Raw genomic sequence first — 288,145 nt, 5'->3', positions numbered from 1 at the left:
TTCTGCAGGATGGCAAGCCCCGTAGAAGAGGAAAATAGTTTGTTTCCCATCAAGAGCATACTCAAAAATCATGCTCAAAAACTCATGCTGACAAAATTGTCTGTTACTCTGTCTGTTTGGTGACAGCCTTAAATATAGGGTTGTTTCCTTTGGTAGCTTATGCATGCATTAAAACTATCAGCTTTTATGTTTCTCTTAAAGTTTATAGAAGACAAAATAGCTGTAGGAAGGTCTGTGTACACAGGCTTGTCTGCAGCCTTGGTAACCCATGGCAATCACAGAACACTCTTAGTGTAAATGACTGAATTTCTTTCCTCTAAAGGTGCTCACTTCCCTTCTCAGCATATTTAAACCTTATTTCTAGTTAGGAGACACTACCATATCAGTTATGCTATTAATATCTGAGCTGTTCAAACCATCACTATTGTTAGTACTTCCCATTAGAGGAATGGATGTAGCCAATCCCAACAATGCAGCTAGAGCCAAATGCAATCAATTACAGACATAGAAATGCAACTTTTATTTCCTGAGTCCTTATCCTTGCTCCTTGGAGACTCTGTTTTGGCCTAAGAAGTCAGTAAATCAAGACAGCTTAGTCTGAATGCATTGTGGCCTGTGAACAGCCCAAATAGACAGCTCCAGGTGAAAGGGACAGGGCTGCTGCTGCCATTGCTGCAAGGAGCACCTTCCTTCTCCTTTCAGCCCTGCTGTGTGTTGGGAGATGCTGTTTAGCACAGGCATCTTAGAAAGTGGTGCTGCAGGCTGATTTACTGAAGAGTGAAGCCTCTTCATGCTGTTCACCCTCATTAATTTTATTTTAAACATATCTTATGATATGTTTAAAATAAACATATCATGCTTATTTTGCCTGACAGTCCTCAAACTCCAGCTTAATTGAACTGACCAAACTTAATACTTTCTGTTCACTGTATTTTCTTTCTGCTCTTCTTATTCGTGGAGACAAACTTGGACCTGTACTCATGTATGCAGTTCTTCCTCCCTCACACAGCTGTTGAGCATCCTTTCAGAAGGTCATTAGATGCTAACTTAATGTTAAAAATAAGTTATTTAGCAATTGTCCATAATGAGGTCATGGTCTCAAAAGCACTATAAAGGCAGATAAATGCCATTTACTTGTCTACAAGTATGGCAAACTGAAGCTCACGGGTGACAATGTTTAAGGTGTTTCTGGTCCAGCCTGCTCTGATGGGGCTTTCTCTAGGACAGCTGTTGAAGGGGATGATATCATGATATTTGAAGCACTTTATTATACAAAAATATTCTATTCTATTCTATTCTATTCTATTCTATTCTATTCTATTCTATTCTATTCTATTCTATTCTATTCTATTCTATTCTATTCTATTCTATTCTATTCTATTCTATTCTATTCTATTCCTGGCATAGCTCATCAAGTTACAACCAGGCTTCAAACAGGATTATAGGCAGCATGTGGAAAAACTTGTCTTGGCTTGTCCTCCCTTCCCTCCCTTCCCTCCCTTGCTGTCAAACTGAGTCCAAAGCCTTCAGAGAGATGCTGTTCATAATCTACAAGGGAAACCCTCCCCATAGCATTAGAGAGCTAGGTGGGAGAACACATAAACCCCTCCTCCCAAACACACACTCTACCCCTCAATGTTCAAAGCTCCTGTATGTCTTTATTCTAATGTATATCAAGGCTTTTAACTAGTAACAATGCATAAGGTTGTCACATAAATTAATTAGTCTTCTGGGAGACTTGCATAGGTGCTTTTGATGCCATAGAAGCAAATTTACAATGGCTTATTGCTAATTTAAGAGAAGTGATGATGTTTTCTGCTAACTTGGTTGCAACTAATGATGTACTATATTAATTTACTTCTCAGCTTAGGATGTTAGTAAACTTAGTTGTTAGGATATCTGAATAGAAGAATATTAGTAGGCCAGAGCATATTAGCATTTAATTAACAATAACATTAATATTTCTATATCTATCATATGGGGATATGAAAGGATAAAGCTAACTCCCAGAATAAAGTCTACTTTGCAGCATTGACTGCCAAATATTAACAGCCAGATTAGTTTGATTGATTAACGTAATGAAAGAATATGTTATCATCTTGGGGATGGGTTGCCAAAAATAAGATCCTGGGGAATCAGTATTTTTTGCCATTGTTCCCACACCAACCAGGTCCTGTGTCTGGAGCTACATGGTATAGATTTTCTTTCCTGGAGGACTTAGGGTTTTTTCCCCCTAATACAGTTGGTAATTTTTATTTTTATTTTTTAATATACAAGCACACAATGTTTTCTATAACATCAATGAGAAGTTATAGACCTCATTGTTCTATATTAGCATCAGAAATAGAGAAATATACCCTGGGAATTTAATTGTCATGTAGCTCTTAAAAATGGTGTTTTCAGAGAAGACATGTGAGTGGAAAATGCAATGAAAATTCTGCAGCCAGAGAGGGGAGGCCAAGGTCACCAAACTGGGGATGGATCCTGCAGGCTGTGTCCCCTCTGAAGGTGGTGTGGGGCAGAGGGTCAGGTTGGGACCTCTCAGACCTCTTACCTTCCTCCAAGGCAGTTCTTCCAGCTCCTCCCATCCAGCTGTTTCGCCCGCTATGACTTTGTAGTTTCGATTAGAGGAAGGTGGCTGCTGTTCACATTCACCAAGGTGAAATTTCTGGTGGCAGGCATTTGTCTTGCCATCAGCCCAGATTTCTTTATTCAGTTTATTTGGTTTTAGTAAGAAAACCTGCTAGTCTCTTCATGCTACACAAATGTCTTATCTAGGGGGAAGTTACGTACTATTCTTTGCACTGAGCTACTGCCCCACCACAGCTGAAATGTGAGCTCCCCTACCGGAGATGCACCATCTGGAGTTGTCATCTGCTCCTCTGCAGAGTTAATTCACCTAGGTAACAGAAGAATAGCCCTGAACAGGGCTACACTTTGTAGTGTACTTTTTTACTACACTTTGTAATAAACACAAACCAGTGTGACAGTAGGACAGTGGAGGAGCCAAGATGTCCTGGCAGCTGTAAAAGGAGGTACAAGTGGGGACAGGACCTTTTCAGTGGCAGCTACTGCAGATCCACTCAGTCCCAATGATACAACATGACCTTCACATCACTTTCTCTGCAGTGCTTGGCTGAAGTGGGGAGATGTTACTCTCTTCTTCTGACAGGGAAGATTGAGTTTTCCATGAGCTGGAGGAACCATCCTTTCAGTTTACACAGTGGTAGAAATTTTTGAAGCCACATGAACCTGTGTGTGGCTGGCCCTAGGGCTACTTAGTAAACACCTAGCTGTCAGCATGTGTCACTGGGTTCAAAGCCAGACAAAAATCACCCCATCTATGTATGTAGGCACTCAGAGAGCTGTCAGAACAGATTAATCTTCATTTGATGCCTGCCTAGATATCATGTTTTCAGGCTTTCTTGGAAGACTGTCATGAATTAAAAAGGAAAAAAAAACAAACAAAGAACCCACAGAGTTCAACAATTATGTTTCCCTTCCATCTTGCTTGTGGGGAAGAAGTGAATGGGCTTTGTGAGTGAAAGCCCAGAGACAGTCAATAGCAAGGAAACCCTGCAGAGAAAATGGTGTGCACCCCTCAAATGGGTGTGGGGCTCAGCCCCAAGGCAGCTGTGCTGACTGGCAAGTCCAGTACTCAGAGAATGCTCTGGTAATCTTTGGTGGCCAAGTGACTGTGTCAGCCACTTCTTCTGTTGACACTCCAGCAAACTGTCTCCAAATGAACCACTAGCTGCATTTATAGTATATTTTATGCCCTTCATAGATAAGCATAACAGATTATTTGATTTTTAACTGTGGGTGTTTCTCAGGTCAGAAGCATTCTGGTACTTTTGTTCTATTTCTTGCTTTGCATTTAAAAGACAACTTGTTTTTTGCTTTGCTTGGTATAGTACCAATTATCACAAGATGAAACCTGTTCTCACCTCTATCTGACAGACTGTTCATTCATAGTGAAGAATTCCCTAAGTTTGGAGACTCACCTGCTTCTGGGTGTACTGAATCTGGCTGGGTGCTGTGCTTTGGACTGGGGACTAAAGAAGTTGATAACTCACCAGTAGTGGCTACTGCTAAACTGCCTGCACAGTGCCAAGGTCTTTTCTCTTTCTCATTCTGTCCCCACAGCTGGGAGTAGGCAAGAAGCTGGGAGAGCTCACCTGGCCAAAGGAAATCCCATACATATTGTGTCATGGTCAGCAGCAAAAGCTCAGGGAAGAGGAGGAAGGGAATAACTGTGGTGACAAGCAACCATCATGCATGCTGAGGCCTTGCTTTCCAGGAGGTGGCTAAATGTCTACCTGCCAATGGGAAATAGTGAATTAATCCTTATTTTGCTTTGTTTTCATACATAGTTTTGCTTTCCTTATAAAATTGATTTTAGCTCAATCTGCAAGTTTGTGGGCTGCAGATGACCCAGTACACTAGGTCAAGAAAAAGCTGATCTCAATTGGCTGGAACTACATGAATCAGACTCATTGGATAATAAATATTTTCTTTTTTTTTGGAAAAAACTTTGGGTGTACCTTCAGGCAAACACTAAATTGAACATGTAACACAGACTGCAAACACTATAGCAGGGAGTCATTCAGAGAGGGTTGTGGGTTATAGATCAGAGAGATTGACCATTGAAAGTATTTAACTCATCTGCACTGTACCATGTGGTCCTTGGTTTTGGCTTCTACCTCCATTAAATAACGAGTCCTTGAGGTGTCTTTATTTGTCTTTATTCTTCAGTCAAACAATATCATCACTGAATTGAAGAACGAGGTTACTGGTTGAAATACAAGTGCAGTGTGAGACAAATATGGAAGATAACACTTTGCAAATAAATTAATACAGAATAATTGTCTTTGCATAGTTTAGAAGTGAAAAGTAGGAGGCAGCAGTGCGCACGTGCTGTGAACTGACACACACCACCACAAAAACCCAAGTTCCTAGGCAAACTCTTGCAGCTGCAAAGAAAACAAACCAAACCAAAAATGCCCCAAACCTTAGAGAGCACTAACTATTAAAAACCAGGCAGAAAGGGAACTAATAAGCATTTTTTTTTCTTTTTCTTTTTTTTTTTTTTTTTTTTTCCCTTAACAGACCATGCTGCAGAAAGAGTGTTTTCTCCACAGACAGAGATGCTTTTAGATAATCTGCCTTGGCATCCCATAGCCTGTCATACCCGACTGTGATGCTCCTTTGTTGCTGCCCATCTGAAGGCCTATTACGTTCTGTCCCTGCCGAAGCTGCTCTTCAGAAAATCCTCGTCGATTCTGCTGTGCTTTCCTGTCCAGATACACACACAAAAAAGCAACATACATACATACCATCATTCTGTGTATGTTCATGAAATCACAAAGCAATTGTCATCATGAGAATCAGTCTGAAACTGGCTCACATCCCTTGTAATGCAGTAAGTCATGTGCACCACCCCATGTGCTGGACAACACTGTCTGGGCTAATTGCTTTCCTGGAAATAGAAGCAATGCTTTAGTCAAACTGACAACACTTTAGACTTTCACTGTCACTGTTATTACAGAACCCCAAGGGACTTCTCCAGAAGCTGTGACAGGTAAACTATTTATGCAGTGTTGTGTATTAAACAGAAAATAGGGTTAATTTGTGTTGAGCCTTATAGCTCTCAAGAGCTGTAGTCCATGGGATCTGATCCATGAGACACTTACCTGTGCTGTACTACAAGTTTATACCCATCTAGAGCAACAGTAAAAATTAAAAACTGGTATAATTTAACTCAGTGGAGTAAATAAAAGCTGAGTGTACCCAGAGTAGCAATGGGTCAGAAAAGGGACTTGCTTGTTTTTGCAGAGGGGACATTGGTTGTCTGCAGGACAGAATGTTTGCTTTGTTGCCATTTCCAGATCTCTCACCTCCTAAGCAATAGACTTTGCACCTGTGTCTTAACTGTATGACAGTCCTTTATCTTCTGTCAAAACACACCAACCACTTTTGTTCAGTGTGCCTGGTCTCAAAAGCCCTTTGGATCAATGAACCTTTGTTGGAGTACAAAAGGAGCCTTTTTCTCCCTGAAAATAGCATTGAAGGCCAAAGTGGCAGCTAAGAAGGACAAAAGTTTGCACTCTGCTGCTTCACAAGAAACTTCATCTTGGATTCATCTTTCATTTCTACTAGGTGGGGAAAACAAGTGATAGACAGTGGAGAAGGATCAGTCTGTTGCTATCAAATGATACCATATGAATACCATATTAAATCATATGAATCTGCAGAGTCCCAGACCGGGTGAGGCTTTCCATCTACCAGACCCTATTCCCACGTGGGTAGAATCTATTTGCCTGCTGTGTCTGTTTGTCCTGCCATCAGGTTACAGGTTACGCTGCAATATGGCATCGAGTTACAGTCCCCCTTTCCTTCCCCACCCCTCCACTAGATAAGAATAATAGATTAGGTACCTGCTGTGATTGAAAACCATCAACATGATCCTCTCTATGAGGCTCAGATCTTGCTGGGAACCCTGGCTCAAGTCCGAAAAAGCACTTAAACTCTCTGCTGGGCTCAGGGTGTTCAGGGCATTGCGGGAGACGAACCCATGTCCACATGAAAGCCCAGCCAAGCAGAGGGGGGAGAAGGATCCACAGGACACCAGGACTGACAAGTCATTTTTCAGAATGAGTGCTCAAGTGGTGAAGTATAGACTAGTAAGAGGGCTTATAGAGGCCCACCACAGGCTCTCAGATCCCACGGCTCTTGCCAGAAAGCTCAGAGTTTTGGGGGAGGCACACAGAACTGTGGTGCCTCAGAAAGCGGGCCCCTCTCACTGCTGCTTAATTTCTTTTCCAGAATACTTACACAGGCAGCAAACTACTGCCAGGATGTCCAGAAGAGGATGTTTTTAGATCAACTCCTATTACCTAATTGAATCTCAGGTTCACTGTGTCTGCCTCTATTTTAATTAAAAAACCAGGAAAGTATTCTACTGTTCTTTTCTCTTTTGTCCTAGAATTTTTTGCTATGTTGATGAATACTTTCACAGAAAGTCAAAGAGTAATTAAACAGGCAAAAAAATGAGAACTGCAAAGAAGAAATAAAAGGAGAGACTAAAGTATAGCCTGGATAACCTAATAAAAGTTGATTACATATATAGCTTGGATCATATAGTGTTATTTTTACCATCACAAGCCCCACATTTAGTATATGAAGGTCTCAGAGATAACTTGTACAATATTTGTTTTTAGGTGGGTGGAAATGGCCTTAAATGAGAATAAGAAAAGAGGAGAAGGCAAGTCTACTCATCTGCCATGTCTCACACTATGTCCAGTTCTGCTTGGCCAGTCTGGCATCACTCTTACCTAAAGGCCACCAGAACTGTCAAATTTTTGTGCCAACTTTACACCAGTGCTTGTGTTTGCCAAGCCACAGGATAACAAACAGCTATGGATCCATGAATCTTGCTAGGGCATGCAAGGAAAGGAGGCATCAGTCTGATGGCTCTGGGCATATGAGACACTGGCAATGGAAAGTTAAATGGCTTAGCTCAAGTGTGGCATTAACCTAATCACTGCAGATCCCTGCAAGGATACTCTTACGCCGTTTGATATTGGTCTCTCGATTTAACTTAAGGCGATTAAGAATCAGCCTGAAAGCTCTGAATTATGAGTAACACTGGGTGGCAGTGAGGGAGTTTGGTCTGCCCAAAGGGATAGGGAAGCTTCTCAGAAAACAGGTCCTAATTGGCAACATGCCCTAACACCAGCTTTCCTTAAAGCAGCAGCTATAACATGGTATTTCACAGGGACTGCAATAGATATGGGTTGGCTATCCAAGCAGCTAGAAGAGAAGGGAGGTGATCACATCTTCATCCATGCCAACAAAAACTCTTCCCACCCACAATTAAGAGTCCAGATGAAAATTAATTTTTCCATGTGGGACTTTGTTTTAGTTACATAGAACAAATAAGTCTGTCTGGGTCATGGTGATTTCATGTCTGGTTTATATTAAAAAATGTAACTGGATTTGAAATAAATTTTAAACCTAATTATACTCCCTAAATCTAAATCTATTTGTGCAGTGTATTAAGTTAATGCAACCTGATTTCATAAAAACAATGCATAAGAGTTTGCACTTATTCACCTAAAATCCAAATCTCAGTTTCAGTTTAACCAGCTCAGGGTTTAAGACAAAGAAAGTGAAGCTTGCTTTATTTTTGCTGAGCCTCACCTAGACATCAGAAAATTCAGGCAAAGAAAAGACAAGCAGTCAGCACTCTTACTTGCTAACCTGCCTTCGACATTTCTGTGTAAGAGATACTCTTGGATGGCAGAAACTCGTGTCAATAATATGCCTGTGGGGCAGGAGAGTAACTGTGGGAGGATTTCCTTTTCTTCCTGTTCCTGCTCTACAGCCTCCCTAGCCAAAACAAATGGAATTTCAGAACAAATAAGCAGCTTTGCCAAGACAGAGAATTCTTCACAGATAAGAGGTGCTCCCAGAGAAAAAAGAAGCCTAGGAAATTAAATCGTTTGTGGTTTGATGAAAAAAGTAGAGAGACTTCATGCCTTCTCTTTGCTCAGTGAAGGGGTCACTACTTGGGGGTTCACAGGCATCCTTAACAGCCTTGTCTTCATTAGTCTTTCCGTATGCTATCTGATGTGAGAGAGCAAACCTGATGACAAATGTACATTTTCCTGCTTCCCTTCTCTAGCCTCCAGAGAGAAAAACCTCCCTATTACAAGGAAACTTGGGAAATATTCTTCCTTTCCTTTCCCAATAAATTTCCCTAAAGCCTAAAAGCAGATGATATTACCAGCTCCCCAGAGAAGACAGCTCTGAGCAGCTGAGCTCTGGACTTTACCTGTGGAACCAGGATGGATCTCCTTTGTAGCAGCCGTCATCCTTGGTGACTGCCAAACTGCCCAAAGCCATTAAGGTTCTCTGCACTGCTGCCATGTCCTTCCCTAGAAAGCCAGACAGTGAAATTAATATAAGAAATCCTTGCACAACAAATAGTTTGGCACACTGAAAAACAATTTTATCTGATGTATTAACTAATTCCCTCAGGTCCCTGAAGATGTGCATTTATAGAATTATAAATGCCATTTCACTATTGCTGAAATGAAAGTACTGACATGCAAAAGCTTATTAAACATCAACAAAGGCATAGAGTTAAAGGAAAACTTAGTTTTTCAGACATTTCTAGGTTTCCAGGCCTTTGATTATTTTAATGCCTTCTTCCATACCATTTTAAGTCTACAGTATTCCTTTGACAAAATTTTCTCCTAAGGAGAGATTACTTTGGTATACAAATAATGTAATATAATCAGTAAATATACCCAGTAAAATGTGGCTGAAGGAGAACAGTGTTATAGTTAAATAACAGTGCTGTGTCTCAGTTTATTCAGAGCAAGTTTGACCCCTGTGCCAACAGAGCTCACAGCAGTTCTGGGAGCTCCTGTGGAGATAAATTCTATCAGTCCTTCCCAAATTAACCATCAAAGCGCCTCCCTAAACCTTCCTACTTACTATGATGCTACTCATTTTCATACCTTTAATTCCTCTCATTTGGTCCACTATTTTTCCACATTCTCCCTATTCTATCTCACTTCATTCATCAGTTCAAAAAGTCAGGGTTTGTCTCATCTTTAGCCAAATAAAAGTTATGTAACCCGTTACCCAATCCAGACATGCTACCTTTTGGAATTCTTTCTAGCAAAAATAAGTTGCAGCAGATATTTCCAGTTGTGTGAGGTGGTAAGTTGATGGAAATCTGCCTTTTCCTTCTCCCTTATGAAATCCTTCCAAAAGCATTTCTATGACTCCACTCCCCTCTTTCATTCCCGTTCTTCCTCTTTCCTAAAGTAATGTATCTAGTTAACAGATCTGATTCTGGTTGTTCACATGTGAAAACAAGCAATTCAGAAAAAAGGAGACACCAGAGACACCATGATAACAGAATTCAGAGATACCTCCAGTGGACCAGTATTAATGAACATCACTGTAGATGAGACAGTGTAGAGGGGAGGGAGCAGTGCACACTCTGTGTTTATGTAGTGCATCACCCTGATCACAGGCAGATGCAGTCCAGGGCTCTGTAGCACAGTGGCTGAAGCGAGGACAGCAGACTAAAGCTGAAAACATCTATCAGCTTCCAACTGTGGCTGTCATATAGACTACTAAAGTTTATAAAAATCCTATCTGCAGGGGACCATTTGCTCAGAAAATAAATTGTCAGCTCTCCAGAACGGATGTATTTTACTGTATTTAAGGCACACAGCATCAGACAGGGTCCTTGCTCGGGAGGGGGCTGCAGAGCTGACATCCCCCACGCACGTCCACAGGCGCACACGGAGGAGCATGAGGCAGGAACCCTCAGAGCTCCCCGGAGCAGCAGATGTTCCATATGCTCTAACAGATGCCACATGCAACGTCCTTGGGATGCCTCCCATTTAACAGGAGTGCAGTGACTGCCTGGGATGAAAAGAGATGCGGAGAAGGATTTAAAAGTGAATCAGCTGAATAATGACGGCAAGCGAAGAAAAAAAGCAAAAGGAACAAAAGACAGGCAGTGAAATATGATGATCAGCCTTGCAGAGCCATCTGGCAGTCCCCCCACGCTCTGTGCTCAGCTCTGCTTTATTTGTCAGTGACGAGTGGGAGATGCTGCTGGGGGAAAACTGAGTGAGTGGGAGCTGAATGACACGTGACAAAACAAAGCCATGGCTTTGCTCTGCAGAGACTTCTTGCTGCATATGAGGAGTGCTGTGGGTGAGGGAAGACCTGAATTCAAGTGGTCTTGTGTCACTTGCCCTCTTCTAGCAAAGGATACAAAGAGCTTGATGGTCAGTATTAAAAAAACAAACAAACAAAACAACAACAAACACAAACAAACAAACACAAACAACAAAAAAAACCCAAAACAACAAAAAGCAAAAAAAACCACCAAAAACCCAAACCAAAACAAAAAAGCAAGGAAAAATTTTAAATTCCTAGTGCAGTCACCTGACAAAGGATCATACACCTCCCCTGAAGCCGGATTTGACTCTGGCATTGCAGCAGATTGTATTCAGTGCCTTCCCTCAGCTCCAGTACTTGTTTACTGACAGCCATGTGGGCCGCCCACCTGGCCCACAGCTTCAGCCTCTCTGCAGGGACCCACACTGATGACACTGATGTCAGTGTCTTCTGCAGTGTGCTTTGAATAGCACAGCCTTGTAGAGGAACTTGGCACTGTTCTTAAAACAAGGAGGAAGAGGTCTCTGCTCACTTCTTGTGCTAAGCCTTTCTCTTTAGGGAGAACCTGGCTGGAAGGATGTCCTCTCCAGGTCCAGAAAGGAGAAGGTTCAAACATAAAGATGGGGAACTGCTCTGCAGAGTACTCCTGAAATGCTTTTTTGTAAATGTTGAACAAATACCCAGTGGTGAAGCTGCCTCTTGCCTGCCTGGAAATATATCAAGGAGGGATCTGTAAAAGGCAGCAAACATGTCTTGGATGTGGATCAGGGAAAGCTGCTCAGCACAATACGTTTATGTAAGAAGGGGCCAAAAGAGAGGCAATACCTCCCCTGGATCAAGAAGCCACAGAGATGAAGAAAAATGCAACAGATGGGCTGAGTGAGTTTGAAACAGCAAACAGCAGATCATATCCTAAAACATTTTCATTAATCATTGCTAAGAATCACAAAGCAAAAGCTCACAGAAAACAACCAGTGCCACGGGAAAGCTGTTTCTCAGTCACATGCTTTTGTTTCCCTATAAACATACATTAACATCTCTCTTTCTAAAGAGGTTATGGTGTGAAGTATAGAAGTGCTGCAATTATGAAACAGTGAAAAAGACACTGTTCTTTTTGCCCAGCTTATGGACCCCTGTTCAGACAATCCAGCCCTGAAGCAGCACAGATGCCAGAGGTCAAATTTACGGTGACACATGAAGAGCTCTCACTGCTGGAGAGACTGTTTCAGTGCTGTTTCATCCTAGCGCTGAAATGAGCAGCAGAAAGGATGAAAAGGGAGTGGGAAAGTGAGGAGTCACAGATTAGCTTTGGGAAGTCTTAAAATAGCAGTGAAGAAAAGCCTTGTATGTCTTCCTCCTAGGTTGCAAGTTGTGTTTTGACTTCCTGTCCTTACTATCTTTTCACCTTGTATCTGTTGAGAAAAGGTGATGAATGAAAGGAAATCAGGAGACAGCCACTAGCATTAAGAGCATTTTGTCTTCAAAGCAAGTCCTTTTCCTTGTAAGGATCATTTTCATATTTCACATTTTCAGAGGAGTGATCTCTTCTACATATATCCTGACTGCCTGTGAAAACACACCCCAGTTTTTCCTCTTGATGTGTACTCCTACACATCAGTGTATGCTGGCCAGCTTTCTCAGAGGATCGTTTTCTCTTTCCACTTTGATTCTCATGGAAGATTTTTGACCCTTTCATATGTGCCTTTCACTGCCCTGCAGCTGTCTTTGCTCTGAGCACTCAGCCAGAGCATTGCATCACCTTGTCCAGGGAGATGCAGGATATACAGGGTGTTTGGTTAGAGCACCAGGATGGGATGTACCACCACAGAAGTGGGCAAAACCAGCCCCATAAATGCACAAATGACTCAGCTCTTCAGCAACTAGAACAAGCAGTTTCCATTTCGAGCATGGGATGGAGACAGACTTCACCTGTCTCACTGTAAAACCACAGGAGCACCCTGAGTTTTTTTTGCTGTTGCCATAGTGACCTCTCCCAAAAGACTGTCTCCTTAGAGAGAGAAGCTCAGCTAACCTGGCATTAAGCAGTGAGTTTTGTTTCTCACTAGTCATAAATGAACCCTCAGAAGCTTCACAGAGGCATATATGCTCCTGGGAATGCATTTTTTAGCTCAAATTTAAGCTTTGCTTATAATTTGAAGACTGCAATAAAATTTTGTCATCAGAAAATCAGGGTTTTCCATGATCTTATTAGGAGCTATTTACTTTGAAATAATTAGCAGAGAGAACAGTTGTTTTATTAGGTCTGTGAATTTCTATCAGAGTGATGGGGTTTTGGATAACACATGAGCTTGGAAAGCCCTCAGGGTAATATATTTCCCTCAGAGGAAATAATGCAGCAGTGGAAGAACATGGTAATGAGGTAAGGCAAAAAGAAACAAAAGGTAATTACATTAGAGAATATGCCTCGACAAAATACACATCAAAGCAAAGTAAAATGAAGACTGTAAATTGACTTTCAGTTTATTATTTTTACCTTCCCATAAATCCACTGTCTGGAAAATATCTGTTGTTCTTACTCCATAGATTTCAGCAGCTTTTAAGAACTGAGATATTTGTTCCATCTGCTTGAAAGCCATTTTTGATTCAGAGATCTTTGCAATAGGCTCATTTCCCTTTGGATGCAAACTGTTTATTAACTTGCATAACAGCTGAGAGATAAAGACAGAAACAAAATTAGAAAGCAGGCACCAAACTAGAAGGCAATTTCTGCACATGAAATGATGCTGCATAATGCTTTTGACCTAGCCAGTTTCTGTCAGAGACATCACTTCTTCAGTTAAGAACAAAAAAGTGAATTGATAATAATCAGACTATATTAGAAAACCATTAACGCTTTCATTAACTGAGGTAAAAGCCTAATCATATAAATCCTAATCTGCTAGAAACAACAAAGCAATCACTGGTAGAGGTTATATAACAACTAACAGAGAAGAAGCCTCATGCCCAAGCCAAAAAATAAGCAATGTCAATTGAAATGTTGTTAAAGTCACTTTGGCAGAGATTCAATGATTAGCATAGTCTTACAGCCACTGCAAACAGCAGCATCTGCCTGTTGTTCAATAAACCAATGGAATACAATGTTTTAGCTACAGAATTATTCCCAAGAAGACAGTTATGACACAATCCTATCCTTCAAATTTGCTATATCTCTTCGCCTTTCCTTGTCATCACTGATTATTTCTTTAAGACAAAAGTGTACATCTCATTTTAAAAAAGATCTCATTTAACTGCATGAGAAAAATGCTGAAGGAATGAGTCATACTTATATATAAAACATGCATGACTCATAAGAATCATAAATATTGTACTGATCTCGGTGCACTAGTAGGATAATTTATCTTCTGAGATTAAGACTCTTGGTCAAAAGGAAATAAATCAGATACTAAGACATTTATTTCTGCACTGACCATGAGCTCTGACCAGTTTATCTAAATGAAGACAGAGCAGAGGGGCACTGTGCCTATAAAAACACAGAAGTGTGCAATTGGACAAAACACTTACCGTTCCATCCATCAACCAGGTCTGAAAATGTTGCCTTCCAGGAGGAGGGTGTTCTATCTGTTCTCCACACTGTACAATAATCCAGTTCACCAGCCTAGACTCTAATTCTGGGTCGTATTTCTGTTCAATCTTTTCCTGAACTTCTCGGCTTAAGCCATAGCTTGGTCCTCTGTTAGCCATCTCTGGAAACAAGGGAGAACTTACTTAGGGGGCAGAGTCCCGGTCTACACCTTTGAAGTATGCACAGGAAAATTCAAGGATAAAAGAGTGAGCAGCCTGCCCTAAGTGTTAGACAGTTAAACAGATGTTCATCAACACTGAAAGTAACTGTATGACACCAGGTTATAGCTCCACAGAACAGGGGAGGGACCAGTGAGGGAATATCCTTTTCCAAAAGCACAAAGCAGCTACAACATCTTTTTTAAAAGGAAGGAAAAAAACAGTAGTCCCCCCCTGCCCAACCGCAAAAACAGAAGAAAAGCAAGATTTAAAACACAGTAGGTTTTAAAGAGAGGTTTCTGCTATGTTAATAAAGAATACAATAGGGTTGTCAGATCAACGTTACAGCTGCCTGCAAATCCAAAAGCACTTTAAAATTGCCTACCTAATACTTGCTAATAAGAAGAAGGTTGTGCATGGGAGCTCAAGCAATCCGATTAAAGATGCAGTCAGAGTCTTCCTCAGCAGAGATGCAAGAATGGATATCCAGAGATCAGCACGCTGAAAAGCGAAGATGGATTTAAGAGATGAAGGCTGCCACAATGCCCTGCTGCTGCTGCAGCATCGTGGTTTGAAGAACAGTGAATTGATTTGATTTTCCTCACATATGAGGAGGGTCAGAGCAGGGGCGTTGCTAAGAGCCATTAAAGAGACCTGCCTCCTCAGTCACAGCCCAGGGATCCTGTTTGTCTCGCCCATCTGTGGTCTGTTTTCAGGCATCTTTCCTCAGCCTTGTGCTGCTCACCCCACCAGCTCAGATTTACTCCACCTAGTCTGCATCAACCCAAACTGCACCAAGCATCCCCGTGACAGATAGGAAGAAACACAAACAAGAGGCACTCTGTTAAATGAAGGTGACAGAAATTACCACACATCTAGTTTCTTTTTAATCATAAGCCACAAACAAACCTTTTTTCTCCCTGTTCTGCATCTCGATGAAAACAGGAGGAGAGGGTGACAAATAATTTTTCCTCTTTCCTGTTCAAATGCTGATAAAAAGTTTGAATAGGGGGACAATAGGATGAAAAGTGAAGGAAGAGAAGTTACGTAGTAGAACATTATTATCACCCTCTCATCAGTGTATATTAGGCTATCAAATAGTGGAATGGTGTCCTGAAAAACAACTCAAACCACTGAAACCAAGGGGAAATCACTGAAAACTAGCAAACCTACTATAAAGCACAAGGATTTTGCTTTCTGCTGCTATGAGTCAGCTAATGTCCAGTGATAGGAAGGGAGCTATGGCCATGTACAGTTGTTTAAATTTTGATTATACCACACATACAATGTGGAAGGGGAGAGAAGAGTTAAGATGAGACTTTTCTTGTAGTCTGATTTAATCCTATATTAAATAAAATCACTTTGCTTCTGAGTTACACAAGACTTTGTCAAATATTTTTCATTCATGCTGCATTATCCACCCTGGTATGAAATCGTTGCCTTTTGGCAAATGATTAATGTTCAGCTTGATATGCAAGGAGGTTGATAAACCTGAGGTGGACACACAGTCAGTTTGGCCAACAAAAGTCCTTCTGCTGCATTTGAAAAGGAAAAATAAGGGGGGAAAGCAATACAGTTCCTTGTATATCTGTTTCATAATGGGCTCTTCTTCCATTACTTTCTCATTTTAAGATTCTGAATTCTCAGACTTATACTACTTTTGATGCTGCTGGGCTTGAACAGACTCAAGAGATGAAAAATTTAATAGATGACCTAATTCATTGTTGTCCTCCACAAGCATTTTATTTAGTGCTTTCTCTTCTCTGCACTGGTGGTTTTAAACCCCTGTGAAGCACTTGATTACATAACTCAGAGCATGCTACGTGACAGGGCCACCACTTGAGCACTTTCCGTCTCAGTGAGCACGGGCTGAAGGCACAGCGGATGCGCAGGAACCAAGGCTGCAAGCCCAGCCTGGAGATCAGAGAAGGAACAGGCTGCAACTGCAACAGGAATACGGATTAGACATCCTTTCCCTTCAAGCAGCTGTTGAGGGCTGGGCTATACACTCTTTGGCCAGTCCCACAACCAATAAGCTTTATTTTGCACTTTCAGATCTTTTTGTGTTCTTCTGTTTCGAAGGAAGCTGCCCTGCCTGGATGTTTCTGATCACACTGAAGGGCTCAGTGCTCACCAGCAACAAGATTTCATGGAAGTCACCTACCTTTGCATCAGCCTCTGTTTCCTAACTTGGGGGCAGGGATGAGTAATTTACTCTCTTAAACTGCAGAACAGAATTTTCTCCTTCACAGATGTTGGCCATGCAACCTGTTCTCGAGGGATTGTTCCACACTGGGAAAACTGAAAAGCTTGTCCATCAATATCAATTTTTAATAAGGCTTTGAAAAACTGGGAAACTGCAGAGGGTTGGAAAAATGCCAGCTCCCCACCAGTATCTTCCAAACTATCACTAAACAAATCATAAGCCTGCTTTCTGTGCCATCAATCCTGAGGAAAACAATGGAATAATTTTTTTTAAGTGATAATGTTGATGCAATTTACTAAATGCTCTGTAATATATTAGAGTGACATGACGATGATTAGGGAACTAAACCAGTTCTGAAACAATATGACACATTAGAGAGATTAAAGATGGCTAACTAGTACACCCTGTAATAGGACTGTAACTGAAAAATCATTAAGGATGGTGTATATTTATTCAGTTTGTACAAGAATATGTTCCCAGGCCTGAACTATTTAATTTATTAGAAGTCACAAAAAAAACCCCCAGGCTCCTAAGAAGATCCTAGCTCATGTGATTAAGCAAAAAAGATAAAGAAACCTCGTTGAAAGCAGCCTATGTGGAAGCAGATAAATAGTGTCTGATTGCAGCCAAAGTCCAGCCATCATTGAAAAAGTACTTTTAAGAATGCAACTCTGTACTGTGACAAAAAAAGATGTAAAAAAAAAGTGCAGAGGACGATGAAGATGTTGGGCTGGCTTGGCTAAATAAAACATGGGAGGTGCACCAACAGCAATGGGACTATCATATCCAGTTCTGAAAACTACTCTTCATAAAAAGGAGTGGACAAGTAAAGTAAATTTAAAAAGTGATTCTAGTAACTGGAGGATTGAAAATTAGAGTTTTCACAGTAATCACATCAGAAGGATTACCTATCTCACCAAAACCAGAAGTTAAGAAATGGCAAGCACATGTGCCTACACGTTAAAGAAAAACTGAAGAAGCTCAAGTTCCTTATTTCAGGCACAGGCAGATTAAAGCCTGATGGTTAGAAATGTGATGTGGAAGAAAGGGGCAGGTTCACAGCACGAAGGTACTACCATTAGAACACTTCACCTACTGCTTCAAATGGATTCTGTCCACTTATTTTTCTTGGCAACACAAGACTAGAATTTATGACTAAAAACTAGGGCTGAAATGTTACTTGAATAATTGAAGTAGCATTTCATGCCTGTAAGCACCATGACTCACCTTATGCTCCCAGATAATCACAATATTATCCTATAAATTTAAAAAATCTTTGTAAGCCTATAAACAAATGCTACCAAAATCAACAACAAAACTGACATTAACTAGCTCACTACCCATGTGTAGATCCAGGGTAACTCAATAGCTTTCAATGTCTTCCAACTGGAATACAGAAGAAAAAGTAAAACCTATCCTACCACAGAGCAATCATTAACCTTTATAAGATGGTGCTTGGGATAGCTGAAATACCAGGCTCTTTCTAAGGAATGAATTGCCAAACAGTGACTCTGACAAAGTATGGTGGGTTGAATCCCCATCACACAAAACTATCCAGCAATATCTGTGAAGTCCAGGCTTCATTTCCCTGGTATGCCACTGTACAATAATGGACCTTTCATTATTATATTAAAAAAAAACCCAAAAAATAACAACCAAAACAAAAAGAGGGAGTTTTCCAAAACTTTTAGGTTTACAGAACCCCCCTTCAAAAGGAAATGTCCGATGAGCCGCTCAAAGATCCTCCCTGCATGAATGTCTGTGTGTGATGTCAGGTCTTCCAGAGCTGTGGAGAGGATGCTCAGATCCAGCGCAAGCTCAATTCAAGTACAGGGCCTTTTTCTGGGAGCTTCATGGCAGGAAAGTGCTCTGCAGAGCCTTGGTTTTAGGCATGGCCTTGCTTTGTCATAAGATACCTACAGATGTTCTACAAAAGTGAACTAGTTGGACTAGGGGAAAAAGGTGGTATTGGAATATTGCCTTCTTTTCAACAGTGCAAAAACAGGCGACAGTTATCAGAATCAGGGGACAACATTAATTTTAGAAATTCTAACTTCTCCATATACTTTGAAATCTACTATCTCGAGGTCCTCGAAGACAAAAAGTGTTAACTTAAGCAAGTATCTTCCTTTCCACCTGCAAAAAGGTTTCTTTACCAGCTCTGAAGATGCTATGCCCTTGCCTCAAGCAAGTGCATACTTGGAACACCTCAAATTTGGGTTTAAAATAAAAGAAATAAAAGAAATTCAGGAAAGAAGGCCATTCCTATTTGTGTGACAAAAGAGAATGCACCAATACTCCAGCCTGCAGAACAAGGCTGCCATGAACAGGAATGTTTCTGGACTTTGTAAGTCACTGACCACCTTCCAAGCAGCTTGCCAGCAGAAACAGTTACCACTTAGCACTGGAAACCAATTCCTGTGGATATAATTATCAGCATTCCCATTATTCAAGATGACCTTGGAAGCAAATTGTGCATTTGTATTCTCAGGACCTCTTAAGTTTTGTGCTGGATTAACAGAGTCCTTTGAAAGAAACCCAGAAGGTTTCATATCGATTGCTTATCTGTCCCCAGCTAAAACAGTACCTCCTGAGAACTACTTTGGCTTGAAAACTATAAATTGTGATGCACATTCACAGTGGAACAGAAAGGAAGCAACATCTTTATTTCACTGAAACATAGGTCAAAAATACAGAAAAATTTACAATCAAAAACTGCCTAAAAGATCAAATCCAGTAACTACATAAATGCTGTTTCTTATGGTTAGGGATTTAGCTCTGCCCTAAGGAACTTTTTCAAGAGCTACTGTCCCAAGGACTAGCACATTCTGGCACACTTTCTGCCAGCAAGCCATAACCAATTAAACCCCAAACCCGAGGATTCTTGTAAGGTCTGATCCTAGGCAGCCTTCAGGGATTGCTTTTCCCAGGCTCCAGTCTGGGCAGCCCACTTGCCTCACTCCAAGCCCTAAGCCTGCTACTGTTCAGCAGACCTTTGCCACCGACAGGAGCACCTGCTTCCACCCCAGCAGGCAGCAGTGACCTTCTCATGTTGCCACGTGGGAGGCAAGTGAACAGCATGGTGCAGATCAGAAGGCCCAAAAAGAGCACAACCTTTCACGTGCTAGCCTAGAAACATTTCAAATATGTCTTTTAATTTCAGAACCAAACGACTGGAAGTTTCAGGAGCTGTCATTTGCTTTTCCTTCCAAATATAAATGCAGAGCTGAAGCTCCTTGACAGACACAAATCAAGAGACTCTAGCAGGTTGAATGCGTGCCTACCTGTGAGCTGCAATTACTGTACCATGTGGAGGATGCCCATTTCTGTTCAATGGAAAAGAAGCACTGAACTACATAACATACATATGCAAGACTTGAAAGAGAAATACAAGGTCAAGCCTACAACCAAACTGCAATAAGTCCTGTAATTTAGATTTACACATTACATGATCAAGAATGTAACATTTTTCTGTTACAGGCAAATATATATTGAAGAGAGATGAGGTGCTACAGTCACAAAGCAAATGTGAGCTATAAAAATTTACCAACAAGCAGTAAATCTATGAGCAGTGCATTTCTGACCTTCATCTCTGCCTCTCTTTCCCAACAGTAAAATCTTCCCCTAGGAAACACCTGCCAGGAGCAAAGTGTCATGGGTAGGGGCATTAAAACCTCATGCTCAGAAAGCTGGCTGCTATTTAATGCAATGGCTGAGTTCCCTCTGCCTTTCCTGCCCCTGCTGGACTTGAGAACAAACTTAGAAGGGTGAGAGTGCACACAGATGTTTGGTATTTCTGTCTGCATTCCTTACACAGCTGATGAATTTTCACCAAGCTTTGATGAAATTTTGCATTCGTGCACCTCTTAATCAATTTGGTCATCAACACAAAGCAGAGTGATTGCTCATCTCCAAGACACGACAAACACAGAATCCTGGAAGCCTTTAGTATGGCCATAACTTTACAGCACTCAAAAAAACTAAAAAAAATGTGAAAGGGTAAGCTAGGTCTCTTTGTAGCAGCTTAACTGAGTAGCTTAGAAAACAAGTTCAAATCTCATTATTCTCCAGGACACGATTTTCCTTCCCACTTGTTTGGGCTTTTTCCTGCCACAGAGGAAAACGAAATTACAAGCACAAACCTAATGTACAGACTCTGACCACAGCACTGGTTCAGAAAATGTTGCAAATCTGTGTTGAACCATGAGCAGAGCACTGAAGATACTTGAACAGCTGCAGACAAGTCACCAGTTGAATGTTCCTTTCTAAGCACGTTTTAATTTGATATGAAAAGTATGGTACCATAAATCTTTTAGCCCCATTGAATAACAGCATGTCCAAGAGAGCATGTAACCAAAATTAACATAAAAATGAAACAGCAGGAGGTGGTTCTTCTAAGGCCTATCCAGCCAGGCTTTTTTGTGAACACTGCTTTGTTTGCATTTAGTGTTAAAGCAAGAGAAAACAGCTTAGCTAAACTGAAACTACATGAAACACCACCAATTAAGTCAAAAAACCCCCCAAAACCAAGAAACCCAAGCCAGGTGGTGTGTAATACAAAGTCAAACAAGAGGAGAGACAAAACAAGCAGGATATTTAACAAGATAAAAATACATGTATCTAAAACTGTGTAAGTACAGCTCAATATAAGCAGAATACGAGCACTTGTTTATTAGGAAACAAGTTGAATACGCTTGAGAAACTGATTACTTCATGTGAATCAATTATTGTTGAGGAAATGTACATTATATATTCACAAAATATACTTTGCATTTCTCAACAAATCAGCAGTCTGTTAAAAAAAAAAACAACAAAAAAACAAACCAGAACATAATTCATTAGAAAGGATTTTAAGAATCTTCACCATGCAGAGCTTTCCAAGTGTGTAATATCCTATTTTAATATAGTATCTCTACAGAGGAATGAAATACTAGTTTTTAAACATGACTAATACGGAAAATATCAGTAGATGCCTGTGTAGGCATTAATGCAGTGGACAAAAGAGTACCAATTTGGAATGACACTGTAATATGTGAATATGCCATTATTTCAGATTGTCAGAATTTCCTGGTAGGTCAACAGTGGCTCAGAGGTAGGATGTAAATCTCTCTAGTTATCACTATGCCTTCTTTCAGTCACCTGAACATGCCAAGTTGACAACAGTCAAAACTTTGGTAATTTCCTGCAGGAACACAGGGAAAATGCTTATGCTTGCAAAGATAAAAGTATCAATGGAACTACCACAGCAAAGTCAGAGAAAAAGGTCTGTCTGCACAAGGTCTTCCTCAGAGCCAGCTCTTCATACTTAAGCAAACCAGACTTAGAAAAACAAAATTGAGCACAGAGAGGACTCTACCATTCCCTGAATTTCAAAACACTACCTGGAATACTGTCTTTATGAAGAAAGTATCATCTCTGCCTTTGCATTTAGGCCATATGTAACAAACACTGGGTGTACCTGCACTGTAAACGCTACCACTGATCTCCATTTAGCCAGCAGAGAAGGAAAACAGAACTACAAAACAAGTGGCAGCAAAACCCCCTCCCCTAAAATCAAGTTTTCAGTAATGCTGTGGTTTCAGCCCCTGATGCTGCAGTTTTGTATTCTCAACAATTGTGTCAACTCTGTTACACTGAATTCTCCCACCTCATGTTATTACAGCAGAATAATGGAGGGGGCAACAACACAAAACACCAACAGCAAACAAGGAAAAAAAAACCCTCCTGAAAACTATTTACAACTGCTCCATTTCACATTTGCTTTCACCTGTCTTGCTCTAAGGCACTGCAACAGACACCTTACCTGTAAAATATCAATTATTTAATAAAGGCTAACATGAAGCACGAATACAATGCAAGTCCTTCAAGAGGAATAGACAGCTACAGTTTATGCAGGCACACAAAGCCTTTTCCTTGTCTGAAGTACTAAACTGAATGTTTACGTTTATAACTTCCTCTTAAAAAAATAGGCTCAAAATTTTTCAGTCACTGAAGTAACTTTAATATGTGTCAAGAAAAAGTACATCTATTGTAACTGGTAACTCTTGGCATTAATTAAATTAATTATAAGTAATTACTTTGGAATTACTGCAGTCCACTTGTTTCAGCCTTTTCTTTGATTATGAGCCAAACCAATCTAAAATGTGACAAATCTGAATTAAGAAAAACCCACATGGCTTAGGGGACAACATTTTGAAGTAATTTTGATTTGACTGCATCTTTAAAACTCACAAAATCCATTTTTTAGGTCTTATCAGATGCAAGTCATACAAACACATATGAAGATGACAGCTGCTTAACACTACATAAACAAGAACACAGCTCCAACTCCAGGAATGCAATTTGCATTTAATTTCTCAAAAGTTAAAAACATATTCCAGAGGTTTTAAAGCTAAAGTGAATTGCATAGTGATACAAACAGAAGAACAGTCTATGCCAGAAATACTTGGGAACAAGATTTCATGAAATGTTCTAATTCCCCAAGCAATTATCCCAATCTAGATTATCCTGAGCTGGATTGAGACTATTTATTAAAGAGTATGTTGTGACACAACAAGGGGGAGAATGGGTTCAAACTCAGGTTTAGATCAGATAATTAGGGAAAAATTCCTTACTGTGAGGCACTGGAACATGTTTTCTGTGGGAGTTGGATACCCCATTTCTGGAAGTGTTCAAGGCCAGGTTGGATGGGGCTCTGAGCAACCTGGTCCAGTGGAAGATATCCCTGCCCATGGCATGGTGGTTGAAATTGGATGATCTTTGAGGTCCCTTCCAACCCAAACCATTCTATGATTCTGTGACTAATTGAGTTAGGGAATTGGTACTTTAAGCAGAAAATCTGCATTTAAACAAGAGCCATCTTTTTCACTTTTATATCAAAATTCAATTTTTTTTATATCACAGCTTCTTGTTTTTCACAGTATTGAAGCCTAAATAAAACTGTACTTCATAGGAAGTAATCTGAAATGTAGGTTTTGTTGTTGCTGGGTTTTTTTGTTTGATTTCTGTTTGGATTTGTTTTTTTTACTTTAGTTCTTTGTAGTGTTTTTAATTAAAACCCACTACATCAGCAAAGCCCTGTTCAGCACACTTCTACTGACATAGCTAAAACTGAAAATGACAAACTCTCTAGAAATACCTTACCCCCAGCAGCTTCAGTCTTTTAAGGTAACAATAGTGATGTCATTTACTACTACAAATAATAAACCCAGAAACAATTATATGCTTTTGACTGATAGTACACATTAATTCCAGTCTCTCACCTAAGCTCCTCTCTCTCAACTGAGAATGAATTGAGTATGAATGGTACTGAATTTCTGTACAAAACCCAGGTAACAGTTATATTTGCAAATAAATCAATTTCCCATTAAAGTCTATGGATTTACATTTTTAGAATTATCCAACTATTGAGTTCCATTTACAGCTTCTCAGGGTTGGACTTAAGCAGCTGAAGAAGACAATTTGACAAGAAGAGGAGAAATTAAGAAGAATTTCCTGTTCCCAGTAATCCACAGCTCTCAAGTCATGGGAAGGAGACAGTGGTGCTCTGTGGCACTGTACTCTCCATTTTGAAGAAGTTCCTATTAAAGTCACCTTATTGATCCAGTTTCAGTTTACACCAAGATTATTTATTGTTCCCTTAACAGTAGGCCCACAAATGAACAACAACAGACAGGCAGCCTGGAGAAGATGACACACCCTCCTGATAAACACAGATAAAGAGCTCTTAAGGCTTTGAGGCCCTGCATTCTTTGAAGTCAAATTCTTCCCTATGCAGTACCCCAAGCACACCATCAGGGTGTGCCTTCCACTTTTTAACTGCATTTGAGAACAAAATAACCATTTATCTGAAATCTGTTTATTGCATTTCATGGTACTCACTATACTAATAACTAACTCCAGTAAACACTCAAGTTGTATTTTGCCTTGCACAGATGGTTTCAGACATAAGATAGGATGATGGTACAGAGGAGGGACAATAGGTGTCAAAGATGTAAAAATAAAGTTTTACTGTACAGGCCAATAGTAACAAAAAGTAATCAACATGTCAGTACAAAATTGTAGGAAATTTGTGAAATAAACGGTTAAAGTGGTGAAGGAGAGGGTCTGAACACAATAGCAGCACTCCTTCACACTTTGGACTGTGTGCAAATGCAGCAATAATACAATACCTGTATTTACGAAACAGAGGTAAGGAAACAGCAGATAAAGCTTAGTTCTTACTGTGACAGTCACAGGCCTGCCACCATCTGGGTAAGAACAGGGCTTCTGTAACTCAAGGAAAAGAGTCAGGTGTAGAGCTCATGCACTAATGCTACTCTTCAGCTTATGCTACCGTTGACAGCTTGTCAATTAGATCATCAACAGTATTCACAAGGAGCTTTGTATCCTCCTTGTCACTCATCCGATGCTGGCCGATTTTGCGGAGGATAACATCCACGTCCTTGCTCAAAACACGGTCAGCAACTTGCATAGAGATCTCCCAAGGGACGTCACCATCCCTCATGCCGTGGATAAGGCGTATGGGACACGTTACAGGAATAGGACTGTTCAGCACACAGTGATTTTCTGCTTCTCTGATAAAGTCATAGGTCAAGGAGTAATATCCTTCCTCATTTTGCTTTGTTCGATACTTCCATTCACCCTTTTCTTCTATTTCTTTTTGTGCCTATAAAAAAAGAGAGAAAAGAATAGACAAAAGAGATGTTAGGAGTACTTAAGAGTACCTCAACTTATTCCTGTTCTAAAATCAGTAAAACTCCCCCAAGCATAAAATTGCACCTTGCTCATTTTTATTAGCAGAAATGTATTCCTGCTCTCCTCACAGCATCTGAGAAAATAAATCTCTTGCCATGTCACAAAGGCTGCTCTCCAAATTAATCTAGTTAAAATTCACCAATGAAATTAAGTCTTAGCCAAAATCTATCAGAAAAGAAAAAGATGCAATGCCACTACAAACAGTAAATCTCCTTGGCTTCAGTTGGTTCACGGATCCTCAAACAAGGAGAAACCCTAGGGAAAAGACATTTTCCAGTGATCAGCCTTTGCCACAACAGGTGTCTCTAAACACTGCATTTCCAGATTCTTAAGTATTTTCAGAATCTGAGTTCTAAATGGTGATATACTGACACTACAAAGTACCTTAGAAAAAACCCAAACAAATTGGGAAAATATAATTATTCTAAAGCACACATTACTCATTGCCATGTAATACCTCATTTACTTTCCTCAAGACTAGACATTATTACCATCAAGGAAGCATCTCAGAAGGGCAGTTCCCACTACCTAAATCTTATAGTCTTTACAAACACATTAACCTGAAGAATTTCCTTTCTATGCACACAACCTGTCTCATACTTATCCAGTGCCACCACCTCAACTACTTTAGTGGCTACTTTTCCATCCTTCAAAGCATACGATAAGCATTCTAATCAATGCAAATATCAAGATATTCAACACTGAAACTATTGGACTGCAAACAGCAGGGATCTGACTTCACATCCTCTAAACCACAGTAGTATAAGGACACTCTGGCTAGTGTTCACACTAGTCTCATACTGTAAACTTACATAATCAAACACAGAAAACTTACCCTAAAATTTGCAGGAAAAGTAGAGTTTAAATAACATCATTTCTTAAATTCTTGGTAAGATTTTTAGAATGCATGAAAGCAAACCATCAACATTTACCTCAATGGGAAGCCTCTTAAAACTTGTTACAACGTGATCTGCTGCTACAGCTACTCCAACCAGAGCAGCTACTTTATCTGGGCGTGCTATTGCAGCATGAAGCATCAGCCATCCACCCATGCTGGAGCCCACCAGAATCTGGAAAAGAAAATTTGAAAAAGAGAAGAAAAGATAGTGTTTAACAAGAAATAGCTATTAGGTTTTCTCTTCTTGCACAAAGTATCAGTTTTCACTTGGTTTAACTATTTAAACCTTGGGCATAATCCTGTTGTCCTCATTCAGGCAGAACTGCTGTCACCTCCAGTGGAAATTTTGCCTGAGTAAGCACCACAAGATCTGGTATTTATTATTCTGTTTGGTATGGCTGGTTATTGCTGTCTGAGACTGAAACACTGTAAACAAAATGAGAGTTGAAACAATTCAGTATCATATGCATACTTTTATGCTTTCTTCTCAAGATAAATGCACATGGTAAAGGCTCAGTGCAGTGAAATAAGTTAACAAAAGCGATTCATAATACAGAATTGTTTAAACACAATACTAGGTGTTTCTAGGTCTCCTAGGAAGGAGATTCTAAATTTATCACAGTAATTTCTAAAGTAACTGAAGAATATCAAATGCTACTTCCCCTGCCTGTTTTTTAAAGCTATTTTATCATATGGAGTATCTTGTAATCTTCCTGCAAATCCATTAATTAATGCATCAGCATGGGTCAGTGACACACTTTAACACGGCTGCACTGCACTGGAACAATTCCCTGTCCCCTGTCAGGTGGCACCTCCACCAGGAGGCTTTCTTATACTCCCTGGGACAATAGCCCTGCTCTGAGCAGGAAATTCTAACAAACAACCTCCAGGAGGTCCTGCCAATCCATGCATTCATGATTTTGTGATTTTTGTGACCTACCTGCTTGCAAAAGAGCTCCTATGAATACAACCTCTCAAATGATTCAGCTTGGAAGTGAGCAGTTGTCAGCTGTTCAGCAAAAGCTACTGTTGACCAGAGCTATTATGGCATATTTTTGATCAAGGTTCTACCCTGAGGGAAAACCAGCATTCTATATTGAAAAATAAAATATAACCTGTGGTCCATCTGTAAGTTCATCCAGTATAGACAAAACATCTTTCCTCCACTTCCCAACTGTACACTCTTCAAATTTACCATCTGAACTTCCACATCCTGTATAGTCAAATCTGAAAAAACAACCATCAACATGAAAGTCACAGTACTGTCTACAGCAACACAGACACTAACTAAATAGTACTGTATAGTCAAACCAGCAGGGGACAAGATACCACACTGAGTATTTTCTTACTTGGTCCCATCTATCACTAGGACCAGAAATCACACAGAAATGGTTTAAGTGTAACATACACAAGTAAGTTGTGCACCATTCTCTATCATTTGAGATAACATCATAATTTAAAAGAACAGACAAAAAATTTCCCATACAGACAAAGAAAAATATCCCTCAGACACTTCAATTTTAAAGGTATTTTTAAAATGTACAAACTCTTTCAAACACTGAACCCAAATACAAAGATTTATGACACACAGCATTCCACCTCATCTATCAAAGGACAGCATCACCATGCAAGGACATATTCTTTTAAACCCACAGAAGACACAGGGTAACTTAATCAGACGTGGCAGGTAAGGATAGTGCTTATCATAGTAACTTACAAAACAGAACTCCAGGTCCTTTATTTTTATGCCTACAGCCTGACTGTAAAATGTAGCAACGGCTAGACTACAGAAAATGAGAGCATTTTCTGAATTACTTTCAGAATACATTCTCCTGATTTACCTCAGTGTCTCTACTGACAGAAATCCTACATTTGGAAATGGAAGAAAGACTTCTTATCTGGTATACAAGCTCATCCCAATCCAAATGCCAAAGTTTATGTATTTATGTTAACACCTTCCCACAACCCATGAGATTAGTTTAATTTTCTCAAGAACAATACTCCTCTATGTACCTGATGAAGGCATGACCTAATGATTTGCAGAAATCTTCAAGGGCAGTTGCTTTCTGACCATTCATATTTGAATTGAAGCCTGGAAGGAAAATAACCCCTGGATTCCTCCCTTTTAGTTTCTGATAAGCAATATTTGGTCGATCTGGTCGAGTAAGAAAGCTGACTGATGACTTCAGCCTGCAAACTAATAAGAGGAGCTGTTTAGTACAATCATCATGATAACCTTGGCAGAAACACAAGTTTCTATACACCCAGGGTTTGGCAGATATGGATATATTATGTGAAAATAAGGCATTTGGCTCAAGAGAGAACAAAAAAGCATATTCTATATTCTTTAATGACTGACAAATACTGATGAACCTGAAAGAGAAAGTTTATTGTGATTCATTCTCAAATCATTAAACGCCAACCACAGAGAATTCACTGAGCAATTAAAGTGGTTGACTGAAAATGAACACCAAGGCTTCCTAGACTTCATCAGTCCTCATGCTTCATACCACATCTGGAATACATTTACTCATTTCACAAAAAAACCCTTCCCATTTAGTATCTGCTTAGTTTAAACTTTTATTTTCAAAAAGCCTAATTTTGAGACTAGTGTACTCTGTGCAATGGAATTTTACAAGTACATGAAGTGACAAATTTTTCATGAAAATTAAAACTGAAGGATAATACTGAACCTTTATCAAAACCCTGGATCCACACAATATATGGAGATATAGGGGCAAGTTCATAATCAAGAATTGGGGAAGAATCTTTGACTAACTTTCTCATTTTTAATGAGCATAAAACAACATTAGCATTGTTTAAACCAAATGAAATAAATAACATCAAACAAGGAAATAAGATTTACAGAGGAAATGCTAACTAATTAATAATTCTGCTGAATCTCAACAGCTGCTACAGGATTTTATCTAACTATAGCAGTCAGTTGTACCTCTACTGCAGGTAAGGACAAGTAATTTGTAGAGAGCTGTTTAGGAGACTTAATCCACTCTGTTATCCAATTCAGCATGGTAATTTGCTAAACTGAAAGCCTGGTCAAGTCTTCTAAGACTTTGACACTCCTAATTCTTAGATTAGAAGATGACTGGCTCTTCAGCAGCGGGGCATAGAAACTATGCAACCTGAAATAAAGTGTCAGGGCTTCCTAGGGGGGGATAAATAGTGCAAAACCCAAGCCCTGACAGAATCACACAACTTAACTGTCCTGCAGCCTTGAGTCCTGTTTTGTCACTATCAGAGAGATTATATTCAAGGGGTTTTGGGGGACTGGTTTGTTGTTAAACTCGGATGTGCATGGGTAAGTGTGGATACATAACAGATACAGGGTGCAGCTAGCATTCAGCACTTTCCTATAGTCTAACAAAAATTTTATCATTTGAACTATGGATTAAAACCATTAAATAGCTCCTCAAACAATGAGCTAGTTCTTTATCCTACTGAGGCATGAGTTGTTTATAAATGTGAATGACTTCCACAGTAAAGGTATTCAGACGTATCCATTTTTTGTAGTTTTGTTTGTGTCTCTCTCACTAAACCAGACAATTCTTCAAGTACCAGTAAGAGCAGACACACCAAGAAGCACTGAATTTAATAGAAAAACAATTGGAGTATTTTTCTCCCCCTTAAGCCCTGATAGCCATCTCTGAAGCCACTTGTCTTCCATGCTGCGGCACTCTGGAGGTGTCCTCAAATTACTCTGACACTGGGTCTGCCCAGTGTGGCACTTGGGTTCTACCTGCAGCTACCAGACAAAACCACTAAACTATTTCACAAACTATTCTTCCATTTAACAAGTTAATGGAAGCACCAGCAGCAATCTCAACCTGAATAATGCAAACCCCTGAAGCAGCCACTGCAGCCAACCCAAAAGCAGAGCACAATGCAGTCACCCTCTCAGACTTCTGTTTAGACAAAACTATCAGCAGCTACACAGCAATTTCTTCTCCTTATTTTAGGAAAGACCTTCATAAGAGCAGGGAAGCATTTCTGAGGGGTGCAAGGCAGGTATTAGTGTTTATAAAAGCAACTTCCAGACAGAAGGTGATAGCTACAGGAAGACCACATGACCCTTGCCTGATGGTATCTATGGAACTCTCTTCATACCGGAGTCACTGTGCACTTTTACAAACACCAAAAACTGTGATTGAGACCAGTGTTAAAGCCAAAGAAGTTCCCTGAACAACTCTGGGAAGGTTCCTGCACTGAGATCTCCCCACTTCCAGCAGAAGCAGATTAAGGCTGATGTGACCGGTAATGGACTCAGCTCTGTCCACACCTGGGTTCACGAACCACCCTCATTCCAGCAGGAACTGCTGCTTGGCCTGGTCCCAAAGCACCTAAAGACACTCAAATGAACAGATACTCCCATAACGGTACTGTTATAAACACACAGAAAGGAAGAAAAACACAGTAACAAAATCCCCCTGCATCCAAGCTTTTATGCAGCTACAAAATGTGCACCCCTAGGGGCAAGTACGTTTTACTTATTGAACAACCTCAGACGACATTCATCTGTCCGATTAAAGGCAATGAATAAAACTCAACAGGTCAGACAAGACACATCAGGAAGGGACACTGCGTGTTTGGGCAGAGACCGATCTCACCCAGAAGTCGATGCCAGCAAAGTTTTTCAGGTGCCTGGCGGAGCTTTACAGGCACGCACGTTTCACACCCGATCAAGCGAACTGGCTCCTCAAAATTCACCAGGGACAAGAGCTTGGAGCCAACAAAACTTTACACGTGGGAAAGCAGCTGTCCTGCCCCGTGCACAGACACCGAGCCCCCCCGAGAGCCTGGCGGGGAGGAGAAGCCTGTCAGGAACCCCGTCGGAAGGGAACCGAGTTTAAGATGCCCATCCCCACCAGAGGGCCGCACCCCGGCCCTTCCCCGACGGAGACGGCGCTGAAGGGGAGGAAAGGGTGCCACCCACAGCTGCCCGAGAGCCGCCCGGCGGCCGTCACAGCCGGCACCGACACACATCCTCTCCCCTCCGACAGACACCCCTTCTGCTCCGAGCTCCCCGCAGCCCTTCCCTTACCCAGGAGCGCCCGGGCCGCCCTCAGCGGTGACGGCGATCCCCGCAGGGCCGCGGCGCGGCCGGCCCGCACCAGCGCTCCCGCCATGGCCGCCATGGCCGCCGCCCGCGCACGCGCCGCCCGCCTCCCCCGCCTGAAGCGACGGGCGGGGCGGGCCGCGCTCTGCGCTCAGGGCCGAGCCTCCCTGGGAAACTGCAAAGTTGTGTCAATTGAAAAACCAAAAAATTGAGCGATCATGTCCCAGCGTGCGTGTTTCCTCGAGCCAGCTCTGTCTTGCAGCTAAGAAGGCCAAGGGTGTGCATGGGAACGTTGCCAGCAGGTGGAGGGAGGTGATCCAGGCCCTCTGCTCAGCCCTGGTCAGGCACCTCTGGGGTGCTGTGTCCGGCTCCTCAGCACGGGGGGGACACAGAGCTCCTGCAGCGGGTCCAGCGGCAGGCAAGGAGGGTGACTGGAGCACCTCTCTTAGGAGGAGAGGCCGAGGGAAAGGCCTGGGCCTGCTGGGCCTCAAGAAGAGGGCTGATAAGGGACCTCATTCACGGGCTCACACCTCCGCACCTTCTCTCAGTATAGATGAGTACAGGAGCCAAAACTGCATCTTTATGCACTGTACCCTCTTATATACAGGCCATGGCAAACACAAAGAAAAGAAAATAATCACAGAAACTACAAATCATTTAGATTGGAAAAGATTTCAAATATTGAGTCCAACCTTTGACCAAATACCACGACTTCAACTATACCATAGTGCTATGTGTCATGTCCCATCATTTCTTGAATACCTCCAAGGATGTCTGTCCCCCACCACCTCCCTGGGCAGCCCATTCCAATGCCTGACAGCCCCTTCTGTGAAGAAATTCTTCCTGATATCCACCCTCCCACATGAAAACAAATGCTAGGAGAGGTCAGTGCCTGCCAAGGTAAGGGTGTTTTCCCATCCAAGCACCAGGCCAGCACCTGTAGGTCATGGGACACAGCAGAGGTGGTTTTTAAGACTCAGACTCTGTGGTCTGCAATTGCCTGAGAGCCTTCAGGGTTGAAGGGCTTTGTATGATCAGTGCAGACTGATCATAAAAGGGGGTGCCTACCACCGTGCTCTACTTACGTTGTCTTGATGTACACCACTACAGAACCCACCCCACTTCATCATGATGATGGCAAACTTAGAGAAAACAAATCATTCAGAAAACCACACTGGTTTTCATTTCCACAGTGAGTTAATACTCTGATTCAGGTCATGTCTAAGTCAAATATTGGGAAAACTTCAAAATCCTTAAACTCAAGCAAATTCTGATTTGCGGTTAAACCAAAAAAAATGTCAGTATGCAAAGCTGGTGATAAATTTTTCAAACAGATTCATAAAAAATGGAAAAGGTATTATGTACACGCAGAAAACAGACTACACTCCTAATTTCACTGCCCTCCGAAAGATTATTTTCCATAGTTCTTTTATGGGAAAATATATGGATTAGTTCAATTAAATGTTACTGAGAAATACAGTATTGTTTGCATGACTGTATACAACTATTTAAAATAAAAGCAGAAATGTCTCAGGATAATGCAGCAAGAAAATATTTGAAACAAGTGTATTTTTAAAAATGTTTATTGAAATGCCTTCATTTCAGCATGCAGGATACAAAAATCATTATTAGAAAACCTTTATAAGTATACAGAGGAATAAAATCAAGATACATCAGGGAAAAAATAATAACTGTATAAACAAAAGCAATTTATTTGATAGTGTTTTAAATTATAGATTACAGGCTGTGATCTGCACAGATGATAACAGTTACCTTGCAACAACAGTCTCTTCTTTTATAATTCAAGTCGAAACTGATGTTTGTCGTGCTAGAACAACCACATCACCTGTGTATACCACAAACCTGTTCATTACAGTTACAGGGTTTAAAAAGTGTAACAAAAATATTCTGCCAGCATACTTCTATTCTGTTTTCAGTTTATTTGTCCAGCCAAAAGCCTTTAACTTTTCATCAAGGAAAGAAAAAAGGCTAATGTGCTTTCTTCTAGTACACAAACCACAGAGCATGTAAATTTCAATTACTGAAATAGAACCTCTTTTAAAGTCATGACACTTTCTTGAAGTTCATTTCAATTGATTTATAGTTTTGCAAAATTACTCAAGGACTTGGAGGTGATTTTAAAATGTGAGACAGCTGCACCCTCAGTATTTTTGCTGTTTTAGGAATTTCAATCCCTACTACTTCAAACTTTCAGGGTTTTTTATTCATACACTGCTTAGTATAAACTTTTAGAACTCACCTCTCTCATTTTATTCTATTTAACGGCATTATTCTGTGCAGATATACATTAAACAACAAAACAACTCTCTGGGACTGAAAGCTTGGCTCCACAGAATTCAGATAGGTAGAGATTTTGGTGCTGGCTTCAAGGCAGGCAATGTTTAAGAGATTTCAACAGAGCATTCACTTGGCACAGAGTAAGTGGGACCTTACTACATAAAAGAAAATTGCTGCAGGGTCCAGAATCAGCTTATTCTGTTTAACAGGGAAGATTAAAAAAAAAATACCTCTTTATGAGGAAAAGCTAATACATGTGTTTCCATCTTGTGTTCCACCTGTTTCTCATCCTTGTGGACAAAAATGCATTTTTATAAAGCTATCCTTTTTTTTGTTGTTGTTGAGCTCCATAGATGCAAACTTTAAACATACAGTTGTTTCCAAGAAGTGTTTGAACATACAGAATATAACAATTTAATTACATGAAAAGTCATTAAGAGTTTTGGCACTGTCCCCTTACAGAAAGTTAGGTACAAGTAACAATATGAAAAAGTAAGGGAATCATGTAACTCTTTGGCTCTGTTGTAACACTTATCTACTAAGGCTAGAATTGTGTGTACCTTAGGGCTGCTTCTTTGTTTGTATTTTTATAAAATATTTGACTAAAAGTTTTAAAAAGTCACCTAATCATCTATAAATGTCAAATGTTGCATATTAAAATATATGCTTATTACACCTTTTTGTTTCATTTTTGCATACCAATGAGAACACACACATTTGTAAACTGTTCAGTAAAAATTTATGAAGACATATTCTCATAAAGAGAATTTGTATAAGAGAATCTGTAGAAACTTATCATTCAATCAAGATGCTGTAATTAAAATTGCCTGATTATCCATTTTGGAGCTCTATGATTTTCTCAACAGCTTTAGCTTGTTCATTCCTATAAAGATCAGCTACAACAGTTAACAACCCCCCCTTTTCAATGCATTTGTAACCCCCTCTCAACCTGAGGTTTTGGGTGCACATCATAAGGAGGACATTTCTGGGACACTGACTGGCTTTTCAGCTGTCACTAGCTATGGCTAACTTCATTAGGTACGTTATTGCAGGATGCCCTATTGCTCCCCGTTTATTATAACATGAAGTGGGTGTAGCCTTCTGCGCCTGTAACAATCACATCCATCCATATCCTCATGGCTTCTGGAGAAGGAGCAACCATGTAGTAGATGCGGTCATGGGTCTTAACACTGAAGGTCAGCAACGGGTTGGGACTCTGGAATAAAACACAAAGAAGGTATCAAAAGAGTGAAATCAAAGCTGGTACCAGAAGTGGAATTACTTACAGGGAGTTTTATGAATAGGGTTAAGAAGAAAGATAAAATGCTGTACCACTGCATCTTATATTGCAGCAGAGATGTATTTAAAGTGTTTGTAGCTACCATAAACACCTTTTACAGCATTTTCCCAATAGACTATTATACAGCACTACAGGACTCCAAGCTGTTGTTTCATGCCCAAATAACTAACCCCCTCACTCCGTCCAGTGGCTTTCACAATTTGTTCACAGCTCACCTGAATTACAGATGAGAGACAGGGGGTTCCATGAGCTGCTGGCACAGTTAACTCCCCCCCAGGACAGAGGCATGCAGCCAACCCTTGACTTGTCCAAGCCACTGATTTCAATGGTCTTGCACCTGGACTAAAGAACTCCAGGTAGCAAATCCCACGTTGCAGATACACACTTATCTCTGTTTCCATCAGTATATAAAAAAAACCCCAAAACAGATGCTAATCACTGATTAGCCTCCTCTTCCTTTTCCTCCACTCCATGGTTGTTTTTTTTTTTTAGTATTTCTTTTTTTTCCCCCAATAACGTTAGCTCTCCCTTTAATTTTACAGCAGCTACTCAGCTTGGAGTACTCTATATGATATACGGTTAAAACAGCAGTAACTAAGTTTACCTTATATGCATTCTTTAGATGATCATAATAGACTTCTTCAATAGCTTGAAAATATATTACACCTTTTAATTTAGTTTCATGTTTGTCTAAAATGGAAAAGAGAGAATGACTTCAGAACTGAAATGAACAGTAAAAAGCAAAAGCTTAATTTCCATTTCCATATATGTTCAGCTGATAAGCAACTGACTTAACAGTTCTGCTTCTGAAATCCCATGGAAACCTTCAGCCTTTCTTAATAGTTTGTTGGATTTGTTGAGAGATGCATTTTTGACTTTAATATGTCTTCTTTTTCACCTAGCTTCCAAGGTTAAAAGCTTTTGTAATTTCCTCATCTATTTGCAAATCACTCCCTTCACTGAAGTGTCTAAATGTTATGGAGGGTATTAGCTCACAGAAGGACAGACGTCTCTCAGATATATCCACTCTTCCAATTCCATGAAAATCAGCCTGACTTGACACAGTTTGCAGGCTAAGACCTTCAGCTTGCCTTCAGGGGAAACTGTGATGATAATCAAATTTTCCATACAATCTGACAGCAAAATCTTTACATTAGAACATAGTTTGTGCATGTACTTTTTCAAAAATGAAGGCTTCTGCACATGTGAACTTAAGAGTCACCACTATAATTTTTCACAAGAAAAAGGAGGAGGACAGAGCAGCACACACCCTCCACTTTCCTGTAGTGAAAAAGGTCCCCAGCTGCATGTGGACACTGAAAAGCAAACTTCCTTTCACTCCCAGCACTTCTGTATTAGGGGAATATAATGCTTTCTGCCCCCAAGTCATAGTATCATGTCAACACTGAACAATGATGCAGAACATTTTTATCAGTCCCATGAGGGATTCTGCTGTCATTTAAACACTTGGGGAACTCAGCTTACATCCTATGTGTAGCTGCAGGCAATTCTGAAAGCTTCTTAATATAGCAAAACGATGCAGCTTTGGGAATCTGTCTGCCAGCCCCCAGAGAAGCAGTACTCAAATACTGAAGTGCAGGTTTATGAGGTTACAGCACACTGTAGTTACACTGAGATAAACACAGAACTATATAAAGCTGTCTGTGCACTTTAAGTAAGCAAGGGATCCACTCTCTTTTCAAGGCCTGTCTGGGGGGAATACCAGACTATTTCAGGTACCCACAAGCTCCCACTGAGAGAGTCGTGGTAGAGTTCCCTGAATTCCCAGATCACAAAGTGCAGATGCTGCAGTCGCCACATGAAGCTGTCAGACTTCAGGGTAAGTTCCTGGTTCAGTGCAGTGGCAGAACTAAAGCATTATCTCAGTACATTCACTTAAGAGATCAATTACTCTGCATTAACAGCACCAATATTTATTTTGGAAATCTACTACATATTTAAAGATCTAGATGAATCCTTACTCATACAAGCAGCAGCATTTTAGTGCAGCTAGTACAGACTTCTCATAAAACTCTGCTTGTTGGCTGAAGTCTTTGAGACATTAGCAAAAGTTTTCTTTGGTAATTGAGATTACATTATATCAACTGTACTGCACCCAAAAGTGAAACCATTAAATGTTAACATAACTACTAAAACAAGTCAAAAAAAGATCAGTACCCCATGGGAACACTTACTGTCTTACTGCCTGTGTTACAGGCCTTCCTAACCAATAAACCAGATGTTAAGAACAAAACAAAAAATATTTGTCACATTCTTCATTGTATTATTGCAAACTGTTCAGTGGGTATGTAATAAACAAATGTAATGAATTCAATTTTAAGTTACTTATGAGTTGCTGGAAAGCAGTTATGTCAATAAAGTAAGTCCAACTCTTTGGGTGGTTTTTGTACTCGGTGTTTTCTTCTGCATCTTAGCAATGACCATTCTACATATGCCTCTTTCTGGCCTCTCTGAACAATAAATATTCAGAGCACTTTGTTACTTTTGTGACCTCCTCAGAACTGAAACTTCAAACTACATGTATATTTGCACAGCATTTGGAGAGGTAAGTATGTTCTTAAATTCCCCATTTCTGGGTTTACTCTAAGATAACAAAGTAACATAATGCTTATAATGGCTCCATATACTGTGTAACACAACTTTGTGTATAGAAACTCCTTTAGAGTATTGCCTATTCTTCTTCTGATATTCTTACACTTTCAAAATACGGCAAACTCAGTAAAGTCTACCCCTGTACGTTCAACTTCCTGAAAACCTTTTCTTCACATTAAGCACAGAACTGTGGAAGCATTCACTTCAGTTTTCATGGTAAGTATAATGAATTATATTCTTGTTTGAAAGGTTAAAAAAAATCATTCAGTCATTGGGGGAAGTATACAATATTTTAAAATAAAATATGTGGAACCATTATTCTGTGTGCTTGTAACCTGATCTTCTTCCATTTTTTCTTCTTGCCCATCTGTATCTCCTCCTTTGCTTTGTTTTTTATGCTCAATTCTGCCTTACCTGGCATGAGGATTGAATGCTACAGGAAAGGCTTCACATATCCTCTAAGTGAATGAATGAAATGGAAACCTTGGTTTTATCTGGACTCCTTACTTGTTCATAACTCAGCTGAGTTTGATAAGAAAACAGAAAAACAGATGTACCCTTGTAGCAATCCTGTAACCTACCTGCATAATAAGTAAAAGTTCTCTTGTTTCTGTCAAAAACAAACCACCGTTTCTTCCACGTTTTAATTTTTCCTCCCATTTTAATCAGAAAGCCTCGGCAGGTTTTCTCAGTGAGAGAAATGTGGTAACAGGTCTCTATGTTGTGCCCAGCTGTTTCAATGTGACTGCGTAGGTCGAAGTCTTCCTTTCTAACGGGCAAATAGCGAGTCAAGGGACGGGCCTGGAGGAAAGAAAAGAAAATCAAATGATTTTTGAGAGAAGCTTTATCATCTCCTACCCTTTCTGCTGTAAGGATGTAACTGAAAACTGCTCATAGAGTCTAAGAATAAGTGTAAAAAAAACAAAGAGCTTTTACTGCAGCTCTAATTTTCTGGAAAAGAAAAATTCTTTTAAACTTCTAACTTTACAGTGTTGGATAACTCTGTAAAAGCCAGATAGAGCATAGAAGTTTCTTGAAATCAACAGCTGATAAACTGGTAAAACAGAGGCCACAGCACAGAAAGGTTGTCTTAGAATTAAGACATCAATTAAATGTAAGGGTGTGTTGCTGCCTTAGAAGTCCAAGAACTTCATAAGCAGGGTGTTACGCAAACCCTTTATTTCTCTGGATCAAGTACTCACTGCACACATGTCACTCTTTAATTCTAATTCTGCTGCTACAGGTATTTTCATGCAGAGTATAATATATAAATGATAAGAACATGCTATTGCAGGAAACATTAATAATGGGAACGAACTGTAATCCCCGGTTAGTTAGGGATTGTGGTGAACAAAACAGAATTATTTTCTGCAGAACAAATTAACTGTGATTATTAGTTCACAGTACGGTACGGAGAGCTGAAGTGCATCCCTCTGCAAGAGACAGCAAAGCAATGCAGGAGACAGTGCCTCATTCTTGATTGCAGTTCAAGACTGCACCAAGCTTGGATAGTGTCAGCTGGGAGAACAAGCAGGAGGAGATGGTGATTTGGAGCCTCTGCCAGCTGAGGGAATATTCCTGCTTTTTGTGCCTGGAGGGTCTATGCACAGTCACCACCCCCTCATTTTGAACAGAGAAGACAAGTCTCCCAGAGAAGGCTCCTGCTGCAGCTGAGGCAGAGAGAGGTTACTTTGGAACAGAAGGTGATTTTAGATGCTTTCAAGGATCTGTGAAGGGAGCATCTCCCTGTCTCTCTCCTCATGGACTCCAGAGAAGTCAGTGACCTGGAGAAACTAATCTGCCCCATCTCCATTCCTCAAGTTATCCTGTTAAATCCCACTGTGAGTCTCAAATCAAAGGGACTTTCCCTCATTGCATTCTTAAGAGCCTCTTGGTGCAATAGGAGCTGTGTTGCTCACAAGAACTCTTAGCACCCTTCTAAAATTATACAGTCCTGTATGATATGAGATGGCACCAGCTCTGGCAAGTGCAAAGGTGGAGTTCCTTTCTCTTGTTTACATTTCTGAGTGTCAAAACGTACTGGGGAAAAAAAAAATTGGTCTCACTGTACAAAGGAAAGCAAAAAGAAAAAAAAAATCAGTCATTTTTGACAGATATGTTTTTGTCTTTCTGCCAATTTAGACTTCTTCTCTCTGCCAAGTCTGACAATTAGCAGTAACTGACAGGACATTCTATTACAACACATGCATGCTCTAATTTGGGATAAAGATAACAGCGCTGCATTGTTTAGGCCATACTTGAGTTGTCAACAAAATTTCCTAGAAAAAAAGCAGTCTAGCAAGTAAAATTTAGCATTCCTGATTATATTTTATATAAAAACAAATGAATGAATATATTTAACTAGAAACAGCTAGTTAAACATCAGCAAAGGCAGCACAGATAAAACCAAAAAGATAGCCCAATATGATATGGAATCTTCTGCACTCAAATACATCTGTTAAGATGGGGACACTGTCTTGCTCTGGGGTATACTAGCAGTGACTGCCTAGTCTATTTGCTGTACCTTATAGATATTATTGGTTTTGGAGGAATAAACAAATAGATAAAACTCTAAGCCTAAAGGGAACTCAAGGTACCTCTAAGCCCAAAGAAAAAGCAAAAATATGTGGGAGGTAACACTTTTTAAATTAAGTGATCTTTCTCAACTTGTACAGTCCCGTTAACTTTAGAAAAAATAGTATTTACTCTCTACTGTGGATGTGGAGCTGAAAAAAACTTCCTTATTTGTCTTCTTCTTTTCAATCAAATGCTTGGAAGTAATAATTCACATTTCAAGGCATTTTGTGTGTTAAAAGAAAAAGCAAAATAAAACAAAAAACCCACTAAGTCCATACCAATGGTTTAGAAAATTAACACACTCACTAATTTCTGTTGTTCTCACCAAAAAAATCTGCTCTGCCTATATTCAGTAACAAACTTTATAGGATTAATATTGATACTTTATATATAAAATGTTGACTAGATACCTATGCTGTTATCTAACTTTAAATGAATATTTGGCTCCAAGAGCCCAAACGTACTTTTAGCAAAGCTACTGCACCTCAGAAGTACCAAATCCATCTGTTCAGCTGAAAGCAGTTCTGTTTACCATTGGCAGAAATACACTTAGTCCTTTTCTGTATATGAAGGGGAAGTCTTGCATTTCAAAACCATCTCATGTCCCCATATCTGACCTGTGCTCTTTGTTTCTCACGTATTTTGACTTCTTTTTCAATTAATTTTTGTCTCTGGCTCGTTTCTTCCTCCAGTCTTTTCTCCAGTTGCTCTCTGCGGCGTTTTTCTTCTTCCAGAGCTCGTTTCTTAGCTTCCATCTCCCGTTCCTAAATACCACAGCATACATAGAACTTCAATTATATGCAAAACTATAGTTGCCAATGTCACTACTAAGCTAGGGCTAAATTTTTGTCCCTTAAGTAGGCAGAAATATATATCCAGCACACTGGACTGAAATTTGGAGTAAGAATTGTGAATAGAAATGAAGGTTCTTCTTAAGCAACTCCCCCAGCAGGTGTGACACCAATGCTGACCAAGTTTCTGGGGATTTTGCCATCAACTTGTCCTTTGAGATAGCAGATATTGCATATGGGCTCAAGGTTGTAGTGTCAGGTGAAGCCAAGGGGGAAGAGGTATTTTTGAAGTGTCTGTTAGGTGTAACAGGGTAGGTTTCTAAGTTGCATTAGGAGAATATTATCCAAACTTACATGCCTACTCTTAGTTACTCAGAATTACACTTACCCTAGTCTCAAGCAGCCGAGTTTTTTCAGCATGTGCTTGTTTGAGAAGTCTCTCCATCTCCTCTATTCTTGCAACATTTGAAGTGCTAGCACTGCAAAAAAACCCATTATTTCTTATTTAAAATAATAGTTGGTATTTAAAGAAATATTTTGCAGTCCAGCATAATTTAAGAATGGAGTTGACAGTGCTCTGATCCAATTCAGTGCAATATCCACTAACAAAAAAAGAGGTATGTTTGGTGAGCTGATGAATGACTACAACAGTTCTGCTTCTTCTGTACTCTGAGCACCCAAAAATTTTATGCATTTCTACAAAAAAGTATTTCTCTCGCCTTAAACATAGTAAAATATAACTTATACATTTTAAATTGGTCAGAACAAAGCACATTAATTGTTTTCCTTTGAAGTCTGATATGGCTAGAAAATATTCTCAAACACCATTAATTTTACTTAAGGGAAATTTTGTCAAGGAAAATTTATTGCCTATAGATTTAATCAACAAAATTAGGTCACACTCTTCTTTTTTCACCGAAGTTTGCCTTGTGAGAAACAGAAAGATCTGCTGTAAAGGTTTTCTGGGTTTTGTATTGATTTGGACTATTTGTTTCTTTGTGTTGCTTTCTTTTGTTTTCCTTCTGGCATGCAAGAGTCAGAGGGAAGCAGAAGAGCAAAGAGTACCAGTGAAATTCAACAGCTGTTGGAGCTTCCCAGTCCTGGGCTGGAGACTGGACTTACAAGATGGTAAGCTCAGACACAGACCATCCTTCTTCCAAATGGTCAGAGCAGGAAATCAGAGAGTTTCATATCACTGGCACATTAGATCAATGCACAGAGTTAGTTACTAGACTGTCTCCAGCTATCAGAAACTTGCTGACTATCCATTTAAAACAAATCCTTGAAACCCAAGTCCTAATGTTTTTTCCTTTATAAAATCCAAAACCACACCAACCAATACAAAAAAGCCCAAGCAAACCAGCCAGGAGAATGACTGCCACTGGTATTTTCTGAAACTCTTAATGCTGCAATAATAATGACTAAAAGGGGAAATCCAGGGGCTTCCCTGCCACAGCAAACAGATGTGAAGTAAAACACTACATGCTAGCCAAAAAAGCTGTCCTTCTGTTCGTTCATAGTGCTGTGACAATGTTGTACTTTATTATCAGCCTCTACTTATGCTTGTGAAACTGCTGGGGCAGGACTGTGAGCAGGGATGAAAGCATTACCATAATGTCAGAAATAAAAGACAGACTGTCAGGAGAAAATTGTTTGCACACAATTTTGAGACTCATTGGACTTTTAACACAGGTCATGGAAATCTCTTTCATCTGAGAAATGGTGTCTGAGCCGACAGCCTCTGAAGATGAGAAAAGCATGCCTTTCAGTGTCATCTCTTCATTTTTACTGACCCAGAAAAGGGAGAGGAAAGGGCAAAAAGACTTTTGGAGGTAGCCTAAGCATCTGTTAAGCAGCTGTTTCACCTTAAGCTTCTAGTTGGTTAACACTCTGGACTTGTAGAACAAGTGTACTTCATCAATGGCGCATGTCCTTGAGAAATTTCCTATCAGAGAAAATTCCTTCCCTGCAGTGATCAGCTGAGGAAGCACTGATTGCTCTGCAAACCTCAGCATTATCATTTAACTTTTCCATATTTTTATTTTCCATCTTTCAATAAACAGGTGAGATGTCGTTAAACCTGATTATGAGGAGCTAGACAAATGTGATGCCTGTCCAGTCATCTCACATTTTCTTAACCAATCAGCAGCATTCACACTGTCACAGTGTCAACATGTACACATTCTCTCTTTTCATTATCATCCTATGACCACTGCAGGATCAGAAGGAAAGATTTACCTGGAAATGTTATCTGGTGAGCATGCTGATATGCTTGTCTCCATACTGTCAGAGCTATCTAAGCTTAACGTGTCAAAGGCATGGTCCTTGTAACTCCGGTCTGGGTAATGGAAACTGTTCAAATACACATTGGATTCCGATGCTGTTCTGCTGTAGAATTCCGGAGACTTCTGCCTTTGGTTGTCACAGATGCGCTGATGGTTATACCCTATAAAGTACAGAGGAAACACTGATTCCACACAAAAATTATGTGACAGGAGCATAACTAGTTAGGAGCACAAGCATTTTGAACATCACCTCAATCTGCACTGCACTGTGAACAAGGTACTACAATATTACGGTTAATTTTACGAGTTAATCATGCTGAAATAAAAGCTCTAAATACCTATTTTATCTATGATGGATTCAAATATATGTACATTAGTATAGCTGACTTTTCAATACATGTTCCTGCATGTGTATTATGAAAATCTAATTTGAAAAAATGAAATTCACATTTCAAAATATAAATTAGGGCCCATCTGGAAACTAATGCAGATAAATTCAGGAATTTAGAAGAAATGACACTGACTAAATTAGACAAAAAAGAACACAGTCCTGATATTCATTAGTCTTAGGTACTTGTCTGGTTGACTTTATTGACTATGGAAAATATTTTTTTTGTCTGTTTGGGGAACTTTGCCTTCTGGTAACTGCAACTGGACTCTTAGTTTCAGCTGAAATAATACAGGCTACTTGTTATAGAATCATAGTTACTAGTGTAGAAGTAATTCAGTGAAGTTTTGAAATTGCATTTCACCTTAGAGGACTGAAGCAGATCCTTACAGCTCAATGATTCTGAAGAAAAATAAGGTTCATGCAAAGATTCTTCTGTTATTTTTCCACAAAAACATTTTTTCTGGAAAGTTATCCTTCTTGAACACAGGAAACTTTGTCAATGTGTCCTTTGAAAATGTCTCTTCACAATTATTTTTATCTCATGTCTCCATTGCTCTTTGAAAGTAATGCAGACCTAGAGGTTGTTGAGCTTGCCTGATGAGGAGTTGTCATTTTAACTGCTGAAGTATTTTACAGTGACCTTTTAAGGTTGTTCCATCTAAGATTACAGATGCAATCACACTGCTCATCTTTCCCTTCAATGAATGCAAGATGTGAGACTTTCTCTCATAGTTCTGAGAGTTAGGTTTGTAATAGTCTCTGCATATTTCTGACCCAAATTCTGAGCTGCTGGCAGAGCTGGAGATTAGGAAGGACTGATGAGACTACATGAAAACCTCACATTCTTACAGGAAGGCAGCCACTAACATTCTACATATTTAAGATAAACAGACACAGGAAAAATGCAGACAAATGTACAAATGCAGCAAGCTCCAGATAATTTTTTTTACTAGACACCATTAAGATAGTGATGTTAAGAAAACATGCTTAAAGTGCAGTATTCTTCTGCCCTCTCATTCCCTATCTGTGTATACAAGGTTACTCTTTGGTATTTTTTGCCATGCCAGAGCTGGGAGAGTCCCAGTTCAGAGAGCAAGAAACTGCAGTTATCTGAAAAGTGTGTCTTCAGCTGAATAATTAAAGCATGCCATCAAAGAAACTGTTCACTACAAGCATTTCCAAGGCAGTTTTCTCCTCACTTTCCTCTGTACCATACAAAGCTTTCTTGGAGACAGTTAAAGCTGGTTTCTAAGGAACTAATACGACTCACTTGCTATTTAAAAGAACACTAAAATTCAATCAAAGATTCAATTGCATCCATTAGTAAAAGAGACAAAAGGGACACAAATAGACCTCAGCAGTCATAAACAAGAGCATCACACAACACAGGTGTTACTGAGTCACATGTGTGGTTTGATTTTTCCCCCTTATTTTGGCAAATGCTCCTGTTATTGCAGATAAGAAATTACCTTTCATACTCGAACCTTTGGAATGACTAATTGCACCTGTGAAATGGTTATCAATGATTCATTAGGGAAAGAAAGAAAAAATAAATTACTGAAAGAACTTTATTCAAATGCATGTTTTTCTGTTGAGCCCTCTACAAATCCTTGCCCACTCAGAAATCTTAATTCCGTATTTTATATTTCACTGAAAAATAAACCCATCTAAAAGGCACAGAGCAGCACAGCAGTGCTACAAATGCTCTACCCCTTAAGATAAAGAACCCATTTTTAAGGAAAACATTTATCAGTCAAATTTATGCAATCATGCAAATATAACTAAACACTGAAAGGAATCAACATTTGTTAGGTTGCAAAATGAGATGCATTCACAGAAACAAAGCATAATTCAGTATTCTCCTTTTATCTTCATGCTGTAAGCAGCAGGCAGCTCAAAGTTAGGATCAGCTGCATACCAGCACCACGAGGCTTCACAACCAACCTGCCTCCACTACAGGCACACCTACACATTGGGCAGGCACAATCTGTTGTTTAAGGAATTTTTAACTGCTCAGGCACCTATTCACAGAACATGCACTTAAAAAAATATTGGACTCCCTGTAAGATCCAGCACTTAACTAAAATCTCCCACAATCAAAGATTTGTATCAATTAAGTCTAACCTGATACAAGAGCTAAAATGTTTGCTGTTGCATTGGCTTTACTACAGAGCTCCACTGCTTTGCAGCAAAACAGTAAACTTAACAATGTTAACAGCCACACCGTTGAGAAAAATACTGAAAAAATCCATAAAGCCATGCCATCAAAGAAAAATATTCCAAAGGAGTTACTGCAAAACACAAAATCCAGGTATACCACCACAAAATTATTGTGAGGGTAGAACTAAAGGTGAAAGCTGTTATTAAAAGTGGCACTGTCAAGTATGTAAAAAACACACTAGTATTTTATGAAAATGATCCCATTATATTTTTCTTTTATTTTTCTTTTTTTACTATTCTTTCTTCTTTCTCTTTTATTCTTTTTTCCCTTTTTAAAGACTGACATTAGCATGTCAAGATACATTTATTGTGTAGAAACATGCCAAAGTAGGAAGCCCAAGTCTGTCTACCTTGTCATTGTCACCCACAGAGCTGCAAAGATTTCTAAATTTTCTGCTCTACTTGTGTGGCTATGAGCAAAGAAGCAAAAAATTAGGCCTGTGCAAAGCAATAGGTCTGCAGATATTAGCATAAGTCAGAAGTTTTGTTGTGACAGGTTATTTGACAGCAGGAAAAAAAGAATTTTTGAAATTCTTTCATTATTTAACAATTATTTAAAAGTTTTTCAAGAGTCTAGGAACTACTTGACAGTGCTGATGCAACTGGTACTTTTGCAAAAACATCACATGAGAAATACAGCCAGGGAAGGGGATATTATCATACCTTTTCTGTTTTTTCCTGAATTTGACAAGAAAAAGAGTGAAAAACAAACAAAAAAGGCAGACTGCTTTTAAAAATTTCTAGACTGTTTGTACAAATATCCCTTTGCTTGCAGCATACTGGTTTTTTATGCAAAGCTTAGAAAGGACACAAATAGACACCTTGCTGGTTCCTAAGTTCTCTGTCCCAACATCTTTGTTCCCAGTGCTGTGTCTGGTCTTACACCATAATTCCCAGATAACCATTCCTTTCTCCCTTCTGGAGTCCATCCTGAAGTCAGTGGGACTGCATTGGCTACCCCTCCCTCCTTGCTCCTGCCTGTCCTTGTGCAAGCTTCTGGCACCAGGCACTCCCTGGCAGCTCCAAGCTTCCACCTGCACAGGATGAGGCCTCGAGACCGTACCAAATAGCGGCTTCTTCATTCTTTTTTTTTGCATTTGGTTTGGTCACAAAGGCATGTCCACAGCAAGTGAATTTATACAGTCTTTTAAAATACCTCATGAATAGCTGCTAAGAAATACCCTTTTCCACTAAGGATTTGTAACAAATGTGTCCTCTTAAACATTTAAGTTGCCCTTAACTCAGGCTATGATTACTGACAGTAACAGTTTTGTTCAATAACAATTCTTTAACTCGTATGACTGACTGAACACGGATTGGTAATCATGGAACAAAGACTATTTAGTACTTAAAAATCCATGAAAATATTTATAACTGCATCCAGCCTAAAATTTATTCATAGATATTGCTTGCTCCTGCGTAAGGAAAATGAGAATGAAATCCATGTTCAAACCCAAGAGGCTGTTCTTAATTTCCTGATCTGGCTTTTAACTTTTCTTTCTTTGTCAGCTCAAAACCTTCTTGGACTGAAGTAAGAAAAACTGGAGAAAGCATATTAGAGAAAACTCAATTCAGACCATGACCAGTTTAGTGGTAACACTCAGATAATATTTTTAAGCCAGCTGAGCTGCTGCTGCTTCTAGCCAGCCTTGAATACACTTATTTTCAGATCTACACGCACACACCAGAACATCTGGTCTAGAACTTTGCTCAAAGCCGTCGAGTCCAAAGGAGCACAGGAAGTTGCTAACACCCTGGAGCACACCATCCTCTCTGGATAGCAGTGTGGGGGTCACTGATTTATAGCCACTGCTCCAGACTGAGTAGGAGAAGTGGCATTTACCACGTGAGCCCCTGGCTCTCCACTGAACCCAGCTGCAGCGCACTGGGTGCAGCTCTGTGCCCAAGGTTACCAGGAAGCCCGTGTCGTTTGCAATAGATCACCTTGGCCACAGAAAACTGATGGAGTGAAAAACCTGTCAGGTGGGGAAAGAAACGCAAGGAAGGCAAGCACTGACTCACTGCACATGACAGGTAGACAGCACTTTTTATCTATTTATCACCTTTTTTAGGTGAACAACTAACTTTTGGAGCAGGAAGATTAGAGAGCTCGTGTTTATCAGTATAATCAGTCTCTGTACATTTATGAAGTTCCACTGATTTGTCGGTACATCTTCTGAAAATACTCACTTTCTCTGAAAAGGCAAACCTGATCTACCTCAAGAATGTTTTTACAATAAATAAGCTGTATTTATTATAATATAAACATTTATCAATGAGTGATGGAATAAAAAAAACATCTCCAAGGATGTTCACTGACATTACATCTGGTTTGGTTTTCAAAGATGGTCTGATGAAATTAACCATAGTTACTCACACTCAAGTCCTGCTGATTTTAGTTCAAGACAAGTAAGATTTCATCATTTTAATGGACAATGATATTCCATTTCAGTGGTCTTCTGTGGTGCACTGAAGCAGTACATCATATTCAGAACATTACCCAAATTTCACTGTTCCACAGAAATGCACTTTCTTTACTTTTGACTAGAAGAAAGTTTGTTTTCCTTCTGTGTACTGAATATGGGTGTGAAGTGTGAGGGAAAAACAGAAATCCCACCAAGTTCAACTCAGTCCTTTCCCTGCTCAAACCACAAAGGGACTTCTATTAAGGCTTTATCTGTAAGGCTGAATGAAAGGTGCTTGAAGACTCTTTCTCTGGCCCTTCTGTATAGCTGGATAGAAACACTCCGGGATCCGACTCCAGCCACCTGACTTGGATATTCCTGTTCTTGCTGAGTGCTGCACTGCAGTGCAGAAAGAGCCCTGCACACACTTTTGTGGTGTGTTACCCAGACAAAGGAGCTTTCCCCAACTGAGAAACGTGGCACTTCAGTGCAAAGCAGTTACACTCTCCAAGTTCCTCCAGCAGCAATAAATTCAAGGAGCTCGAGGCTGAACAGAAAGGGAATAAACCCTTTAGTAACTACTAAGAGAGGCCACAAATGATCCTTGTGTTCCCATATCCTTCCTGTTAATGACATTTTGAAAATCCTGTGACAGTTCAAATAAAGCACCTGTCAGCAGCACTGTTTCCCTTTGGCAAAGCTGATGTTTCAGAAAATGACATTTAGGGCTGTCCTCTTTCTCAGTACAAATTAATCCCTTAAGACTCTATTCATAATTTTCTATTTCCATTCAAACTGCTGGATCTTTCAAAAAATAACAGCCAACTAGTATGGCAAGCAGTATAGCACATGATTCCTCTATAACATATGAAAAATGCTATGCCAACTGCCCCAATGAATCTTCTCCCCAGCTTCTTTTTTGTCAAGAATTCATAATTCATAATTCAAGTTTGACTCATGAGTTTCTCTCTTTCTCACTCTTAAGACAAGAAATCTGACCCTGCTCTTAGATCGTCTTAATTGCATACTGACAAAAAAATAAACATTGAAAATTATTTATTTTTAAAACCTTTGTCTGTGTTAGGTTTGGTAACACTTTAAAGTTTTAGTTTTTAGTGTGTTTTAGGTCACACACTAACACTCTTTGCAACCGTTTTACAGAAATAGTTCTAATTTTAAATATTTGATCTCTTGTCAAAGTTTAGCCAAAACATCCCTATTGGTTTTCAGACTGAAATAACATCACAATAATGAGTCTGAACATAATTTTCAGCTATTCCACCTTTGCACACACATTACATCAAAGCTTTCCAAGCTGAGCATGAAGCTCCTTTTGTGCTGTACCTGAATATCTAAAGGTAAGTTAGCCACAGCACTGCAGGTTTGTGTAAGGCCTGCTGCATAGCTAAAGCTCAAAACCAACAAATCACAACTGGATCAGCTCTGTTAAAGGAGCTGTAGTAAGTCATGATCCTTTTCCAGCTTGCTGGTTCCATCCCTGCATTGAGTCATCTTGGAGCACATGACTGACCTCAGTCACTGCTTTGACCTTTAACAGCTGCAAGCTCTGACAAGTCCTGTAAAACAAGGGCATGGATCTAGCTCAGCTCAGGCCCAGTTAGTGCAGCTCTGCACAAGGACCTGATATTGCACTGATATTGGTAATGGGGATGCAGATGCTGGAAAGAAAATAAACTGACAGATGGCACTGAGGAGTGCCTCCTTTTGAAGATGGGACACATGAATAATACATCTCATTGAAGCAGCAAATATGTTTATCGACTCAAGTCAACAAACAACAGACACAAGGTCATGTTTCAGTGGCATACCTTGTTTTGGATCCAGAATTGTGTCCCTATTAAAAAACACAGCCATCTTTCAATAACAGAACAGATCTCTCCCTTCCTATTTTGTAGCCCAAATATCTAAGACCACTTATAATACCAGAGTCAGAGCTTCTCAAAGTTCTCTGGGGAATCTATCCAGGCAAAAACATGTAACTGTGAGAAACAATTTTTAAGATCCCAACATCAAAAAAAAGAGAATAAAATAGAAGAAAGAACATGTAATATATTGCCTCAAAATCACTCACAGAAATCACCCAGTGAACACAAGCTGTATTTTCAATATACTTTTCTTGTTTACTGGATTATATTTGGTAACCATGTACTAAACAACTATACATGCACCTACATCATAATATTAACCTCTTATTTTGCCAATATCAAATTTAGAGCTTGCTCTTGTCGCAAAGAAGTAAATTTTTATGTTGCAGACCTGTTGATTATAGCAACAACAGTAAGTCTTTTTCAGGCTTATTTCTGAAAAACTGAACACTGATTTTAAACAGAAATGAAACAATGAAAAGGTCTTACCTTTGTGCATCCTTCTTGACTCTGACTCTTTGGTCATGGTTGCCAGGCAGTGAGGAAGTACGCTGCCACAGCTGTTGCTCTGTCCTAATGGTAAATGTCCCTGCAGGAAATTTTGTAAATACGTGCTTAAAACTGAATTTCAAGACTTTTTTTTACCAACAATGGCAAAATAATGTGCTTTGTCACAGATATTAATGTCATGTCATATCAATCACCCATCGACATTTCAATTGTGTACAGTCTCTATTAGGCCAAAATGTTTTTCAAAGTAGTACCTCCACCTTCCTGCTGTTTACTGATCTACCACAAATAAAGAGTACTTCCACTTCATACCTAACTTTATCTTTACAATTTAGAGGCCTTCAGTAGGAAAGAAAACTAAAAGTTGTGTCTCTAGAATCAACTTAAACCAGCCCAAAAATACAATCCTTTACACAGAAATCTTGTATTTATGATTAATGTACTACAGCACAGCTTTTCCAGAGGTCAGAAGAATGGCTGGAACTGCAAGTTTCATATATATTGCTATTTGTTAATAAACCTCAAGTCATTTCAAAGTCAACTTTGGGGTGTTACATAATGCTTAGGGTGCTACCCAGCCTTCCCTCTAGCCCAATAGAGGATTTCCTGCAGGGGCTGGGAGGCTGTGAGTAGCAGCAGCCACGTACTTTGTTGGTGATGTTGCGTCCCAGCGTGGCGCTGTTGAAGTGGGGAGACACAGCTGGGGTTGTTTTCTTGCGGGGCAAGGTGTCGCTCAGGTACGTGCACTCCCTGTGCTGCTTCTTGCGCTCCTCCAGGTTTCTGAAATGCTTCACGGGGAATTTGTTAGTTTTGACAAAATGAATTGATGCACTTGCTCAGTTATGCTCTCTATGGAAAATACTGATATTCTGGAAAGAACAAAATCTAACGTACAGAGCGCCTCCTGCTTCACAGTGCTCTCCATATCACATTAAAGTCATACTGATTTACAAAATGCATTCATGTGCACATTTTATGTACATGTCCCTGTACCTTTTCTTTTGTTTTAAACGTTCAAGTCTAGTGTACAAGTGGAACCCAATTACAAAAGGAAATTTTTCCTTAGAAGTTATTCTAATGAATTGCTGGCTTAAAACCACTACAGCTTTTGAAAGGCATTGTTCAAATGTTTATGAAAAATTAATTTAGGATTTCACATGTACATTTTTGCTGCAAGTCCTCTGACAGTTACAATGGCTCCTGAATATTACTATTTGCCTCTGGAATATAAGGTGAATTCTTTTTCAGAAACATTCTATAATACATCGTGTTGATTTTTAAATGAGCAGTGCCTGTAAGTGCAAGAACAATCAACTTACAGTCTACCACTCTAAAGTCCTCACACACAAATCAACTTTGTGGCCACCACAACAAAAGCAAACAAAACAAAATAATCCCAAGTTATCAGCTTTGAATCTGTTACCTGTTGTTGCCTGTGGTGTTTCTTAGCTGGCAGAGGTGGAGGTGTATCAGATAAAGGAATAGGATCTACATGAGTAGCCATGACCTCAGGCCAATGGACTGATGGAAGTTGAGCAATAGAGCGAGGAGAAAGAGAGTGAGGAAACACAAATCCAGAACAGAGAGGTGATCTTAGCTTTATAGAAAAAAGAGAAATTACACACAGAGTTTTCTTTCTGGAATTTCTCAAAAGATACGGCACATAAAAGCTGCAGTTTTAGCACTGGGTTTGTTGGAGTGTTTAGCAGGAAAGGAGGTGTACTCTACTGCAACTCTCAAGGCATACTGAGCAACCAGAAGCAGCACACAAATGCCAAATTCTAAACCAGTTTCTGCCTTATTGCAATGCAGAAGTACGTGGCTTTACAATTATAAGTTTACTCTGTTCCTTTAAAAGGGGATTTATTCAAAATTTCACGAAGAATGAGGAAAAGAAAGTAAGCTAGAAAACAGACTGGACAGACTCCATGGAATAGCTAAGACAGGTAGAAGCTATTAATCTCCCATAACTATTCAAGATATACTTCTATCACCTTACAGGGGGGGGAAGAAAAAGAAGCTACAAAACATACAAAATGAACACCTGAAAACCACTAATCAAGTTGTCACAAGCTTGTCCACAGACCGTTTCCCAAAGGTGCATTACATTAGTGTTTGGCAGGCAAAGTTTGTCACTTAGTGCTGCTTGGGTCATAAGAATTCAGGGTTTTTGGCCTTCAGAGTCCCATCTACCTCATGAAAAGCACTGCTGGAGCAGTCCTTCAGCTTTACTATTAACTTGTTATCTGACTTGGTAACTGGCAGAGGGCAGTTTGCTTTAGGGTCAGTTTGTTACACATTGAATTACCAAAAAATAAAAAAATAAAGAAAATAAAAAAGGCAGCCATGAAAGAACAATGCAAACAAAGGGAAATGTCTCTCAAACAAACCTCTTTATTTTGTGGCTGGCTCGTCAGCACAGCCGTGGAAGGCTCAGTGGCAACTGCTTCAACATCTGAGGGGGTCTGAGTGGAAGGGGATATATTCGTGGAATTGCCATACAGCTCACTAATTTCACTTACACTGATATAGCCCTAAAAGGAGGAATTCAGAAGTTAAAAGGAGCAAAAGCCAAAAGACATGCAAGAGTATTAATATATCCAGTACAATGAAAGTTAGTTTAGGGTGATTCAGCCAAATATTTCTTATCATTGAAATACTTAATCATAAATAAAGTAAAATTAGCACCAAGATTTTCAAATGTTAAATACTTCGATTCTGAAAGTTGTTCTTAATTTAATTACAAAAACATGTAATCAAAGTGCAAATGTACATTAAGTGTCCAAAAGATTTTACTAAAATGCAAATGCTCTTTAGAAATTATGTAGCTCTTTCTCATGAAAGCAGATTGGACGAAAAGGAAGAATAAATCTTATCCTGAGATCTTAATTTATTTTTTTTGTCCCTGATTAAATAACCTGATTTGTTTCTATTAGGCTAATTTGAGTAAATCAAATGACTAACAGAACTGGAAAGAACTTCTATAAGGACAAGCCATTCCCATAAATTACACTAATACATCTTCCATTTGCATTGTCTGTAAGACACTTCTGACTTTTGATTGTTACCAGAAGAACCAGGTAAGAGATACTGTAAGTTCTGTTAGCCCTGCAGCCATTACAATTTGCCTTTTTTTTTTTTTTTTTTTAATTAAGCAGTCATACAGAAAGTGATGGACTGAGGGACAGCAGGAACATCAGTGTGCTTCTGCCTGCTGAGAAGATTTATGCAAGCAGATTTAAGATATAACAGCAAAATGTAGTCATTGCAAGTATTTTGGTGTTAAATACACAAACGTTTTTTAAAAAGTAAAATATGTATTCTTATCCACTGTGCATAGGTTATCAGGCTGTAGAAAATCAAATATCCTAATTTCTTATCCATAGAAAACAAGGCTATGCAAAAGGAAGAGTAAATCACTGTTGAAGCAATGTCATAAAGATGAGCTAGAAATATTTTTAAATCAAGGTGTAAAGCTGCTTTCACACTGGTAGTGTGTGGCAAGGGCTGTGCTTCTATTACTGCACCAAGAGAGTGACATACCACTGTGCACACATCAGCAATTCCGTAAGAAAAGCCACAGACTGCTATAGTGTTTCTTCTTTTTAGAAATGCCTAAATTTACCAATGATCATAGAAGACAACTTGAAAAGAAATACCAACATTACTATCTATTAGCATAATTTTCAATGTACAATATCAAGTTATTTCAAGCAGATAAGACAATTCTGGAAAATTATGTATCATACAATGAACAAAGCACTCTACAAAAGGGAGGCACATCTTAACTCTCATATTATTTGATGACCCATTAATTGAGGAAACTGGCTAAGATACTAAAGTTTATCTCTCAAAACATGTGACAACAATACAGTAAAATAGAATCCAGTAAGAAATAACATAAAACTTGCTTAACCATCTTGTAATGGCAGTTCACCAGTAACCAAAACTCAACAATTCTGTAATGCAATATTGTGTTAATATTAAAGATACGAACACTTTCACCTTTATATAAAGAGCATTCAGTTCTGACTCACAATGCCAATGAGGATTTAGAAGGGGAATAAAAACCCAAGCAAGGAACAAATGACTGTGCTGTGCACTAGCTCAGGCCCCTGTTACATTTAATTAAATAAATGGTTTCAAGTCAGATTAGTCATCCAAATAATTTTTTCAATGCTGAACTTTTAAAAAGCATTGATTTTCCTTGCTTATTTAAGTACTGGGATAAGCATCCTGCTTCTTTATGTGAGGCAGTGTCACTCTCTTGCTGTGCAGTCTGTGAGTCAGCTCACAAGGGATGGCAGAGGGTTACAAATGTGTGCTTTGGTGAAGAGGGCTGGCAAACACTGAACCACGGACTCGACTGATGCATGAGCAACCCTATGGCGAAATGACCTGCTGTGCCAGCAGTGTCCGTAAATCTGTCTTTGGTGACTGATTTTTGAAGGTGCCAGGACAGTCACAGAAGAATTAAACTGGACCAAGACAAACATGACATCTGGCAAAGGTATTTCTTTTGTAGGACAGTCTGTGGAAACACTGAGGATGAAACAAATAATGCTTGCTGTTCCTTCTCTTATTTGCCTTGGAGCAAGTCCTGACTGACTTCACTGCGGTGATCGGAATGACACCACTGAATAATCCATTTCATTAAAAAGAGTGTAGCCTCACTTAATGCAGTTGTATTTTCAAGTATGTGAGTAAACAAGTCATGGAGTGTATGTGGAAAAAACCAAGCAAATAGCATTCACTCTCTAGTGAAAGCATGGGTACATCCATCTCAAAAGGAAAAACATGAAGCTTAGACTTGCCAGATGTCCTGGTGGGAGGTCAGATGTCCAGGTCAGAACACAACTCTGGACATTTAAAGTCTATACAATCAAGGAAGGGTGCTCAATCCCACTGGTGTGTGGAACTGCACACTAGGAACTTGGAGATCAGATAAGCAAGACCCCAGTTCCCAGGTGCTGAAAGGATATGTGGTTGCTTTAGACTTTGGGAGCCCAACCTCCCAGAGTGGCACCTACATCATTAGATGTGGCAGACCTTGTTCAGGGCTTTGATACAAGCAGATCCAGCAACTCCAGTCAGTACTCTTAAGCAGAAGTTAATGAAGCAGCCATAGATGTCTGTCAGTATATTTTAAATGCTAAATTTTCTGCTTCCTCTAACTGTTCAAAAAAGTGAAATAAGCATCTCAATATGTATCTCAGAACCACAATAGCTTGAAGTCTTCAAATTAATGCTTTTTAAAAAGAACAAAATGTACGTTTGTGATTCTTCAGCAAAGAGTCTTAGAATAAGGGAAGGGAGGCAATGATAAAATCTACAGTGCAAAACTAAGACCAAATTGTATTTATACTTGAACAGTTATTCTGTTCTCATTCTTCTTCAATGAGGTTTAATTGTCTATTTTGAGAAACTTAAGACATACACACATTCCACACACATGAAAACAATAATTTCTCCACAGCAAGAGATTAAAGCGATACCAGCTCCATTTGGAAGAATGTCAAGAGAAGCTATTTTTGCTCACTAATAAATTTAGACTTCTATGAATAACTTTAAAAAATGGTATGAAATTACATTGTAAAGATTTGATGACTAGGACTTCACTAAATCCTACATACTGAAGTGCTTTTCTATGAAGCATTATTAAAAATTAGTTATGGTAACGTCAAAAGCAGAGAAACTCTTTACCTCTTTCAGACTATTGGGACTGACAGGAAATCCCTTTCCTCCGGAAAGTGTGGAGTATTTCTTTTCCAGATTACAGAGATTTTCTTTTTCCTGTTAAAACCAGACATTTTAGATTAAATACCATCAGCCATGTAGTGAAAATAAATGTTAGTAATTTCCTTATCTGTGTGAAGAACTACTGGGACGGAAGACTGAAACTGCGCAGCAGAGCTTCAGCTTCATCTTTTTAGAACAGAACTGAACAAGAATGGAGGTACAGAACAAAAAACAAATGGAAGACTCTATTTAACAGCCACAGCCAAACCAAGTCAGTGCTCCTTCAGCATTTTGAAAATGATGATTCTGCCTAGTGAACTAAACATGGTTTCTCTCATGATTAAAAGCAGAACATAAAACACATGTGAAGGGCTCATGACAGCTTCTTATTAACCAGATGTTAGCTGCTGTGAAGTAGCTCAGCTCATGGCCTTGCAGGAGCTATTACAGGCCAAAAATCTGAGCACTCTGTGCACAGTCCCAGTAGCCACACAGGGAGCACAAGCCTCCAGCTTCAGCACGTGGGTCCCGTGATTATCCACTGCCAGTAATGTTTTCTCTTAAGAATATCTGCTGATTGATTGCAAAAGATTTCCTTTTCTTTTAAAGTTGAATATCTGTCACCTTATTACCAACTTGCTATCTCCTGCACAACTGACGTTCTTCTTGTGCTCCACTTTCTTTTACTCTATAAAATGTTTGATAAGACAAAAAATACTTACCCTTTGCAGCATCATTATTAAGTTGTTTTTCTCTTTTACAAAATGATCTTGTTCTCTTTGTGCTTGTTGGACAATATGATTGGCTTGTTTTTTGAGAGCAGAAATCTTTTCCTAATATAAGAAAATCACAATTGACATGATTTTTCTTCAAATCTCAAGGCAACCTTCAGCAAAGATCCTATTCATGAAAGTTCACTTATTCATATGCATGACTAAGCAGCAGGAAAATAAGTTTTTACAAGACAGCTCACTGCTCTGAAGGAGATAATTAAATAAGAATTAGACAGCAAAGAGAAAACTTACTCAAGAGACAAAAGAATAATTGCATATATCCTTTGATAATACAGTGACAAGCATCCGTATACTAAACAGAACTGGTTTAGAGATGCAACCTCTGATTTCTGAAAAAAGTGGTATTTAATTGATTGAGATAGGACCTTTGTAACTGATTTTTAAAATTACTGTATTTTCTTAATTTGGTGTTCTACTATTATTTTAACAAAACCATTTAACAGCAAAATCAGGAACAAGCCTAAAATAACTGTAATTTTGTCCAGAGTATAAATCTCCTTTCTTAAAGACGGGAAAAAAAAAAAATCTTTGGTACTTTTTTTGGAGCAAATTAGTTTGATTTTCACATTAAATATGCAAACAGGGCATGAAATGTTACTAATTTCTTTCTTCTTGGATAAGTGCATTATTTGATCTGTGTGGGATGTCACTGGGCCATGGTCTTTGCTCTGCTTCAAAAACTCTTTCAAAAAGGAACGTTTTGCATTATTTCTTGCAGATGGGCAGGTTATAAAATCCATTTCCTTGCCTTTATGTTCAACAACAAAGAATTGAGTGTTGGTGCTCTTACCTTTCTACTGACAATGCTGCGCTGATATTCAGCTACTTCATGCAGGAGCTGTTGTGTCAGATTTTCCTTCTCTTCATCTAACCTGCTTTCATGTTCAAGCTGCTGAAATTCTAAATCTTCAAAGTGTTTGCTTTCTATGTCCAGAATATCGGCATCCTTAAGGAAAAAAAAAAGGTAATATCAAAAAACATAATCATGCTTTCACTGACACCACAGTAGAGGTACTTACAAACAAAAATAAAAATCAACCTAAAAGTAATTATATTTATGTATTTTCTATAACATGTCTCACCAGGATCTCAATACTTTAAATGTACTACTTGCATAATAGAGTAAATAGGGCTACTTATTATTTTGATGTTGGTTTCTCCATCATTCCTACTGTGCCTCTTGCTAAGAAGCACCTGCACGGTGAGGAGCTTTGCAGCCCTCAGAGCAAGTGGAGCCTCTCAAGCTGGCTGGGCTCTGCTGTAGCCTGGCTGGAACACCACCAAAGCCTGATGCCAAACTCAGAGGGCATCTGCTTTTCAACCAAAAAGGACACACCAGTACCCCCAGAGAAGTGCACATGGAATGAACTGCTGAAAATTACTCTTTGTGCCATTAAGGACTCTAGTCATCCACCCTAGCCGGTAGGTACAGCACTTCAGAACATGTATCAGCCCACTTTTATGCATTCCCCTGAACTGATATCATGTTTTGTCAGAAAAATGAGAAGCTGAATGCTGCTGAAATGAACCAAGAAATAAGAATACACCTGCCTTCCGCTTAGGGATGATGAGATAAAACTCATGGTGCTTTTCAGCACAAGAAATGAATGCTAATCTTCTTCCTGCAACATCTGTGCATTCATAATATGAACTCTTGCTTACAAGTTTCAGAGTCCTGAAGAAAAGGGTGTGTTTAATAATTGCAGCATTAGTAAATGGTGAGGCTCTCTAAAATTAGCACATTGTACATGACTTGCTGCACAAGAAAACCTACATCCTGGAAGGAAAGCAAACTTGTTCCTTTCCTTATTTCAACCAAAGGCAAAGGTTAGTGGCCAAGATAAGCCACTGCTAAGGTAGGTCTCTACAAAAGGAATTTGATACCAGGTTCAAGTGTGCCAGAGAAAGACACAGATGAAGAAACTGAAGAATCCCAAGTTCCTACATGGAATACAAACATCTTCCCCTTATCTCCAAAGATGTACTCTTCACTTCAAGGAGACACTGAAGAGATCAAAAGCAAAGACATAGGCTAAAATTTACAGGAAAGCAGCTACTGGCCAGACATCTTCAGGATCCTCAAAAAACCCAAAAGGGCTTTTCCTGGGCCATGAAAGTCAGTAAATTCAGCCTACTGTACACAACAATAATTGCTTCTGAGGCAGTAGAAGAGACTTCAGAGAAGGCAACTGATGATGAAAAAGCCAACTGGGGGCATTTAAAATACACATCCTGCCCAACAGGGAGAGTGTCTATGTGTTTCAGACAGAGGGAAGCAAGAATTTTCCAGCTGCCCACCCCAACCAGAACTCCAAACCCACCCAGCAGCCAGCTGCTAAGTGAAATTGGCTGCCCATTCCCCTGGGCACAAATTACCAAGTTACTGAAGCCCCAGAGAACCACAAGGGAATTTCTCTCCTTCATTCGTTCCTTGCTGTTAGTAAAGCACAATAGAACGTGTTGCAGACTTGGGAATTTCACAAGGATGGTTTGGGTTGGAAGAGGCCTTAAAGATCATCTCATTCCAACCCCTGCCATGGGATGGGAACCCCTGCAATGGGCAGGGAACCTTACACTAGACCAAGTTGCTCAGAGTCCCATCCAACCTGTCTTTTAACACTTCCAGGCATGAAGAGTCTACTGGCTTGCTGGGCCACCTGCTCCAGTGCATTACTGAACTCCGAGTAAAAAATTTCTTCCTCACATCTAATATAAACCTCCCCTCTTCCAGTTTGAAGTCATTACCCCTTGGGTTACCACTACCTACTCTTTTAAAAGGTGCCTCTCCAACTTCCTAGAAGACCCCTCCAGGTACTGGAAGGTGCTGTAAGGGCTCCCTGGAGCCTTCTCTTTTCCAGGCTGAAGGCAGCTCTCTCAGCCATTCCTCACAAGAGCAGTGCTCCTCCAGCCATCTGCTCAACTTTGTGGCCTCCTCTCAATTACTCACTCCAACAGGTCCACATCTTTCTCTTGTTGGGAGCCCCAGCTACTTTTGGAGAAGATATTTTCTCCATTTTGGGTACAATACTTAAAATAATTTCCTGACTGCTCTCACACCTGAGATCAGTTTGAGAGCTACTGGGCACAAATTCAGTGATAGCTTCTACTGCACTGACCACAGCAAACTCCCACTACAACTGACCTGGAATAATGTGCATTAGAACTAACTGGATACTTAACTACACCCCCACATTTCCAGTTTCGTCCCACTTTCAAATCCAAAATCATTATTAAGACAACTTGCAAGGAACAAAAATAAAAATTAAAACAAAAATATTAAAAATTAACCTAGAACCCTCTTGGCAGTCAATAATGAAAAGAGATTTACTATCATCCCACAGCACAAGACTGCAGCACCTCATGAATTAATACATTCAAGCATGTGACTGCAGAGGAAAAGCTTCCTTTCTTTTAATATGTATGAGACATTACATAATACCCCCCCCTTTTTTAAGGCAACACACAAAAATCTTTAGGAGTCTCAAAACCGTAACAGTTTTTCTGTAACAACTGAGAATTTAACATTGTTGTTTCCAAAGCTGGGCTTTTTTAAATTTTTTGCTCTGAAAAAAAATAAAATAGAATTCTGCAAATAAAACTACATCTAAAGACTACTTCCTAAAAAGAAAAACCTTTCTTTCATTGTTGCTATTACAGCCTTTGTTCCTGATACAAACACCCAAGACAGAAAAGAAGATTTAACTCTTAGATGGTCTCTTGAGCTTTCCCTAACAATGCTTTTAAACTTGTAAAATTATTATAAAATAACAGTATGTGCTGTATAACCCACTTAAGGCTAGTGAATACTAAGATTTTTCCACAGAAACTAAGGGTGCTTTCACTGGCAATATTGTAGTTTTCTTGCTTAAAAATCATAAACTAAAATCAAATTGCAAATAGTCTTTATGCAAAGTTCATTTATACAAGTGTGACACTGTTGAAAATGGAGAACAAAATAAAGCTATTTTAGTAAGTGATAAAATCTTCAAAATTAATTTTTCAAAGAACAGCTCAGGCTGACAGCTAAGTTATACAGTGAAAAATGGAAGTCATCCATGGCTTTACTGAGATGGTAATTTACTGGACAATTCCTGTCTGTGCTTACACAGGTAAAGAATGACGTTCCACCATCCATCTAAACATCACAACAGCTTCCACATCATCCAGCAGGCCTAAAGGGCTAATTACAGGCAAGTGACCCAAAGCTTTAGAAACATTCAACTCCATATGATTTCTAATCCACACATTTGCACATTACTTATTTGCCATCATGCACATAAATCTATTACAAGCATTCAAAAAAACCCCAAAAAACCAACATAACCCTCATGACTATTACAATTCTAAGTTGCAAATATGTTCAGACACTGGATACTTGAAAGAGAAAATGTTACACTTAACTACAGAAAAAAATTAAAAATCAACAAAATAAAAAAAAAAAAAAAAATTAGCGCAATCTTGAAACTTTCTACTGACCCTCTTCAGCTGCTGCTGTAACTGTTCCCTCATGGACTCAGGGCAATTATCAAGCTGGGTCTTCTGCTCGGAGTAAAGCTCCTGAAGCCTCTCTAGTTTTTCCCTCTCAGCATCAAGTTTTAACTTTTCCTGAAGCATGAACCAGAAAATAAAGACAATTATCTTCAAACCCAAGCAGTTGTTAGTGATTATGACAGTGTGTGGCGAAACCTTACTGAACAATTGAAGCATGCAGGTCAGAGACAGAAATCTCATTAGTTGAAATGCAATGGTGGGATGCAAAAGGATCAAAACAAAACATTCATCATTTTAGTGGGGTGATTAATTCCCTCCCTCCTCACTGTGCTTTGGACCTGTTCCTGGATGATGCTGTTAAAGCCCCCTGCCCAAACACTTGTCTCACCAAATGTAAAAAGAAAAATAAATTTAAGGGAACTGTAGCCATGTTAGTGAGGTAACTGATGAAGCTGAGAGAGAGAACAGCTTTTAGAAAGGAAAGTGGATGGAAAATGACTGCAGTTTGGTAGTGAGGGAGAAATGGACCTTCCCAGGAGAATGAATTTCATGCCTGTGTGGCTGTGTACAGATAAGTACATTCAGCAAGCAGTGGAAAGCCAGAATGAGACAGAGCATTACAAAGAAATAACTCTGGGCTAGGAAATCCTGTTGCAGCAGAAACACCAAGTGATCCAGCAAATTTGCTTCAGAATACAGGAACTGAAACCTGTTCATGGGGATCACAGGGGAGAGATTCCCTGGTCTCCTTCAACTAGTTCAGCTTTCCTTTTGTTCTACTCAAACAGCAGTAATCAGCACACTGCCTCTCACCCTCCAAAGCCTTTGGCCTTTTAATCTTTGTAATCAAATACTACATGATTTACTGTGCAACACTGCTCCAAAGACTGGCTGTACATCACTTAAAACTTGCCTGTAGACTGTCATTTATCTGCGGACCAAAGTTTGGGAACCAATAAATCAGAGCACAGAGCATTTTTCCAATGTCTTTCACTTAATCTACACTGGCTGACATGGCAGATGCATTTTCTCCAATTCAGCAGTTACTAAATGGAAAAAACCAATTTATGCCTGATATGTCAGGCATAAATAATGAAGCCAGGCTCTCTGCTGTCTTCTAGCATCACACCTGCATAGCTCTCTTTTCTTACTTGCTGTTCTGACTTTTTGTCTTCTCTTTTATTACTTGTTGTTTGGTGGTAATGTATCTCCTTCCAGACGGTCTCCAGCTCTCCTTAATACTCAAAAATTAGCAGTATTCTGACTACTCCAAGAAAAGTTGAATTCTGTCACAGCATCTATTTATTTCCACTCCTTCCAGTCCCAACTATTACTTAATTTTGAAATCAAATGTGGCGCAGCGGGTGCTGTATGACTGGACATTGCATCACTCTTTGCCACAAAGAAGGAATGTATTTCAGTACACAGTACTTGCCATTTCAAACTGTGGGAAAACTTCCTCTTTGCTATGCCTGACAAGTTTCTCAAACCCTTATGCATGGCAGAGGCACAGTAATAAACATGTATTAGCTGCCTGCTTTCTTTATGATTTTATCTCTAAATCTGAGTGGGATCAAGGGATGGGATTCAGTTTTCCCAGTATCTAAAAACAACAGGAAGAATTTTTATTCAAGCCCAGTGTCAACCAGAGTCTCAGCTCCATTATGTTCATTTACACGTGCAGCTTCTCAGCTCATACAATCAGATGAACACAAATACATTTTAATAAGCTTGTGAAAATGAGCAACTGAGCCAGCATATTCTATGCCCTGAACTTCCTGTACTAGCCTCTATCTTACAACAGCAGCAGCAGGCATCAGGAATACAGAGATGTAGCTGCACTGTGAGGGAGAAGCATGCAATTCCTGCGAGGTCACCTCCAGACTGCTGTCCCCAAGAAGCTCCATTTGCTGACTCATCCCTACTTCCAACACAGAAGGAAAGCCATGGATAAACTTTTTAAACATGGATAAACTGGCAGTTCCCCTCCACACAAACTCTGCTGTCCATTTAACATTCAGCCCACAATCTGCCACCTTCTTTCACACTTGCCTTTTCTGCCCACCCATCCATCCAAAGCAGCAAGGACTTCTCTGACCTTAGCTGCAGTGCCTCGGAAGCTATAAATAGCTCTCTAAATGTCTATGCACTGCTACAAGCATGCTCATTCATCAAGAAGCAAGTCAAAGCTCAAGTGTGAGGAGACATCATCACCAAGGATAAAACTCCCTGAGAATCCTGCCAGAGATACTGTTACATGCATCAAGAAATTAGAAGTGTATTCCTTTGAGATTGAAAGTGATACTCATCTGGTCTATTTATAGCATAGGAAGTGCTAACATCCCACCAAACTGGCTCCCTTCAAAATGTGCAGTCTTAACAGGAAATATCACTTTCAGCAATGAGAGGCATTACATGTTTTGCAGCTGTGGAGTTAAGTTCACTGACATCTCAGGCTGTGCATTGGTGAAGTCCATTTAATTCACAAAAAGTAATTTGAATGAGGATGAGGAAAAGGGAAGTGAACAAGAAATTTTTCATGCAGTGTTTTCTATAAGTGAATCAGGGCAAGTTCTTCTAGAAGTTCTTTGTGACTCTTTCTTCATGACTTTGCAGCTGAGGCAGGTGTGTGGCTGCCTCCACATCTGCTTGGCATGGGAACAGAACCCATGCTCCTGCTGCTCATCCTCATTTAACCGCAGGATCTGGACTTGGTTAATGCTTCTCTGCAGACAGCCCCAGTGCTGACGCCAGAGGCACATCATGTGCAGTCTGGATGAATTCTTATCGTCCTATTTCCAGAGAAAACAAGTACAACATCTGGGCTTAGCCTACTGCCCAGCTTGGCCTATGCTCTGCCTCTACACTCATCTTATGAACGAACTTGCCCAAATAAAAAGCAGGACTGACTTGGGGTTTGATGATGCTGGGGCAATGCTTGGATCAGGAGAACTTCTGGGAATTGTGAAGGATAGCAGTAGAAAGAATTGATGCGTTGATGACACTATCCCCAAAGACAGAGATGGAATGTCAGCAGAGAACACATAGTATGAACATTGACCATAAGTGATCAACATGGGTCAGGAAAAGAAATCAATCTTTAGATTTGGTAGAACTGATTTTAGAGCAAAGAAAGAGAAAAAAATCCCAAAGTATATGTACACAACACATCTCATAGATGATCATGACGGAGAGGAGAGGAGAGAAAAGGGTGGTATTAAAGGCAATCATTGCTCCTATAGGAGTGGGAGCAACAAAAAGAAGGAGAAACAAATTGCTTCAGTGCTGTCTCCAGTGGTTAAAGATGCCCTATGCCTGATCAATACTGCTACTTTAAGCCTTAGTGGTCTTCCACACCCTTTCTGCAGAGAGCTGATGCTTTTCAATTTATCTTTGATCCCAGTCTGCTATTGCAGGCAGACAGGCTAGCTAAAATTGTAGAGCAACATATGGCTGCATGGACATATGGTTGGTTCCCTCTGAACCAACCTTCCTGCACAAACTCATGGAAACTCTGAAGAAATTAAGGTAAGAAATTAAAGTAAATTGAATGAAATAGAGAAAACTGGACAAAAACCTCCTAAACAAGTAAGAACCCTATCATTTTACCAGCTCATGAAATAAATTCTATGGCTAGGTGATTCGGGCTCACTCACCAATGTTCCAAATCTCCCTGCCCTCCAAAATAACACAAAAAACGCCCCAAAACCCCCAAACAAAAAATCCCTCCCCAAAACCCAAGGTGTGTGCTAGTTTCAGAGAGAAATTGTAAATAAGCCTACAATGCAAATGAAAGAGAAAAAGCCCAACAAGCTGAATGATTCACTTCTAATACTTTCCATGATCTAGTCTGAAGTACTCCAGGATCTTTCTCAGTCCAACTCACATATAAATCATCATGTTTTAAGGTAGCAACATCTCATAATCCACACTAAACTTCAGACATGCATGTTCAGTCTCTCTGAGAATGGAATCAACTAGTCTCACAGGTTTCTGAGAAATGTAACTGCATGTAACTGACCAGAAAAACCACACTGAAATAAAACAGTCTCTTGTGCCAACTGCACATGTTCCTTTTCTGTATTTTCTGACTTTTGCATTCCTCTATCTCTTTAAGGACAGATGCAATTAAACTTGTCACAATTTAATTCTTTGCCACTAAATCCCTCAGTTTCATTACAAAAGCTATTAAGAGGAGAAAATATAAAGTATGCCAGGCATATGGAAAGGAGCACAGTAAGATAAAAGAAGGTTGTTCATAGTATTTTTTTTCTGTATGAGTGGTAAGTAATTTATTCTGTAACAGTTCATATTCAGTGATGGCATCTGTACAAGGGATCTCAATAGTTTTGTTTCAGATGCATGTATTAATCTATTGTTAAAAAGCATTTTACATCAGAGTAAGTGATCCCTCTGCTTCAAGTAAAAAAATCCCAATAGGTGCACTCATTAACCTGCTCCTAAGATAAATGTTTTGGGATTTCTAAGCTCATTCTCTCATCATTGCAATGTGCTCTCCTAGTGAACAGATGGGGAGGCAAAATAAATCAGATCTGTGATTTAAACAACAAAAATGTGATTCTAAAACACTGTTTCTTCATGAGTGTAAATGAGGAAACAATCACCCAAACCACAAGAAAAAAAACATTCAAGTCAGAAAATTCAAATTCTTAAAGTCTTCAACATCTGGATGATAGCAAGAGGGTTCCCATTAGGGGTATAACCCATTCTGATATTTCTCTCATGAATGTTTTAAAATAAAGCTTGTGAATTCAGGTTTTTCTCCCTGAGTCTTCATAATAATCTTTGTGCTCATTAGTATGCTCTCTACAGAATAACCAGACACCAGTATCATAAAGTCACCCCAGGACATTTATGTGGATATATCCAGCAGACACAAGTATTCCTCAAAACACTTCATCTTGTGTATTGTGTCTTAAGGAGGTAGACAATGTTATGGACATAGTAGCTCATCCTTTTAATCCTTTTAGCTTCTTGCTGAACTGGAATCTGACCAGTAAATATTAAAGAGACTCTGCTACAAGACATTATTTTTTTTCAGATTCATCAGGGTAAAATCCAGCAGCAGGAATTTTGCATCCAGAAGAGAAAGGATTGAGGGGAGACCAGTATATTTAACTTTGAATGCTGGTGGCTCATCAGACAGCTGCTCTTTTCCTTTACTCTATTCTTGCAAGTCTTTGTAGTACTAATTCAGCAAAGAGGTTGAGCTTCAAATGTTTTGGCATGTCTGGGATTTTCTCTTAATGACTGAAATGATATTTCCACAAAAGCATGTGGACAAAATTAAATGTATTCCAAAAAAGATGAGTTATCCCTTGCCAGCTGCTCCTAATTTCTGCTCCTGAAGAGTGCCCAGGAAGCCTGGGTTGATAAAGGAATTCCAAAGTACATATTTTCTTCATGACATAAGGCAAAGGTTCTCTAGAAGAAAAGGAATAATCTTTAATAACCTCTCTTTTTTAACAGTCTCAACTTTTGCATTAATACTTGTTTTGAAACAGTCTCCCAAAACTCCCATTTGGCTGTGGGAGGCTGTGATTACCTCCCATAGCACGTCTTTTGAATTCACTACTGATTTTCAGTTACTCCTGTTTATTCATGATTACTGATCTATTCTTTCTTTCCCTGACTATGCAGTCACTTTCAGCCTCACACTTTACTTGGAGACATGGGGTGTGTGGAACCATTACCCATCCTTCTCCACACATGTTGGACTGCATGTTTTAAGACAGCACAGATTATGGAGGCACTGTGTGAAAACAAGGTACATGGCAGAGCTGGCATCCAATCAGGCAAATACAATTTTCTACAGCTTCCTTCTAGACAAACATCAATCCTGATCTAAGGTTCATCTGAAGGAAGCTGTAAATGTAAACAGCACCCTGGACCTGTTGTTTGCTCCACTGCAAACAACAGCAGCACTATTGTACACTGACAGGACTGCCATGGGAGTAACTACAGGGAGCCAGGCCCTGGTGGCAGGGAGAAGGGAAGAGGGAAAAGCTTCATCTGCTTCCTCACTTTGGCTACTGCCCAGTTCAGTTCCCTCTAGAGCAGGCTGTGCTCAAAGTAATTTCGTCAAGATCTGTAACTAAGCTCCTTCCCAGAGAGCTTCAAGCTGTATCTGTCAAATTGTGTTAGTAAGGACTTATCAGGGCTCTCTCTGCATAAATGGAACTTGTGATTAATAGCTTAAATAGCTGCTATTCACATGTGTAAGTTGTCATCTTTTTCTGTAGAGAAAAAGAAAGGATGAAGAAAGGAAGAAGAAAGGAAGATGATTGTAAGTTGTTCTCAGGAAGGACAGCCAAGGAGGCAAAGCTGGACTTTTCTCCATATCACAGCATGGTTTCCAGCACAGCTGAAAGCACAGGGCATGTGAAACAGCTCTGGAAGCAGCTACCCGAGCCAGGACAACTGAGTGTTGACACCACTTGTACCTGGCTGACAGGCCAGGTACCACATCAGAACTATGCCAAGTCCTGCAGAGGGTGCTGAAAGGTTCTGTCATCTATTTGAAACAGCAATCACCCATAGCTCTGATTTGCAAAACCCAAGTAAACCAACACAAGCTGCTTCACTCCTCACAATGTGTGTGGTGGCACCATCACAATGGCAAAGGAAATGCTTTCAACTCACCTGAGGGTGTGCACTACACTGGGTCATTTATTCTCTCCCCACATTAGTCCCACCTCATGATCTGAGAGGGCTGAGCACAGGACTCAGATGAGACCAGCATGAAGCTTAACATAAAATGTACAAACCCACTCACAAAACTCATCCCTGGTTTACAAGCAAGGGGCTGGGACACACAGACACTGCACCACAGCAAAGAGCACACCAACAGCACAAACCTGAACTCACTCCTGCCTTCTGACTCCCAGTATGTTTTCCAGTCAATTCTTTTGCCTTGCAAGGACTAAAAAATGTAGCTTTAATACTCTGAAAAAGTTGGCTAAACTTTGTGTCATCACCTAAATGAAATGTGCACAGGGCATTTAAAAAAATAATGATTAAAAAACCCAGTAGTAAGGTAGAAGATACTACCTACAGTCCACATCAAGTACATAACGTGGTCCAAATATTAGTCTGAGGTTTATTATCTCTCTTTTTAAGAATTTCACAGGTTTTTCAAACAGGTGCACGGGTCAGGATGAGACTCAAGGAGGCAGGAGTTTCCTGTCAAACAGGTGCCAAGATCAGTGGCAAATTCCATGAGATGCTCAAGTTGCTCCAGAGGCAAGTGCCATCCTATACAGCACTACTGCCCCACCATCGTTTCACAAGTGAAATGAACTCTCCCTCAAACCTCCAGAGAACCAGCACCATGTGGTAAATTCAGATATCAGTCCCTTACCCTGGCAGAAATGTAACCACTGTTATGGGACTGGATATGGGACCCCAACAGCTTCCTGCCTTGCAGCCCCACCAAAACCAAGACCCCAGATTATCAGTTGGGGTGAAATATTCAGGCAACTAATAGAAACTGTGGACACTGGGACACTTGTTTCAGCAAGACAACAAAAAAATTACCATCAGTAGAGTGGAAACTCCTGGTCAAAACTCAAGCCTTAATTTTGTCCTAACTTTCAAATTATTTCAGCTAAAGGGACAACCAACTTCTACCTGAGCCCCTTTTTAGAGTGCAGGGGTTGATCCTGTATTCCTACAGAACCAAGATGTTGACTACCTTGCATCAGATCTCCATGGCTGAACTTCAACACAGACACAATAATCAAGCTTTAAAAAATGCTACTGTTCCAAGACAGCAAGAAAATTTGTTTGTTGACAGGATCAGTGCCATCTGCTTTGCTGGCTGACACTACTTTCCCCAGAACACTTCAGCTGTCACTTTATATTTTACTCCCCTTGTTGAAGCCTGTCTCCCATTTCTATTTTCTACTTTCACTTTTATGCAATGCTTTCAGACATATTCCAAAAAAAAATGGAATTCCTAGAAAGATAATTTCATTATTATCTGAGCCATGGCTTGACGTTTAGAACACACACTCACAGCTTGGTTTGTTTGTTTGTTTAAAACAAAGAGAAATACACAAAAGAAAATACAACTAAAATTTTGTAGCTGATCTGACAAGTGCCATGCCTCATACTGAAAAAAATGTTTTGAGTGAACTTGCCTTTTAAACAAAAAGGGCTTTTTATAGGCTGCTTTCCATGTTTCACTTCAACTGGAAGTTTAAGCTAGACCCGTCATTTGAATTTTCTGACTGCTATCTACACACAAACAGGTGACTGCAAAGAAATTTAAATTTCCTCCAGCTTTTACAATAACTTCCATTAGTTTAACTGAACTTTCAGGCTACTAGAAAGCCAGTACGAAAGACAAAAGATCTCTTGAACTTCTGAACATGTTATTTATTACCACTTACCAACCAAAACTTCCAGCAGTATCCTTTTGAAGCGGATCTGGTTGCACACCCTATCTGCTGACACCCACTTTAAACCCATCTTTCTGCCAAAAACACGTCCCATAGGCAATTTAAAATGTGATCACAGGCAACACTGAAAGCTGAAGGATCAGTGAGGGGTACACAAACACAAGGAGAAGTGCAGACAGGGAGGTCCAGGGAGGTTCAAATTCAAATTGGATGTGCACTGTCTCCCCACAGAGTGGTGATGTGGGAGCACTACTCTCCTTTCCAGACACAGGCTTGATAAGCACAGCCACAAAACAGCAGCCAGGCTCCTGACAGGGCAGGCAGAAATCAAAGACAGAAAGTTCAGAATAAAAAAATGGAAGCTGTAAGGTGTGAATTAAATGGGAACTGTGAAAGTGCTCAGAACATGCAGCTTTCCTAAGCAAAAAATGCAGAAAACTTCCAGATATTTCTGGAAAGCTTAAGAAAAGAGGAGAGACTAGTTAGAGCAATTCCACAAGTGACAGGTCTAAATTATGAGGTAGAGGATGAAATTTAAAAAGGAAACAACACTGGCTGAAATCCCTGGAAAAACTTCCTGACCTTGAGGTATTATTGGCCATGGCACATCCCCTGTGGAGAAGGGAACTGCATGCCTGCAGAAGCCAGCAAAGAGCCTGCTGGAGGGAACTGGCACTCCCTGGCTCCAGTGATACAACTTCATTTTCCAAGACCTTTCCATTTCTGCATTTAAAATCTACTTACACTGTTATCTTAATTTGGAAAGACAGGCCTATCTATTTCTTTTGCAGCTGAGAGCAATTAAGTACATGATTGTATATCAAAACTAATTAATTTCTGAGGCTTAATTACAGAGGGAATATTCAACAGTACTTAAATTGTCAGTCAGCAAACAAAATAAAATAATATTAAAATTACTTACTTGATTAATGTCTTATATATTCTATATATTAGATAAAAACTGCACCCTTTTTCAGTTTGTAGTTTTGTTGAGAAAGTAATTTCTTTTTTTTCCCCCAATTTATATAATGGAGAGTACTGGAACAGTTCAATTAATAATGTTCTTTTAAACAACAGATAAACCAACTACAAGCCCTATATGGTTATTTTATCACTAAATGTATCTTCACAGTAGGTGAGGTCTTTTTACTTCAACTTACTGTATTTTGCTTGTCAATTATGGACAAATTATTGGAAAACTACACTGTTAAAGAGAAATTATGGTGAAAAAAATATTTTTTCTTCCATATTTATCAAGAAAATTTACTTCTAGGCAGTATTTCATCAAATAAGCTCCATTAATATTAACAATATAAATATATTTTGAAAATCAAGGGGAACAGAGCACACAGCAGGCTACAACAACTGAATTACCTTTGTCTTTTCACCAATAACATTTCTCTCCAGTTCAGCTATTTTTCTGTTTAGATGATCCAATATTTCCTTCTCTTTCAGCAGCTCTGTTGTTTCAGATTTCTGTTCCCCATCCAAAAGGGCACATTCCATATCCAACTAGGAACACAAAACATCTTTCAGAAGCAGTCCAGATTCAGAAGAAATCTTGATACACATTATTTTCAGGGGGGAGGGGAATGAGTTGGTTCACAAGAGAGAAATATTTTTTAAAAAGGGGAGGGGAAAAAAAATAACCCCGTAAGTTTTTCTGCCACAAAAGTTAAAAAGAGGTCACAAATTTGAGAAAAAGTAAAACTGCAACATAAAATATTGCAAAATAAAGTCCAAACCAACTTTAGCTTGAAGATTCTTTTTTCCAAAACTTTTTGTTTTCTATCTCTTCTCTGGGCTTCCTCCTATTATGATACTGTCTCTGTGCCCAGGCTCTGTAGGAAACCCTTCTGGAACAGCTGTTTCTTTCCTGTTGTGGATAATTGGAGCAGGCACAACCCAAATGCCTGGCCAGCTTAGTTCGCAACTGTGAGATTCCAGAAGTCAAGAGGGTGCCAACATACCCTTGCCACTGTAAAGCCAAGGAGGTTTGAAAGGAAGTTGTCTCACTTCCTTTCTCTTTAAACAGTCACAGGAGATACCACCATAAAACTCCCAAGTGACACAAGGTATTTGGATCAACTGAGTGACCATTAAACAAGCAAGATTGTTCCAATTCCACTTCAGAGTGTAATGGTTACAGCTGGGAAAGGCTAATCCAAGCATCATAAGCATCCCCCAGCTGGAGAAAAATACCCTTCATAACAGGAGAATGCCAGGTTTGTGATTCTGGTGAAAAAGCACAGAATATGAAGGCTACACACACCCACAAGTTCCCTCACACTGTGCCTGCTGAACCCATCAGACTTAGGCTATGTAGACACACCTAACAGGCAAGACATTGGAAACCAAAACCACATTTTCATACCTCTCTTGAGGATTCATCCATCTGGTCATTTAAATCTTTGATCTTCTGCTCAAGTTCTTCCAAGTTATTCAGTATTACTATGCGTTCCTCCTCCAGTCGACCAAGCTCCTGCCTTCTCTGCTCTTCACTGGTGCATTCTGCTATCTGCAGTTCACATCACAAGAATTGCATTAGAAAAAGAGGGAAACGCTGTCTTTTCTGCCTCCTTTCAAATGGTTTTCATTTCAGACATGTATGGCACTGTTGGTTTTGAACTTGTTACATATTTCCTATCTACTATATTGCTGTTTCTATATTTAGGAGGCATACAGGAGAAATAAACATGATACTTTATTTCCAGGCATTGGAAGTAACTACTATACTTAACAGTAAATACTGTTCATTCTAAATGAATTACTAAAACTTAACCTTTGAGAATACTTTACATGCTGTGCTATTTAGGTTGCAAAAATCCAATTGTTCCCTTATAAAAATAACACAGGCAGATGAAGATGCTTTTTATGTAAATTTCAGCTGTTCATTTAATACAGGTCAGGAGGTAGGATAGTACATTTTTGTAAGCAGTCATTGAGATTGGCAGCTTCTGTAAAATAAGGACAAAAGGTGTTCCACCTTAATGCTCCTCTTTTCACTGCCAGTTCCTTACTAGAAACCTCAGTCAAGAATTAAACAAGATTATGAAGAAAACACCTGTGATATAACAGCATCCTACACTAGATCAAACAGTACTGAGTTTGACATGCATTCTTCACATTCACCTGACCCCAGAGGCTTGCAATCCACTTCCTCTGGGAAGGCTGCTGGCTTATTATCCCCAACCAGGAGTAGAGGTGAGCTGTGAGCAGGGCTTTGCAGTCACCTCTGGGCCACACAGCCTTGCTCAAGACAGGCTCAGTTCAGCTACTGAATGGCTACTCTGAGAGCAGGCATTTTATCCTGGACAAATCTGAGCTCAGTATTTTAAAACGAGCTGCACTTCATTAACGCAGTTGCTTGGTGCTGCTTTTCTCAGGACTTAACAGAACGCCCTTTACAATGAATGAATGAATGAATGGTATTCCTTGATTTAGCAATAGTAATCCTAGCAGCACAGCCTCCTTTTGTCCGGTCTCCTGTTTGGATAATGCTGACATAACATCTTTGATTTCAACTCCCTAATAAGGATTTAAAATAGGATCTCTGACTTGTGTGAAGAAAGCAACAAATGGGAAGGAAATGCAAAGACCACAGCAACTTGTAAGAGAAATGTGTTACCATCTTTTCAACATGGAAAGACCAAGTCAAGTCATAGTAGCATGTTTCTGTTCAACACAATTTCACACCAGAAGGCTCAGCAGATTTCCAGAGATCACCCTTTGGAAGTGAAAATGTGTTACTATCACACCTCTCCCTCTCTCTACACAAACACACCATTGACTCTCAAGTTGTGAATGTAGGGGTTAAATACAACTCACCTGAGGCATATAACCATGCTGAAGATCATATAGTGTGTAAATAACAGTAAATGGAAGAGACTAAGTATTTTGAACGTGTGAACTTGTTAAATAGAAACCTGCTTTTATGGCTTTGCTTGGTCTCATTTCACTCCTGATTCCAGCCCTTGAATCCAGTTATTTAACACACTGCCTGCCACTGGGATTGACTACACTGCTGCTCTGGCACAGCCTGGAGGAGGCTGCTGCCGCTCTAGTAAGGAAATGGTTAGGAATGCTGTTACCTCTTTTATTAAAGGACAACTTCCTTTCTGTAATGAAACAGCAGTAGAAGCACACAGGAAAGGAAGTGCAGCTTATTAAAGGCAGCAGTTGGGTTGGAGGGGCAGGAGGCTTGCTGCCACTGCATCGTCCCCAAGCGACAACAGCTGATCTGGCAAGTGGTTCAAGTCTAACCTCAGGAAAGGAGACAGGACAGTAAATTCGGCTCAGGCAACTCCTCTTCACCTCCCATGTGAGTGTGAGAAAACATACTCCTCTTACAACAGCCTCAGGTTGGAAGACAAAGCAGAGCATCCCTTCCCTTCTACATCTCAGCAGGATGCTAAGCAGGGCTCTGAAAACCTTCTTTATTTAAGTAGCTGTAATTGTTCAAGCAAATCCTTCTCCCTTGGGAGACCTTAAAACTCTTCCTGAACAGTACATCCTGCTAAAACAAAACCAACTTCCAATGCCATTAACTTCCACAAGATATGGAATAATCATTTGCTGGCTGCTACATTTTGCTGGCTGTATTTTCTACATTTGATGGCTTATAAAGCTGTACAAGTTCTGAGATTAATTCTCATACTTAAGCCAGCCTAGTTGTGGCCCCCACCAGGACAGCCAACTCCCAGAGGAGGATTTCAAGCCTGGATTACAGTGTCTGCTCCTACAGAGCGTTACCTTTGGTGTGATGCTCAGGTAGGATGACTCGGTGGCGTCCTTCAGGAAGCTGGGAGCAGCAAAAGGTGGAGGCTTGGTGCTTTCACTGAAGGGCTCATCAGCCCTCAGCCCCCGTGGGGGCAGGTAAGCAGCAGTGCCACGGCTGTGGCTGCTCAGCTCCGAGAAATCCGAGTCGCTTGCGGATGATTTCAAATGGCTTCTGAACCTCGTTTCCAGATTCGCCTGGGAGTCTTCAAACACAGAATCCTCATCAGAGAGCTGAAGTTTTTCGAGTTCTTTGTTAATTTTTTGAACATCAGCAACTGTAGTAGCTGCAGCAGGGTCACTGTCAGATTTGGAGTATTCTGCACACAGATTGAGGATTGTCTCAAGCCGCTGTCGTTCCTAGTTCAGAAAAAGATAATAGCACTGAGTGTCACATGGGAGCTAAAGTAAAGATGAAGTTAAAAAAAGCTTGCTTTGGGTTTGGTTTTTTTTGTTTTAGTGAAAGATTAAAGTCCATATGAAGTCCATCTACCACTTAGAGATAATACACTGTGATAAATAAATTATAGTGCAAGATGAAGAATCAAAATTAATATGAAAGAAGATTTTAAGAATATTAAAACTTTCTATATTGGAAAGATAAATAAGTGTTAGGACATCCTATTTAACTAGCTATTCCTTTCTGTTGAAATGTACTTTTAAATTTTTTATTGAGGTTTTTCTGTCTACACCCCATTTGTATGTACACACATCCAGTGATCTCACTACATAAATCCCTAATTGTTCCACTTCACACTTACGCTATATTCCTACCAAGCTGCAAAACACTGCACAGATTTTCCATGAACTCACCCGTTCCTGACTTTTTTAGATTGTCCATTTTGTTAACTGTGATTCCTCCTTTGAGAGAATTACTCCACATTTTGCAAAACACAGTTTTAGGAGCATTAACAGAAAAAAGAGACATCACATCTAAAATACAACATCTGTCAAATGCACAGAATTGGAGGAAATCTTTATTTACCAGTTTACTTCAAATTCCCTATGGATTCATACCAACATTTCAAAGTTGAGTCTCAGAGTAGCTGTGCCATTTTGACCTGATATGTTTCAAGTTGAGATAAACATTCAATTTCTGAAGGATTTCTAGATCTCTACAATACCTTTTATCAACTGTTAGCAAGCTATATTTGTTTTATTTTACTGTTTGCATAGCTTCTGGTAACTTCTATTTCAGATGGATTTTTTTTTTTATATACCTTTTCATTTTTAAGAGGTAAAAGCATTTATGTAATTTCATGTTACTTTCGTTAAAGAAAAAAATAAAAAAATTGCTTACCATAAGTCTACTGAAAATTTTGCTGAAAAAAAAGACCACTGTGAGGGTTCCATGCTTGGCATTAATACCTGCACTAATGATCTAATTTCTGATTTCTAGCAAATCCTTCTACAGTAATATTTAAAAAGAAAGCCAAAAACCCAGCATCCTCAGCCTCCCTCCCCAGGAACCACTGATACATTTGGTTTCCCAGCTCTGCCTGGCATTACATTTGTAAAGAGAATTTACACAGCAGCTACTTCTGCCCACCCCAACACTTCCTAAGCCCAACAGCAAGTGGTAACAAGGATCACAAGCAGAATAGGGCAGGCAGTGCACTGCCTCAGCTTTCCCTTTGCAGGATGCAATGCAACACAAATGCAAGCCTTTGCATTCTGTGAAAATTTAACACTGGTTACACGCACCCAGAGTTTTATATGGCTACTGAGAGATTACCTGGTTGTACGCACCACACGTGCACATCACCTGCAATTAAGACCTCTGAGCTGGAGAACCTGTCTGAACCCACCCCTTTCCAAGCACTACCCAAACAAGGGAGTGCTGTAAGAGAGCAGTTCTGCCTTTGGGTGGCTTATTCCCAGCTTTCCTCGGAATCCTCCTGCAACGAGTTGAGCCGCTGAAACAACGGAGCCCGGCGCAGCGACCACAAACTTCTATTTTCCAATAAATCTGTCCAGCAGATCTCAGACATCCTTCAACCCCAAATGGTGGACATAATTGTAACTCTCCAAAGCCTTGCTGCCTCCAGGCAACCACTGCCAGACCCTAAGCCTCTTCCCTTACCCTTCCTGAGCCGCTACCCTCCCTCTTACTTTTGGCCAGGCAACCCAATTCCTCAAGCGCTGTGCAAGCGCTGCCTGGGACAGCCGGTAATTATGCAGCTCTCCCTGTTGTGACGGCATCCAGCCTGTCCTAATGGTTATAGATGGGAAACATGGACATCAGGACATGAGGTCCCACCCCTCCTGCAACAACAGGCTGGATCAGGTTCCCCCACGCTGAGCTTCCATCCCTTGGGCAATAATAGGAAACGGCAAATTTCAAAGCAAGGCCACTGTGCATTCCAGCCCAAGTGCTCAGGTGAGAGGCTCTGGCTCGGCCCTTTCCTCAGCTGACAGGAAAAAAAGGGGTTCTTTTTTCCCCCCCATCAAGTCTCAGCTGCTCAGAAAAAGCTTAAAAATTGCAGGAAAACCAGTCTTCAAAAAATTCCTGATGAGCTTTCAGACACATTACACAAATACTGATATTTCTCACTTCTATTTTGACATGTGCTGAGAGGATTATGGACAGGAAGCTCTGTGGTTATTTTATACACTCTATTCTCATCATTTCATCTCAGCCAGCTCATTCCAGTTCCAGCACACCTGCATGTAACTGCTTCCAGAATGAATTTCTCAGTGAAGAAGCAGGCTAGGAAAGCACCCTTGCAATGAAGAACACAGAACAAGTAGCCCATGGAAAAGCCAGTCAATAATTTTGCAAGAGATACCACACATGTTATTTATGACACTGAATACAGCAGAGGAAAAAAACCCAAAAGGTATGTCAAAAGCAGGAAATGGATTTAAAATTGGCTCTGGTGGGAGGGGGAGGATGTTGAACCAAGCCTTGTAAGCTGGTGTGTTTCCCCATAAAATGTCTTTTCTAACAGATTTAAACATTTCTGTGTATTTTCTGTAATTCTCTTCCGTGCTACAAAAAGGAGTAACAGGTCTTGTGCAGCTTCTTCCTGAGCTGCTTCACTATTCCTGGTTTTGAAAAAGCTACACATTGCACATGATTGTCTGAAAATTTAAGTGCTGAAGGACAAGGGTAGAATAAGGAGATAATAACCATCTTCTGCAATTGGTTATCAATGACATTAAGAGACATCCCTGGTACACAGTAAAAAAATTTCCAAACTAGCAGAGATAAATATCCCAATTTTTTAACAGCAACCATGTGGTGATTCCTAGATTTGTTCATCTGCTACATACCACATTTATGAATTTTACAAATGTGTAGAAGTGCTGCTATATCTGGATATCAAGGCAAGCCTTGGTTAATCAGCTGTGGCAAACAGGAAGCTTTTCAGGTAAGTGCTATTAACTGGATAACCCCAAATTAATTAAAAATACATATGCAGTCCATCCCTTGTGACAAAGACTAGCAGTGCCAAAGAACAGTGTTTTCCTACTGTTGCTCAGACAGACAAACCACCACCTTCTCAGCAAAAGCTGGGAACAGCAGCTAGTCAAAAAGGATGGTGGGGAAAGAGGCAGAGAGACTGGGGGAAAGAGCTGCAGAAAAACCCCCAAACTTTCTTTCTTACAAGTACATTCACTACCTCATGGACGAGAGGCTATTCTCTTTCTTTCTCTTTCTTTCCTACATTTCTAAGGAGCTTATTTCAATGATAAACTTGACCTGGGTCTGAGAACAGTTTGCCAAGTGTTGCAGGAATCCAGAAATGGAGAAACATTTCTGTTTGTCCTATTCTCCAAAAAGGTATTAATCTTGTCTGACACTGACAGAAAGGCTTCCAAATATCCCTGGGTAAACCAGGATTTATAAAAAAATTAAGTAGAAAGCAGTATAATGTTTAGTATGTCACTGAAGAAAAAATATAGATTTTAGAGTATTTAATACATGGAGTAAAGATGGAGGAAAAAGGGTGTGGTTCTTAGCTCTCCTTCTTCCTTCTTCTCCATGATTCTGCAGTTTTTAGAAGCACAAAGAGTGACTGGTTGAAAGTTAGTTGCCGTTTTAGTTCTGTAAGTAGATATAGAAAACGTATTTGTTAATATATAAAAACAATACACATGTCTATTGTTAATAAGGTAAAAACGGATATAAAGATGAAACAGCTGTGTGGTTTGAGGCCATTTTGTGCCTTCAGAGCCAAAGTGAGCCAGGTTATAGTGAATTGACTTGTGCAGAAAGTCTGGGAAGGCCTGCCAAGTTTTGTGATAACATCCTAATAAACACAAGAAACAAGATCCTAACAGGCTTTGGAGTTTTCTTCCTGACCTGGAGAACCGAGATAAACGGAGCTCCCCGTGAAGGAGAATCCCGAAGGAGCTCGGCTCTGAAGAGACTGAGAAATCTGCTTTGAGAAGTGCAGCATCAAAACAGAGGAAAGCTTCAAGTGCTCTTCCTCTTCCCTTCGGTTTCCACCAGTTTCTCACTCCAGACTAGACTGCTTTCTCATTGCCAGCCCTCGTTTTCCCAGGGTTATTGCTTCAGCTCCAAAGCTACCACCAGCAGCACAGAAGCAGCACCTGCATTTCTTGTCCCTCTCTCAGAGGCAGCTGTGACAGCAGAGACACCTGCACAGGAAGGGGTGTGGAGAGCCCCAGGTCACAGCAGAGAAGCACCTGTGCCTTGTCCTTCCCTTCCAGAGCAGGCACAGGAGAAATGGACTGATAAAAACAGGAGAGAGCAGTGGCACAGAATACAGACAGCCTGCAGGGAGGAGCTGAGCACGACTTTCCAAGAATTAGCTCCTGTACCTGAGGCACGTGTTCTGCTCCTGAGGGAATGCCACTGGCTGCCAAAATAACAGCACTGTTCAGCCCTTTTGTCCCTGTAGTACCTATGCAGATTCTCCTTTTCAAACCACACTGAGGGCAGGAGCCTGAAGACCAGACTTCCAGAGCACTACTTAAGTTCTGTAAACGAGAACAAGTCTCCTGGGATTGATTTCTTCCCAGACCACAGTGTTAATTTGCATAATATACATAGCTGCAAAAATTAAATGTATGTAATCCAGATTTTGACTTATTAAAGACCCCACAGAAATGTTTTATGACACAATTGAAACTGAATGTTCCTGGAAAGTTATGGAGTCATCAATATTAGTAATATTCTGCAGGGGGTTTCATCCTATTATACAGCACTTGTTCAATTACAAAACTAAATGATGTTAAGTAGCTATTCTGTAACTCTGTAGAAACTGTCAAATACTAGTGGTGGAAAAAAATTACCTTGAAGCTAGCCTTTGTCTGCTTGGCTGGGACTCCTTTGAGAGCTAATCCCTCACAGTTTTACATACAGCTTGGGTATTTTATGATTAAAGGATCTGTAGAAAGACACAGTGCCAATATAGATTTATAAAACGTGTATATGAGGTTTTGCACAGACCACATGAAGATTTACATAAGCTCTATTAACCACGATTTTAAAGCAGTACCATCTTCAAATCTCCAAAATAGTTTAATTTCATTTTCCCTTTGCATAAGCACATCTTACCAAATTGCAAGGCATCAATGCAAACCAGGCACAGGGATATTCTGTACTATTCCCTACATCTGAATAAACTAATGAAATGCAGTGCTTTTCTGACTGTGACAAAGTGGACTATGGAATGATCCACTTGAATTTTATTACTTCTAATTCAGGCATTGATAAATTGAAACCTCTCACAGTACAAATCCTGGATCTAGTAAAACTTTATTAACAATGTTTATGCATGTTTACAGATCCCTACAGACAGCTGGGCAATGAAAGGCATCAGGAACCTACTGCACATCTTATTTTTAGCTACCTACCACCATCTAGAGGAAATACACTGTACTGCCTAAAAATCAGCACTGAAAACTTCAGTGCTATTTAAACAAGCGGCTATAAAAGAAAACAGATGGCCCTTAATATCAACCCAATGATGTTACCTGTGCAGTTCCACTCCCAACCACCCCATCATCTGAAGAAAAAGAGCCTTTTTTAGTTCCAGCAGCGACCACAATTGGACTTTCATCTCAGATAGGAATAAAAAAGTGAGATGTCATCTTTAAAGAATAATAATAAAAAAAAGAAAAAAGAAAAAAGAACAAAAAAAAAAAGAAAAGAAGCTAACTGAATCACATTGAACATTATCAGATCACAGCAGTAATTTCCTCCCCTGTTTATAAGGCTCCTGGGTTAGTGTCAGCAGTATCTACTTGTGTGCAGCTCGTGTAAACATCCCCATGCCAGGATGCGATGTCCGGTCAGCTGGGCTGCAGAGGAAGCCGAAGCAGGTCGTGACCCTGCTGCCTGTGCCAGGAGCAGCCCTGGGCTGCCCCAGCTGCTCCCACAGCCCATCAGCCCCCAGAGCCATGGCAGCAGGGAGCATGCCAGCTCCCCCTGCTCCTCAAACCAAAGGAACAGGCTGGCAAAGCTAAAGTGGCACCGGTCTTCAGCTGATTTATGTGAACCCAGCCACAGACAGCAGATCTAAAGAAACAGGTAAGAAAAAACACCAAATCCTGCACAAGTACATATGTGTCTTCTGTATTTGGTGCACAGGAACAAATTAAAACTTGGACTTTTAAACAATTAAAGAAAAAAAAAAACTACATATTTTTACTATTTGTACATTTTTTGTTTTTTATCTCTGATTATTTCTTTGGGCAATGACAGCAGATCTTTTGTTGTCATCTGCAGGCTGCAGCAGCAGCTCTAAACGCAAACTTTCAGAGGAGCCTCTGACACTTAAAAGCAAACTAAACACAAGCAGAAATCATGGAATAATTTATATGGAAAAGAAAAAGTAAACAAGTGAAAGTAAACAGAAGAGTTCAAGGGCAGATACTAGGTCAGACTGCAATGAGTGCGTGGATTTTACTACCAAAAAAAATCCGGAAGTGAGTATCAGCTATCAAATAGAACATTTTCAAGCCACTCTGTGCCAGCAGAATAGTTACAGGGGCAGTGATGGTGCAAAGGAAGATATTCTCCTCTTCTTATCTGGGCCACAGAGCAGTCTAGTCCTCTAAAAAAGCATGTTATTTTTCTGATGGACTTATCTGAGTATTCCTACTACTGTTCTTCTCCCCACCATGCTTCAAAAACCCAGTATGGAAATTCCTGATACTTGCACACAGAGACTTCATTCCCCCTGCCATTCGCTTCCCAGCTACTCAGCCTGTGCTTTTACACAAAACTTAAAGCTCAAAGCACCCAGTTTTGATATCCATGAGTGCTTCTTTGGTTGGGGTTTTTATTCATACCTTCCCCAACCCCATGAAAAAAGAGAGACCTGAGCAGGCATGGATCCTTCGCCTGTGTCAGTACACAAGGGCTGATAAAATTTTCCTTTGGAAGCTCTGGCTGGATACATAAAGACCCTGTTTGGACAGATCCTTGACTATCCTTTGGACAGGGATCCACGCAGAGGGACAAAGTAACACCAGAACAGGACAGGCCCTAATATACAAAGAACTGATGTGTGGATTTTTTAATATCTATCTTTCTACTTCTCAAGAGATCTAGAAATTTGCTTATGCCATTTTGCAGACTCTCAAACCAAGGAGGCACTGTCCTGATATTTCACTCTTCTACCAGATAGCTCTAGCAAATGGAGAATAGAGCAGGTATGGAGCAGTATCTTGAGTATAAGATGTACTCAAGCAGGAGGAAAATCCTTCGTGTTCAAATTATATGCAATACACAAAACATCATCTTGTTTTCAAAAGCTTTGTAAAAACAGTAAGCAAATTCTCTCTTTGAAGAACCGGGACTTGAAGGAAGTATTGCTGAGCAAGAGAAAATATTGAGGGGTGAGAATGTAGCCATTTCATACAAATATAAAACCAGAATGATTATCAGGATCACTGAATACTGAAACAACCCAGTATCTTTCATCTCTCACTACAAATAATAATGAAAACAAAACAAACAAACAAAAAAAAAGGCTGTTCTCTTTGAAATACAAATATGTTGCTTTTATGACTGATTATCTCAGGTTTTACTGCATCACTGCCTGCAAAACCTTCTGATAACAAGAAGCAATCACTACACACACAACACACCAGGACTAGAGAGATTACTGAAAGGAGCAAAGGAATGGCAGGACAGAGGCAGCAAGAAAGGGAGAAACAACTTTTCTCCTGATGTTTCCCAAAACATTTGTCCTAAGCCACCCAACCATCTCACTCACAGCTGGTCCTTCTTGCCCCAGGGAACCCAGTCCCTGCTGCAGAGAAGCTGCAGCTTCAAGGGGAGCCAGCAGAGGTTTTGGGGAGCAAAGCAGGGCAGGGGTAGACTTGCCCTGACACTCATGGAGTTGGGGGGGAGCAGTGCCTGCCTCGACACTACAGCCTTTGAGCAGGCAAAGACTAACTTTTTCTCATCTTGCAAACACCAGTGTTTATCTTATAAACTACAGTGATCAGTGGAATGGGGGGAAAGGCAGACTCCTGCCTGTGTAATAGGCTCCTCACCAATTTACATCACGGACACAGGTGAGATGGGGAGGGGAGAAGTTTCTCTGGGTTACAATTCTTCAGTGAACCTGCTCACTGGTATGGCTGAAGATGGGAACTGTGGCCCTTCACAGGCACCAGGTCATTGTTGGTGGTCGTTGTCAGGCATCCCCTTCTCCCACATCCCCACTACCCCTGCATCCATCCTCCCCATGGATTTTCACCCCAAGTCTGCCCAGAAGGTGAATTTTCCTGCAGGCTTGCTGTCTGTATGCAAACTAGACAGGTTTAAGAGTATCGTACTGCCATTTTGGTCAAATTCATGAGCTATGAATGAAAGCACACAAATGTAAAGTTAATGTCTCAAATTTAAGACTCAGAAATACCAACTGGCCCATCTAATGACCTCTGTTTCTATGTGGATGATAAAATACGAATGCATGTTAACAGGGTCAGAGAGTCCCAAAGCCACTTTGAAAACCCTTTGGAAGAGCTGTTATGTGTTCTTCCAGAGACAGTTTCAATACAAAACTGTTTCAAACATCTCTCTGGGTTCTGAAGACCTTTTCACTTTTCCTAACCACAAGTTGTTTCAGTAACACATAAATTATATTTTACTACCTAGATAAACCCAAGCTGAGGCATGCACTGCTTTACACTGACAGAGACAAAGAGAGAAACTGTCCCCCTCTGCTGCTCTCCATCTTGGGAGGGGGAGAAGCAAGGAAGTATCTACTCTAATGAACATGCTCAGAAAGAAAAAATTAAAACTAAGCATAAAAAACTCTGCTGATGGCTGTTTAGCCCACACCAATGTATACCCGACCCTGCAGCACACAAGGCTGAGCAGTTTATAGCAGAATCTCTTTTTCTTTGCCCACTTACCACAAAACAGTGCCATCATCTAAAACAAAAAGTCCTGCAGGATCCCTGTGGTGTAATTTGTGGGTTTTATGTATGCAGACGTTTTAACACAGCCTGCAGGATAACTGAACACAATTTACATGGGTTCCAACATTTTTTCAGGGTGGCTGAATGCTACTGTCTATCTAAGCAGCACACTTTGTAAGCATTAGCTTTATGGACTGTGAGAATAAACAAGGTATCTGGAGCAGGCTGCATTTGAATTTCAAAACAGAGCAGCTTATCCTTTGCTGTACCTTCCTGATGGCTAGACCTGGGATGGGTGTTTTTCAAATGCTAAATATCACAGAAAACTAAGAAGAAGAGAAAAATTACCAGCCGTTCCATCTCCTGCTCCCGAAGTCGCTCTTCCCTCTGCCTCCTGTGATAGTCCATGAGGTCCTCCCTTCCTGAAATTGAGCTAATGCTGTTCTTCCGCTCTCGCATCGACGTCTGCAGAGAATTGGGAGTCTGTCTGTAACTTTCCAGATCTGGGTCATCAAGTTCCATGGAACTGGTGGAAAGGTTTCTCCGGACAGAGAATGACCTGTCAAAATCCACTGGGGAGAAAGAACTACTGGGACTTGTTCCTGAGAGTCCAAGTCTATCAAAATCATCCAGGAGATATGGGGAAGAAGGTGCTAAAAGCATTTTTTTAGCAATACGAGGGCTTGCAGGAACACTAAGAGTTGAACTGACATAGGGATTACTCCCAGAGACAGAGTTTGCACGTGGTGAAACCCCTGAGCTGCAAGAAGAAAAATTCAGATAATTATCAGCATCAAAAGCATTCTGAGGTAGATCTTTTTCTCCAAGTTTTTTCCTTTTAGTATTACCCAGAGAGCTTCTGGGGGGCAAACTTAATGGCACCAGTGGGTTTTCTGTTGATCTATGAAGTCTGGGTAGGGAACGACTGTACATTCCCATATGACTTAGGGATCCACCAGAATATTTCCTAGGCCGTGAACCCAGGGTTTCCATCATCCCATCCTTGTACTTAACTGGCTTTATGTGAAGGGCCAGACTGTTTTCAGCATTCATTCTCCTGCCTTGCTTTGGGCTAGAAGGCATGCTGGCTGCTCCAGAATTGCTACCAGGTGAAAGCACCAGCTCATTCCCCGAGCTTCCATTCCACATAGTCAGAAGAGAGCCTGAGATCTTCTTTGACTCCAGCATTCCTGGGAAGTAGATGTTGTCATAAGATTTATTTCTCTGACTGTACTTTAAGTAGTGAAACTTATCCATCTGTCCAAGGGATTTTTCATTTTCTCTGCTGGCATGCATGTCAAAATCTGTCCTTCCTGAACTATACCCACTGAGTGACGGAGACATGCCTGATACGGAACCCAAATGCTTTACAGAGATGCTTTTATCTGGAAGATATGGGCTTTCACAGGGGAACTGCTTGCCTCCTTGAATTTTGTTAATAGAGTGTGTATTTTTACCACTGGTGGAAGGATTAGGTTTAATTGGCATAGGTTGTGAAAGGGTTAAGTAAGAGCCAGCATAGTCCCCATTTGTTTTAAATTTAAGAGTTGATGAATATTTCTTCGTGTTGAGGTTTTCCATAATATCCTGGAGACCATTTTCAAGGGAATTCGCCACAGAACCCTTTCCCAAACTAGCATTTTGTAATTCCATCTGTTTTTGTGAGTGGCTATAGTCTGCCATAATCTTACTGGAATCTGTAAAGAAGAAAAAACAAGAAAAAAAAAAAATCAGCAAATAAGTAGCCTCTTGCATGTGCATGCCTGCAAAATAACGTGAACACTTTTTTCAATAATTACTGCGCTTGTAGTAAATGTGTCTCAGATCACTACGCAAAGGAGGAGATGCACAATTTTCCCATCTGTTTCTGCAAAAGATGGGAGACTGAAAAAGAAAGGGTAGAGGCACAAAACCATACCAAAATCAGCAACACAACTGAAGAGAGGCTAGACTCTTTCTTTGTTGTCCTATCCGTTGCAGGAGGCTGTGGCTCAGCCCCTGTAATCCTGAGCCTCTTGAGATATCTGTGAAGTAAGGAAGAATTATTGTCCTGATGTTTTACAGCTGAGGAACTGAGGCACAGGGAGAATATGCAATGCAGACAGCAGAGTAAAGAACTCCAGCTCAGGTCTCCCAGGGCCAGAAACAGACACTGCTATGGATCACCTCTTCCTTTAATCTGTTCAGCTAGTGCATCTGAGCCCCATTACACTAGTGAGCTCAGTTTAAAGCTCGGTAGGAGCTTGTCACCTTTCTGCTTACTTTGTGGATGGTCCTGCAAAGCTTAATAGGAAAGTACAAAACCAAGGCACTTTTTAAAGGTGTTTCAGCTCATTGCTTCAAAGATATAAGGCTGTAACTACATCTGCAAAGAGCACTTCGGTTAAAAGATAACCTTAAGGAAGCAGAATGCTAGGCTGCATAACTTCATTCAAAACAACAAAACCACATGACTATTAAAAGTACTGCTGGGAGGAAGGTTACAGATCCTAATGATTTTCCATAAATCTAATTTATACTCAGGAAGAAAGCATAGACCAAAAAAGTCTTTGCTGTGGTGGGTGTTATTGCCCAATCATGTATCAAGCTCTAGCACACAGTTCTGAGCTCCACTTTGCCAAAAGCAAAGAAAGAACTCAGCTCCTGACAGTGCCAGTTACTGCAGGAGATAAACAGGACCCCCAGCAGGCTTCCACTTAGACCTCAGCTGATGTAGAAATGACACCATTAACATTTACAGCAGCTCCTGAGATGTCCTAGTCTACGCTCTGAACTAATAAAGCACTCCTGAGTGTCAGTTACTGCACTGCCACAAGTGCTGTTTCTGAAAATAAGGGTCAAATCTAGGATTTAATCTTGGCTCAGTCACATTTCACCTGTGACTTCAGCATCCTCATGAGAAACTGAATTTCAGCTTGTCACTCAGTGGGGAAATCTAATGTGTAAAGTGCCCGTAATGTCCTCGGAGACAATACTTTAGTCTAAGTACCGCTTCAGGCAATTGTATGAACCAAGAGACAGAATTTGGGATTCCTGTCCGCCACCAGAGTTCATATGACCTGGTTTCACTGAGAATCACTAGGTTCAGTTCTTGTGGAAGGTGGCAGTGCATTCCTCACAGGGCTCCTGGTTTCTGGAACCTTCCTTGCTAAGAAGGTGAAACACCATGGAATTCACCACTGTCCATCAGCAGTCCTCTGCTGCCCAGGCTTCCTGGCACACCCAGGCGTGCAACAACAGCTGCTCCTTGGTTATTAAGGAAAAAAACTCTGAGAACAAATGCAATCATCATTACTAATGGAATTGAATAGGCAGAAGATAGAAGGAGCATGAGGGGACACAAACACGAAAATCAAAGTAAAATACTTCTTGGCTATAGTGGACCTGGTTAAGTAGTTGTTAATTACAAACTCTGGTAGAGGCCAAAAGCATTAACTTGCACCTTCAAAACTGAACCTCAAGTCCACCACTATACAGAATTTAATATTTTTATGCTGGCTGTAATTATGGCTGGACTTATATTATATTTATAATTTTAACACACTTATTATGATGATACAGCTACCTAAGTTGCCTTTGAATCACTTTGAACCACTGAGTTCTCTACCACTCTGAGCAGTGAAACTGCAGTTTCTTATATTGTGGTATTTTACTTGACATTTTTTAGCTATTTTCATAAATTTTGATAACAGCAATGATGAAGTTCAAATGGACAAAAGGATAAATGTGACCCAAATTTAAGAGAACTCTTGTCAGGACAAGAAAACATCATCTGGATAAATCAAACATTCATCGTATTAGTGATGTTTTAAGCAAGAAGAATATGATGTAGAAGTTATTTAAGAGCCCTGATGTAAAGCACAATGTATATGCCTTTTATACTTAACCTTTCATTGTGGAACTGACCATAATTTCCATCTCAGTCTCTTGTTCTCCTCCCCTCTTCCAAATCTCTCTTAAAACTATCTCCAAAACTCTCTTAAATCTCATTTCATATGAAAATTGTACTGTCCAAACCTTAACTAACCCAGCTAAGTTCAAATATTTCTGCATAAATTTCACTGGCTCCTCTATAAATAGCTTGGCAGACATATTAATGGGACATTAATAATTGTTCATTACTCCCTTGCAATAGCAGTAGGGCACATTTAATCCTTCAAAGACTGGATGCTTTTGCCAAAAAACAAGTTAGCTCATGGAAACTTTCATGCCTGTTCACCACAGCAGTGAAGGGTTCATTGTACTTGAAATCCAAGCAAGAACAGTAAGAAAAGGTCATGATACCTTTCTGTAGCCACTCCAGCTTTTCTCTACTATCACTCATGCCAGTTCTTCTGTGTTTTTGCTTCCAGCACCACAGTGCCCACAATCATAGAGTTAAATCCCAACTGGACGACAGCACACGATTAAATCAACCATAGCTGCTTCCCACCAACCAGATCTTGCTCGTTTTGTTTATTTTTAGGGTAATGTTTGAGCAGAAACTTGATGAATATGCCAAGATGTGTTACACATCCTGGCTGATGCTGTCTTTGCATGCAGCTATAGAGACTGAGGATGGAAGCTTCAGCTCGTGATGTGCCGTGAACCCATCCTACATCCAGGTCAGATCCAGCTTTCATGCTCAGCACAAGGGTCCTCTGTTTAGCAAAGTATTTGCTGCCTGGAGCTACAGAAAGAAATTCTTCCTTTTTCTTTTTTTTTTTTTTTTTTTTAAATTTTATTTTCCCTCCCTCATTCCTTTTCTTCCTTTCCCAAGCTGTTTAGCTGGGGGTCACTGATATCTGTTCCAGACAGGCATTAAAGTGATGGGGGAGGGTTGGCTGTCTGCAGCATATCCAGCTGTGGCCTTGTTCTGCCTGGTAAATGGAGTTAGACATGGAATAAGAACAGAGCACTGATCTTACCCATGTGTCAGGAGAATTAAAGGGCCAAACTCAATTAGAAATTCTGAAAGATCTCAGTGTATTACAAACAAACTTCATTTTAATTGATTACCTGATCCAGCATTCTGGAAGGAGGAGAGGTTACTTCTGTTTGGCATCATATTTCTCTTCTACAGGATGGTTAAAATTACATTAATTTGAATGAACCAGATAAATTTTGACCTGCAAATAAAGAAAAAAATAGAACAAAAAGAGTCATTGTGTTAAGAAGTGTATCCTGGGAACATTTTTCGAGTGCATAATACAGAACACAACTGGCTTTTCTTACGGCAAAATTTCCAGAGCCAACTCAAAGAGAAATATGTAAAAGATATTTGGAAAGGATATACCATGTTTAATATGGTGACTGTGAAAAAAAAAGTGCCAAACCTGTCTGCAGCTGGTTTATCCATTTAGAAGTACACATAATACTAATGGCTTGATAAGTAGCCATTATCTATGATCCTGACTCTGTAGGGGCAATTACTGGTCACAGCTCCTGAGTTTTGTCTGTAATCCTGTGGCTTCCTTAAGAAATCACTAACAAGGTTGCACTTCACTGCTGACGACTTTATTTGGAAAGCCAGTAGCCCAAGTTCAGCCCACGCAACACCAGCATCCTGCAATCATGAATAAACCTATGCAAAACCAGGTATGTGATCCAAAACAAAGAAAATGTTTTGGCATGCAATGATTTCTGAGATTCCAAAGAAGCCAGACTAGGAACACAAAGGGAATCCTGAAAACTTATTTAAGATCAAATTGAAAATTGATATGGCTACAAGAGAGACTTGGTTTAAAAGAAATGCCAGAGTTGAATTCCAGCCACTAAAAACTAAAATTAAACCTAAATCCAAATAGAAGACCTCTAGTGAGTTGCTCTATTAAAAGATTTTTTTTTTAAATACAGATATGTTTCTAAGAGGTTGAGAAAAAAATTTTAAAAATTGCATCAAGTGACAAAATTGATGGTGACCATTTGTAGGACCCCTGGGCTTAGTTCTGGACAAGCAAATAGAAACATGTCAGAAAACCAAGTGAAGAATGGAGACGGATGTCTGGGGCTGTCTAGAGACAAGCCACCTATTCAATTAACTGCAGTCATCACAGCCCCATGGTTGCAGGTCTGTGGTGCACAGACTTTCTGTGCCATGCTTTTTCATGTTCTTCTCCTGGGAGGACAGCCTTGGGAGAAGGGAGCTGGCTGCTGATCCTTGCAGAGGGAGGCTCCTTCTCTCTGACCTCAGCTCCTGCCTCTCCTGCTCCACACAAGCTGCTCTCCCAAGGGGGGACAGTCCCTGTCCTGTCACTCTGTTCCCCCAGGAGCCCCCCTGTGCTGGCCACACTTTGCAATGCTTTATCTTTCTCTGTAGAGGTCATTTCCCAGTCCTAAGGAAAGTTTTAACCCCACTGTGCACATCCTGCCCCTCACAGCAAGATGCAGCTTCCTCCAAGACCACACAATCCACGGTTCCCCAAAAATGGCACTACTGTCCAAGGAGCAGAGAACAGGAAGCCTCCCCAGAGTGCTGCAGCTCCTGAAGGGACTCACCCACATGTCCAGGCTCTCCAGCACAGCAGGACTGAAATTCTCCAGCTGATGGGAAAGAACCTGGGCATCAGAGAGCTTTTCAAACCAAATTTTCATCCTCCAAAGGTTATTTTATTGACATGAAACATTTACCGTCCTTCTTACCTTATTTGTCTTCCAACCCATGGACAGACCCCTTCCCCAGTTCCTTCCAGCCTGCCTCAGACCCTCAAACCCAAAGGCTGTATAGCATCCCAGGCACCCAGCCTTGCTGGAACAGGGCTGGGGACTGCCCTGGACCCACAGCTGACCCCAGCAAGAGGCGACAGCAGCTCTCCCACTTCTCTGCAGACCAAACACTGAAGGATCAGGACACAAATCCAGTTCATACTGCCACTATGCTGACACCTTGGCATATTGCTTGTGTCATCTCTATTAAAAATACTGAACTTTGTGCCCAGAGGTCCCCAGAAAAGAACCAAAAACTTTTCAGGCCATGTTCAACTTGACACAGAAAACAAGTAACGCTCATTTCACAGCTGTCCACAACAAAGATGTCACCGTATCTTTAAACAGAAAAACAAAACATGGACAACTTGGAATTAGAAGACAGAACAAAGAGTTGGTTAAAAAGACAGGAAGATTCACTGCATTTCCTGTGTCTCTAATATTACTGATTTGTGGCTAAGATCACCAAAACCGCATCCTTCCTATCTCATGACGTGACAGCTACCACTTCATCAATGTGACAAACGTTAAGGAGAGCACAGCCGAAAGAGAAGGATTTAGAAAGAGAAGAAAGAAGCTGATTTAATTTATGCAATTAAAAATTCAATCTTTTATTCAATTTGGTGAATACCTGGGTTTGCTAATAACCATTTTAAGGTTAAATATTTATATGGTTTCATTTTAGGTTTGAGAACTCATTACACATCTCCCTTCCTAGAGGATGAAAGATCAGAGAAGTCATCACTTACCAATAATTGGATTTGAAGGGGAAAAGAACTTTTTTAAAAACTTTCCACTGTGAGCAAAACCAAGAAACAATCAATGAATTAATGAGCTAACATAACAAGCAGCTCAAAATCCACAGTATATATGCTCTCATGAAATCATATTCTTTCAGATGAGGTTAGGCAGGGCCTCCAGCAAGGCTGACTCTCATTACAGAGCACATGCCACGCTCTGCCTTGTCTGGAACGAAGCAAAATGATTTCATCTGGGATTTATAAAGTCATCTGAAGTGAATGTATACAGCAGTACCAATCATGTTTCATCTCTACAGTGCCCAGGCCAAATTAAGTTTTGTTTCACTAACGACCAGAAGAAACAGTGATTCAGAACTCAAGCAGAGAGTCAAACAAAGGATTCCAATTTTTTTAAGATATTATAGCACTGGGTGGCTTTACAGTAAGAACTCCTTTCCCTTGTGCAGTGGTTTAACCCCTGCTGGGCAACTCAGGCCCCCCAGTTCCTTGTCAACCTCCACCCAGGATGGGGGAGAGAATCATAAAAGAGGGAAAACATGTATTAAATTAGTGACTGTGTGATAGATAAAGCAAAAGTCATGTACAAAGCAAAGCAAAGGAATTAAACCCCTAGGAAAGCGGGGTTCCATCACTCCAAATGTTCGAGACCCTTTTTCCTTCTTCTCCCAGCTTTATATGCTGATTATGATGCCATAGGATGTGGGATATCCCATGGGTCAGCTGTCCCAGCTATGTCCCCTCCAAACTTCCCATGCCCACCCAGCCTCCTCACTGGTGTGCTGTAAGAATGTGAACAGTCCTTGACTCAACAGAAACTCTGCATAGCAACAACCGAAAACATCAGTATGTTATCAACATTATTCTCATACTAAATCCAAAACACAATGCTCTAACAGCTATCAGGAAGAAATGAACTGTACCCCAGCCAAAATCAGGACACTTTAGTGTAGGAGCCAAAAGCTGCAGCTCAACCAAGCCACAAGTACACTACCTGTGCACACAGCACTTCCCAGCATTTCATCCATGGATTTAGGGCAAGGTTTTCCCAGCACATAAGCTTCTCACCTCTTCTTCACTTCTGCCTGGGCTGATACCCACCTCCCTTTAGCCTGCTCTGGCACCCACTTTGCTCTTAGGTTACCCATCAAGAGGGTTGCAGTGCCTCAGGAACTGCCAAGGCGCTTCCCTGACTGAAAATAAATGGTTTTAAACAAAACTCTCAAACTCTCTTTTAAGGCTTTTCTGCTCTTCACTGTTTTTTCATTTTCAGTTTCTCACTGAACATTAACAGTGGCTCCCTACAGCTCCTGGCACCTCTATTATCTCTGACATTTCTCTTCAGAAACTCCTACAGCAGTGTATTGCCACTCTTGGAAAACAGAAGAAACCCCAGCTGATGAAGGGTGCAGACAAAAGCCCATCACTGGCACCGTCTGCACATCATTAGAGTTTCACTTGTTCAGCAACAAGATCTTCAAATGATTAGGGTCAGTTTCAACTATTCCAATAAAACACACATTGTTTTAGAAACAAGAAAGCCTCTTGAATTTTCACACTCTGAACAAAATTTGGTGAATGAGTGCTGATTGGCTTCAGTGTCTGGAAATTTCATTTTCTCACAGTATAGCATGTCTATGTGCATAAACAGACTGTTCCATCACCAAGCTGATTTACCTTTTTCCTGCATAATGTGAGGACAATGTACTTACTCCTGATTAAATCAAACCTCTTTTTATTCCTGACTTACTCTGCTTACTTACAAACAAAAGTCTTGATAGGCTCAGTCTGGTGGCAAAGTAAAACTCACTGTAATCTACTGCTTACCTCCAAAACACTTATGTGGAAATCTACCCTTCCCCAAGCCCACTGCAATAATAAAACAATATATTCACAGAAAGGTACCTGCATGATTTGGTGGAGATTCTGTACCCATGAAAGGACACATCCTTAAGAGACAGCAAAGTCATCTCTGCCAAAAACTGGACAAGTCAGCAAGGTTGTGATCTGAAGGTAGCCTTAAACATCCTTCTTCATTTCTTCATCCTCCTCCCCCACAACATAATACACTAGACCCCAAACAACACCTGATTTCTTGCCAGCATAGCCCTGAAATATGCTCAGTCCCTGTCTTTTCAAGATACAAATCCTGCAATACACAGGTCCTTGCATACAAATGAGCACAAAGTGTGGTGACAGGCAGAGTGCTTTAGTTCTAAATCTCACAGCCTGGCACCTTCAGCAACACTAAGTAAGTTAAAACCCAAGTATCTGTGAATCATATTTGACTAAGTCACTCCCTTGCAATCCTGCATGTTTCCGATGTGGAAAAGGGAGTGGCAGAGGAAGTCACTCTTATGGCTTACCTCTTCCTCTGAGAAATTATCACACTGGATATTGGAGACACAGGAGAAATAAAACAGTGCAACAGGAAACACCCTAAGTAACATTATCCCCGTCATAAACCACATCTATTTTACTGTAATAATCCACCCAACTACTTCAAAAATTGCACTTAAATATGACATTTTTAATTACTCTGTCTTAGTGTTAAAACATGATTCTCTCCTGTTTGATAAGGACTGATGTTGCAGGCATTGTCACATCAATTGCTCTTTCCAATAGATGTAAATAATCATTTTAATCAGGTCACAACAGCTGACAATTTTAAATGCCCATCAAAAATGAAAACACTCATGACCAGTAAATACTTTAGCTGGGTGACTATAAACTGAGGGTCAAGCCATGGATGTATGAAACACAAATAAAAGTGCTGGAGAAAATGTTGAAGTTTTATAACTTTTGGTGCCATAATAGCTACTCTTACCTGAAACTGAAACTTAAAGCACTGATTTCAAGGATCTCAACTAATTCCTACGCATTTGGTAAGACAAGATACTAGACCATCTACTCAAACAGCATTACTTTAGTAGACATCACTGCCTCCTCCTTACCTTGCAGTCACACTAGCCACTGTTTCATCTGAAGTAGTTCACTGAGGTAAGTTGAAAGAAGAAGGAGAGTTAATTCTTTTCTGCTCCAACAAAAGCCACGGACAGGTAGAAATGTACTAGAAGAGATTTCTGTTGAAACAATGGACTCCTTTCATCATGCAGAAAAACAGGGTTGACAGAGGACAAGCCAAACTCCAGTCATACTCATCTTTTCTATTTTGGTACCTTTCTGCTAGTTAAGCTCCAGAGTCAGTTATCTGACCCAATGACTGCATCATCTCATGACAGTAGTGACAAGCTCCCTGGTATCATTCTGATGCTATTTCATTAACTCCCTTCCTATTGAAAAGTTGAGTATGCTCATAAGATTTGCAAACTGAAACACTAAAGTTTCACACAGAGATGGCAAATAGAAAGCACTGCTGGTGGGCTGTGACTGCTTACTGTGTAGACTAAGAAAACCCAAACCAAACAACATAGCTGGTGTACAAATAAATACACTTAAATACTCTAGACCAATATAATTCTCATTCCTGAAGCCAAATAAATACAGACTTTCTTCATCTAAAATTCCAGGAAGAGGACTGGAAAACAATTATGTATCCAAATTCATATCATACAGGAGCAGAAATTCTGCCTGTACAAGAGCAGAAAGACCTTAAAGCTTCTCTGTTCCCATCCTATTTGACATGACAAATTTGCCCCTAGGGCACCCCTGACAAATTCAATGAGAACAGGTAGGTAGATAAGGCCCAGAAGATCTAAGGAGATAGAAAAACTGATGAAAACAGTTTCATCCACTCTTTTTTTCTTCCATCTATTGCATTTTCCCAGTCTCAGGCAACCTTTGCCCATGATCTGCTTTGCTCTGTGCTGATTTCTTTCACTGCCACTTTGTGCCTGTCACTTCCTTCCGTTAATCAGTTCTCTCCAGTGCCCACTTACTCTGACAGCTTCTGTCTCCTGTTTCGCTCATCCATTTCTCCACAATTTGCCTCCTTTCCGGGATGCTTGCCCCATATTTCCAAACGTCCCCTCCAGCTCTTTAACGCTCCATCCTTTCCCAGCACTCTCAGGGCAGCAAACATGCCCCCAGACTAAATGCTCCTCATCACACGTGCTTGGCAAACCTCAGCAGGGCAGTGACAGCTCCAGTGGCACCAGCCGTGGCTGCTGTGTCACCAAGCCAACGTGGGGCAGCATTTATCAGCAGGTCCCAGACTGCTTTCACCTGGGGAGGAACAGGGGTGCTACACCTGCAGTTACACCATTTACTATAATAAAGGAATTTAAATAAAGTGGTTCATTTAAAAACTGACTCTGCCTGCATGAGACATGAGTAAGAAAAAACCTGAAGTTGGTCATATTTACACAGTTCGCTCTACACTGTAGTCTCTGGAGGACCCTTGTTCTACAGGGAAAAACTCCCCTTGGATTTCTGTGGCACCTTGAATGTGCTCCACCAGTCTAAAACTAATCCTAAACAAATAGCACTTGCTCAAAACACCCAGAGCATCGTTTTATAGCTGCTAGTTTAAGTCAGTGGGAAACACTGTTTGCCTTGCTGGCAGTTACTACACACCAGAATTAACCATTCATTTTAACAAATTAAAATGGAAATAATACACTACATGTGCAATGAACACAACATTAATCTCTTCATTAACAATCACCTGTACTTGCCCACACCTAATTTGATTGTTTCAGGTTCTCTCTGGATCTTCAAGTGGAAAAGACAAAAAAGTTCTTCCCATTTAAACATCTTTAGTCCTTCTGATCCAGCTGCAGCCTCAAGATGGATCTGCAACCTTTAGCTCATATAATCTCCACTTCAAATCTAAACCCAAAATACTTCAAATTTTTCATGATGGGCTTTGTTCCTTCTCAGTAATAGTCAACTGATGCCTTTTACTACTTCCAAAGATATGGCTGATAATTGCATCTGATAAGCATAGACATAAACTGATACGGAAAAAAATGACCACTCTTCCTGCATTGGCTGATGGCAAAGACTTCCATTCTCTCAGTAAAAAGAGACACACTAATGAGTCAGTTTAGCATTTGTCAAAATGGAAGCAGAATAAATTGCTGGTGTAGAAAAGGATCTGTGTAAAATTAACCATATAGAAATGGTAGGATGTTACTAATTGACAGTCCTAAAGGAATCTCTTTTTCTGTAACCCTCCTAGTTCAGACTACCCCTCCCCATGACAGCAAAGGTAGGCACTGTCACATCTTCTGATGACTTAATCTCCTTTCTTTCCTACGCTGCTTCCTTCTGTTGTGGGAAAGCAAGCCTGTCCTCACCCTTTGCAATTCCATTCTATCATGTCTTACTTCCATCTCTGATCCTTTCCCATGTTAATAACTTATTTTTGAGGACATTATCCACAAGAATATAGAAAATGCAAGAACTAAAAAGTTCACTCAACACGAATATTTGCAAGAAAGGCTGCTCTTGTGTCCCTCTTCCTCCAAAACAGAGGAAAGGTGTGGCACAGAAATGAAATGTTCACCATGTTCTGACTGGCAACATATTCACCCAGATGCCCTGAAGATGCAGACACAGAAGATTCGGGCGAGTGCAGAGTCAAGGCACAGAGACAAGATGACAGGTTGACAAGATGAGCATTTGGGGGAAAAGGAACTGGTGACAAAAGCCATGTGTGTGAGATCAAGCAAGCACTCAGTGGCAGGAGCAGAAAGCCCATCTCTTGAGTCTTTATGTAAGCGCAGTCAGTCTATTTACACTTCTGCACACGGATAAATTCCTCCGGCAGCTTTGGGGCAGGAGGAGAAGGATCGGAGCCCGCAGTTTCCAGCCCGCTCCTCCCTTTGCTCGTGGGCAGCAGGTATCTTTCCGAGGAAAGCTCTGATCTCCAAGCTGAACTCACCACCGAGCGCAGGGCTCCGGGCGCCACCGAATCCCACCCGGCTGCTGACAGAGCTACACGAGGGGGGACTGAGGAGCTGTGACTCTGTCAGGGCACATGGAGCCCAAACCCCCGATTTCCGTCCGCAGGGCGATCCGCCGGGTCCCTGTTGCTGAACTCCAGTGATGCCGAGACGGCATCCATCGCCGGCCCAGCGCCGGGAACCCATCCCCGCCGGGCACGGCAGCCCTCGCACAGCCGCAGGAGCCTTTATAAGCCACCAGCCGAACAAAGGATCGCGGACAAAGAGCCTTGTCCCACGTCTTCCCCTCCACCAGGTAGATTATTTACGATGGAAAACCAAACCAACCAAAGCCAAGCCCCGCCGTTCCTCCCTTGCTTCCTCGGACCTCGGACGGATGTCCCCGGCGCACCCGGGGCAGAGGCTTTGTTCGCCAGCGGGGACGCGGCAGAACCGGGGGGAGCACCCGGACAAAGAGGGAGAAGCGTCTGGCGACGAAAGGGACAGGGAGGGAGCCCCGTCTCTTTCAGCTGCGGGGTCCCTGCCGAGCCGGGCGGCAAGGGGGGACCCCACCGCCCCCACCCGTCAGACGTGCGAAGGGACCGGAGGCGGGGGAGTGGATGGGGGTGGTGGTGGCACAAACTCCCTTCAAAGTAGCCCAAAAACGGGGACAGTTGCGAGCAGCTCCGCCGGCTTCAGCCCAGGCTCTGCGTGCCCGAAAGGGACCCCCTTCCCATCCCCGCGGGGCCCCGCCGCCCCTGTCCATCCTCGCGGCCCGGGAGGGCTTCCCTCGCCCCGCGGGACGGCGCTTCCCCCGCACTCACCGCCGCCTCCCGCCGCCGCTGCCCGCGCATCCCGGTCCCCGCCGCCCGCCCGGCTGCAGGAGCGCCGCCGCCCCCGGGAGCCGCCCCCCGCCGCAGCGCCCGCCCCCCGGCGGCGCCGGGGCACCCCCGCGGGCGGAATGGTTCGCTCCCCTCAGGCCGGGGTCGCGGGAGCGGGGCGGGCAAAGGGCAGCCGGGACGGGGGGGGGAGGGACGGAGCAGGGGGTGGGCGGGCGAGAACGGGAAACGGGCACGGGGATATCCCCGGAGGGGCCGCCGTGGAGCTCTTCACGATCCACAAATATGAGTCGCCAAGCAATTTCCTGCCCGCGAGATTAGCTCGGCAAACAGGGCGGCGCTGGCAGGGCGCGGGCCCCGTTTGCCGTGCCTGGGGCTGGGGTGCGCTTTACCTGCGCCCGCCTTCCACCTCATCTTCCTTCTCCTCCTCATCCCCGGGGAAGCCGCGTGTCGGAGGGGGCTGCCCTCCGCCCTCCCGGTCCCGGAGCGGAGCTGGGTTTCCTCCTTTCCCTGGTTGGGGCGCCCCTGCCACTCACCCAGCCCAGGGTCACACCCTGCTGCTGCCTCTGCCTGAGGTGTCCCGAAATTCAAGATTCTCTCTTACCTGAGAAAAATACACCCACGAAAGTATGTGCGTAATACATGGATACCGTCGTGTGTATGCACACACAGCGCTCCCAAAAGACCCCGTCCATTCCCCACGCATCACCGAAGGATGCTGCTGCCGCCAGCAGCATTTTGGTGTTCCCGAAGCAGGGAACGGGGCTGGTGAGCGCGGCTGGCCCTTACCGGAGGGCTTTTCACACCAAAGCAGTCCCACAAAGCAGCCCCAGCTCGGCAAAGCGTGCTGCCAGAGCAGCGCGTCCCGCCCGGCCCGCGTTTGGCCCGCGGAGCCTTCAGGGCTCCTGCCTCAGGGGCCTGCTCGGTGACAGCGGCAGCGAGGCCACCAGCGGGGCTACAGCTGCTACAAGGGGGGCAAAAATGGGACAAAGCCTTCGGGGAGGGGTCGTCCCTCGGTGGGGATCAGGGTGCTGGCAGCCCAGGGCGTATAACCAAGCTTCGCTTTCGGAGCGCCTGTGCAGTGTCAGGCTCGGTAAGGAAAACCCGGCGGTGAGAGATGCGAGCCGGCCTGGAGGGCTCAGGGCAGGGAGCCAGAGTTTCCTGCATAGCGATCTTGTTTCGTGCTGTGTGGCCTCGTCACTCTACCTTTCCCCATTTGTTTCCCAAAGAGGAAATTCGGGAACAGCAGCACTTAGCTATTAGTGCGGGGATCCTGTGAGATGGGTCCGAGCTCCCCCAGCACCCGGCCAGGTAAAGCCCTGCCGTCACTGCTGACTGCTCCCCTGTGCCATGAGGAAACAGAGTTTGCTGCGATAAACTTCCTGCCTGAAGTGTTCTAGGGGGTCTTTTACTTGGCTAGAACCGTAACTTCACTACAATATAAACTTTGTAATACCTTGTTAATGTGTATAGTGACGCCCACAGTACCAGAGAATATTTTAAAAGAGTGCCCTTGACTGTCCTGGTGTCTACTTTAGCTCACTATAAAAAGACGAGCTTTGAGACCAGTTACTCTAAAAGGACACAACCTAGATTGTCTCTTCTGCGATACCTCCACAAACATCCCGGTGTTTAGTTTTCCACTAGCATTGAACCTGACTCTTCTCTTTAGTTCACTGAGCAAGCAAAGAGAAGTACACACACTTAAAAAATAAAGGCATATGCATGTAATAAATGCAGAGTTAAGGACATGCTCACAGTTGGTGGAACTGAAAATTACTTTTAATCCTGCCACAGCCAGAACCAAAAGCAGCCAGCCTTCCCTTCATCTCACATGATCTTCCTTTTCCTTTTAAGTGGGAAAAACTTTAAGTAATAGTCTGCAAAAATCTCCCTAGGGAATGTGAAGCCTAGGAGTACGGAAAGCTTCAACTTTGCTCTTGCGGTCAAACTTGCTCTCAAGGACTTGTGATATGTCAGCTGAAATGTTCCTTCCTTCAGTTCCAACCTGGTAGGTGAGGAGGCAGCAAAACTGGGTAAGGCAGACCGTATGTTTCCCCTGATACCTGTATGCTAGGAAAACTTTGTCCAAATCAATGTCTTCTGTTTCTTTTCAGCAAAAGAAATAAAAATACAATAGAATAGAAAATAAAATAAAAATACAGAATAGGACTTATTTCTAAAATAAATACTCAAAACCAGCCATAGCTTGGGCTCTAAAATAGCTTGGTAAGTTGTAATGCTTAACAGGCAAGAGTCTGGCAATATAAAGCAACAACAAAAACCCCATCTTACATTTTATGAGTAGGAAATAGTTCAAAATTAGGAAACAAGTGAACCTCTGTAAACTAAAGAGCTGAAAACTCTTACTGGAGCAAAAGAAGCAATGCTACTATTAAAAAAAAAAAAAAAGTCAGGAAAAAGTATATGGAAACCTTCATGAGAGCTACAAGATGGTTTCGACAGTCCATCTAGCTAGCATTAACAGTTTTCATGGCAATTGCACTTCAAGATCAACTGTATATCACAGAGGCTTTTAAAATTCTCCACCCCTCAGTATGCAAGCATGCCTGATAAAAGTTTGGTTTCCATGGTAATTTATATAAGTAGAAATCAAATTCTGGAATGTTTACAAAAAGCATGCTTTAATCAGGAGCATTGAAAATGGTAATAAAATGCCATTTTGTTGCCATGCTTCTGTAAGATAAGAGATCACTTCAGCTGCTTCAGAACTAAAGTAACCTCTGAGCAGGCACCTGCAGTCACAACCTCTGTGTTACCTGGTCCCTTAGTTTCACAGATTTTATCCACATCAGGTGTGGACATGACTGCATTTCTGTCACATGAGCCAGTGCCCACAGCTGGGAGTTGGTTCTGGCTTTACGTTACCTGCAGGAGGAGAGGCGATTCCCAGCCTGACAAAATCGATTGAGATAAAGCTTCCCATTGATGGCTGGGTGCTGTTACACCCAGCCTTTTCTTTGGTGGCAAAACTGTGCTGGTGCCTTCCATTTTGTGCCTTACCTACTCATTTGGATTCACAATCTATGATTTGTTGCGTTCTTTGGTGGGGTGATGCAATTATTTATGAGAACTAGATCAAGAAAATGATCCAGGTTAAACCTCTTCCCAGCACCTCTACCTCTTTTGAAAAATGTCCAAAAAGTACTTGCATTACAGTGATTGATGAGAAGAGAAACAAATAGATCTGAGCAGCTGTGCTTGAGACTGAACTTCTGTTTTTTGGACCAGCATCACCAACACACCAATTGATTATTAAGTTGCATCCTTTTGAACAAACCTGTCACAACAAGGGAAGTCATAAGGATTCAGTGCTTTCCAGCATGTAACCAGAGCATTTTGAACCACTTGTTTATAGCTTGAAAACCAGAACTTTGGGTGAAACTTCAAAGCAAACAGTGATTCCTCTGCTGTAACTTCCTCAAAGACATTTTGAGGCAGCATAGCAGGCTGGGTTCTAGGTTATGAAAGAATCTTGATTTTTAAAGCTTCCCCCTTTTAAGGGAATCTCTGCAAAATCAAAAGGCAACTTGGAGGATGACTGCATTTATCAGTACCATTCTGGTGAAAAAAAAAAAATTACACCCTGTAATTGCACTGATCATCCTAGTTAAAAATCTAAAAATCTCTTATGCAGCACACAGTAGAAAGGTATATCAGTAATAAAAGAAGTTTGGGCTCAACCAGTGGAGTGTTCTTGTGACTCGTCCTGAAACTTTCTTGGACTGTCACACAAGAGCTATCAAGAAGAAACTGCCTGGGGAAAATAAGTTCCATGAGTAATCAAATCTCATGCTTCAGGGCACAAGTCAATTGCTGGAAGGGTCAAGAAAGGAATTTCCTTACTCTCTTCCTTTGCACAGTTGTACACAATTAACTAGGCTGTAATTGCAAGGCAAAAAAAGCGATTATATTTTGCATTTTTCTGAATCATCAGGCACTGGCTGCTTTTACAGCTGGGTTCAGAGCTTAAGGGACAGGTCTGGTAGGTGGGTTTTGTTGCACTTCTGCGAGTTTTTTGCCTAGATTTACAGCATATTTGGGAGGTTTGCTCTTCCTTTATGCCAACTGCCCATCTCACTGCATAACTGTGTTGCAGAACTACCATTAAAGGGAGATTAATTTAGGCAGTTAATTTTCTGTTGCTAATAAGTAGTTACCTTTAAAAGTCCCTTTGTCTGTAATTGCACAACTCATGACTCATTTAAGTAGCAGCAGTGTTGTATCCATAATGGCCTAAAGATATAAACAAGACAAGATTTGTTGGAGATGTAACCATTTTTGTTAAGCAACTGGACTATTTAATGCAACAGAAGAGCACGCTATTTCTTCATTAAATAGGGTATTTTAGTAATCAAAATGATTTTTGCTACCACAGTACGGACATTCCTTCAAGTCACAAAAGCACTCCCCTATTAGCTTGTGTATGGTCCTCTGTCTTCACTGCTGATTAATTGCTTCCCTTTTCTAGAATCTGCGTGTGCCCTGGTCAGTGGGGGTGGCTTAGAGCTTCATCAGCCAGCTCTGCTACTGCTGCTAAGCTCTCTACAGTGGTAGAAGTGGTAGTAGTGTTTTTTCCTGTACACAAGTACGTTTTTGATATCTGAGCTGTGAGAAAACATGTTGAAAACTGCACGCACTAGCAAAACCTTGGTCAGTGCTCCTCAGAGATGCCAAAGCAATAGGGAATCAGTTGGGACAAGACATGGTGCAGATTCTGTAGCCACACTGGTTTACAATTATAGTCACAGTTTAGGACAGCTAATCGTTTTGTACTCAGTGGTTGGAGTACCTTCATTCCATAGTTGCCCCTTCTAGAATTATCTTTTACCCAGTAAGCAACAAGCTGACTCATGAGCCCTTACATGCATTGGAGTTTGGGACCCTATGATTTCCTTCTGATGCCAAGCCCGGGAAGTTTTCTATTCTCCTTTGGTCCCTCTCAAATCTGGATGCATATATAACAATACTGTGGGTCATGTCAGTAAGACAGTACTTCCTTTAGTGGGAAGTGAGAAGAAATCAAAAGCAATTTAAGCTATTTTTCCAAGGTTACACAAGAAATCTCAGTGGGGGCATGGTATGGAACAGAAGAACCAAAGTTACTGTCTTAACTTCACAGTTAATCTGTGTAAAGATGGAGCTCTCTGTGTTGAAATAAATTCTCATTTGTTTTCTTCCTCCTGAAAAAAAGTATTCTTTCCCTTCAATTAATTAAATTAAAATTAAATTAATTAGTATGGAGTCAAAAGAGGTAAAACAATGTATTTGTACCAAGATGGTTGCCAAAACTTCTTTCATTCTCTTTGGAGTCATTTGGGCATTTCTAAAGGAAAAAGCTTTGCCTAACAAAGTTTATATGAAACATATTCTCACAACTTATTCATGAAGCTGGTTTTGCAGACAAGTTTTTATATGTGCATCCAAAAGGGTTGTAGAGGTTTTCTTTACAGCAGATGGCCCCCAAATATGGAATTATCTCCCATTAGCAGCACAAAGGATAACACAATATTGCTACTACTTTCTCACAGTAATAGGGGCAGAATAAGATGCAGAGATATATTTTAGCCTCAGATTTCAGAGGTTTTTCTCCTAACAGAGCATTATTAAAAACATTTGAAAAATGTAAATTATAACAATTCTCTCCCTTGGCCCTTACTTAAGATTGCGTAAATGCTTAGACAAAATATACTAAACCCAAAGACAGACATCCTGAAGATGTGCTAATAAGCAAGGCCCTTGACACTGTCTCCCACAGCACACTCCTGAAAACGCTGTCAGCCCTCAGCTTGGGCAGGAGCACTCTGTGCTGGGTTAGGAACTGGCTGGATGGCCCAGAGAGTGGTGGTGAACGGTGCTGCATCCAGCTGGGGGCCAGTGAACAGTGGTGTCCCTCAGGGGGCTGTGCTGGGGCCAGTTCTGTTAAATATTTTTATTGGTGACATGGATGAGGGAATTGAGTCCTTCATTAGTAAATTTGCAGACAATACTAAGCTGGGGGCGTGTGTCAATCTGTTAGAAGGTAGGAGGGCTCTGCAGAGAGATCTGGAATGGTTGGATGGATGGGCAGAATCCAACAGCATGGAGCTTAATAGATCCAAGTGCTGGGTCCCGCATTTTGGCCACAATAACCCCCTGCAATGTCATAGGGTAGGAACATTGTGACTGGACAATGCCTGGGGGTTCTGGTGACAGCAGGCTGAACATGAGCCAGCCCTGTGCCCTGGTGGCCAAGAAGGCTAATGGCCCCTGGCCTGGATCAGGAATAGTGTGGCCAGCAGGAGCAGGGAGGTCATTCTTCCCCTGTACTCAGCACTGGTGAGGCCACACCTGGAGTGGTGTGTCCAGTTCTGGGCCCTCAGTTTGGGAAGGACGCTGGGACACTTGAACATGTCCAGAGGAGGCAACGAGGCTGGTGAGGGGCTGGGAACACAAACCCTGTGAGGAACGGCTGAGGGAGCTGGGGTTGTTTAGCCTGGAGAAAAGGAGACTTGGGGGTGACCTTATCACTCTCTACAACTTCCTGAGAGGTGGCTGTAGGCAGGTGGGACTTGATCTCTCTCCAGGCAACAGCTGACAGAACAAGAGGCCACAGTCTTAACTGTGCTAAGGGATATATAGGTTGGATATTAAGAAAAAGTTTTTTATGGAAAGAGTGATAAAGTACTGGAATGGTCTGCCTGGGCAGGTGGTGGAATCACCATCCCTGGATATGTTTAAAAAAAGATTGGTGTGGCACTTGGTACCATGCTTTAGTTGAGGTGTTAGAGCTGGGCTGGACTTGATGATCTTGAAGGTCTCTTCCAACCCTGTGGTTCTGTGATTTAAGTGGCACATGCACTGCAATAAGACCCAAGGTAAAACCAACCTGAAATGAAATAGAAGTCAAACAACAGCCCACCACCTAGCTTTCCTACTGCACTTGTACCCCCGTCAACAAAATCCTAAAATTATAACAGGATAGCAGAGAATGTCACAGAATGCAATGCATTCATCTCCCAACAGAACATGCAAGGGAAAAGGGAAGATGCTCCAGCATTTCCCCACAGATTTCTAATGGATGGGTGCTGTACAAATCTGGCTCCTGGGGCCAGGATATATATGCCCTGTGCCAAATTAATGTGCATCCTGTTCTTCCCTCCTTACATCAGCCCCAGTTTGGGTTACCCAGGGCAATAATGGGAGACTGTGCCCAACCATGCTCCAGGTGTTCCCTGTGCCTGCTGCTGGATGTGCCACCTGCCTTACAGGGTCTGTCACAGGCCAGTAACAGGACTGGGTTCCAGCAGGCTGGGCAGGGGATGAAACTGTGGGAGGGCTCTGGATCACCTTGTCCTTTGTGCAGGCTGCAAGCTGCTGGAAGAGCTGGCACCTGAGCTCAGTGTAAAGAAAGTAAAGCATTTGGGTACTTCAGAGCTCTGCATCTCTCCATCTGCCCAGCCTGTGGTCAGTGGGAACTCTGCTCTTTAACCAGAAGCTAAAGCTTTACAGGGCAGCACCTCAGCTAGTGGTACAAGGTAAACTGAAAAGCAAATAAACACAGATATTTTGGTAATATGAGTAATTTGAAAATGCTGTTTTACAGGAGTTGAGCCATGTAAAGTCTGCTGTCTTATGCTCATGTCCCTGTCTATGCTGCTCCCCACAGAGCACCTGTCCCTGTCCTGCCACGCTGCTCCTGGAGCTTGGGCGCCCCTTTTCCACAGAGCTCCATATGTGCTCTGTGCTCTTGCACCACTGTGTCGTGTTGTGGCCACGACACCACACATTTCCCATGAAAATCCCACTGACTGATGTAGGATTAGGCCCACAGGAAGCAATAAAATATGCTTGCTGATCCCACAGTATCACAGGAAATTAACATATGACAGTCTTTAACACATTGTTTTAATAAATTTTAATTCTGTACTATAGCTTAAAAACCACTGTAAAATCAGAGATAGAAAGTTGGGGGTAGTCTGGCTTCTTTGTCATAATGCCTTGTTTACATACTCCTTTTTTTTTTTTTTCTTTGTACTACTGAAACCTTAAAGCACTCAAGGGGAGGCATCTCAGTGATGGTAAGCAACACCCTTCTTTTTGGTTGCAGGGTCCTCAGACCATCCTGTAAAGTAGAAACCCATTCTAAACAGAAAGAGAAATGCACTATTTCAGTGATACACTTTGCTAACAGGACATAAATTACTAAGCAATATGAGATGGGAACATGAAAGTAGCCCATAGAAGGCAGGCGATTAATGCATAGAGAGGAGGTATGACAGCAGACCCTCCTTAGACTTAGAAACAGTTTGTCATTAGTGCATTTTTTTTAAACTTCAGAATTTTAATGGGAGAAAAGTGTTTCTTTTTGCCTCCAATCTCCTCTTTAGTTAACGGAGGCTTCGGGTTCCCCCTCCCCCTTCATTTCTGGAGAGGCTGCCAAGTTTTCCCAGAGCTAAAAGCAACAACTTTCTGTTAAACGTTACTTCATGCTTCTGGTATTAATCTAATAGGAGGCTGGATGGGGAGGAGGGGGAAGCAGCAATGAAATCTGATTTCCTGCCATCCATGAAATCCATAGAAAATTCAGATCTAACACTAACTTTAACAGCTGGATGACTGCTTTGGCTTTTACTTGCCATAGGAACACACAACTGCATAGGGTTTTATTGATTATAAAAAGAAAAGAAAGTCAGGCAAAAGGCAAAATTAAAAGGAGGCTTCCATTTGTAAATACCCTGATTAAACCATCCTTTTCCATTATGCCAGAAATATTAACAAATTTTGCAAATTGTTTCTCATTTCTGTTAACATTTCTAATAAGAATGTTCATGGAAAGAGAAAATACCCAAGGAAATTGTCTTGCTAATAAGCACTTCAACAAATATTTACTTGGGAAGTGCTCCAGCAACCACTTTGAAAAGGGCATTAATGGGTTTGAGAATCACACAATGGGGACATTTAAATAAATCTCCTTTATGGAGGTGAAAAAAAAAATCATAACAAAAGCAGTAGACTGTGAACACTCAAAATGTAAGTCAGAAAGCTGTCCTGTAGCAATTCCTGTCCATAGACAACATACAGCACAGAACTGTTAGCAGCACATCCGTCAAGTTTGACTATTCTGTTAATAATTGCTTGGAGGATGATGGTCACAAATGTAATCCTTTATCTTGATTATTTAAAATAATGGCTGTTTTCTTCTTTCAGTGCTTGTTGCTCAGGCTTTGCTCCACCTGCTTCTTAAACGCCATATGGCTCAAATCACGACATATTGCAGAAGATTTCTTTTACATTGATGCAAAGAAAGCTTAATACAGTACACATGCTGAAACTGAATGCTGTTTTGCAGATGAAGCAGTGCTATAGCTTGTGTGTGTATACAAGGAAGGACCCTTACCACAGATTATACTGATTATAAAGCTTTACCTGCCTGCTGATGCATGCAATCAACAGGACATGGCAGCTGGTTTTTATGTCCCTAGCTGCAGCCAGCTGTTAGGCTGAAAGTGTTAATCACCCTTTTCATCGGTCCCAGGTTGCATTAAGCAAACTAGAAGACTCTCAGGAGCAGCGATGCCTGAGAAATCCCAGAAGCTAACACCCAAAACATGAAGTAGAAGTTATGCTGTGTGAGCAGTGAGGCTTCTCGAGGGGCAGATAAGCACAGGGCTGGAACATTTGATAGTCTCAAGTACTGATGGGCAGGAGAGACGAGGAATGAAAGCCTGGAAAACGAGAGAATGAGAAAAGTTCCTGTGGATATCACATTAGAAAGAACTTTTAACAGATGAAGCTGCTTAGAGTGTTGAAAAGGCAGAGACCTCTAAGAAGAAAATTGTTTCCAGTTTCTTTAGTCTGTGTTCCTAAACTCCAGGACATTATGCATAGTTTTTAAGTCAGCAGGACTATTGCCATTGCTCTCTCTGTACTCCAAAAATTCCAGCTGGTATCAGGTTTTCCTTGTAATGGAAACAAGCTGGCAGAACTTCAAAGTCTTGATAACAGTTTATACAGAGAAAGGACAGCAACAGTTATAGTTCCCTATTAAAAAATGTTGTTTTCACCTCTCTATTTTTTTATAGAAGTTGGATAGAATTTGGTAATGAAATGGTGCCACTTGTATCTGGTCAAAGCTCAGGAAGAGAATGTCAAAATGTAGCTGTACTGGAATTTGTTTGGGAAACGTTATCTGAGAGCTCAGCTTTTGTTTAATATGCCATGACCAGGGGCTATGAGCATTATGAAATCCTTGATCTCAGTTACACAGCTTTTAAATGGCTAAGAAACTGAAATGCAAGTTTGAAAAATAGGGATATATGAGTATCCTAGTTCTCTATTGGAAGGCACAGAAATCATGCAATCCTGATAAACACTAGACAGTATGAAGACAGTATGAACCCTCCAAAGAACATAGGAAACTGAGTGAAAAAATGTTGAGTAAGTAAAAATAACACTTGAAAATAAATTTGCCTTTGATTAACAAATCCAATTCAAACAATTCCATCAGAGTCTTAATCTTTTCTAAGTTTTTACCACAGTGGGATTGTCGTTTCAGTTTCAAAGCTGTCCTAACTTTCCATTTTTACTTATCTGCAAAAAATGTTTCTCTTTTAAAAAAGTACTACAGTCCCTCATTTATTTTCTTCTTCCTTTCCTTCTTCCCTGATGATATGCAACAGCAGAAATGGTCTTTGTTAGCTTTTTCTGGGCTGGCAAGAAGCCCAAAGATCCAGCTGACAAAAACCTCAAGTCAGCAATTCCAGAGTGAAGAATGTCCTTTTCAGAGCCCCCATTTCACAGCTCCCTGTCACAGAGCATCTCAGCAGCACCACACAGAAGAGCCTTGCACTGCCCTTCCTTCCAAGGTGAATTATCTTTGCTCTGTACCTTGTGCTTTGGCGCTCAGCTCTCCTCACCCACACATCGCTGCCCAGCGTTTGTGTGCTGAGCTCTGGGGAAGGCTGATGCGACAGCATCGGTCCAAAATAAAGCTCCCATCAGGGTTCAAGGAGTGACTGCAAGGCTCAGTGGGCCAGCTTGTCCCTTCCAGCCCTCATTACATCTGAAACAGAGCATCCTGAACTCAGAGGGAAGCAGAATGAGAGGCTTTGTGAGCCCAGACACAGTATGGTCAGCACAAGGTCCCCGAGTTAAGAACACGTGTGCTGCTGTAATCCTCACCCACTGCTGGATCACTGAGTTTGCACCAAAATTTCTAACTCAAAAGAGTCAAGAGCTTCACAAAAGTTGCTGGTTCACAGTGGGCAGCGCTCAGAAAAACAAGTGTTGTGAAGAAACCTAGAGTCTGTCTCATGCTTTAGTTAAATAACGTGAATTTTGATTTGGTTTTTTTTTTCCCCCCCAGAGGAATTCAATTATTTTTAAGGAAACAAAGAATAAAGTAAATAAAGACTTCAGTGGGCTGCACAGTGATCTGAACTACAGCTTTGCAGCACGGAAGTGGTTCATCCTGCAATCACAGTACTTAATTTAATATCAAAATAAGCACTTATTTCTCATGCAGTTTTCTTTCCTGAGCCTTTCTTTAGTGGACACAACAAGTGAACACTGTGCTTTTTGTTCTTTCTCCTCCCCTTTCCTCAGTGGTTCTTTAGTATTTACCTCCTCTCATTTTGGATTTCCTGTCTGTACCCTAGGGAAAGGATTTTCCTGTGAGAAACAAATGTCACATTGCTGATCTGTTTGGATGACAATAGTTCAAGCCTATCCTCTATGTGAAGCACAGCTCTCATCTACCTGCTACCAGAAGAGTACTGCTCTCAGATTATTATTTTTCCTGAACCATTTCATTTGGAACTAGCTTTATAGAATCAATTTTCTGGTCCCTAGCAGAGCTGCTACTTCCATTTTTTAAATTAAGGTGGATGCAACTGTTTTGGGTAAGTGAAGACCTAAACTGGATTAAATCTCAATATTCAAACCAAACATCATTTTGAAAACATACCTATTTTCTATAGGGTCCTGTGTAGCACATATGTTTTGGTTACTGCATTTGATGTTTTGCTCTGAGAGGGGGAAAAAAGCAAGTGAGAATACTCTGTATTTCTTCTGCATAGATACAGAGAGCAGGGCACAGTGACTCTGGTAGAAGCATCCAGATATGGTGATATTAAACACACACAGCTGTTTCTGAAATTACAGAAGGTGGTTTTGCACAAGGGAAGGAATATTCCTGGCAACTCACACCTAATTATTCATGGAAATAAAAGTCACCAGCAGGACAAGAGAAGGAAAAAAAGCTCTGCATTTCAGCAGCAAAAATCCCAGAAGGTGTGTCTGCTCAAACAATTGAGACCCAAAACTTTCTTCCTCTCAAACACAGATCAGAGCTTTTGTTTTTTTCCAGTGATCAGAGAGACCAAAAAGCCTTTAGCCTCTGGATCATGTCCAAGGCTGCTGAGCCTCGGGTGACTTGCTGACAGGCTTTGGAAGTGCTTGGGAAGAGAGGTGCCACCTCTCTTCTCTGGCTCTGGAGAGGGAAGAAGACACACCACAACTGTGAAGATGGAAAAGTAGTTTTTGGAAGCTCCCTGGGGATTATATTTATGTACATGAATGATCAAGTGCAAGGTATGAGTCCTATACTGAGCATGTGTCATACCAGCAGAGTGCAAAAGTAGGGCTGAGGAATGGGGTAGGATGTATTGCTTAGTGCATTTTCATTCAGAGGTCTTCAGGGTGTTTGGTGCTTAGGCTGTCATAGCTTAGAAAATGCCATAGATTTCTTTGCTATCCTCTTGTGGTATGCGATAAGAGCTTGCAGTGGCCCAGCTGTGGCAAACAACAGTCTGTGTCTTTGAGAGGCTGTGCTGTATAACTTCAAGCTGTTACAGAGCATTGGGGAGGGGTTTGTGGCTTGTGGTGTATGTAGAATGGGTGACTTGTAGATCTTCTGGATCTGCAGACCCTGTGCTTGTGAGGTATTGGATTGGATGACCATGGTGGCTTATTCCATGTATGGTGTGTGATACCACACACTGCTCACTATTTTAAGAGAAATAATTGCCTTGGTTGTATTCTCACATTGAAAATTGACTAAAAACTTCTTTAAAACACATGAAAGAATGTCTAGGTGTTGAGCTGTGGGTAATGCATTATGGAAAGGTCAAAAAAGCCAGTACTCCTGCCAGTGCATCACCAGAGAGCTAGCTGGGGTTCAGAAGAATGCAGCAGAATTATATACAGCCTTGCTTCAGTCTTACCTTGAACCCATTTGCTTTTCATTTGCTACAATGCAAGTGTAAGAAGAATCTAAATCTATACTTAGTGATGGGGCTAATGAAAGGCAGATGCAGACAGTGCTTTAATAAAAGTGAGACTTGGTTGCAGGGGAAATTGTGTGGAGCCTGCAGACACTTTCAAACCAGAGGAACTACCTGTGAAAGGCACAGTTTGGAGAGTCTTGGACTTTGTCTCATAAACTCACAATGTTAGGAATCACTTAAGGTCAGACGTATAAATAGATTGCCAAAAGCCTTTTTTTTTTTTTCAAATAAAGACATGAGGGACAACCTTTCTGTCACAGCAGGCAACACATGCACATGCTAAATCTAGTCAACAAAACAAATATTGTGCAAAAAACCTTCTAGGCAGTGAGGTAGGTGATTACCCAAGGAAAGCTCATTCAAGGGAGAGACTGTGCTGGACACTGTAGTAATCAAAGGGTAAAACTGAACTGTGATCGTGCTGACTGTACAATAAAGAAAAAAGCAAACCTCCAAGTAAGTGCAACTCTCACTTTTCCAAATTCAACTCTGTAGGAAGTAAATATTGCTATGTGGAAAGCTCCAGTAGAATTGGCTTAGGCCAGGTGGGTCTGGTTTGTGTGTTATTCTGACCTGACCTTTTCCTTCCAATCGATGCTAATTTATATTTTCCACACTGGAATCTGGAGTTGCATTCCAAATAAAGGGTTCACTTGCTTAACTGGAGATAAAAGCTGAGATACCTGCTTCTTTGCCACTGCAACAATGAGGAGATCCATCAGAGCACTGCCACATCCTAACTGGTCAATACTTTTGCATAATTTGTCTGCAGCAGTTGGACAAATGTTGGAATCTGGTACTGCATTTTTCTGATACAAAGCCTTCTGATTTCAGAGCAACTCCTTAAACACAAGTTCTCACATATCAGTGAGAACTTCAGAAGAGATAGCACCTTGCTTGCTTGAATCTCCAAGTGCCTGACTTCCAAAAACTCAGCTTTTACTCAGTCAGAGAGAAAGTATTTATTTAGCTGTGACTTTCTTTATGCCTTCTCTTCATGCTGTCCTGATGTCTTTCTGGTTTCTCTTCCACATGAACAGTATTCAGTCACCTGCATGTTAATTCAGCCTGTTATCAAACCCTCCACCTACACAACACATTCTTAAACAGCTTTGTGCATACCCTCATTTTTGGGGTGGTGGCTCCTATTGTTTTAGCTATCTGTTCCCTAAAGCCTAATTGCACTCTGCAGTTGATTTAAGTGAAGGGTGGTTGTTACACCCACTACCTTCAGCAGCTGCCAGCATCACAAGATGCACATTTTTAGTACCCAGGCAGGCCACTGTGTTTATGTCCCTCAGAACGACTCAGCAGGACGCTAACCACGGACAGCAAGTTTGCTCAGACACACAGATCTCTTCCCAGGAAACTTCTTGAGCTGCAGACCACCTTCCTCTACATTCCTACAGTAATGAAACCCTGCATTTAAATGCAATGGCTCCCTTTTTTTTAGACAAAACTAGGCTCTGAGTACTACAGGAAAACGGCCTGTTCCACTCTACCTCTTGCTCTATAAATCATTTTTCTATCCCCAGTTAAATCTGTTTTCCAGTTAAATATGCCAATAGTGTTCTCTTTGCTGAAAGATCTGGATTTTGCCTTAACTGTAGATTTGTTACTTTGTGAAACACAACTCTACACATTTCAAAATTAACCTGTATTGTCAGCTAGCCTTAATGTGGTAAGATGTAGCATAGCCAGAATAAAGAAATTTTTACCTTTCAGTCAAAACTGGCATTTATGGCAATGAGTAGAAGCTGGCTTCATTCTCTGGAAAGCTCTTGACATTGGGACACCCACGTTCAAGTTCCTGCTTTGTTCATCTCAGTGGGTCTGGAGTAAAAATCTCTGGTCCAGCTTAGGCAGATCTTTTAAGTGGGACCCTGCATCAGGTCAGTTCCTGATACCACATTCAACAACAAACATTCATGAATGAAAACATCCCATTAACATCCAAAAGCAAACATTAGTGCAACTGAGTTAACATGAAAAATACATATGTAAAAAAAAAAAAAAAGAACATTTCAACAGTTTTCTTTTCACTCCAGCATTGAATAAACCAATTTCAAACTTCCAGTGCTGCTGAGGAGCAAATGTTGTGCTGCAGCAACTACAAAACTGCAGCACTGGTCGCTGTGGGGTTGGGGTAGAAACCTTTAGGATTCCCACTGTTTATTAGGGTATTTCCAGACTTTTGGATGGTTCTTCAGACACGAGTCTCCTAGGAGCCAAATTGTGCCAACCTGGCTCTCCCCAGCTTGTCCAGGATTCTTTACTGCCTTTGTTGCCTGGGGAAAAGCTGACACCTGACAGAGCAAAGGCTGCTGCCCCTTGCAGAGCTTTGCAAAGCACAGGATGGTGCTCTGAGTGCAGCAACAAGCTCTTCTCCCTGCAGTGCTGCAGATTCTCCACCCTGATCCTGCCCTTTCCAATCATCTCCTTTAGCACAGCTTCCAAGTGCTCAGCTCCATCTTGGGCCACTTCCAAGGCTGAGGAACAACCCTCGTTTACCTAATGACACCCGCCTGGCCTAGAGCAGGGATGTCCTTTCTCTGACCCATTTGACAGAGGAAATTTATCAGCTTTGGAGCTTTTCCACTTTAAACAGAGACTTGCTTCAATGCCGCTTGCCATGACTTGCTCGGCGGAGCACACAAAGGAGCACAGTGTCATGGAAATAAATGAGCCACCTCCTTGGAACTCTTCAGCCTGGCAGTCATGCCCTGGCAGGAGCCTCACCTGGCACCAGTTTTTGTCAACCAACAGGTCATAACCCGGAGGCAACACACTACTGCAAACAGGCACAAGCTGTTCATAGGAACAAATAAAAGTGAATGCATGGGCAGGCTTTGGAAATCCCATGGAAGTTTTACCTGATGAATGACAAGCAGATTGTAAAAACACTTAGATACTTCTGGGAAGTACCTGATCCCATAACTGCTCCAGCCCAGGAAATTGCCTCATCACTAGGCAGAGCAGTCATGCTACCTCTAGCTTTTTGCTTTGTGGCTTGATGAGTCTTTCTTTTCAGGTGAAATCATGACTTCACATCCACAGGTGAGGTGAAGAGCCTCTCTGTGTCAATTCTTTAACTGGAAAAGCCAATTATCCTGCACAGGGGCTGTAAGTTTGAGCTGCCTCAGGAAGGGGAAGAAGCTCATGCTGAACTGATTCTCCTGCTTCCTGGATGAGAGATGGGCACTGACACAACTCCAAAGAGAACAGCAAATCCCCCAATATATAAAGTGACAATGCAAGCGCCTGAGCCCAAGCCATGAATCTTTATTTCAAATAATCTCTTATTTCAAAGTAGTGAGCATTTAATCAACTTGGGAGACTATGGGAATTTTTGGCACATTTTTATTCTTATCAGTAGCCTCTCCTTGGCTGTTTGCTCTCTCCAGTAGGCTATGGCTAGTAGCCCCATTTTGGACACTTGGACTAGGACTTGGAAATGCAGCCCAGGCTCTCAGTTTTTAAAAGTTAGACATGTTGCAACTCCATGTTCCCATTCTGCTGTTGTCCAAAATGTCATGTGCTGCAGAGTAGACCCACAGAGGAATCACACAGGTGACTGACAGCTGGGAATTTTCTGCCTTTCAAGCACTCCATTCTCTTTTAATGAGATTCTAAAAACACACCTGGATATGTTTCTAAAAGAAAGTTTAAAAAAGTGTGGAAATAATATCACATAGAAATTTCAGAATTTGGTGTGAACCCCTGATCTCTGGGTTTAATGGCAAAGTACATTTCTGCCTTAAAGCATGAGGTACTACTATTCCTCTCTGCAAAAGTATGAACATTTCCCAACCTATGTTCAGAGACCCTCAGTGAAACATCCTGTAATATTCAGCATGAGCCATATATCCACTTACTGAATAGTACATGCTTGACTTTTGGGATTCATAACACCCAAAACAGTCAAATGGAACCCTTAACATATTTTTAAGGTAGCCTTGAATGCACCCATTTGTATTTGCTCTTTCTGTTACAACACTGTGCTCCTGAAGGAATGGCTGACAGAGCATGATGCTCACTATGCTTCTAAAATGGGCAGTCTGGGAGAGAGCGAGCTTTTGCAATGCTCAGGAGGAGGCAACAAAACCGGCTGTTCAGCTTAGCTGGCTTGTCAACACACTGTCCCCATAATTAGCTGTGCCCTCTGCAACCTCTTATTACACCAGCTGACCTAAGAAACATCAACATCTCCTCAGACCTGGAAAGTGTAGAGTCCCGGTCAAGAAACGGCATGAGCTCACCTTCAGAGAGACGTGGTAATCCTCAGTGTGAATGACTCCTCAAGTTTAGTTGTCACTCTCCAAAAGCTGGGCTCAGCACCCAGGACTTCACTGATGAAGACATACTAAACCCTGTCCAGCTCAGAGCACACACAGACTGAGGCTGCTGAAGGCAGAATAACCATACAGCCAGAGCCAAGTCACACTGATATTGTAGGGAGCCTATTTGGAGGCTTGGCCTCAATTAGCATATAAATGAAGTGGTACACGTAGTCACAGCTTGCCAGAGAATGAGACAAAATAATCTCCCCAGTTTGGCAGCTCTCTAGAGCATTTAGTTTGTGAATGAGGAGCCAGGCACACTTCGAAGCCAAGCTGGGTCCACAGCTTACAGCCAATTGAGTTTACGTGGCAAAAACAGGTCTTGAGAAGTCATGAACGAGACCAATGCTTTTCCTGCTCTTAAACTAAGTTTCTGTTATAGGAAAATGACTTTAAAGATACTCAGTGCCATTCCAGAAGACTGATAGCATTTCACCTATTGCATCCACAGGCCCAGATGAGCTGTGGTATGGCCCTCCTGCTGCAGGCTTCTGGCCATTAAAAGAATGCTTGATTTTTTTCCAGGTAAAGGAGAAGGAATGGAAAGTTCACAGGAAAAACGATACAGAGAGATGCGACCACGTAGCTGCTGAGCTTAGACACAGACAGAAATTTTACTTAGGGATCTTTATGAGGTAAAGAATAAGGACACAAAAGCAGTATCAAGGACCTTCAAAACTGGTTCACAACAGCATAGAGGGAATGAGTAGCTGTGTTTACTTTTATAGCTTATACAAGCCTTTAAATGTATTTCAGCTGAGACAGAAGAAAGAAGGCTTGTGTTTTTGTGCAGATGCCTTTCACATTCATTAGGGTTTAGTTTTTCTTCTTTAAATATTTTCAGTTGTCAGGGGCTCAGCCCAGACGCAAAAGGAGGGGAATGTAAGCACAAAGGTATGCAGATTTTTCCATGAGTAGTGCAGTCTTATTCCTGTAACTACATAATCTACTTCGGGGAGAATTGAATTTCTTGGAGAGAAAGCAAAATAGATTTAAATGCAGGTAAAATGCAAAGGGAAGATCAGCACTGGGCAACAATGGTCCTTTTCTTCATACTTTAAACTCTGGTTTAAATATAGTGCCTTGGAAAAAAAAAAAATCCATTCTCCATTTGCATTAGCAACCATGGTCAAGCCTACTTTGACTACACCTGCATCTTGTTCCCTATCCTGGGAAAAATGCTTCTTTTCATTAATGGTAGAAGTTACAAGAAAATCTTAGAAGGCTCTATTGAAGTCCTCTTGGCACCCTTCAACTAACTTACAGTTTCTTTCTACAGCGAGTTTGTCCCTTCCCTTTGTTTTCAAGCTTCAGTTTAGTGCTTTCCTATGATGCTGTAGCAGCTGCACTCTGGAGCTGCACAGATGACTCACACTTTGCAAATGCCCTGGGCCTTCTCTTCAGTGGGGTGAGGTGGGTGCTGTGCTTCTGCACTCCTACCCATTTGGCCTTGTAGGCACCTGAACTTCTGGGTTCCTGTAAAAATCCAGGGTCATGACCTGGTCCTGGACTTGCTTTAGCAGTCTGGTAGATACAGTCCCATCTGCTCCTCACAACCAGGAAAGCTGTCATGTGAATAACCTCTTTTTCCATGGCATGAAAGAGTCAAACAACCTTAATGAAAAGCAGAAATGACAACGTGCTTGAGCAAGAGCTGGGAATTTAACGACTTGGATTAAAGAAATATGTGACATCCAACTTGATTCAGTGCAAAAAAAAATATTACATTAATATCACATGACAAGAAACATCAAAATAGAAGTACCCCTTGGAAAGCCCCCCCTTGTCCCTTTCATTCACGTTACCCACCCCTTGGCAATCTGCTTTCCTGGTGAGCCATTTCTGGCACAGCTATTGTGTGAAGGGTGGTTTCTGATCCTGCACTCTGTAATATCCCATTCAAGTTTCAACAGGGGAGAAATATTTCACTGAGGAATTAACATTTGTTTAACCCACCCTCACAAAGAAAGAAAAAAAAAAAAAGGGAGCAAAGTGGTTCATCAAAAATGAGTATAGCAGAATGAAATAATCCCATGACTCAGGGTTGAACCAGAGTGATGATGTAGATCTACTAGTAACTTCAACTTGCATCTGTTCAAATTAAAGGGCAAAACTACTCTGATCTTGTTAGGTCTTGTATATTCTGACACCACCACCTGAACTGGAACGGCAACATAATTTTCCAGTTGTCTCCACACTTTGCTTTCTTGTGGTCAGGAGCCTAAAAGTAGCTCTGGCAAAAAGAAAGAGGGGGCTGCTTCCAAAAAATTTTGCTCTGTAAATACATTTCTTATTCATGCTTCTAGGCACATAACATCACCTCTAGGATCATGAACCTTTTATGACTATGACCTCCAGCTTAGAAACTACAGTCTGTTACAAAATGAAGATGCTAGCCCTGTCCTGAACTTACCCACAAAAGGTCCCGCACAGATTAATTTGCAAATCTTGTCTCTGTCTCTCTGCCTCCACCTCAAAACTGCAAAAAAGCACAGCTTTGCACAGAGCAAGAATAATGATAATTATGTGGAGCTTTTCCTTTATCTGAATTATTTTAGCACACAGTCACACTGGTCACCTTCCTCTGCTTCATCACCTTCCTCTACTTGCCTTGATGGCTGCTAGAGCTGCATCCAGCCCTGACACCAGCTCCTGCCTCTGGTGCAACTTCCAATTAGCAAAGTGTACACAGTGAACACATTTTAAGTACTCACAAAGTATTGAGCCCTCCTGCACCTATTGCTTATAGAACCTAGCATTAAGAAAGGTCAGGATGAAGGTTGGTTTCTCATTTTAAAGGAACTAACATGTAAAACAAAGATCTCAGAGAAGCTGTCAACTTTCTGTGAGGTTCAGCATAAACTACAGAGACCAGCTGCAAAATAACAGTTGGGTTTCAGATATAAACAGACTGAGTTCTACTGTGGGTTTATATATCTATTTTGGTGAAGTTATTTATTCTACAGGAAAAATGCTCTTTTTAAGTCCCCAGGAAGGCAGGGGGATGAGAGGAGAAAAGGAAGTCCTGCTTATGTTGTTAGAAGCAGCTTCACTTCTAGACTCAGAAAGGGACTGTAAAATAAATGTTTCACAAAGGCACAAATTTGGAAAGTCTTCAAGAAAATGATACCTTTTAAAAAAATAAATAAATCACACAGCCCTTCCATCAGGATATTTAAAGCTACTTTCCTGTCTTTAAAAGCACACCCTATCTTTTGTTTCCTGGCTGGATGGGGAAAAAAACCCCACAGAGGTACAGAGATTACAGCCCAAAGTAAACAAGAACAGTAGGTGTTTCAGTACCTGAATGAGGCAGTGGATGAACACTGAATTGAATATAAAGGAGAAGAAAGAGATAGATTGCTCAGATCAAAGCAAATCTTCAAATCTTTGAAGATTCAGATTAAAAACTGTCCTCTGTGGCCTTAATACAAACCATATCTTTTAAATTAATTAATTTTAATTAATTAATTAAGTTGCTGCATAAGAGTAAAGCCCATGCTGAAAGAAGGGCAGCCCTAATTAAAAGAACTAACTGAAAACAGGTGATATCTGTCATCTTCATCTAGTGTAAAACACACAAATACTAAAACATGCCATTTCTCAGGCTATCCTGTTTTGTCCCCCAGAGAAATCCAGCTTCTTCCATAGTTTCTATTAAAAAATATCAAGTGGAAAAAACCCAAAAGATGAGGTATTTGTTTTTTATTCTCAAATTTCTGCAAAACACTGAAGTGGTCTGGAAACCTAATTAACAGGCACCCAAATGGCACCAAAGCAGGAAACATTTCCAGAAGGCTTCAAGCCAGTAGGACCCTGTGAAACCAGCACAGCTTCACTGAAGGGCCTTCCCTGTCCCTTCCAAATATGAGTTTTGGGAGCCAGAAGCCATAGATCCTAAGTCTTAAGACTACATCCGCCACTGATTTGTCATTACTTGGTTTCTTCTCCCACCGTAACCTATCCTACAGATATTTGGGTGTTTAATCATTAACTTAAACTAATATTTTAAAACCTAGTTTTGTGTCCCTTTTTCTTCTGCCTTATGATTTTATTCTCTGTATTAATAATGGCTGAAGTGTCTTTTTCTTCTTTATTATACAATAAATACTATATATGAATATATATATATTTTGCTAGTTCTGTCACATATATTATACATTATATTTAATAATTTAATCCTAGAGCCTGCTTCATGAAATTTGATGCATAAATAAAATTATTTTCTTATTCAGTAAGTATTAGCACAATATAGTGAGAAATTTATTCAAACCAAAAGTACAAACCAAAAATTCATATCAAATTTGCTAAACCATTTTAGGCCAAATAGACAAGAGCACAAGGGGCAAAAAGCATGCTCCTCTTGGTGGACTCCAAATGCATCCTGTTGGAAAAAAAAATCAAACCACTGAAAATTTTTTTAGGCAAATTAATGGCATTTTTACTGCCTAGCTCATTCAGAGGCCACTGCTGTCGCATTTCAGAAGGATGCAGCTCTCCATCAGTATCTCCAACAGCCACCCTCTGTGATTTTTGTTGTGTCCAAGCAGGACAGGAGAGTTGTCACACCCAGGCAGCCATGCCACGGCGGCTCACACAGGCAGGGCACCCAGCAGGGAAAGGATGGGCCCCAGGGAAACACTGACATGGGCACAGTGACATGGTTTTAGGCAATTCCAAATGTTAGCTTTTGTCTTGTGAGCTCAAGGGGTATCCTGCTGGGCCTGGGAAGTTTGGTAAAGTATTAATATGGGTATTTGAATTATAATTCAAATATATTAAATATTTATTTATAAATTAATATTATATTTATAATTAAAATATATTAAATATATTGAAATAACTCACATTTTCTAGGAACCATTGTAAAGATTCTAAGGGGACAGAAATCCAGTACTCTGCTTTTGACTAGCAGGTAGCTTTCAGAGATTAATCCAAAATGAAATTTCACTATTACCATTTTAAGGCCTGCTTACTTGTTGGTGACTACTCCTAATGCTCAATGCCTGCAACCAGGCTGTTAAAATTTAATTCACAGTATATTATAGATCTGTGTAACTCTAAATAAGCAGCTTTTTCTTAAGTATATAGTTCCACTTATTATTACATTTCAGAAAATATTTTAACAGTATGCAACCAGTATCAGTTAAACCATGGCTTTATTTTCCACAAACAGAATGCTCTGTACTTTCAATTTGGAATGATAAAAATATAAATATAGATTTTTAAGACCTATGTAAACATTTTAGAAGTTTACTCTGAGGTGATTCATTTGAGAAAACTGGAATCTCTATCAAAGTTGCAGACATTACCTGAGCAATATTACATTCACTTTCCTGTAAATAAGTAACTTTGAGCTAGGAATTGATTTTGGGAGTATTATTATGGATCTGCATCAGTCTGAGTAGGGAATTTAGACCTTATCATCCAGCATAATGGAAAGGAGTCAGAGTAATTTTCTGTGGCTGTAAATGCTTTATTTTTCCCATTCAGTTTTTGGCAACTAACAAAATTTATTTTAATTCATCACAAATGTCATTGACAATTTGGTAGTGAGCCAAAGGCTTTTTCTTTGAACATCTTGTACTCAAAGTGTCACATCTGGAAAAATTAATATTTTTGAAGTCTTGCTACACTTCACTTAGGTTTTGATTTGTGATATACAAGAAAAACTAGATTAAAAAAAAAATCAAGAAAAATCTAGAAAAATTTAGTGCTGTGGTCTAGTTCACATGGTGGTGCTCAGCCAAAGGTTGGACTAATTCTCAGGGGTCTTTTCCAACCTAATTTGTTCTGTGACTGATTCTGTGAAAAAGACTGCCAAAAGTCACCATGTAACCAAACTTTTAAACCAAAGACTGTGATTTTAATCTGAATTCAGTCAGTACAAACCAATCTTATAAAAAAGGCTGTGATTTTCTTTGCACTACAAGAATTTGAAGTCTTACAATGCTCCCATTGATTAGGCACCCACAGCAAGGGGAATGAAAGACTGGCAATGTCTCTGTCAGTGGTAATCTCAAGAGAATTAACCCTGGAAATAAAATGATGAAGAATAGATTTTCTTATATTTTAGTCCATATTTTCTAAAGTATCTGTGAGTTTGGATCTCTGATTTGCCATATTCAACACACAGAACTGCTGAGATGGTTTTGTTTTTCAGACAGCACTGAAGACTTTCCCTCTGAAAGCCCAGACCCTACAGTGTATTTCAAGAAGACATCACCAATTGTCACTTCAGAAAAATACACCATGCAATTTTAGCCTGTGCCTGTAGCAGTGACTTCATTGTGAATTACACATAATCCACATGCAGTTTTGGGTCACAATCCTCAAAGTAAATTGTAAACAGCTATTTTCATGGCCAAGGGAAGGATAGGGTAATTTCACTGTCTAGGTTACATTACAGGACCACTCTCCTCATGCACCCCCTTTTCATCTTTGATCTTTCTGTACAGGATATATTAGCAACCAGTGACACTAATACATCTTTGAAGAAGAGACAATACAGTATGCAGGAGCTGTGCCAGGAGAATCCCTTTTTGTTTCCTTTGTGAACTGTCAGATACCCCTCCCATGCCATGGAATAATTTTGGTCCAAGGAGAATTTTCATTCCCTGGGGGAAGTGGCAGCATGAAGTAGATGCTTCTGCAGATCATTCCTGGCAGGGGTTGCTTGGGGCAGCAATGTCCTGAGCCTACATGTGAGCCCCAGGGGGCTGCTGCCTGCCATGGGCAAAGCAAGCCCTGCTCTGCTGTTCAGCACCCACTGATGGCCCCTGGTGCCTCAGATGTCAGCAATGGCCAAGTGCTTCTCTGAAGCAACGCTCCTGCTCCGAGCTGCCTGCCTGAGGAAGGCTTTCTTAGCCTTGCCCCACTGTTTCAGTGGTCCAAGTGCCCTTGGCACTGCTGGGGAGATACAAAAACATCTGCAGACATCCGGCCGGAGCCCTGGATTTTTTGGCAGCTGACATTCACCTTCAGGAGTGTAGTCACTGACCTTGACAGCATCCAAAGTGCACAAGGGTTTACAACGTGCCTCAGCCTCTCCCACCCCCTCTCATGTCTGTTCTGCCTTTCTGTCCTCACATCCAACTCTTGAATGCTCAAGTTCCTAAAAGTGACAGGGGGAGTGTAGAAAACCCAGGAAAAGTGATGGGTGTGCACATACATGTGCTGCCTTTCAGGCCATCCCTCTCCTCTAAACTCCTGTGAAAGGGGTGTTCAAACACTCCCTTTCTATTCCCCCCCTACACCAGAGCTGCCCATGTTCACTGACATCATTCACGAGTCCAAATAATACAGTCAGACATGTTGGAATATCTTCTGGAGGTGCAGAGAAAAGGAGGTGGAGTGAGAAGACTCATATTAAGAAAATAAATGTGTTAGAAGTGTCAGTGTTTAAGGCTGGCTAAAAAAAAAAAAAAATAAACTCAAATCTGAAAACCAATCTTCTGTAAGTTAAGAAGTTCCTATACAAAAATCATCTATCAAGAGAAATAGCCTAAGGAATGTTCCTATGGATTCAAGCCCTAAGCTGTCTGCAGGCTTTATGCAGGTGTATCTCCAGTTCTCATAAAATTGAAAAGACTGGTTTTCTGACTAACTCTTTAATCATGACTAAAACATATTTTTCAATTGATCAGAAGTAGCCATCCCTAGTGACTGGGAGGCACTGGCAGGGGTTCTGCTTGCAAAAGAAAACCAAGCTAGATAGCCTAAGCAGGCAATACCTCACAAGACCAGATCAAATGCAGCCATACTAAGGTCCATTCTCACTCTTTTCTTTAGATTTTGCTTTATTAATGATGACAGGTTAAACATCCTCCTCCAGAATATTTATTCCCTTCAGCAGTGAATGTTTAAACTCACAAACCAAGTGAGTTTAAACCAAACCAAAAAAACAACTGTAAATACTATCTAACAAAGTAAAATAATCAAGTACCTATGCCAAATAAATCAGCAAATGCACATAATCCTTTCTAAGGAGAAGAAATGGCTTGCCAAAAAGCACTGTCTGTTTGGGCAAGTTCTCCTGCTTCTTACAGATGGGCCCATATTATCAAAAGCGATGACACTGGGAAGACAGACAGTGAATTATTTACTTCTGGATATCAGTGACTCAATGAGGAATAGAAGACTATTTTTTTCTTCAGTACTAATCTTTTCTCCCTTAGCAACATCATATGCCCTCATGGAAATACTGCCACTGCCCTATATCCCTTTGTCCTATTTACCACCCATGGCTGCAGCAGTATTAGCATGAGACTGCAGCATGTGAACCTGTGTGCTCAAAGGATCATTAGAATTTGTTTGCAAAATGGCCATTATGACAGAGCATCACTTTACAACATGAAGAATCACATGCTTAATTGCCTTCTCTGAACAAGAAGAGGTAATTGCAAGTGTCTTGCATTGGTGACTCCTCTACAGGTAGGTTGAAAAGGAGAAATGAATGTGAGATGTATTCACTACAGGACTACAGAAAGAGGTGACTGCAATCAAAACTGTTTTTCTTATATGGAAAAATGATTACTCAACCAGTGCTGACTATTTAAGAAAGAAAAACGAGCTACAAGGAACAAATGAGCAATACATTCAACTGAATATTGCTGCACTCCATGGGAGAAAAGTGTTTACTATTAATTGCCTAATCATACAATTTGCCCCTCAAGTACAGAAAACCACTTGCATGGGCCATTCAGAGACAGAGCCATCTGCCTACAGCTGAGACACTGCAGGAGGTTTATTATGCTTGCAAACAATAGACATTTCCAAGACAATGTGCAAAGCTGTAGAAATATCTAAAAAGGTCTCTTCTAGGATAAAGTTTAATTTTATTGCCTGATATTATAAAGCTGCATTTTCCCCCTGAAGTTCATGGGATCTAGCAGCAAAATTATCTTTAATTCCAAAGGATGCTAAGGAACTTACGTAAATACATATTCTGCTTAGCTTGTATTTAAAATTAACCCTAAAATTTTGGAGCCACACAAATAAAACTAACATTCCAAGGAGCTAGACAGCTAAAATCTTTGCAAAGTTTTGAGCCTGTGAATCTCTATTGCTTGCTCCACTCAAGGCCTCCTTTGGTAGTCATTAGATCCATTATTCACACATGAAGAGATGTGCAAGACAGATGTCAGCTGTTTCTTAACTTTCATGGATTCAAGAAAAGCAGAAAATGGAAGTCTGGTACCAAAAATGAGAGGCTCATAGCTGAGGCTCCAGGTGGGTCCATGACATCTCCTCATTTCTACATCCAGCTGTAGATGAACAATGTCTTCATCAAGGTTTTCTAGACAAGCTGCATGTCAGATGTTACAGCAGCTCTGGCTGAGCTAACAACCATCTCTTACTGCTCATGCACAAAGCACAGAGTCAAAAGCTGCTACTGTTACCAGCCTCAATAGTGGTCTAAACTAATTTTAAGAACCTTGCTTCTAAATGAAGATGTATCAGCAAACAATTAGGAGATGTGGGGGGAAGAAGGAGATAAGGATTGATGTGGGAAGGTTGTAATTGATGATACTAGTCATGAGAGGTGCCTGGAAGCAGAGATCAGGAGCTTTTTGTGCTTTGTGCACCAGACAGTTGGCACAAGGACCATAAGAGTGACTTCCAGTGCCAAAAAATGTATTTCTTGAGCTAAGTTGATGTGATGGGTTGAATCCTGGATGGACACCAGGTTCCCATTAAAGGTGCTCTATCACTCCCCACCTCAGATGGGCAGGGGAGAGAAAAAGGTACAGGCTTGCCATAGGGTCACAGCTTGCTTTGGGCATCCATCCACTCTGGCACAGCCTGCTCCATGGGCTGTAGGTGAAAATCTGCTCCATCATGGACATCCCTGGGCCGCAGGGGCACAACCTGCCTCACCATGGGCTGCAGGGGAACCTCTGCTCTGGTGCCCGGAGCACCTCCTGCCTCTCCTTCTGCACTCACCTTGGTGTCTGCAGAGCTGTTCCTCTCACATGTTCCCACTCTGCGTTTCTCTGGCTGCAATTTGCTTCTGCACAATAATTTTTTTCCCCTTCTTACACATGTTGTGATAAAGGTATTACTATTTCTACTGATGAGTTTGGCCTTGGTCCATCCTGGGGCCGTGTGGCACTGACTCCACAGGACACAGGGGGAGGCTTCTGGCAGCTTCTCAGAGAAGCCCCCCCTGTAGCCCCCCTGCTACCAGACCTTTGCTGTGTAAACCCAATCCAGCTGAGCTCCTGCCACAGCAAGGAAAGAGAAAAGCAGGCAGGGCAGCAGGGTGAGCATGGCCATGAGCACGGCAGAGACCCCGGGAACAAAACACAGAAATGCAGCGAGAGAGCTCCCAGCCTCAGGAACCCAAAGGCCCCTGGCTTCCTGTGGAAAATGATAGCCTGTGACAAAGACAGACGCCTATGGCTAGCAGCAGTTTGATCAAATACAGTAGCATGGGAAAAGAAAGCTTAAAACAAATCATGGCTTTAAAAAGAAATTAAACTCATAGCTTAATTTATGTTCATTTACCAGACCAGAATATTAAAGGCTTGAAAATGTTTGGAAATTACCAAGTACTTGTAAAACTGTTCGTGGCTCCTAAAACAGTGATCACTATTAACAAGATTATGAAATTTAGGATGTCTAAGTGCATTTCCTTCCTTTCTTTAGTACTCTTCTGCCAGTGCCCTTTGGTCAGTAGTGAGGAAACAGAAATAACATAATCAGGATTACTACACCAAACCCAGAGTACAAATAGCAAATGATCTGAAAAAAAGGAAGCAAACCATATATACACACACCATACAAAAATGACTAATGCCACATACATCTGAAAGAAATTAGAGCTAATTGTAAATAATGAACAAACCAAGCAGGGCCAGCTTTATAGTCTCTATAATTTGTGGTGGCTAGAACTAGCAACAGTCAAAAGATACATCCGTATTTGTATGCTCCATTTTTTAGCTGTCACAGCAGCTCTACATAATTAATTCTATCACATCCCCCATCATCCAGACATATTGCCTAATATGTAAAAATAAATTGCTATATTTCTTCTCATCTCTATCCTATCCAAACCACAGATATCTCCTGTATGCAGCATATTATTAAAACTTTGAGGAAGGCAAAAGTTAATAACTGGTTTCTCCATAGGAAAATATTTTTTGCTATGAAGGGATTTATTATCTGAAGTCAGGCAGGCTGCAAAGTCTGCTGATGAGAAACAACCCCTCTGCCATATTCAACTGTTTTGACAACTGTTAAATACAAGTGATGACACAGTGGAAATACCTAGTCTGAAATAAGATAAGATGAATACCTCACATTAAATGCTTTCTTGTACTAACGCCTGTTTTTGCATGTATTAGCACCAGCAGCAGAACAGCATTTGGTACAGATGGAAGTAGAATTGGACTTGTAACCTTTACGTGAGTCAGATGTGATTCACAGCTCAAGCTATATTATTCCTATCTCTACTTGCTTCTTTTATAATAAACAATGGATCTTTTATATTCTAATTAGTACAGGATCTACAGCCTGGGCCACATGCTGGCCATTCAAGCCTAGAACAGGGCATGAATGAAGAAAACACTATTGCTGAATAGGGAGGCTCACTAAAAGACTCCCCAAAACCCCAGCCAAATCCCCAGCAGACCAAACACAGCGATCTCCCCACCTTTCCTGGCTCCCAACCCAAAACCACTCTGTTTCTCCCAGCATCTTTTCTTACTGCACAGCAAAGTCATGGAACTGGGTCAAGAAGGGAGGTCTGAGGCTCCCACTCACGATTGAAAATCCCTGTGCTCAGCAGTGAGACTCACCCAGCCTGACAACAGCTCTCCAGCATCCCTCCAGAATTTCCTCAAGGACACAGCAGACTGGGGAAAAAACGCCCTGAATGAAAAAAAAAACACATCAGTGCACAGACTTATGCTTGGAAAGATGTTAATACATAAATAATGTGACAGAAAAAGGCAACAGGCAAGCAGACTGGAATTTCTTTGTAGGTAGCTTGCCAACAGTCTACACAATAGCTTGCATGGAGTGAATACTGAAATATTGAAAATTAGTTTGTTTTCAAAGGCAAGTAGAAAGCCTTTAAGAGAGAATAAGCATAAAGACTACAAACCTTTATTGTTCTAATGTATTTGCTGTGTAGCATTTTATAGGCAGGTGAAGAACACTATTCTGTTCAGATAAACCAATCAATGTTAGCAGCCCGCCAAACTAAAGCTGAGATTTTTGTACTGCGTGGATTTCCTTAAGTCTAACTTCCAGACTTGGCTAGCAGAATGAATTCTTTTCCTTTGATACAGACCATCAATATCTCATGAATATTATAACATGTCCAAGTCCAAGCAACTGCAGAGTCAAGTACTTGCAAGCAGGTGATTACAGCACAGAGCTGTGATGGGATTTGTCTCTCTAAATGCAGTCACAGGATGCCGGTGCACTAAGATGAAACTACACTTAAAACCAAAATATTTCACACAGCTGCTTCCAGAGCAGAGCAGTGACTCTTCTGATTCTAGAAGGCTACCATAACTGGTTAAAAAAATATGGAAATTCAGCAAGTGAAGGAGCAACAGAAAATTACACTAGGTGTTTCAATAAAAACAGTACTGATTTTTAGCTGTTCTCATTTAGACATTCTAGATTTACATACAGTTTAGTGGGGTTTCTCTACGAAGCTGACAGCTCCAATGGCAGCACAGATTCAAAAGAATGCTTATGTAACCCTAAAGTGAATTTCTCAGCCTTGTAGTGTGAACAGTACCAGTGTCAGATCAGCAGCAAAGCACGCTAACTTTCCTATTAGAAAAGCTTTCAGGGCAGGGTAGGAGAAAGGGCTCCAAGTCAGTGCATTGCATCTGTGTGGCAGATCTGTATTAAAGCCCTCCTGAGGGAATGTTATCTATTTCACCATACTTGAATCTCAAGGAATAAATGGAAGAGGAATATTTCTGCCCTGCCTCACAGAGACATGTAGAAGCAGCTCAGTCTCTGCCTGTTCTCTCCTCTTTCATGCAACCCAGAGCAATGAGTTTTTCCTTGCAGTCCCCTAATTCAAACTCTGGACAAGGGTAATCACATTTCACACTTCATGGTTTAAACTGATCACCATATGGATTAGGAAAGAAACTGTGTCTCACTGCATATGAAACTATCACACAAGTCCATAGCTCTGTAAGTGGCTGGTTTGCTGTAGACTCAAGAATTGGGGATTTTCCCCAGAGAGAAATGTGAATGCTGGACGTGCATATCTTCTTGCTGCTTTACTTTTCTAGCTCTGTGTCTCTGTGTTTCTGAAACTTGTCCAAAGCAGAAATTAAGACAAGTTTCATTGCTCTGAACTGAGCATACTTTTTAGATATTTAACACATTGCACTTTTACATACCAATAATGACTTGCTAGGAAATTCCCTTGCTCTGCTAGTTAGAATGCACTGGAAGAATGGCTTTGATCATCTTCAGATGGATTCAGTCCTTGGGGCAGATTTATCATTTCAGATTAAGATTTAACACAGTCTCCATAAAGACCTTTAGCCATTTTGGGGTGTTTTGATTTTGGGGGGTTTTGGTTGGCACAAAAAGGTACAAATTTTGCATTTTAAAGCTGTTTTAGAGAAATCCAAAGTTTATAGAAGTTTATTTTTTTTTTGCACTGTGCACCTACAGTCTGCCTGCTCAGGTGGCTGTCCTTTACAGCTCTGAGAAACTGACAGGGCAAAACAGCTGAGGACCTTAGCAGTTTCCACCATTTTGGTGGGGAATATAACATCAGTTTCCAGGGCCTGAATCCCCATTGTTGCACCTTCAGCAGCAAAGCTCTCTGAAACACGGCAGGTGATAGGAGAAGTTTTTCCCAGTTTCTCCCCACCAACCCAAAAGCAAGCAGAATATGGCAGGAATGTTCATCCAAGGTAGAAGGCAGCAGGGCAGAGAAAGAGGGATTTTGGCCCATTTCAAACAGCTCTGGATTCTTCAGTGCTTTGTGTAATCAGCTTTCAAGCAACAGAGCTGCCATTTCTTCGGAGACCATATCCAACAGGAGTCACTTGGCTTCATACCCTGCATCTTTGGCCCCTGTATCTCACCAGTTCCCTCCCCAGCAGCTATTGTTTATATCATCTCGCTTTGAGAACTCCAAAGACTCTCTTTTCATCACCCCCTTTCCAAACAAATGGGCTCTTTTAGCCATCTTTCCCATGGCTGGAGTTTGTTCCCTTTAGGAAGGCTGCACATGTACATTTCACACAATAGGTGCCATCTCCGTGACACCATGTGCTGTCTGCACAAGGAAGAGCCACAAGTTTGCCACATAAATCCTTACCATGTAATCGATTTTCGTGCCAACATTTCTGGGTCACAGCAAGCAGTCATGCTCTGGGGAGCTTTTCATAACCAAATGACTTCAGATTTCTCTGCTCTGAATAATTTACTCTGACAATGGTTATTGTTTATGCTTTGGAACACCAGTCAACACTGGAGCCCCACTGATGCCAGATAAATAGGCAGGTAAACACAGCCCCTGCCTGAAAGGACTGGGTGCACAGTTTATGTCCACAAGTAGGCAGAGCAGAGTCTGAGTTCAGGAATTAGAAGTATGAGGTTGAAGAAAGGCAGAAGCAAACACTGGCCAAAAAGTTATACTACCACAGGTTAAGGGTTCCTCCCCCACCACCTCCCAGCACAATCAGAGGCACAAGACCAAGCAGGACCTTGAATTCACACCACACGTTCCCAGGCAGGATCAGCTGAGTACACACCACCCCTGGCAGGTGTCACCTGCATGGTTTGAACAGAGAATCTGCAACTTGCCTACTCCAGCCACTGTTGCCTCCAGCAAAGCCATCTTAATGCCCATTTTGGCCACCACAGCCCAGAGAACAGAGCATTGCTTTTGTCTTTGCAAACAGCTAATTTGGTTTCTTTTCAGCCTTGCTTTCCTTAAATTCCACAACCCATGTCTTTCTCTTCACTGAGTAGGGCTCCAGTCTTTCTTATTCCTTTCAAGCCTCTCCAGCTGGTTTTAGAGGGAGTAGCCTCTCCTTGCATGTATTATCACCTCTGTCAGTCTAACCTAGTGGAGTAACTGGAAATAGATATTACTGGTAAATATAAATATATTACTGAGAGAAAATATATATATAGATCAGTCACTGACATTTTAAGATTTTTTCTGCAGAACTGCAATCTATTAATTTGTTTCCCACCTTGTGACCAACTGACCAATTATTGCTTGTTACAGTGAAGAAATTCACATTTGTCCTGCCTGGCCTACATCATCTGTTTCCAAATAATTTTTTTCAATTTCTTTCAGTTATTTTGAACCAGAAACTCATTGCCTGGAAATCCTGAGCCCCACTTCCAGCTATTGAAATATAACTTTATCAAATACATTTAATCATGAATCACTGTTCAATCATCCAAATCATTAGGGAAAATACTGACTTCAGGCCTCTTGGATGAATATTTTCATTTGGATGATGATCCCAGCTAGTACTTGAAGAGCACTTCTTTGATCTGCTGTTTGATTAGATCACAGTTCCCCAGACTTATCAAGCAGGACAATACCGACATTTAGTTAGAATGTTTGATTAACAAAGGACACATCCACATTTGCCTGTATCATCTTTTAAAGATTGATGTAAACTACCATGCTATTGAAAAGGGAGAATCAAAGTCCTTTTTTCTGCAGAGCTCTGAGAGAAAACTTGCAGATTAAAACAACTTCAGCAAGCATGAAATTACCAGCCAGAAGAAGAAGTGACAAGTATTCCATGTTCCCTCTCAGAAGACATGGCCACCTCTTGCTGTCTCTTCCAAAAGCTGATCTCCTAATTATCTCTTCCTGAGGCCTCTCTGCAGCAAATGAGGTCTTTGCTCATCTGCTTCCACCGTTCCCTTGAAAGGCAGGTCCCAAGATGCTCTTTATAGGATAATAGAATGGTTTGAATTGAAAGGAAGTTTTAAAGATCATCTGGTTCCAACTCCTCTGCCATGAGAAGGGACACCTTTCACTAGATGAGGTTGCTCAAACCCCCATCCAACCTGGCCTTGAACACTTTCAATGATGAGGCATCCACAGCATCTTGGGGGAACCTATGCTCATGCCTCACCATCCTCATCATAATGGTCATTCTTCAAGAGGACCACAGAGGTTTGATTTGCTGCTTGTAGTGCACCATACCAAACTCTTTTTTCCCCTCCAGTTCAAGGAATTTTGGCTGACAGCCCAGCCCACAGTAACTGCAGAGGAAGAATATGCCTGCAGCGCTCACAAGAGCCGAGCCCCCCTCGCAGGCAGTCACTGCTCCTCGGCACACAAGATCCTGCTCCCCTTCTCACATGCACAGCCAGGCTGTGCCTGGTGTTTGTGCTGGGTGGAACAAAAACATTTTTGCTTGCTGCACCCTGCAAAAGGCAGAGTGTAAGAATTGCATTCGCAAATGTAATGGCTTAAGGTCTGACCAGTTTCAACAAAGCCAGGATCCAAAAAGAACACAGAAAGATGAAGAAAGGAACAGGACCAAAAATACATTGCAGCTCAAGCTGAAAAACATTAGCTGATAGCGTCCATGATCAATGTGGTCTGCACATGCTTGGTTTTATTTCCCATTTACTTCCAAGGGAAATATAATAGCACTATAAAACCAGAGTTCTAAGATGTCTGGATCTAAAAGTATTATTTGACACACACAAAACATTCCATCACCTGAGTCTCACAGAAACTCAAAATTTCCAGATTTCTAGAACTGCTAAGTTAAACTGCACTCTTTTGCAGCAATTTTCTGTTTTACAGTTCACAGTTGTACTATTCTCTTCCACAGTCAAGCATGGCATTACAGAAACTATTCCTTGTTGACTCCAATAGCATAATTTCTCATAAACATTAGTTGGTGGATCTTTCACTTTGAGGACCAAAGTAAGCAAAGTCCTCACTGATTTGCATGAGAAAGCAAATATCTTTGACTGCAAAAGGCATTTAAAGATGGAAATCAAGAGACACTTGGTCATAACAAAAACTTCTAGAACCTTATGGTTTCAGAGATTTAAAAACTGCCTACTGCAATTCCCTGAGATTTTTCCTTTCACTTGTAAACGTCACTGTTTCATAAATCTTATAATTCTGCTAAAGCTGAATATTTAACACCATTACAAAGCCACCACAATTACTCCATAAAATAATATGGTGAGCACATCATTTCCACAGTGTAGGAAATAGACAATAAAGTAGTAACTTGGTCTGTTTGAAGATCTTTAAAGTGAGCACAGCTTTTCCACAGTGACAAGTGTCAGCAGCATGCTTCATCAGGATTTCCTGCCATTGCAAAACATTCTTATTTTTGCCATCATCATCAGGCATGGGTGAGCTCTGTTTGCCAAAGAACAAGCTTTATACCATTTCAATATTGGCCACCACAGTGTGGAGTACCTGAAGTTCATTCAGTCTTGCTGAGCATGGTGCCAGCACTGTCACATCCTGTCCTCACAGAGTCCACAGGACACTTTGGAGCAGGTTTCTTCCCTGTAAGCACAAAGATGAGACTTAGACTAGCTGTAAGGAAGACTCAGTATCAACACCAGGCTCATCACCCAGTGCTCCACACTGCTGTCACACGTCACCTGAAAGCAGCCATGGCCAAGCCCCATGGCAAAAGGAATTCACTGCTCTGAAACTGAGCCCTGCAATGTGATGCTTGACAATCAACTTATGCAGGGCATTTAAACTGCACCTCTCCTTAGCAGGTCCAGTGAACAACTCCACCATCTAGTAATGAGAAAGCAGTACTAGGAAAAACCTGCAAAAATGTGTTACATTTTGCATCTGTGAAATGCAGCCTTATAAAAGCCCCACACTCTTTTGCACCGTTGTTTTCACTTTTTACATATTTACACAACTTTCAAACACAGAGGTAGCCTTTAATCTCTGCAATTTAACAGCCACTCCATACTCTAAAACAACAATTCCCAGGGTGGGAATTAGCCCATCTTGACTTCATATTTGTTGCTAGAGGCACAATTCTTCCCCCCATGCCATGCTGCTCATTGCTGAGACGGCTGAGCAATCTCAGCTCTGTGTTCATAGTTCTTTGGGTTTGTAATACCTTTGGGCTTGCATGGAAATGTCAGTGCCCATCACCATTGCTACACTCTACCATATCCATTCTCCAACAAACAGGGCTTTGCTGAGCACATCACTGTGTGACTATCCTGCTAAAATGATCTATTTCCATAAAGATGCTGAAAGAGAAGAGCCTAGCCCAGTACAAAAGTGGAACTGTGGAACCTCTGGAACCTTCCAGGATGGCTCTCCCTGCCACAAGGGCTCCTCTGCATGGATTCTCTGGTGTCTATGCAAGATTGAAATCACCTCTAAATTCTCTCAGGGGAACAGCAGTATCTTCTCCACCTTTTCACTGCATTTCATTGACAAAAATTAATCACTTTGAATATCTTCCTCGCATTATCACACCTGAAGTTGGACAATAGATAAAAAGAGTTGTCAGACTGAAAAAGACATGCAGATACAGTACCAGATCTGATTAAACAACTCTGCATCTTTAGAAATCAGGTTAATTTTTTACTTGCATTAACCTCCTTTTTGCTCCTAGTTTAACCTTCTAACTTTCAGTGTTATTTGACTCTTCAATACAGACTTTCCTATTTCTAGGTACAACATGAGAATCAGCACTTGATTCACACTACTTTGCAATGCCATAACATGTTTAAAAATAACAGTGTACTAAAACATATCCTTTTACACAAAGGCTTATAAGCCATTCCTCCCAGTTTTAAAATTAAACTTACATTTCAGATCAAGGCAGTTCTGAGTCACATTTTCAAAATGTGGTACATAAAAAACATGCAACATCGGCTGCAACTGGCTGCAGACTGGTGCCAGTTTAAAGTATTTATGCAAGACAGGAATAGACAGAGGGAAATAACTGTCCCAAACCCTGCTGAAGAATATGCCCTTTCCCAGGCCCTGTGTTTTGCTCAGTCCATAATCATTTTCCAATCTGCTGGAAGCCAGTGGTCCTGCTGCCAGGGAGTCTCTCTTGACTCCTTCTAAAGCAATGTATGCTGGTCAGGGACTTCTTTCCCCTCCTGCTTTGTCTCTCACACTTCATTTTCCCATCACAAACATGCTTTGAATCTTTTCTTCTCATGGCTTTTCCATCTGACTGTGGCATCCTCTAGGACCAGTGCAGCACCACAAAGACCTGCACCCATGTTGTCTTTCCTATGTTTCAGAGGACAATGAGCATATCAAGTATACAAAGAGGTGCCCACAAATGTGATGATTTTTAAGTTCCCTTGTGTTGAAGGATGCTACTAAAAGGGAGTTCTGTTCACACTAACACAGGTGGAGGGCTTGGTCTTGTCCAGCTTGCCAGGGCAGCACCATTTGGGCTTTTTCTTTCAAGAATCTAAAGCAAGTCAAGCTCAGATGTGATGTTGGGCTGGTTGTGGCTTCTCTGCCTGTTCCATGTGGTACAAAAAGCTCCTGGCAAAACACCGTGAGTGGTGAGGAGCTGTTATTTCAAGTGGAGAGATTAACAGCCTAAATGAAATAACTAAAACTGGTGTCCTGAAGGCTGTTAGCAGTTAGGTAGCTACTTGAATGAAATGCTTTCTTGTGGATAAGCTGGTCAAGAATCAGGTTTTGTTCTTGAAAATCATTGTGATGTTCAAGACTAATTCAGTCTTAACAAGCAAAAAAGGCTGAAAAATTCCTCTCTTCAACAAACTAAATGAAACACACTACTTTCCCAAAACACAGTTGATTAGGTATAGACATTTCACTTTACCAAACAGAGGAAACTAATCACTCTTTTTTTTCCAAATATTTTTTTCCAGGATCCAGTTTCATGGAAGGTGTTTTAGTTTTGATAAAACTGCATTCTCTATTCTACAGAAAATGCTTTCATCTAAATTTTTCCCAGCATGTAAAGCTATAATGATGGAGAAATCTGCTAAGGAAGTGCCTCACCCATGGCATCATCAGTTTCTCCAGTGGATACCAGTGTTTGCTGGGAGCTGGAAGCACAGTAATTTCATCTGTAAGCTGTCTGCATGCTCTTGACAGACAGCTATTGTGTCTGCATCAACACAGCTGTTATTTGATAATCCAAATCCCTCATTATTGTTTCCAAAGGAAAAGCATGCATCCCTTCTTTCTTCTCATTTCCTTAAAAAAAAAAAAATTTTTTTTAAAGGAAAAATAAAATTGAAACCATTCCCTGATTTAAGGGAATTATCAAGTCAATTATGCACAGAGTTGTCTCAAATGAACTGTTCTGATGGCATTCATATTCCAGTTTACTGCAGAATAAGGGGGTTTTTGTACACTGCACAAGATCTCATTCCCTGAGGCTGCTGCTCATCCTGGAAACCTCCCCTTCCCCGTGAGGGGCTGTTCCTCTGTGTCCTGCTCTGGGTTAGGATGATCTGGAGGGCAACTGCTGGATCCCAGCTCAGACATTCCCCTCTCAAGTGTCACGCTTTGGCTGGTGCCACCAACCACCATCAGCCACAGCCTCCGGCTGCCTCAGGGAGACTGGAGCTGTGCCCGTTCTTCCAAGAGGAAGCCGGAAGGGTAGATGAGGATATAAACAATGACTACCTTGTAATTAGCAACAACACAATTACACACAAAAAACACTGGGTTTGAAGGGGCTACATGACAGCTTCAGAGACACCTTTGTGCCAGATGAGCTTACATCCCCAGCCCCAGTGTACTGGGCTTAATCATATTATAAATCAAAAGCTTCGGTATTATAAAGGAGCACTGATAACACATCATTCAAACAACTTTCAACTTCGCACAGACACTTGAAACCATTTACCCATGAAACAACATGTCAAAGGCAGCTTCTCAGCACAGGTCAGATGCTGAATGGGAGGCACATTCCACCCCATAAACATTTAAGCCATCAGTAATTAACTTATCGGAGGCCAGGAGAGCCCTTTGGTCGGCCAGTGCCTCCTCCAAGCAGACGGGCAGTGGGAGTGGGTTTGCTGGTATGCACCAGGCATTTCAGGCACGAATCCCAGCCTTGTCCCAGCTCACCCCAGAATGTGGGCACAGGCGGTGAAAGCCTCACAAACCATCTCTGAGAACGTGGGCGGTGCTGGGAATCAAAACAGGCAGCACAGGCAGCGATAACATCAGTATTGCAGAAATCTGGTAACTGCCTGGCTCAGCCTTACTGAAAAGCCCACAGGGGCTGCAGGAGTGGCTTCATTCCTGTAGCACATCTTGCCTCAGCTGGAGGAATGGATTGGCTTTTGTGAAAAGCCACAAGCCTGCTGCATCCCCACTTTTGCACAGGCACTTAGTTTCTTGACAGTCTCCAAGGGCATGAGAAGATAGAGCTTAGCAAAATCCTATACCTTGTCCATAGAAAGGATGCAGAAGAAATAGTAAAATTCACTAGCCTTCGGTACAGGCCATAGGGAGTAAAACAAGCCACCATTTTAAGGGGACTTGACTGTCTTCAGCTCTCAGTCCTTCATTCACCCATTCCCCAGCTACCTCAGGACCTCAGTCCAGAGCAGACTCCTGAACTGGTCACACATTTCTAAATTGTGAAATCTGTGAAATCTGTCCTCAGCAGACACAGTCATCTCCAAATATCAGCTCACCATCATGTAACAGCAATGTAAAAAACCAGTGACAGCTATGAGGAAAAATTGTAGCAAAACCTCCAGGGCAATATCCCGAATCCTGGTGTGGGGCCTGAGGTGCCCAAGCAGAACTTGAGATAATCCTGAACCATCTTCAACCCCAACCAGTCATTCACTCTTACAAATATTCAGGTACAAACCTGAGCACCAAAAAACAAACAAACAAACAAATTAGTGGTCAGTAGTTATGCTGCCCTTGGACATGCAAATACACTTGTCTTTTTTGGAGCTCTTTGCTCTCTGGCTTTGAAAACCATTTGCAAGACAACTGAGAATGTCATTTACATCAAAAATAAAAGAAGTTTTGTAATGCTTCACATGTTCAAAGGTCTGCCAAGTATTTAATCCACACAACGCTTATGGGAACCAATATTCCCCTCCATCCTACCACAAATATTCACAGGAAGTCTGAAAGAAAGGCTCTTTAAAATCATTCTCTCTTCACATAAAACATTTTTTGAACAGAGATAGCAAGAACAATCCAAAGCAATGTCACAAGTAGAGTTTTCCTTTTCCCTGTGAAATTTTCATTTTTCAGTAAAATCCTTTTCTGCAAGAGTCTTCCTACAAGAAAATTTCAACTAGCTGTAGTGAAAACAATACAGGCAGTAATATATAAACACATGAGACTGTAGCAGGTTTAGAATTACTTTACCAAGAACAGATATCAAGAGAGGGCTGTCCTATTCCCAACATCTTCAAATAGCATTTTAGATAATTCATGCTTTCATCCCCTCAGCTTGTGAAGCGACTGAGCTTGAAATGTAGCATGTTCCTAATCAAAGTCTCAGGGGGAAGGGACCTACCCTCTCTGCCTTTCCTTCATGATTTGCCTCAAGTTGCACTTAATAGAAAAGTTACACTTTCACTGGTTTTTTTTTGGCCTTTTTTTTTAAGTTGGGTTCGTCTAGGCTTTGTTTTTGTGAGCAGAGAATCATCTACAAGGATTTTGGTCTGTAATCATTTCTGAAGAGCTAAAACTGCTCAACTAGCAAAAAGATCTAGCTCATATTATCCCATCAGCAGTGCCCAAGTAAGCCTTAGGAGCTGTTTAACTACTTACACCTTTTTCCTGACATCTGCCTTGGTCCTGATAGCTCCCTGACTGCCTGTGACTCCCCCTGCTCCTGCAAGAGTTCTTCAATTTGTTGGCTTTTTTAAAAAGTGCTTATATAATTACTGCTTTATGCAACACATACTTTAATACATCAGTACTTCTCCACTGCTGTCCACTTTACACTCTTCACCTCAGGCCAAGCATCAACAGGTTTCGTGCCCAAGAAAGCACTGAGGTGAACCCTTGTGAATAGGTAAATAAAACCTGCACTCAGCAGAGGTTTTTGATCTGATACCACTCCTGTCCCAAGAGCTACATTTTATAGGGCACACCTCAAACATATCACTTGACCAATATCTGATACTAAGTCAATATTTACTCCCTAAAACTATGCGTATTATTTGGCCAGCTTGTTTTACCTACTTGCATTTTTCAATTGTTCACAGGAAAGACAATTAAAATAAAAAGAAAAATTTTGCAAAAGAAGACGAAAAGATGACATATAGTCTCAGCTCACAAAAATCACTGAACTCTGATTCTCTGTTCTGTTTGGTTTCATTTCAAGTTGTTTTAGACAACTGCAGCTGTCTTGTTCCCAAACTACTTCCCACTAAAATCAGGACAAGGTCCATGACTGTTGATGTTGGCACATCCCTCCACTCCCCCACCTTTCAATACAGTCCCGTCAAAGTCAAAGCTCAATGCTAGAGAGCTGCTGTGTGCCTGCCTTTTTAACTTGAAGGACATTGGGAATCTGTAACTCTGCCAGCAAACAGACTCGTTTGTTATTAACACAGCCCATATTTAGCCATGTGTCTCCCAAGGAAAAAACACATACTTTCTTCTTAACAAAGCCCAATCTCTGTGCAGCCAAATCCCTGGGGACTGCTGGATCCCATTTTGCATGGCCAAATAAGGTAAAGCAAGAATTTGAAAAATGCAAACCTGGCCTGAAGTTGCCCACAGCTTTCAGGAGCCATTTTTGCATTTGTTAACCTTTTGTTAAACACCAGAAGGTGCTGCAAGGCCTTTATTTTATCCTTTTCCTGAGTACTTAATTTCCAATGAAGTATTTTGGAACACAAGTGAGCTTTAGGGAGATGAAGTAGTAGGAAACCACAGCTGAGATCAGGAAAACAATACTGAAGAAAAGAGTGTTAGCATCTCACCCAAAATAAAAATGGTGCAATTCACTAAGAGATATTGATTGGACATTCTCCAGATTACAGGCAAGCACTATTCTGAAATGCACGTGAGAGGGAATCCAGCAGGTTACATAACACACTGCACATCTCAAAAGGATTTTAATTCTGGCTTCCTATTGAACTTTACTACCTTCCTTCAGAAGGAGTAGCCAGAGATGTCTCTTTCTCTAATGGAAAAAAACATATTACACATTTAAGGCTGAAGAGATGGGATGAATAATTTGTGTCAACATGTAAACACCTTTACAAAGGCTTCTTTAGGGAGAGAACTCTGACTTTGTTTTCCTCTGTCCATCTTCCCCCATAAATGCATCTTGCTCTCCAGCACTCTGCTTTGAGAGCTGCCATCTGAGCAGCAGGCAGCTGTTCCACAGGAACACAGAGATTCAAGATCCCCACTATCATTATGCATTGAAACTAAAAGCATCTGGGACATGGGGGAAAATGAGCAGTTTCCTACCATCCCAGCTGGAAAATGTGCATGCCCAAGTTATTAGCTTTACACAGAGAAGTGTAAAGTAACACCATGTAGATCATGCATGCAAGGACCAAATTCAAGGGGGTGTGGGAAGCACAGATTTTTCATCAAGCTGGAAGTGAAAGCAGAATCTCAGAAGAAATTGATCTTTGCTATTTGTTCTAACTTAGTAATGAGAAGTGCTTAGGCATCATGGGCCTTGTGTGACTGAGAAGCTGCTCTTGGTCTCCCTGAGAGGTGAAGACATTGTCATGCCATGAAGCATTTTATATTTTTGATCATGACCAGTGGTCTTCCATAGGATGGTTTTAATGCTAACTCAGCACCTCAGCACCTCGACTACCAATTTTTGTGGAAGCATCACACCATTTGTTACCTCTGCACACTGCATGCTAGCATTCTGCAGAGACTGAGGAAATACCTGTATCCATGCAGAACAAATAATTGAAAGTCACTAGGGAGAAGCAGTTATTCCCTTCCAAACCTCTGTGTTGTACTGGAGATTAGCAACTGAAACTGTTAATGTGCTAACTAATCCCTTTGAGCACTGTCATATTAACAGCACTCAGCCTGCTTTACCAAATTAAAGGTGAAAGAGCAGCTTTTGACATTCTCTTTCACAGGAAACAATTCAAACTGAAACATACCAAAGTGGAAAACCAACAAGTTTAAAAGCGAGAAAGATTTACCTTTTGCATTCAAGGCACAAGGAACACGGGCCAGGTTTAGCCCAGGTGACCACATTCAGACTTGTAAAGCTGCAGACCTCACCACACACTTTTGTACCTGAGGTCAAGACTGTGGCCTGCAGTGAAGAACAAAACAGCAACACTGATCTAGCAGGACCATCCAGGTTTCAAATGATGGAGCATTTGGGCAATCCCAGACAGAAGCACAGACTGGAAGAAGCAATCATTGAGAGCAGCCCTGTGGAGAAGGACTTGGACAAAAAACTGGACACGACCTGGCAATGTGCTCTCACAGCCTAGAAAGCCAAATACATCCTGGGCTGCACCCAAAGCAGCCTGGCCAGCAGGTCAAGGGAGAGGATTCTCCACTTTTGAGACCCTACCTGGGGTGGGAGCATCCAGCTCTGGGGGACCCAGAGCAGGAATGGCATTGGCCTGTTGGAGCAAATCCAGAGGAGGGTCATGGTCATGATCATGATCATGGTCATGATCAGAGCACCTCTCCTACAAAGACAGGCTGAGAGAGCTGGGGCTGTTTAGCCTGGAGAAGAGAAGGCCTCAAGGGACACCTCATTGCATTCTTGCAGTACCTTATGGAGGCTTATAAAAAAGAGGGAGTTTTTATATGGGCAGATAGTGGCAGGACAAGGGGCAATGGTTTAAACTGAAAGAGGGAAGGTTTAGATTAGACATTAAGAAGAAATTTTTTCCTGTAAGAGTGGCAAGGCACTGGAACAGGCTACCTGAGGAAGTTGTCCCATCTACTGAAGGGTTCAAGGCCACCTTGGATGGGGACCTGAGCAGCAAGGTCTAGTGGGTGGCATCCCTACCTTTAGCACAGCTGTTGAAATGAAATTATCTTTAAGGTCCCTTCCAACCAGAACCATTCTATGTTTCTATAGGAAGTTCCTCCTCTGCAGGTGAATCACATTGTTCATCACATGGGACCACATATAGGACTTCTGCTGGTAATGCCAACCACTTGGAAGCTTTGAAGTAGGTAAGAACACCTGGATTTTAAGAACCATGACAGGACTTTTAAATTCTTTTTAAGAGTGAATATCGCTCAGAGGTGTAAGACTCAGAGCTAATTTTGCTGCAGATTTCAACCTTGTTCCTCTTAGTGTGGGATTAGGAAACAGAGACATAGAAATCCTCCCATCCAGTCCTGAATGATGGAGACACCTCCTTCCTGCCACACTGATGCTGGTATGAAGCAGCAGCACCCTCCCAAGGGAGGCAGAGGTAGGCTCCTTACAGGCTCTCTCCCTGATTCCCAGAGGTTCAGTTCTTGGCCTGCTGCATCCTTACCCAGCAGAGCCGAGCATGCCAAGTTGGCCAGGACCCAACCCTCCTGTGGCCAGACTTTGTGGCTCAGCTGCTGACCTGCAGAGAGCAGGGCTCCACGGGGAGGGCTGAAAGTTACCCTGTGCCAGCTGGCCGATGGCCAAAGCAGCTCCCTTTCCAAACCAAAGCCAGAAAATACTATGAAAACTCTGACTCCAGCTTGAAACTAAATGTAAAATTATAGAAGCTTCCTCTTACTTTTTCCACAAGGTTTCCAAACTGAGGAAGGTCCTTTAAAGCTCTTCCAGGTCAATAATCCAGGTAAAATTTGCACCTTTGGCTCTAACACAGTGGAGATCAGCGGTGGAAGTAAGATTGACCTAATGATTTTGTTTAGGTTTTGACTCACAGCAAACCAGGATCAGGACACCTCTTGTGAACTGAAGGTCACAGAGGCATTGGAAAGCTTTAGTCACCTCATTCTGGAAATATTTGGTTTGTTGTTTTTTATTTTAAAAAAGCTGAGTCTAGCTGAGGAAGACAATCATGCCGTAAATAAGATTGCACAGCATAATCAACAGGATTCCCTATTTAGTTTAACATGGGATTATAAAAGAAAAACCACCTGGAAACACAGATTTTTATATTTAGATTTGGGAGGCAGGGAAGATAAAAAGTGGGTATGACTTACCTGGATATCCCATCAGGCTGCAGAGCTGGCCAAGGTTTCTAGCAGAAATGGGCTTTACCAAGTATAAGTATGAGGTGCTGTTCTGGAAGAAAGCTTGAAGGGGTAGCAAGGGGAGGAAAGTGTCTGGGCAAGAGTCAGGAGAAATATCTTCTGACAGTTGATCATATCTGGAACCTTTCCAGATACATGCCATTAGCAACCTCCTGGATATCCACAGAAAACTGCCAAGCCAGTTCTTTGACTGACAATTCTCATGCTACCACATCACATGCAATCATCCCCAGGAAAACCACATCAAAACAGAACAAGACCGACACACAAACACACAAAAAAACCCAAGCCAATGCTAGTTCTACTTCTGCTAACTGGAGTAAATGAAATTAAATAGATCTGTATGTATGATTACTATCCGTGTGCTCCAGTACACTACAAAACAAAAGGCAACTTTATGCTTAAAATCTTCTTTATAAATTCTGTTTTCTTCATCAGGGTGAAGGATTGGAGTGAGGACACATTTTCAAATGCTGTACTGGAAACAGGGCTACACACAGGTTTAAAGTTCAGAGTGTGCTTATATGACAGGCTTGGGACTTAGACTGCCAAAGCTGATTATTTCTTCCTCATACTCACACAGGCTAAAGCTCCATATGCTTGGCCAGGGCCTGGCCACAGTGTCCAAATGCAGGTCTTCAGTTACCCAGTCAAAGCAAACAGATTTAGGGTTTGGCTCATGCACTGTCCAGGCTTAACTTCGGCTGTCTTTGCTTGAGGCCCACCTCCACTCCCTACAACTCCTCAGGCTCAGCACTCAGCCCTGCTTCACATTTTTAGCCTCCTTCATCCTTGCAGCTGGAGTTTCCAGTGAGTGTCCTGCCTTCCCTTCTGCCTGCCTTCTTGTGCCACTCATCACAGCAACACTCTCCAGACACAAGTGTTTGAAAAACCCCATGCCTCCATAGGCTTCCAGCCATCCTTCACAAAGCAGCCATCTGGACTTCAGCACAGAAACAACATGGGCCTGGTGGAGTGGATCCAGAGGAGCCATGAAGGTGATCTAAGGGCTGGAGCACCGCTCCTGTGAGGATAAGCAAAAAGAGTTGTGGTTGTTCTTCATGGGAGAAGGTGGCTCTTGTTAGAGCAGCTTTTCAGTGCTTAAAGGGGTCATAGCAGGGCTGGGTTTATGGTTGGACTTGATAATCGTAGAGTTCTCTTCCAGCCTTGATGATTCTCTGATTACAAGAAAGATAAGGACAAACTTTTTAGCAGTGGCTATTGTGATAGGATGAGGGGTGATGGTTTTATATGAGAAGAAGGCTGATTTAGATTAGCTATAAAGAGCAGGTTTTTTATAATGAGCGTGATAAAACACTGGAGCAGGTTGCCCAGAAAGGTGGTGGATGCCTCATTCTTGGAAACATTCCAGATTAGTCTAGACAGGTCTCTGAGCAACCTGGTCTGGTTGAGAATGCCCCTGCTTATTCCAGGGGTTTTTGACTAGATGGCCTTTAAAGGTCCCTTCCAACTCACACTATTTTATGATTCAAAAACAGGAAACAATCTGCAGAAAGTAACACTAGCCAAGAGGTATAAAAGATAGTAAAGAAAGGAAAACAAAAGTAACAGAAGAGAAAAGCAAATCCGCATCTAAAAGACTGTTTGGTTTAGATTCTGAAAGAATGGTTCTGGAAAAAGATCTTTAGCTTTGGTCTTGGAGTACATAATGGCCAGCATCCTATGCATGTACCCAAAGAGTGCCCTAGGGCAGGGGCAGCTGGAAATACAGATAGCTGTGGGCCTGCAAAGGGGCCTGGAGACCACAGCCCTGTTCTGAGATTGGGAAGTCAAAGCTCTATGACAAGGGACAATATGGGTAAAAGCTGGCCCAAGAAGTTTGGGAATCAGTGCTGCAGCTTGAAACCATGCTCGTTCTAAGCAGAAAACAGGCTTCAGTTTCCCAGATGAATTGCAATTTCATACACCAGTTTATAGGCAGAGGAAATCCTTTTTTTTTTTTTTTTTTCACCCTCCCACTTGTTCTTCCTCCTCCCTAGAAGTTTTTATACTCACAGTAAGCCAAGCATCAAATGATTTCAATATGTGGTTATGCTCAGAGAGGGCAGAGACCCTGATGAAACACACAGGGTGGGGAATCCATGATTGTCACCATTTCTTTTCCCTGTGACTCAGTTACAGGGTATTTCAATGAGAGAGATGAACTGCTTTCAATTCACAGCAATTTTTAAATGAAAAAGCTGTTAAGAATCAAAATAAGTATTTTCACATTTGAGTGCAAAGATTAAAGAAAGTAGTTCTTTGCTGGTCACCTGAATCTATTTTGCAAAGACATCTGAAAGGCATTTTATCAGCTGCTGAGCAGTATTTACTTATGAAACTGTTCTAATTGCTTTGGAATGTGCACCCTTATGGCTGGAACAGCTCAGCCCTGCTAACAGCCTGAGCAAAGTAATACTGCCTCATAGAACATGTGAACATGCCACTTTTATACAGCATTCATTCTTCTTTCTCAAGGTAAACAGCATGAAATTTGAAAAGGAAAAGCAGCAAGTACGTCATAAACAATGACTTTTGCAGAGCTGCCCTACATGTTTATAAAACCATCAACTCATCAGCAAAATTAATCATTGCCATGATGGAAATCATCACAGATCAGTAATTTAGAACTAAACCCATCTTGCAGCTGGAAATTGCATGGGCAAAAACTTATTCCTGGTGCCCAGTAAATAAGTGCTGGAGTCAATATCCAGTATGGAAGAAGTACTGTGTCCTAGCCACAAGTAAGCCCTTGTATTAGCTTGCAGTCTTGCCCTCTTAGTAGATCAGCAGTGGAGGTTTTGGTAGATCAAAGAAAATCTACTCAACCTTGCCCTAATCTCCTAAAACTGAAGCAGAACTCTGGTCTGCATTACACACGTCCAGGCTCAGTAACAGCCCAGCAAAAAAAAAAAATTGCTTATAGCTCTATCTGTCTTTAAGACAAAGCAATCCCAAAGACTGAGTCACAACCTGGAAAGAGCAGTGGTTTGAACAGCACTTTCCCTTTGTCTGTCTTATCACAAAAATCCCCATGTAACCCAGCAGAATTGGAAAAGCACAAAATAATTGCTATTATGCATGTTGATGCATAAAACATGGAAAATAAAGAACATTAAAGGACAAATAATCCCAATCCTCCTAGCACTGATACAGAAGTGAACTGCTATATGTAGGAAACAGCAAAGTAGTCCCATTGGCCTGGGCCAAACTTTATAAACAGACTTGTAAACTTTACATGTTTTGAGCTAGTTTCATAGGAGGCAGGAATGTCACATGCCTACATCCCCACTCCCCCCTTCAAGCCTGAGTTAACAGAATCCTTGGAAAAAGGAGCTTCAGACTAAACCAGGACAGGCTTGGAGATAAACAACCCTGGTGGCTGTTCAGAGCCCAGGGGCCAGGCCTTGGCAATCAGATCTTGGAGAAGGCTGAAGGTGAGACAGGGTTAGAGGCTCTCAGCTGAGAGGGCACTTCTCATTTCTGACTCATTCAACAAGAAAGTCTCTTGAGTTTTCTGCCTGACATGGCATCCAGGTCTTCTCCTGCTCCATGAAGTCATTGTCTGCAGTCCTCTCTCATCTCTTCTCCATGTCTGGACTGTTCAAGCAGCCCTCAACCTCCTCAACAGCTGCTGCCCAATTCCCCTCCTGCTGTCAGTCACAGCCTGCCTCTGCTGACAGCTACATGCTGCACGCCTGCCCTCCCATCACCAGGGAAAGAGTAAATGCCTCTTAATTTTCTGCTTTCCCCTGCCTTCCCCCAGCTAACCACAGTTCACATTTCCCTTTGTTTTATTTCCTACAGCCAGTTGTTTTTTTTTAAACAACTAGTTTGTTTTCCAACTGGAGAACCTTTTTTGGCCTTAAGGCAGCATGAACTTCTTGTTTTCTCCTGCTGAGAAGGGACCTGACCTAGAGGTGAGAGCTTTGAGGCTGCCAAAGTGATCTCCCTGCACGACCTTTTTAATCCTTGGCCTCCATTGCTTTCAGTCAACACCACAAGTGCCTTCTAGTATGACAATCACCATTTGTTGCTTAGGAATTAAACATTGACTAAACACATCATTCTGCATAGGCCATTGAACTGGAAGAATGTTTAGTGAGCTCAGCAGCTAAAGCTTTATTAACCATCTCTGGTGACCTCCTGCGCCTTCTCCAAGGCAAAGGCATTGCTGGGGCTCAAAGACTTTCCAAAGTGCTCTTTCTACAGCCCACAATGTTTTAAAGCTCTAGCACCCCCACAAAACAAAGTCTGACATCTTCCAGCACCTAGATGTTAACTTATCCATCCCATCACAGTATAAAGTTTTTTGTTCCACGCTTCATGCCGTTCCCAGCTCTCTCCAAACCAGTTTAGCACCACCCACAGCACTTCTACTGCTCCTTCTGTCACTCCAGGGAGTGCTGCACTCCAAGTTGAAAGGAATATCAGTTTCCTTCCTCAAGCATGCCTGCAATGTTCAACAGTTCTCTGGAGCATAGGTCAGCTAAAGGTGTGTTGAAACAGAACAACTAACAGACAGAATAGCAAATGGAGTCTTACAAACATCAGCAAATACAATAACAGGAGTCCAAAATACCCCTGGGGGAGGATGTTCCCTCTCCACGTATCAAAATCACAAAGAAGTGTGTCATGAGGTAATAAAGAGAAGACATGTTAAGGTACCGGTTTCTGACTTTGGCACTTTAAAACAAGCAAGGGGAAAAGTGAAATGAGAATTCCTTTCATTTTTTGAATTCTCTTCTTCCTTAACTTGGCACACACAAAAAAGAAAAGCATGGGAGAGAAGAGCCCACATTTCCCTCAGACCCAATGCTATTTATACATCCTGCTCCCATCAGGTCAGGAGGAAAAACCTGGATGAGTACTAGGTGGTCTTTTGTGGTTGTTATTCAATAAAAACCACTTAAAAGAGCAGTTCTACCACCTTCCCAGAACTGGACTCGGTCCCGTTTGGTGGCATCTTGCCAATGCTAATAATTTAGAAGGATGGCTAAGTGTTTTGAAACTAAAAAGCAACTTTCAACACTATTCCTAGACCAATCAGATCTGGAAAAAACCCAGTCAGTCTGTCTCAGCTTGGAGCCAGAAAGCCCTACCTCATTAAAGTCTGTTGTGGGACACGGTTACACGTGCCAGCTACCTTTGAGTTAGGAAAGGAACTGCACCAGCATCAGTGATGACACTTGCTGGACAGAGATTGACTCTGCTGGAAGTGAGACAGAGGTCTAAGCATGAGCTAGAGATAGGCCAGCAGGTAGTGTGTGCTCATTCCTCTGTAGTACCACATCCAGGAGTCTTAAAGAAAAGAAGAATAAGGTGTGGTGCCCTTAAATGTTAGAGATGGTATCTCAAAACACATGCTTGAGTCTATATTTGACCCTGGAGGTCCGAATTCCCCAGGGAGGTGTGTCACAGGAAGAGCCAGGTGAGACAGCACCCCAGCATTTCACAGAGGGTGTTCTTGAGTCTGTATGTGGGAGTTTGGTTTCGGTCTGCTCAGACTAGTGCCTGTGTCAAGCTGTGGATTTCCTCAGCACAGGAGCAGGAGTGTCCCTCAGGCTTTAATGAACATAAATTATGCAACACCTCTGTCATCTCAGCAGGTACAATGATCACCACTGTCATTTGCAGCATATGAGAAGGCAGTCACTGTTTTCTTCTAAACAAACATAATAACACAGGTTTTTCCGTTTGCCACTTCCAAAATGTTTTGTAGTTTTGGCAAGCCTTGAGACCGATGAAAGAAATCCATTCCACAGGCACAAAGGGTGTGTGACAAAGCCAGAGCAGCCCCAAAGCAAGGTCCCAGGAACATCAACAACAACAGAACACATGGTAGGCACCTGGGACACCCTGGTGAGCCTGGGCCTCTGGCAGCCCATGCCCCCTGAGAAGCAGGAGGGACAGCAGCACAGATGTGTCTACTAAATAGTGCATTTCAGTATGCATAAGGATAATGAGAAGGATTTTTCTTCTCATCTTTTCTAAAGTGCCCCAACCAACCACTCACAGCTAGTGGGGCAGGAAAACAAGGATTTCAAGCTGGTTGCTTGTTAGCCATCTACAAAAGCACATAGGTTTACTGGGTATTCCAGTCTTCTCCGGAAGCTTGATTTTCAGATGTTTCCTCAGTCTCTGCTAAAATCCTTGCTCTAACAGCCTCTTTTGCTCCAAGAGTCACAGGATTGTAACAGAACAGAGAACAAATTCACTGGCCAAGTCTCTCATTTCAGTTTTGGATAAACAGAATTGCACTATAATCCTGATCTTGAGAAGCCAGTTCCCTGGTACATTTATTAATGCTGCCTACATTATCCTTCAGCCTTGGAATGGGAACAAACTTAGCCTAAAGACAGGAGGAAGGGAAATTAAGCTACTTAAGAGTTCTTGTTCTTGGCAATAAGTGCAAGAAGACATCTAAACTAGATAATTACAATCTTGCCATAAACAATAAGCAATTCTTTTAGTAGTTTAGTTTTCAGTAAATCTTTCCAGGAGGTGACAGTAAAATAACCATCTGAGAAAGCAATCTCCTTTGTGCACAAAATCCAGGTGATATAAAGATCATACAATGGCTCGGGGTAGAAAGGACCTTAAAGCACATTGAGTTCCAAGTCCCCCTGCCACAGGCAGGGACACCTTCCACTAGACCGGGTTGCTCAAAGCTTCATTGAACCTGACCTTGAACACTTCCAGGGATGGGGCAGCCACAGCTTCTCTGGGGAGCCAGAGCCTCACCACCCTCACAGTAAAGAATTTCGCCCTAGCATCTAATGTAAACCTACCAGCAGTTTCAAGTCATCTCCCCCTTGTCCTGTCACTACATGTTGTACAAAGTTCCTTTCCATCTTTCTCAGAGATTCCCTTCGTGTACTGGAAGGCCACAATTAGGTCACCCCAAGCCTTCTAGTTTCCAGGCTGAACAATCCAAATTCACTCTTCCAGTCTGGCACCACCACAACTTTTCCCAGAACTAGTACTGTGTAAACAAGCAATTACTTGATAGGAATGTCTAGGATCCTCCAAATTACATAGACTCTGCTAATGTAAACTCTTCTTGCAGCAGCCTTGCTCTTCCTTTGTGGACATATTTCAAGAATTGAGTTTCAGATTCATTCCGTATCTTAAAGCCTGGAAGGATATGTCTGGCTTCAAGTGTTTTTGCCAGCACTGTGCTTGCCTACACGGTGAACATAGCCAGCAGACAGGGGGAAAACCAGCCTTGAGAAATACCAGTTCATCACTCTCTGTACACGGCTGTGGTGTGCAGCAAAGGAGTCAGCCTGCTGAGACAGCCCCAGGTGTCACTGATCCTCAGACAACCCTGCTACTAAGGACATTTTTCAAGACACATTGATAGAGGGCCGGAAGGGGATTATCTTTGCAATACACACTTCTTTATTTTTTGTTTTGGCAATGACCAAAGCACATTTTCTAACACTATCCACTGTCACAAGCATGAGTTGGCTGCTTCTAATGCTTCAGAGAGTTCAAGTCACAATTCTTAAAAAAAAGCAGAAATAGAGAAAAAGAACCAGAACTGTTGGCATTTGAGATATTTAGGCTGAAATACTAGAAATTGTTATTTTTCTCAGGAGAAGCACCTGGCACATTTTATTTGCTGCCAGTGTAGCCTTTCAAAAGATGCAATCAAATCAAATTCAGCATATTTGCAAATGTGGAACTGCAGTTAATGTATCAAATGAACTTTGTACTGGATGTGGTTCAAAGAATGAACTTGGTGTAATAATTTGTTCTGTCTCAAAATAAAAGCGTTCCAAACCAAGAGCTTTATTTTCTGTTCCAAAGGGCAAGTTACAGCACTATCACTGCTGCATACCTTTCCTCCTCCATTTCCACTGCTTCAGCCTCTCTGGATGGTTTTTGTTTCTTTCTTGCATTTGTGATTTTAGGTTTTGCAAATTCAAGCTAGAAGAAAATCCAGGAATACCAAAACCCAATGCTTTGCTCAGTTGCCATGAACAAAATGAAAAGTGAATGTTCAGTAAAAAATTAAAAGAAAAATTATTTTACCACCTTTAATTCTCATTTACACAGACCTCACCAAATAAACAATGTGTTTTTCTCCACCCAATCAAAGGATGACTTTGATGCAGGGAGAAACAGCTCCTAGGCAGGTTTTCCCTTTCTTAGATAGCATTTGCAAGAAGCAACATGATAAAAATAACTCTGCTCTCCATTTCTTCTGTATTTTGCATTCACAAATGTCCAGTCCAAGAGGAATTTGGTATTAGAGTTGCAAACATACCTCAAGTGGCAAGGTGCTGTCCCACAGTAAAGTGAGGGGTCAGCCATTTGCCAGTCCCTCTGCTGAGCCACCCAAGCAGCATCTGCACAAACCATATCAAAATTTCCTCATGATTATAACAGAGATGAAACAACAAAGGCAACTCTGGTCAAACAGAAAATACCCTTTCAAACCCAAGCATGAGATACCATCTGGGCTTTGCACACACCAGCCAAGCTTTTATGCCATTTCACTGAAACCTGCAAGCCTTTGCATGAAGACCAACACATTGTCCAGCATCTCCTGAGCCACCAGAACTCTTTTAAAGGTTCATCCATCTGCCTCAATCATCAAGGGACAGCCTGTGCTGGCATTGTACCATACATTTCCCACTTTATGCAACTACCAGCTAAGCTCCCTTGATGCTCTAGTGCCTAAGGTACTGTCAGTTGCTTCCTTTCTTCCACCAAGAAACTTCCCACTACAGATAAGGCAGCAAAAATTAGCCTTGCACCAATTTTAGGTTAGAAGCCAGGCTAAGAAATCATATCTTGCAACAAATGAGATTGTTTTACTTTTAAACTACAGAGAACAAAAATAAACTCGAAGCAGACACAAGAAGCGTTCACCTCCCTGAAGTACTACCCAATTTAAAGCTGTATGCAATTTCAGCCCACAGATTATGTTGGAAACTTCAATCCACAAATTTGGCCATGTAAGCAGTCCTACCATGGACATGCATTCTCACTGGTTGCTGAAAGGAACAGTAGTGACTCTGAGGCCAAATCTTTGTTGAACCTGCAGATATAAACCTACAGAGTTACGTGTACAACAGTAGCTTCTCCCCTGAGCAGACTCTGCACCCTCCCAAAGTTCTTCCGCCCAAGTATTTTTATTTCTACTGCAAATAAGAGATATACAAGAAAGAACAAAAACAAGCTGTTTTCTCCTCTAAGCAAATTTTGCTTTTAATTTAAACAAATCCCTAAACCGAGGGAAAGCTGATTTTCAGTGTGATTGTATTAACAGCTTACCCATAGAGCAAGTTACCTGTTAATGATCCTGGTCACACTCACCATCTTTTCAGAAGAATCCACTTTGTCTTGACTTCAGGCAGCGGCACAATCAGCTGAGTGGATCAAACCCTGATCCCCAAGAAGAGCAGCTGGGCTCATTAACCAGCAGTAGTTCAAAATTCACTTGGTTTCTTTTTCCAGCATCTGCTCACCCAAAAGCATGACAAACTGACCCCACTTAGTACATTTAAATTGAGAGAGACTTTTTGGTCAAATGCTGTTCTAGTCTAATGCAAGTGCCTGGTGTGTCACCTCACTGATGAGAAGAATCAGTGACATTACCATTAGTCAGCTCCAGAGCCTGCCAGCATTTTGCTCACCTTCCAGCTAGACATGGAACTAGAGCTGCTGGCAGCACACACCAGGCTCCAAACTGGCTGTCCCTCAGACAGCAAGGAAGAGTTTTAGCCTCCACAGCTAAAAATGCTGCATGCAGGTTCAGCAGCATCCCCTAAGAGGGAAATGGTAAGACACACGCAATTCAGGAATGATTCTGTTTGAGCAGCTAATCACAGGTTTGTGGCAACAGCGAAACTCAGTATAAAGGGCGTGCATAAATTTCTCACAGAAAGTGCTTCTAGTTTTTGCAGTCCCATTGCACACTTTCAAAATAACCATTTACTTCATGCATATTATGTGCATGTACATACATGTGTGACCTTGTCCAGCATTGCTAAAGGCACACAAACTAAAAAAATTAAAAAATAATCTCCATTAAATCCCCTGGGGAATCAATATGATGAAATCAGACTCATTCTTGTACCCTCCAAGTTACATAATTTTCCTGGCCTGGGGAAATGGTATATGGGGGTGGGGGTGTGTGTGTGTGTAAGCCTCAGTGCCACTCCAAGCTATTTAACCATCAACTTTTTACACACTGGCAGCTTATGCCAGTCACTAGATTCGTGTTGCAGAGGTATATTCTGAAAAAACTAGTGGCACACTCCCTGCCTACAGCACATTGCAGACATTACTGACACCAATTGTTAGCTTCATGTGAGTCACTGCTAATGAAGGCTGGTTTGCAAACACCTACTTCGAGGTCTGAGACAACAGGTAGTGATTAAACTCAGAATTCCCAGCTCTAACTTTGGGATTGAAAAAAAAAAATATCTACAGATAGCTCCTCCTCAGTTACCACTGTCTAAAACTATGAGGGAAGCAGGACCATGCATTCTCTCCCTCTCCCCACCCCCAGTACTCCCACATTTCCAACACATGCACACTGAAAACAATCCAAAAGAAGGGTGTGTTTGATCTCACTGGGTTACAAACGTGCGACATTAGTACACGCTCTAGGAATCATTAACAATGCTTTGTTTCCTGATCAGGCATTACAATGGAGCTTCACCACCTGTATTACAGCAGTAGAGGCTGCACAGAGGTTGTACTTGCCTTCCAGGACAGAACTGGATCCATGGATTTTGGCCATGCTTTTGTCCCAGTGCAGTCAGGCAAAGATGTTAGCTGTGTGTACACACAAGTGCAAGCACACACTGATTTCTAATCACTTTGCACTACTACTTGCACTGAGAAGTTGTCAGCACATCCTAAAAATAAGGATGTTGTCTGGGTCTGCCTACTCAGGGGACACAAGTGCAGCAAGATGCAGCACCTCACAAAAACCCCCCACCAACCTTCAATGACACCATTCTGCACCAGAGAATCTACCGAGCTCAACTGATGTTAGCTGACTCACAATGTAATCATCATGTATCAAAACAGTCAGCAGTACAGAACACACAGCAAAGATGATTAGTTCAAGTTTTATTTTTATTATTTTCAGGATTAAAACCTCCAATGATATAAAGCAGAAGAAACAGATGTAAACCCCAAATTTATCTGCAGCTGAGACTGCAGATGAGGCATCCTGGTTTCACAAAACTGAATCAGACAGGTGGGGAAAGCACAAACTGACAAAAGACAGACTGCACAAAATAAATACTGAGAATTGCTAACTCCCCTTCACCTGGTCTCCTCTGCACCCTTCAGAGTATAAATTAAAAAAAAAATAATCTGGAAAATACATTTGACATTGAGAAAAATCAAAGAACCATCTAAATTATTTTTATATAGGATGTGCTGATCAGCACTTCCTTCAAAATTAAGAATACACTGCAGTTCTATATAGATGGTATGACAGGTCTAACAAAGGGTAAGTACTGTTTAAATGGACAACGCACAATGCATAAATATTCAGGGATATAAAACATAAGCAGATTCAGCACACAGTTCTAAAGTTGACATTCCTATTCCAGTCCCTACAATTAACAGTTTACTTGGTGAGACTTGTAAAGAAATAAATATGCATACAGAAGTAAACACACTTCAACAGAACAGATGTATTGAATTAGTGGGACTTATTATTTTTAATGCAAAACAGAGACTGATTTAACAACCTAAACCAAAGAGCTGATAGGATTACCACTAAAGGTGTCATTAAGTAAATCACCATACTCTTACCACAGTTAGTTCTACATACATGTCCTTAGCATAAGATTTATTTGCTCTTCACCATATGCTCTGGCTCTTCTACCCATCTGTTGAGCTAAAAACCAAAGCTGGAGTAAGAATTTGTCAAAGAAGAAAAAAGTCTTATTTTTCATTGCCAAAAGGACTGCATTTGCACTTGATCAATAATTCAAATAATTTTTTGAGTCAGTTCTGTTCCCCACATTAGACAATTTCTCTGTGCTTTAACAAGCATTGAAAATTTACCTGTAGTTTTGTCCCAAACAATGGTCCTCTAACCAAAAAGTTTGCTCATTAGGGACTGGGAGCTATGTGTTCAAGTCAAGATGAAAGTCTTATGAAAACAGCATATGAATGTCATATTAAATACTGCATATTCAAGTAAACCTCAAGTCACACATGCTCAGACTTGCGTAAGTAACCCAATTCCAAATCAAAATATCCATGTCCTCTATGTCCCAAACCCTGGTCTGCTAAATGATGTATCAATGAACTCTTGACACCTGAGACAGGTATGCAAATAAAGTATTTCCAAAGGCTTAGTAGATGAGAATAGATGAGCATCTTGGCAGAAGCCCTGCTCCTGTTTGAGACAAAACCCCCGCTCAAAAGTGGAGTTTAAAAGGCACCTTACAGTTCAGGTGCTTTTTAAACTCCAACATTCAGTTAAGTCAGTACCAACAACAGCAAAACCCAGCACGTGCTAGGAGCAAAGACACCATTTCCCTAATATTCTTTTCTTCAAAGAGGCTGTTTAACAGAATATGGGCCTTTTTGCAGCATTTGTATTCTGAATCACAGAATTGTTAAGGCTGGGCAAGACCTCCAAGACCATCAAGTCCATCAGTGGTGTTTTCATTACTACACTATATCCTCAAGTGCCATATCCACACATTTTTGAACACTTCCACAGATGGTGACTCCACCATTTCCCTATGCAGTTCAGTACATTGTGACAGTAGGCCCCAAGTAAAAGCCAAATGATTGTCAGTGTGCAACATCTAGTACTACCTGCTTTTTGTTTTCACCTGTGGGACACAGTAAGAGGCTAAAAACTCATAGATGCTCCACAACAAACATCTACTACTTCCCATCAGGGATACACACAGAGGTCTACTGTGCCTCAAATATGCCCTTAAATGGCACATAGCAGCAATCAGTGTGAGAAGAGGAATGCCACCAGTGTGCTTAGCATTCAGGGACAGTACACCAGGAAGGGAAACAAGTCATAAAACAGTCTATAACTAACCTGAATCTGTAATAACAAACTATATGTGCAATTATTCAAGAATACACAGTTTAAGTGCTTTGCCTCAAGCAGCTGCTCATTTTCTGGCTTCTCCTCTCCCAGAACCTACCAAATGGTCAAGGGGTCAGAACAATTCCTCTGGGGAGGTTTTCTTCCCAGCCCGCTTAAAAGTGAACTCTAGTGCTTTGGGGATATACAAGCAAGACTAAAACCACTGTATACACCAGATGAGCATCTACATCAACTGTAAGAACCCCCCCACCTTCTCCTGTGCTCACACACATCTTTATTCTCCTCAAGCTGACCTTGCAGGCTGTTATTTGCTGATCTCAGGGGCCAGACTTGGCCAAGCAAGTGTGAGCTGCAGTGCTGTCACTCACCTGCCAGACCTGCTCTATTCTGCTGCCCAGAACTGGGCTAAGCATTGCCACACCTTCCATGTGGGCACTGGATGCAAACTACTGCCCTATTTCCTTGATCCTCCCTTCCTGCCTAGCTCACCTTTTAATTTTGTAACGCTGGAAAATGGAATCCACAGCCCAAAGTCCAAGCCCGGATGAGCTCAATTTTGCAAAGCATGAGGAAGTCTGGATATGTTTTGGTGTTGAGTAAGCAAGATAAGCCCATTATATGGATAGCTTTTCTCTGTGTAACAGAATAGATGAAAGGCAGTTCATATTGCTTAGGGTGGTTTCGGACAACCCTAGGACCAATTCTAAACACCAGCATGAAAGCTGCCCAGAGTAGGAAGCCAAGGGAGATGTCATGTCATAGACAAGTGTCACCTGCCAACTGCCCAACTCACCATTTAGGACTGTCAGGTTGCTCACACTGGAAACACACCACCAAGCCCTGCTCTGAAATGACACTCAAGTCTCTTCTGACAGGCCAAACTTACAGAAATGTTTCCCTTCCCCATATACTTAACCATTAGTACTAAATCTATTTTCCATTTCTTTTCCCTCTGCTAACATTCTTGACACCCAGCATGTTTCAGGTGTGAACTAGCAGCAAGTATGTTAAACTTCTGAGAGTGCATTTAAAAACATCTAACCAAAGCCCTGAGCCCATCCCATATCTATTTAAACAAATACAGCAGAAGGACTAATAAGTCATTACTGTGCACACACAATACAAATATTGGCTAAGCCAAATCTCTTTTGAGGCACATATATATATAGTAGAAAATAAATTAAGGGTCACGTACAAACACCATACTCACTTCACCTTTCTCTTCCAGTTCTGCAGGGAACCTTGCAAAGTATTATTTCTGCCTCACTGGTATTCAAGCCAAGTTAGAGAATCACAGAATATTGTGAGCTGGAAGGAACCCATAAGGGCAATGAATCCAGCTCTTAAATGAATGGCCCATACTGGGAACAAACCCACAACTTTGGTGTTAACACCCAGCTGAGCTCTGAGCACCAAGACAATTTGCAGAAGGAAACCACCAAAACCAAATCCACATGGAGTTTCAGTTGGGGCCATGAGTAAAGTAGTAGTAAAATAAACAAAAAAGTCAGCTAAGGAAAATCCAGGTATTTTAAATAACCTTGCAGACTGAACAGAACTGTTCAAAAAAGGTTCTGATGGCTTCATCAACAAGAAGAAAAGCACCAAATTCAATAAAAACCTTCTGCTGTGGTTTTAAAAGGAAGTATTAAAACAAATTTGAACATAGCTCCCAAACCCTGATTTTTGGGACTAGTCCCTTTATCACTGAGACACAAGTGGAAAGGAGAAAGACAGTGTGTGACAGCACTGCCCCCACCCCCAACTCCCTTAGAGAAACGATTCAGTTAAAAAAATTCAAGGAACTCTAATGAAAGCCAGGCAAACAACAGATAAATCAGATTACAGTCTGCTCTGAACTCGGCCAAGGTTCACATGGAAGATTTGCAAACCTTTACATTTCTCCTGAGTTGTGACAAGAAAGCTGGGATTTTTCACAGCTGTCAGACCATAATGGCAGATACAGGATAAAACATCAAAATAAATAATAAACCTGGAGATAAATTTTTCCTTTGAATTAAATACGTATAAAGACAATCCATTCTATAATAAATAAGCTTGGAGATAAATACAAATTCATAATCACCAGATAATTAGTGCACCAATAGTTGTTTCAGGAAGATGATTGAGCAGAGAAGTATCTGCTAATCAGTCCCTTTTGTGCATTTTTAAAAAAAATAAAACAATGAAGGTAAATCAGACCATAGGATATTATCAGCTAGTAAATTAAGTGCTGATAAGTACCAACATATGTTTGACCATTGGCTCAAACATACACAGTCACATTTCATTGTGAACCAGCACAAAAATAAGTATGACTAAAGAAAGAAGCAGTACTAACATCAGCCTGTACTTGTGTGATTATTGCTTACTCTCTCACAAGCAGGTGAAGGCTGGAGAAATTTCTCCCTTAATAGGTGTGGCTCTCTGTCTACAAGCACAATTTTCAGGTCTGACTGCAGAATTCACTGTCCCATCACAAATCACAGTGATCCAATATTTGGGCTTGGAGCAGTCCCTGTCAGGTACAGTTCTCTGAATATCAAGCAAGCCCCTACTTGGCCCATCTCCTTCCAGAGGAGAGCTGCCTGGGTGAGAGAAAAGTTTGATGGACTAAAAAACCCCAAGTAACCAACAGGTTACCAACAGGTAAAAGAGAAAGGTTATGCCGTAGTTTCCTAAATGTCCCAGGAATTCAGGAAAATGAAAGTTTCCTATATGTCACAGGAAACAGGAATTCAGACTTGAGTTATAATCCGCAAAATAAGACTGAAATATTCTCCAAATTAAGGCCAAAAAAATACACTTAAACACTGTTGCAATTAATGTATTGAAATAATAAAGTAAAACAGAGGTTGAGAAGAAAGATTGTGCCAAGCCTTCACCTCTCAGGCCCAAAGGACAGTTTTGATATTTAATGCAGCATTAGCAGCTTCCACCTGAACAACAGCAGTATTGTCTCTTCAAGTAAGTCAGAGGTAGCGTCTAAAACAGCGTAATGAACAGAGCAGCAGCCTCCAGCTGAGCCCAGCTATGCCAGAGGTGGCTCAGGAACAATGCCAGCTTGGCCACGCTGCCATGGGATCAGCAGCGATCCCCGGAGCGAGCCCTGGCCATGGGAAGCGGGCAGGACGGATACACAGGCGCGCTGGGCACGCCGTCACCAGGGAGATGTGCACCACAATGGGGTACATCTGCTCCAGAGGCCAGCCCCTGTCAGCAGCAGATGTGTGCACAGCTCAGCCAAACAGAGCACTCACAGACAGACAGACTGACACAGCAGCACTCACACAGCACTCAGCTCACTCAGGTCCACACCACTCTAGGAGAAAGGACCTGGCTGTATGCGATGTTTCACCACGTTTCCTCTAGGAAACATTTTTTCATAAAGAGATTACAATAGGTTTCACTTGACAAGTAAAACATTTAGCATAGTTCAAAGATGTCCACTAAGGAGCACAAGTGGGACACAGCAATCAGGATTTAAGTTGCAGATTCATCGTCTTCCAAAAGGAGGTCGTTCAATGCAATAACTGTAGCAGCGAAGTCAACCAGCTCCACAAAGTCTGATGTAATTATGTTAACACCCATAACACCAGGCTTCTGTGCTTTCACCCAATTCAAAATCATGGGCAGGTTCCTAAAGAAATTGAAACAAAGAAAATTAAAATAAATAAATTAAAAAAAGAAGAAAGAAGAGGCACTTTTCTATACATACTCTAATTTCAAGCACAACATGCTGTTTACAAAATATATTATCTCATATTTGTGATCAGAGCCTGGCTGTCACCCTAAATTCAACTGGCTGATGAGTGCTTAACACAGCATTTGGTCATTGGCTATTTATCAGGTATATGGTCAGTCAACAATCCAAACTAGCAGGCATACAAAAACCCTCTATATTCACTGGGCAGTCTGTGCTTCAGGATTTAACACTGCACTGCAACTTTTCTCCACTGTGGTTTGTTTTCACCCAAGCACACCTTATGGCAAACTCTCAATTTCACAGCAGACCAGTGTAACACAAAGCAAGGTTATACCTGGCCCAAGATGCTCCCTTGCCCTTCTCTGCCTCAGGGTGGGCAGGTAAAAAAGTTGTTGGAGGCAGCACACTGCATTTCTCCCAAACTCTCTCCAGCCTCCAGACCCACTCAGAGCAATGGGGTCAGGGAATCCAAACCTAGAATGAACCTCCATAGGGGTTGAACATCCTGCTATACATCACTGTAACTGGATAAAGGAGAGGTGTGTCAGGAACTGAGTCAAATCAAATTAGAAATTCTACCATGAGAAAAATATCAAGTAATTTCTTGGACACGGTGCAAGTCAGAAATCTACACTAGTTTTCTTGCACTCTAAGATGAAACGCCATGCTTTTCAGCAGTTGACACAAATGACTATGTTAGCATTGTTTAGATTAGTGCTGTAACATATATACATTATTTGACAAGATGGTAGGCTAGAAAATTAGCTAACAGGATGATGAAGAGAAAAAAAAACCCAAAAAACTTAAAGACACACCACTCCTGCTGCATCAGGACAATTAAAAAAAAATATGAAGAACTATGAGTGAAGGCATAATTGCTGCCAAGGGATGCAACAGACTTCAGCCAGGTAAGTGTCACTTGTTGCAAGTCTCCTTTAGCAGAGCTCAAGAACACTTAAATATTCAAATTGAGGGCACAATTTTCCTACAAGAAGGCAGGCATCTACATAAAACTGTGTGACAGATTTGCATATCAGCTAGCTTGTGCAAATGACTACACAAGTAGTTGTGCTTATGCAAACAGCAGAACCTATTTGCAACTTGTGGTTTAATCGCAAACAAGTGGTAAAGACGAGGGAAAGGGATGAACTGAAGGCAGGCTTCCCGCTAACACAGTGGCTTAGAGCACAGATCTGTGCCAGGAATCCCTCGAAACGGAGCTGCTCGCCCATTCCCCGGAACGCAGCGATCCTTTGGTAGCTTTGGCCCAGGAGTCCCGCCCGCCTCGGCGCTGCCGGCCCGCAGGACCCCGCACTCGCGGGCCCCCAGCGCCACCTGGTGCCGAGCGCCGCCCAGAGCAGCGGGACTCACCGGGACTCACCGGGACTCACCGGGACTCACCGGGACTCACCGGGACTCACCGGGACTGTGCCCGACCGACGCCTCTAAACAGGAACGGGACTGGAAATCCCGCGATTTATACCGAACCGCCGATTTTCTTATTCACAGAATCACCGAGGGCCTGGGCTGGAAAGGACCTTAAATATCATCGCAGTCCTACAGCCCCTGCCGCTTGCAGGGACACCTTCCACAAGACCAGGTTGCTCAGAGCCTGACCCAGCGTGGCCTTGAACACTTCCAGGGAATGGGACATCCACAAGTTCTCTAGGCAACCTGTACCAGGGCCTCACCACTCTCACAGTAAAGAATTTCTTCCTAATATCCAAGAGGACTTTTACAGTTCTGGTAATTTTTAGCAAACGAGCTACAAGTTGATAATTCCATAAAATAAATCATATGAAACTCTCCTGGTCATGCTGTTAACACTATTAAAAATCACTGGCACCCTGTGCTGATCAAAGCAAAACCCTCTTACAGTGACCTTACTCATAGGAAAATTAACTGTACAATTTTAATACAGTGGTATTAAAAAAAAGTCAAATGTGAATTTAATTTTTGGAAAACTATCCTCTTGCCCCTTAAAAATACAAGGTAAAATACTGCCCATGGTCATATACCTCTGGTCATTACTGAAGTTACTGAAACATTTGTGTGGACAAATGCAAAACTAAGTCCAGAAATAAGCAATTTTCCTCTGTGGCACAAGCTCTTTTCACCCCCCTAAAGTCAACTTCAGCAAGTTTGAAATGAATTATTGGTTTGAAGCCACACATCTATCCTACATTTTACAAAATCACATCACATTCAGAAAAAGTTCCAATTACCAGGAAACACATTACTTTATTATTTGCAATAACTCTATTTTTAATGACTGCAACTATTGCTCATGAACAACAGTATGGAGCAAAACGGCATGCTTTCAGCAGGCCTAAGCAAACATCTCCTAATTTCTTGCTTGCTCAGTGCCTCTTTCAACATGAGACATGTTAAATAAAGAACTGAGAAAATCAAGACAAGTCCTTACCTAAGAACAAGGGTGTTCTTCAGACCACGAATTAGATGCCATGCAATTGTTTTCACTCGAGGTGTGAGAATTGCTTGAGATACGTGGAAAGTCCCGTAACGACTTCGCTCCCCAAGTGTGGTCTCCAGGAACTGTAGCAGTTTGTGCACATTAGTTGTATTAGCCCACGGTGCTGGCATTTTATTACCTGGCCACAGGAAGGGATATTCCTGATACAAAGGGTGGTGGTAAAATATAAGAACCTAACAGAACAAACAAGAAACAAAACAAAAATTAAATTACTGAATTTTTATTTGAACAGACTGCCGCATTAGTTTATGTTCATATAGTACTGCTGCAGCTAGCATAGCAGTGAAGAGAACCAAACAAAAGGAAGTTGCTCTTTAGTCAGGAGTGTTAGTATATTTGTTGCACTACTGCCAAAGGAGATGGAGATGATTTTGTTCTGCTTTGAGGACAGGACTGCTTCAGGCTTTACAAGTCATCAGTTTAAAATGACAAGTTGCCTCTGTCATTTAAAGAGCTCAGCTTAAATGCATTGCAACTTCTTACTGCCAGAAAATACTGTATCTGTACTTGAAGTTAAGGATTTTAGCAGTCTTGCCATCTTCTGATTACCTCCTACTAAGAGGGTAAAGTGTGCTGGGCTGATTGGCACACGACTGACATACTGGCATCATGCTCATACTTCCTGCACGAGAAACCAAAGCCAGTCCTTCTGTCAGCAAAACCGTCAAATCCAAAGTTAATACCTTGTAAGGTGCTTCTCTACAGCACAGAGCTTTTTACAAACACCCACATTTACAAGAGATTCATCTTGAACCTTAGCATTGACAGCACCAGTTCAGAATGATTCCTCAAAGCCTCATTTCCAGTTTAAGGATTACATGCTGCTGCTGAAACCCTTTTCTGTTCTCAGTTTTTGTGTACCTAGAGGAGCAGTTAGCACAGAGAAGAGGCATTAACCTCACCTCTGAAGATCTGGATGGCTGCAGAGGAGGTAAGAAATTCAGTCCATACCTTTGGTCATGCTAAAGCTTATATGCACCACACTGGCCACAATGACAACAGTTAATCAAACCCTCACCAACAGAAGTCTGCACTACATGCCCTTCTGTGAGAAATGGAAAAATAGAAACTTCCACAGATGCTGAAGGGTTCAATCTGCAGCCTTACAAAGAGCTTGAGTTAATGTAGTGATAAAGATACACAAACATTAAGTAGAAAAATTATAAACTTACATTCCTATAATTTTAAGTAAGAATATGCCTTAAGCAGGTAAGAAATTGTATTAGATAAAATAGTGAGAAGTTTAAGCTGTAATAATGTGACTTATAGAGTAGGCCAAGGATCTGGAAGCTGTAATAGAGGTGTGTGTGGGTACGTGACCTCTCAGTTCATTGGCTAGAAGACAGATGCAGTGCAGCAGAATTAAGCAAAGGTGATGGGCTATTAAGTAGAAACAAGTTTTGTGTTAACTGTTTATTGGACCAAAATGTTATATATTGCTGTGTGAAGAAGAAACCCATGCCTACCTTGAGCTATGGCTGACTTGTTGCTCCTCTCCAAATCTCACACCTTCGAGACCAGTATCTTATCTGGCTTACTTGAGCAATAAATCATCTTAAATAGCACTGTGGTCCCATCCCTCGTTTTTCATCTCAACACCCTCCCAGAAGGGAAAACCATTTGTGAGGAGCACAAGGCTCCAAGGACACTATAGTTTAATTATTTGACACATGTGTTTGGAGCAGGACAGACTGGCCACACCATGGATGAGGGGATACACAGCAGCATATAAAGGGAGAAAAATATGCACACTACGTAGATGAGGCCCTAGTGGGCTTTAACTTGACCATCAGCAGCATCCTTGGTCCAATACCTGTGAGTGGGAGCTACACCCAGCTTGTCTCTTTAAAATCTTAACAATTTGGGTTTGAAAAATATTAAACATCCTTTCCCTACCTGGTGTTTCTTCTCCCACATGTACAGTAATGTCACATATTCTACACATTCAACACAACAAAGTTTGGATTCAAATGCTGAGTGGATCCTGTTGATCAAGAAGCGGTGATGGCTGTCATCCATGGCATAGAAATGATTGAAATCCAAGAAGATTACTTCCTTGGGGTGCTGCTCAAGAAAACTGTTCATCTCCTTCAGCCCATCCCATACTTTGATGCCAAACAAGCCATGTATGAAGTAAATCTCTTGTCCTATTTCCCCGGGTTTGGAAGATACACGAAGATCAAAGTAGCGGATCCCACCTTCCAACTGCTCTTTGAAAGTCAAATTTTGAGTAACTGACCATTTCTTCATGATCTTTCTAACCAAGGAAATTCTGGCCAAACGTTTGATGGCTTTTGCTTGGTCTGGTCCCACAGGAGATTTCTCATCAACCCAGTAGCTGAAAGAATCATGTGATCCTAGAAAAAAAAGCCAAGAAAAAATAATTTTAGAAAAACTGATTCTCCCAGAACACATATACCTGCGTGCCCTGAAAACTGAACCAAGTCCTACATGTATGACAGGGGTGCAGAAGTGTTATGCTCACATGTCAGTCTTTCAAACCATCCTTTACACCTTACTTTGCCCTGATAGTATAACAAGAGCTAAGCTTAAACTTCTCAGTTTGAACTGCTTTCTTGCACAAGCTCTGAATTTCAATGCTCTCTGATCACCACAGAACAAACATTTGTGGTAAAGGGAAACTTCCTTCTAAACTTCCTTCATTCCTTTCTTTACAAACTAGAAATCAACTCCCACAGTTTTCTCAGAGCCTGGCCTATGACTGATTTAGGATTAGACTCCAGATTAATTTTAAGAATCTGAGACTTTATTTCTACCTGGTAAGTCCAACTGTAACCTTATACACCAAACATCTTGGAACAGGTATCTTTATCCACATAATGGATTGAGGGATCTGCACCTGCCTCACCAGCACATCTCACTTTAGCCCTGAGATGGCAGATAAATGATTAGTAGTTTGACCAGTGGGCAATGACTGGCTGGACTTGGAGGTGGAACAATTGAACACATCACAGTTAGTGTGGAGAGATACTAAACTCCTGTTAAACAAGTTCATGAACATGTCTTTTACCTGGCATGCTTTTGAGTGACAAGAGGCAGGGTGAGCAGCAAACTCAAAAAAAATAATACAATCAAAATTACCAGTCCCTACCAAAATAATGCACATCCAAAAAAGCTCCTGTAACACAATCAGTACCTTGGCAGAGAAACTGCATCTCCAATATAAAATTTTTACTTATTAGGAAAACCTCCAATTGAAAACTCAGTAGAGTAGTAAATGGGGAAAAAAACCTACGTAGTAATAAAATGCAAAAAAAAAAAAGCTTCAGAGTCAATGAAATATTCCTACCTTAGCCAAGTCAGTAACAGAACAAGGAGTGAAAAGGCAGTGTGTCTTGGTCTGCACTGTACCAGAACAGCATAAAGCAAAGACTGTCAGAAGCTGATCCACCACAGACTGGGGTTTACCAGGGGTTTCTAATCATTTCCACCAGGCACCAGCAATCTAGCCAAGAAGCTGTAGTTGCTCCAGGCTCATCTTCCTTGTGAAGCTCCAGCCAGCAAAAACACTATGGGGAGCTCAAACAGCCCTTGCTACCCTTTGTCTTCAGGACAAGAGCAAAGAGTTTTCCCTTTAAGCCAAATCCCACCTGCAACCTGTGGACCCACTTGCTGAAGTGCAGAGAAAGCATCTTTACCCAAGCAGCTCATTTTCCAGCTGCCACAGGGTACAGTGACCAGGCACCATGCTGCTGGCACCTGGGTTTTACATTCCTGCATGCTCATCCCTGCTTCTAGGACCATGCTTTTCTTGAATTTCCTCCTCTTTCTCAGTCTGCAACTCTTTAAAATCCCTATTTGTCATATTCATCCTCAAGACAACATCTGAGGCATTCATACAGCCTTCTTTATCCAAACATTTTATTTGTGAACCAGTGCTCACTTGAACACTGATGCATTTCCTGTGATGCAAGATCAGAGCTACAAACAAGATTATGATCGCAATTGGATTATCTTGTTGGCATTTTTAATCCAGATGAAAGAACAGACTGCATAAACTAAACATCACTTCTCAATAACCTTAAATGCACTCTGTTTCCATGGATTTCAACTAGCTTAAAACCACTGAGCAGGTAGTGTGAAAGTAAAGTTTTCAAGCTTTACAAATGAACACTAAAACTAATTCTGACCAATTCTCCATGAATTCCTCACAGCATTTGTAAAAGTGTGTCTCTGTTATGGCTTTCCATTCAGTCTTCTAGACAGAAGTGAAGTGCCAAAGATGCCAGCTTTAGCGCCTGTCCCAGTAAATACATCACACAGTGGCTGTCAGCTGTGGAGTGATATCTAGGTATTTTTTTTTCTCCATCTCCAAACATCTAACCCCCCCAAAAGGAGCAAACATCTAGTAAAGACATTTCAGAAGCCATATGATGCTTCAAACTGTAGTTTACAGATATTTGAGCTTCATCTACCTCCCTGTACAGCAGAATGAGTCATTCAAGCTTCTACAATATTTGCAAAGTAGACTTTAATCACAAGGGGCTTGCCTTCTACCTTGGAATTAATCACTCTGCACAAAATCTTTCATCTGGTTGTGGTTTTTGATTGGTTTTTTCCTAGTTCTTAATTCTATCAATTTTTATTTTTTCTTCTGTTTAGGTCACTGTAGAAGATGGTTTAACATCATAAATTAATGACATAAGAAATATTTTCATTTTAACTAACAGTGCAGCATCCTTGAGACCTATAGGAATCACTTGCACCATTATGCTCCCTCAGACTTACAAAGGAATGAGAATTTTATATGGCCACTAATATATTGTTGTCACCTCAGAAATGTCTAAGTAAATCTGAACCAAAAAACAACTCATTTTCCTAATTCTGATCATTCACTTTACAGCTACAGAAGTCTTTCCTTTGTAGTTTGTCACTTACAAGGCGCTTTTAAGATACAAAGAGCAAATTTTCTCCCTGCACTATCACAAACCAAATTCTATTTAGAGCCTAGCACTAGAAAGCAATATCAAAAAACCCCCAAACAAGTCAGCACATTGCAACTTTTTCAATACATAATTTAAAAACTGCACTCCTTAACAGCCCACTGAACTATGTGTGACATGCTTCTATAGTTAGAGAAGATCCTATTAACTCCTGCCCCATGGCTCTGCTAAAAGCCTAGGAAATGGAGCTTCCCTCCTACACTGAAGTCAACAAGTAAACCTAGATATAACCAAGCAGAACATGAGTTGAAGCATTTGCAAAATATATTTGCCTTTTCACTGTTGGTAGCACATCACCTTCTAAGGAGGGCAGTGGAGCATCACCAATTCTGTCGATCATTCTGTGATCAACACTGAGTCTGGAAGGACAGCAGATTTCAATTAGATCTTCAGTGGTTATTTAAAAAGGCCAGTCACCAATATCTAGGCCAAACCTGGATCCACAATGTTTTGACTCTGCTAAGAGTAAAAAAGCCCAAACTGAAACCCTGCAGCAACAGCACTGGATACTTGTGAGGCTGGTAACAGCAAGGTAAAGACTCACATCATCCACCAGGCCCTTCTTTAATTTAAGATCACTGTGATACACTACCAGCTCAGGCACTGCCGTTTAATATAGCTTAGCTGGGATGTTAAGTACATGCTAAGCTGATTGCATCATGATGTCAGAATAATCCCTGCTCTCCTTTGCTCTCTCCCTAAACTCATAAAAAGTCTTGCCATTCTGTTGCTATGTCAGGAGCCAAGCTGGTTGCTGATACATGTGATACAGCATGATTTCTTTCTGAAAAAGCATAACCTAAACCAACCCAAATCTGTAAAACTTCAGAGGCAAAGGGCAAAGCCTACACTGCAAGAATGGAGCAGACCAGCCCCATTTTTTCAGGTCAGTGTAGGAGCTGCTAAGCAGATTCTCAATTCACATCTAACACAAGGATGTGTGAAGGCACTTGGACACTGCGCAGTGACAGCAGCAAGGCTGGCAGTTCCTGGACAGAGCAAGAACAACAAAACTCTCATAGCAACATACACTGTAGTCTTCTCCATCTGTAAAAAAATCCTTCACCATCTGTTGCTCCCCACCACACAAATAATGAGCATTGCCTCAAATTATGCTGAGTACTTCTCTTGTGGAAAAAAAAAACCTCAAGAATTATTGAAGCGTGACATTTCACACGATAATTAACAACTTAAATATAAATAACACCCTATTCAGTAAAGCTATTCCTTAAACCTGTTGATTGTGGACAAAGCAACTAACAAGACTAGGTATTTATAACCTCCACCTCACCCACTGATAAGTCAAAAGGCAGAGAAAAAACAAGAAATTTTGTCCTCATCGTCCTTTAAGTAAGGAGAGGCCAGAACCCCAGCCTGAACTGCCTCAAAAACACCTTCCTGCATGTGAAGGACACAGACTTACTGTAGATGAGACCAGATTAGTGTTCAGACTGCAAACCTTACTGAGCTGCCCTAGTGACATGGCATCAGTCTGGTGCTCAGCCCTTCCCAAAACCAAGTCAGGCACAGGAAATACTACAGGAAGAGATGGTGATTTGCCAATTGCCTCCAACTGGGTAAAGATGTGCAGCAGGAAGCACCAAGCATTACATTTAATCATAAAAGAGACTGCACATTCAAAGACAAAAATTAGGTGACTGCTAATCAACTGGCAGCTTTATTTCAGTTTCATTTCTTTCATCTGACAAAGACTGCCAGCTTCAAGGAAAGAAGTCACATACCATAAAATGCCCAGATATTTAACTATCACAGGCTGTGTTATAGTTAGAATAACATTATATAGGTATCTTTCAGATGTCAAGACTTAAAATTATGGATTGACTTCATAATTTTATCCCAGTAATTGCAACTGTGGATTAAATTTGATTCATATCTTTAATCATCTTTTTTTTTTCTGCTTATATTAATTCCTCAAGTTAATTGTATGTTAAATAGCTCACTTTTCAATTCCATTCTTATGTTAAACAGATTGTATTTCAGTGTTCAGGATGACTTTTTGTTGAAGCCCTTGTACTAATTGTTAGACAGCAGCCTTTTATCATCACATCTGCAGTAAAATCTAACTTCCCAGTGTAATTATCTGTCATGCTACTTAATCATAGATAGTCAAAGTAACCCATGGTGGAGCTGAAACAAATGACAGTCATCAACGGAATGTTATCAAGCCTCCACTGTCAACAAATACCAGCTATAGCTCTTCACTCTCATGACCAGTGACAGGACTCGAGGAAACAGCCCAAAGCTGAGTCAGCAGGCTTACATTGGATCTTGGGAGAAAGTTCTTCACCCATATCGTTGCTAAACACTGGAATAGGGAAGTGGTCACAGTACCAAGCCTGTCCAAGTTCAAGGAGTGTTTGGACAATGCTCTCAGGCACAGGGTGTGATTCTTGAGGGTGTCCTGTGCAGGGCCAGCAGCTGGACTTGATCCTGTGGGTCCATTCCAACTCAGCATATTCTATGATTCTCTATTCTCCATGATTCATTTGGTATTATCTTTTGTTTCCACATAATACTTCCTGCAAATACAGCTGCAGCAGAGGGACAGGGATTAGCATCATGTCACCAAGCCCTTGTAAATTTACCTTCATGGAACACTAAACATGTGACTATACAACATGCAAAGCACAGATCTTCCAACATAGAACATTACCTGTGCACTGCCAATCACTCCAAAAACTATTTGGTTTATTTGGATACAAGCATGTCTCCTAGCATATTGCTAGGCTGTGGGCTAGTCAGAAGCAGCAGCTCAAGACACTTTCTGCATACATCTGGCCAACCAAGAAGCAATACATGAAAGCACAAGGGCAGACAAGTGTGCTGTCAGTAAGCTTAAACAGATCTGACTAAGCTGGATTGATCTTCACATGAACAGAAAACTAACAGGACAAAAATTGCAAGAAACAGATGTTTAACATAACATGAAGCTAAGAAGCAAGGTCAAAAAAACATACTCATCCCTTAAATGCATTACAGGGTCACCTATGACCAAAGAATCACCCCAGCTCTAGTGACGCTAAACTTCTTAGCACAAGCTTTGCTCACTAGACAAAGTGCATTCCCCACACATTGCAAACCACTGCACGTGACACAGCACAGCAGGCATTACACAGCCAAGGTGGGCAGAAGGACAGTAATCAAGTTCCAAAAACACAGGAACTAAGTGCTAGAGAGTCAAGGCTATCCCACTAATGTTCTTTTAAAGCAGATGTCCTATGTGTGCCAAAACTGAGGGGGAAACGGAATAAGCAAAAGTGCCTCTCAAAGTCTAGAAGTCCTCAGGATTCAGGTCATTAACAATCCAGATTTTCTTATTAGAAGATTAACATCTTAAAAGTTCATCACAAATGAAAAGCAAATCAAATAGTTCATACTAACTTGTCCAGCAAAAGGAGATAAGGCAGAAATAAGAAACATCCTACTGATAATCAGTTATCTAAAACTATAGAGATGAGTATATTTTAAGAAACCTATAATAATCCTTTAGATATTCTCAATGCATTTCCATTAAGAAAGACAAATCCTAGTACAGACCAAATCCTCTTAGGAAAACTCCCTCTCTATCCAAGAACTACCCTGATTTTCCCCACTGCCCCTTTCAGGCATTGCAATGGGATGCAAGAGCTTAAAGACAACCTAAAACTGTCAGACACAATGTCACAGAGTAGTTTGCTTTTCTTTCCAGCCAGAAGAAATCCTTTTGGCACTGGTTGGAGTTATTGTCATTGAAATTTAAGGTCATTTAGCAATGAATTCCCATTTATCAACAATCTCAGCTGTCTGCAATGGGAATGCAAGAAAGACACACCACGTCTCTACCATTTCAAAACCTGACTGGATCCACATGCCCAAAAAGAAAAAAACCCTTTCAGCTTAGAGTCCTAAACTCCTCTTTTGTGACCATTCATAACCTGAATGGACCAAGGTTTTATTCTCTTCTGAGAAAGCTCTAGAGAAATTTTTATTACATGGTACTTTTCCCTCTTTTAGCATCTTTGCTGGAAAAGCAGGCAAACAAATTTCACAACATGGAACAAGAGCAATAGCCATTTATATCAACATTATGACTAGTTTTCTCTATTTTAAGTAAAAACTTTGGCATGTTCTGCACTCATTTACCATTTAAATCTCCCCTTGGAGATCAGTGAACAGTCAAGTTGAAGACATTTTACCAGAGTCATTTACCAGACAGACTTAAGTCCCTCTCTAGGGTACACATTTTAACAAGTAACTGGAAGAAAATTTTTCCAGATTAAAAAAAAAAATAGATTAGGACCTTTGTATACTGTCTGAAGAAAAATTTTAAGCATTTCAAGAGTAATTTGGTTTTGGCTAAACAGATGACAGATGTTTTTTAAAAAGAGAAATCCTAAATCTGGCTTTTCAGGGGAACTCCAACACAGACCCAGTGCCTGCTAGACCAGTTCCTCACAGAGTGACATACAAAAGGAATATTGGTTACTTAGGAATATTGGAACAACTTCCATCAAATGTTCTCATCAGTGTAACAGTCCAAATAGTTTAACAGCCTCTAAAAATATTTGAGAGTTGCTGTTACAATCAAATACAGTGGCACACCGTCCTGTGGCAAGTTTTGGGCTAGTCATAATGACACTACCATGAACAAACTATGGAAAGTTATTACATTAAAAAGTTGGCTGAAAGTCAAGAGTGTTTCATAGGGGGCAATTAGGCAGCTTGACTATGCTATAGTTAGGAACAGCAAAGATTTACTATTTTAGAAAAGCAAGGACATCTCTCCTTGGGGATCAGTGAACAGCCAAATTGAACCAACTGTTCCGAGTCTCCAATATGGTCTTGTTCTGGCTATATTCAGGTCAATATGATTTTCTCTGTTAAAAAAAATGTTTCTGGAACTGTGAACCCCATTTTTTTCTGTCAGCTCTGGCTACCTACAACCCATCATCCCACAGGAAACCCCTCAGCAGCTGTCCAACCTGATGCTGACAGGTATGGCTCCATATTCCCAATGCTCTGCAGGACTTAGAAATGAGATTCTGGCAGCCTTCCACATGCATTCTGAGGAAGTGAGAACTACCAGCTGGGATCACTAGAAGATGACAGAGGAAGCCCTGCATACCATCAGAAACCACAGGTGAAAAGCTGATCCACCTCTCCCTGGAAAGGCAGCCTGCCCTGCCTGCATGTTCCACAGCAGCAGAGCACTCTGCTGAGTGTAACATTTGGCTCTAGGAGTACCAGTGGCTGAAAAACTGACTTCTGGTGGCAAAAGGTTCCTTACTGTTTCAAATCAGCCTTAGATATACCAACACAATACAATAAAAACAACTTTACTTCAAAATTTTATAAAAGAAATCTTACACTCTAGGAGAAAACCATTGGTGTAAGTTTTTTTTTTAGTATCACATTTCAAAGTGCTTAAGTAAATAATTTTTACTTTTCCCAGATTTTCCATCTTTAGCTCTCTTCTTCAGTGACTTCTATCAAACAACTTAGTTCAGATTCAAATTAATTGTTCCCCAACTGAGGTTAGGTTTTATTAATAGCCTTTGTTTCAGCCAAACTATGTGAAAGAAAACAATCACCCATTTATTCTACATACAATCATTCCACCTGTTGTTCTTTCCTGTCCACATCTGCAGCACCATGACACACCAGGTTACCCTTTGTGTTCCCTTGGGACATCCACACAGTCCAGCACCCACCCTGGGCCTTGCCCAACTCTGTTGTGCAGCTGTTGCAAGCAGCTTTTCTGACAAGAACCACTTCTAAAAAAAAAATAAATATCCCTCTAAACCATCATCACCACAAAAATCTTCCCACCAGGTTAGCTTGGGGAACACACTCATTTGTATTTGGAGGGGGAGAGAAAAAAAGGCAGGGGACAGAAGACACTTTTGATTACCTTATGTTATTGATGAAAGGACACCTGTAACTCCTCTGGGGTTCTCCTGCAAGCAGAAGTGGATCCCTACCTAAGCCATCATATGTTCTCTCCGGAAGACAAGGAAAGAAAATCAGCAGCATGGAAAAACTCACAGCTAGCTATCCTGACCAGAACTGGGAACCAGTCAAGGCATACAGATTGATCCAAAACTCCAAGTATACCTGCTACATCATAGCTCTTACATATTTAAAGCTGGAATAGTCCAGACAGGATTAAGTAAATGTATGTTTACCAAGATCCAAAGGAAAACAACTGCCTGCTCTTCTCCTCATGACATCCATCCAGCACCTTGGAGGCTGGACTAATGAAACACACAATAAACAAACACTGATAGTTGGCAGTGAACATCTGCTAGACTACCTTACTGTCTCAAACCAAAAGGCATGAGCTTATGACCTCACACAGTGGAGACTGAAAATAAGTGTTTCACCTGTTCTAATACAAGCAGTCATGTAAAAGTTTGATGAAACAGGAAAACGGTGCCATACCTTCAGATGCAGAGACTTCAGACTCTAGCACCAAGGTAAACAAGATACTTGCCTTCCTAAAACTTTCTGCAGCATTTCAAATGGAACAGTACTAACTGCACATACCATGGTGCTATCAACTATTAGGATGCAAGTACAAGCATGGAACAACTAGGCTCTGCAGCTAATTCTTTAAACAGCTGATTCACTTTGAAAGCTTATCAGTGAGAGCATCCCAGATTTCTGTGTTCTATTTCTACATGGAGAAATAAAAAAGTAGCAGATGCAGATCAACAGATGACCAAGGAAAGTGATGTGTCACATTGTGATTTTGTAAAATTCTTTAATGTAAACCAGCTTGAAATTAAACAAGCACTATACAATACCATGCCAAGGGTCACGTCCACAATCAAAATGTTTAAGGGTTCATTTTTAAACCCACATACAAAGAGGATCATTGGAATATAATTAAGAGAAAACCCTCTAGACTTTCACACAAGGTCACCACCACTTGTTGAGAGTGGCTATTTTTGTTGACTATATTGCATGCTTGTAAAGCTGATGACGTTTTAGTTACTTGACATTTGGCAATTTTTCATTGCAAAAGGTCCCTCTGCTCATGACGCTGCACAGGAAACCTCATCTCTTTTCCCTGCATATGACTATACTGGTTTAGCATTTTGGCTAGAGTTTCTCCCAACAGCAGCAACAGGAAAGCCCAAATGTGGGAACTGATCACACACAAGCTTTGGAGAAGGGCCTTAACTTTTTCAAAGTCTCTCTTCATTTTGAGCAGTGTTAAATAATCATGTAAACACCCCATATACCTCGTGAATACCCATCTTCAGCATTATTTGCTTGCTGTCAGTTGGTTCTAAGGCCTGAGGAAAGAATGATCTTCTCTACCATCAAGTAAAATGTTTCACACCATTATTTAATAGCTCATGGAATCGGAGAATAATGTAGCTTTAAAAGGACCCCCAGAAGTCACAGCAACCTTTTCTAAAGCCAGTGAAAACAAGCAGCTCTGAAAGCAAAAGGTTTGCAACAAACGAAGCAGAACAACTCTATGAAGACGTCTTGGGCAATATACAAGGGAGTTTCCCACTCCCAGTAGTACACAATTAATTAAATTTGAGAAGTTTCTTTTGTGTGTATGCTTTCAATTCTTTCACTTTAAGTAGCCCCATAATACCATAATTTTGTTATTTTCTTAAAAAAAAGGTAAAATATTATTCTTTAAATGCTACAATTCTTCAAAATGCAAAAAATATAAAGCAGCAACAGTTTCATGATTTTGAGTGCTGATTTATTTCAAGTTAAAAAAAGTTTTAAGGTTTCCACCTCTGGAGCTCTATCTCTGTTCCTATGTACAAAGGATGACGAGGAGTGGGGGAGAGGGAAAATAAACTCCACAAATCAAAACCAGTTGAATCCATCATTCCAGGGGAGAAAACAAATGTATCGTGAGATGGACAAAAGCAGGCCACTCCTGTCATATGCACACACAGGGATTAAGCACAGATAAAACCACTTCTCATTTGACCTTTCATCTCTCTTTTGAAGGTAACACTGGTCTCCATTGCTGTTCAGCATCTACAAAGATTCCTCAACTGCAATGTGTATTGCACACTGCCAGGACACATCCTGCTGGCTCTCAAAACCCATTCCCCCCCAGCTCTCAAAAAAGGTTGCTCTGTCAAGCACAACACCAAAAACCCCAGCAAAATAATTAAGCAAAATAATTACTGGACTGAAATAATAGTAATAAAAAATGGCAAAAAATCTACCCCAAATATCTTTTGCCTGCTTGCAGGTTGCATGAGGTATACATGGGAAAGTGGTGGGGAGATGTACCAGCCTTGATCACAAATAAACATATACTGCAAGCATTTAAAAAAAATAAAAAGCATTGACTATTTTAAAAGCACCATGGCATTACTGAAACAACCACTCATTTACTTGGTTTCTCTGCTGCAACACTGGTTGCATGATGTTTCAAAGTGACAGCAGCACTGCAGCCAATGCAATCTAAATTGTAACATTCTGCATGCTTTCAGTTTTTAAGTGGCTACAAGAAGTTGATTTATTAGTTCACTAAAACAGAGAAGCCTTTCTTTGCCAGAAGTTTCAAAGTCTGCTGGCATTTGAATTTTATATGAACATTAAATTTCCTTTCTGTCTCACGTCCCTGTTCAATAGAACAGGGTCACATAAAATGTTTTTGCTACTGTCAGGATAGGAAAGGGCACCATTTTTGATTGAAATCTGGCATTTTAACTGTTCTGATTCAGGTAAACAACAGTCGGTGCGTAAGAGGTGCACAATCCTTTCTCAACACGCTTCAAGGGCATTTGAGCATGTAGAAAAGCAGTTAAATTCCCTCTGACACAAAGTTACTCTGTTTGTACAGAAGTATCTCTGAATGTCTGCCACATAGACTCAGAATCAATCAGACTGGAAAACTCTGCTGAGATCACAGAGCACAACCTAAGCCCTACCACCTCCTTTTCCAGCTGGACTGTAGTACTGAGCACAACATTCAGTCTTTCCTTAGAGACCTCCAGGGACAGGGACTCCACAACCTCCCTGGGCAGCCCCATCCAATGCCTAAACACCCTTTCTACGAAGAAACTCCTCCTAATGCCCATCCAGAACCTCCCCAAGCACAGCTTGGGACTGTATGTATGCTAGATCACCTATCCAAAGTGCTAGTGACAAGCTAAAGCATTAAAATTAAAACCAAACCTGTACCAGAGTGTAACATTCAGCATCGGAAGGAACTACAGTAACCACCCCATAAATCTTCTCTAAGGACATTTGCAAGGAAGAGCATTTTTTGCCCTTTACAGATGGAAAATCAGCCTAAGCAAATGCCAGATCTTCTGTTGTTTTCGTCATTTATAAGTTTATTGTAAACCAGGCTATAAAATACATACCATAAAATGGTCTGGGTTGGAGGAAGCCTGAAGATCACGTAGCCTGAAGACCAAGCCCCCTGACACGAGCAGGAACACTTCTCACATGAGCAGGTTGCTCAGAGCCCCATTTGATAATGGCAGACCTTCCATTTGATAAGCCTCCAGCTGTTGGGTCAACGCAACCGAGCCTTTCTCCCTACCCGACTTCAGCCTTACTCAAAGTACCTGCAAAGGCTCAGGAGGGCCGCCAGCGGTCACAGCTCCCTTTTCTACAGGCAGTGAAAGCAGCAGGTCAATGGTTAGCGTCTCACGGCGATATTTGCGGGAGATTAAGCTCTCCGCTCTCTGCTGCGATGGTCAGGGCTCCTCTCAGCACCGGCACCTGCCCCAGCCTCTACCCAGCACTTTATTACGGGGGACGCCACGCCGCGGCCGATGCGACTCCCCCACCACCGCCCGGGCAGCCCCGGCCCCACACACCCCGTCCCGCCGCCCTACCCGGGATGGCGAGGTTGGAGAGCGGCAGGGAGCGCAGCGCGGGCGGCAGCGAGCCCATCCAGTCGGCGTTGCCGTCGGCCATGGCCCCGGCCCGGCGGCGCTCCCTCACGGCGCGCGGGCGGGCGGCCGGGCCCAGACGGCCGGGGAGCGCCGGCACCCGCCGCCCTTATGTAACCGGGGTGACGTCACGGGGCACGGCGGCTCACCATTGGCCGCCTCCCCGCCGCCGGCCCCGCGCCCCGGTGGGGTCGGTGGGCTGGGATTGCGGCGCCCAGGGAACCCCGGCGGGATGGGGCGGCCACGGGAGCACTGCGGGGCCCTGAGGGGCATTGCGGGGCACTGTTCCCACCGCCCCGCTCCCGCAGGGACAGCCCGGGACACACGGCACAGAACTGCGTCCAGACGGGTCTGGTATGCCTGCGGTGCGGGAGACTCCGCACCATGTGTGCGTAATCTGTTCTAGTGCCCGGTCACTGCACGGGAAAGAAGTTCTTCCCCGTGTTCAGATGGAACTTCCTGGGGCTCAGTTTCTGCCCATGGCCTCTTGTCCCATTGCTGGGCACGACCGAGCAGAGCCTGGTCCATCCTGTTGACGCCCTCCCTTCAGAAGCTGATGGGCACTGGCGAGGTCCCCTCAGGCTTCTCCAGACAAACAGGCCCAGCTCCCTCAGCCGCTCCACATCAGACTCCGGGCCCTAAAACGTGTCCATTCCCTCTGCCGGAGAACCAGAGAAATTACCTTAGCACCTTGCTTTATGATGCTGGCTGGTGAGTTAAGTGTATTATCTGGAGAGATTTACACGCTGTCCCTGGCAAAAGCCAACACGGCAGCAGAAGGTTTAAGGACCAAGATAGCACAGGCTCAATCCCCCACCACCTGCTCTTCCACAACTCCCTTTCCACGACACACTTGACCTTTCACTGCATTTGGTTGTTGGGGAAAGAATTTTCTCCAAAATAATTTCTGAATTTGCCGTGACACACAAAATTGACTCTCTAAGATACTTTTTTCCTCCCTTGCATTATTATGTGTCTTTGAATGATAATGCTTTGCGAGCAAGTTCTCTTAACTGCTCCTTAAAAATATGTACAAACATACTATTTCCATACTCTTCCCATAGGATATAGAGATGACCAGGTATCAAACACTGAGACCTACTCCATCACATATTAGTGAAAAAACCAAAAACAACCCACAAATATAATTCTGAAAGATTATTTTTCACTGTCAAATTACTAAAGACTGAATACAAAATATCAAAGATATGTATTTTGGAACTCCTCTGTTTTGTCTGTAGTATTTTTTTGTCTGAAGTATTTTTTAATTAAGCAGGTATTTATCATTTGGTATATTACAGTTTGCACATTATTCACAGAATGCTTTAATTGATATACAGTGAAACTGCTGATGGAACTGTATATTTAAAGTATACATAAACTTAATGTATTTGTAAATACACATTAACTATATATTTTCATAAAATACAGCCAGAATCTATCTCCTCCTATGAGTCAGCATTTTCCTTCTCAAGGCAGCCAACAAAGACATTTTGCTTTTGGATCTTTGATACTGAAGAACCTTAAACCCACTGTAATTTGTATTATAAATACAAATACAAATTATAATTTGTATTATAAATTTTCACAAAACACTCATACTTGAGGAAGAACATGGAGGGTAGGTTTGGCATGCATTCCATTGTTCTGCAGCCCTGCTCCCCTTCCCATTAAGACCACACTTGTCCCGATGTAGGAGACAGCAGGGCATGCTCTTCAAAGCCATGTGTATGAGATCATGAACATTTTCTCTTCTAAATAAATTTATATCTTCAATGAAGAGAGTGGTTATGTTATGTTATGTTATGTTATGTTATGTTATGTTATGTTATGTTATGTTATGTTTCCAAACAGACCCTACCCCTGCAAGCTTATCTCCTTTAAATGTCTATTCTACTGTATGTTATTCACTCTCTCATGCTCCTCCCTTTTCAGCTTGTGGCTGTTCAGGAAAAGAACACCTTGAATGCAGCTGCCAACCAGCTTGCCAAGTTTAGTCTTCCAGGATGAGAAAGCCTTGCAGTTCAGGGGTAGCCACTTCACAGAGGCTGGTATATTCCCAGGGACATCTTTGTGGCTTTGGGCAGGGAAACTGTAAACACTGAATTCTAGAAGCAAAACTAAGGCTGACTATTGACACAATACTGCTGGGTGTCCTTGCCAGGCCCCATCCTGCACTTCCCATTTCTCAAAGGACATAAAGATGGAATGTGTATGACAGGCAACAGAGTCTGAAGAGGAACACCAGAGTGTGCTCTGACATGGAAGGAATCTAATCACATCTACCATGACAGCAGGTCTTAGCAGTCCTCTTCCATCAGATCAGGTAGAAAAGAGTGGGCTACAGCTGGAGCAGGAAGAATCTCAAAACTTCTCCCTTCACAGGCTCCCCAAAGCCTCTGAGCATTTGCCATCACTCTTTCATGGTACTGGGGAATGTGACAGCATTGGGGTACTTCTATGCTAGCACAGCGCTGTGACTTCTTCCCTTGTGCACAGGTAGTTCCAGCACCCCTGGGCTGTGATGTGCAGGATGAGCACACCCTGGCTCTTGTGGTTAAGATGGTGTCTAGATCTCCAACCTGCAAAGGACATTTAGACTGCATGGGACACCACCAGCTTGCAACCAGAATGGTAAGGGAAGGAGGGCATGCATCCATTTAGCATTGTGAGGGAAGACTTCAGCTGCGAGCTTCAGATGTGATGCACAGACACTTGCCAGCAGTGACCACTAGCAAAACTTTCTTGTGGTCCAAAACATCCTTCTGTTTCTAAGAAAGAAGAGTATTAAATTATCTGTTGCCTCCACAAAACCTCAACCTCTTTCCATCTACACAAAACTTTGTCATTTTCTTCTGTAATCAGTACCAAACCTTGCAATCATGATCATTAATTGAGAAAGCCAGAGGGAATAAATGGTATTAATAATACAATTTTATTTTCCACAGACTAAACTCACAAATTATGTAGGGTCCTGTCACTTGAGACCATTCAAATGCTCCACTTCAAGCAAGTGTTTAAGTGGCTGCAAAAATGAATGCCTAAGCAGACAGGGAAAACATCATACTATTGATATTTTTTAATTCTGTATCAGCAGGTTGTTGTATTTTTCCATGTTCCTGGAGCACTCACATATGAATCAAATATGTGGATATCACAATGAGGATAGCCTGACTAAAACTTTACTATCAATTTTTCCCCACAGATTATATAGTCACGTTTATGCCTTAGGTGGATTTACTGAGAGCACAGCTATTCCCTTTTGCCTGGGTGCAGAGCACAAGCCAATGTCACAGGCAGCCCAGACAATCTAACAGCTCAAATCCCATTGCCATCCTCCTAACCCTCCTGTTTCAAATGCATTGTAAAAAGATAAGCTGTGCAGATCAGGCTGATGCTATTTAAGCACCAAGAGCCATATGGTTTTCACTGTCAGCCAATTCCAAACACACAAATGTGGTTTATTTTAATTTTAACATGTGGACTGCCACGTACAGAATATAAATCCAGAACAATGAACTTTTAAAGGAGCTTTAAAGGAACTGAAAAGAAGCTGATAGTATCAGGTGCTACAGGGAGCTTAGCCTCCTTCTCCTTACCACATTGAATATGCTGATAACACGTCCCATTCTTAAACAGGCTACATTCCCACTGTTAGAAAGCTTTCTGTTAATGTTTAAAAATCTTCAGCCCAAAGTCTACAGTGCCATGTAAATCCCAAATCCTTACAATGCACTTTATCAGCAGGCAAGAGATCAAGCAAGTTTTTGGAACTGGCTTCTGTGTCTTCCGTGTATTTGAAAGGTCACTTTGCTGCTGATGAGAAGGAAACTGCAGGATTCATCTGCAGAGAGAGAAGCTAATTGCTCAACATTTCATGTAAGTACACTCAGACTCTTGCAAGCTGTTCATTACCATTTTTACCCTGACTGCAATGGAATTACTTAACATTTCAAACCATCAGACACACTCAATCACAGAGCTCTGCAGACATCACTGCATTTAAAACGCCACTTCTTTCAAGTGCACCACAAGTAGTGGTGTTCATTTTCCATCAAGTCAGAAAACCACTGTTACTATCACAGCAGTTTCTGCGCTTCCTAAGCCTATTGCAAATACTTAGATTTCTATCATACCATATACCCTGTGTAATATTGACCTCCCCTCCCTTTTCTGCCCACCCCTCACAGCCTCAGTGTCAGTTCTGTCAATATATTATCTGCTTCTCTCTCTCCCTTTGTTTGCTGTAAACCAAGCCCTGGCATCTGCGAGCCCTGTGTTTGACAATAGCGAGCTATTGAATTCTTTGGTTACACCACACGAGGGTTTTTCAGGCTGTGCATGATGCCAGAATCAATCTGGAAGTCATCCCATTTGGAAAGGAACCAAGGGGCAAACAGATACATTATTTTTCCACTAATTTAAAGTTTTAAACTGGTACTGGAGACTGTGAAAGTAAAAAAATGAAACATCATAAACTAGAAAACAGATGGAAGAGGAATTTTAAAGACATAATCAGATAGTCCCTGAAATCAAATTATCTTTACTGGGGACTTCCCTGAGCTTTGTCTTGTCCTGAAGGAATAATTTCAAATGTAATATGATGTAATATTATTTATATTAAAATCTCCTTAGATGATAAGCAATCATTATCCTTGTATGGAGCTTTTTAGGAGCTTTCCATTGGTTTGTTGCTCAAAAGTTAACCGCAGAGTCAGGAAGAATTGCTTACTAACATAAACAATAAATAAAACAAAATTTCTCCTTTGTATCCTGCTTCTCCTGGAGTCAAAGTGTACACAGATCTTTCTAATGATTGCCACTTCTAACACGTGATGGCTTTAAATCCAGCAAAGACCGTGCAAAGAAACCAATACCCTATATAAAAGGTATAATTTCTGTGCACAGCTTTGTAAAGCAAACACAGACACTGAAATGAAGCTGGAGCACTTCTCAAAGCTTTCAACACAGCTGCAAGGCAAAGAACATTCCTGAAAAGAGAAAACTCCCTACGTCTGTATTAAGATGTGTGAAACAGCCATCCCAGGAAATCCCAAGTGGTAAAGCCTATTATCAGCCACTTCTATCTAGGGAGTCTGGCCCTGGGATGGCCAGGGAGCCTGTGCTCTCCCACAGCCTGCTCCCTGCTCCCAGGCACTGCCACACCTCTTCCTGCATTCCAGTTACTGCAGCACACCGTGCAAACTATAGGGATGCTTCTTAAATAAACAAACCACGCTTAATGAATTTACAGAACTAAAAGGTGCCTTGTAAGAGAAGCCGCTGCAATACTGCTTAAAAAGGATGTGTGATTCAGAGTGAGGCAGAAAGGTAATGGGATGGCTGTCGGATTTGCCAGGAGCAGGGCATCCTCTAAGCTCAAAGCTGTTGTCAGAGAGGTGGGAACAGGCTGAGGACAGCTGTCTGCTCCACGTAGCCTATGGGCTTGGGGCTGACAGCCTTTCCTGGCCCAGGAAGTGTCCCCCAGCAGGGTCCAGCACCACTTGGATACAACAGGCAGGAATACAAACCACAGAGTGCTGGGAAGGGTCACTCACTCCACTGAAGTCCCCCGGCCTTACCACTGACTTGATGAGGCACATCAGCAACTGCAAACAAATACCATGAACAAATTCTTTCCTTTTGCCATTTTTTCCCCTTCACCCTGCTGCATTCACCATCTCCTCAGGAGCAGATGAAAACCACTTGTGCATAAAACCACATAGCTTCTTAGCTTTCCAGTGTGTTGCTTTTATGGCTGTGTAATGCAGGTATTAAAGACCACATGCAGCAGACCCAGCTAATTTCACAGTATGACATTACATGTGACCTCAGATTCTAACTTGGGTCTGCTTTGCAGGTTTTATTGTGTCATGGATTTGCATTTAGCAATGTGGTTTTGGCTGGGGTAGAGTTCATTCTCTTCATAGTATCTGGTGTGAGGATTTATGAGGTGGTGTTTTGGGTTTATGATAGAAACAGTGTTGATAATGCAGAAATATTTCCATTTCTGCTGAGCAGTGCTTACACAATGTCAAAGCCTTTTCTGCCTCCCACCCCAGCAGTGAGTGGGCTGGGGGTGCACAAGGAGTTGTGAGGGACACAGCTGGGACAGCTGGCCCCAAGTGACCACAGGGATGTCCCACACCATATGGTGTCGTGTTTGGCATATAAAGCTGGGGAAGAAGAAGGAAGAGGGGAACATTCAGAGCGATGGTGTTTTGCCTTCCCAATTCACCATTTATACTTGATGGAGTCTGGCTTTCCTGGCATTGACTGAACACATGCCTGCCCATAGGAAGCAGTGAAAAAATTCCTTGTTTTAATTTGTGTGTAGCTTTTGTTTTCCCTATTAAACTGTCTTTATCTCAGCCCATGATTTTTCTCACTTTTACTCTTCCAGTTTTCTCTCCATCCTCCTGGTAGAAGTGATCTGCCAGCTGGGGTTAAACCACAACAAACATTTACAACTCTCTCAAAAAATTAGTAAAAACAATAAAAACCTTTACTATGCCCACACAGCAAACTTTGAACATTCTCCACTTACAGAAAAGCATTTATCTAATACTTCCATAAACACCTTCAAACATCTGCTAGGTAACTTGATCTGGGTCAAATAATTCCAGAGCTCCAGAGGGAAGGGAGAAGGGACGGGGCGGGACGGGAGGGGCGGGACGGGAGGAGCGGGACGGGAGGAGCGGGACGGGGCGGGACGGGAGGGGCGGGACGGGGCGGGACGAGGGGCGGGCGCGGCCCCGCTCGCCGCCGGGCGCGGTGCTGCGGCGCCACCCGCTGGTGAGCGGCGGGAGCGCGGCCGCTTCCCCGCCCGCCTGTCGCAGCGCGGGGATTTGGGAGGAAAACCCTCGGGAGAGGCTGGAAGCGCCCCACCCCGGCCAAGGGGGCTCAACCGGGCATCGTTACCCTGCGGAGCACCGCCTGCGGAGACTGCAGCAGCCTCCGGGGATGGGCGGTCGGGGAGCGGCGCTCACGGCAGGAAGCGGTCCCACCATGAGCGCTGCTCCCGGTCAGAGGGAACATCTCTGGCCAGAAGCAACCGTGGGGGTCAGAATACCCGACATAATGAAATAGCCCCCTTCGGCATGAATGCTACGGACAATCATCCTCGCTAATGACAAGGAGGAACGTCCTGGCTCTCCACACCCCTTGGAATATTGTTATCCACCTGTTTATGTTTTGTTATTGTTGTTTGGTTTTTTTTTCTAATTTATTTTTTAAGGGCAACAATCTGCCCTCTTTTGCAGCAGTGGATAGTATGACAAAAGTTAAACTACTGTGCTTCCTCAACACAATGCTCAAATTAACGTGGACCCTTCCATGCATAGAAGGTCGGTATAGTTTTGTAGGAAACAAAGTGTTTCCTGATCAGCACAGATGATGGATTTAGAACTGCTTGTACGATAACATAAATAATACATTGAAATACTCTAAAAGGGTCTGTTAGATCATTCTTTCCAGTAAGCCATTCATTTAATCTAAAGTCCTGGGAAATACAATGCTCTGAACCCTGACACTCATCGACCAGTGTTTAGCAGTAAATAAAGCAAATCCCATTCCTAAATCAGAATATCAATTTTAAGCCTGGCATAATTGAATTTTAGCTGATTTGCATTAATTGCAGAGATACCACTGTGGTAACAATACATTTCCAAGCGAGCTTAGGGGGATGGTTTCTTGGCTGCCTGAAGGTACTGTAATTGCTGCCAAAAGCAGAGCTCCTCCTGCAGCTCTGGTGCCTTGCATTGGTGATCACACAGCTGCTGACCTGGCTGAGAACTGTGCAGAGGGTCGAGCCCACCCTCTGCTCCATCATTTATTCATTAGTGTCAATATGAGGAAAATATGTAGCTTGGGCAGGACAGGGGAAGACTGGATCATCTCTTTCAGAAACTTAAGCCACCTGGGAAACCCTGAGGTCTTGGAAAATGTAAAGATGCAAATGATGGAAGCTCATTAAGACCAAAGAAAAAGAAAATGATTACTTTTTTTTTATATATATACTGTAAATATAATTCCTGAAAAGTAAGTATTATTTCAAAGGCAAAGCACTCCCAAAAGGACTAGAATTTTCTATTATCTTTAGGCTTGCTTCAGTCCTTAAATCTCTGGCCCAAAATTGACTTTCTTGTGACTTCACCGATGACAGCTGGGACTTCTTTGCATACACTTGCACCAGTCAGGCACCATGATCTTTCATCTCACCAACCACCCTCCATGATCCAGTGCAGCAATCCTGTGCCAAGAGATGCCAGTTATTTTCTTTCTCTGTATGGTGCTGATCCTTTCTTTTGGTTTCACAGTGATAGAAAATGATACGTTGGGTTATATTAGTCCACAGTAAAAATAAATAATTGCAAGAACAGCTCATGTAGGTCTTAAAATCTTGTGTTCAGCCAATGTTTTCTGTGTAACTGTGGTGTCCATACAGCAGAGCTGTCATCTCTATACATTTAATAGCTAGACAAGCTTCAACACTCTTCAGTCAGGCTGGCAGAGTGATGTGTTAATCTGCTACCATGGACGAGACAGCAAATTCCCAGTTGATCTCCCAATTCAAATCAAGCACATGTAATCTCACAGTGACACTCACGATGCTTTTAACATAGTGCATGCATAGAGATATATAGGATGAAAGGAGTGTCCTAAGGAGTGCTCAGCTTCCAAAATTAATGTCATGTAGGAGCTCTGAATTTTAATATGAGTCATTAACACTAAGCTCCTGTAACCACTGTTCTAAAGGCAGAGCCTTTTAACTGTGTCAGTCTTCTGTGTGCTACACAAGGGGTGCAGGTGATGTTACAGGTTTTCCAGTTCATGGCAGGATGGGGCAGTCCCATCAGACTCTACCATGGAGGTGTACTTTATTGGAGGTGGCGGTGGCTTGAAAGATGGAGGTCTGTTCATACTGAAATAGAAGAGAGAAAATGCACTATCACACAAAAGTAGCATAAAAGACAGTTGTAAAATGTTCACAGGAGGAGGTGGATTGGAGCTAAATCATTATAGGAGCACCTGACATAAGCTCTTACATACTGTGACTTCCCTTAGTCTGTTTTATAACCCCAGCACACCTCCTGCTATTCATCTGTCTTTCTTAGCTCCCACCTCACAGTTTTACTTCATTCTTGTTCTAAAAGAACAGAACATGGTCCTGATGAACCACCCAAAACTCTCACACAGGCCTTTTGCTCATACTGCTCTCTCAAAGTATATTTAAAGGCTTGTAACTTTTTTTGGATCAATTTATAAATAAAGGTCCCATCTCAAATCAGTTAAAAAAAATCAATCCTGTTTTTATCTTTGATATACAGGATTTTCAGTTGTGTTTCAAGAGGGTTTTCTAAAATCATAATCGATTAATTATAACTATGATTTTTTTGAGTATTTTAGTAATGTTAGTAAGATTTAAAATAATTGTCTCTTAGATATTGCTTTCACCAGTAGATCTTGGATTGCTTTAGTAGGGAATCAAACTTCAGTAATAATTACAAATTCAATGCTTCTTTGACTGGGATTGAGTTTTGGGTAGCCTACTTTCACACATATTATTCAAAACTCAAATGGAGCTGCCCTAGAAGTACAATTTCATTAAAACATGTCCTCAAGTAACCATAGAAAATGAGAGAGCAAAAGCAGTTGGCAGGGAGGCTAATAGAAGTGGGGGACTCTGGGGACAAAAAATGACTGTTACTCTTCCCTTACACCCTGAAGCTGCACTGCAGCTCTTTTCTTGTAGTTTATTTTAAAGATTACCCACAGAACAGATGAAACTGAGACTGAGAACACTCCACTTTACATACTGCTGTATGGAAAAAAATGGCATTAGTGATCCATGTACTTAAAGGCCTTTTGTTGCTATGTGTCGTCTCAAATGAAAAGGTGTAAATCCACACAGCTGGGTTAAAGCTGATGCTGCCCTCTGTGCCACCCCTCCCACCCCTGTGGCTCCTTCACTGGTACTTACATCTCTTTCTGATACTGACACCATTTCCTGATGCCTAAAGCTACCAGAGCACTGCAGAAGAGGAGCAGGACAGCTACCACTGTTGGCCAGGGGAAGTGACTGGCTTTGGTGTTCTTCCCATCACCTGCAAGGGACACACAGAGCTCATCTAAATGTCCTCAGAGGGGAGGGAAATCCGGGCTTGCTGTCTGTGGCTCACTGCTCCCTGCCCTGCACAGAGCTGGTGTCAGTGCAGCCCCTCATCACCAGGCTGAGGATCCCAAACTGCAAGCACTGCAGCTCTGATTTATGGGCTTAGCCCACTTTTGTTTTGACTAGGTGTGGAGCTGATTTCAGCCACCCACTGGTTCATTTGATAAGATTATTAGGCACAGCCTAGAGAGCATTTCATCCAAAACCCATTGGCTTTCTCTGTTCCCCTGAGAGCTGCATGTCACAGTGCAGATGGGCACAGCAGCCCACTCCAGCCCTCCTTCCCAATGGTTTATTTTTCACACCACTGATACCAGACCCTGCCAAAACGTCTGGCCAAGGGCTCAGCTGCCTTTTGAGGTGAGCTCTTGTTGGCAGCACAGCATCCCAGTCTCACTCCGGCTGCCTCTCCCCACTGCAGTGCTGGGATTCCCCTCCCTTCCCCCTTCTGCCCAGCCACCCTTGGGGCTGCTGACAGAGGTGTCCTCAGGTCCTGGGTATGGAGAAGAAGGAGAGAAGGAGCACAGTCCTCCTCCAGCTGCCAGAGGGTGCAGCAGTGGCCTGGGTGCCAGAGAGATCCATGAGTGATTCCCCTCAGTGTCACCTCCTGTTGTGCTGGCATCACCACCATGTGCAAGGCTGGCCACACTGCTGTGTCACCCAGGCTGTGTCTTGCCCACCATGGCAACCAGAGCTGTGGCCAGTCCACCACGCTGCATGAGCCATGAGATTTCCCTAGGGCACAAGAGTGTCACTGGCTAAATTTTGCTGCTGGAAGAAAGTATGCACTGGAGATTTGCTTGCAGATGAAGGGATTAGGCTGAAATGCCAAAAACCTGTGATAACTTGTGGTATGAGGACACAGCAGCTGTGACTCCTCTTTTCAACTCCTTTCCCTCTTATTTTGAAATCCCCTGGTCAAATGGACATGATGCTTCAGGTTTTGTGCTTCTGCAGTGGCATGCTGAAAGCAGAGGATTTGTAGGATAGTCTCACCAGTACTGTTCAGCAGGCTGCTGGTAGGAAAGAAATATTTTCCTCTGGTAACTGAATTTGTCTGGTCTGTGATGTTGTAGGACAGGCTACCTATAAAGATATGGGCACAGAACATTTTTAGTAACTTATTTGATTTTTAAAAAATGAAGCTTGTCTTTTGAACCCTTTGTTATTCATCCTGCTGAAAACAGGAAATTGAATTCCAGGATCGGGGTGTAAAAATTCACTTGGCAAGATGCCTGCATTTTTGACCTAAAACTACAACCTGGTGTTGGAGAGAGGAGAGGAGACTCGAGGAGAGGAGACTCGAGGAGAGGAGACTCGAGGAGAGGAGAGGAGAATACCTGTTAAGATGTTCCAGTAAGCCAGCATTGAGCCAGCTTTGAGCTGCACAGCTGTCTGGGAGAATGATAAGCTTTTTACCTCTTTGATGGTAATGAGAGACCTAAAGATATTAAGTGGCTTAGCAGCAACATAAAGAGTCTGCCTTTGTCATGACTGAGCAAAACCTCAGTCTCCACTGTCAAGTACTGTCTGAACCACAAAAATCATCTATCATCTGTTTAAAGACAGTTTTTTTTCCCTTCCTAATACAGTTAAGCTACTGATGTTTAAGATCTCTGTAAGGATACATTTCTGTTTCTTCTAGCCATCTCCACATTCACAGCTTCTGAAATAATAGCTAAAATACTCAACCAGACAATGGCACAGCATTTCCAGAGCTTTCATGGCACTTCTGATGTGAGGATCCAGTGGTGGAATCATTCAAATTTGTACAAAAAGAAATAATGACTTCAATTATCTTGCAAGTCTGTACATGACTACTTCATTAGGCTCTACTGTGGCTGTTTCGTAGTCTTTGACTTCCTCTGATGCAAACAACAAATGAAATAACAGAGAAACATGAAAGTCTCTGATATAACTGCTGATTTATAAATCCAAAACAAAAACCCAGCTTTAAATGATGTAAATGACTAACCAGACAGAACCATGAAAATCTCTTTATTATGAGATGCTTGCTGGCTTTGACTGAAATTGAGAGTTCAAGTGTGTGCATGTATGTGTGTGTATGTGTATATGTGTGTATATAGGTGTGCATTAAAAAGACATATGAAAATATGGAAATCAGTCCAATTCTAGGACACTAAAAATTCACTGAGATTTTTGGATATTAATTCAGTTCTTTTCTACTTGCTTATTAGGTATTTGATTTTATGTGAATAGGCATGACACGTCTCACATTTGTAAAATGTGTGGCATTTTACAAAGTTATATACAAAAAAAAAGGGATATGCACTTAGAGATCCGACAGCACTGTGCTCCTGTACAGCTCCTATTTATCCTTATTTACATAATGGCTTGTGTTAGAGCATCCCAGTGCCAAAATGATAATGGCAATCACTGTTGTTGGAGCCCAGTGGCCCTGGGAGGGCACAGGGATACATGTGCATGCCTCAGGAGGCTCGCTGGTGCTTGTGTGCTCTGAAACTGCCCTCAATTACAGCTGCTGGACCAAGGACAGCATTCAAGGCCATTAGGGAAGCAGGGGCAGGGATGTGGGGATGAGTGGAGCAACACACAGTATCCCCTGCAAACAGTAGAGTAATTCAGCATGCTCTTAGCATAAATTGCAAGCTGTGGAAGAGCAGAATTGTGAAGCAGCTGTCACAAGGTTGTGGTATAAATGCACGGTTGTGGGTTGTAGGAGTGTAGATAAGTACCGGAGTGCTACCAAAAATACATTCACAAAATGGAAAGCGGCTGCTACATTTGTGCCTCAGCCAAAAGACAACTCCCATGCAAATGCAAAAGCACATTGACAGGTCCTGCCTGTTCCAAAAGCAAGAGGCAAACCAAGATGTTAAAAAAGAAAGTCACTTCAGGCTTTTATACCGCTGAGCAGAGATTTTCTAAAGGGAAAAATGTTCACCCTAGGGTTTTTTTTTTTATTGATTTATTGATCTTTAATGAGGCTTTCTTTCAATGTTCTATTAGCCAGCCTTTATTACTCCACATTATCTCATTATTTCACTGCTGCTCTGTGATTTTATTTGGCTTCTCCGGCAATTTATTTCATCTATAAACTACCTTCAGCACTCACTACATTTGCCTAGCAACTATGTCAATTGTAATATTATTAAAATAAATATGTCTAATGAAACCAGAATACTCAAATGTTTTTTCATTCCTTTTTTGCCACTGCAAATCCTTGACAGCTTGGAAGCCCAAGCCTTTATCCTCTAACTCAGTGAAACTCAACAGGGAAATTGCTTCTGTGAAGTATTGAAAATCTGGTACATGTTACTACTCCACATGACTTTGACCTCTGCTCAGACACAACTTTTCCATGCTTAGTAATAATTTTTACATGGTAATGTGCTGACTCTCAGCTAGCAGCTGAAAATGAGCACCACAGAGCTAATGCTCTGAGAAAAGGCATCACATATTGAGGACCTGAGGACCTGCTGCTGTGGTTTTTGCAAGATGCTCCAGATTACTGTGGATTTGCAACCCAACATTCACTAAGCTGGTGCCACATTTACCCTTTTACCATAACTCCTCCTCTGCAGTGCTGTGAAGCACAGGAGATGCATTGTCTACTCACGTGCTGTTGTCAAAGTCTCACTGAATGCTGTGGTGTTGGTATGGCCTTTTGCCTCTGTGGTAGAAGTCAGTGCTCCTGCTGAGAAGCACACAAACTTGTAAAAATTGCTGTAGGGAACCATATCACTTGTTTTTCATTTTCCCCCTCTTTCTTCCCTGTTTTGTGACTAATGAGGTTAAACAGGTGTAGCTCACTACTTGAGATGCCGGTTTCCCTCAGACAGGCACTACACAATGCTGGGTCTGGTTTGAAAGCCTATCACAGGCAAGAAACTCAAGAGGAGTTTTACTGAGACAGGTAAATAAACTTAGACAAAACATTTGAAGCATTTTTATGTTTCAGCTTAGTTTCAGGTGAACCTCAGGAGCTCAGCCTAAAACCAGCAGAACGATGAACAAACATACATGAATTAAAATTTAGACAGGCTGTCAACAGCTCCAGTGAAACAAAACTGTTTTCTCAACTAGCAAAAGGAAGTTTTGAAGAAGTTCAACTACAAGAGTACAAGAGTTACACCTGCAATGTCTGATGCCAGATACCAATTCATTTAACATTGTCCTTTGTCCTGTTTTAGGGCGAATTTGGAAGAAAACCTCTGAATGGGGTCCATCCAGATAAGCAAATTCAAGTGGCCCTTCCCCTAAATGGTTCAGGATAATATTTCCTTGGAGAAAAGTGGAAAAAACTGTTTATTTAACAAGCAAAGTGTCTACAAGCATAAAAATTGAATAATATTAAACAATAAAACTTCTTGCATTTTTGAAGAGATGGCAAATTCACATAGTTCTTTTCATGGGGTGTAGCTCAGTTCACTCAGGTTCTTATCAGTCCCTCCTGCACTGCAAAGTGCCAAGGCCCAGGCCCTGGTAGGACACAGGCCTGAGCTCCTGGGGTTTGTCTGGGTTTTCAGTCCAGAGCAGGTTTGAACAGATTCAAGAAAAAGGAAGAAAACCAGTCTGGGGAATTTCTCTGCCTCAGCTGGCTAAAACTAACTAAAAGCAAAGGAGAGCTCTGTCCTGCAGTCTGTCCATGCTGCAGACACCACAGCCCAGGAGCAGGATGCAGGGCAGTGAGGGCTCTTTCTCAACACAAACTGTGGCTTCTTCCCCTCATTTTGCTCTCAGAACCAGCCTTGAAGGTGCAGAACTTAATATACAGCCTGAAAACAGGGCAGATGATTGGGGACACAAGCACCATAAAGTCACCCCAGGACATCCTTGAAGCATTTTTTTAAGTGCTAAGATTTCTAGAACACAGCTAGCTATTTATCTAATATTCAAACACAGACAGATGGTGGCTACCACATAGACCTCCATTTTCCTGAGAGGACTATTTCACATTTGCTAAAAAGAATCTGTATTTCTTAATAACTGTCTCATTTTTGGAAAAATGTCAAGCCATCTGAACAAACCTGTGAAGGTGAACTGCAGCTGTAACTGATCCCTCAAAGCCTAAGCATCTCTGGCTCAGTGATGGAGCAGTTGTGGAAGCTGAGCAAAACCAAGCTAGAGTTTTAGCAGCCTTGGTTTTGCTTCCCCTCTTTCTCCTCTTGCCTATATATGTGCACTCTTCTCTCGTGTATCCATTCTCAGCTGTCTCTTAGGTTTTCATTAAAAACTTGCAGAATAACAGGAACTGAACCAAACCAGTAGACTAAAACAGATGGCTTGGGCTTGGTGTCCTGTCTTGACTGTAGCCCAGAGGATTTGCTCAAGGAGCAGATGGTGGCACCAGTGTGAGGACCAGCAGTGAGCCAGAGAGGAGAAGTGCTAACCCAGGGTTGTCATACCAAGACTGCCACACTTTGGGACCACTGGTTAAAAGGCAATTGCTTCCCAGGCTACTTGCAGAATAGAAATGGCTCAGATCCATCTTACATTGTGAGTCTGACCTCCTACCACCTCAACCAGAGAAAATGTATAATTCAGCAAGGAGAATCCTCTCTCTTCGCATTGTATATTTATAACCTTTGTTGTGAATTTTTTTGTTGAGATGGAAGGGCTTTCAGTCCACTTGGACAAGCAACTTTGCTGTTCTGCTGTCAGCCAGGCAAGTGTCTCTGTTTTGGGGATGGGGGAGGCAGCGTGAGAAGCAGCAAACTTTCATTTCAGCAGTGCTGCAATCTGTGTTCCTGCCTTGGCATATCTCAGTCAAGCCTCTGCAAGCACCTGAGCTTTATGTTGAGTGATCCAGCTCCCAAAGAGCACTCTTCTGGGGCAGACCAAAGCCTCCAGTATTCTATGTAGGTATGATATTTAACAAAGACAATAGGTATTATTTGTAAACACTATCATAACGCTAATTAACTTCTTTGTAAACACTAATAACACTCAGTGTCTGTTCAGTTACCAAAATTAATGAATGTATCCTAACCAGAGCATTAAAAAAGATAAAATCAAGACAGTATTTTCTCATATATTTATTCCTGAAGTGTGGTTACACTGATAGTGGTTAGTATACTTCCTAGTGTAAAGCACTAGGAAAAGAACTTCAATGGACATTAAATTTCTTGCTTCAAAAAAAGTAAGATGGTTATTGTGTTTATGTGTCTTACTTCTACATTGTTGAAGCAATAGAGAAAACAGTTTGATTCAATTGATTACCTTGTGTTGTGGAAGCAGGAGCCAAATTTGCTTGACTTGTGAAATCCAGAGAGGCCACAGATGTCAACTGGTGTGCTAAAGACAGTTTTCATAGTATCACATTTAGTCAATAGATTCTTTAGAAAATAATGTTAATAAATCACAAAACAACCCAGATCAAAGAGCTTGCAGTAGCTGTTGGGTAAATGCAGACAGTGCAGCAGAAATCCTGCTGTGGGAGTTTAGGCTAAATGCTCAAAACACATTTCTCAACTCCAGTGGGCACTTGCAGGCAGCTGATGTTATCCATGCTGACCCTTTCCTGCCGGCTGGCTGCAGCCATTGCTTATTTGTGCTTTTATACACAGGGTTCAGTTTGACTGCTGTGCACTTGGATGTGGTGTGCATCCCCAGCTGCACCAGGGCCTTGCCAGAAATGGTCCATGAGCACAGGCCACAGCCATATCAGCCCAGGAGATCACCTGCTCTTGCGAGTTTTCCTCTCAATTGGTGCAGATAGTTTTATGTAATTATCCATATCCAAGCTCTGGTAAAACACAGTCAGTTATATAATTAATGAATGGGAATGATGCCCTGCTGTTGGGTTGAGGAAAAGTGATGACTTTAACTTTTCTATCCCATGCACCTCTCTGTCACAATAGGACAAATTAATTTACAGTTTTATAGGCATATTATTCCATTTTATAAAAATACATAAGGATGATATATAATCAGCATGCCATTTTATGTGCTGTCCTAACGTGGCAGTTTTAGCAAGATTTGTGTCAGATCTCAGCTTGGGTAACCTCACAAATTCCCAAGCAGCAGCACATTGGTGCTGTCAGTACCAGAGCACACTGACCTTTGCCTGTCACACCTCTGACTCTGTCTGCATGAGATTTAGGCAGTGGTCAAGTAGAGAACCTACATATATTGAGTAAGTAATAAAGTATTTTTCCCCTTACCTGAGGCTGCCATGAGAGCTGATGTAAGTGTTGAATTATTGAAGCCTATAACAAATCAAAGCAAACATTCAGCATGAGAAAAGTGTTTATTCTGCTTTAGGAAAGTGGGTGATTGAAAGGTTCAGGAGCAAGAAAGTGTATCACACCAAATTTCCAAATCATCTTTCCATGCACAGCTCAGCCAAGTAGTCCAAAAGGAAACATGAAGTAACTAATAAAACCTTTCCTTATATATCTCTTTCTAGTGTATTCATAACACCTGAGGTAACTGTGCTGAGAAATCCCTAGGGAAACAAAGGTTTTGGGGGGAAAAACTTCGGAGCCGCTGGCACCTCAACTTAAAACCCAGAAATGAATCACATGGGTTTATTCCACACAGAGAGGTGCACCGTATTAGCACAGACACTGAAATAACATTTAGGACCTGGTGGTGGCACCTGCACAGTTTCATCCGTGAGGCACTTCAGAGGCTGCAACTCTGGGTGGAAATTTCAGAGACACCTTGCACTGAAAAGTGCTCACTGAGTTCTCAAGAAGAGGAGGGGGAATTATTCCTTCTAATTAAAAACTGTTAACCACACAGGCTAGCTCAGCAGAGACACCATCCTGCCCAAGCAGCGTATATGTCCTGAGATGTCTGTTTTCTTTCTTTTTTTTTTTCCTAGCAGGAGAGGAGAAGTACTCCCTGAGTAGGCCAGGAGGATGAATTGTGTCCCCCAAAGAGGTCCATGAAGGAAGTGATCTATTAAAGCTCCCACACTTCATTAGAAAAACAGGTCTGGGAAGGCAGCCAGATGTTGCCTCTGCCTGGTCAGGCACGTGTGAGGGTGTTGGGTGGGACTGCAGGCTGGGTGTTGGCACAGGCAGGTAACCCAGCTGCTCTCCAGCCGCTTTTCTGTGCTGACACTTGGACTGCTGCTCTGCCATTTGCCTTTCAGCCTAGCCTTGCCTGCGCTAGCAGGGCTTTCCCAGCGGCTGGCTGACATAAAGGCCTCCTTACCAAAGGTGCAGCAGGTGTGAAGACCAGAGCAGTGAGGCTCTTTGAGATGTGCCTGGCTCCCAGAGTGTTCTGCAGGGCATGCAAGGTGAAGCAGGGGGGTGGCCTGATGCAAGCTGCTAGGCTTCCTATGAGAGCTCACCTTGCAGAGGCCAGCAGAGGAAAAAATCTGCCTCTTTCAGGGCCCCCAGTATCTGGGATGGTTTTCTGGTGCCAATGGGGTATTTATTGGCTGAACCTCCAGGGCCTGCTACAACCTGCGCTTGTGGAAGTTTTTTCCCCACAAAACCCATATTTTTCATGCCATTTCCTTACAGCATTTCTCTGACACACTCATGTAACCCCCTGCTAAAGTGCAGCTGCCCCCCATGCAGAACAGAGCAAAACAAACTGCCCCAGGAGAGATGTGTCCAAAGGGCTTCAGCTGAGGTGTGGAGAGAACATTTATCTGTCTGCAATAAGCTGAAAGTAAGGCAAACTTGCAGGGGAAGAGCAGGGATTTACCAAATTTACACAAATTAAGAAACATCCTATCAGTTCTTTAACATCACAAAAGTGTTGAGGATTTTGGCTCTGTACTTAAGCAGAGGGTAGAGCCATTAGCAGGGCTGTTACTTTTTATTATTAGTTCAGTACTGAAAGAGCTATATTCAAATGCCAGCTGAAGCATCAGAAATAACATTAAGTGCCCCTCAAGGCTGGAGTTTAATTATGCTTGGTCTTAATTATAATAGATTACATCACCAAAATATTGGTTTATAGTATTTTCTCTGAAGTCAAAGCTGCAGAAAGGGGTTCCTTACTACCCATTTAGAGTAGTAAGTGCTACAACAGGTTTAGGACTTTAGAAATGGACCTCGAACACAACCTAAATTATTTTATTCTCTAATTTATCCTACCATCTGAAACTGTGGTAGTAAAAACTTCAGCTGAGGCTTCATCAGACTTATTGCCTATGAAGGAAAAAAAAAAGAAAGATTAAAGCAGTTCTTAAAAGCAGTTATAAAGGCTGAAAATTTAGTTTGGGCTTGTGTCATACAGTGCACCTTCACAGAAGGTATGGCTGAGAATTAATTTAATTCTTTCCTTTCTGTCACATCTAAATACTTTAACATTTTTAGAGTGGATCTATCTTGGCATAGCCTGCAGGCAAGAACATAGACTGCTTTAATTGACAGCTCTTCGATATGAATACATTTCTACAAAACTGCAAATTGAGGGAAATGAGTCATTTTTGAGAAAAAAAATTATGATTTATCTCCCTCCCCTCTGAAGCTATGTTTCCAGAGGAGTAAGCTGTGGCTTTTGCTGTAGCCTTACTTTGTGGAAAAACATATCAATAGGAATATACACAGCCACAGGAGAACCCAGCTGAGCTGCAAGTAGTTGCCACGGCAGGTGATGTGCCCCCAGATGCTGCTAAGGGGTCAGCAGCTCAGTTGTATTGTCTGTGCAGCAGGGAGCATACATAAAAAAAAAAAAAAAAATTAAAAAGGTATAAATATGCATTTGCACCTGAAGGGGAGACATGCACAGGAGGGTGCTAAAGGAAATCTGTCTGCCCTTCTCACCAGTCACCCTGCATCCTCAGAGGTGCTGAAAACTGTACCGCCAAGTCACCTGCTTTCACCAAAAACACAGGACAGTATTTCTCCCCACTTCCCCAGTCATGTAGCTAATTCTTAAAGTACAAGTTATAGGGGAATTTCTTCACTGTCCACAGAGGTGCAGTCTTTTGCATGTTTTACTGAAGGTGTATAACATAGCCCTGAGTCTGAGGATTTGATTTCCTAGGGAGCCACAAGTGCTCTGTGAGAAACACATGATTATAATAGCTCACTGGTGCCATGTGGCTATGCTTGAGTAGTTTTGGGTATGGGAAGTACAGCAAGATTCTGCCTAAACAAACGAGTGTCTTCTGCTTGAGCAGGAGTTTCTTAGCGCATTCAGAGGCTTGAGCAAAGATTTGAGCCAAAAAACCTGCCAGAGAGTTCAAGCTGCGTGATGAACTTGTACAATAAAGCTTCTATAGTGCTGGCATTTCTTCAGCATTTTAAATAACAAGAGAATACATGCGTTTGTTGTTCTTAACACTTTAGATGTGTCCCATCTATGACAAACCTACCAAAGGAAACAAATATTTCTTCTGATGAAATATTCCTTGTTTCATTTCCCAGGAAGGGAAACAGACACACACATGAGAATGTCTTATGTGTCTCATGGGTCCCTTGCAGCATCAGCGTTGATCTCAACTCATAGAAACCTTCACTGTCTTGCAAGTCTTCTTGTACCACAGAAATTTCTTAGGGAGAGAAAAAAACAAGAAAAGACCCTCTTGTTACACTCCAAACTCTTAAGTCAGAGCTGTGCAAAATACTGGTTGTGGAAAGCAGGCTCATATAGCCATAGGTTTCTTTGCTGAGACACTGTCAAAGATTTGGCAGGAATGGTGTGGTCATGTCAAACCATAGTTCCCATCTCTGGCAGGGGGCTCTGGTCACAGCCATTTACCTCCTGTTTCCTTTGAGGAGGCCTGGTGCTCCCCCCTTCAGCCAGATAGACACCTACAGGTTCCCTGTGGCAGGAGTGCATACCTGCAGTCATGATTTTCCCTGGGGACCACTCCTGCTGTTTCCCCATGGACAGGTTGCTTTACCTCCAGGCTTCTCCATCAGGCTCGCTCTGTCCATGTACCACAGGAGGCTTGGCTTGTGAAACGCCTTCCTCACGACACAGCTCACATTGGGCTGTGGGGCAGCACAAGGCAGTGGTTAGGTTACATACATATATATATATATATATATATATATATATGTATATATATATATGTATATATGTATATATATATACACACACATATATGTACACACATTGGGTGAGCCTCTGACATTTCCCTCCTGGCTGCCAGCTCCCAAACTCCTGTGTAGGCAGTGCTTGTTTACTCACAATCCTGCTCTGGAAGGAAACACTTGCTTCCTCTATTGTGTTTCTTGCCCACTCCCCTCATTTTTCTGTCTGCAGACACTGTTGAATGAGAGCCCAGGGTTGTTGCCCTGGGTGCCAGGACTCCAACCCCCTCCAGTCCTGTGCTGTGGCTGGAGACACGTAGAGGGACCTCCAAACTCCAAACTCCTGCCACAAACACTCACATGGAAAAACACTGGAATTGGTAAAGGGCACAGTGTGTGTGAGGAGAATGAGGCTCTTTCTAATTGCCGTGCAAATCCTTTCTTCATTAGGCAGATAAAGAGACAATTGGCATGAAAAGGACTGCCTAGCACAATATGTTGAATTTACAAAATTTCTAGCAGATCTTTCTAGCAGACATAATATGTAAGAGATTTACAAAAATCACAAGGAATTGGATACTTTAGATGCAGTAATCCTCGTTCTGTGCCAGTTGTTCCAAAGATCTGTGCCTGTGCTCTGTTTAATTTCCCAGCAAACAATAGATGGGCAGGACCTCAAAATCAAGGCTAGATGAAGAGTTGGGCACTAGCAGGGTGAGAGGTCTCATCCTCATGCTGCCTAGACGTTCCCAAGTATGTTTATTTAGCAGGTTATGACACTGCTAAGTACTAAACACTGTCAGAAGAGAAATGGCCTTGTTCTTTTCAACAGAAGAAAAAAGCATGTGCTACTTATGCAGCACAAACCTCTCTTGCTCCCTCATTTAAAGAAAGTGGTTCCCACATTTAGCTGAAAGCAAGCTTGATGTATTGAAGCCAGCAGAAGTCAAGCTTTCAGTAGGAAGACTGAAACTATCCAGCTGAAACTCTTTCCCTGCCATGATAAACAACACCTGAGCTTGTAGTGGAATTGCTTTCTCCTATTTTCCTCTTCATTATTCCCTTATTTTTCAGGCACTTTTATGGAATAATACTTTATAAATTCTTCCTATGAAGAAATACAAATCCAATATCATCACTAGATCTAAGCCCTGCAAAAAAAGGCAGAAAAGTGAAGTAAAGAAGTCAGTGCTTGTTTGGAGGTGAAGAACAGAGGCTCTTGGGGGAGTTTCTATTGCCCAGTCCTGTGACAGCAGCACCCCTTGCTCTGTTCAGCAGGACAATGCAGACAAAAGTCTGCAATGTCCAACACCACATCCAGAAATAGGTCACCAGGAAAATTATACCAGTTTGCAGAAGCAAATGATTCATGGATTGTGTGGGTGGTTATTGATGGTACAAGGTTCTGCCTGCCCACAAGCTCTGTTTCCAAGTAAAACCTTCTTGATTTGAGATACTTTCAGATCAAAAGCTTTAACTTGGAGAGATGGAACCGGAAGCAAAGCACCATAGCTAATAGCCAGGGAGGTTTGCTAGTCAGCCATATGAGCCATAAATACGTTTTTATGCCAAGCATGGCCAGTGCAATTCAGCAGACTTTTAGGTTTCACCATCACCAAAACTAGAAGAGAGGCCCACACAACAGAGAAGTCCTTAGCTAGCTCTGGTTTGTGCTCACTGCTGAGGGGTGGGAGTTGCTCAGAGGAAAGGGCACGAGCACCTCATGTTAACTCCATGCCTTGCCTGCTGCCCCGTGAGCTCAGTTTGGAGGTCCCTCCTTTGCCTGATTCAGCTCAGCTTGCCTGGCCCTGCTGGGGTGGCATGGTGGCAGTCACAGGCATCGCTCTTTGCTCCAAAATTGCTCACCTTCTGTGAAGTGCTGGCTGAGCCCTCCTGCAGGCTAATAAAGATCTCAGGGTAAGCTGGAAAGCAAACATAAATGTATTAGTGGAATGGACACTGCAGATCACAGTAACAGCTTCTAATAACACTTAATAGCCTTGTTTCATACGAAGAGTGGAAATTAAATCCTACCTCCAGCCATACGTCAAGCAAGATAAAAGTGTGCACAGCTGCAATTTGAGGTCAAGGAAGTGGTTTACAAGACTGTATCAGCAGCTATTGCCACAGGATTCAGGATGTGTTTCACCGCCTACCCCAGCTAGGTTTGGGTGGCTTTGCTGGGGAAACAAACTGAAACCATCCTGCAGTCACAGCTTTGGCAGCAGAGACACCCTTCCCAGCCCCATGAAATCAAACACACCCCAGCTGCTGGCTCCTCTGTGTGCTTGCCAAAGGTATCTCCAAAGGCTTTGGCTACCCCCAAAATGCTGATTGATTTTGGGTGCCAGCTACCCTCCTGCTGCTGCCTGGACAGATGTGTGACAGTGTCCACCACAGATGCTTCCTGCCTTGCCAGGAAGCCCCGAGCCTGCCCTCACAGCAGAGCAGCAGGGCACTGATCACCACATCCACATGAAACAAAAAACTGTTTTCTTCTGGTTTTGCAGCATTTTGGTTCTGGGCACAGCTGACTGTATGAAGCTATCAGGTACTGTAAGCCTCTCTAAACTACATTTCTAAATTAGCCATTGGGATGCCTGGTTTGGAACGGTATTGATGGACTTGTAAAGTAAGGACTATTGAAACTGTGTAAATATATAACAAATTTCAAAAGCCTCAGATAAATCTGGCTTCTGGCCCTTTCTGAGCCTGAATCTGGACTGAAGTGCTCTCCCTGAATTGTCACAGTGTGCTCTCTGTGACCTGGGACCGGCCTGGCCAGGTGGTGTGGCAAAAATAAAGAGAGAGGTACAATGAAGTGCCAAAGATAGATTTAAATGTTCATAGAGACTGCACGGTCTGAGGGGCTGCATCCAAAGACCTGGGGTGTGGTTAACCCAGCTGTACAAAGGAGTATCTGAGGGCAAAGGTCCAATCACAAACTCAGGACAGGGTTTTGACCTTAAAAGTCTAATGCAGGAAGACTCCATCAGCATCTCCCAAGCACCCTGCCTCCCAAGGGCTTCAGGTTTATTCCCTACATCCAGGAACCCAGCCCAGGGTATGATCTTTCCTAGATGATCTGGTTCCCACACTGAATTACTTAGGAGATCAGAATTCTTTATCTTTCCAACCTAAACCTTGCTTTAATCTCTACTATTAAAATATTTTTTTCTTAATTTTTCCTAATTTTTCATGTTGATTGATATAGGGCCACCTCAGTTAATTACATTCCCCCATGAGGTGAACTTTTCAGATTTCCCTGTTGTTTTATACAGCTAAGCCACCAAGGACTCTTCTGATTTTATTTTTAATTTCCACCTTTCTTCCTGATGTTACTGATGGATTCTGCCTGGGCATGACTTACATTTAATTATCATGGCCTTGTAGTTTTCTGGACCTATGGTACTTTTTTTAGTGGAATTTCCTGGTTTTTAAATATCTTCTGGGTTTTGGGTTTTTCTGCTTTTTTGGAGGGTGGGGTGGGGCAGGGGTTGTAGATTCTTTTTCTCAGGAAATGAATGTTCTAAGATTTCATTCTTTCCTCTTTTCCAAAATCATACAGATGGTAGTGGAGCTGGCAGAAGACAGACTTTTTCAGATACAGGGAAAAGTCTGGTAAACTGGATCCTCTAATCCCTGCAGAAGTTGGGTGGGAGGCTAAGTCATGTCTAGTGCATGCTCTTCCTTTTGTTTTTTTGAGGAGAATGTTCCACACCTGTATTAAGTGCTGCTTTCTCAGAAGATGTGCTTGCTGGGTAGCTGTTCTGGCAGGCAGCTCTCATGCATAGCTCTGAACAGTCTAATAGATGTTTTCCAATTAACATCTCAGCCCCTGTTAACACTTTGACATTCATTTGTCTTGCTAGGATATTTACCAATGTTTTGGATCTAGCAGAAATTCAATATTTAGTTCAGTAGTTTCTGCTGCTGAGCTTTTATTCTTACAAAAAGGAGAAATCAATATTTGGCAAAGCTAGACATGAAAAGGCCATACCTTTTCACAGAAACTTGTATCTAAAATTTCTCTATTCTAGAAGAGAAATATTTTAAAGTATTTCAATCCAAAAACACCCTCTTAAAAAAAGCTATCTTGATTGAATGTCTGTTTTTACCCAGTATACCAAGACTCTCAACTTCCTTGAGAGATCTTTCCATGCCTTCTCCATCCTTTCTGGTCCAGTCCTCAGCCCCACTTGGGCCACCTCAAGCAACTGTGAGGGAGCACCCCTGAGACTTGGCCTGTCTCTGCTGTGTTTAGCCCTGCCTGAAGTGTTTTTCAGAGGGATCCTTCATGAGGAGTTTCCCACAGGCACCCTCTCCTCCTGCCCCTTACAGCTCTGTGCTGCAATAGCTGCCCGCCCTTCTTGCCCTACCTTTAAGCCATCCAGCCTGAGGGGTTCAATTGCATGAGTGTTTGGGTGACAGTGATGCCAAGATGGGAAAACCTCCTCAGGTTTCAACTGGCCTTTTTTCCCTATTTGTGTCCTTGCTGATGGCCAGGATGACAGATGTAACCAACATAAGGTACTGTTGATTTTGTTTACATACACTATCTTCAGGTTCTGTCCCACCCATTTGAGGCTGGATCTAACTGCCAGAACACAAATACTCATTTCTTTATTCTCTGCTCAGCAGAAGGAGCAAGAGAGGCGCTGCCATCTGAAAGGGCTCTTCGTCCCCAGATGTCATCTAGAGAGTGCTGGATCATCCTGGGCAGTGTCTCTGCCAGGGCTGGCTTGGGGCAGGCCCTAAGCCCTCTGCTCTTGGTGTCCCCTCCTGCTGCAGCAGAAGGGAGTAAATGGAGAAAGGCTGGGATGGTGCAATCATAAGGGGCATGACTTCAGCAAATGGTAACAGGAAAGAGTGAGACAGGATGTAAAATAGTTATTTCACCTGCAAAATTCAGACATGAAAGGGCTAGGAGCATAAGAGCACATTTCCTCTGTCTGGTGGACTTTACTTACCTGAGGTCTGAGAGACTTTCCTCAGCACCCACTGCAAACCTCGGGACTCTCAGGGAGCCCCTGCACCCAGCTCTGCCCTTGGCAGCCCTGTGAGAGGGGCTGGTGGCACAGCACCCTGGTCCAAGCCAGCCAGCACTTACTGGGAAATGCAGACTGTTCACCACCAAGGACACAGCTGCTCTCTCTAGTTTGCCTCTCTGCCCTGCTGTACTGATATTTTGATTGGGTTCATGCACAGCTAAGCACACATCTTGCAGTAATTCTGAGAAAAAGCCAAATAAACAACCTTTTAGTAAGAGACACACAAATCTAGGGAAGAGCATCAGCAGTGATGGAAAAGAGTTTGTTCCAGTATATTAGTATCCTTGAATGATTACCCAGGTAACACTGTTGATATTTGAGAAATGTTGATTTTAAAAAGTGTCTGAATCATGCAAACGCAAGAGGAGGTTTCAGATCATAAACTTCTATTTTTATTTCTTTTACATCAGTGACCAACAACCCCCAGACACATTTTGATTTTCTTTTTAGCTGCTCCCTGTTGAACCTTTCTTTGAATTCAGAGCATCAGCCTTGAATGGCCATGCCATCCTCAAGCTGTGGGCTTCCTTGGACAATCAGCTACAGTCAAGGGACTGTTGACAGGCCCAGTCTTTAACACTCATTTACTTCTGGAGCTTTGGAAATATGTTTTCCAGACCAACTGATCTCTAAAGAGAAAACAAAGCCTGGTTTTCAAGTGGGCAGCAATTTTCTGATTCAGTTGTACCTTAGTGATTGTAGAGCAGGTCGTAAGACACTTGAAAGGGAACAAGGCAAGTAACTAAAGATGGGGAAGGCTTACAAGTGAAATGCCAGCCCACGTGTTTGCAGTACACAGGTTCTGCCACTCCTGACCAATTTGAGACCCCCAACAGGACCCTCATTTCCAGAGCCAGAGCCTTTGGCAGCAGTTGAATTTCACATGCCTTTGAGGATGTGATTTTGCTACAACTGCAGTCCCAAACAGTTTACTGAATTTTGGCCATGATTTCCTAACCACAGACAGCATGGCCATTGGGACACAGAAATCTTGATGACCAGTGTGCTTCCCTGTGACCCACAAAATCCCAACATAAGCTACACATCAGGGTAAGATTCTTGCCATGTGCATGACAGTGAGACTGATGTATGTGCAATGAATTCACTATTTTTTCCTGCCAGAAACTGAAAGAATGGACTCAAATTCTTCTAAGAACTCCAGGGTTATTTACTAACATTTTAGGTCATTGCAGCTGAAAAAGTAACAAGGTAAATATGTTTATATTCAAAAAACCCCAGTGTCTGTCAAAAGTTGGCTTCAGAACCAGACAGGAGTGTCACCTGTCCAAGTGCAAGGCAGCAGGCAGTTGGCATAAGCCCCTTACCAAATACTTTCACAGTGGTGCTGCTCTTCTGGACTGTCTCTGGGTGGTACAGCACGTGGCAGGAAAAGACTCTGCCATCATCAGTGATTTTGGTTGGGAAAACCTTTAGGATGTTGTTCAAACCCAGGAGGACTCTGCCTGTACAGCATGCTGCTCTTCCTGTACACAGCAGGACAAGAGGGCTCCTTGGTCACAAGTTCCTCTTTCCTCTCAGTTTCACCCCATGTATAGAAAAACCCACAAAATTGTCAAGTCCAGACGCACAGACACAGAGAAATATTTTTGTAAGCCATATTCCCAGTATGAAAAGCTTCCCTTGCACATTGTGTAGCAGTAAGTGGACATCTGCTACATTTGGGTTTTTTTTTCCCAAATATATTCTCTCTCAGAACTTCAATAGCATGAACAGTCATCATCTTGACAATAAAATATGGAATAAATAGCTGTGTCTTTTGAGTCCTGATCTCTGTAGCCTGCAGAGAGAGCAACAGAGGTGCTTTCTCACTGCACCAGTCTTTAAGTTATGCTGAACATCCCATACATATTAAATACAACTGAAATTTCAAGGAAAACTTTGCTCTTTCAGAATTTTAAGTAGAAAAACCTGATAATAATGACTAAAATTTATCTCTCTTATTGTCTGTGTGGCAGCCACCCTTGGCTATAAGTACAGCCAGCATGTCCTGGACATCTGTGCCTCAGAACATATTTGCAAGCTTTACTCTGTATGGTACATGGCAACCCACATCTATCATTGTGTTGGTTTATGTGTTGGGGTATTTTTGGTTTTTTTTCCCCTTTCCTCTGCTACTTTGTGGAGTGAACCATCAAAACTGATGTAGTAAAGGTAAGGGTGTTTCCTACAAAAATATTTAAAATTTTATTAATTAAGAATGACCCTCATGAGGGAGATCTAAATAGATAATGAACCAGGGCAGAAGGTTAAAAACCTAAACTATTTGAAAGTCACCTTTAAGGAAATCCTCAACAGTTACAGCTTTTCAGTGACAACATATATAAATGAGCAGGCAAAGCTCAAGGACACTGCTCACTGATACTTATCTCTACACACTGAAATTAATGCTAAAAGGTTATGTTAGAACATGAATATAAATATTTATCCAGAAAGTGAGATAAAGAACAAAAATACAGCAAGCTTCATATCTGACAGAAAATTACTTAAAAATAGTTTTTCATGTGGTTACCTTCATAACTGGGTTTGCATGTCTTCTGTGGCATCTGTGACACAGAGGTTCACAAAACCAAAAACACTAGCCAGTACCTTTCTTTTCAAAGCAGCCTGATATCTCACTACCCTACACAGTAACCATGCATTTTTCAGATACTGAAGCTTCACTACAGAAAAACTTGCTGGAAATCCAAAACAAGAAATATTTTAGTTTTATTATATTAACCACTATCCCTAGACCTGCTCTGTATGTGCTCCTGAAAAATTCAAAGCAATTAAGATGGAATTTTTCCTCTTTGTATCTTTATCATCTGTTATTTGCAGTGCATATTTTGAAACCCTATGGTTATACTTTTCCCCTTTATTATCACAGTCCAATATGACTGATAAGTTTTTTAGCAGATTCTGCAGGCAGGACACAGTAGAGTAGAACATTTTCATTTCAATCTGCAAAAATACCCTGTAGTTCTTTCTGAACTTTATATCTGAGATGAAAAATACTCACCACTAGCCATTTCAAAGGATAAGTGGACAAATTTTCTAAGGTTGTGTCCTCAAGGCATAGAATTTCTAAAGTCTGCTTTAACCACACTTTCTTCTGGTAATGCCTCTCCTCTTTTGTTATTGGAACAACAGCAACAACAACAAAACCCAAGAAGGAAAATCAGAAACATGATGTTCGTTGTGCTTTGAAAACCAATGCTGACTAGTCTTCTACTCAAGTGATGTATTAAGTTTTAGCTTTTATATTTTTCATATTCTGTGGTGCCTAGGTGTGTAATTTTAAACTTCATGTTAAGTGTTAGGGAGCTCCCTTCACAGAGTAGATAGACAAAACAATTCCTTTTCCGGTTTGATACCAAGGACAATCATTACAAGTTTCAGGCCCAAAAGCATAAACAACAGTGGACTGAAGAGAGAAAACAAGAACAATGGGACTTCATAACCTGAAGCAGTGATTGGATAATTAACCCTGATATGCAGATGCACCAAAACTTATAAAAATGTGAGACCTCATGACCAGTGGTCCATTTTGTGACCATTTTTAGGTCCCTCTTGGGTGTAGCCCTGGCCAGGCTCTTGTACTGCCCAAGGTGCATCCTTTAAGGCCTTTCCATAAATACCTACTTTAGTCTTAACTCTGCCTAGCCTCTGTTCTAGGTCAGCCCTCTCCAGGCATCACAAGGAACAGGCACTTTTTGATTTAGAAGGGAGCTGTGATTTTTAACCATTACCCCTAGACACATTTTTTAAGTGAAAGCCCTGAATCTGATTCTCGTTGCAGTTTCATGACTCAATTCACAGCATTACCTGAATTTTTTGACAATTCTTGAAAAAGCTTTTCTTAACTGCAGGATCACGATGTCTCCTTTCAGAGCTGAGAATTATTTGAAGCTTCAATTTTTATCTTACAATTTTTTTTTCTGTGGCAATAAACCTTCACATCAATTTTGTGCACCTCTATTTCCTTTTCTCTGAAGATATCTGCAGACCTTCTTTTCACCAAGCAAGCTATTCAGCTATGTCAGGTTAAGATTAACCCTGTTTTTCAGTGTAAGTGCTCCTTTTGTTATTCTCCAACCTGCCCACTACTAGAAAACTTGTCACTCTTTTCTCTCTCATCCATTTCAAAAGCCATTTCACCATCTCCTACCCTACCCATGCTCAATCCAGGCCTCCATCCAGCTGTGGAGGCGGGGCAGAGTGGTGCAGTGAACAGTGCACTGCTGTGGTCCAGATATTGGGTCTGTGTGTGTGTATTTAAGCAGGAAGAGCAGTGGTAATGGGTGGGAGATGCTGAGTGCCGTGGTCAGCACTGACCTCTCTGACCCCATCCTGTTTGTGACACATCCTGCCATCCTCCCTGTCCTCAGACCTGCCTTCCCTCTTCCTTGGAGCCAAGGCACCAGCACACACCACAGTGAAACTCCTCACCTCTGCTCCCCTGGTAGCTCTGGCTTGCATGTTGGGATAGAACTGATATGTATTTCATTTATTTCCTGTCTTGAGGGGTGTGTGAATATCCAGCTCTCCCAGACTGCCATGTGTTTTGTCAGTGGGGACTTTCTGGTGACTGTAACTTCCTTTGTACCTGGCACCCAAGCACAGAGCAGTGGTGCCAGCACACAGCCTGTGTGCCACAGAGACATGAAGAAAGGCAGTGCCCTGAGCTGTTCCCAGGACAGCCAGCAGCAGAAGCAGCTTCCCTCCACTGTCCCTGAGAGTGAAAAACCTGAGGAGCCAGCTCTCACAGCAGGACACAAAGTACAGAAGCCCTAATGGGACTGGACAGGACAGAGAGGATAAAGAAAGGACAAAGCAAATCTATAGTTTGTCCAGGAACAAAACTGTACAGAAGATTTTTCTGGGACAAACCACCATGCAGAAGTTCTGTGCAGAATACAACAAGCCTGGAGATGAGTAATCATCCCAAGAGTTCAGTCTGGAAACAGCTTCTGCCTACTCTCACAGTCACATGTCCCAGCTGCTTGCTTCCCCCTCTCATCTCTGACTCCCCTCTCCTTTAACAGTTGGATAAAGTCCTGTGTGTGTGTGTGTGTGTGTGTGTCTGTCTGTCTGTCTGTCCTATGAAGGCCTGCTGCTCTGTGAGCTTTTTTCAAGTTGAGTGCATCTGGATTCACTTCACTTTGATGTAAATGAAAACTGTACTTCATCAACTGCACCTTTATCCATCCCACTCACAGGCTGGATTAAGTTTTTTTGCCTTCTTTTGAGTCAAAGTGGTTCATTACAAAAGAAATGTTTACCTTAAAACACAAACCTGCAAAAGGTAGCAAACTCCATCTTTTAATTCTCTCTAGCAAGCATTCATCAGTAGCACAGCTTGCTACATCTCATAGTTACTGAAAAAAGCCCCAGTGATGCTGATATGAACAAGAGCTGCCCACACTCTAGACAGCAATAACAGCATCAAACCTGTCTGTATCAACCAAGGGCAAGAGAAAAGAAGCAATGATTAGCACATCTTGATTAGCACAGTTACTGCACTAAGCAAGAGACAGAGAAACTTTGCATGAAGAACAGAAGTGTGGGAGGGTTTCATAGGGTTACTAGCATGGTTTGTACCTCACTGCACTCCCCTTGATCCCTCTGTCCTGTGGAGCACAGGAAAACTCCAAAAGGGCAGCCTACCACAGCACGTCCCCTTCTGCTGCAGAGTGACAGCTTCAGCTTTGGCACAATTACTCAGTGTGTACTGTTTAAACACACCCATCCTCTGTGAGCTGGGCAGAGGTGCTGGCTCTCACTTTGCCTCTGTGAGCCCATCAGGGCAGGCAGCTGCTGCAGGCTTGTCCCAGGTGAGTCTCCAGGATAACAGAACCAAGAAAAATGCTTGGAGCCACTTCCATGCAGGATCCATCAGTGTTAAACATCCCTGAGTATGAGTCTTACACAGGACCTCCTCTTGCTACAGAAGCAACATGGTCCAGCGTGGGGACTACCAGTCTGGCCTTGGGATGTAGGTGAAAGGGCAGTGGGAGCACACCAAAATACCCCTGAAATAACCTGCACCCACCCTGCTCCTAACACCTGAACGCCTGCTGTGTCTACAGCATGTTGGCCTTGCAGCTCTGAACTGAAACAGTGCCAGGCTTGTTGCATTTACTTGAATCCTCCTTGAGTTGTTAGCAGAAACCTGGGTCAGAAAGAGGTTTCTGGGGTTATCAAATCCAGTTCTCCATGTGCACAGCAACAAGCTTGCTCAACACCCCCAACAAGTTCCATCTTCCCAGCAGTTTGGGCTTTTGCCCTTGCTGCTGACACTAAATAGCTGTGCCCAAAGTTGCTACACTGACAGTTGCCACTGTTGTTTAATTTGTTGTCAAATCCATTCTCATCTGATTTAAATAAATTTGTTCCTTTACCAGGATAATTTAAATATCCTCCCTGGAGTTCACACTCTCCCCTGAGGCTTACTTACAGAGAGCAGTCGTGCTGCTTTCCAGCTTCCTTCTGCCTGACAAGCAGTCAAATCTCCATTCCTGTGATTCTCCTGAGCAATTCCCTGCTTTGCTCCAGTGTATTTTTGGTGGTGGGGATACACATCCTTCCATGGAGCTAACACTCAGCATGCCCTGCAGATGCCAGCCCTCAGCCCCCATCAGACAAGGGTGTTTTCTCTTTCACTGGTGCCCAGTGCTGCACACCCACAGCAGCAGCACAACGTAGTTTGAAGATCCAACATGGTTTGAAGATCCAACATCCTTAGTCCCACCATACCCTGACCTGCTCATCCAGTCTCCTTCACAACGTTTCTCCAAAATGAAAATGCAGAAACTGCCACCTCACCACCTTTTTTTCATTTTACTATGTAACTTTTTACTCCACCAAAGAAATAAGGTTTCCTAATCACGAGTTGGATAAAACAACTAGAGATATAAATAAACAGCTAGATAAATAGTAAACTGTATAAGCAACATTCAGTGGCACCACTGTAAATCCCAAACAAGTCACCATCACCAACCAAGAAGTGTTCATCTGTCCTGATACTTTCCCCCACCCCGTCAGGAAACAGCAAAATCTCATTTGCAATCACTTACCTTCTGCCTTGACAGTAAGTTGAATTTTCGCAGCCTTTGTCCCATATGGGTAAGTAGCAAAAGTGCATTCGTACTGCCCACTAAGGGACACAGTAACATTTTCCAGATGCAGAGCCCACCAATTGCATTCAGAGGTGGCATTTGGATTGGTGGAACAGAGGGACACTGTGTCATCCCCACTGCAGCACCTCCTTGTGCTGAAGGACACAGAGAAGTTGTAACGAGCCTCAGAAAACGTGAAGTAATGGGTGCCATAGGTGGGGTGAAATACAGCTATTTTGGTAGATGGGCTGCCATCAGTCTTGGACCATTGTGTCTGTATGATGTGGGTGGTGGGTGGTTTTGGGAACACGCACAGCAGGGTCACGTCAGCACCTGGCAGAGCATGGACCACTTCCCTCTGGGTAATGACATCTGCAGGCTGGCCTTAAAAACAAACAGGATCATTTTCAGTGCAAGTAATGTTTAAACAAAGCTTTTCCTGGTCCATCTTTGACATGGTTTGGTGCCATAGACAACTATGAAGACCCTACTACTGTAACCACAGGCAAGAAGCTTTAGAGTAAATCTCTACCAGTACAGACTGCAGAGAGAAAACTGGGAGAGCAAATGCATGTGTGTCTGGAAGAGGCCAGGGAGGTTCTGTCACATGTGGGAGAGAAATGAGAGCTCTGAGGGCCTCTGTGGAAATGAAAATCTTTCAAGCAATACAAATAAAGCAGAAGCTGGGCACAGTTATTCCCCAGTTCTTTTTGCAAGAACAAATAAGCTATTCCCACTGGCTAATTCCCTGCACCATCCCTTGCCCATTGCCTTTGTAGCTTCAGCAGAGAAAGCTGTTCTCTGTGTTATTAAACAGCTCCTGCATGTCCTAAATGAGTGCCTGTCTCCATGTCAGAGCAAGCTGCTCTGCTGTGTGTGGTTTCTTCCTCAATTAATTCCATAAAGCAGGTGGCAGTCCGTAGTGTGCCATATAAAGGAGTAATGGATCGATGAAATGAGGGGCTTTCAGCAGGAGCCTGTACCACTTGGTTTTGCTGCTGTTGTAGTAGAGTTGATTTATATCCCTTTCTCCCTCCTATGAGTAGGAGTCTTGCAGTCCCCAAACCCCTGAATGCAGGGCACTGACAAACTCAAGGAGATGAATAATTTATGGAGGGGGTTGTTGCAGTGAGACGAGTAATCAATCACTCTCATAGAGCCATACACAAAAAGTCCCTTTTCCAAAAGGACATGTGGGTCCACAGAATAAAATTAATTGTGCAGTTGTCCTTAGGTACAGACTTGTGCCCACTGCTCACCTTCCTTACTTGAAAAAGCCAGGTACCAATTCCTTTGCTTTGACATTTGCTGTGCCGTGTGTGCTACACAGCTCTGGGGCACCTGAGCCAGGGGGTGCCCCACCAGGACTTGGGCACCCTCAGCTGTGCTGCAGTGTGCCCCACACTCCCCCAGCTCAGCCAGGAGCCAGGCAGGGACCCTGAGCACCCTCAGCTCTGGCTGGACAGGGTCAAGGCACAAGGGCAGAGTGACACATCCCCACAGAGCTGGCTCTACCTGTCCACTGACGGGTGACATGGACACTGGAGATCAGATGTGTGCAGAGCAAAGCTACTGAATGGCCATGGCCAACATCAATCTCTGCTGCTTCATTGCTGCATGTGTTCTGCTCATCTTTTATTCTAAAAAATGTGATGATACAAGAGGGTAAATAAAAATAAACCTGAATGACAAGTCTCACAGCCTTGTGCTGTGAGAAAAATTACTAAAACTATTTTTGTTAGTCCAAGGAGACTGTTATTATAGGAAAAGCCTTCTGATTTCACCACAAGTTTTGCGTTATTAAAAGTTAAGGGAAAATCAATTAGAAATCTTGCAATCAAAGACCAAGACTTACAAAGACTTATTATCAAACAAACTGCACACTGCATTTTTCTCTCGTATTCATGCTGATGCTGCTTTAGGTCTAAGGATCATATAAAGAATGCCTCTGAAAGATCACTTAAGGAATTTATATTAAGTTGAAAAAGTTATATATGTAGAAACAACATTTTAATTTGCATTATTTCTTAGTAGCCTAGCACATTAGATTATTTTAACTGAAAACATTTTGTGCAAAAGTGTTCTTAACTTTTTGCTAGCTTCTCAATATAAATAATCTCACTTTATATAAACTTTATTTTTCAAAACCAAATAGTGTCCATTAGTGCATACCTGTGCTCCAAGTGAAATTTCTTAGAATAATTCCCAGACATTTAGGTGATCTCCACAAAGGGCATAGAGGCCTCCACTTTCACCTTTGAGTGACTTCAGTGAGGATTTCATCCTCAGGGTAAACAAAAACCCCAATTCCAATTTTTATGTAATTGCCATTTCTTTCTTACATGGGCATGCTTTGAGGCTTCTATTACTTTCTTTGAACTTGAGATTTTCTATGAATTTTTCTATTTTCTATTTTCTTTGAATACACGTATGAATTATTTTTACTTAAAGAACCAGTTTTCCTCAGTGATGTAGAAAGAACAACCTATGCCAGATTGTGAGATGCATCCTTCTATGCTAGTCAAATACAGGCAGCTTTTCCCTTCTTAACTGGAAAATTTGGTATCCTACAAAATTGTTCTTCCTAGCTGGTAATAACTATTCTTGTGTTTATCACGGTCAGAATTTTGAAGGGGTGGGGGTTTGTGAACATCATCCTTTTTCTTTGTTTTCCTCAGGCTGCTTTTGGTTTAAATTCCCTCTGACAAAGGTGCAGCTCCCCTTAGTCAACTTTTCAGAGTATTTTACTTGAATGACGAACTTGTTTCTTGGGACTTTAGGCACATAGGGCTAGGTGCAGAAGAGGAAGGGAAAAATCTGTTTAAGGGGCTGCACCTCTACAATTTACTCTTGTCTTGAGGTATTTCAATTCTTTCTCTCTGCATACACAGGTATGTAAGACAGAGACAGAGAGGTATTTTTTATTTTCCCATTGAATGCAGTTTACCTTTTGGCCCATTTGAGAGGGGCACACATTACCCTAACTTCAAGTGAGCTCATCCCAGTGATTATTCTGGCGGGTTAGGAATATTGAATTAAATAATCTGCCAGTCAGCACACCATTTAATCCCTACTATCTGCACTTTGTAACCAGGGTTATTAGAAAGTTGTCAGGAAATAGAAAATCATTGCCAGTAGCTACAGCTCACCCTAGTGAGACTCATTAATCCCCCACCCTCCATCATAAACTGAGTCAAGGTGTTCCCCTGACACTCTTACCTGTGACACAGGGCACTGAGAGCAAACAAAAGAGAGAGAAGAGCCACCTTGCTTTCATCTCTTTGCTTGATGAAGTTCTGGTGAGCATGTAGCTCTCTTGGTGCTCCCTCAGAAGAGGAAGTTGAAGTGGCCTGCCCCGTGCAGACAGGCAGATGTGCAGCAGTCACTCAGCATGACTTGTAAGAAATGCTTCATTAAACTGAAAGCCTCAGTTTCCTGCCAGAGTGATAAAATAAGTACATCTTGTGAAACCTTTAAGACAAAAACATCACCTACATTTTTGCCCATGTTGAAAACCAATTACTTTTCCTTTGTCTTTGCAGATTAACTCAGGGCAAAAACCAGTTTACTGATTTACAAACTCTCAAAAACATGCCAGGTACCTAAGTCTGAATATACAATTTTTGTGGATATGCTTTAGGGGTGATTATAGTGATGCCAGGTTAGCTGTTGGAATTGTTCTCAAAGGTTACTTCCAACCCTGCTGATTCTGTATGTTCTGTGTAATATATAGTAGATAGCATACAAAAAAGCTGATTTTCTTTTTCATTAATTTCCTTCATGTTCTAGTCTCACATATCCTATTTCTATGCTCTCTACATTCTGTAGCTTTAAAAAGCACAGCAAAACATCAAAAACAATCTCCAGAAATTAAAACAGATTGAAACAAGAGTTTCTACATTCACTTCCCCCCCCCCCCCCCCACTTTTTCTTCCTAAAAGGAACATGAATTATTTTCTGCAGTTGGATGAATTCCAATATCACATGGGACAATGTCCCTTGGTGTGGTGGTTAATCCCTGTACTGTCCTTCAGCTGTCAGTTTTGATAGTGGCAGCACATCAGGTGGAGGAGCGTGGTTCCTGGCAGTCCTGTCACCTGCCTTTATTGCAGGTCACCTGCACGTCCTTCTGAGCTCTCCTGGAAGCACACTGCATTTCCATGAGCTAGGCACACACCTGCCAGCAAAGCATCTCATTGCAGGCAAGTCATGCAAATCTGCTGCATTTGTTGGCAGCTTTTCAGAAAGAACCAGGTTTGAGTCCTGCTTATCACGCTTCTTTCCCCCAAGGCAAAAAGAGCAGGGCAGGACACCTCACGTGGATATGGGTTATGTGCTGGCTCTTCATGGTGTGGAGGTTTGGCAGAATGGATGGGCAGGATGCTTGTTGCCCCTGATGGCTCCATCCTCAGGGGCCCAAGGACACCGACTGGTCTTTGGGACAGAGCCTATTACAGCTGTTCCTCAGGGAAGAGAAAGCATCACAGTCCCTGAAACAGGCACATCTCTCTGCCAGCAGTGCCCTCCCTCAGGAGGGAGTCCTGAGCTGAGTCCTGACATGTCACTCCCTGACTGCAGCTCCCCATACCTCCAGGTGCCAGGAACAATGTGAATGGTGAAAGACTCTCTGGCCATTTTCCTATTTTGTGACCTGCCAGGTGTTAACAACATCTGTACCACTTCCCTAATTTGTGCATATGCAAACTTCTGGTGTCACATTTAAATAGGCTCCAGGTGGGGCTAGTAGTGCTGGCTGGGCTACGTCAGGGCTCCACACATCTTGGAGAATAAATGCTGCTGCACAGTTCTTTTTTTGTTTGCATTGCCCTTCTACCTGAGGAAATACACTAAGAGCCCTTGTAGGAAATCACTGGATGCCCAAGTTACTGCTAAAGGAATTTTCCCCAGGGATGAAATCTCTGCTTGTCATTCAGAAATCTGACAGAGAAAGATCTGTCCCAGAGGACCAAGAAATCCTGAAGCTGAGGATGAACAGAATATTCAAGCCATTGTTATTGAGAGCCACAGAAGGGAGTAAAAATACTAAAGAGATATGTTCTGATTTCCACTTCAGAGCGAAGACCACAAAGAACACAGAGATTATCTGCAGATCCTAGAGTGCAAGAAAATCTGACTTCAGTCTAAAATTTGGATTTTCATTTATGATTGCAGTTACCTTAGCTTCTCCTGCTGATCAGGTCATGTAAGCTCTGTACCATGAGAGAATGTATTTTGTCTTAAATGAGCTTTTTTATTGATCTGAAACACACATCACAAATTGACAAGACAGCCCAAGTGCAGTGTGGCATATTCAAGAGACAAAGAAATCCCTGAGCAGCTTGTTTGAATTACTAGATCACTGTATCTTGCCCTTAGAGTTTCTTTCCCCCCCTAAAATAATATCCTAAAAATATACTGCTGCCATGTTTTATTGTGTTGACTGAATGCACCCACCCAGCTCTGTTGCTGTGCTTGGTGATTAATAACAGACAAGAAAGAAACCTCCCAGCATGATGGAGTTTTGTTCTGTTCAGAGCTGTGTTTTGCCCCAATTCCATCCTAAAGCCTAGGTCCTGAAATAGTCACCCTGCTGCTGACATTTATGTGTGTGAACAGCATAGTCCTGCCACTGCAAATGACAGCAAAACCCATTCTGAGACACGCCACTTATCTCACCTAGGAGGTGAGGGACACTCTTCCCTGGAGCCAGACTTGAGGTTCTGCTCACAGCAAATTATTATGAGAGGTTCTTTCCCCACTGCCCTTTCCTGGAAAGTTATTTACATGCAGCTTTGCAAATGCCAGGGTTGGATGTTACACACCAAGTTACGGATGGCAAGGATGCGAGCAGGTACTGAAACATATCCCGAGAACGTGGACCTCATGAGTAGCTGGAGGGAGGACACACCTGTATTTGGCTTTTCCTTAGTGGAGAAGCTACAGGGATAATTGTCTCAGAGCTGGGATGTGCAGGTTTTTCCTGCCATTCCAGAGACACACAGAAATCACTGCAAGGCTGGGGGTTTTCAGAAAAAAAGAAGTTGTGCCCAAGAAAGTGACACACCTTCTCAGTGGCTGTGTGAACCACAGTGTTTTCTTTTAGGCTGGACAAACATTTGACCTGGTTGATAGTCCCCTGAGTCCTGGGTGGTGTCAGGAACAGATGGGCTCTGAATATCATTGAGGATGGGTCCTTGACAGTGCACTGCAGCCAGGGGCCCACTGCACAGGGACATCTCATGCAGCATTAATTTGTTTCCATTCCTGTGGGATTAAAGGATGGCAGTGGGAGATCCTTCAATTATTTTCTGCAGATCTGTTCACCACTGGAGGAAGTATTTTAAATGCTACAAATTACTCTTTCCATGGCAATCACCCTATTATGTGTCATGCTCACAAACCCTCCACTGCAATACGTTTCTTCTGCCTCAATTATAGTAAGCTGTACCTAAGGAGGAAGCACAGCTACAGTCAGTCCCACAGAAAAAGAAATCTTGAACTCCAGAGACAAATTCAATTATTCACAAAGAGAGCCTTTTTAGAAATGCTAGTGCACGAGCCGTTCCTGCCAGAGGCGAGGATGATTACCCTTGCAGACTGGTGTCCTCTAAACATTGCTTAAAGAAAGCACAGGTCCCCAGTGGAAAAGAGGGGGAGACTTTGAAGCAGGAATTTCATTAAAGAGTAAACTAACCTTTCAGGTTGGCTTGGCACTTGGCACAGAAACTCTCACTTCATCTCTGTGTTTTGGTTTTGAACTTCTTTGAAACCTGCAGAAATGACTCCACAGCCATGGGGGCCCTTTGACCACAGCACCTCATGGGGGGATGGATGAGGGGGTGGCATGGGCTGGGGGGGAGCAGCTTTGCAGGGGACAGGGCACTGAATGGGCAGTGGGACACACACTGGGCTTCTTCAGTGACCCCCTGCTTCCTCTGTCACCCCTTCCCACCCCAAGCTCTGGTGTCTCTCTCCTGCTCACAGCACTGCCTCCTCTGCATGTGGGGGACAAGAGGGCAGAGAGTTTCTTCCTCTGCTTCCTCCTTGTACTCCTCCTCTCTCACAGCTGCATGTGCACCCCTACACCCTGTGTATGACACAATCCAGCCCCATTCCATCCTGGGTCTGGGAGCTGCATAGTGAGGTGCACACGCTTCCCTCTCACCAGCAGCATCTCCATCTGAAAGATGTTCAATGCTCTGAGTGAATTTTGTTCCCTATTACCTCACTGACAGGTCAGAGCATGGGAGAAAACCAGGAACAACTCAGCCCTAGGTGCCTTCCTGCTTCAACTTTCTAATTACTTTTTCTAATTAGAGGGCCTAACTTACAGGCCATGTTTCAGAGAAAGAGAGGATATGTTTGGGGATAAATGGAGGAGAATGAGCTCCCTGACCTTCTCTGCCATTCCAGCCACAGGTCCCTGTGGTCCTCTGCTCCCATTTAATGCTGTTTCTGACCAATGATGTTCTGTTGGGGTAAGCTGTTGGGCATTTCCTTGTGCAAAGTACAAGTTGCTGAAAAAGCAGAGTATAAAAAGTGCAACCAGTGAGCAAAATAAAACAAGTAACAGGAACATTGACCCAGCAATTACACACTAATGAAATACTTCCCTGTGAAAACCAGCCGAATATTTCCACCAAAATTAAAGACTCTACACAGCCATTACTTCTAAAATGAAAAGGAGAGCACACATGAAGCCAGCCCTGCTTTCTTTTGTGCTTTCTCTTTTCTAGATACAACACAAGCTGTGCTTCCCCACCATTTTCAACAACATCAGCTAAAGGCTTTTTTCTTGTGCAGCTCGTCTTCCAGGTTTTGTAAGAAAATGTTTCACAGTAGATAAAGAACTGTATAACAAAATATAATGGCACCCATAGCTTTGAAAAAGGCATTTGTTTGGAAAAGATAATGCACTGCCAGTGCTGGGAAACACCTGCTCATGTGAGACTACAAGGTTAAGATTCCACTGAAGCCTCCCACAAGGGCCATGTCATCCCCTGGCCACTTTGGCAGCAGCTTCAGAGACCTGAAGCAGCTTTTGCAAATCACTCCAGCAAGAAGAGTCTGCTTGTGAAAGAACTTTCCTCACACACAGCTTGTGGGACTTTGAGTGATGCATGGCAAGGGGAGTTAATAAGACAAGCAACAGACCACTTGGTCAGAACTGAAAAGTGTATCACTTCTGAAGGGATATAAGCCTAGATGGGCTGTACAGCTCATTTTACCATGCAGACTATCCTCAAAGGATTGTGTTCCCCAACTAATTTAAATTTATGCATCCTATTGTATGCAAATACCTTCTTGAAGGCACATAGCCACCTGGTGAGAGCACAACATGGCACACTGGTTAGAATTCACCACTGAGGAAACACATCAGATAGAAAATATTAAAGGTGTGAAAGTTCAGATATAGTAGCAGTGACAATTTGAAGGCAGCACAGCTGTCTTTATTAGAAAAGAAATCAAATAATTTACAACAATAAAGGGCCAAGTTTATAGTGACACTGAGAACCATAACTTGGATTTTTTTTTTGACAGAATATTTCTAAAACACGAGATGTTAATGAATTTGTTTGCATGCAGTATCTTTGTAGCCTATAAATACCTTTCAGGTTATCAGCATGTCAGAAGCAACCACAGGAAAATGAGGCATTACTCCCATCACATCCATCATCTATTAAATTGTCCACTAAACCGTAATTCCCTGTCTCTTTAGAAAAGTTGGTGAAGTACAAATCAAAAAAGGAAAGCAGAGGTTGTTTCTCATGTTGAGCCCAACTCTGCAGAGAAGAGTGTGAGCCTGTGTTTGGACTCTTGAGGTGCTTTGGCACGGAGCCTTGCATAGCAGGACACCTCAGCCAGGTCCTGGGCACAGCAGGGTCATCTCCAGGAGGCAGTGCAGAGTCTGAGTGCTCCTTATATGAGCACAGCGTGGGACAAAGCATTCCTGAACCCGAGTGCCTCAACAGAGTTAGCAGCCTTCAGTCAGGTGGGGTAAACACAGCACAGCAGCAGCCAGAAGGCAAAATGGAGAGTAAAATAACATTCTGCAGAATGTTATTTTCCACACCATAAGCAGAGTAACACGTAGCTACTGCAGCTGTGAATCCTTTTGGTTCACTCTGTGCTCAAAGGCAAAACGTGAATGTGCCCTGAGGAGCCCGCAAGGAGTTTTTAGCGCGGCAACGTGCACTGAACACGAGTCCTTCCACAGCTCTCCTGGCCAAGCAGCTGAAGAAAAGGATGGAGAATTAAGATGTTTTTAAATAGAAATCCCTTCTTTCAACATTCAATGTGACTTACTAACGTTTCAACCACCACTAAAATTAAGAAAGACTTCCACTTTTAGGTGGATTTGTAAGGGTCACTGTCCATGTAAAATACATGCTCAGTTTCTAGCTGAATCTGTCACCTCCTGCCTTGCTTTAGAGGACAGGTGTCTGCTTGGGAGGGCAGGAATGAAAAATGTAAACTCTCTCTTTCTGAATTATTATAATTTTGAAATCAAGGGGCTCTCAGGCAGAGATCTGGGGATAGGAATAACAGTTCTTTACCAGTGTGTATAACCAGGCACACAAACAACAATAACTACAGCATTAACAACAAAACAGCAGCAGGGACCCCGTGACAGCCTTCTGGGCCGAGACGGGAAGGGATGGAGGAGAGGCTTTGCTTCACAAACCCCTGGGGCAGTCAGTGCCGGTGCTCCTGCAGGGCTCTGAGGAACACTCAGCTGGAACAGCAGGGATGAGCTGAGATCCTGGGCTGGGGGATGAGGTGGATCAGCAGCTCCAGGCTGGCACTGCCACATGTCCCGGCAGGACAGGGGGTGCGAGGAGCCTGCAGATGAAGAAGAAGCAGCAGCTCCATCTGGGTTATAGTGAATTTCCTTCTCCAAGCAACAACAGCTCCCAGGACGTGTCCTGCTCTGAAGCCCAAGAAAAACCAGCCAGATGCCCCCACCCTCCCCTTCTCCTGCCCCACTTCTCCCCTGGGCCCAGCTGAACTCCCTGGGTTTTTCCAGCACTCACTAAGTACCAGCAATCAGATTTCCCTGCAACTAATGGGTAAAAATTCCATCGGTGAGAAGGAACAAAAGGAAGGACACCTAACCCCCAACACCTCCCAAAACAATACTAACCAGGGCCTGCACTGCTGCTGCTTCTTTCAATGAAACTTCATCTCTCAGCTAACGGGGATTTAAAAAGTCACTGTTCACACAGGGTTTTTTTGCGTAGAACAGAGAAAGGACAACCAAGTAATGAAAATCATCCCTGAACTGGAGTTTTGGTTGTGAGCAAAGAGCAGGCTAGCAATCATCTCCTCTAGCCCTCCTCCCAGTCTGACCCCTTGTCCTCAATACTGTTTCCATCCCAGTCACTGATGTGTTACCTAACCATTCCCAGGAGCCCGCTTGTGACCCACTGACACACAGGCACCACTCGGCTGAACACCGCTCTTCTGCTGCCTGGAATGAGGTTATGCTTTAACTTCTCCACAGCTGATTAAGCTTAGCAATACTGCTAATGGCAGTGAAATCATTTGAGACCTCTAGCAGAGCAGTTAACGTCTATTTTGCATGATTGCCTCCATTTTCCAAATGAATATGTAGTGGCTCAGTGGGTTTAACTACCAAAGTTGGTGGGTGGCTGCTGGGTGCTTCCAGACTGTGTCCCAAAAAGAGCACGACTCTCTAGACAAGGAAAGCCACTCATGTTAGCCAAGCCTTCTTTCCCAAAAGGCTGAAGCCACCTTCTGCCCCTTGGAAAATCAATGATTTCAGTAAATGAATTTCAGTCTCTTTCTGTAATTGGATTAAAAAAAAAGGCAGCATCTTGCAAGACTTATGAAAGTCAGTAAGCTGGAGAATTGCACTGTGACTGAACACAAATCAAATAGTCTATTTGACATTTTAATTGCAAATAAGAAAAAAAAATAAATAAAAAAATCACTCATTACAGAACTGAACAAAGTTGACTTGTGTGAATCAGAGTCTCCAGAGAACCTTTTGCATGGCAGCTGCAGCACCAAACATCATGCAAACTGTGGCAGCTGTGGCCATTACTGGTCATCCTTTCTCCCTATAAAATTGCACTGACTCACATGGTGAAGTAAAGAGCATGTCAAGGAGGAATTAAAAAAACCCACCACAGAACTGCATCAAAAACACAAGTTCAGAAGCCATAGATCTGTTTGCAGGAGCTGGATCAAAATTGCTTCAGGCTGGTTTGGGTGATTTACGTGACTGCACCAGAGACACGTTTGGCTCGCGGTGCTTCTGCCATGTCTTGGCTCTGGTCTTTCAAGATGCAAGAGCAAGTACTGAGCTCGGATATCAGTACAGCTGACCAGCTGCTCTGAGTACAGGTACCATTTTAGAAGTCTGATTTAATATCTGGTTCAAACAGGAATGCTTGTGGCTAAATTGGAAACAAAACTAATCTATCCTTATTAGATTGGGGCTGTAATCTCATAACACCCTCAGATATTGGACTTGCCTGACAGGCTTCCTGCTTTGCACTGGCTCTCATTCTCAAGAAGCTGAAGAGAGTGAATAATGAAAGAAATGTAAGTTCAAAGAAAATTCTTATATGGTTCAGTGGCTTGTACAACAAAAGCCTTTAACAACCCATATACAAAAGAAAAAGGGAAAGAAGTGGTCTGTGAATGTGGTCCATTCACCCAGAAGATAAGTTTTGCTATACCAGTGTGGATGCTGCCCAGATCTGAAAACACTGGGTGCAACAAGTGTATGCCTTGGGATCCTAGGGAGGATTGCTTACATTTCCTGAACAGAAAAAGCACATGCTCAACTTTATGGCATTGGTACACTGGTTGTCCACAGGAAATAACTAGGATATTTTTTAGTATTTTTTTTTTTCAGGGAAGTAATCAGCTGTTTCAAAAAGGACAAAATATTGAAGAGAGCAAGTATGTTAGCTGTCTTATAATTAGGATTATTAATTCTAAAAAATATTGACCAAAAATAACTTAGGTGCAGTTAGTCTGACTTTGGCAAAACATGAAGAATTAGATCCCTTGACAGGCTCTCCAGCATGTTTTCCTGTAATGTTCCATTTTCAGCTGCCATTTCCAGCAGTATTTCTCTATGGCTGACCTTTCCTTCCCTCACCAGCATCACGTTTTGCCAGTCCCTGTGTAGAAGAGCTCCAGCAGCCAGGCCCTTCCTCTGGACAGGAGGATGCCAGATTTGGGAGTTACCTCTGCAAGACCTCACCCACCACCCCCCAACAGGCAGGGATGACCTTCTGTTTTGTTTTATTTAATCCCTCACACCAATGGTCAGAAAAAGCCTCACCATCCATCATCACAAAACAAGTTCCTTGCCAACAGCAACAGGTTTTCCATAGGACCTGAAGTGCACCTAAAAGCTTGACATTTACTGCTTTGCATTTTGTAGGAAGCAGGATGTAGCAAGCCACATTTAAACACCACAGAGAAATCTGTGGTTTTTTCCTGGTTCCTCATTCTATGTACTTCCTCTTTGGGAAACTGCCAAATTCTGTCTCAGGAGGTTGTTATTTTGCTCCAAGAGACCAAAATCAATCAATCAATCTGTGATTTGGCAGAGTCAGAAGAGAAGATTAGGACTCTCAAGGTACAGATTATAAACACAATCCCCTCAATTAACTACTCTGGGATGGGCTAGAGGCAGTTGGATCCTCATTAAGTTAATTATTAACACAGATGGTCAGTGAGCATATTTTTTATGACAACTTGTATTAATTTCAAGCCCAAAGCAGTAAAGCTAGAGAGAGGCTAAGAAGCAGGGCCACTGCCCTGCCTGCCAGGCCACTGGGAACAAACATCATGGAGCACATTTGGCCCCTGCCATGTGTTAGCAGCCACCTTCTCTGGCCAGCAATGCCAGGGCTTTTCCCAATCCCCTTGGTTTCCAGGCATTTGGGACTCTGTGCCCTGCCTACCTTTCCTGAGTACATTAAAGAGATGTCACTACTGGAGAGACCTCTGAATTACACAGCTGGTGCTGGGAGGGGCTTTTTAAAGCTACCACCTGGCAGGCCAAGGCTGTGCTGCTGCTGTGGTGTGGGGAGGAGGGCTGGTGAGGGCACCTCTGGCATTGCATTCCGCAGCCTCCCACAGCTCCCAAGGGAGAAAGCTTCACTGGCATCCACCGTCCCCACCCTCTGCAGGGAGCAACAGTTGAAGGAAACATTTTGTGCCTCTGCAGCTTAATCCATAACTACATAGCTCTTAAGGAATTTTAAGTGCCAAGTTTTCTGGGCCTGAATAAGCTCACCAGAACACAGGAATTTTTTTTCTCCTGGAAAGCAGGAACAAAATTTTCCCTGAAGTTGCTCTGGCGACTTAGTCCTGATGCAATTTTGCTGCCATTATGATCATCATTCTCAAAGTGCCCTTCCATAACAGCCTGTTACATTTTTAACAACGGAACTTCCCCTGCCTTGTTCCAGGATTCTTCATGATTTAGCCTTAAAATTATGTCGGCTATGGTTAATCTTATTACAGAAACTTGTCAAGAGGATGGAAGCTACATGTGCAAGTCACACTTTTTGCATCTCAGACCCTGCACATAAAGGCCACCCTCCCCTGCTGATTCATGCCATACCTAAGAGGTAACTTCCTCATTTGATCCTCATGGGATCAGGCTCTCTGTATGAAAAATTTAGGCATTTGTGGTTCTGTCAGAAGAGCTCAGAAAACTGACCACTTAACACTGGGTTCAGATTGGATTCCCCTTGAAGAGTTCAAAGGAAAGAAGCTGAACTGTGGCCCAGAGAGACTGAAATTGCATAAAAAATGTCCTGTTCTATGACACAGCACCATATCCACGCTCCTTGCTCGGAAATATTTTATTAAAACTCCTTACTGCCTGAACAACATTTAAGGGCAGCTAAATGAACAGCAGCACTGGCAGGCAGTACCCTGCACTGTCCTGTTGAGCAATTAAAACTGTGCCAGGCAAGTGTCTGATTTAACCTTTTTGTCAGGCTCCTGTAGCCTGTCAAAATCATACAAGATCCTGGCAGTAGTGCTAACCTGCAGAAAAAGAGTCCCAAATAGCTCCCCTGTGAGTGGCTGGCAGATGGACCTTCTCCAGTGGCTGATGTACTTGGCACAGCCTGGAGAATGACTGGGAGCAGCCCAGAGAGGGGAAGGAAGGGCTGGCAAGCAGCTGAAGACACCCAGATGCTCTCAGCAAGGAAGATGACAAGTCAGCAACACCCACCAGTGACATATGTGACTGGCTAGGAGCAGTGACAACCTGAGGCCAAAACTGATTCTTGCTTTCATCCATCTGGATAAATATTTGCTGCTGTTAAGTGTGTTCACCAATGGGAATACGTGATTAAAACATTTCTAATTTGCAGTGCCTTCACATGCAGTAAGTCAGACTCCCTTCTCCAGAGGATAAATGGCATTTATAAATCCTCAATATTTTTCTAACTTCTGGTACCACTGCAGGTGAAAAATCGGAATATTTGTACTTTAACAGCCTGCTAGGTGTATGTTGCCATTTGATGAAGATTCAGATGTACATCTGCAACCCCAGGCCAAGCTCATCTTCCAGTGAATATGTAATTGCTATAGGTTGACAATGGAAAAAGGCAACAAGCAGTTTTTACAGAATCACCAACTGGGTTTGTGTTAAAAGAGACTTTCAAAGATCATCTAGTCAACCCCCCTGCCATGGACAGAACATTTTTTTACTGGGCCAAGTTGTTCAAAAGCCCCACCCAACCAGACTTACTTCCCAGGAATGGGGCATTCTGCTATGCACAAAAAAAATCTGGGAAAAGTCTTTTATTCCAATTTACCTACTTTTTTTTTTTTGTGTGTGTGTGTGAAATAGTAATCTATGTTATTGATCATTTTTGGTTGCTGGCCTTGTGTTAGCAGCTTTTTGTTCTGCTCCACACCCCAGCTCGATAGGATTCCGCATAGGATGCGTGTGAGCAGGAAATGTTCTTACCTTAGACTGCTGACTGCTCCCAGTGGTGATACCTTCTTTCTTACACCTCCTTCTTCTGCTCTTTATACAGGGTAAGGTAGCACCAGCCAGACCAGAAAAGCAGGAAGCCTAATTGCTGGAGCTGTGCAACTGCAATGATGGAGTTTCCTAAGTCTACAACTAAGATAAGAAGCTGCCTAATAAGCAAACAAACAAACACGATGCCTGTGGCCTGTCAGAGAAGTAATCAAAGCCCGGATAAGACATTTGGCGTACTCAGACAAGGCCGTGTAGACTTGGAGAAGTCCAATTACAGCATCCCAACTTCTATGGAATAAATTGAAGACAGGGCTGATGGTGAGCAGATCTGGAATGAAAGCTGAGCACTTGTCAGAAGGCAGCGATTGACAAGGAAACACAGTTCTCTGTAAGAAGAGATTCCCTGTAAATAACTTACTCAATTTATATAAAAGGAAAGCCCAGCTCCAGTCTTTAGACAGGCATTTCTACAGTGTTGGACCCTGCCAGGTGCCATGTTGTGTTTGCTGCTTTTCAGCCAGTGAATCAAGAAAGCTGGGGATGACAAGTACAATACTGAATCAGACCTGTGCTAGAAGACAGCTGAGTAAATTAGGAATCCTGGCTGGGGAACTGGAGGGGGCAGAAGGGGCAAGGACAGCCTGCTGAGCACTCGTTATGACCAGCCTGTGGTTTCATGCAGGCAGCCAGGCAGAGCTCATCAAATCACCCCCGTGCTGCTGGATCCTGGGGGGAAAGCAGCAGCCCAGGCTGCATAGCAGCACTTGCAAAGTCCAGCACAGCTTCCTGACAAGCAAGGTTTGAAGCATTCATAATTAGAGAGGCTGCACAGTCATAAAGCTTTTATCCATTTTAATTTCTGTTGGCGATTTAAAAAAAAAAAAAAAAATGTAGACAGGCTGCCCAATCTTTTTTTTTTGCTTAGTATAGAAAGCAATCTGGGCAACTGGAATTTAAAATAAAAAATAATTTCCAGGAATATACCTTTTCTCACAAGAGCTCTGGTGGTACAGAAGAAGGATACAGATCTTGAGCTGCTCTGGCTGAAGCCAAAGTGCCTCCTCCCCACTCCCCATGGTTTCTGAGGCACCAGATGTGTCCGGCTCCTGCCTGCCCAAGGTGAAGATGAGGGAAACAACGTGACACAGTCATTGTGCCCTGAAAAGGGACGTGACCAGACATCATCCCACACCTCAACATCCCCACAGGGGCTCCCCAGCTTTCCCAGGCTTGTGACTTGTCCCCCTCTCAGCTAAAGGTACAGGAACCTGCTGTTTGTAACATTATGCACTATGCTACCGTGCTCAGACCTTTAGCTACTCTAGAAATAGACTCTTTGGAGGTCCCCTGAGGCCAGACTCAGCTGGACCCCATGGCTGTGCCTGCCACCCAGCCAAGGCAGCTATCCTACAGGTCTCTCTCCCAGCCCTCATATTTGTAATCAGTGCCTCTACGAGATGCTAATGAGCAAGACAAACAATTCTGAAGGTTAAACATTTTTGCAGCTGGCGATGCCATTCCTCTACAATTAAAGGCAAATGTCTCAAAGATACTTAAATCCTTGTTTGCTGCCAAGACGACTGCACTTCTTGGACTGACAGGCTTAAATCTTTCAAGAGAACTCAACTGCTGTGCCTCTGTCATTTATGGGCTTTTCAGAGATGTAGTAATTGTTGTGCTTCGGGCAAAACCATGTAAAACAAAAACAACAACAAAAACCTAACTTATTCATAAATCACAAATATTTTCCTTCAAGAAGGGTAGAGTCATTAATAGCAGCAACACTGTAATATGTGCTAATGACATGTTTAGTGAATGTTTTCCAGGAAAGAGACACAAGGCAGTGCCACAGCCCAAGATGCTAACTTCCAAGGCTTTACCATCAAAACAAAGGCTTCGTTTACAGCTATTTTTCCTGGTGGTAATTTCTCCCACCACCTCAGCAGGGCCATCAGCTAGACACTCTTGGATTTTTGTTTGCACTGGGTGGTATTCTCTGAGCTCAGGTCTCCATGAATCTAGGCTGAGACCAGCTGCTGCTTCTTACATTTCTTTAATTGGGTTCTTTGGGCTCTCCTTGGGCCCATACTGCTTTGAAACCTCAAGTTTCCCACTGCTGGTTACCTCACAGCAACCTTCTACCATTTTCAAAGCTCTCCATCTTCCATTCTTAGTGTTTGTTAGTGAGATAGGGGGAGTAACCCCCAGAGATTAGATTTTTAATTATTATTTTACAAAGATGGATTTGCTCTGTTTGTCTAATCTAGTACTTTTTAGGATGGGAAACTTGTGTGCAAGTTCAGTCTTTTCTGAGGACTTAAACAAAAACAGTTTAGCTGAACTCTGGCTCAGCAGTGTCTGTGCCCATTTAGGGAGAGCAGGTGCTCCTGAATAACATGTACTGACCTGGGATATTTTATTCCTATTTGTTCTGTTTCCAATCACTGTTCTCAGCCCAAAATCTACAGAAGATGAGTCTAGCAAACACTGCATCTCCTCAGTGCTTTGCAGAGAACTCTTAAATCTCTCAACTCATGAAGGATTAGGAACTCTGTCAGGTAACCCCGTCCATACCCACTGCTCTATCCAGAGGGCATCCAAACACATCGTGCTTGTTCTCTACACATTAAAAGTAAGTAAATAAATAAAAATCCCAGACTTTAATGCTGGGGAATTTCCCTGGCCCAGCCAGCAGTACTGTGCACAGTTGGTTATATGGGAGCAGTAGTGTGGACAGGGCAGAAGCAGGGACAGCTGGAATTCCCGTGGTCATCGGGGGAAACACAGCTCCTGAAACAGCCTGCTGGCACCACGAGGTGGGGACATGGAGTAAAAAAACCCAAACTTACGCATAAATAACCTCTGGAAATGTGCCAGCAATTTCTTTGCACATAAAAATCAAAATAAGCCTTACGGGAAAGCCTTCCCTGTCCCTCCCTCAACGCTGGCCTGACTGCTGAGTGCAGTCTGTCTCAGAGCTGGAGTTTGCTGGTGCCTGTGGTTTTCCAGCCACAGGCTTAGCTCATTCAGTCTTTGTCTGGGGCTTTGTCCAAAGAAAGTATCTGTGACCTGCAGCAGAAGCTGGTTTTCTCCTTTCCAGTTTATCAGGTTATAGGGAGGCTCCATCTCTGAGCCCACCAGTGAATTGTTTTCTTCCTGCCTGTCATTTAGCAGTCACGTCTGCTGGTTCAATAGTGACAGTGCATTCTCAAACAGCCATGAAATTCAAATTGACTCAAATTATCTCAAGGTAATTTACCCATAAACTGCCAAGGTAAGAGCATCAGACTGTCCAGGTATCACTGAAGCTGAAGTAACAAAGCTATTTTGAGTACAGAGGAACAAGCTGCTCGTAGCTTGTGCCTTGAATCACCTTCAGTCTGACAATTCAGACTCCTTAAAACAGGAACAGAGCAGAATATCACCCTCACTGCCTCCTAAAGCACTTTGCAATGAATTAGGTTTTAATATCAGAATATTACAGTTTCTTAGTACTAAGAGATAATGGGTGGAACACAGGGTTTCTTGAGACATTGGTGTATTTTGTCCTTTACATTTGCTCTGAGCTTTGCTTTGGTGACATAATACGCTGATATGCCATTACCATAAATTCAATTGTTCGCACGTTCTCTCTCAATTTTCCATCCTCTGGCAATAAAGCTACATTTAGAAAGGGCTGTCTTTAGCAATTGCTTGCCATCCTTTTATTGATGGATTCTCAGAGCATCTCATTGCACTGTTTTCCTATTATCCATTTAATGGTTTTTCATTTACTCCAACACAGATGGACCAAGGAATACCACAATAGCTGCCACTTCTGCTTTCCACTTGGGTGTAAGCTGGGGAGTGGAGGGAGAACAATGGGGATTTTCTCCATGAATTAATTTTTGAATTAACTCTACCTTTATATACGACATCCTTACTGGCCTGAAGAGTTTTCTTATTTCTTGTCCCTCAAATATAGGAATCACGCATTTTAAACTGACATTTAGAATTATGCTAAAATAAGTGTTGCCTGTTTAAACACCTGCTTTGTAGCACAAAGAACTCAAACTAAAAAAATTATTTTGACAATGATTTTGAACAGATTTAACTTACAAAACTTACCCTAAGACATTACTCTTACTGGTAAAATTAGGTGAATTGCCATTGTTTACTGTTTGTTCCAATGTCTTTCTTTGCATCTGGTTGCCCAAATAGGATGTATCTGAATTAGGAAGGCACTACTGTTTCTTGGAAATGCACTGGTCCATAGATATAAGCAAGGAAAATGAATATCTTTCACAAAACCAGATGATAAAACAATAAACAACTTCACAAGAACCAGGCACACAGCTCAGCACCTGAGACTTCTGGTATGGAGTAGAAAAAGCTATGAAGGGCTTTAAATATGATACACAAAACATGTAAGAATGAAATGACATTGAACAAACCACTGTTTCATTATTCTTAGCTTATTTTATTCTGCCAGATTTCTCTGTTGTTTCATAAACAAGGTCTAGTCTAACAAAGCAGTATCTATTCCCTCTATGGCTTCAGCAAAATCCCACAGTCTGAAGGAATCATTTTTCTTTTGTTAAGCCATTTGACACCCATCTGCCTGAAAATCACCAGGCTCAGCCCTTTCATGGCTCAGAAGCCTTTTTACCACTGCTTTGATGGCCTTGCACTGAGAAGACATTGCAACATCTTGAGAAAATGCCTCTCTTTTTCATCATGTTTATAGTGGGGTGTGTATTTCTTCAGGAGGCACCACTCACCCGAAGTACTCGCTACATGAACTCCTGCACAATGAACACTAGCACAGGAGATATTCAATGCATTTTCAGGCTAAACTTGTCTTATTAAGAGGCTTTTTTCCATTCTTATGAGGTGGTGTGAGCAGGAATTAGCTCCCAGGCTCCCTCAGCTGAGATATCCATTCAGGTCTGTGGGAAGCCAGGCACATGGGAGCTGTGCCATCAGACTCTGAGGGACTTGATGCAGGCTGATGCTGGGATGTTTCCAACACTTTGGATAGAGAGAGAACTCAGTTCTGGCCACAGAAGGACAAATTGGCCAAAGCAGGCAAAGAATAGACAAAGTCTATTCAGTGGTTGAGTAGGAACAGGTATAAATTAAATCTGGTCTACTGAAGAGGTGAACTGAAATACCTAACACCAAAACCCAGAAATTAAATTTAAAAATATTTTTAAAAAAGCAATTAAATCTCAACTCAGGGTTAAACAATCACCAGTTCAATAATGTTTGAATATTGGATTAAATAATATCTACATGGCTGAAACAAGAAGTAGCCATCAAAATAAATCTACAGTAGTGATTTGCCTGCTGTGTTTGAAGGTGCTTTTGTCATTGAAACGTGAATCTAAGACATGTGCTAGATATCTTCTTCAAAAGTTTATTAAAAAAAAAAAATAGCTGAAGGCTGAATAATTCTCCACAGCATTGTGTCTGGGAAAAAAAAAAACCACCAAAAAAACCCAACCCTGACCAATCTTAAGAAACATTTAGATGGCAGAGAAGTAAAACAGTAGAAAAAGGAAAAAGAAAACCCCACAACCCCCCCAAAATACCACCCTCCTCCTATTCTTTTTTCTAACTTGCAACAACATGATCTTCCATTTCAGGATTACGTGGGGTTGTGTGCAAGGGCAGCCTCAAGCCCCCAGGGGTTGCCAGATGTGTTTGGCAGAGGGACAAACCTGGCACCCCTGGGCCAATGGCCCTGATGCCACTTGCTCAGACTGGCTACAGGTGAATGGTTTATAAGGTGAGCTCATTTACAGAAAAGTCCTGCAGGACACAGGTCACCTCATCCCACTTTAGCTTGAAAATGTACAAGCTGACTGGCTGAAACCCTGAATTCCTGTATAATAATTCCTGAATAATGGAATAATTGTTCAAAAGGATGAGACTGGACTGCAGCAGGTTCAGAAGTTTCTGTTTGACCACAGAGAAATAATTTTATTTTCTTGTCACTGTTCTGCAACTGAGAAAATCATCATCTAGTCATGAATTTACAGATCATTTCATTCATGCAACAAAAGAAAAAACACCCAGGAAGCATGATTTCTTTGTTTGAACTCAGTCATTTATTCTGCTCAATATCATTCTGGGCTGAAATTAAATATTTTCCTCTTCTCTGCCTAAATAAAATGTAATCCAACATATTATGCAGTTCTAATCTATTTTGGCCAGCTACATTTTTATGCTGATAATGGAAAATTAATTTAACCATATATGCCAGGAATATCATCATATTTTGCATGGAAGATAAAATCTCATGAGGCATTTGACTCATGAATGTAGCTTCCAGGAAGATGTTCATTTCCAATTGCATTTTCCCCCCAATAGATTCTTAATTTGCCTTGTTCTATATGGTTTCCAGTTATAATTTTGTATGGCAATAAAAATCAGTGAAGCAGCAAAAGCTTATAGGCCCTGCCTAGGTTTGATTTATATAATGAATGGCACAATATCGTTGGTCTGCGTAATTGAAATTCATTCATCTCCCACTGTTTATAATGCAGACATAAAGTGCTTTATGTATTTATTGATAAACAATCATTTTATTTGCAATAGTGTTGGGGAATAGAAACATGCCACCTTCATTTTCTTATTCCATGTATGCTTCACATGTGTGAAATTTTTAAATCTATGTAAAACCTGTTTATTCCCACCACCTTCTGCTTTAAAGCCCAAAAGGTCCTTATAAAACACCATTAATCTTTTTCAAAGAAAGAAAAAAAGGCTGTGGCAAAAAGTCACGATTTCAGTACTTGAATTAATACTCACCTATAAGTGAAAAATCTGAGTAGAAAATAAATTCAGCAGCTGATCTGAACATGTTTCAGACAGCCTGCTTTCTCCTACAGCAGGAAAGCTAGAGCTCAAACCATTTTCCTGAAGTTAGATTTTCCCCCTATCAGGGAAAAAAACATGGAATATCATTTTTATGAGACACTGCCTTTAAGATTTTTTTTTTAAATAACATTTGTTTAAAGAAAAATTTGAAGCCTCACTCGAGAAACCACAACTGCCCCTTGCCCAAATGTAATCAAGTGTTTTAATCTTCCTGTCAGGAAAAGTTGCATGTGTTTCCCCCACCACCTCTTTTCTTTAGAAATGCTATGTACTATATTTATATCTCTGAAGGCATCATTTTACCATTCTGCTTTCCTCTGTTATCCCATTTTCCTCATGATGCAATTAAACAAAATCATATTTTCCATAAAAGATGTAATAATTCTGGTGGGGGTCATTAGAATGACAGCTTTGAAGTGGAGAAACATTCACTTACCCTACAAGAAACCAGGAGAAAAGCAATAACCTGCCTTTATCCTAACCCTGAACGAGCTGCTTCTGAAGACTCTTCAGAGTACACACAGTCTCGAGGGCCTGCTCCAGTTCCTGACACCTCTCTGGGAGTGCTTGAAAGGATCAATAGAATTTCCTGTACAACGAGAATTCAATAACGTGTCCCTTTCTACAAGGGATGTACCTGTCTCCAAAAAAACTTATTTCGTAACAGCCCTATCTAAGTCACTGAGAGGTCATCAGCTTAATCTAGGTCTGGAGTGTACTGGGTACTTTCAAAGTCCTGTTTTGGAAATGAGGCATTTTTTGGAACTGCACCGGATCCTCGATTTACCGCATGAAGGTTTCTGTAGGTTTACTTTGTGGTAGAAAAGACAATTTATTGCATTTTACACCTTGGCTTCAACTGGAACTCTTTCAAAGATGTCTCAGGCCAGCTCTTAGACTTTGCAATCTCCTGCACTGTGTTCCAACATTGGAATCTGCATCCACACCTTTCAGTCTATTCTGCTTCTTGGTAAATGACACCAATGGGAACTGATGCCTTTGGTGCCTAAAGCCAGTGCTGAAATGTGCTGCAAGGGCAGGGTAAAGAAAACCTTGGTGATTATTGTGTATCCACATAGCCTGGGGGAAGAGGAAGAGATGCTGAAGGGAGAGAAGAATCCCCTTTTCATAGCAACTATTCAAAAGCGTTGTCTGAAGCTCTGAACACCAGCATTTGCCTTTACAGCAGGCTGCATCACTAGAGACATCTGTCTTTTACTGCTCCTTGGGGAAAAAGCAAACAAAAACATCCCCCCCTCCCCAAACAAACAAACACCAAAACCTAAACCAAGACACAGCCTGGTATCTCTTGGCATCTTCTGCCCAGACCTCCTCTCCTTCTAGCAGTCTAGAGGGTTGGTTTATGGTGTTCAGATGCCATTCCTGACACACATAGAGTCATTGGTATTGGCACAGTGCTATTTCAAATGGACCTTGCTACTTTAGCTCTTTTAACTGTTGGTGGCAGTTGGATTTATGGTCCCCTGTGAGGCAATTTCAGCTGCTACACTCACAAGTGTATATGGACTGTGCTATTTGCTTATTTACCTTTGATTTCTTGCCAGTGAACAAAAGATTTAGGAGGTACATGGGGGTCTGATTGATACAGCAGGGTACCACACCACTGTTTTTGGATACCAGGTCTCTCTCATGGGATTTCCTGTTGGGTTTTTGGTGTTTGATTTCAAAGAGCTGGTCCCAGGGCCTTCCTCCATGCCAGCAGTGATGCTCTGAGGTCAGGGAAAGTTCCCAGACATTTGAGAGCTGGATGCCAAGACAAAAGTCCAGAGACAACTGAGCATCAAGGATGAGCTGCTCTTAAAAGCAACCCTAGCAAGGAACCACCCCACACTCCTTGGTCATGGTGTTCATGACAGAGGGAACTTGTAGGGATGGTGAGATGCAGAAATCAGAAATATGCTAGAGAACAATTTTTCAGGGGCAGAGCTTTGCCCTGGTGGTTCCTCTCACAGTGACAAGATGTCATGAGCACCAGTAAGTAGCTAGAGCTTTGCTCCACCATGACTAGAGTTATGCTTCAGTTGGATTTGGTCCATGAGGTATCAGAACTGAGGCTGGGCCACACCATTTTTTGCTAGCTAGTGAAGCCTGGAAAACAGTGGTTCCCCTGTTCATCCATCTTACCAACAAATGGGAGGGGAAAAAAGGAACTAATTTTGCTTCATGTAAAGAAAACTCTATATTTAGGATGGTTTTAAATATTAAAAGAAGCTTGAGCTTGAACTAGTATACGGCAATTTTCTTTTCCATATATTGAAAAGTAACATTCTGTTGTACAAATATTTCCCTTCCTCAGATTAAACTAAAATTGAGTAAAACTCAATTACTTTGGTCATCTTTAAATTACTTGGTCTATTCAAACATTTATTTGAAACTCCTCATGAATCTTTTGCTAACATTTAATGACATTTAGAAAAAAATTCTTTTACATCCCAAGTGCTGGAAATCTCCTTCCCTTTCCTATGCTTCATTTGATATTCTCATTTGAATCCTTACATCTTGTACCTGTCCACTTCAATGACCAGTGTGTACATGAGCAGCTATCTGTGATTTTTGGCACAAGTAAAATAATAGCACACAACATAGGGCACTGAGAAACTGAGCACAGAAGATTTTAGGACAACCAGTGAAGAATGTATTTGAATGTTTGGGGCTTAAAATGAGATACTTTGGACTGGGATTTTTTTTCCTAGGATGTGGTATCCCTGCTCCCCTAGAGAATATAAATATTTTTTTGCAGTTTTCAAATAAATTTACAGCATGTTGATTTGTTAGTGTTGACCTTCCTGTCCTTAATTATCAAACTTTGTTGCTTGTAATACAGAAAAAGCCTCAAATGGCTTACCAAATTGTAAAAAAATAACTGGGAAAAATGGAGAGTTCTCCCTCTTCACATCCAAAAAATTGAAAAGAATCATTGACACTGTGTGAGAAGAACACAGAAACCCTTCTGAAAATTCAGGTACCTTGCAGACTGTTCTAGTTTAGAATGCAGTTCTCAACATATTACAGCATGTCCTAAAAAAAATAATAAGAAAATCCTGCTTTCAATAATCTGTCAAAATAAAAAAGCATTTTCAATTTGAAAAAGATATGTTGCAGAGTGGGAAGTTTAATGATAGAAGATTTTATGCCCTTTTTAGAATGTTTCTCTAGGAAAAAGATAAGTAGTTAGACACCAGAATTACTAAAACACAGTAATTAGTAGTAAGCTTATTAGGGTAAGCTTATTATTAGGGTAAGCTTGTCTCTCTCAAGTTTGCTTGTGATTTACAAGACTCTACTCAAAACAAGAATCTGGCTTTTTTAGGCCTTTTATTTACAAATTAAAATGGAAGAGATGGACATATTTAAGCTCTTTGCTGGCATCATAACCAAAAATATGGACTTTCCCCTACTTCCCTGTAGCAATGCTGACTGAATGTGCTGTTCAGATGTGAGATGGTCCAAAAGTAGCCATACTTCATCAAAGATGATGACAGCCACAGGGAACTAGTTTTTTGGCTGATTCATAGCTTTGGAGACTGGCTGTGCAGACAGGGACAGCTTGCCTGACCAGCAGAACACTGACAATACTTTTTAAAGGAGTTTCTACAGCTTTTCCCTTGACACAAGGAACCTGTGCTCCAAAGCACAGACCTGAGGGTGCTGGTTGGCATCCAGCTGGATGTGAGCCTGCATCTGCCCAGGTTCCCAAGCAGGCCAATGGGACCTGGCCTGTGTCAGCAGCAGTGTGGCCAGCAGGAGCAGGGCAGTGGTTGTCTCCCTGTATTTGGCACTGGTGAGGCCACACCTCGAGTGCTGTGTCCAGTTCTGGGCCCATCACTACAAGAAGGACATTGAGGTCCTGGAGTGAGTCCAGAGAAGGGCAGTGGAGCTGGGGAAGGGTCTGGAGCACAGGCTGTGTAAAGGAGCATCTGAGAGAACTGTGGTTGTTCAGCTTGGAACTAAGGAGATTCAGAGGCAACCTTATCTCTCTTTACAACTACCTGGAAGGAGGGTGTTGGTCTCTTCCCCTAGAAGAAATGATGGAACAGTAGGAAAAGGCCTCAAGTTGTGGTAGAAAAGGTTTAGATTGTATAGCAGAAAAAATTTCTTCACTGAAAATATGGTGAGACATTGGAATAGGCTGTCCAGGGATATGGTGGAATCTCCACCCCTACAAGCATTCTGAAAACTGTCTGGATGTGTCACACAGGGACATGCCTTTGTAGTGAACAGAGCAGCACTGGGTTACTGGTTGGACTGGAGGAATGTAGAGGCCTTTTCCATCCTTAGTGATGCTATGATTCTAAAGCTGGTGACCTGAGAAAAACTGTCTGTGGGCTGATAGAACAAAACTCCTCAAGGACTGTTTGGAACAGGCATGATACACTGGTTATGTGAGACCAGATTTCACATACACTTGAAAGAACCATTTGTCTGTCTTTCAGGTTGTCAAAGAAAGCCTTGAATCAGTCAGGAGTGTGTCTGGGAAAACACAATGATGATGAAGCTTCACACCTTGGGTTCAGTCCTTTTTGTGATCTCACACCACTAAATGTGTGCATGAGGATCCATGCATCCTGATACAGCACACATCCAGGGAGCAATAAATCCATGTAGGAAGCTGTGCAGCACATAGGATGAAGAGAATGACACCTAATTGTGTGATAAGCTACTGATTAAATACAAATAGGGAGAAGAATTTTGAAAAGCTCCAGTTTTCAAAACTGCAAAAGGACATTTTGATTCTCTCATCCTGATGTTATACATCAGAGCACTGAAGATGACCCAGCTAGTATCATATCACATCCTCTTCTAACTGAACCATAGCATCCTTGACTTCTGAATGCAAAAAGAAGCCATATCCACAATAAGAACTATTAACTGTTTCCAATGAATAATTCAGCAAGCTCCAGCCCACAGCAAGCACTGCAAGGAAGATGAAGCATTTTTGCCGCCCATCATTATGTATGTTCATGCCACAGGGATTTTTCAATTATTGAACAGTGTAGAGTTGCCTTTGTTTGCAGAAAATGTCAATTTGAATTGTGTGGCTTCTACACATTTGTTTATGCTTGCCAAAGGCTGCTTAACATTAGCTTGGCTTTTTACTCCTTTGTCACATGAAGGTGCAGATCAAAAGTACTGAACAATTACTAACATTTTACAAAGCATCTTAAGCTGAATGCTTTTACAGTGAAGACATTTCCAATAATTTCTTTTGACATTATCTTATCAGAAAAAGCCCTATTAGCTTCATTTCTATTCACCAACCTAACTATTATAAACAGCTACTAATGTTACAAAAGTTCAAGTGTCACAAGTAACAAGACATGAAAGGTAAAGTAGCTACTATTTGTTTATAAGCTTATAACTGGAATGTGTTGCTGCTATTACTTAATTCATCTTGAAATTCAACCCACAGTTTAAGAAAGAGCTGTCTTCTCAGTTTACAGAGGGTATGAGAACAGTGCTTTGTGCAACAATACTTTGCATGCAGATATATTGAGCTTCAGTTTGCTGGTGCAAATGACTTTTTTTAGCTAGTGATGATAGAAATGTTCAGGAAGTTCCTGATGTGTGAGCTTGGAAGCAAGCATCTACCATTTCCTGGGGCACCAGCAAGAATGGACATACACCTTGGAAATTTCTGCTATGTGTCTTGTGTGGCAAGAGCCAAATTAATTTAATTTATTTGTGAGTGACGAGAAGGAAACTCACGTTAGTTCTATAATTATAACTGCAGTGTAATCAAATATCTGCCTGCTTGTACATACTGTGTCTTTATGCCCTTAATTCCTTGGCTTGCAGGATTTTAACAGATTCCAGTTAACAGATCAGGTTAGTTTCTGCAGAGAAAAATCAGTGGACTGGTAAGAGAAAAGTGCATCTGAGGTATGGTGTTGACCCAACTCCTAGTCTGTACCACAGCAACACAACTCCTGTCTCAGGAGCTTTTCAGGAAGGAATTTTGGAAATGTTATATTCCCCCAGGTAGATCCCTGCTATGGGTAGAGGAATTCCTGTGCTTTGGTGTGCTGATGAACACCCAAGGTGGGGATCTGGCTGTCCCAGGGACTCCCCAGGCAGCTCCTGCTGCATAACTGAGCAATTCCTTCATAGGTGAGACTCTTGGAAATAGCAGAAATGTTTTCTGCTCATGCAAAAATGGTCACCATCGCTTGAACTGTTCAGTGCTCCAAGTATAGTTTAGGTACTCAATAGCAATGGATAAAATACTGATACAAAGGCCCTTCAGTAGAAGGTCCTGTTGCCATCCAGACTACAAACAACCATCCTGTTCAAGAGATTTGAGTCCCCCAAAACCATTACCTTTACTCAAAGGATACTCACACCTATCAGTGCAATAATTTTTCAAAATTGGTTTTGTTTTGATCTCATTTTTTAAGCACTCTGTCCTTGTCTGCGTCACCTGAGTGCAATAGGATTGAGTGTACTCCTCTCCTCTGGGTGGTTCCTCTGATGGATCAGAAAGTCTGTGCATATGCAGCAAGTCTTAGGTTAAGGAGAGTTTTCTATTCTAGTCAGACAACTCCAACAGATGGTGAAAACCAGATTTTTTTTAAGGAAACAATACTGAGAAATGTGAAGCAACAGGATTATTGAACTGGGACATCCCACAAGGGTCCTTTATTTCACAACCTCAGTATCATCAACATCTACATACCATAAATAATACTCCAGAGCAAGCTACAGTCAACAAGGCAATGACAAAAATCACAAATAGAAACTTTCCTGGGAAGTCAATCTTTCCAAATAATTTAAACTTAAAAATAATCTCCATAGCCTAAAATTGATCACTCTTGACATTGAATCAGCTGCTAAACATTAGGCACCAGATCTTCATGATCAGCATCTTGAGTAGACACCTAAGGAATAGTCCCTTTCAGAGACAATGCACATGTTCCTAATTGCTTAATAACTGATGTAAAACAAAATGATCCTTGTAGAGCCAAACACTGTTACCTTTCTTAACACTAAAATAAACTTCGAGGTTCCTGAAGTGATTTAATTCTCATTGAGACAAAGCTAATAATAAATGTTATGCCCTTCACTGAGACCTGAGACAAAACTTCTGATTATGATAAATTTTACCTGAGCAAAATAAACTCTAAAACACAAATACAACAAAGTTATTCAGAAATTATGGTTAAATAGTTCAACAATTTTATCTGAAAAATGCATTCTCAAATACAAAACTATGTGTATGTGTGTCCATCCACACACTGTTTTAATTTTTTTTTTATTTGCCTAATGCTCTCTGAGTACTTTCTGCTGTAAAATAATTGGGAAAACCAATGAAGGAAAATTCAAAAGAAATGAGCTGGTATTGTTGCATATAAGGATTTCCAATTCAAGATTCTACTAATTAACACATTGCAGCAAAAACTGACAATGCAATTGGCAATTAAACATCATATGCCATTTCTATTTCTAAAAGTGTGTAATAACTGTATTTTTCCCCCCAGTTCTGCAGTCTGTGCTATAAACATTAGAAATGCATACTCACCCCAAGACACTTGCCAGATATCACTGTATGCCTGTGACTGGCATTATGAACACCCAAATCTATTGCACTTACATGCCAGGAGCATTCTCAGGACAGGAATGCATGTGAGCACACATCCTGATGGGCTCTGCTGACCCAGCTTCCCTTCTGTGAAATGCAGCCAGAATCTCTGCCCTTTGCCTTCCCTATCTCAACTCCTTCCCTACAGGGACACCTTAAGTGAGAGTTACTCCTTTAATAACTGGTTCCTAAACAGCCATCACCTTAACCTGAACACAGTGAACACTCTCAGGCTTCCCTGAGAGAGGCAGAGTGTGATCTCAGACCAGCATCTTGGGGAGACTAACCCAAAAATCCATTAAAGCAAGCTCCAGCTAAGTTATTGCTGGGGCTGCTCACAGAGCCTCTCCTCCTTATACCCCACGCTGGGGTAAGATCTCAGGTTTGCTGTAGTGGTTTTCACACACACACTGCTGCTTTCCTTGTACAGGTGCCCCCTAGCAACCAATCCTCAGTTTGCTGAAAAATAGTTATTTGATTATATGGCACAATAATCACTCATTGGCCTCGCGTCTCCTTGGAGAAATGTGTTTGAGTGTACACTGTGTCTGACACCATAACACCAGCACACAGGGAAGAATTACCACTGGGGCTGTCCACCTCTGGTAGAGTTAATTTAACTCATGGTGGGATCCTCCCTAGACATCATTTCCTGCTATCTGCTTACCAGTGTATTTTTCAAAGGTACAAAAGGAACAGTGCAAAGGTTTTATTGAAGGGACTTATGATGAATATGAGGTCGTGAGCAATCACTGTGTCCTGCTCCTGACCTTTCTGATAATACACCACTTCATAACTCAGAGATATTTATGACATCCCCATTACCTAAGCCCATTTTCACATTTCTAATTTGCATAAATCAGAGTGACTGTTATGCATCTGTCCTTCCACAGACATTACGACAGTACTTCTAAAATATGTTAAATAAGGTAACTAACAAACTCAGTCTTTAACAAGTTCAGCTGCAAATCATTGTTGCGCCTTCCATGCTTCAGAAACAATTTGTCCTGCCACAAGTAAGCCAGGGAGCTTGTATTCCTGAAAGAAATCTGGTTTTCTGTGTATATAAGAAGAAACACAGAGAAACTTTTCAGACTCCAAATACCCCAACTCTGTTCTCAGCTCCTGCAGGCTTGGTAAGCCTGGTGAGCCAGCTTCACCTCTCCATCCTTCAGCTTTCCACATAGAAATCTGAGTTGCTATTTCCCCTCCATTTTCCTTCAGGACAGGGTCCCTTAATCTTACCCACCAAGCCTGACAGAACTGGTTATTCTAGCCATTGATATCCCACGCAAGCTTCATGTTTTAGCTACAGCAAAACCCCTGTGTTCAGGTTAAGGTGATGGCCAATTTCAAAGCCAGCATTTCTCCTGTGGAGTCTGACACAGAACCACAGGATAACTCAGGCTAGAGGGGAACCCAACGTGTTTCCAGTCCAGCCTCCTGCCTGAGGTGGGGTATGTCATGGAGGGTTCAAATCCTGAACAAAATGAGGGAGATGCTGCAGCACTGCTGTGTGCTGGGAGAAAAAAATGCATGGTCCTCCTTGCAGAGGCAACAACTTTTTACAAAGATGGATGTTTTGGTCAGACCCAGCCCCTTATGTGGCTCTGAAACAGACTTGGCATGTAGGTGCAGCTCTGACTGAAGAGGTACATTGCTCACAGGAAATGCTGTGGACTTCAGGCTGCTAACCTGGGGACACTTTCAGAAAGTGATCTGACACAGCTTTGGGTGGTTTTCACTGCAGCTATTCATTTGGAAATTTGTGTAACAGCAACACTATGCTTTTGTTCTAGGTAGTCTTCTGTCTCTCTTCTATCATAAAAATGTTGGCTCTACCATCTGACCTCACCTTTCTCTGGCTGCTGCTGGAACGTTCACTGGCACAGAGCCTTAAGGACACAATGACTTGCCTTAGCTTCTTTCTTACAGAGGCCCATTTAAAATCTCATTCATTTTACTGGGTACTTATCATGTCCTCATGATGTTTCTCATTATTGTAACCTGAAATTTCATTTCCATGTCAGTGGCTTTCAGATCTGTCTTAGTGATGGAAAAGCCATAAACTGCTGCTCTGTGTTTCCAAGTTGCCTTTAGGAAACATAAAGACTGAATCAATCCAGGCTTTCATTCTCAAATGTGTCCTTCTGAGGCTTCAAATGGGTGCTGTGTGTTCTCAGATTTGGTCCCTGACCATTGCCTACATATACTGATGCTTCAAAAGCATCACTTGATGTCTGAGTAAAGATCATGTCTGCAGGGAGAAAGCTCATACTGAGCTGATATTCAATTAGCTTTTTAATTAGGCAGACCATGAGAAAGACGAGGCTATTTTTCATATCACTGTGTTTTTTCAACCAGGCATGTTGGCAGCTTCCATAAAATCAAGCCTTTGGACATGATAAGAGCAAGACTCATGTGGAACACCAGCTCCATGTAAAATGACCTCTCTTCTTTCCTCAGCACCTTTGCAGCGTGGCTGCCACAGAGCACTGGCATGAAAGATGATTCAGCAAATACAGAAACTTCACTTGCAATAGAGAATGCTAAAGGAATAAAGATTAATTTCAAGGTTATGGTGCTAATCTGCAAAACATTTTTAAGGGATAAAGGCTGACTGTATTTACAGTTTCATATCTGGGTGCAATTTACTTCTGTTATTAATGGTCTAGGTAGTCACTTCTCCTGAGCCTTGACATCCATGTGTCTTAGCAACTATGACTTGCTAGATTTGTGTTCTGTACATAAAAATCTCCCTGGGGACTCTAGGCCTCTGAATAAACTCTTCTGCTTTTGACTCCTGAATTTTCTTTTTCTATTTATCTTATTTCCCCTTTTGGAATATTGCACTTGGGACATGCAAGTGCAAATCAGGCTTGTAACAAGCAGGTGTCGTGCCCTGAAGTAAGTAGTTTGGCAAGACTAAACAGGGAGGTTAATCAAATACATTAATAGCACTGAAGTGAACGAAAATCTAAAACAAAAAACCCCCCACAACCCTCATAGCCATTACATCTATGTCTCCAGTTTGGGACCTATTTCTTGCCTTTGCATTGTTATGGATTGCTAATTACACACCTTGGTCAGATACGGTTGGGGAGACAAGGAACTGAAGTTTGCATGGCAATAAGGACAGGGTAAACACAGGATACTGAGCAGAGTTGGAGACACATGCCAAACCCTGGGACAGTGCCTGTTTCTACTAGGAAATTTAGGTCCAGCATGCAGTGCAAAATCTCCACTGGAAAAATATGTTTAGTGCTAACAAAAAACCCCCCAAACCCAACCAACCAAATTTGATTAAATGTTGTTGAGGTCAGGTTTCCACTTACCTCCAAGGCCAGAACTGAAGTGGTATGTAATTTATAGGATTTACATTAGAGAGAACTTGGTGCCAATAGGACCAAGAAAGTTTGCAGAAAAAAAAAAAGGTTTTTTTTCAAGCCCCTATGTTTTTAGTTGAACTCATTATTAGGTGCTGCAAAGAAGGGGTTTTTCTTCTTTATCAAACACATTAAGTGAGAATGGGAGAATCCTTCCCTGGTTCTTGTTTTGCTTCACACATACACTTTAAGTCAAATGAGGAGTGTAAACAGCCCACATTGTTTCTAATGAAGCCATGTGCATTTTATAATGAGACAGAAAAAAAGCTTGATTTATTAATCAGGATAAGACCCTGACTTACTAAAATTATCAATTCTGTTTTTAATCTGCAGAATAAAAACTGAAGTAATGTATTTTTACGAAGACAAGGAAAATTACAGTATAAAACTAAGCAAGCAGGTCAGCAGCTTCTCGCTTGAGCAAATGAAAGCTGTTTTAGGCTTAAGCTGATTAGATTTTAGAGGATGTTTCGTTCCAATATTGTACTAAGGCCAGTGATTTATTTCATCCAGGTCAACAATCGTTGCTACCTTTGCTTGAAGAGCAGGGATCACATGGAAGGCTGCTTTCTTGCAGACAGACACTGCACAGATGAATTTTTTAAATGCATCAGAGACTGATTCCTAAAACCTACATCCTTGCTTTCTCTGCAATCAAAACTCATCACACATCTCCGAGCTGGTATTCTACTTAAAATGCTGAAATTGCAAAGTATCCATATGATTTTGTCCTGTTTTCCATTCTATTAATTTTTAGCAAATTGCCACACTTAAGTAAGTTGTTTTGACATGCTTTCAGGAGGATCTGCATCTGCCACAAGGACAGGTTTATAACAAGTGTGATATTAATTTCCTTCAGTCTCAGCATGCCTGAAGAAGGAAAAGCCAAAAAGAAGTGATGTGAGTTACCAGCATCACCACTCTTCACATGGGCTGTTGTAAAGAGAATGGTGAAACAGTTTCAGAGCCATATTGCCCTACACACAAGATGAATCTCAGTGTTGGGGTGGGGGGAGAAGGGGAGAGCAACATAATCTCAGGAGACAGAGGTGCTCAACCATTTCAGAAATCAGGATGCAGGTTTCAGCTCTCAAAAGGACTAGAGTGCATGAAAGCCTGGTTACAAGGAAAAGGGTAGACCTTTGGTGACAGCACCTCCAACAAAAACATGGACAAAATGCACCCAGATACTAGAAAATAATCCTGCTCTGTTAGTACATTTTAAGCACATCTAGTCCCTATACCTCAGTATCAAGCTGTGCCAGAGACTTTGTGCCCTGGCCCCTGCAGAGAAGGAATAAAAAGGTCTAGTATCTGTCTTCCTTTCAGGATCAGGAAAAATAATCAGGACCTGAAAAGACCTTAACAGACCAGCTCATATGTAAGTGTCTGTTTTACACTCTGAACAGTAGCTGAAGGAAGAAACACAGAGGGAGAACAAAAAGAAACTAATAACATTGTCAAGTTCCATCACCAAGTTCATTGAGTCAGGCCAGAATTCATAACTTTTGTGCAGAATCCTTAAATACCAGCAGTGTCATGAACCTACTACAGTAATTTTGCCACTATTTTTTCAGGCTAAGAAGAGTCAGCAATGTCACCTGTTATCATCCAGAGCTGTGATACATGCCAAGAACATCACTTCGGGCCCAGATGGGTAATTTTGTCTTCCTCTATGCCTTCACTCATAAAAATCCCCACAGCCTTAATTTTTTAGAAGAATTGAATTTTCCTCTTTTTCATGCATGGTGTTTGCATTGCTAGGCAGAAGCTACTGCAGGCAGGTAAAACAAAGAGCTTAGCCTTAGAATGTCACATCTACCTGAGCTGAGTTATTGCATTGCTGTGATCTTCACAGAGCAAGGAGAAACAGTAGCAGAAAGATGTAGCTGTTTATGGGACTCTAATAATGACCAGTTCAGGTTAAATCAAAAGCCAAAGAGTAGTGTGTATTGCTAATTTTTTGACATTTCCCAAGCTGCTTGCTAGCTTGGAACAACATATCTTCTGTGTCTGACAGGAGCAGAAGGAAAAGCCTTACATTTTTCTGTGCTAGAGGTAAGCAGTGTTAGATCCAGAGGTTGTGTTTGTTTTCTAAAAGGATATACTCCTCCTTCAACTCAGTTTTCCCTGTAGAAGCAATGATGTTTACCTGTACCACAAACAGACCTCTACAGCTTAACTCAAATCCCAGCTGTTTAAACAGCTTTATAGGAAAAAAAAAACAAACCCTCAAACAACTAAATAGCTGCAAATTATTATTATTATTATTATTATTATTATTATTATTATTATTATTATTATTATTATTTTACTAGTAACAACAAGAACAAAACAAAACAAAAGAAGAGCACCATCTAATGCATTTGGAAGCCTTTTTTCAGCATTTGTTGCAACTTGAGGTCAATTTAAGTATGAGCAGAAAGAGCCAGAAAGGTAAGGGGTCCCAAGGGTAGTGAATATGCATGGCATATGTTAATCCTCTGACTTTCTAAAGGACTGAAATCCACCAGGGAGCACAAATTCCACTCTTGGCTTGGCTGCAAATTTGGGGTGAACAGAGAGCCTTGCTGTCTGCAGCAAGATGGGCATGGAGATGAACCAGCATCCCTGCTTTAATCCTTGCAGCAGAACAGAAACAGGAAAAGTGGAGACTGCCCAGGACACTTGGGTGAGTGCAGTTCCTGCTCCAAACAGCCTTGTTGTACCCAACAGGCCACAGTGACCTCGTGGAAGTACCTGCACAGACAGAGAAAACCTTACCTGTATCTTCTGTCCTGAGAATATTGACTGTTTTGTTTGGTTGGTTTGAGGCTTGCTAGAGTTTTTATTTGTTTGCTTTGTTTTGGTTTGGTTTTTTCCTAATTCAAAATCTCTTACATGTATTGCATGATAAAGGTGGCTATATGAGCATGAATTTAATGAAAAGAAGACTGTGGTGATTTAACCAAGTCTCTTGCCAAGAAGGAGCAAAATGCAGAATGAGGATACTAAATTTGAGTCCATGAGAATTTCAATACAGAAATTAACAGCTCATCAGTAAACCACTGTTGGCAGATCATGAGTGGAGTTACCTGTGCTGAGATTTGGTTCCAAGTTAAGAACAGTAGCTTTAACATGGTTGCTTTTATCTGGGGAGAACTGCTGTCAAAAGCTGTTTCTGACAAAAGCTATTCCTGTCAAAACAGAGGCTACACAGTTACATAGGCATCTGGACAAGGTTTTATTATTTTTCTCTTTGATGAAGCTTTATTTCATATTTGTGTTCTTGGAACTGGAAACTTTCCTGTTTCCTTAGAAAAGAAATAAAAATTAATTGTACTTAAACAAACTAGGGATTTCAATCTGAAAAAGCAAGGTGTATTATCAGGAACTCTCCAGTGAGCTCCCCCACCTTTTGTTTTCCTGAGGCTCTCAGGACCCTGACAGATAGATGTGTCATGAATATACAAAATGGGTCTTATCCACCGTGTATCCAAAGTAATCCCGTGCTCAGCCAGCACAGCAAGCTGTGCTGCTCTGTCACTGCATTCATGGCATGAAAAGCAAGACACTGAATAAAGGTATCAGCTGTGCCGCTTACACAGCACAGACCTCTCGGTATGTCACCATTTCTATCTCTAGAACAGGAAAAAAAAAACAGACCACAAAACATGAATTTCAAGCTGTTCATATTTCTGAAGCTTTTTATTTCCAGAATAAAATCTTCAGTTACCAGAAGAAAGCCCCTATCTGAGAACAAATTTCTCTTTCATTAGATGCATTACTGGCAGCAAGAGCAGTTCTCCTGGGCACCCATCTTTCACCAGCTTCAGTCCATCCAGGAGGATAAACTGGCAGCCACCCACCTGTCCCCTCTCTGGCTCCTGATGGAATGATGAGGTTGGCATCCAGACTCCCAGCACCAGCTCCCTCTTCCTGTGCCCTGCTCTCATGCCCACCGCTTGCCACCAACCTGTTGTCGAGTGTCAGAGCAAGGATCTGCCCGTGGAACAGAAACACTGCTGACAGAGAACAGAAAACATCTCAAAGAAATTAAGGCAGAAGGGAGAAATTCCCTAATTCAATGACAGCTCATATGACAAGGGTTTGAAACACTGAAGGAAATCACTCCTGAATGCTGCTGTCTGCCTAGGGGCTACACAGGACCATGGGTTTCACCTAAACCGAGGCATTTCCAGCCACACTGGGCAGGTTGAGAGGGCCATAAGATACAGCAAAACATGAACAAAGACACATCCTCACACATCCCGATTGTCCCAATTCCCTCACATGTTTAACCTGAGACAGGGCTGAGTACAGGCTGCTTGGTGGGGCACAACTGCTTTGGGTGATGCAAATATTGAAGGTAATGCACAGGCTGCTGCAGCAGCACGGACTGAAGCTCTGTGCAAATCACGACACAGGAATAGAGTGAATCTCCTAATCACAGGTCAGTGTTTCCCACCGTGTGTCCAAACACCCTTGGGCTGTCAGTAGAAGCCTGCACATGTATTGGGCTGCATAAGCTGAAGATTCCCCCATCCCACCAGAGGAAAGCACATCTGTCTCCCTGGTCCTGCTGCTGAGGTTTACCTGCCTGGCTCCGAGTGCTTTCCTGGTTACACTGTACGTAATTCAGATTTTCCTCACTGCTTTGTGCCATGGATGATGTTTAAAAGAGCAAGCCATCCTCTTCTTTTGTCAGCATATAGTGTATTTCATCTCCCACTATCTCATAAAGTGACAGTTTGATTATAATGTAATTACGTTTTTTAGTGAACCTAGTGCATAATTTTATTTCCAGATGGGTTTATGCTCCTTATATTTAAGCTCATTATGAACAAGAAGGCTGCACAAGAAAAATACAAAGTAAGCTGCCTCTTTTCTTTAAAAGGTGAACATTTTGAAAGGCCTACATTGTGAGAGTAAAGATACCAATGTCACATGGTAGAAAAGATTAATTTCAAACATGAGAACACAAATGAGCTTTAGAGCCCTTTAAGGCATTTACATGGAAATTGAAAGAATAAATGTTTAATTTTCATTGCTTGGAATTTGGTAAAAGCTAACAGGCTGAATAGCTTCAATATCCAAGAATCAAGAGCAGGGATCAGCAAGAGGCTGCAGACAACCATGGCAGGGACAGTGCCAGTTCGGAAATTGGTGAAAGGAAAGTCTTTTTTATACAGTCAAGTCTCCAAGCCTCCTGTGGCTGGGTACTTGCCAAGGAGCTCGTTTGCAAGTCAAGTATTATTTGTTGATGCTAAGAAGCACAAGCTGATACATTTTGCCAAAACATGTGACAAGAAAATCCATGTAAATCAGCGGTGCTTTGCTGCAGAAACCGTGGTTCCTCTCTGAAAACTGTCTTAGTAAAATGGCACCCTGGGGCTTCCTGTTTATTGCGTCCCAGTGACATCCAAATCAAACATGATCAGCTCAGACGCATGCGATAATGATTTTTTTAACTGCTGCCTCTATGAAAATAGAAATAAAACACTACAGTCAAGATATGATTTTTGGCTTACACATTGGCAGCACAGATCCTACAACTGCTATTTAGTCAATAATCCTATTTATGACTCACAATGAAGTTTCTTTTCTATCATCCTATTTGCAGTTTATTGGCAGTTACAGGGAAAAATACATCCAGAAGAAAAAAATGTAATTCCAAAGCAAACACATTTACTTATCCCAAAATTGAAACCAGTTCCTCATAAGAGCCCATTTCTCTAGCCATGCTTTTACATCTGCTCAAGCATTTGCTGGTGCATCTCTTCTGTCCCAGCTAAAGGTGCAGGGAAGTACACTTTGTTGATAACACATTTTTATTTTCTGAAGCGGGAAATTACTTAAACAAGAACCAATAGAATCAAAAATTTTATGGTATGGATGTACGACAGAAGCAAGAGATACCTTGAATATACCCACTTCTCATTGTCACTTTGCCACTTGTGACACTGCAGATGTGGCTGGATAACGGTAACAATTGAAATCTGTGACTTGCACAATTGGCATATATGTATATATAATAATATATATATATAAAATTATATATATATATATATATATATATATATATATATAAAAAATTATATATATATATAAAATAGTGTAATTGGCACCATCAACCAGGCTGCATTCTGGGAATAAGGGACCTGTTGCTGAAAACTCCCACATTTCGCTTCTTGCAACACCTCAGGCCTTTTCCTCTTTGACCAGAGGTTGCTTCAAAACATATTTGCTGAAAATAAGCAGATTATTGCTTTAGAAATGTATATACATAGGTTCCTTTTTCCAAAGTGTTCTGGCCTCATTTTCCCATATTTCCAAGTTTTAGGCTGCTGAAAAGCCACCTAATCTACTGTAACAAGAATATCATCCGCTTTTCATGCGGTGCCTGTCCAGCAGTCCTCCTGGGACACTTTAAACTAGTGTGCAAGATTTTGGTATTCCAGGCACGTATTCTACCTTATTCCATTGCCTTGCCACAGACCTCAGCACACCAACTTAATTGTTCATTTGTCTGGGCCTGTCAATTCCTCCATTTCTGCACTCCCACTTCAGTATGAGCCTTCTGTCAGGTGGTGGGAAAACTCTGAGATTATCACATTGCACAACATCATTTATTTAGTCTATCAAACAGGAACCATTGATTGAATGAGCCTGCTCACTAGCAAACCTGCAACATTATTTTAGCAAGAAATAGCTTAGCTCTACATAAGAACTGGACCCTAGGAATTTAGATAAAAGATTTGAAACACCATTGCTTTGCTGTTACCTTTTCAAGTGAAAAAAATTAACACTATAATAATAAAACCTAGACATGTTGAAAAAACAAAAGGGGAAATCATCTGAGAGAAAAACTAGAGATAAAAACAGCTTATATTAAAGTCTAACAGTCCCTGAGGGTGTCATGAAAGCTTTTGAATAGATGAAGCATTTCTAGTAATTACAGTAAATTGAACAAATACTGTCAACTTCAGGCTTGCCACAAAATATCTTTTTCTAAAGAAAGGACAACTGGATTTTTTTTTTTTATTTTTTGAAACCAAAGTATTGTCTTGTTTAAATGACTAGGATCTGCATACCAGAAAAGTTTTTTTGTATGGTATTTTCAACACTTAGAATATAAACCCAAAGAAATTTTTTATGTTTTTTCTAATAGCTCCTCTCCCCTGCAAACAATCTATTCCCTTCCTCCTCAATCAACTCAGATGAGCAGTTTTTGTAGATGAACCAAAGACCATCAGAAAAACAGTATCACTATTGAAATGACCTTCTTTAAAAGCAAAGCTAGTGGAGGAGGCCAAAGTTCAAATACTCACCAAGATTTTGGACATTCAAATTTCATTTTAATATCCACAGGAAGACTTAAAACACTATCATTGCAGACTCCACTTTCCTTTTGTTTCTCTTTTGCCACATGTTTTGGCCATTAATCGATGCTGAGGCATCAGAGCTTTTCCTGTTCTCCCAGGAGAGGTCACTGAACAGCCCAGGGACATAAAGGCCCACAGGAGGCTGTGGCTGTAGAGTTCCCAAATCCACAAAACAAAGATTTTGCAGATGAAAGCCATAGATGGGAATGGATAAGGTGGTGGGTAAAGTTGGGATCCTCCTCCTTATCCAACACCTCAGAGCAGCTCTTGAATTCAACTTGTCTGACTTTTGCCCACGTTCCAGAAATATGAGTCATAGCTGAAGTTGTCTCCTCGTGTATTTAACTATTTTATTTCTTTGGTTTTGTTCCAGGCTAAAAAAGAACTGAAATAAGAATTATAATTATCAGGGAAAAAAAGAACATTTTAAAGCAGAACTTACAAAAATTTCTGTTTTGAAAGTGCAAAGGATGCATTTGTATTAAGGCCACAACATCAGTACTTCAGAAAATAATCCAAAATAGCCTTCAGCTCCTTCATGTCAATGTAATATGAGAAACTTATGCACAAATGGCAAAGGAGTAGATAATTTTGCAGTTGTGTTTTCTCCAAACACAGGATTGGTCCAGAGGTCAAAGTCTTATACAAATGAGAAGCCATCAAGATGGTGATATTTTTACAAAACAAAATACTGAAGCTTCTGTAAAAAAAACACCTCTGTCAAAGCTGGAAAAAAAAAAAAAAATCATGTCAAGAGTGTTATAATATGACTACATTAAGAAGATTTTTTTAATCAATACATGGTGTACAGCCCATTTAATTCAATTTGAGAAAATTTTAACAAGATTATACCTTGGCAAGATGACCTGTTAGGTCATTTTAAACTGAATTTTTATCTGTCCAAATAATGAACTCTATAAGGTTAAGAAATTAGCACTTCAAACTACATTTTAGTGTAATCAAAGACTTCCTGAGAGGAGGCTATTGTACTGAAATTGTCAAAATCCTGTCTGGATAATCATATAGACAAGAAAAACCCTAAGAATTGCTATCTATCAGCTAGTTTCCTTTGACAAGATAAAATAGGGCACAGACAAGGTGCTAAAAGAAATGCAGACAGTCACTGCCATTAATGAAAGAGCTTGTCCCAAAGTGGCTGAAGGAATGCTAGGAAAAAATAAAGTGATGATTTCCCCAACAACTATAAAGCAAAGAAAATAGAAATCTGTAAGGTGTCATTTAAAATATAAGTAAATGTCTTATTTTCCACAAGCAATTATTGACTGTTCCTTTCTTTTCAGTCATAAATGATTGATGTCTTTGGCTTTTATTCTTTCCCGTGTGTGTCAAAAGCTTTACGCAGTGTTTTTGTTTTGATCTTTAGGGGAGATGTATGTGCAAATCCCAGCATTTCTGTTCCCTCTTGCTTGCACTTCCACAGACAGAGAGCAGAGGGGAGAGAGGATTAAGAGCCAGCCTGACCCATCCTCCTGCCAGAAGGGAGGAGGAGCCCATCATATGTGTCAGATTCGACAGACTCATGTTCCAGGCTGAAATACCACCATGTTCCAGGTCCCAAGCTTCACCCTCTTTCCTCACCAAGGATTTTATTCTTCCTTCCAGCCCAGAGGAACCCACTTCATTTTGTCCTGTCCCTGAGGATGGGGAGGGCTGAACACTTCCCCCACCACCGCAGTCCTTTACCTACCAAGAGGACACTCTCCCCACTTTCAGTGATCTGTACTGAACTCTTCACTTCTCCCAGCCCTTCCTGCTGCTGATCCATCTCCGAGCACCTCACGGACACAGCAGAAGCTGCCTTGGAGAGTGCTGCCCCACCTCTAAGGTCCCATTCCTGTGGTGGGTCCTGTGTGGAGGCCAGGCTGCCAGCTCCAGTGGATATTTTGGGTGAAGAGCAGAGGCTGCAGCAGAACAAGCAGTGCATTGTTGTGGCAGGACACAGGGTGTCCTGGCTGTGCGCTGCATGCGACATGCAGCGTGTTAATGGGCAGTGCTGCAGCTCATGGCTGTGACCCCAGAGGACACCCTTGCCACTCCTGCAAAATGCCATCACCCAGTAGCACTGCCCCTCAGTGATGAGTGGATGTAGGGGGCTGCCACGGAACAGGGTTCCTCCCTCAGGCTCCTTGGGTTCCTCAGGCTCTTCAGGCTCCTCAGGCTCCTCAGGGAGCCACTGCCCAGCGACTTCTGCTCAGCTTGGCCAGAACTGCAGTCCATGGGACTCGTAGAGACATAAAATACCACCTGTGAACTGTTTGGCTTTTTCTGGCTTTTGAGAAAGGCAAGTTCTCCAGAGATGGCATATGCCATACAGGAAAAGCCTCTGAGAGCCCAGGGAGAAGGATGGCTGTATTCCTGAAGAGACCCTCAATGGAAACCCCAAAAAAGCTTTAAAAAGAAGAAATTGGGGTATAATCCTTCCATAGTATGGAAACCACTACAACTTGCATTTACTATGAATGCTGAATCGGGCTCCAATAATGTTCTTTTGCTAGTGCCAAGAGACTGCCTATGCATCATCTCTGGCCATCAGCCTCATTTCTGGTTTTGGATGGTCTATTTTCCTAATGCCTGATGCAGTCACATGTGACTTATTTACATCCTCTCTGTGATGAATGCATAACTTTGGTTATCCAGAAGAAGGGCTATTAGAAATAAAATGAGGCCAACCAGACAGTGATAAGTGAATATTAAAACGTCTGGGCAGGCCAGATGTTTGAAGATATCACTGAAAACATCACCAGAAAAAAAAAAAAGAAAAGAAAAAAAGACAACAAATTACTACCTTGAGAGATTATTCAATGTTTAAAGCTTCTGGTAATACAAGTTGCTATTAAGAAGCAGTGTAAACCAGGAGACAGTGGCAGCAACAGTGTAAACCAGGAGACAGTGGCAGCAACAGTAATTATACAGAAGAATGATTAAAAAGCACACAGTTATAATGACTTTAATCTACTTTATGAGAGAAACTCAAAGATTCAGCATCCAAAAAAACCAAACAATTAGGGAGCAAGGGAGATGGGAATAATCTATTTAAACTGAATTCCTACAATCAAGTGATAAATCAGTCATGAGTGATTGTAGGAATTACTGCAATTCACCATGTTTCGATAACACTGGCTACTCCACCAGAGGCTGAAGAACAACTGCTCAGTTTCTCAGCATCCAAAGGGACTCCACAGAGCATTTTCTGAGAAAATGTTGTGCTCAACAAGTTCTGCTGCTTAGCTAGAAGAATATCCAGCATGACCAAAGTTAAGATCCTGGTTTGGAGAACTTTTCTTATTTTCATAGCAACCAGAATAATTTCAGTTCAGTGGCACCTAACAGGCAGGCTCCTTGGCTCTAAACCACCTAGAGATGAGTTCCAGGCTCTCCCTGCCCTCAGCCACCCCCTGCCCTGCAGCCTGCCCTCGGTTCTGTTCACTGCCCTCTCACTGGCAGGGATGTGGCAGGAAAGAGAGACAGGGACTGGTGCGGGCAGCAGCCTGGACTTGTATCATATTGAGTGTGCAAAGAAAAATAACTTGTATTGAAATGTTTCTGCACCTGAGTAGAAGTGTAAAGTAAAGTAAGTAAATATCTATATTATTCTGAAGGTAAAAATATGTTACTCTGTTCCTCCATGTATCCCCTCCTGCTCATTCTAGTGAGATAATTTTGTATGTTAAAAATCAAGGCCTTTATAAAGATTCTGATTCTATTCCTGTAGTTCTTTTCCTCCCATTTGCAAAAAAGGTTTTGCAACGTAGAAAAGTTGACACTATCAGATATCTGCTTTAGAAATATCAGAGAAAAAAATCCAACAACTTCCACCCCATAAATCAATATAGACATCAATATATCTGTATGGGAAAGATCTTCATGTGGGCTCTTTTTAACATGGTGGAACTGGTCTGACATGCCTTATTTGCTATTACCCTCTTCAAGGTCTCTGTGTGCCAGGTTTGAGATCCCTGCTCCTCCACCTTGATGAAATGCTTCTGAGAGCAGGGGATTGGATTGGGCTAAATGCACCAGATGCAAGGACTAAGTATGAAATATAAATAGCAAGAACGTGGATCAGATCACATGGAAAAGCAGTCTGTGTGTTGAGACGAAAATTTAATTTCTCCTTTGCTGTTTTCCTGTGTAATTCTTCTTTTTGTATTTTAAATAAATACATTAAAGGAATTTTTTAATATTATGACTCAGATCAACATTCTGTAAAGTAAGCATTAGACCTTTAACTACCAAATATTTAAAAATTCAATTTCAGAAGAAGGGAGAGATAAACCAACTCAGTAAGGACTTAGCTGTGTCAAAGCTGCTCTGCTTCTCAACATCTTCCAGGAAAAAATAAGCATTGATCATTATCACCATACCATCCCTTCTAGTTTGCTTAATGTTCAAATTTCAGAGTGGGATGCAATTAATTAATATGGGCTTACACATGCTATGTTTTCAGACCTAGTATCTATTGACAGCCACTTGACATTAATTATTTGTATTATTGACCTCTTTGCATCACAGAAAACTCTCAGGAGAGGAGCTAGGGAATGTGCCAGAGGTGGAGAGGCACATTTGGGACTGGGAGATGCTGCAGTTGCACTTCTGCAGACTGGGAATGCAGGTGTTGCAACACTGAGCTCAGGGTGCTCGAGTTACTGCTGTTGTCATCAGTGGGGCTCAAAGCAGGAAAAAGGCAGCCTGGGTTGTGTTCAAATCCTTGCATAGTGTGGCTCTGCCTGGCCTGGGGATGTGCCTGTGGCACAGAAGAGAGTGAGACACTTCCCTTGCCATGTGCACATGTAAAGGCAGCCAAGCCCACCCCAGCTAGGAGATTTGGGTGGGTGGGCTCAAAGCTGGGCAAGTCCCTGAGGTTTCTACAGCATACACATAAAACAAGCAAATAAATGAATCAATCAATGAGCAGAACATTAAACTTCAGAAACAGCAATAGAGAGATGAAATTCTAATTGTAGGGTCACAATAACAACACAGAAACCAGAAGAATCCAAGCACCAGGGCCACAGGCAGAGCAGCACGGCCCCAGTGACACAAATAGGGCAGGGACCAGTCTGAGGGCAGGTGTGGGGGATCCACACAGACCCACAGTGATTCCTGGACAGCAGCAGCCAGGAGGAGAGCAGCACTGACATAACTTGGGGCAGTGTAAGATCTGCAGCTGTCTGAGAAGGCATCACCCAAAAGCTCACAGTGCTGGGAGGAAATTACCAATGATTAATCTGCTTTAAGGTTCACTTTCAGCCTGGTTACACAGCAGGCAAGGGACTGCTAAGAGACCTTGAGGGCAGGAATCAACTTGAAAAAACTAAGATAAACTTAGAAAAAACTAAGAAAAATTTTTGACTGTGGAGAGAAACACTGGAATACTCAAGTGGTGGTCAAAACTCAGTTAGAAATCCAGCAAGTCATAGGCATTTGATGTTTGCATGTCTAATATTGCATTTCATAGTTTATATTGATCCAGAATGTGTTTTGTTAATTCTTCTTCAATTAATCTTCATTAAAAAAAAGCAGATCAAAATGCTTAGATCCTGATTTGATTTAACCACATAAATTGTACAGTGCTTTTGCTGAGAAAGTAGGCAAAAAAACAAGGACACACATTAAATAGTGAGGAATGTAAGCATCTAAGAAACTGCCCAGAGGGACTATTTCCTACTCACCTGTAGGTGTTGAAGTTGGGGTTGGCACTCGCAAAATGCTCACATGTTGCCAAGAGGAAGTGAGCTGAAGGGAGGCAGGATGCCCATAGGTTTTTCCCTTTGCCTTGTTCAGGCAATAGGGCAAAGACAGGAATCAAATAAGAGAAGATTAGGACTTTCCCACACAGAGAAAACTTCTCCCCTTAATGAGCAGTAATAAGAAATTCAGCTTTTCCCTCTCCCCATGGGTTATATTTTTAGGAAGGTGCAAAGAGAAGAACTTTAATACCAGTACAGGATGCTGCTTCCCAGCCAGCAGCTGCTCCACAGAGGTGACGAGCCCCCGCTGCGGGTACCACTGCTCTCCTGGTCAAGGGAAGACACACCCATGCTGCTCATACTCATGGCTTCTGTGAGCCTACAGGAAGAAATAGGAAGCAAAAGGAACTTATAGAGCTGTTTAATGGTGAAATACCTTACTAATGACCACCAGAACAGATTTAAAAGCTTTCAGCTTTAACACTGTCCTTATCATTTACCAGTTACACGCCAAGAAACCCAGAAGCAGAGCCTTTGTTTCCTTCCCAGCAGATAAGTTTCTGTTTCCTAACCACAGCCAGATCCCAGCACACTCCCCCCTCCTCTCACTTTGCTTTAAGCAGGTGATGCAGCTCCCAGAGGTCTGCTCTTATCCTTCACACCCCAAGCCCAAGCCTGAATGCTCTCTTTAAGACTGAAATGCACGTTTGTCTCTGGCGGCCTCGCGGCGTGCTTCAATTGCCAGAGCAACCAGCTGGGCCCTAAGTTAGAGAAAGATGTTATTCCCATAGTAACTCATTTTCTCTACCCACTCATTAGATTAACACATTTCAGATCAAAGGTAGACATGAAAATGTCTCAGAAAGGATAGTCCAAGGCATTGCTTAAATATGAGCAAAATCCACCTCACTACCTTAAAAAGCACTCACTGCTTGATATCAGAGCATACATCTATTGCTGCTATGCTCATTGTGCTGTCCTGCCTGAAAGTTATCAAAAGCATCTTGGATAGCTCCTTTTGTTGCTATCTTGCAGACAATTGCTGAAGTAGAGAAGCAAACAGGTACTCCCCACAATCAGGTAAGAGCTATAACCAAGAAAAGAACTTCACTGTCTCTGTGTACTCAACATTCAGATAATGTTTGCAGCTTTGCTGCAGAAAAGGTCTGATTCACACTCCCAGAAGCAGCAAATCTCTTATCAGTTTTGTCTTCCCCAAATTCAATTTTGTTACATTTTTAGTACTACAGCATGAGTTGACTTAATGGAAGTTCAAGCCCAAGGAACAGATTAATGTGCCAACACCATGAGTTTACACAGTACAAAAAGCCTTTGGGCTGCTCCTGCCCCATCATCATACAGCAACTCTGCCATGCACCAGAAAAACAAAAGAAATCTTGATACTGCACAGACCCTGTGCCACTGAAAGTTTCCAATAACACCTTCTGGTAAAATAAAAAGGACAGGGATGTAAACAATGAGAAATCTGGAGCTTTAGATAGTGTTGATTTTTGTTTGTTTTGGTTTCCTCTCCTTGTGCAACTCTGCAGGTGGAATATAAGCAAGTTTTTTTGATTGACATTCATCTCTCCAAATGTATTTAATGGTTCACAGGGGGCTTCACCACATATACATGTATTTTTGTATGCTTACACAACAGCTTCAGTGCATACTGCCTGTGAAAACTGCAGTTGGAATTCAGGGTCCTGAACATGTCTGTAATGCTACTGTAATGCAAGAAGTAACCATGAGCTTGCTACAACCCTGTCTTAACCCTTTGCCAAGACCCAGGTAAGGACTATTTAAACCTAAGAACATAATTCAGAGACTGATTCACACTGGCATTTTCATGGCAAGGTCCACTGTCCATTTGTGTCTGAAAAACAGAATTTTCCCTATCACAGCTTGCAATTTCAGCAGTCTGTTTAAATTACTAGGAATTGAACTTGGTTATTTTCTTTTTTTTTTTTTTTCTTTTTTCTTTTCCTACATCTCTCCTTGTCAGAAATCTCATTTGTCAGCTGTGCAGCCTCAGTGCACCAGCTCACCCCACCGACATCTCACCTACCTTTTCCTCAGTATGGCTCCCCACAAAAGTGCAATTTACAGGTGACAAAAAATAATTCTCATCTCAGAAAATTGCCCCATAGTTCTGGCAAAAATTCATACAAAAGGTGTGATGTATATTAAGAGCTCAGATGAGCTGATGCTGTTCATCATTTCTGATGGCAAAGTCAGTGCAACCCTTTTCCTGATGAGGTGGGGGAAAATGTTATGAATGTCCCGATTAATGTCTCTCACATCAGGTACTGTAACACCCTCACCTAATGTCTTCACAGTACTGATTTCATTTTTTTTTCTCCATTTCCTTTTGCCTCATTGGCTCTCTGACTGTCCTGCCCTCGTCTGCTTTACTTCTACAAAGAAAGGTGTCACTGGATTCTTGGAAAACAGGCTCTACAGGGCAGGATGGTGCATGACCGTGTCTCTGCTTTTGCACTGGGGACCCTCTGCTGTTTTCTGTCACCTGGGGAGACTGAAATTTGGTCCTAGTTTTCAAGTAAACTGCAGATGAAAGAGACTGCCTGCCTTGTTGTGCTGTAACCTTAGGCTAGAGCTTTAAAATATATGTGATTTTGGTCATTAAAAAAACTGCAGCCTATATCCTGTCATTTACGTTCTCTATACTTTGTGCCTCATTAGAAACACGAGGGGCATACAAGCACTCCAACATGATGGAAATGTCAGCCAGAGCCGGTGCATTTTGAGTGTTAAAATGCACACAGTAAAGTGGCAACTGAATATTAAGAACAAACCATTTTCCTCTTAGCTTCTATTATTTTCTGCATTTAAAGTACAGTAGTCAGAACAAAATCACAGACTTTTAAAACGACGAAAGGGAGCTGAGTAGGAAAGCTGGCCATGAATTTCATAAATTCCTGCTACTTAATAGCTGTAGCTGACTGGAATTCACAAGAAAATGCGTGCCAGCCGTGTCACTACCCAGGGAATAATCATTCTCTGACGCTTGCCTTCCTGTTTCTTTTCATTGGCAGAAGATAACTGGTTAAACTGCCCTGTTTCTGCTGGGAAAAGCTAAATACCCTGCTGTCCTAGGGCAGGCAGGCAGCTCCTGATGTGTGTGACAACCCAGGGAGCAAAAGGACATTGCCTGCTCTGAGCTAGGAGCAGTTCCCCCAGGCAGAGAGGAACTCTGCCATTCTCAGGGTGCTGCAGAGGGGATCATACCTTTGATCATCTGATACCAAAGTAACATCGACTGGTTTTCCTCTCTCTGTACTCTGGTATGTTGCTTTCCTCATTTCAAGCATCCAAAATCAAGAGAAGAAAGAGAACAGTTTTCCCCAGAAGTCGGCAATCACTTTGGCCTGTGTGAACTCCTTCTCTTGCTTTTTTTTACAAAAGGAGATGGCCAGCAATTAGCAGGCAGGCAGCGCTTTGGGAATAATTTTACTATTCTCTCTGTCTCGTTGTTTCAGAAGCTTCCTCTCTTAAATTCCCACAAACAGCAGATGAATGTCCTTTCAAGTCTACCTCTGGACTAGATTTGGTGTCATTCATGCCTGTGAATAAGCTGTGCTTTCTACTTTGCAGGTAGAAAGTAACCTACCTACTACACAAATTTCAAGGTTAACAGAGCTCTTCAGGGACCCTGAGACTTTACCACACAAGGGTAAACTCTATTGCACAGTGTGTTACAGGCTGAGGAGGAGAAGGATAACCTTCCTTGATGTTTCTGGGGTGGTCATTTTCACAAAATATCGGTGGTACTAGCTGGCACATCAACCCAAAAAGAGCTTCATTTTTCTCACCACTATTTATCATTGCAAATACAGAGAAAACTCCATCTACCTTTTGTAAATCTCTCTTGCTCCTTGCCAGCCTCATCTCCTGCAGAACACCTTTTTATCCACTGAGCCAAGTGATTTTACAGCTGGCAGACAGGAATGGCACTGCACTGAGCAAGCTTTGCTGCTTAGCCATGGTCTGTGCACATGCATGTGCAAAAACCCTGTTTCATAGTCTTCACTTGTATCACTGATTTGCACTTACAACAGCTTTACTTCAAAGTGCTCTTGGCCCTGACACAACCTACTTATTTGGATTCTACATTTAACTATGTGTAACTCTAAACCAGCATATACATTTTCTTTTTGCTTTGGTGTAATTTTATTTACTTATTTTTTTAAAAAAAGTAGACATTATCCAAGCTGCTCTCGGTAGTTAAATGTGTCTCTGATTAAAATGTCACGCTCTGGTACGTGATGTTCGTGTTCAGCCCCTGGGATCCATCCACAAAGCCAATCAATAATACCTCGTGCAGAACAGGGATTTCAAGAGGTGCCACCTCTGTGCACGCAGTTGCTCTCTCTCCTGGCAGCATCCAGCAGCCCTGCAGACACGGCATAAGGGAGAGAAAAAGTAGTTTATTGGCAGAGACGTGCACTGTCACACAAATTGCAGGCAGCTGCCCTAACACATCCTGACAAGGAAGCTCTGATTGTGCTTGACACCTACACGATATACAGCTCTCCAAGTGCATGGGTCCTAAGGGAGTGCATGGGGGACCTTTCCCTGGGAGAGAACATGATTCCCGGGTTACAGTACCAGGAGTAAGTCAGCACTGCTGCTCCCTTGGGAATATAAACAGCAACTTGCCTGAAAGAGGAAAGCACAAAGTGACCTTCACCGCCTGACAGTCAGCGGTCTTAAATTCAGCAACAAGCACAACACAATGCCTTACAAGTCACAGAGTGGTTTTTAAAGAGAGCTGGAACATAATAGCCACCTCCCCCACCGATATCTCAATTCAGCCTTCGACTCTGGCTGTGATGTGCTCTCCTGCTAAGCCTGTGCTGGCGATGGTTCCGGCTGCCCGTGGGCTGTGCCAGCTGCACAGCCGCTGTTCGAGGTGGGCTTGGGCTGTGGGAGCCCTGCAGGGTGGGCAGGCAGCAGCTGCCCTGGGTGTGTGTGCTCTGTGTGTGTGTGTGTGTGCATATCTGTGTATATGTGTTTGTGTCTGTGTATGTGTGCTCTGTGTGTGTGTGTGTGTATATGTGTTTGTGTGTGTGTGTGTTGTGTGTCTGTGTGTGTATGTGTCTGTGTGTGTGCTCGTGTGTGTATGTGTTTGTGTGTGTGTGTGTGTGTTTGTGTGTGTCTGTGTGTCTGTGTGTGTGTCTGTGTGTGTGTGTCTGTGTGTCTGTCTGTGTGTGTCTGTGTATGTGTTTGTGTGTGTTTGTGTGTGTCTGTGTGTCTGTGTGTGTGTCTGTGTGTGTGTGTGTGTGTCTGTGTGTGTGTGTGTGTCTGTGTGTGTGTGTGTCTGTGTGTGTGTGTCTGTATATCTGTATGTCTGTCTGTCTGTGTGTGTGTTTCTGTATGTCTGTGTGTGTGTGTGTGTGTGTGTCTGTGTGTGTGTGTGTCTGTGTGTGTGTGTCTGTATATCTGTATATCTGTATGTCTGTCTGTCTGTGTGTCAGTGTATCTGTGTGTGTGTCTGTCTGTCTGTGTGTGTGTTCCTGCTGCCCAGCAGATCACATCCCAAAGCTGCCCAAGCTCTCCTGACCCCAGGGCTCTCTCCGTGAGCTGCTCCTGCCGTGGGCCAGCAGCCAAGCCCGAGGTCAGAGCCTCCCCACGGACCAGGCACAAAGATGTGCTGGCTCCAGCAGGGCAAGGCAGAGCAGGTGGCACCTGTAGGAGTCAAGGCCTGGCTGGGCCAGCCTGCCAGCTGCTCTACAAAGGAGGGAAGCAGTCTCGGAAGAAGAACCTGTAAGACAGAGATCCACTTCTCTGAAACCAAGAGGTTTTATAAAGGCAGTGCTTGAATTTTAGCTGTGTGTTTACTACAAGCAGCTTGAGTGGGGCTGAGCGATTTCAGGAGCACCCAAAGGTATTCTGGACCCTGCTGTTTCTTCCTTCTCCTTTTCTGACACCCAGCATCTCCTCTGTAATTGTTGCCTCTATCCTTATAAACTGGTTTTCAGCTTTGTCTCCTAGCACTCCTGATGTAAGAGAACATATTTACGGGTTGTGACACTTTTTCTCCAAACTGCCATCTGCTGACCCATCCCTGTTCCTCCACAAGTTTTTAGGAGGAGACTGGGCTTCTCAGAATGACACAGATCAGCTTTATCAGCTGATATCAACCTTCTCGAGCAATAAAGACTTTTAAAAAGCTGTAAATCAGCGGTGCACAATGTCCGACAGTGACATATATTGTAATATTGTGCTAATAGTGTAATAACTCTCCAAACTGCTCTTCTCTCTTAGAGAATGTTTCTGAGTTGCCCAGTGACAGGTGTCACATCAGGAACCTTGACCACTGTGGTGGACTGCAAAGCTCAGTTCTGATCATATCTCCTCAGAGGAGCCTGGTCTGTGCCCACCACAGAAAATCACAGCAACCCTACAGTGTGACCCAGCTTCCTGCAGTGAAATGCCTTAATGGTGCTTCTCAAGCTCAGCCTGACAGCTGGTAACACACTCAGGCACACTTGGCATTACCTTCCACTTACCACCAGGAAGAGCCTGAAGTTTGATCAGATTACAGGTGCCACCAGCACGAGCCATCAGCTGGACAGCATTTTTATTCCAATTTTCCCAACACACAGCACCCCAGGAAATGTCTCTGGCTCGGGTCTACAGAAAAGCATTTCAGGCAAGCATCTCACTGGGGTTTGGTTTAGTTTAATTCTGATTTTCAGATGAACAGAGGGTGAGGGGATAGACAGGCACATGCAAAAAGAGCATTAGGAAGCTGTCAGCTTCCTTTCACTATGATTCATGTGGTCCTGAGGCACGGGGTAAAATCTTATGCTGAAGAGTAATACAGCGTGCCAAGGTGTGCTGTACAAAGTCATCTATTTTTGCTCTTCTGCTGCTTCTCAAGTGACAGTCACTTAATAAAGAAAATCTGCAGGAGCTCTGTGAACAAGTACACTAAACACACAATTACATACTTTTTTATTTCCAGTCCCATCACATCTATGCCATGGCTCTTAGGACCTCTCATCACTATGGGACCAAAAACATTCTGCTACGTTCTAGTATGTTATCACTGGCTCCCTGTTAAATAAATCATACAGAGGAAGGCAGCTTTTTAGTCAGATTCTGTGCTAATGCTCATTCAACTTCAGAAGAGGAAATTTCATTAACTAAAACACATTTCAAGGTAAAGATCAGGTTGAAAAAAATATAAATTATTTTGATGATCACTTGGCCAGGTCTGAAGTACATTTTTAAATAAAATGCAGAGTACTTCTCGATCTTTGTGATCTTGTGTATCAATCACCAGAAAGAATAAATATTTGATCCAAAAAGCACTTGTTTGGCCTTAACCCTGCAGTTTGACATAATAAATCTTTTGTAATGCATCCTGAATAAACTACCCGGGATATCTGGGATACACACACAGGAACTCCCTGTAACCTTAGTAAATGTTTTATTCCTGATTTTTAATTGAGTACATCTAAATGGCATTTTACCTAGCTGAAAGAACAAACTGAATTTTGCTGCTGAAGGCTTACATCCTTAGACTTTCGAAGTTCTCTACTATACTACGAACCATCCAGATAAATCATAGTAGAGAACCACAGCGTTGTTCTTTTTCCTTTTTTTCCTACAAAATGTGCAAACACAAACACCAAGCATGCTCTGCACCCTAACAAAGGACAAACAGGAAGAAAAGTCCTGTCCTTGCCCCTGTGGAAGTGGAGGAGAGCTGCCTGTTGTATGGGGCTGGCAGGCTGTGTATCCACATGTCACACTTGCCCTGTCCCAGACCTTCTGGGCAGCCTGGGACACACACTTCTCATTCAAGCTGACAAATCAGTGGAGGAACTGATGTCCTTTACTAGAGAAGCAGCTTTTGATCAGTTCACAGAGTCTCTGTTTCAGCACGTGTGAAACAAGTGCTCACGGCACTGCTGGGCTGACAAGCCCTGTGAGACCAAGCTCCTGAAGAAGCCTGAGGGACTGCCTGCAGTACAGGCTGTAACACAATGCATAAGGAGCCCCACTCAAGCATGAACTGCCTTTTCAGGGCCACCACGCTGTGCTTGAGAAGCCCAGCTGCCACCTACCACTGCTTGAGCAGAGTGCCAAGCCTGGACTTTGTCCTGTGCCTGGACTTGCCTTCTGCTGTGGAATACAGGGCAAGTTGCAATCCCAGGCGGACACCAAAAGGTTACAGAGTTGTCATTGCTCCAAATCAGCTCTTGCCCCATCTGCTTCCTTAGCATCTGTTCCCATAGCAGTTCCTGACTCCCCCCAGTGAAGGAAATTGATCTGCTGCACACTGTTGGTATGGAAAGGAGAGGAAAGGAGGAAACAAAATTGGCCCTGTACCAAGCTTGTAAGTATTTTGCAGGCCCTGTTGAAAAATCTGTTCTGCACAGGGCACAAATCACTGGAAATGATGAAATTTTTACCTACCCCTGAGATCCCTGTGGAAGTGCCAAGCATGATTTTCACTTTTCTGGTTCCTGGACAGGGGAGCAGAGATAAGTGACTGCACTGGGAGAACAGCCATCTAAAGTCATTTGTGAATACAGTCATATGTGTCTTACTAAAGAGCTCGAGACATTTTGGTTAGGTCTAATATCCTCACACCTTAACAGATGACACAATGTGTGTCAGCAGGGGAAAAAAAGCAGAAATGTAGGGATGTACCTGAACAATGATAAAGGGCAGGGTGGAAAATGTAGGAAGAAGAAACTAATTTATTTGGAATGGAAATGTAATATGGAGTGTAATAGGGAACAAATGAGAAAAACAGAATTAGACAACTTGATTGCAGTCACGAGCCAGATCATGTTTTATTAAGGAGAATTTACAGGTGCAGACATGGATTAATAGTGTCAAGACTGCATGATGAAAATGGCTAAAGAAGGCAAAACAAAACCAAGGCCCCACACTTAAGTTTTTCTTACCAGAGTAACTACAATGCCCTGGCACATGCTAGAAAACTGTGGTGAGTGGGATCCTAGTGATGCCTTTGTAAAGACAGGGGATCAGCTGGGATATTTGGAGCAGTAGGCTGCAGCAGCAGCAGCAGAGTTCAAACATCTGAATAAACCCTTCTTTCTTACAACCCTGCAAAAGATCTGTACCTGTAACTCCAAATTGTCATTAAATAATTTAGTCTTTCCTTTCAATACTGAACCATGAGTACAGGCACAGCATTTTAATTAGTGTTTCAATTATCATTTAGATGTTTGCCCATCAAGTTCAATAAAGATCAAGCAGATGAATTTTGAGACAAGTGGCTGTGTCATCAATGATCTCCCAAGTGGTGACTTATTTGAAGGTTAGAAATTCATGCAGGTGGTTCTCAAAAAAGTATCTAATCAGTATAAATTCTTTGGCTGCAGACCCTGCCCCTGTGACAATTCATTTGACCTTGATGGACTAGAATGTATTTCACACATCACAAGAACAGACATCCTAAGCTGCAGTCATGAGCTTCAGAGAGGTCATATCTCTAAAAATATCTTCTATCAAGCAATTGTACTGCAGAAAATTAGCAAGTGATTCACCAAAATAACATAACTACATCAGCTACTGAAATAAAGGTGTAGAAAGGTGTGCAGCTGCAACCAGCTGCAACTTCAAATAAGTGTTCTAGAGGCTGGAAATTTGCTTCTCAAAAGAAACAGTCTTAGATTTGCTGGTCTCCTTCCAATCATCAGTCATCAGCCTATTTCATGAAATGTTTATTTCTAATCCCTGGAAGGGAAGGAAGACAGCAATGAAAAATCCCCAAACTTATCACACCTTTTTAAACAAAGATGCATCATCTTTGCTTTTATCTCTGGGCTGCCTACAAATCTGCTGCTTGCAGAAACGTGTGAGTTTTTCTTCAGTTTAGGGAGTTGCAGGGACTTTGGAGATGAAGAGAGCAGAGTTCAGGTCTTGGGTGTCACAAGCCATATACATGGGGAGTTCTTCCCACAAAGCAGGCACATTATTTGCAAGCCAAGTCAGTACTGGAAGACCAATGCCAAGATATTCCCTAAGGTTGCCTGGAACTGAAAACTATAACTACTGCTGTCTTCATCCCCCAACAAATACCCCTACAACAGTGACAGCTCAGTGAGCACAGTTAAACTTCCCAGAATAATTTTCAATGTGAAGAGGGAAAGAGAGAACCAAAATCTTCAGCCAGTCCCTAAGAAGGAATTGCTGGAAGTCAAAGGGCCAACAAGGACAAAAAGCTGGGCAGACCAAGCACAGCCAGCTGATCCCAGCACAGCACACACACCAAAGCTCACTGCCTGGCAGGACACCTCTCACAGCCCTGGCTTCTTGGTCTGATGCAATCCCTGAGCAGACACAAAGCTGCAGAACTGCAGGGAAGGGATCCTCTGCCATTTGAAGCCCCACAAGCAGACAATCTTGATTAGTGCCTCTGTAACCTCGCATTTGATGTTTTGCAACCCTGTCTCTTGCAAGTTATGCATTGCCTCAGATTTCAAATCATTGGCAGAACGGCAGAAACGTCCAGCAATGCTAAATCAGGAAAAAATCATCACTATGAGCTCATGAGCTACCTCTCATTGACAGGTTGAGGGATGCCAGTAAGCAAACCAGTTCTGAATTTTTCATTTTTTTTGGTAATGCCTCGTATGATCTAACTAGGTATTTTTATTTTGTAGTTTTTATCCAAAGGCAAAAATCAGATGTCATACAGCATTTGTAGCCAAATGTCTCAAAGAAATGCAAGTGAACTGTATCAACTCAATTTCTCTTGTTCATCAGATATGTAATCCCAGAAAATGAAACTAATTTTACCAAGGTCATCAATGCATGATGCAGGCTTACCATGACAGTTTTAGTCCAAGCTTTGTGGACAGAATTCTAAATTAACTATTTCATTAAACTCTTCAGCTGATGATCTGGTCAATCTACAGTTCCTATTCACTATTTTACATTTATTCATTATCACGAGATTTACCTGTTTTAAGCAGAGATTTGTTTAGCTGTCTGCAAGAAGTTACACTTATTGGAAGCTTCTGTCACAGGCTTTTTCCTCAGAATTTTACCAGTTACAAAAGAGGTTTAAAGATAGCAACTAAACTCCAGACTAACATGGCTAAGATTATACTTTGTGATAATGAAATTGAACTAAAACAGCTTGGCACCACCTGCAACAAGAATATGAAATCAGGCTGCACAAATAGTTGGTATCTCAGATTGGTTGCTAAGTTAACATTTTTTTCTGGCCCTAATTAGAAGGATTATACCTTTGTCTTTAAAAAAGTCCAATAAATTGAGAAAAACAGGTTAGTTTTGTTGGTGCTGAAACAAGCTGCTATGTTGCCAAGCTGGTGGTTTTAACCCACACAATGCAGTTGAGATTCCATGAGCATTAGTTGCCAAAGAAAGGACGGGGTAGAGATTGATGCCTGTTGCCCTTTCCCCCCTCTCCAGTCAGGTTTCCAAGGACTCAGTGGGAAACACGGGAGCTGCGTGCTGAGGACGTGCACTGAGGTGTCCCCATCACTAGGGAGCTGCAGCTGCTGGTCAATCCCCTCAGATGTTCACAGCACCCCGATTCACTGGCTCTGCCTCCTCCTTCCCCAGGGCTCTGAGCTGGGAAGGGACTGGTTTGTTACCCCAGTGCTCTGCTGTAATTTCTAGGACACTCAGTTAGGGATGAATAACCTCTGAGCTGGATGAAGGACCACAAGGTGCCAGCCTGTGGCGTGTCCACAGCTCAGGCAATTACCAGCTGGCACAGGTGTGTGCAGGGGATGAGAGGAACCTTTCCCAAGGTGAAAAGCAGCACATTGATGTTTTCAAGAACTCCACACAGAGAAGTCTGTACTTTTTTTTTTCTTTTTTTTTTTTTTTTTGTGTGTGTGTGTGTGTGTGTGTGTGTGTGTGTGTGTGTTTTGGTGTTTTTGGTTCAGTGATATGGGTTTTAAATCCATGAGTCACTTCCCCAACATTTCATGTCAAGGTTGTCATTGAATCACAGCCCTGTCTCACAATTGTGTCACAATGCCCTGTCTCACTTTCCATGCAGCATTTTTCTTTCCTGCTCCTGTTTCTATTGTTGCCTGAGCACTGCAAGCCAGCCTTACAATACAGGAACAATGTAACTTCCCCACCTCCCACTGCATGGAAGTAATTTTGTCTCTCCTCATCCCCATGCTTGGTGCTCATTCAAGATGTCCCATTTTTAGGCAGAGAGTACTGCAGAGGTGGTGGAAATGTACAGTGCTGTAGTTAGGAGGAAAGGAAAGTGTCCTAGAAGACAAGCTAACCCAAACTAGACAAACATCTGGGCATTGCAACCTCTAATGTCATCTTAGATGGCACTTGAAAATTAAATAGCGTAATTGTGGGAAGAAAACAGGGTGACACATTCTTTCCATCTTCCCTGTGCTACTTTTTACCCCTCAGCCTACCCCTCAAAAATGCTCTTACTTGGACAGAAATGCCACAAATAAACTTCCTGAAGCTATTTGGTGCAGGCTGGCTCCTGTGGCTTATGGAAAGGTTCCTTCATAGCGTTTTCTTACCAGTTCTGTTTTGCCTCTGGGTAACTAAACAGTGCAGGACTAGGTATGCAAACTATCCAACACCTCTTTAGCAGGAGAACAGGCTGATCTGCTGTATTTTCCCTAAGGACAGGCAACACAGTTTCAGTGCTAGCCAGGAGCAGGTATTTCCATCCCATCCTGGTATCAACTGTGTGGCACTTCTGTCATCACAGTTCAGGCTTCAGGCCTTAAACCTGCTTTAAAGAAGGAAGATAAGAAACAGTGCAGCATCCACATCTGCAATACATTGTAATTCAGCTCCTGTATGGATATGTGTGTTTGGGAATTGAACCCAGCACCAGGGGGACTGAGCTCCTGTGGAACTTTTAACACAGGGAACTGGTATTTTGGGATAACAGGTACTAAGCTGTCAAAGGAAAAGGCAGAGTGCAGACATGTCAGCCCACCTGTTCATTTCTGCTTTTTTACAGAAAGCTGACGGCCTTGAAAACCTCATCCTAAATCAGAAGGAAAATAACTAACATGATTAGGCACTTACACATACTAAGGGTGAATGCTAATCTCTGGTTTAAGGCACTATTGAAATTTCTTTGGTCCTCTGTCTTTTATAGGTGAATGTTGTACTGATGAAAAGCTCTGCCACCACCACTTTTCCTTCAGTAGAGCTCAAAATATTTGATCAAAATAGGTTGGTTCCAGTATTCTTGTTTTAAGTGCAAGGAAACAGGCAGAAGGAAGGGATTACATCTTGATCTCTGCAAATCAGCAGCGAACTGGAAAGAGGGCTCTGGGTCACTCAGCTCTGCCCCAGCACTACAAGGAGGCCAACCCAGCACTGCCTCAGCCCCCAGGCTGGAAAAAGACCTCTCTGTCTGTCCATCTATCTCCCTGTCTGTCTGTCCATCTATCTCCCTGTCTGTCCTGGGGCATCTGCTGGGCAGGGGCTGCTCCATGGGCTGCAGTGAGGTCCTTTCCAAGGCTCCCACCAGCCTCACCCATCAGCAGCAGCCCCCAGCTGAAAAAGCCAGATAATCAGTCCTCAGAAGCAATATCTTCTAAAGAGTAGAGAGAACAGATGTCCATGTGCTACAGTTCTAATATAAATATCAAGCCCATTGCTTCTGTTGCCAGGCATTCTGGTTGTGACTTCAGTTTCCCCACAAAGAGAGAGCAGAAGCAAAGCACAGATGGGGAAATATTAGTTAAACCATAAAAAATAAAAAAGTTATGGCTTTTTTTTTTTTTTCTGCAAAAGAAAACAGCATTTCTAGGAAATGCAAATGTAGTTCCAATCTGAGTGGTTAATACCTTTTTCAAATTCAAATGGAGTGGTGGATCAGATTTGTAATTAGGATTTTAAAGGATGTGAAGTCAAGGCAGCAATCCTTCTGGCTTCTGCAATGGCAATTACCTTTTAAAAAAATCAATACCTTTACATTAATTAAATATGAGGTAAATTCTGCAATAAGGGTTAAAATCTGTTCCTGCTTTTCTAGAAATATTTATAACATTGAAGAATCACTCTGATGAAATCTAAAAAAAGACTAATTTTTTTATTCCATTCCAAGTGATGCGAGCTATCTCCCAAGAGTGCTTAAGAGTAAAAGCAGTATTTTAGCTGGTATTTTTTACAAACTGATCTTCTTTTTAACCTGAGAGTAAATTCCCCAAAATATTCAGTCTTCAAGGTAACCTATACATTGTTAATCTTCTGAAAATGTATACAGTCACATATAAAAAGTTTAAAGGTACACCCCACAGTGTTAGTAATAATAACAAAAATCTTCTCTAGTCTGGAGAAAAGAATTGGACGGTCATATGCAAAGATCAAACCATAGAAGGGACTGAGAGACAAATTCTAAAGGGAAAGAAAACCCAACAAAATGAAATGGGGAAAGCAGCCATACACTGCCAAAAGGCAGCTGTGGTAGGAATGACCAAGGCTGCTGTTTTTGACATGCTACCAACTCATCACAGGACCCAGACCTTTAATTCTGCTGTTGTACATGGAAAAAGTATGTTTTACAGTTTCTGCTATCCTTCACCTCACAGGACAAGAAATTCCCAGCAAAACAAAGGGATTTTAAAGTTACACAACTGCAGCCTCAAAGAACAAGCTGAGTCAATAAACCCAATGGTCAAATAAAAGGCCACGAGTGTACATAGAAAAAAGAAATGTTAGCACCTAAAAGGAGAATAAAATTAGTGTCAGCAATGCGCCAGAACATGGAAAAAGTTTGTCACTATTTGTCAAAAGAGGCAGTGAGTGCAAACTGAAATACAGGAGATTATTCTTGAACAGAAAGAAAAAACTCACTTTACAGTGAGGGTAGTCAAGCACTGGAACATGATGCCCAGAGAAGCAGTGGAGTCACTGTCCTTGTAGTCCTGGACAGCCTACTCTGGCTGATCCCCCTTGAGCAGGGGAGAAAAGCTAAATGTTCTCCAGAGGAACCTTCCAACCCCAACCTTTTACTGAGTGATTTTGTCTAATGGGCAAAACCCTGTCCATGAGGCAGCACTTGCTGCCTGCCTTAGTCCAGCCTGGTCCAAACAAGAGACATCTCCTGCTTCCAAGGCTCGTTTGAACTCCATGACTCCACCCCACCCCTTGAGAAGGCAGCAAAGTAATCTTTTTACTCTCAGGCTGTTTAGTAAGGTCCTAGGCTGACTGCCAACACTTTTTTTTTTTTTTTCTGATAGTGAACCAAAAAAATTTGCAACACTAACCCTTCTCTGGTTATTGTTTGGGGCAATAAACTTTAAAATCATTAATGTGATGTTAAGTTTATGCATTAAGTCTTTGTGTCTGCTCTGTGAAGTTGCTCAGGTGATGATTTAGTATGACAAAATGTGACTATGTTAAAGGCTTTCCACATCACTCCTTAAAAACTTAGCTGGGGATAAAAACAGACCACAGGAGTCAAGAAGAAATTAGTCTTTTTCTGCTGAATTGAACTGGTTCTGGAACATTGTCTAACTTGTCATGTTTTCCTTTTACAAGAAATAAATAATAAAAAAAAGAAGTGAAAGGAATCAATCTAAAGGTGAAGATATATCCTGTACACCAAGTTTATTTGACTGTTAAAGATCAGACAGTAGCAGAACATTTTGTAGAGTTGCTTCAAAAAGTGCCCTCTATCTAAACACGTCCCTGATAACCTGGAGAAATCAACTGATAAGATTGACTGTCTCAGTGGGAAAAAATAATGAAAAGGAAACAAAACACACCTCTTCTAATAATTAAATATCAAAGCCTACAAAGTCATGCAAGGTGTCTCTTGTCAAGTGTCTAGGAAAGAAAATTTTGCTCCTTTAAAGCTTGCTTCTTTTTCTGAAAAATAATTTAATGGGTGTGATTTCAAAACATACATTAGTGCTCTTACTGCAAATTTATTTCTACGAATATGAATCAGCAGCAGAAAGGCAGCTCTGGAGATTTTAAGGGTAGGAGCTGAAGGCAATGACAGCCCAGCATGTACTTGTGAATGGGAGCAGTAGAAATCAAAGCCTTTGCCTTCTGCTTCATGGCTTGATTGACTTGGCAATTACACAGGCCATTGCTCTGATCTGCCACAAACTTTCTCTCACGGCATCAAAGCTCATTTTTTAAGGGCTTAAGTTCCTGATCAGATTTCTTCTTCAATAAGTACCATTTTTCATCATGGAGTGCTTGACACATAGTAGAGTGAGGTAGAAGCAAAGAGAGAGAAATTATGTAGGAGCAAATTATAAGTGTCCAAGAACAAATTGGCAGTATTTGTTCAGGTGGAAGAAAATCATATTAAACCCTTGCTGTGTTCCAGAACATCACAGAAGGACACATTGCTGTGTTTTATCAAGGTATTGCATCCTTTTTAAAATCAGAGCCACTGACTTTCCATTGCTCACAAACTCAACAGCCACACAGAGGCCACCACTTTGGATTTAAAAGCCAGTGAATCATTTCCACTTGCTCTATACATAGTCTGGTCTTGCCATCTCTTGGGTCACTATGGCTCCTTTCAAGCTACAACTTCCATATAGAACCTGGATGTCACATATTCAAATGACTACTCTGCAGGTGAAAAAAGATATACAAATGCTTGAGCAGCCCAGGTTTTAAAAACTGAGGAGTGTAGAAATAGATTTTTATTCCCCTTGTATCAGTAAAGAAAAAAATTGTTTCTGAGATTCTCCATTAAGAATTTGCTACAGAAATACTCCAACATTCTATGACTGTCTACAAAGGAACACACATTTATTAATCAATCATACTCCTTCACAGACAAAATGAGTGCCAAAGGCTGACGTGCCTATCGACAAATGAAACAACAGCAGCCCCAGGAATAGATAACTTCCATCTTCCCTTGTGCTCCATGTTGAAGCAATTAGACACTAATGCTTTCTAATGGTACCCACAATCTATATGCTGCTCCTGCATGCTTTGACAGCTTGGCATAGGCAGAGCTCAAATTTTTTTCTTCATTGAGTGAATGAGGAAGGTTTTACCTTCTATGAATGAGATGCATAACTCTTGTTTTAAAGAATAGATTAGGATTTAAATTCTGCTCTCAGGCAGAAGAAAAATTAGATGCTACACTTTTCCAATTCTACCAAGAAGGAAGGAAAGCTGCTTCTCTTTTCTAATGGAGTGAAAGAAATTACCTTGAACAGTTCATTAGCTCGAGCAGGGATCTCTGTGTCCTGATTAGCCATTGGCTGCATCAGTCTGGACATGATTTTTGAGGCCAGAGCCAGGGTGTCCTGCTGCCAGGTGCTGCCAGATACAGGGTGACCTCTCCAGCCCTCACACAGCTCTGGGTCCAGGGAAGGGCTGAACTACAAACAAGGCTGAGTCTGCAGTCCCTTATGTCCCTCTGTATTCTGTCTGCTTTGTTAACCATCACACAAGACAAGCAGGGTGGGCAAGAAGGGGGAGCAGCCTTGGTCCTTGGCTAGAATAAAATCACCACACACATGTCCCAAGCCAGAAGCAGCACCTGCTGGCTCAGAGGTTGTGGCAGTCAGTTCTTGCCTGAGAAGGCTGGAGACTGTCAGAGGCACAGGGATGAGCACACAGCTCCTGAGAGCCCCAGTGAACCCTGGCCTGGATCTCCAGCCCCTCTGGCTCAGGTGCTCTCACACCCAATTGTGCCTGCAGGGCACAGCAGCATCGGGCACACAGCTCTCCCTGGACTTGTTAATCCATAACCATGTTCTGGAGATGGCTTCTCAAATCTCTGGTGTTTTAGGCAGCATCAGGGGAGAAGCAGAGGAAGAGCTAGCCTCAGAAAAAGAGAAGACAAGATACGAGGCTGCTGTGGGGTAACAGTTGCCACTAAAAGTCTCCCTGTCTTTTAATTCTTCCTGTTTGACTGCTCTGGGAAGCCCACCCATTCCATTCCACTGTAGGATCTTCACACTTTAGTGGAGATGACTTATTCCAGCTGAAATGGGCAGCCTAGCCATGGAAAAACCCTTTCTGCTCTGCTGTCACACGAGCCACCGCTGATACCTCTCTCAGCACATGGCTTTGTTCTGCTTCCAAAATATTCCCCACTGCCTGTCATTTCACACTTTCCTGCCTTCATCTTCCTCATCCTCCCTATTATTTCTTTTGCATCTGACACCTTGTCTTTTTCTTCTTCTATAAAGAAGCACAACCAAATTGCATAAGCCCGTTGCATAAATCCCAACTGCAAAGAGCCCAAGACGCCTGTCATGGTGCCTTGTTTCTGGTATTCTGTTCCTCACCACCCCCCATCCGCCCCCAACCCCTCATGTTCTCCAGCTTGCTAAGCCTTCAGGCAAGAGCTATCTTACTATCATTTTTTTTCCCCTGGTGTAATGCCAAAGGCCAACTACCTTGCCAGGTTATTAACGGCAATTATTGCAATTACTAATTCACGAAGAATTATTTTGCAACTAAATTAAATATCTAAAGTAAGGGCAAGTACATGTGATGAATACCCAAGAGCTGTCAAATCTCTGCAATTAGTAATCTGTTCAGAAGCCTCTGAAGCAGTACTGAATTGCAGATTTTTAAATTTTTTTTTTTACTATATTTCATTGTGGAATTGGAGAGAGGATAAATCACACAAAAGTGACAAACTCCAAGGCTTCTAGGTGAATTCACTACCCAAAATCTTAAACTTCAAAAAACTTATTTACTGACCCCATTAGAAAACAGCAGTCAATTTTCATTTCCCTTTTGGTCAACTCATGTAAAATAATCAAAGCAATGAAGCCAGACAAGTCCGCTGCAATCAAAACTACTTCATTTTTTCCATCTTCTGTTCCTTTCACCATATTTAAAGCAAAAAGAAAAGGCTTTCAGCCAAGGCTTCAATATCATGCCTGACCATGAGAGACAAACTTCTTTTATCAGCCATGTATTGACAAGCAGTATTATTTTGTTTCCCCTGCTAAGATGGAATGAAAGCAGTGTTTTCTGCAAACAGCCTCTAAACTGGCCAGGGATCAAAGCAAGAAGACATGACTCTTCATCTTATGGTATTTGCTCAAAGCTTCTCCTTTCCTCACAGAGGTCTTTGTAAAAACCTGTTTCAGAGGTTGTTCTTTGCTGAAGGTGCAGCATGACAGGCGAATTGTGCAACAAGAAAGCTCCATGGGCAAAGTCATTCGTGCTCAGCAACCTCCACTCCCCTGTTTGACATCTATGGCTATGGAGCTGCACCAGATGGGATGGAAATTTCCCCCTGGGATCAGAGGCATTTGCTCATCAGCTGCCTGTGCCAGCGCAGAGGAGGCTGTGCCAAGGGGAGACACCGCGGGCATTTGGTTCTAGCTGCAGTGTTTGTCCCCAGTGCAGGCTGCATTTCTTTACTCTCCTGGAAGGACTGTCTCAGCACCACTGCAAGGGCTTGCAAATCAAGCAAATACCTCCTGTTAAAGGTTGTCTCAGTTTTCACCCCCATCTTTCTGAGCCTGAGTCTCAAGCAGTGAAAGAGCATTTAAGAGTAGGAGCTGTGAGCCCAGCTTTTAAGTGGGCATTCTTGTTGGCAACCTTTCTACATGGAAGATGAAATCATAAAATATTTAGTTAGAAGGGACCCATAAAGATAACCAAGTGCATTTGATATCTCCATTTGATGAATTCAAGTCAAACATGTTGATATATGCATCGGTGTACAAAATGTTAAACGTGTAATTGAAAAAAACTAAATGATTTTCAGCCTGCAGGGAGCACCTCTGGCTAGGCAGTGTTGGCTGGATTTGGGAAACCCACACCAGGAATAAATTAAACAACTGTATTCAAATAAAAGCAATCCTAAAAGCAAAGCTTTTATAATTAAGATACTATAAAAGAGATCCAAATCCTTTAGAGATATCAGAAATGCTTAGAACTCCAGTGCTGTTTGTCTGCAGTCAATTCTCAGTAGAGAATTTTCCTTTGGGTATTGTCTGCTCATAAAAGGAATATCCATTCCATCAGAACTTTTTGCAGTTTGCTGAGCTTTGACAGGCTGGAGAATGATGTCCCCCACAGAGTCAAACCATGTGTAAGAACAAAGCCCATATGGCTGTGTTGCATTCTTCTCCTTTCTCTCATCTCTCTCAACAGATAATTTCTGAGCACAAGTTTGCTAAGATTTTTAAACTGTAATCCATCACTAACCAGAAAGAAACCTGGTAAAACTTGCCATCTCCAGCCTTACTTAAAGCTCCTCAAAAAGCATATTGATACCTGGATTCAAAAGACATCTTTCAGGTCACAGCTTTTTAAGGAAAACCTGACCTTCTGGAAAAATTACTGTATTCCATCTCAAGTTTTTCACCTGCTTATTATTCAAGCTGTAGCTTGTTAGCATGAGGACTTCCTACAGGCTTTTATGGCCTGATAAAGCTCCCAGTATGCATTATGGTCTTCACATTAGAGCTGCATAATACTATTAATAACAGAACATGGAAGGGCAATTTACTGATGAATGACTGTAATTTAATACACACAAGCCACTAAAAACGTTTTAAGAGAAAAATATGTTATATATAACAGAGAAATTTTAAGAAGGGACTGAAGGCAGCAAGGCAGAGATAACAACACCTATTAATTATAGCTATTCCAGACAGTATCTTTGCTGGCTTGTTTTTAACATGCATTTGTGTAGACTTCACAGCCATGAACACTGCATGCCACTTTCACTTTGCTGTACTTATAATTAGCAAGCTCTAGCAAAGTCCATCCTGAACCTCCTGTGCTGCAGAATATCCTGTCCATCAAGGGAAGAAAAATTCTTATATATTGCAATATATTTTTAAGCATTTGAAGGCTACTATTGTGTGCCCTGCCAATCTATTCTTTGGGGTGTTTTTGAGTGACTGCAAGTTTTCTAGACTCTGCCCTCTCAGTTTCCTCCTCAAGCCTCCCTCTGATTGATCCTTCTCTTCCTGAAAGTGTGATGTTCAAATCTGGGTATAGCACTTTTGTTGCAGAGTAAGAGGAGAGATGATCTGCCAGTCAATATCTTTATAGATAATACTTCAAGTTCCCCTATCGACTATTGCACCTTCATTGCTGTTGGTGCAAGTGAAGACACAACGGGACTGCCTAACCTGAAATCAGATCTTGCACAATAAATTAAATTTAAAATCTCTTAGCCTCACACTTGCAAAGGACTCTCAGTGTTTTGGCAAGCTGATTCATTGATGCTATCTCTTTGTGTTGGAAAGAGATGACTTCAGTGACAGTGAAGACTTCCCAAGTGTTTTCCCCACAGGTTGTCATGCTATTGGATGGAGTTCTAAGATGTGTGTCTGATCTCTGCTCAGCAGCTATTTTCAAAGGAAATCCTTGTCTTCAAGGATATTTCTGATCGAACACATCCCCAGAGATCTGCAAGAATCATGACTATTGCTTATTTGGCATCTTTACCTCAAAAAATGGAGTGGGAAAGAGGAGCAGTCACAGAGCTGCTAAGCTAAGTGTGTTCTCTTACAACACAACAGTATTAGTGGAGGCACAGGAGCTGGACTGCAGACAAGCAGTCATCAATCACAAAAAATGGACACAGAGCAAGACAGATACCTCACACGATCCAGCACCTCAGCAAAAGAACAGGAGGCATAAATACATCAGAGCTACTTCCATAAAAAACAATGAAAGCACTTCTGTTTATCTGTTCCCACCCACTCCTACAGTTTCCCTGGGTTTCTTGGAGAGTCTGCTGCTAAAATCAAGCAGATGACACAGTTTCACAGCGATTACAGTGGCACAGTGTGCCAGTTTCCCCTCTGTCCCCTCGCTGACGTGCCCAGTAACTGTCAGCTCTTGGAATTTACAGCCAAGGGTCAGCCACAATGTGGAACACACTTCATTTCATGGCTTTCAAAACATCATTAGGACATGATCACTCATCATTTCCAAATAAATCAATCATACCTCCAAGGCTGGAGACTCAATGCCATACTTAATGCTTATCCACCTCCCTCTAAAATAGACTCTCTCCAACAAACTGTCTGCAGGAGGAATATGTATCTATGCCAAACCGGCTTCCTAGCAGTACTAAATTCATTAATTCCTATTAAATTTTCCTTTATTCTTTGTAAATATTTCTCCATCATTTTAAACACCTTCCTTTTCCTCAAATTCATTAGACAGATCACCATGACCCAAAGCTCTAAGATATAACCCCCCAAATCATTATGAGAATACATATTGGCTTTTCACTTTGGAGCAGAGGCATGGTTTTTTGTTTCGTGGTTTTTTATGTTTACTCCCATCACTGATCTCACCTGGGCACAGAAGAATCATTTAATGTCTACCTATAAATTCTAACAAATCTGTGAATAATTCATGCAGTGCAGGAGACCAAATTACCACCCACCTGCACCTGTGGATGCTGAGGGATTAATAATAATTTATAAACTCACTTTTCTCTTAAACTGCTTTCCTGTGGCACCAAACAACACACTTGATCAGCAGCGCTGTCAGCTTGGGAAAGTGAAACAGATGCATCACTGGAAGGCAAAAGTTCTCTTCTGGATTAAAGGTAATTCATGAGGAGGAGACACTGTAGATCACCTCACCCCAGGCTTTGAGGTCAGCTCCTCATTTTGTAGGGGAAGAGCAGAATGCTCTTATGCCACAGCTTCAGACTGGGAGTCCATCTCTGCACAAGGGGGAAAAACAAACAGATAAACCCCACAACCCCTGTGCTGTGGAGCTCAGTATATGGTAAAAGGAAATCAATATTTTCCTTTTTTTGTTACCAGTCAGCGAAGCAGGTCTGTCTGACCCTCTACCACACACACTGAACAAAGATTTTGCTGTTCTGCAAAAGAAAGTACCAGCTCCCGCTGCTAGATCAGATCAATTCCCCTGTGCCTGCTTTGTAAGCAAAGAGGGAAATCTTGTATTCTAGGAGCCTCCTGCCTCAAGGATGGAGGCTGAAGTGCAGTCTCTGTTGTGCTGGTGGAGCTCAGGTCTCTCCAGCAGGCAGGGTGCTGCACAATGCAGAGCTCTGTCCCAGCACAAGGGTCTCTGCCAGGTTTTGTAGCTGGCACTGCTGATTGCCCCAGCAATGCCAGCAGAGCATTGGATCCAGAGTTGCTTCCTTTTGCACATTCAGCACACCAGGTTGCTCCCATCCTTCTTGGGGACATCTCCCACCCTTGGAGAAGTGATGCTCCTGGGATCTCCCTGCCCCAAGCTTAGGGGGTGTCCCTGCAGCCAGGAGGGGCTCTCAGCCCTGCACCCACCAGCCACCCAGCCACACACACCCAGCTGAGAGCCTGGAGCTGCTGCAGCAGTGCCTGCTCCTGTCCCCGTGTGCTACGGGCCCCTGGCTGCAGAGGATCCCATGGGACAGGCCCAGGGACACTGCCTGGAGCCCCTCCTGCCCTCAGCCTGCCCCATGTCCTGAAGACAGGCCACCAAGTGTCACCACAAGTGCTCATGGTGTCAGTGCAAAACTCAGGCACTCAATGTCCTGCCCGCTGCCCCGCTCAAGAGTGACCACTGACACCCCTGGCTGAGGCCAGCACAGCCCATGGATCATCCCCGCTCAAGAGTGACCACTGACACCCCTGGCTGAGGCCAGCACAGCCCATGGATCATCCCTGCTCAAGAGTGACCACTGACACCCCTGGCTGAGGCCAGCACAACCCATGGATCATCCCAGATCCTGCTCCTTCCACAGCCAGGTTTCTGTGCTATTTCCCTGCTTGTTTGCCTCCCCACTGGGCCTCCAGTGCTCCCACCCTGCAGTGGAAGCTTGGAGCTGGGAACATCACTGCACTGCTGCCTGGCTCCTCTTGCTGGAAACATGCACAAATCTTTCCTGGACACCAACACAGAAAATGAAAATTAGGACAAATCAAATCATTTAGCAATTTTTGCCTTAAATTTGTTTCAAAAGAAACTTCAATTATTAAACACATGGAAAAAGCTTTCTTCCTCCTTCTTACCATGAGGAGAAAAAAAAAATAAAATCTTTTCAGTTCAATATTTTTTAAAAATGCGAAGATTTTTAGAGAGATAATATGAAATATATTTTTTTGACTACAAGCAGCAAAAAAGAATCTGAGCAAGCAAGTTACATTCCCAGATATACCTTTTCCACTTACCTCAAACACACTGTTATTAGTCCGCAGTTGTCATGTTTGGGGTTTGGGAGTTGTTTTTTGTTTTGGTTTTTGTTTAGAGGAGTATATTTTGGGGTTTTATGACTTCTTGTTTTTAAGGTTTCTACCCTATGGATAAAACAGTCCCCAGATTCATGAAGAAATATTGAGAATTAAAGGAATAGTTAATTTCCAAATATTTGCAGGGTAAATAAAACATTTCACCATCTATAGCCTTAAGTAACAACCCTCACTTTCTGTTAGGTGTCTCAGCAAAAGCCTGTAAAGCTCTAAAGCATAAAAGGTTCTTTTCCAAGAAGTCTGAGGACTTCTATTATATCCAAAAAACACATCAGGCTTTGACAGCTGATTAGGAATAGTCACAATGTGTAGCTATAAATTATTTGACATAATCTTTTACTCAGTAGTTTCAGGTACCAACTTCAGGTAAAGACACGTGTGTATAACCTAAATCACTCTAAAATATAATGGCTGCTGGGAGCTATTTACAAACAGTGCTTTCATGTGAAAGATGCCTGCTCTGGAGCTGGAATATTTCTCAAGGAGGTCAGAATCTGCATGGGCAGTGCTGCACTGAGTCTCCTACACATCTTCTTGCTGCCTTATTACAGTTTTGTACCTAATCAGTCAGCTGGCTTTGTCTAAATTTGTGTCTGGTTCTAGCTGATGTCAACTTTATGTCAATTCCCAATTCTATCACATGCCTGAAATTGCCCAGCTGGAAAAAAACCCAAAAACCAACAACAAAAAGAAAACTTAGCAAGACTATCCTAGGAACATCCAGCACTTCCCCTCCCTGCAAATGAAGCCAATCAACTGTGAGCTAAACTAAGAGCAGAAATTGGCATGAACTACCAGGCTATCTCAGCTGAACATTTTTTTTCCATCATCATCATCTCCCTGCTTTACCTAACGCAGGAAAATTCTTTCAGACAGCTGTTATTTTTTTTTTTTTGGCTTCTTTTATACATCACCAGGAACACCTCCCACTGGGTTTCTCAGGAGATTGCTAAAATAACATAAGTAATACAGCACAAGTATTCTATCATTAGTCATTGGGAAAAGGATCATTCTGGCTTTGTCTACTTCTCTCTGTGATTTCTTTCCCTGCGTCAGTACAGCCCTTTGTTCCCTCTGAGCACACTCATCATTCTTCAGTCCTGGTAGTGCCCATGTGACAAGTTATTGCACTCAAAGTCCTCTTATGGGCAAAAGGGGAAATGCCTCATTTGGGAAGCCAGGAATTCTATGTTAGACTAATTAAAATCCTAACAGCCTAACTAAAATACAATAAACTGTTATTACAGTGCAGATGCAACGGCACTAACCTTCGGAGTCCCAATTATTTAAACAACACAGTGCACTGCTCAGGAGTGCAGTCAAAGATCTCTGTAGGGGAGTGTTCCCTGATGTTCTGCTCTGCTCTCCCTCACCCTGCTCCTCTGGCTCTCAAGTGTGACTTAAGTCAGCCTCAAAGATCAGCTCATGGGGAAGGACAGGCCATGAGGGTTGAAACTCTTTGTCAGCATTCCCAGTCTTTTGCAGAAGAATGTTCATGGTGGGGTTTCTTCCTCTCCTTTGCCAAGGATTATGGCATCAATGGCTTCTTTCTTCTCCCTCCAGGGCCCCCATTTGAGTAACCTAATACATTTTCTAGGACAGTTCTAAACTTAAATCTTTCTTCACTGATGTGCAACTTGCTATTATATCTGGATTTGCTACAGGTGAGAAACTCTATAAATTGAACACCTTTTCTCTTTGTTATGACTAAAACTGGCTTTATCAAGCTCTAATTTTTTTTAACTGAGCATGGTTGGGCTGTAAATAGCCTTTGGGCTTCCAGTATCATCTTTTGCCCCCTCCACTGTCACCCCATCTCTCTACTCCTTTGCACCACATCCTCTGATTCTCTGGTGGCCTCTGCTGTCATGCCACACCTACATTATCCCATGTTAATTTATGCTATGGTAATAAGTGTTAAATTCTAATAACTGCTTCTTATAATTGCCTATACAAAATTAAGTTAATTCCACATGCTTATACAAAATTAAGCAAGAGCAAAACAAATTAGTTAACAGCTTCCGTGTCACTAAAAAAATAATAAAGAAATGTTGCTTCTAAACAAAAAATACCTAAAGCACTAGGATGGCTGAGACAAAATCAGGAAGAGCCTAAAAAGAATCAGTCCAGAGGCCTCACAAAGTAAGCAGGTCACAGGGCAATAATGACCAAGATACCCCACTCTTCCCAGAGCATGGTGACTCGGGTCTCAGTGTCCTGGAGCTCTGCAGAGCTGCACCTGATGAGAGGCAGTGAGAACTTACCTGTGTTGCTCCCAGCCCCATACAGCCAATTACATCCCTCCATCGGCAAAGAAAATGCTTGGGAGGTAAATAAAAGAGGATTTAGGAAGAAACACCCCAGATCCAGCTATAAATTGATGGAAATGCATCAGGTTCTTTAATTTGCAGCTCCAGGCTGTCATTGTGTTTGCTTTGGCTGCTATGAGCATGGATCAGGCTGACAGGGACAGAGATCACAATGTGAGCAGCTGGAAAGGTGGAAATCATGCTTCTCTACCACTGCAGGTGGACTACAAACACCCAGTACAGGTCAGTCACAAGCGTGCTTCTCCTGCCTGTGCAGCTATGACATCTGTTAGACAGCCAGTTATGCTTTTTCTTTTCTGCTGGGCACAAGACCTTTCATGTTTGTTTGAGTGTTTATAAATTGTACTGGTTTTGATGAGCATTCATCCACATAAAGTTGCCATCTTGTTGTGGCCTCGCTTTACACAAGTTTGGCACCAAATTTTAGTCAAAATTGTCATCAGTTCTGCTGAAATATGCCATGAGAAAAAACCTGCAGCTTTAGGAGGGCACAAAACAAGCCCATGTCACTTGTCATATATCCCCTCAATGTCCATCTCCAAGGAGGTGGGAGGGGAAGCTGCTGGTACTTTCCCCTCCTGAATACCTGGGCAATATCTAAAGTCTGGAAAGTACTTGCAGATTTTCTTCTCATTTGCCTAGACTAAGCAGCTTTCACATAAACTAAATATAGTGGATCTTAATCTACAAGGCTGTGAGAAAGTCAGTCAAGTCCTGACAGGGTAAACCAAATGAAATAGATTTTTTATCAAGTATAATGTAGTTTAGAGAAGCAGATGTTACCACCTTCTGGCAGAGAAAAAAACCCCACATTTTCAGGCAAAACAGCGTCTTAATACATATTGAAGAGCCTGCACAGTGGAATGCTTGCTGAAACCCAGAAAAGTACAATTTTTGGAAGCAAGTAATTGCCTACAGCTCTCTTTTGAGATGTAGAAGAAAAGAAGAAAGCCACTGAAGAACATATCCTTCTATGCTCAGCAGTGTCTGCAGTGCTACATCCTCATTATGCCAGGCACCACACAGAGAGCAGCTCGTAGAAGACTGAAGGTTGTGAGGAGATCTACTCTTACATATATCCACAAAACCAGAATGGTTGCTCTGCTTTGAGCTAAACCTATTCAATTTAATCCAAATTATACTTAAATATAGCTGTCCTCATTCCAGCTTCCATCTCACACAATCCAACTCTATTTTCATAGAATTGTTGAGGTGGGAATGAGACTCTTGAGATCCTTTAGTTCAACCCCTGCTCAGGCAAGGTCAGCTGGAGTGGGTTGCAAAGGACTGCAGAAAGGATTCCAAAGTCCAGTCAGGCTTTGAGTATCTCCAAGAATCGTGACTCCAAAACGTCTCTGGACCACCCACACAGTAAAACAGTGGTTTCTGCTGGAATTTTCTGTTTCATTTGTGCCCAGTTCTTCTTGTCCTGCCACTAAGTACTACTAAGGATAGTCTGCCTCTGACTTCTTCACTCTCTATCAGATACTTAGGCACATTGATGAGATCTTCCCAAGCTTTCTCTTCTGGCTGATAAATCAAAGATCTTTCACAGCCTTTTCTCACAAGAAAAAAGCTCTCACCCCTTAGTTGTCTCTATGGCCTTTATCTGGACTCTCTCCAGTATGTCCCTGTCTCTCTTCTGCTGGCCCAGCACCAGACACCTCTCTCCAGATGCAGCTCTGCCTGTGCTGGGCAGAGGAGGAGCACCCTGCTGTCCTCCTGGACTCCCAGATCCTTGTCTGCAGAATGCCTTCCAGCATGATCTGTGATTTGAGCCCATGGACTCACGTGCAGGGGAGAGAGAGTCCTCCTTTCTTGCAGAGACCACCCATGTCCAGAAGATGTGTCAATGTCACACTGGGATGATGGCACCAGAAGGCTGGACTAGCAAGTACTGGCAGCCATTCATTGCCCTTGGGATATTTGGTACAATTCATTTTCCTCCAAAGAATGGCAGGGAGCAGTTGGAAATCTTTTCAACTCATCTAAAACTGCCTGACCTTCTCTTAAAACACTGTTCCCATGGTCTTCTGTATAAACTACTCTTTCCAGGGAGTCAGAGAGCACCTGTCTGTCCACATGCCTGGTTTACATGCACTGATGTGAGTTCTTGATCCAGAAGTTGAGAAAATGCCTTGGAATTGCCAACAGCAGTTGAAACCACCTACAACCTCCTTACAATCCCAACCTGGAAACCCTCAAAGAACTGCATTTAAGCAAAAAAACTTCCTTGGTTGGTATGGCATTATGCCTGCACTGTGTTTATTTCCTGTGTTTCAGACTCAGAAGCAGCACCAGGCTGAAAACATCCATTGCTGACAAAGGACAAAAAGCAGGATTAGTCACATTTGAGCATCTGCTTCCATCCCTTCTTAAACCTTGAGAGCTTTGAGTACTTGCCGAGTTGTTTCTCCTTTCATTTTTATACAAGCCATAGCTGATTCACAGAGGTGGCAGAGGAAAATAATGAGGGAAGCACACATGTTGCAATACTAAAAAAGACATATTAGTGTAAACAGCCCAGCTGGAAAATGCAAACAGCAGAAACATTATGAAACAGTTTGATCTTAAGTTTCCAGTTGAGCTATGTGGATCCTCCCACACACTCACAGCACTCACCCTCCAGGACTGTTTGGAACTAATTTGCAATCCACCACATGCCATGAGGGCCTGAATACATGCTGCATGACCCATGTCATGTCAAAACTCTACAGAAATCCTTTTTTTGTTTTATCCAAGAGAAAAATCTGTGCTTTCTCTGCTCACTGGTTGTGCTGAGCTGGAGACAAACAAGGTGGAGCATTTTAGAATGGCTCCCTGCTAATGAGGTAACATTTCCAAGTGGGCTCAGGCAGATGCAGCTATAAAAGTACTGTAATTCCAACTCATTGGCCTCTAGAAGAAATGAAGCAATGAATAAGACAGCTGCTAAGAGTGATCCAAGAAAGAAAATTATGATTAATATTTGTCTTACTGCCTTAACATCTTCCTTTATTCGTTAGACGAGGAAACACGTGTGTTCAAAGTAACATTCAAAGAAAACATTTCATTTGTCATATTTCTTCAAGCTACAAAGCTAAATATCATTTACATCAAACAAACGTGTTCCTGACCTACTGAGGCATGTGGATATGCAATGAACATGTTTTCTCTCCTTTCAGTATAGCTCTAGTGTTAAAATGATTGCACTTTTCACACCCAAGCCCTTCAAACCTTTAACTTCATATGACGTCCAAAGCAATTCCTGCACGATCTAAACTGAGCTTGTGAAATTTGCCATCATTCCTCATCCCTCTTGTACAACACAGTTGTTTGATCAACATGCCATGAAATAGCTACAATAAAGCATCGACCCACCTGGCACGTAACCAGCGGGCTGGAACCTCCCACCGCCTGCAGTGCTGAGGGACTCGCTTCACCTGCTGCTTAGCTGTAGCAATTTTTCAGCACATCAGCCATGGCCTGAGCTGGGGCCACAGGCTCTTCAGGGAATCAGCTCTGCCTTTTGGGAGCAGCAGCCTCCGAGCAGCAGCCAGCTCGTGGCACTGCATAACCTCCGGAGCTGTGCGGCCACACGAGTCAGGCTCCCGAGCAGTGCACAGCCACGCTCCTTCTGGAGACAGCCTCACTTCAGCCTTCTCATTCATCTGGGATCCCACCCAAATTCTTCAGCTGCCACAGCTGAGGGAAGAGAAGCACAGAAACACCGCTCTCCAGCAGTAGAAATGGAGGCTGGAAATCAGCCAAGCTCCATTCTCAAAAAGAAGCAGCGAGGGAAGCAATCCTTTCTTCTAAAATAATTGCTGCTCCATCAAACACTTATTTTGGCTTATTTTCTTAAGGCAGAGAGGTTTCTTTGAGCCCTCTGAGACAAGCTGCACACACCCTGGGTCCCAGCTAGATAATATAAGTTAACAATGCTCACAGCAAAGCCTTTTCTGCAGCCACATATTTATTTCCCCTACACCCATATAAGCAAAAATGTGAGACCACTGTTTGGAAACATTTTTTGCTTTCCAAGACAGTTTCAGATAAAAACTGTAAAAAAGAATTTACCTAGTGTTTCAATATTTTCTCTTCTGCACTGGCATCAAAGGCATCACCTGAATACACACAAGCCCTTCACTTAAGCTATCAGTAGATAAAGCAAAGTGAAGAGATGCAGCACTTTTACAGATATAGATTCCCCTAAAGTTTGGACAGGTTGGTAAGTTCTGGTTTTTACCAACAAAAGGAAGTTGTGTGTTTCCATGTTCCAGCCTCTTACACCCACAGATATGCCATTATCACCAGTTACAGTCTTTCCAGGCTCTCCCTCTCCTCTATATTTAGAAGATGGACCAGCTCTTCTTTTAACCAAGTTACATGTGGATTTTGTTTTTTCCAGGCTCCTTGCTCGAATTTTTGCAGCTGCCACTCCCTTTATTATTCTATCCCTAGAGGCTTTCGGGCGCTGTGTGACAGATCCATCTGCAGACTCCATCACTTCCCTGTGCCCCACGAGGGCTGACTGAGACATCTGCATCCCTGGGCCATGTCCTTTCCTCCTCCAGAGAGCTGCTGTGCACATGCAGTCCCCCACCTGAGCACCTCAACAAAGCCAAAGCCAACGAGACCTCCTACAACCTGCTCAGGGCTCTGCTCCACATTCCATGATATGTGCTCTGAGGCTGGAAAGTCTCAGGAAGAGGCCTTCAATGCCCACTTCTACAAATGGAAAAAATGAAATAGAAAAGGGAAAGGGGAATATGACAACAGATTTTGAAGAATCCAATCTGATCATCTGCAGTAAAAATTAAACTTCATATGCAATAAGCACCCTGGGACCAGTGTTTGAATTAGAAGTTTCTGAGTTATTTGTCAGATCAAACCCTGTAAGAAACAACAGGTTTTTACTGGCATTTTTGTATTGCAAACAATTTTTATTATCTTCCCCCATGTATTCCAACAGCTGTGCTAGCAATGCCCTTGGTAATAGACTTCAGACTCTCCAGTTTGTTTGTATCTGCTATATTTAGGTTTGCCGTTCAAACCTCTTGATCTGAATATTGGCATGACTCATCAATTGTTGGCAGCATACTATCATAACTAATCAGCATCTTACAATTAGAGACAATGGCTTCTGAATAAAATTGTTGACTGGAATCCTTTTTGAGCCCGTCAGCAGTGGCCATTAGAGAAAAAG

The 288,145-nt window shown here is 41.8% G+C and overlaps 5 protein-coding genes and 3 long non-coding RNA genes across 34 annotated transcripts; 2 read left to right on the top strand and 6 right to left on the bottom strand.

Annotated features, from left to right (window-relative positions):
• Positions 1 to 4,729: 4,729 nt before the first annotated feature.
• Positions 4,730 to 19,741, bottom strand: TAGLN3 (transgelin 3). Of its 2 annotated transcripts, none has more exons than XM_023943333.2 (5): positions 14,840 to 15,930; positions 14,236 to 14,417; positions 13,208 to 13,382; positions 8,837 to 8,939; positions 4,730 to 5,295 (listed from the first exon to the last, which is right to left on the bottom strand). In XM_023943333.2, exons 2-5 carry the CDS (start codon positions 14,413 to 14,415, stop codon positions 5,154 to 5,156), a joined length of 600 nt encoding a protein of 199 aa, XP_023799101.1. In that variant the 5' UTR covers positions 14,416 to 14,417; positions 14,840 to 15,930; the 3' UTR covers positions 4,730 to 5,153. The 2 variants fall into 2 exon arrangements, with proteins under 2 accessions (XP_023799101.1, XP_086739440.1); XM_086883314.1 differs by lacking the exon at positions 14,840 to 15,930 and adding an exon at positions 19,654 to 19,741 and having other exon boundaries at positions 4,739 to 5,295.
• On the top strand, positions 5,356 to 6,258 carry LOC147654386 (uncharacterized). The gene is made up of 3 exons (XR_015285111.1): positions 5,356 to 5,422; positions 5,549 to 5,581; positions 6,160 to 6,258. It is a non-coding gene; the product is annotated as an uncharacterized LOC147654386 (long non-coding RNA).
• On the bottom strand, positions 19,294 to 31,493 carry ABHD10 (abhydrolase domain containing 10, depalmitoylase). The gene is made up of 5 exons (XM_086883313.1): positions 31,372 to 31,493; positions 28,329 to 28,512; positions 27,431 to 27,542; positions 26,350 to 26,487; positions 19,294 to 25,328 (listed from the first exon to the last, which is right to left on the bottom strand). The coding sequence occupies exons 1-5, from the start codon at positions 31,463 to 31,465 to the stop codon at positions 24,987 to 24,989; spliced, it is 870 nt and encodes a 289-aa protein (XP_086739439.1). The 5' UTR covers positions 31,466 to 31,493; the 3' UTR covers positions 19,294 to 24,986.
• Positions 31,494 to 32,955: 1,462 nt separating this feature from the next.
• On the bottom strand, positions 32,956 to 99,731 carry PHLDB2 (pleckstrin homology like domain family B member 2). Of its 24 annotated transcripts, none has more exons than XM_086883288.1 (21): positions 95,581 to 95,794; positions 94,636 to 94,764; positions 89,238 to 89,347; positions 84,588 to 85,936; positions 74,862 to 75,245; positions 72,484 to 72,627; positions 71,484 to 71,621; positions 61,672 to 61,800; positions 57,986 to 58,141; positions 57,124 to 57,234; positions 56,366 to 56,455; positions 53,053 to 53,196; positions 52,086 to 52,259; positions 51,310 to 51,450; positions 50,642 to 50,741; positions 43,204 to 43,411; positions 41,354 to 41,444; positions 40,792 to 40,938; positions 38,179 to 38,398; positions 35,589 to 35,674; positions 32,956 to 34,900 (listed from the first exon to the last, which is right to left on the bottom strand). In XM_086883288.1, exons 3-21 carry the CDS (start codon positions 89,284 to 89,286, stop codon positions 34,760 to 34,762), a joined length of 4,002 nt encoding a protein of 1,333 aa, XP_086739414.1. In that variant the 5' UTR covers positions 89,287 to 89,347; positions 94,636 to 94,764; positions 95,581 to 95,794; the 3' UTR covers positions 32,956 to 34,759. The 24 variants fall into 24 exon arrangements, with proteins under 24 accessions (XP_086739414.1, XP_086739423.1, XP_086739425.1 ...); XM_086883297.1 differs by lacking the exon at positions 52,086 to 52,259 and adding an exon at positions 86,158 to 86,263 and having other exon boundaries at positions 94,636 to 94,676; XM_086883299.1 differs by lacking the exons at positions 52,086 to 52,259; positions 94,636 to 94,764; positions 95,581 to 95,794 and adding exons at positions 86,158 to 86,263; positions 99,159 to 99,332.
• A 9,511-nt stretch (positions 99,732 to 109,242) lies between these two features.
• Positions 109,243 to 114,656, bottom strand: LOC111940548 (uncharacterized). 2 transcript variants are annotated; one of them, XR_015285112.1, is made up of 3 exons: positions 114,532 to 114,656; positions 113,377 to 113,558; positions 109,243 to 112,709 (listed from the first exon to the last, which is right to left on the bottom strand). It is a non-coding gene; the product is annotated as an uncharacterized LOC111940548 (long non-coding RNA). The 2 variants fall into 2 exon arrangements; XR_002869546.2 differs by lacking the exon at positions 114,532 to 114,656 and adding an exon at positions 113,902 to 114,104.
• A 39,563-nt stretch (positions 114,657 to 154,219) lies between these two features.
• On the bottom strand, positions 154,220 to 177,389 carry PLCXD2 (phosphatidylinositol specific phospholipase C X domain containing 2). Of its 2 annotated transcripts, none has more exons than XM_023943254.2 (4): positions 177,201 to 177,389; positions 164,294 to 164,754; positions 162,329 to 162,570; positions 154,220 to 159,837 (listed from the first exon to the last, which is right to left on the bottom strand). In XM_023943254.2, exons 1-4 carry the CDS (start codon positions 177,280 to 177,282, stop codon positions 159,681 to 159,683), a joined length of 942 nt encoding a protein of 313 aa, XP_023799022.2. In that variant the 5' UTR covers positions 177,283 to 177,389; the 3' UTR covers positions 154,220 to 159,680. The 2 variants fall into 2 exon arrangements, with proteins under 2 accessions (XP_023799022.2, XP_086739412.1); XM_086883286.1 differs by lacking the exon at positions 154,220 to 159,837 and adding an exon at positions 160,238 to 160,427 and having other exon boundaries at positions 177,201 to 177,362.
• A 21-nt stretch (positions 177,390 to 177,410) lies between these two features.
• On the top strand, positions 177,411 to 183,628 carry LOC111940518 (uncharacterized). Its single transcript, XR_002869542.2, has 3 exons — positions 177,411 to 177,968; positions 179,193 to 179,891; positions 181,005 to 183,628. It is a non-coding gene; the product is annotated as an uncharacterized LOC111940518 (long non-coding RNA).
• A 1,403-nt stretch (positions 183,629 to 185,031) lies between these two features.
• CD96 (CD96 molecule) lies at positions 185,032 to 286,627 on the bottom strand. Its single transcript, XM_023943208.2, has 15 exons — positions 286,318 to 286,627; positions 256,705 to 256,833; positions 250,690 to 251,128; positions 213,754 to 213,969; positions 210,493 to 210,918; positions 200,232 to 200,287; positions 198,233 to 198,323; positions 197,702 to 197,878; positions 196,476 to 196,529; positions 194,580 to 194,624; positions 193,636 to 193,710; positions 191,033 to 191,110; positions 188,428 to 188,517; positions 187,240 to 187,363; positions 185,032 to 186,180 (listed from the first exon to the last, which is right to left on the bottom strand). Exons 4-15 carry the CDS (start codon positions 213,839 to 213,841, stop codon positions 186,072 to 186,074), a joined length of 1,413 nt encoding a protein of 470 aa, XP_023798976.2. The 5' UTR covers positions 213,842 to 213,969; positions 250,690 to 251,128; positions 256,705 to 256,833; positions 286,318 to 286,627; the 3' UTR covers positions 185,032 to 186,071.
• Positions 286,628 to 288,145: the final 1,518 nt, after the last annotated feature.

The sequence above is a fragment of the Cyanistes caeruleus genome, chromosome 3, assembly GCF_971803275.1.
Source record: "Cyanistes caeruleus chromosome 3, bCyaCae1.hap1.1, whole genome shotgun sequence".
Classification (NCBI taxonomy): Eukaryota; Metazoa; Chordata; class Aves; order Passeriformes; family Paridae; genus Cyanistes; species Cyanistes caeruleus.
Note: the sequence above shows the minus strand (reverse complement) of the source record. Positions and strands in the feature narration are given on the sequence as shown.

Coding starts and splice junctions, on each gene's coding strand:
- PLCXD2 (XM_023943254.2), bottom strand. CDS start 177,282: ATGGCCGACGGCAACGCCGACTGGATGGGCTCGCTGCCGCCCGCGCTG. Junction 164,755..177,200: donor CTCCAACCTCGCCATCCCGG/GTAGGGCGGCGG, acceptor TTTTTTTTCTAG/GATCACATGATTCTTTCAGC. Junction 162,571..164,293: donor TGTGGGAGAAGAAACACCAG/GTAGGGAAAGGA, acceptor TTGTTCTGTTAG/GTTCTTATATTTTACCACCA.
- CD96 (XM_023943208.2), bottom strand. CDS start 213,841: ATGCTCACCAGAACTTCATCAAGCAAAGAGATGAAAGCAAGGTGGCTC. Junction 200,288..210,492: donor ACTTACTGTCAAGGCAGAAG/GTAAGTGATTGC, acceptor TTTGCTTTCCAG/CTTACCCTGAGATCTTTATT. Junction 197,879..198,232: donor CCTGATGGAGAAGCCTGGAG/GTAAAGCAACCT, acceptor TCTCTCCCTAAG/AAATTTCTGTGGTACAAGAA.
- ABHD10 (XM_086883313.1), bottom strand. CDS start 31,465: ATGGCGGCCATGGCGGGAGCGCTGGTGCGGGCCGGCCGCGCCGCGGCC. Junction 28,513..31,371: donor GGCGGCCCGGGCGCTCCTGG/GTAAGGGAAGGG, acceptor TCCTCTTATTAG/TTTGCAGGCTGAAGTCATCA. Junction 25,329..26,349: donor TTAAGAGGCTTCCCATTGAG/GTAAATGTTGAT, acceptor CTTTTTTTATAG/GCACAAAAAGAAATAGAAGA.
- TAGLN3 (XM_086883314.1), bottom strand. CDS start 19,741: ATGCTGTTCACTTGCCTCCCACGTGGCAACATGAGAAGGTCACTGCTG. Junction 14,418..19,653: donor TGCTCCTGTCGGTGGCAAAG/GTCTGCTGAACA, acceptor CCTTGTTTCCAG/AGATGGCTAACAGAGGACCA. Junction 8,940..13,207: donor GACAGTGGATTTATGGGAAG/GTAAAAATAATA, acceptor CTGGCTTTCTAG/GGAAGGACATGGCAGCAGTG.
- PHLDB2 (XM_086883287.1), bottom strand. CDS start 89,286: ATGATGCCAAACAGAAGTAACCTCTCCTCCTTCCAGAATGCTGGATCA. Junction 75,246..84,587: donor AGCAGGAGATGGAACGGCTG/GTAATTTTTCTC, acceptor TTTCTGAACTAG/GAACGACAGCGGCTTGAGAC. Junction 43,412..50,641: donor GTCAAGAAGGATGCACAAAG/GTAAGACCTTTT, acceptor TGTACTTTATAG/GGTATAACCATCAGCGCATC.